General features: G+C 42.5%; 5 protein-coding genes and 1 pseudogene across 10 annotated transcripts; 2 read left to right on the top strand and 4 right to left on the bottom strand.

Annotated features, from left to right (window-relative positions):
- Positions 1-52,456: 52,456 nt before the first annotated feature.
- On the bottom strand, positions 52,457-54,146 carry LOC121581686 (annotated as a pseudogene).
- A 10,215-nt stretch (positions 54,147-64,361) lies between these two features.
- LOC121580766 (gamma-interferon-inducible lysosomal thiol reductase) lies at positions 64,362-75,935 on the bottom strand. Its single transcript, XM_041895792.1, has 7 exons — positions 75,693-75,935; positions 74,687-74,875; positions 74,475-74,549; positions 72,048-72,137; positions 66,444-66,596; positions 66,219-66,287; positions 64,362-64,596 (listed from the first exon to the last, which is right to left on the bottom strand). The coding sequence occupies exons 1-7, from the start codon at positions 75,807-75,809 to the stop codon at positions 64,528-64,530; spliced, it is 762 nt and encodes a 253-aa protein (XP_041751726.1). The 5' UTR covers positions 75,810-75,935; the 3' UTR covers positions 64,362-64,527.
- An 18,281-nt stretch (positions 75,936-94,216) lies between these two features.
- On the bottom strand, positions 94,217-147,433 carry LOC121580765 (phosphatidylinositol 3-kinase regulatory subunit gamma-like). 2 transcript variants are annotated; one of them, XM_045224682.1, is made up of 16 exons: positions 147,201-147,433; positions 138,918-139,694; positions 127,948-128,040; positions 109,645-109,719; positions 108,026-108,157; positions 107,416-107,635; positions 106,655-106,740; positions 106,223-106,322; positions 105,805-105,903; positions 103,595-103,775; positions 102,890-103,015; positions 102,509-102,651; positions 98,987-99,163; positions 96,317-96,388; positions 95,618-95,788; positions 94,217-94,894 (listed from the first exon to the last, which is right to left on the bottom strand). In XM_045224682.1, the coding sequence occupies exons 2-16, from the start codon at positions 139,240-139,242 to the stop codon at positions 94,693-94,695; spliced, it is 2,202 nt and encodes a 733-aa protein (XP_045080617.1). In that variant the 5' UTR covers positions 139,243-139,694; positions 147,201-147,433; the 3' UTR covers positions 94,217-94,692. The 2 variants fall into 2 exon arrangements, with proteins under 2 accessions (XP_045080617.1, XP_045080618.1); XM_045224683.1 differs by lacking the exon at positions 147,201-147,433 and adding an exon at positions 143,431-143,511.
- A 3,506-nt stretch (positions 147,434-150,939) lies between these two features.
- Positions 150,940-219,056, bottom strand: LOC121581685 (microtubule-associated serine/threonine-protein kinase 3). 3 transcript variants are annotated; one of them, XM_045224680.1, is made up of 28 exons: positions 218,850-219,056; positions 217,194-217,225; positions 188,858-188,946; positions 187,952-188,024; positions 181,500-181,520; positions 181,260-181,338; positions 177,106-177,263; positions 175,286-175,361; positions 173,453-173,662; positions 171,803-171,904; positions 170,855-170,987; positions 169,999-170,069; positions 169,619-169,704; positions 168,926-169,134; positions 168,197-168,335; positions 167,522-167,654; positions 167,122-167,287; positions 166,573-166,674; positions 165,623-165,745; positions 164,450-164,574; positions 162,208-162,389; positions 161,536-161,657; positions 161,106-161,297; positions 160,511-160,737; positions 159,960-160,082; positions 158,530-158,666; positions 154,860-155,047; positions 150,940-154,556 (listed from the first exon to the last, which is right to left on the bottom strand). In XM_045224680.1, the coding sequence occupies exons 1-28, from the start codon at positions 218,886-218,888 to the stop codon at positions 153,748-153,750; spliced, it is 4,146 nt and encodes a 1,381-aa protein (XP_045080615.1). In that variant the 5' UTR covers positions 218,889-219,056; the 3' UTR covers positions 150,940-153,747. The 3 variants fall into 3 exon arrangements, with proteins under 3 accessions (XP_045080615.1, XP_045080614.1, XP_045080616.1); XM_045224679.1 differs by lacking the exons at positions 217,194-217,225; positions 218,850-219,056 and adding an exon at positions 191,222-191,612; XM_045224681.1 differs by lacking the exons at positions 171,803-171,904; positions 173,453-173,662; positions 175,286-175,361; ... (5 more) ...; positions 217,194-217,225; positions 218,850-219,056 and adding an exon at positions 171,353-171,744.
- Positions 219,057-226,989: 7,933 nt separating this feature from the next.
- Positions 226,990-229,169, top strand: LOC121581462 (inhibin beta C chain-like). Its single transcript, XM_041896957.1, has 2 exons — positions 226,990-227,345; positions 227,940-229,169. The coding sequence occupies exons 1-2, from the start codon at positions 227,000-227,002 to the stop codon at positions 228,731-228,733; spliced, it is 1,140 nt and encodes a 379-aa protein (XP_041752891.1). The 5' UTR covers positions 226,990-226,999; the 3' UTR covers positions 228,734-229,169.
- An 18,104-nt stretch (positions 229,170-247,273) lies between these two features.
- On the top strand, positions 247,274-287,384 carry LOC121580764 (CREB-regulated transcription coactivator 1-like). Of its 3 annotated transcripts, none has more exons than XM_041895790.2 (13): positions 247,274-247,411; positions 264,458-264,574; positions 264,716-264,844; positions 265,153-265,214; positions 265,344-265,432; positions 268,909-268,994; positions 269,097-269,131; positions 269,710-269,921; positions 270,153-270,265; positions 270,599-270,778; positions 284,223-284,306; positions 284,729-284,894; positions 286,565-287,384. In XM_041895790.2, exons 1-13 carry the CDS (start codon positions 247,286-247,288, stop codon positions 286,771-286,773), a joined length of 1,608 nt encoding a protein of 535 aa, XP_041751724.1. In that variant the 5' UTR covers positions 247,274-247,285; the 3' UTR covers positions 286,774-287,384. The 3 variants fall into 3 exon arrangements, with proteins under 3 accessions (XP_041751724.1, XP_041751723.1, XP_041751725.1); XM_041895789.2 differs by having other exon boundaries at positions 270,153-270,268; XM_041895791.2 differs by lacking the exons at positions 284,223-284,306; positions 284,729-284,894; positions 286,565-287,384 and adding an exon at positions 282,641-283,492 and having other exon boundaries at positions 270,153-270,268.
- The last annotated feature ends 974 nt before the right edge of the window (positions 287,385-288,358 follow it).

Genomic DNA, 288,358 nt, shown 5'->3' with positions numbered 1-288,358 from the left:
GTACACGTCAACTATGACAGACAAAATGAGAAAAAAAATCCAGAATATCACATTGTAGGATTTTTTATGAATTTATTTGCAAATTATGGTGGAAAATAAGTATTTGGTCAATAACAAACGTTTCTCAATACTTTGTTATATACCCTTTGTTGGCAATGACACAGGTCAAACGTTTTCTGTAAGTCTTCACAAGGTTTTCACACACTGTTGCTGGTATTTTGGCCCATTCCTCCATGCAGATCTCCTCTAGAGCAGTGATGTTTTGGGGCTGTCGCTGGGCAACACAGACTTTCAACTCCCTCCAAAGATTTTCTATGGGGTTGAGATCTGGAGACTGGCTAGGCCACTCCAGGACCTTGAAATGCTTCTTACGAAGCCACTCCTTCGTTGCCCGGGCGGTGTGTTTGGGATCATTGTCATGCTGAAAGACCCAGCCACGTTTCATCTTCAATGCCCTTGCTGATGGAAGGAGGTTTTCACTCAAAATCTCACAATACATGGCCCCATTCATTCTTTCCTTTACACGGATCAGTCGTCCTGGTCACTTTGCAGAAAAACAGCCCCAAAGCATGATGTTTCCACCCACATGCTTCACAGTAGGTATGGTGTTCTATGGATGCAACTCAGCATTCTTTGTCCTCCAAACACGACGAGTTGAGTTTTTACCAAAAAGTTATATTTTGGTTTCATCTGACCATATGACATTCTCCCAATCCTCTTCTGGATCATCCAAATGCACTTCAGACGGGCCTGGACATGTACTGGCTTAAGCAGGGGGACACGTCTCGCACTGCAGGATTTGAGTCCCTGGCGGCGTAGTGTGTTACTGATGGTAGGCTTTGTTACTTTGGTCCCAGCTCTCTGCAGGTCATTCACTAGGTCCCCCCGTGTGGTTCTGGGATTTTTGCTCACCGTTCTTGTGATCATTTTGACCCCACGGGGTGAGATCTTGCGTGGAGCCCCAGATCGAGGGAGATTATCAGTGGTCTTGTATGTCTTCCATTTCCTAATAATTGCTCCCACAGTTGATTTCTTCAAACCAAGCTGCTTACCTATTGCAGATTCAGTCTTCCCAGCCTGGTGCAGGTCTACAATTTTGTTTCTGGTGTCCTTTGACAGCTCTTTGGTCTTGGCCATAGTGGAGTTTGGAGTGTGACTGTTTGAGGTTGTGGACAGGTGTCTTTTATACTGATAACAAGTTCAAACAGGTGCCATTAATACAGGTAACGAGTGGAGGACAGAGGAGCCTCTTAAAGAAGAAGTTACAGGTCTGTGAGAGCCAGAAATCTTGCTTGTTTGTAGGTGACCAAATACTTATTTTCCACCATAATTTGCAAATAAATTCATAAAAAATCCTACGATGTGATTTTCTGGATTTTTTCCCCTCAATTTGTCTGTCATAGTTGACGTGTACCTATGATGAAAATTACAGGCATCTCTCATCTTTTTAAGTGGGAGAACTTGCACAATTGGTGGCTGACTAAATACTTTTTTTCCCCACTGTACAAACAGAGCAAATGGGGGCGCATCAGTCTTTCCATTCTGGAGCCGTGCACTGTTCCGGGCTTGACCTGGGCTGTTCCGGGCCTGACCTGGGCTGTTCCGGGCCTGACCTGGGCTGTTCCGGGCCTGACCTGGGTTGTAAAAACAGGAGGGTCTCCTGTGGGGCGGAGACACACTGAGGGCTCTCTCTCTGTTATCCTCCAGGATCGTTTTGCACTCGAGAGAAAATGGAGTTGAGAGGGGAAGGGTCTCGGGGTAGGCTATTGCAGTGTGAGTTCCAGGGCTGAGGTGAAGGGAAGGGGATGTGGTCTGGAATTAAACTCGGGTGACTGGTGAGGGGAAAGTAGCAGAGGGAAAACAGCTGGGCTAGCGATATTATTACTGTAAACATCTGCAGCGTTAACGCATGTAGCATTACGTTATGTGGCATTAGCAACGAATTTACACAGAAACGATTAGCATATGCGCTAATGATCTAGTATTGCTATGGCACACATTCACCGTTTTCTCAGGAACTTCTATAAAAGCGTTTCACATCTTCTTGAATCTGGAGATCTCCTTAGTGGACAGTTAAGTCCGGGGGTATTAGGAAAGCATCCACTCTGGAGAGTCAAGAGAGTAATTCAATCATGACAGAACTCTCAGTGAAGCTGTAACAAATGACCCAGGTGCACACTTAAGGAGTGCAACCCAATACCACCAATACTTCAGTCTGTGAATGGATAGATGGATGCCTGTGAGGATCTCCAAGACCCACCATTACTAACCTACTCAGAGGTGATTTTTAAAAAGCTTGGAAGTGCCTCCAGACACATTTATAAAAACTAGTTCTCTCCTGGCTGTTACCGGCACTTCCCTTGCCAGAGGAATGAGAGCTATATTCTGTGGAAGAGGCTTGATTACTTTATAATCTGTGTAAATTAGGTGTTTCGTGTACCAGCTAATGGCTTGAATTATTTTACCACGAGCGCATTGATGTAACATTCCATGGAATTAAGCAATTGTCGACCTATGGCGCCAAAGCGATATTTAAGTCTAATCTAATCTTTCACGTTTTGTTAGAAAGTGTTTCTACTTTCTGACAAAAACAATTGCTTTCTGCATTTGGCCTCCAAAAAATCAGAACGAGCCCAGGATTCATATTATCTAAATTTGACATCTCAAGCATTAAGATCTTTTCCACTCACTTCAAATTGAGTTGGACGAGGGAGTTCATGTTCCAGGAAGTATACTGTAGAATACTGGGGATCACGACAAAAGCACCCTCAATTACCTCATTCACTTACCACTAGCCAAAACTGTCTGTGCCCCAAAACCCTTTACTCACATGAAATTACTCAACACATAAATCAAACCTCCGCTCAAACACCAAGAAGATAGACCAGACACACAAACCTCATACTTATGTGCTGTCAATGTCTCATTTAGAAATAATCCTAAGGCTCCATTGAATTTCTCCACTTCCCCCCGTGCCATAACTTACATAAATGTCATTGCCACTTTATATCTTTACTTGGCCTTTTAAGGAGAGTGTTGGGGGAAATTAAATGAAAGGGCCTTCGAACAACAGCTGGATCTGAACGGTTGAGGAAACAGAGGTGGGACGGCATAGCTAAAACAGATTTAATAAACGAATGGATTTAATCAACTGGTTTTTCGCATTCAATTTGAGGTGAGGATACACTGTGACCGCTCTCGTCTGCCTCCCTCAAGCATATTACAGCAGCTGGTAATACAATTTTAAAGGGCAATGGTTTTTCAATTAATAGAGTGAGATTGATCCATGTATCATACACAGGATGTTCACAGAGCATGACAGTGAATCGCCATGATTCACTCTGGAATTCCAATAAATATGTCTTCCTTCCTATCTTCTAAAAAACAGGTGGTACATTTACAGTGGCAGTGAGGTTCTACAAAAACCCAAAATATCCCACGTCAGCTGAAGTATGCCATCACAGACCCTCCAAGAAAAAACTGGTGTTCTGGAGGGAAGCAGATGTGCACAACACTTACACTGAACAAAAGATTAACACGACATGTAAATAAAAGATCCCAGAAATTATCCATACACACAAAAACCTTATTTCTCTCAAATGTTGTGCACAAAATTTCTCCTTTGCCAAGATAATCCCATCCACCTGACAGGTGTGGCATATCAAGAAGATGATTAAACAGCATGCTCATTACCAGTGGGAAAAAGTACCCAATTGTCATAGTTGAGTAAAAGTAAAGAAACCTTAATAGTTAATGACTCAAGTAAAAGTGAAAGTCACCCAGTAAAATCTACTTGAGTAAAAGTCTAAAAGTATTTGGTTTGATACTTAAGTATCAAAAGTAAATGTAATTGCTAAAATATACTTAAATATGAAAAGTATAAATCATTTCAAATTCCATATATTAAGCAAACCAGATGGCATCATTTTCTTGTTTATTTTAATTTACGGATAGCCAGGGGCACGCTCCAACACTCAGACATCATTTACAAATGAAGCATGTGTTTAGTGAGTCCGTCAGATCAGAGGCAGTAGGGATGACCAGGGATGTTCTCTTGATACAGTGGGGGAAAAAAGTATTTAGTCAGCCACCAATTGTGCAAGTTCTCCCACTTAAAAAGATGAGAGAGGCCTGTAATTTTCATCATAGGTACACGTCAACTATGACAGACAAAATGAGAAGAAAAAAAATCCAGAAAATCACATTGTAGGATTTTTAATTAATTAATTTGCAAATTATGGTGGAAAATAAGTATTTGGTCAATAACAAAAGTTTCTCAATACTTTGTTATATACCCTTTGTTGGCAATGACACAGGTCAAACGTTTTCTGTAAGTCTTCACAAGGTTTTCACACACTGTTGCTGGTATTTTGGCCCATTCCTCCATGCAGATCTCCTCTAGAGCAGTGATGTTTTGGGGCTGTCGCTGGGCAACACAGACTTTCAACTCCCTCCAAAGATGTTCTATGGGGTTGAGATCTGGAGACTGGCTAGGCCACTCCAGGACCTTGAAATGCTTCTTACGAAGCCACTCCTTCGTTGCCCGGGCGGTGTGTTTGGGATCATTGTCATGCTGAAAGACCCAGCCACGTTTCATCTTCAATGCCCTTGCTGATGGAAGGAGGTTTTCACTCAAAATCTCACGATACATGGCCCCATTCATTCTTTCCTTTACACGGATCAGTCGTCCTGGTCCCTTTGCAGAAAAAACAGCCCCAAAGCATGATGTTTCCACCCCCATGCTTCACAGTAGGTATGGTGTTCTTTGGATGCAATTCAGCATTCTTTGTCCTCCAAACACGCCGAGTTGAGTTTTTACCAAAAAGTTATATTTTGGTTTCATCTGACCATATGACATTCTCCCAATCCTCTTCTGGATCATCCAAATGCACTCTAGCAAACTTCAGACGGGCCTGGACATGTACTGGCTTGAGCAGGGGGACACGTCTGGCACTGCAGGATTTGAGTCCCTGGCGGTGTAGTGTGTTACTGATGGTAGGCTTTGTTACTTTGGTCCCAGCTCTCTGCAGGTCATTCACTAGGTCCCCCCGTGTGGTTCTGGGATTTTTGCTCACCGTTCTTGTGATCATTTTGACCCCACGGGGTGAGATCTTGCGTGGAGCCCCAGATCGAGGGAGATTATCAGTGGTCTTGTATGTCTTCCATTTCCTATTAATTGCTCCCACAGTTGATTTCTTCAAACCAAGCTGCTTACCTATTGCAGATTCAGTCTTCCCAGCCTGGTGCAGGTCTACAATTTTGTTTCTGGTGTCCTTTGACAGCTCTTTGGTCTTGGCCATAGTGGAGTTTGGAGTGTGACTGTTTGAGGTTGTGGACAGGTGTCTTTTATACTGATAACAAATTCAAACAGGTGCCATTAATACAGGTAACGAGTGGAGGACAGAGGAGCCTCTTAAAGAAGAAGTTACAGGTCTGTGAGAGCCAGAAATCTTGCTTGTTTGTAGGTGACCAAATACTTATTTTCCACCATAATTTTCAAATAAATTCATAAAAAATCCTAAAATGTGATTTTCTGGACAAAAAATCTCAATTTGTCTGTCATAGTTGACGTGTACCTATGATGAAAATTACAGGCCTCTCTCATCTTTTTAAGTGGGAGAACTTGCACAATTGGTGGCTGACTAAATACTTTTTTCCCCCACTGTAAGTGTGTGAATTTGATATTTTTCCTGTCCTGCTAATCATTCAAAATGTAACAAGTACTTTGGGTGTCAGGGAAAATGTATGGTGTAAAAATTACATAATTTTCTTTAGGAATGTAGTGAAGTAAAAGTAAAAGTTGTCAAAAATATAAATAGTAAAGTGAAGTACAGATACCCCCAAAAACTACTTAAGTAGTACTTAAAACTATTTTTTACTTAAGTACTTTACACCACTGATCATTACACAGGTGCACCTTGTGCTGGGTACAATAAAAGGCCACTCAAAAATGTGCAGTTTGTCACACAACACAATGCCAGCGTGCAATTGGAATGCTGACTGCAGGAATGTCCACCAGAGCTGTTTCCAGATAATTGAATGTTAATTTCTCTACCATAAACTGTCTCCAACATCGTTTCAGAGAATTTGGCAGTACGTTCAACCGGCCTCACAACCGCAGACCACGTACAATCACACCAGCCCAGGACCTCCACATCCAGCTTCTTCTTCTGCGGGATCGTCTGAGACCAGCAACCCGGACAGCTGATGAAACAGTGGGTTTGCACAATAGAATCATTTCTGCACAAACTGTCAGAACCATCTCAGGGAAGCTCATCTGCGTGCTTGTCGTCCTCACCAGGGTCTTGACCTGACTGCAGTTCGGCGTCGTAGCCGACTTCAGTGGGAAAATGCTCACCTCCGATGGCCACTGGCATGCTGGAGAAGTGTTCCCTTCACGGATCAATCCCTGTTTCAACTGTACCTGGCAGATGGCAGACGGTTTGCTGACGTCAACGTTGTGAACAGAGTGCCCCATGGTGGTGGTGGTGTTATGGTATGGGCAGGCATAAGCTACGGACAACGAACACAATTGCATTTTATCGATTGCAATTTGAAAGCACAGAGTTACCATGATGAGATCCTGAGGCCCATTGTCGTGCCATTCATCTACCGCCATCACCTCATGTTTCAGCATGATAATTTAAGGTATCTGTGACCAACAGATGCATATCTGTATTCCCAGTCATGTGAAATCCATAGATTAGGGCCTAATTTATTTATTTCAATTGACTGATTTCCTTATATGAACTGTAACTCAGTAAAATAATTGTTGCATGTTGCGTTTATATTTTTGTTCAGTGTAAATATGCCCTACCTACTCGGAACTCACCTAATCATAACATCATATGTAACATAAAATATAGCATAACATGACATATAGCGGGGGAAAAACGATTGAATTTCTTTGCAGTGGAGTGGAATGTCTCTGCTGTAAATAGAGTAGGGTCCAGTAGGGTGCGAGACCGGTGTCTGACGTCAGACTAATTTGTATCCATCCTCCCCATACAGTTCCACCCCTCATAAACCTATCTGTTTATATCTCAAGGGGCACCCATGCAGACAATGATGTATGAGAGAGGGCCTAACCTTGCCTGATGACTCAAAATGAATTCCTCCGCTGCTCTATGTTCGCTACAGACTTCAGTCTGAGACTGCCATAGTTGAAGTCGTTTGTGGTGACGTCAAAATGAGGGGTATTGTACAAAACAAAGTCATCAGCGATTGGATCATCGAAAGGCATTCTTTACCCACGTGTGTTCTGGCTCTGACCCAACCCATCGGTTTCTGGGACCAATCAGAACGGTTAGAATGTGTTTGTATTCTAGAAATCGTCGGGGAGGTACTCAGATCCAGACTTATTGCGGAGAAGAAACTAACGTCTGTGGAAATGGAGTAGCGTTTGGCTGGAGCAAGAAGTCTGAGTAGCCAGGCAAGGCCTGACCGTAGTGCAAACCCCTGTATCTCCAGCTGGTAGTTTAATAACCATGTCAACGCTTCTTACGTTTCTTTATGAGAATAGATAGCCCCTTGGGAAAGGAAGACAGAGGGGGGGGGACACTCCTTGTAAAGAGTAAAGCTCTTTGTGATTGAACATAGGCACTCCTACAGATGATTAGAGATTACTAGGTAGACGTTTGACGGATTGTCATTTTGCTTACTTAAGACAGCTGGAGCTCAGGGATAAATTTGCATTTGCTCCTAGGTTCTCCAACAGACAACAGATTTTAAAGCAAGTCCATATGCACAAATAACCACATACAGAAAGCCACTTTTAAAGCCCTAGTCCTCCAGAGCAGACAGCAAAAAAATGGGTGGTGAACAATCAGCCCAAGGAGACTGGTTACAACAATAGCAGGGAGCTTCTTAATTTGGGTTGTGTTATCGATTGCCCTCGGACCACTGATGATGGAGCACCAGACTGGCTGTTAGCTTCTCACAGTCGGGGGGGCCATTTTGCTCTCTGAGGAGCGAGGCTGGGTAGAGGAGTTATTCAGAAGCTCACAGGACTCCCCTTGTTCTAGAACTCCCATCAGTTGCCCATCCCTTGTTCTAGAGCTCCCATCCAGTGTTTCCCATTGGATTTTTTTCAGCAGCGGTGGCAAGGTTACCATGGGGGGGGTTAGTGGGTGTGGCCAATGGCACGGTCTCCGGACAAAAAAAATGTAGGCACTCCTCTTGGCCGCAGAGACAAAATGTTGCTATTTTAATGCACATTTCCTTCAATTCTACACATTTTGCCATGGGGCAGAGATAAAATGTTACCATTTTAAAGCTAGTTTCCTGCAATTCTACACATTTTGCCATGGGGCGGAGATAAAATGTTACCGTTTTAAAGCTAATTTCCTGCAATTCGACACATTTTGTCATGGCTTATCCCGTGTTCTTATGCTATCTGAATGACTCAAACATTATAACAAAATCAATGGGGGAACCATGTCATGACATTTTTGGAATCTTTGATACTCCCTGACTGTCTGTTATTTATTCTGGTGGTTATTAGTTCTCAAATATTATCTTATTTAAAAATATATAGCTGCATTATCTTTTCTACAACAAAACAATTAATATTTTTTTACATCATATTCTTGGAAGTGGCAGCCACGATTTAGCAGTTGAGGCCTGCCGCTGCTAAATGAATATAGGGGAACCACTGCCCATCAGTTGCCTATCTCATGGTCATACAGCACAGGAAGGTGAGAAAAACAGCTGGCTGTTCTCACAGGTAGGAAAAAGCTCTGTTACAGTACAAGTGTGATTGCTTTTTCCAGTAAAGCCATCCAACTGAATTAAATATACAACTACTTTCATTCCAGAATTTTGCAGAGTTGTTGGTTATTGTTCAGGTAAATCCTACATAATCTGTATCCAAATGCTGAAAAAAAATATTCGAAGTCATATTGTTCAGGAGATACAGGAGGCTAGAGAGTTCCCTCTGACTCCCATACTCCCAAATGTTATACATTAAAACGAATAAACATAGATCATGCAGGAGGACAGGGACAGAGGAATGAAATGCAAAACTGTCTTTATCTCAATGTCCTCCCTAATAACCTCCCCACTGGCAATGAGGATTATACTGTATGTGACGTACAAATCTCCAACTTCTTGAGCTCTGTGAGAAGAATCGAGGGAGAGCTTTGTGGTATGAACATAGATCTGTGTGTGTGTGTGTGTGTGTGTGTGTGTGTGTGTGTGTGTGTGTGGCTTGTTCTCCCACAGTCCACACAGTCTAACTGATAGTGGAGGGGAGAAGCTTGGAGACGCTTCTATGGTGCTGTTTACAGAACTGCCTGCCTGGTGATTATTTCTGGATCACTGTATTGCCTCACCGACTCTCTATCTCAACTGCCTGTCTCTAATGCTCTACTCAAGGCTACTGTTTGTATGTAGGAGGCAATCCTTGAAGTGATATGGATGTAGGCTACAGTATGCGTGTTTGAATTATAAAATAAAGCTAACCAACTAACTAATAAGTTAAGCTCATAATGGAGGATACTACATGATAGTGTAGCTGAGAGGCACATTTGAAAATGTGGGGGGAAATTTTAAATTTCGCAGCAAACATTTAACAAGAACGAAAGTGAGTTTAGTTGGAGTCATCTCAACAACCATTATCACAGCTTTCCTTTGAGTCATCGTAGCAATTTTAATGACACTACTCCAACGATACTGCATTCTACAACAGCATGCAAACGGCAAGGCAACATTTAGATTTGTATAGCATATTACCGCCTGCTTTTTTGTATGATGTCAATAGGCCTGTTGACGGAACAGGGCGATCCACAGATATTCCCATTCCGCACTTGGAAAGACCGATCTGCAGAAAAATAGAATCCACAGTTCGTTGGCGCACTCATTTTTCACCTTCCCTTTCTCTCTCGCTCTTCGTGCCTCTTCTCAGGTTGGCATCCCTGTACAACCCAGGGTCTGTTATTCATTTTCTGTCAAGAGGGCCAGCTCTTCTGGATTCACCCTTGGTTCTCATCGCCTCTTAGGCAGAAGAACCGGGCTCCAAAACATGGGGGAAATATTAGAAATATGCATTTTATCTGTTCTTCAAGCATCAGGACAAAAATAAATATATATATAGGTAATTTCTTCAGCGTTGGTGTGAAATATCAATGACGACAGCAGATGGATGAGTTCTTGAAGCGAAGCAGAAAACCGCAGACTGTCTGCTGTCCGCATTCTACTTGTTCACAGTGGCTCTCTGTCTCCTTACTTAAGTCCATGGTTCAGGTTTCTTCAGGTTCACAAACAGAACACCGTTATCTGTTTCCCTCTAGTTGTTAGAAGTCAACCTCAGCACTGACTCCTGTCCCAGTGTAGTCCTACAGGAATGGAAGCGGTGGCTCCTGTGCACCAGCCTGCCACTCTGACCCTATGCTGCCTGTATAAGACAGTGAGGGTGTGTGTGTGTGTGTGTGTGTGTGTGTGTGTGTGTGTGTGTGTGTGCTAGACAGGAGCTAGTTTCACTGTGAGGTCACAGCTAAGAAAGGGGGCGTGGCCCCAAGCAGCATGGTTCCAGAATGTCTGACACATTAACCCTTCGTCGCACTTCCACGGGACTGGAAAGCTTCTGGAGGTGCAACCATACAGTATGGGTTAGTTTAGCTCCTAATACATAAAGGCAGTAATATGAAAAAAATCCTGTGCAGATAAAATCTGAGGACAATATTCCTCGATATTTTCCTATTGGGCATAGTAAACGTATATTTTCCCGATATAGCGGAGGGTTTGGCGAAGAGGGGAAGGATGGTTGTTTCCTGGTTGCCAAAAGGATAGGTAGTGATTCATTTCATGAGGGAAATATGATGATGGGGTTAGTGAGTACCTTCTGGGGTACAGGTCCTCCTAAGGAATGACTTATGGTTTAGATTCAGACTTCCTCCCACGCATCCCTTGTGTATTAGGCTAGCCTATGCAGTGGCCAAGGTCAGAAATGGCTAGAGGAAATGTATTTCTGAGGACCATAAATGTGAAATGTAAATATGAAACCATACCTGACTGACCCACTCTAGTCTTAATATGAGAATTTACAGCGGGAAGTGCCCTAAAGTCCAATTCTATGAATGTGATTCAAATCTAAAACACAGAAATTGAGGAAATCAACCAGATATAAAAGCCACAAATAATGGAGTACACTAAAACATCTCATTGTCTAAGTATTCAGAGATAACAAAAATACAACTTGGAATAATGGGAAATCAGATATGTAAAATAAAAAATACTATAAGATATTATTTCTACTGCAGAAGGGTGTTGATATCCTGTCAACAGTTCTAATAGGAACCAGGCCTTTCTCAACAGGAAAAAGGCCCACAGATAGAGTGCCTTCAGAAAGTATTAATACCCCTTGACTTATTCCACATTTTGTTGCGTTACAGCCTCAATTCAAAATTGATTAAAAAAAATATAAAACACCCATCTCCACACAATACCCCATAATGACAGTGAAAACATGTTTTTAGAAATGTTAGCTAATGTATTGAAAATTAAATACAGACATTTCTCATTTACATAAGTATTCAATCAGTCATTACATGTTAGAATCACCTTAGGCAGTGATTCCAGCTGTGAGTCTTTCTGGGTAAATCTCTAAGAGCTTTGCACACATTAATTGTACAATATTTGCACATTATTATTTTTTAAATACTTTAAGCTCTGTGAAATTGGTTGTTGATCATTGCTAGACAGCCATTTTCAAGTCTTACCGTAGATTTCCAAGCCAATTTAAGTCAAAACTGTAACTATGCCACCCATGAACATTCAATGTCGTCTTAGTGGTCCTCTGTAGCTCAGCTGGTAGAGCACAGCGCTTGTAACGCCAAGGTAGTGGGTTCGATCCCCGGGACCACCCATACACAAAAATTTATGCACGCATGACTGTAAGTCGCTTTGGATAAAAGCGTCTGCTAAATGGCATATTATTATTATTAGTAGTAAGCAACACCAGTGTATATAAAACATAATTCCACTTTGACATTATGGGATACAGTTGAAGTCGGAAGTTTACATACACCTTAGCCAAATGCATTTAAACTCAGTTTTTCACAATTGCTGACATTTAATCCTAGTAAAAATTCCCTGTTTTACGTCAGTTAGGATCTCCACTTTATTTTAAGAATGTGAAATGTCAGAATAATAGTAGAGAGAATTATTTATTTCAGCTTTGATTTCTTTCATCACATTCCCAGTGGGTCAGAAGTTTACATACACTCAATTAGTGTATGGTAGCATTGCCTTTAAATTGTTTAACTTGGGTCAAACGTTTCGGGTAGCCTTCCACAAGCTTTCCACAATAAGTTGGGTGAATTTTGGCCAATTCCTCCTGACAGAGCTGGTGTAACTGAGTCAGGTTTCTAGGCCTCCTTGCTCGCACACGCTTTTTCAGTTCTGCCCACAGTTCTGCCCCCACAGTTCTGCCCACAATGTCAGGGCATTGTGATGGCCACTCCAATACCTTGACTTTGTTGTCCTTAAGCAATTTTGTCACAACTTTGGAAGTATGCTTGGGGTCATTGTCCATTTGGAAGACCAATTTGCGACCAAGCTTTAACTTCCTGAATGATGTCTTTAGATGTTGCTTCAATATATCCACATAATTTTCCTTCCTCATGATGCCATCTATTTTGTGAAGTGCACCAGTCCCTCCTGCAGCAAAGCACCCCCACAGCATGATGCTGCCACCCCCGTGCTTCACGGTTGGGATGGTGTTCTTCGGCTTGCAAGCAACCCCCTTTTTCCTCCAAACATAACGATGGTCATTATGGCCAAACAGTTCTATTTCAGGTTATGTCGATATAGGACTCGTTTTACTGTGGCTATAGATACTTTTGTACCTGTTTCCTCCAGCATCTACACAAGGTCCTTTGCTGTTGTTCTGGGATTGATTTGCACTTTTTGCACCAAAGTACATTAATCTCTAGGAGACAGAACGCGTCTCCTTCCTGAGCGGTATGACGGCTGCGTGATCCCATGGTGTTTATACTTGCGTACTATTGTTTGTACAGATGAACGTGGTACCTTCAGGCGTTTGGAAATTGCTCCCAAGGATGAACCAGACTTGTGGAGGTCTACAATCTTTTTTCTGAGGTCTTGGCTGATTTCTTTAGATTTTCACATGATATCAAGCAAAGAGGCACTGAGTCTGAAGGTAGGCCTTGAAATACATCCACAGGTACACCTCCAATTGACTCAAATGATGTCAATTAGCCTATCAGAAGCTTCTAAAACCATGACATCATTTTCTGGAATTTTCCAAGCTGTTTAAAGGCACAGTCAACTTAGTGTATGTAAACTTCTGACCCACTGGAATTGTGATACAGTGAATTATAAGTGAAATAATCTGTCTGTAAACAATTGTTGGAAAAATTACTTGTGTCATGCACAAAGTAGATGTCCTAACCGACTTGCCAAAACTATAGTTTGTTAACAAGAAATTTGTGGAGTGGTTGAAAAACGAGTTTTAATGACTCCAACCTAACTTCCGACTTCAACTGTATTGTCTGTAGGCCAGTGACACAAAATCTCAATTTACTCAACTTTAAATTCAGGCTCAAACACAACAAAATGTGGAAAAAGTCAAGGGTTGTGAATTATTTCTGAAGGCACTGTGCATAACAATGCATTTTAAGACTAAGTCTGTTGCAACAGGGTATTACTGGCAATTACCCCCCACATGTCTGCTAGTGCCGGGTCTTCCTCATATCTATTGGGTTGCTGTTCATAAATTCAACTGAACAGAGGTATACACATTAATCATGTAAAATGGACGCCACTGTTTGCTCTGTTTGAGAGCCCTCTGGTTATGAGTTAATCAGCACAATTGCTGGTGCTGACTCATTCAAGCGTTTTTCTTTATTTGTACTATTTTCTTTTACATTTTAGAATAATAGTGAAGACATCAAAACTATGAAATAACACATATGGAATCATGTAGTAACCAAAAAAGTGAAAAATCAGTTGTGTTGTGACATTTCAAGAACTTTGAAAGTTTCTTCAAGTGCAGTCGCAAAAAACATGAAGCGCTATGATGAAACTGGCTCTCATGAGGACCGCCACAGGAATGGATGACCCAGAGTTACCTCTGCAGCCCAAATAAATGCTTCACATAGTTCAAGTCACAGACACATCTCAACATCAACTGTTCAGAGGGGACTGTGTGAATCAGGCCTTCATGGTCGAATTGCTGCAAAGAAACCACTACTAAAGGACACCAATAATAAGAAGAGACCTGCTTGTGCCAAGAAACACGAGCAATGGACATTAGACCGGTGGAAATTTGTCCTATGGTCCTATGGTCTGGAGTCCAAATTTGAGATTTTTGGTTCCAACCGCCGTGTCTTTGTGAGATGCAGTGTTGGTGAATGGATGATCTCCGAATGTGTAGTTCCCACCGTAAAGCATGGAGGAGGAGTTGTTATGGTGTGGGGGTGCTTTGCTGGTGACACTGTCTGTGATTTATTTAGAATTCAAGGCACACTTAACCAGCATGGCTACCACAGCATTCTGCAGCGACACGCCATCCCATCTGGTTTGCACTTGGTGGGACAATAATTTGTTTTTCAACAGGACAATGACCCAAAACACACCTCCAGGCTGTGTAAGGGCTATTTGACCAAGAAGGAGAGTGATGGCGTGCTGCATCAGATGACCTGGCCTCCACAATCCCCCTACCTCAACCCAATTGAGATGGTTTGGGATGAGTCGGACGGCAGAGTGAAGAAAAAGCAGCCAACAAGTGCTCAGCATATGTGGGAACTCCTTCAAGACTGGTGGAAAAGCATTCCAGGTGAAGCTGGTTGAGAGAATGCAAAGACTGTGCAAAGCTGTCATCAAGGCAAAGGGTGGCTATTTGAATAATCTCTAATATATAAAATATGTTTTTATTTGTTTAACACTTTTTGGTTACTACATGATTCCATATGTGTTATTTCATAGTTTTGATGTCTTCACTATTATTCTACAATGTAAAAATAAAGAAAAACCCTTGAATGAGTAGGTGTGTCCAAACTTTTGACTGGTACTGTATATATTTGGACTTATTTCACCACAGAGCAAAAATCTAGTAATCAGAGAAGAAGAATGAGCTAAAAGAGCAAGGTCAAATACATTATTTCTGGCTTCTTCTTGTGGTGTGAATACACAATGGCTCTTGTCCTCTCCTCCTCTCCATATTTTGCGTTTTAAAGGGGTCTGTGCTATCCGGGATCCTTGGGACATCCCTACCCCATTGAAGTTTACATTTAAAATGGTTAAAGTAAGGGTTAAGGTTAGGGTTAGGTTAAGGTTAAGGTAAGGGTTTAGGGTAGGGACGTCCCAAGGAACCCAGATAGCACTGACCATTATAAAGGGCTTGGGGAGAACTCGGGCTCCACGTCACAATCCTGGAAGCTGGTGGACGTCTGAGGAAAGCCAGACTCCAGTGTTTAGGTCTGGTCAACGTCTTCCCATTTTGTCCTGAGACAATGGTTCTAAAATAGAAAGTTGTAGCCGAAACAGACAGAGTGTTGTACGGTAATCTGGTGCTCCTTTCCAGCAACACAGATTCTGGCAACCTCAAGGTTGCTGGGTTCAAATCTCACTATGTCGTTGTACCAGTGGTGGCTGGTGGCAATTTAAATGGGGAGGACGAGCTCATAGTAATGGCTGTTACGGAATAAATTAAATGGTTTCAAACACATCAAACACCTGGTTCCCCATGTGTTTGATACCATTCCATTCACTCCATTCCATTCATTATTACGAGCCAGCCTCCGCTAACCAGAAATGTGCTTCCACTATTCCTGCATGTGCTACGTGCACAGACTATGTGGACTAGATCAAAGTCTTACTATTATTGACAAGCTCTGACAAAAATTGTATGTCTCTGTGTCCAGTATGAAGGAAGTTAGAGGTAGTTTCATGAACCAATGCTAACTAGAGTTAGCGCAATGACTTTCTTAACCTTATTCTCCTAACTTGCTACGCTAATTATTCTAACCTGCTGCGTAAGTTCTCCTAACCTGCTACGAAAAGTCAAATCTGACAAAAGCTGTATCATTTCTAGTCAAAACCGTAACCTAGGGAACGTTACTGTTGGCCCGCAGGAGTCAGACTTAATGGTGATGTGTCTGTCTGTGGCCGCCGCAACACCGGCTGCCTGGGCCAACAACATCCCCATATATCAAAACTAATGGACCTGCTCAAGTTGAAAAGTGATTTTGGTGCCATGTGGAGGCATTCATTAACATGAACAGCCAAAGGAAACATTGAGACAAATTGCATTATGCTAGAAAAAAATTGATCACAGGAGAAACAGAGAAAGGTCGGAGGGAGAGTTTTGTCACAATACTCATTATCTCATTTTTGCCACATCATCATGATGATGTGGCAAGTGACAATTAGCGTTTTGAAAGTTATATATCTTGAAAACATGATTGCTGACATTCAAAACATGTTGGGACTATATCAACAATGGAATAATGAAACAAATACCAAAAGATAGTTTCTGAGTGGATTATTCCTTTAACACAAGAAGCCAAACCAGTTGTCACCCAGCTAGGAGCAAACTGTCTCGAGTCAGATGCTTGCCAAAGCCTATATTTAACTATGGCTCAGGGAGGTCAAACGTCACGTTATGGCATGTAGTGTAGTGGGGTATCAGAGTGTAACTGTATGAATCATAAACTGCCATCTGTCAGTGATAGGGGGTCTCAGAGTGGTCTGAGGACTAGTCAGGCTACATTACCTAATCCACCCTGGACTGTAGCCCTCCTCTAGGTAACTAATGGGGGATAACTAAGCCCAGGCATGCATGGTCGATATGTCGTAAAGGGAATATGTGGGCTGTGTGTGTAGGAGGCTGGTGAGGGGAAGACCATGTGTTTGATGTGTTTTATTCCATTCCATTAATTCCGTTCCAGCCATTACTATGAGCCCGTCCATCACTTTATTGGTCAATTGCACACAAGGTCCAATTGAAATGTGAGTTCCCCTTTTAACCCAACCCCCGAATGACACACATGCATACACAAATATACAGGTTTTGGAGAGGTGTGGGGGCTGCCACACTGGGCACCCAGGGTGCGGTTGTTGTTGGTGTTAAGTGCCTTACTCAAGGGCACAACGGCAGGCAATGGCATCTAGGATTTGATACCAGCAACCCTCCGGTTGTCAGCTCACTTCTCGCCAGATTTTTTCCCGTTGGACCCGGGATTCGAACTGGAAGCCGCCTGTGGTATGTTGAGTGTGTGGATGTGTTTAAAAGTGTGTGTTATGTGAGGATTCTGTATTTGTGCATTTATTTGAAAGTGTGTGTGTGTTTACAAGTTTGTGCATTTGTATGCTTCCATTTTTGTGCATTTGTATGTGTGAGAGTGTGAGTGTATGGGTGCGTGTAAATGTGCTTGATAACAAAATGATGAATAATCCACGGTTTGTTCCCAACCATTGTTCCCTTGCGCAGCCAGTCTCCATGCAAAACCTAGACACTTCCTCCCTCTAGTGGTCACAACAGGTCCTGGTGCCCAGATACATCCACAACACCCACAGCAACAACCTCTTCCCACATGAGAACAGAACAGGTTTCAGTACAGAGGCCAGGTCAGGACTGAACAGTGTCAAGAGACAGATAGGGATTAGTTATTACCTTGTTAGAACACTACAAAGCAAGGCATTAGATGCTTGGTCCCTCCGACACCTATCAGGAATAACATGAATCCTCCTCAAACATTACGAATCGTATCCTTTGAAGCCCATTGACTGTAACAACTACAACTGAACGATCTGAATTGGTATTAAGACCCAAAACAATACAACTTGTTGCCTATACACAACCATTTCTCAGTCAACACGGTGTAAATACAAACGGAGAGACACCTGTATAGCATAAAGCATTTACCAAAAGCTCTTACAGACAGGCACATACTGGGTCTGGTTTAATTGTGCTTCAATGGTGCGCTCTGGGTCTGGACAATAGGGAGGTGAATAGAGAGGTTGGAAGCCGCGGCTTAGCGCGGTGACAGCTAGTGTTGGCCCAGGCCGGGCTGCAGCAGCGCTAGATCGATGTGCTTTGTGGGGAAGTGATTGGGGAAATCAGTCATGCTGAAAATATGGAGCAGAGCAGTGACGCACACGGTCATTGCCCAGCCACAGCAGCAGCGCGTATCGACTATTCTGGGCTCAGGGGTGGCTATTTTTAGGACCTGTGGACACTGACACTGTTGTCCTGTGATTGCGTTACCTCGCTTGACACTGTAGATACTGTATCTCTTATTATAACCCATCCCTCGCTCTTTCTCTTTCTCTATCTCCCCTCCTCTCTTTCTCTATCTCCCCTCCTCTCTTTCTCTCTCTCCCCTCCTCTCTTTCTCTATCTCCCCTCCTCTCTTTCTCTATCTCCCCTCCTCTCTTTCTCTATCTCCCCTCCTCTCTTTCTCTCTCCCCTCCTCTCTTTCTCTCTCCCCTCCTCTCTTTCTCTATCTCCCCTCCTCTCTTTCTCTATCTCCCCTCCTCTCTTTCTCTATCTCCCCTTCTCTCTTTCTCTATCTCCCTTTCTCTATCTCCCCTTCTCTATCTCCCCTTCTCTGTTTTTCTATGTGGGTGTTTCTTTTAATAGCACTCTCTGTCCTTTGACTATCAGTGTGTCTCACTCGTTCTCTGGCCACTCACCCCTCACACCCACTATAGATAGATACAGTCGTTATTCAGATCATTGCTAAAAACTGGACAAACACCCCTGTCATAACAGAGCATAGACTATGTATTATTAGGATGCCAAACATTCCTTCCAGACCCTAACTAATGACTGTCACTTATTCTCATGAACAACTATGAAATAATACAATAATACCATTTATTGTTCTTGAATAATTTGTGCAAAACTCTCTCACAAACTTAATCTACATAGATTACACCAATTTAGATTTCCCTAATCCATACATTAACTCCACTTTGGAATGGTTTGTGGCTTGATGTGTTGCAAGACAAATCTGGTCATATTATGGGCGTGCGTTCTTTTGTCTGTGGGCTAGATATCTGTTCTGTTCTGTTGTCTTTGCGCTAGATCTCTGTTCTGTTGTCTGTGCGCTAGATCTCTGTTCTGTTTTGTTGTCTGTGCGCTAGATCTCTGTCTTTGATCTGCTCATATGGTTGTGACATAATCACGGCTGGAGGCCTTTGAAGAGTTTAGCTTGGAGGTAAAATGGTTCAGACTGAGATCAAAAGACAGAACTACTAAAGCTCACCCAGCATATTTTAATACTTTAGAGTATTTTCTCAGTTAACTCGTGGTAGAGGAGTGACTGTTTTTTAAAAACAAACCAGCATCAATATCTTTCCTTGACAAAACTTTAGGATTTGAAGAGGCGGGTAATGCTATACACAGACAGAAGTAATTAACATGTTACATGTAGGTAAGTAAGCACATGCAGATGCAGTTACATAGTCCTTAGTATATTGTTTCATAAATATACCAAAAAACCTTTTACCAAATGGGGTAAGCACTCCATAACCACATGTATCTTTCTAGATAGTTACAGGCACAGGAGGCTGCTGATGGGAGGAGGACAGCTCATAATAATGGCTGGAATGGAGTGAATGGAATGGTATCAACCAGATGGAAACCACGTGTTTGATGTGTTCAATACCATTCAATTTATTCCAAACCAGCCATTACTATGAACCCATGTGGCAATTACTGACTTCTGAATACTGAATACTTTAGTATGATGCTATGGTGGCCCCCAACCCTCATGGTGTGTGTGTGTCAAGGGAAGCCAGGCATATTTGACCAATAAAAATTATAAAATAATGTATCTTTCCTCTCTCTGTGTTTTCATAATTTTCCGTCTATTGGCAAGTTGTTGACTCTCACAGGAAAAATCATCAGAGCGAGGGAAACAGCGCCCCTCCATCTCAGTATGTGTAGCCCATGTATCTGATGCTGTCTGGAACAACAATACTATGACCTGTTGCCGCCGTAGCATTTGATTGATGCCAGCAAGCATTTGGTCTCCCTTGATAAAAAATAAATACAATAATTAGCCAATCAGCATTGAGCTGAGCTCAACTGTGGGTTGTCCTGGCACAGCAAAACGCCCCCCAAGGGAGGCCAGTTTTGATTAGGCTTCACACCAATCAAATCACATCCTAAGCAAAACATCATCATTGTCAGAAAAACTTGTCTGTTTCTGTTGATGTCCTGCCGTAGCTAGCTTGCTAAATCGTCCCTTTTTTAAAATTGTACCTTTATTTAACTAGGCAAGTCAGTTAAGAACAAATTCTTATTTACAATGACAGCCTACACCGGCCAAACCCGGACGACACTGGGCCAATAGTGCGCCGCCCGATGGGACTCCCAATCACGGCCGGTTGTGACACAGCCAGGAATCGAACCAGGGGGTCTGTAGTGACGCCTCAATCACTGAGATGCAGTGCCTTAGACCGCTGCACCACTCGGGAGCCCACAAATCGTCCCTTTCCTAAGCCATGGATGGAGATGGGGATTTGGACTTGTGGTTTTGATGTAATTCTCTGTACAAGCCAATGATTATGATGGTGATTCTGATCCAACCATAAATTCATATATTGTGCCACTGACCTGAGACGATTGAAGTTCAATATGTAGCCTAGATGTAGCCTAGTAGGCTCACATTTACTAGCTAGCTAACATTGTTGCCCATGCAAGGAAGTTAGGCTAGCAAACATTTTAGCTAGGTAGCTTATGACAACAAAAACTAAAAGTGTACAGAGCCATAGACTGTTTTACCAACATGAAAGAGAGGAGGATGGCATTGGTGTTCAGCTAGTCTACAAGTAGGGTGAGCCAAATAGTTGTTTTACTTGTGCACGCACGCACGCACGCGCACGCACGCGCACACGCACACAAATCATTACCATGGACAGCCACATGATATTTATCAACATTGATTAGACTCAATTGTTTTTGGTATCTTTAAGTTTGTTTTCAGTGTATTAAACTGAGCATATATAGTCTTGTTGATTTGATGATGTATAAATGTCTAAATTGAAATGGTGCTGGAATAGTGGAGGCAGTGTCTTTTTGCTGACTTGCGGTAACTCTGTGGTTCTAAAGCAGCAGTTGTTTAGTAAACTGTCGAAAACAGTAACTTGCTTGACCATGCTGCAGGTGATAACTGTTTGTTATATGCCATATTTGCTTTGTGGACTTCACCAGACAGATGTTGCTGTCCGGTTTTGTGATGAAACAAACTTATGTGTACAGTCGTGGTCAAAAGTTTTGAGAATGACACAAGTATTGGTCTTCACAAAGTTCGCTGCTTCAGTGTTATGAGATATTTTTGTCAGATGTTGCTATGGTATACTGAAGTATAATTACAAGCATTCCATAAGTGTCAAAGGCTTTTGACAATTACATTAAGTTTATGCAAAGAGTCAATATTTGCAGTGTTGACCGTTCTTTTTCAAGACCTCTGCAATCCGCCCTGGCATGCTGTCAATTAACTTCTGGGCCACATCCTGACTGATGGCAGCCCATTCTTGCATAATCAATGCTTGGAGTTTGTCAGAATTTGTGGGTTTTTGTTTGTCCACCTGCCTCTTGAGGATTGACCACAAGTTCTCAATGGGATTAAGGTCTGGGGAGTTTCCTGGCCATGGACCAACATTTTTGATGTTTTGTTCCCTGAGCCACTTAGTTATCACTTTTGCCTTATGGCAAGGTGCTCCATCATGCTGGAAAAGGCATTGGTCGTCACCAAACTTTTCTTGGATGGTTGGGAGAAGTTGCTCTCTGAGGATGTGTTGGTACCATTCTTTATTCATGGCTGTGTTCTTAGGCAAAATTGTGAGTGAGCCCACTCCCTTGGCTGAGAAGCAAACCCACACATGAATGGTCTCAGGATGCTTTACTGTTGGCATGACACAGGACTAATGGTAGCGCTCACCTTGTCTTCTCCGGACAAGGTGTTTTCCGGATGCCCCAAACAATCGGAAAGGGGATTCATCAGAGAAAATGACTTTTTTTTCCTGGAGAGAAGTGGCTTCTTTGCTGCCCTTCTTGACACCAGGCCATCCTCCAAAAGTATTCGCCTCACTGTGCGTGCAGATGCACTCACACCTGCCTGCTGCCATTCCTGAGCAAGCTCTGCACTGGTGGTGCCCCGATCCCGCAGCTGAATCAACTTTAGGAGACGGTCCTGGCGCATGCCTGACTTTCTTGGGCGCCCTGACTCCTTCTTCACAACAATTGAACCTTTCTCCTTGAAGTTCTTGATGATCCGATAAATGGTTGATTTAGGTGCAATCTTACTAGCAGCAATATCCTTGCCTGTGAAGCCTTTTTTGTGCAAAGCAATGATGACGGCACGTGTTTCCTTGCAGGTAACCATGGTTAACAGAGGAAGAACAATGTGTTACACCTGTGTTAACGAGAGAATCACTGACATGATGGCAGCTGGTCCTTTTGTGGCAGGGCTGAAATGCAGTGGAAATGTTTTTTGGGGATTAAATTCATTTTCATGGCAAAGAGGGACTTTGCAATTAATTGCAATTAATCTGATCACTCTTCATGACATTCTGGAGTATATGCAAATTGCCATCATCAAAACAGAGGCAGCAGACTTTGTGAAAATTAGTATTTGTGTCATTCTCAAAACTTTTGACCACGACTGTAGTTGAATTTATTCCGCCACTATGTGACTGTTGTCTTTTTGTTGTCACAGCCTTTTTTGTATATCACAGTGGCGTATGAACGAATGGGTTATAGAGCAAACAATGCAATTATCACAACATAGGTTTTAATATGGATTTTTTTTACTGGCTTGGCTTCCTCAGTGATCACCCACTATTGCTGTGTTTGTGTGGTGAAGAGGTCCATACTCAAATGGAATCATGGCGTGACTGATCACTGTGACTCTGCTTCAATGCGACACATCAACCCCAAGGAAAGACATTAATGGACACACATCGAACTCCCGGCCCCGGCGCCCTCAGGCTGGGACACCCAGAACACCAAAACCCACCACAGCCAACCTACAAAACCCACCACAGCTTAACTACAAAACCCACCACAGCTTAACTACAAAATGCACCACAGCCAAACTACAAAACGCACCAAAGTGAAACTACAAAACGCACCACTGCTACATGTGTCAGATCTTTAATTTGATCATTATTTTGTTGCATACATTTTTTTCCTGCGCATCAGGAAATTCAGTCAATTTAAATAAAATCATGAGGCCCTAATTTATGGATTTTACATGACTGGGCAGGGGTGAGGCCATAGGTGGACCTTGGAGGGAATAGGCCCACCCACTTGGCTGCCAGGTCCACCCACTCAGAATGAGCTTTTCCGCACAAAATGGCTTTATTACAGACAAAAATACCCCCCCCTCAGACAGGTGAAGAAGCCGGATGTAGAGGTCCTGGGCTGGCTGGACGTACTGCAAAATTCTCTAAAACGACGTTGGGAGGCAGCTTATGGTAGAGAAATGAACATTAAATACTCTGGCAACAGCTCTGGTGGACATTCCTGCAGTCAGCATGCCAATTGCACGCTCCCTCAAAACTTGAAACAACTGTGGCATTGTGTTGTGTGACAAAACTGCACATTTTAAAGTGCCCTTTTATTGTCCCCAGCACAAGTTGCACATGTGTAACAATTTCGTTGAGCTAAGACGCTGATGTTGGGCGATTAGGCCTGGGTCACAGTCAGCGTTCCAATTCATCCAAAAGGTGTTCGATGGGATTGAGGTCAAGGCTCTGTGCAGGCCAGTCAAGTTCTTCCACACCGATCTCAACAAACCATTTCTCTATGGACCTCGCTTTGTGCACAGGGGCATTGTCATGCTGAAACAGGAAAGGGCCTTCCCCAAACTGTTGCCACAAAGTTGGAAGCACAGAAACTTCTAGAATGTCATTGTATGCTGTAACGTTAAGATTTCCCTTCACTGGAACTAAGGGGCCTAGCCCGAAAGTATTCAGACCCCTTTACTTTTTCCACATTTTGTTACGTTACAGCCTTATTCTAAAATTGATTATTGTTAGTTTTTTCCCTCATCAATTTACACACATTACCTCATAATGACAAAGTAAAAACAGGTTTTTAGAATTTTTTGCTAATTTATAAATGAAAGAACTGAAATCACATTTACATAAGTATTCAGACCCTTTACTGAAGCACCTTTTGCAGCAATTACTGCCTCGAGTCTTCTTGGGTATGACGCTACAAGCTTGGCACACCTGTATTTGGGGAGTTTCTCCCATTCTTCTCTGCAGATCCTCTCAAGCTCTGTCAGGTTGGATGGAGAGCGTTGCTGCACAGCTATTTTCAGGTCCCTCCAGAGATGTTCAATCGGGTTCAAGTCCGGGCTCTGACTGGGCCACTCAAGGACATTCAAAGACTTGTGACGTTGTCTTGGCTGTGTGCTTAGGGTCGTTGTCCTGTTGGAAGGTGAACCTTCACCCCAGTCTGAAGTCCTGAGCACTCTGGATCAGGTTTTCATCAAGGATCTTTCTGTACTTTGCTCCGTTCATCTTTGCCTCGATCCTGACTAGTCTCCCAGTCCCTGCCGCTGAAAAACATCCCCACAGCATGATGCTGCCACCACCATGCTTCACCGTAGGGATGGTGTCAGGTTTCCTCCAGACATGACGCTTGGCATTCAGGCCAAAGAGTTCAATCTTGGTTTCATCAGACCAGATAATCTTGTTTCTCATGGTCTGAGAGTCTTTAGGTGCCTTTTGGAAAACTCCAAGTGGGCTGTCATGTTCCTTTTACTGAGGAGTGGCTTCCGTCTGGCCACTCTAACATAAAGTCCTGATTGGTGGAGTGCTGCAGAGATGGTTGTCCTTCTGGAAGGTTCTCCCATCTGTCAGAGTGACCATCAGGTTCTTGATTAAACTTCTTCCATTTAAGAATGATGGAAGCCACTGTTTTCTTGGGGACCTTCAATGCTGCAGAAATTATTTGGTACCTTGTGTAAATAAGGTATTTCTGTTTAAAAAATAAATAAAATAAATAAATGTCTAAAAACCTGTTTTCGCTTTGTCATTATGGGATATTGTGTGTAGATTGCTGAGGATTATTTGTTTTAAATCCATTTTAGAATAAGGCTGTAACGTAACAAAATATGCAAAACGTTGAGGGGTCTGAATACTTTCCGAAGGCACTGTATAATGTAGAACAGTGTAGGAAAGATGGGGAAGGGGGTGTCAAAGGGCAATGGGCCGGATTCAAACCTGTGCTGACTCTTAATGATTAGTTGGTTATTTGAATCAGCTGTGTAGTGCTAGGGCAAAAACCAAAACATGCACCCCTTGGGGTCCCAAGGACCGAGTTTGGGAAACACTAACACAGAGCATACAAAGTATAGTATGCGTACAGTATACACACAGACAGTATAGTTGTGTCAGCATGTAGCTCATCACAACAAACAGCTTACAGTACAGGACTGTACATACCCAATGCACGAGTGCCTTCGAGAGGAGGGGTTGCTGTGGACAGCCTTCCTGGGGAAGCGAGAGTCTTTGTTCATCATTGTGGTGGCTATTTCAAAGAGCCAAAGGTACCGGTGGAATTCAGAGAGACGTGACGGCCTTCAGATGACAGGGGATGAAGAGAATGGAATGCAACATCTCTGTGGACTAAGACTTCTCCAGCTTGTCTGAAATTACCATTCTGTCTGGGGTGAATGTCCAATGTTTCTTGGTACTGTTCGGTCACAAACTAAACATGGTACACCTTGTGAGAACAATCGGTCCACAAAAGCAGAACAAAGTTACATCTACTGGATCAAGTAGAGACACAAGTGGGATGAATTCAAGTTCAGCTCTGTCAATAACAGGTCTTCATGCAAACTTTAGGGCTGGAGTGTGTCCATGCAATTCCAAAGAATAAAAAATGTTTTATGATAAAGTAGTGGCCTTCATTGAAAAGCAGTGCAAAATCCAGAGATCAGAATATATGCCCAACTGAGCCGCTGAAGTTCTACAGCATCTGGTCCCTGCAGTGGGGATATGTCCATGTGTTTGAAAAAGCAGGTTCACCCAACTCTGTGTAAACCCACCTAAAAAGGCAAAGAGTGATGCCTGTTAGGAGCCCATCTCAGAAAGCATATCAGTTTACCAACTAGGAGACGGGGGCCAAATCATATCAAATTAAATTGCGGCTCATATCAGCTGTCAGCGGAGATCTGGAGCTAATTCCTTGCTTGTTTTCTTTCCTCCTCACCTTGCTGGAGCCTTCCTCAAATTCCTAAATAGGAAACAGCAGACTTAATCTTCCCAATGGCCGGAGGACTGACGGGGGTGAAAGAATACTCCAAATAGGGTCCAAACTTTTCTCTTAATCCAAAACCCGGCTTAAAACGTGGTACACGGCAGTTCTAGAGCCCAGGTGTTGCTTCTTTCTTTGTTCAAATGAAGGCTCGAACAACTTTATCCCCAGTGGGGAAAAAAGAGAGAGAGAGAGAGAAGGGGAAAAATCCAGTTTTATAATCCCATTAGATGCTTCCTGGAGTGTGCGGTCCCCTCAACCGTCCATATCGGACTCTCCTCTCTTCTCTCCTGAGACTGCTGGGACTTAACTCTGGCATAGAGAAACAAACAACAACACTAACTCCCCAGAGGGAGAGAATAGAAAGAGAGAGCGAGAGAGGGAAAGAGAGAGAGGGTCATAAGATGAGAATTTGAAGCAGTCTGAATGGTACTGGGGGCTGGGTGGTACTGCTGAAGCCTGCGGGGACTCAGCCAGCGAAGGGGGGATGGCAGGAGGAGTGGGGTCTTTTCCAGATGCAGGGTTCCAGTGCAGTCCCCAGATGGTTGCCCTACGAATGATGCCTCATCTGATACCCTATAGCTCTGCTACAAGCTTCACTCATAGGACTGACCGGCTCCCAAACCAGGCAGCAGCAACTCAACTCGGTCTGTAGCTCAATAAAACTGTGTGTTGTTAAAAATCCAATAGATAACGGGAGGGGGAGGTGTCATGGACATGGAGTACTGTCTGAGCGTTTAAATTAACACCTTCTCTAAAATGGGGTTGTTAGCTTCTAGCGTCCTTGGCTTGGACAGTATGAACGGTGTTAGATGTGACCATATGTTGATAAGTGTTCATCTCTTCCCTCTTCAGATGCCCTTCAATATGCCCTTGTTTGTGAGTCCTCAAGTTATTCATACTGAAACAGACTCATGTTGTTTATGCTCATGTATACTCTACGGAAGTAAAATCATTTTCACATGAAACAAATATCTCCTGCAGTTGGTTTGCAGCCAAGGACGCTATACACAAATAGTATGGAGGCTATATACATACCGTATCGAGAGCTTGGGACGTTATGGTTCTATCTGCAAAAAGAGGATTCTGAGATAAAAATAAAAATAAATTGGGGTTTGAATGGTGTCAGAAATGTTTATCATGTATTCTTTTGAACTTATGAATTGGGGTATTTAGAGTACTATATAATTTAGGTAGAGAACATTGAATAGAAACAAGGATATGTCAATTACTACATTTTTACAAAAATGCAGATAGAACCTTACAGTCCCAAGCTCTCGATATAGTAAAGAGGTTATATACAAATAGTATGGGATGTTGCATGAGGCCCAGAATCACTAAGAACTACAGTCATGGAAATACATCAATCTAACAGTCCAAGCGCAAGACGAGGCAAAAATATGCATCTACAATATGTAACATAGCAGCCTCTGGTGGAAATTAGGGGCATTACATTGTTTCATTTTATGTCCAATTTCTAAAACAAGTGACGCTTTTGATCCATAACATGATTCAAATATTGTTCCAACACAATGCAAAGAAAAGTGCTACAAAGCCTTGCACACCAGACCCAGAGACTTGCTTTATTATAAACAGGCTAGTGGGCTAATGTTGTGTTCAAGACAAATGTCTGGTGACCTGAACACAGAATGAAAACTATACCCAAAAACAAAGGGTTAACCTGAGCACAATCAGTGTGAAAAGGAGAAGGTGTGTATCATGTCTGTTGAGGGTCATATTGAGGGTAAATCAACTGCAGGAGAGTACAATCATCTGGAGGCACTTGAGAGTGAACGCCATTGGGGTCAGGCCTTGATATAAACACTTTACGTCTGATAACGCCGGATGGCACTTAACAAAACTCAAGACTAGACAAACAACAGCACTAAACAGACAGTAGCATATGCTTGAATTGTGTTGCTAATGAAACAAGCACCAATACTATGAAAAAAGGAGGCATCACCTGACTTTGACCCTGTCAAATAAATTGTTCTATCAAATCAAATCTTATTTGTCACGTGCGCCGAATACAACAATGCAAATAGTCCGGGTAGCCATTTGATTAGCTGTTCAGGAGTCTTATGGCTTGGGGGCAGAAGCTGTTAAGAAGCCTTTTGGACCTAGACTTGGCGCTCCGGTACCGCTTGCCGTGCAGTAGCAGAGAGAACAGTCTATGACTAGGGTGGCTGGAGTCTTTGACCATTCTTAGGGCCTTCCTCTGACACTGCCTGGTATAGAGGTCCTGGATGGCAGGACGCTTGGCCCCAGTGATGTACTGGGCCTTACTCACTACCCTCTGTAGTGCCTTGCAGTCGGAGCCCGAGCAGTTGCCATACCAGGCAGTGATGCAACCAGTCAGGATGCTCTCGATGGTGCAGCTGTATAACTTTTTGAGGATCTGAGGACCCATGCCAAATCTTTTCAGTCTCGTGAGGGGGAATAGGCTTTATCATGCCCTCTTCACGACTGTCTTGGTGTGTTTGGACCATGATAGTTTGTTGGTGATGTGGACACCAAGGAACTTGAAGCTCTCAACCTGCTCCACTACAGCTCCGTCGATGAGAATGGGGGCGTGCTCGGTCCTCCTTTTCCTGTAGTCCACAATCATCTCCTTTGTCTTGATCACGTTGAGGGAGAGGTTGTTATCCTGGCACCACACGGCCAGGTCTCTGACCTCCTCCCTATAGGCTGTCTCATCGGTGATCAGGCCTACCACTGTTGTGTCATCAGCAAACTTAACGATGGTGTAAAAAAAAAAAAAACTTAACGATGGTGTTGGAGTCGTGCTTGGCCATGAAGTCATGGGTGAACAGGGAGTACAGGAGGGGACTGAGCACGCACCCCTGAGGGGCCCCCGTGTTGAGGATCAGCATGGCAGATGTGTTGTTACCTACCCTTACCACCTGGGGGCGGCCCGTCAGGAAGTCCAGGATCCAGTTGCAGAGGGAGGTGTTTAGTCCCAGGGTCCTTAGCTTAGTGAATCAATCAACTAGGAACCAGTTTTAGGTGCAGTATTTTCATTAATTGTTCAGAAATTTTTATTTTTCTTACGGACTCATACCAAAGATGGTGGATAAATGAAGATGTCTTTCTCAGGCCGTTTACCATAATTGTTTCATTTAAAAAGTGACTTCCGGTCTGCTTAAAAGATTGGCTCTCTCATATGTACCACTGTGATAGCAGCTGGGTCTGGTCTGCTTAGTTAATTGACTGTATATGAATCAGAAAAAATGAGGGAGTGGGATGTCTCGCTTCTTCTTCTGTCTCCGCTCACACAGGACTTTTATGAAGGGAAGTGCTTGTCAGTTCAGCCGCTTTTCTAAGCCAATCAACATAACGCACAATGACAACAAAACATTATATTACACCGAAAGGAACTACTGTGGTTTCCTCAAACATGGTTTCTAACATTTCCCTTAAAGTGAAACATTTATCGTCTTTGACGCTAATGGGAAAATAACATTGCCTTGCCTGATAAACTTAAACTTCCTGTCTGTACATTTTTTCCCAACAGACTCCCAGTTTGTTTAATTCCTCCCCTTTCCCAGCCATCCTGCTATAACTCATCTCCAACAGTTTGTTTCATTGTCGCTGTTAGGGGCACTGTACATTTTTGAGGGACTCAGGCCCTTTCCAAGACTCAGTCACTTTCAAGGTGGCCCCTCTTTCTAATATATATACAGTACCAGTCAAAGGTTTGGACACACCTACTCATTCAAGGGTTTTTCTTTATTTTTACAATTTTCTACATTGTAGAATAATAGTGAAGACATCAAAACTATGAAATAACACATATGGAATCATGTAGTAACCAAAAAAGTGTTAAACAAATCAAAATATATTTTAGATTCTTCAAAGTAGCCACCCTTTGCCTTGATTACAGCTTTGCACACTTGGCATTCTCTCAGCCTGGAATCAAACCCAGGTCTGTAGTGATGCCTTTAGCACTGCGATGCAGTGCATTAGACGCTGTCCCACTCGGGAGGCCGTAGTTTTAAACAGACTAATTTCCATGAAACTTTTATTTGGTGTATATCACACAGACTCACATACAGGACCATTAGGAGTAACGTTTAAATGCCTGAGCAAAATGATCCCACCAATAAATGTTTATGGAGATGTATGAACCTGTAAACACTTTTTGAGTTTATTGGTAACGTCTTTGCGAATGCTTTGCACCAATGGCTTGTGTTTCAAGGTTGCTGAAACTTTAACTTGCCTACGATGATTCAGAGGCACCTCTTAACATTCCTGTGTTTTCACTTCTTGTCTCTTCGTTTAAGTCAGTTTGTGTGTGTGATGTTGATGAGCGCATCTGCTTTTCCAGACAATTTTCCACAAATGGTCATTCTCCAAAAGTGCACTTTGCACAAGCAAAACATGTCTCCAGAATCAATATCATGGGTTATGACTAGTTGTACTGACTAGTGGGTCATTAAACTAATACTACCTGTGTGGCTCAGTTGGTTGAGCAAGGCGCTTGCAACGCCAGGGTTGTGGATTCAATTTTCACGGGGGCCAGTACAATTACTTTTTTTTATTAAACATGAATGCGCTCTAAGTCGCTCTGGATAAGAGCGTCTGCTAAATGACTTAAACGTAAACTAATACTAGCATTAAACTAATACTACCATTAAACTACCAGAGCAGAAAAGGTGAACACACGCCAAAAAGCCATCTAGCCAAGAAACACCTCTTTCCCTGACAATGCATAGGAACATGCGGATACTAGACTTAACATCAAATAGAGTCGGAAACTTAGGCCTAACCAGGTATTACAAGTTTGTCATCAGGGAGCCCATGTTCAGACAAGGACTGTATACTGTAACTTCAAATAAAACTCTGCAGTCTGACAATTGTAACAAATCTTCAGTAAATGTGTATTGTATGTTGTAGACTTAATGTACATTTACATAATTATATTTTTCTCCTCAGCAGAGCACCTACTGAGTAAGCATTTGACAGACCAACCAAATACCGACCAAATTCCCAAACTTGGGAGTGGGACTTAATGCTCTAAGAATATCATGAACACCTCATATAATTGTTCACAAGAAAAACAAAGACGTATGCAGAATAAAAAGGGGATGTAATGTTTCCTCAAATATTTTTGGGCACTGAGCAAAAGTTGAACGTTGTGATAATTATGTGCAACTTCCGGTGAGCGTTTACTGTGAACACTGAGGCTGTACCCGCTTTAAGTTAGTTTTATCAGTGGTCAAGTAGGCTACTGTGGCTATTTGATCATAACGTAGGCCTACCAGAGTGGCCTACCATCAAAAACAATGGAGAAAATGCATCCCATAATATTTTAACATGGAAATAGCTGTTCTATCGTTCAGCCTACAGTAGCAGCCGATGTGTGGTTATCAATGTAGGCCTACATGCAGGGCTTGACATTAACCTGTTTATCCACTTGTGCTTCAGACAAGGAGGTGACTGAAAATATTGTTGTGTTGTTTGATGCAAGAAACCACTTTACAAAATAAAATGCATCATTATACCCATACCATTATTAAAGAGAATCAGGCAAATTATCCTACTCTCTGCCTATTGGCTACTTAGCTTATTCAAGCCTGTCTCAAAATACAACACTGCCCCTTTAAGACAAAAAAAAGCTCTTTAACTGACTCGCTTTTCAAAGATGTCTAGAAATGCACATGTTTTGTTGCTTTTGTGCAAATATTCCCCCATTGCTGACTACAAATGATCTATAACTGGGATAATAACTCACTAACTAGCAAACGATATGAACAAATGTGCACACGTCGCTACATGTAGCTCTCGCTTTGATCTCAAAACAAGCGCATCTACTCACGACCGCTCATGCTGTAAAAACAGTCCAGTTCAAAGTTAATGGCTTGATCCATATATGGCAATGGTCTTTTTGCATATAGGCCTACTGCAGCTCTGATTGGTTATGGCGCACCGGTCTGTGTAGAGTACGGGCCTGAGTCGTGCCTGGCAATGCAGTAGAATCCTACTCCGATGTGTTCTGCCTACACCAAAATCTCTTGGCAGGTTAGTTTTGCATACTAAGTCTTGCATAGCTCATTTTGTTTTGGTATATTGCATTGAAAGTGGCTAATAGTGCGTTGATTCGATCACAATTCCCACAGTAAAGGGAAACGTTGATAGTGTTAACTAACGGGGAAAACTCTAGAAGTTCAATCTTGTGCTTCTCTGTGCAGGCTGATATTTCTTCTGCGTGGCAGTCCCAGGAAACTGCACACACAGCTTAGCGGGAACATTGATGAGATGTATTTACTTTTTAAAGGGAACAAAGGTTTTATACACCCCCTCTATGATATTGAATTATTATTGGTTTTTTATTTTTTTACCCCATTTTTATGGTATCCAATTGGTAGTTACAGTCTTGTTCCATCGCTGCAACTCCTGTACGGACTCGGGAGAGGCAAAGGTCGAATGCCGTGCGTCCTCCGAAACACAACCCAACCGAGCCGCACTGCTTCTTGACACAATGCCCGCTTAACCCGGAAGCCAGCCGCACCAATGTGTTGGAGGAAACACCGTACACCTGGCAACAGTGTCGCGTGCACTGCGCCCGGCCCGCCACAGGAGTCACTAGTGTGCGATGGGAACATCCCTGCCGGCCAAACCCTCCCCTAACCTGGACGACGCTGGGCCAATTGTGCGCCGCCCATGGGTCTCCCGGTCGCGGCCGGCTGCGATAGAACCTGGACTCGAACCAGGATCTCTAGTGGCACAGCTACCACTGTTATTGCAACAACTCTAGTGTATGGAGAGAAGGACCTTGTAAAACCATTTCTTAAGAGCTCCTTTAAGATTCCATTAGTTTTTCTTCAAATTAACCGTTGCTACGTGGAAAACAACACAACAGAGAAAGAAGGCTTCATATGAGTTAGACCACCTGAGGCCAGCCTATAGAAGAGATTCTGCTCCTCTACAACAAAGGCATCTATTCAAGCACAGCACAAGCCAGTACTTTCAAAAGTTATTGTTAGCCACCTTATATAAAACCCTCACTGCTGACTTAACTTCAAATCACCTTTAAAAAGGGGCCCGAAAACATTTTTTTCTACCAGCTTTGAAAGTTTGCCCTCTAAACACAATGGGGTAGTCATGCAACCCTGAGGGACCCCAAGACTGGATAAGACAGGCATAGAACACAGTAAGGTCTCTACCTGGGAGTGTAGGCCAGAGTGAAGCGCCTCTGTAGACTGATGCTCCGGTTCATCAGCAGCTTCCTGAAGAGCATTGGGGAGTTTCGGGGTGACCCACGGGGGGAGTCGCGGGGGGACATATTGGGGGATATGCCTGGCGACCTGGGCTTGATTTGGATGACCGGAAGCCTGTTGACCAGCTGCTCCTTAGATTGCTCTTCGGACCACTCCTCCTCAGAGCACGCTTCGCTCATGTCGTCAGTCGCTTGATCCTGGTTCCCTCTGTCCCTGTGTCCTGGCTACGCTCTCCTGGTGACTCTGATCAACCTTGAAGCTTGACCGGTCCTATCCTCCTCTCACAAAACGGACTGGTCAGGTCAGCACAGAGGCCAGTAAAACTGGACTTATCACTCCATTAGTCAGGGATACAACTAATACTGACTCTAGTAGGTGCTCTCGAAGGTGCTCTGAGAGAATGTTAAAAAGCTAGACAGCTCTCTTTGTGACCATGTACTTTATTTGAAAACAGCCCTGTCTCTCTCCAAAGGTCATATTCGTGGTTAATGGACTCAAATATTATTGCAGTGCAATCCCTTCCCTTGCCTGCCCAGGCGTTTGTTTACATAACTGCTACTCTTCCCTCCCTTCCTTCTAAATATGGACGTCTGATTTAAAGTGAGTGAGAGGACATGACAGATCTGCCCCCTCCCCCTCCTCTCGCCAGAGCCTAGTGCTGGTCAACTTCAAACTATGCTCTATAATAACTTCCTCTCTCAATTCCTCTGAGTATAAACATTAACGCTGCTCAACTTAACATTACTCTGGTCTAAGTCCCAGTCTTATTGTTTGTGACCATACAATTTGCTTCAAGAAGTCTGTTTGCCTTTCACATGCTCACAAGTCTACCAGGAAAAGTCACATGAAGGGCCCCCGACTATAAAAGGCCAGGGTAGATAAAGTTATAAAGAGCATGGACCCTGTCACGATGGTTCTCTATCTGTGGCTGGGGGGCTCACTCCCCTGGGCGGCTTTGTTTATCAGGAGAAGAAAAAAAGGTTTTCCTGCGATCTTACGACTTGCAGCTGAGCACCGCGCTCCCCAGAATAACCTAGGAGTCGGAACATTTGACGCAGGAGGAACCTATGACAGCCAGCCTGGTAGAGGCTAAGACAGTGTTGCCTTTTTAAAACAGCTTATTTTGGTTCTCTTCCAACTGTCAAATAGTGTCCTTATTAAAGAACACCAATCATTAACAATGGGACGGTGGTGAGAAGAGCTACTCGACCCCTTTGGGACTGACACTCTCACAACTTTCAAACAACCACCTCAGGGTAAATGTCTGAACAAACCTCTTGTTCCAAAGTAATTTCTTACGTAAGAGTAACATTTCAAAGCATCCTTCAACAGATCACTAAGGTTTGTTTTAATAAAATATTAAATACAGCTCAATTTAAATGATTTTGTTACATAAAAAGGCCTTGTTTTTTAGCTGTTGATTTTAGCATGCAATTCAGACAATGCTAAAGTGGGCGCAATTGAACCCAATGTTTTGGGGGGATAATCAGTGCTAATATTAACCTGTGAAAGCATAATTGTGGGTTGCAGTCACCCCTGGCCCATAGACCACTTCCAATAAAATATTATGAAATGATGCTATTTGGGCAAACTATCCTTTTAATCTAAGCTGTTTTTCAGTGCTGCCCAGACCAAAATGGCCTGACAAAACACAGGGATATTAGCATGACATGTATGATTTTACATCTTTTTGCTTTCGAAAGAAAGCAGTGTCTCGTAAATGCCTCCCCATGAGAACAAGCGTGAGGGCGATGACTGGAGATCTCAGCAGTTAGGTCAACATAAAGGCTATAAAATAGCCACAACACATACAGTTCAGAAGAACTGTATTGTGCCAACTGTTTCTATTCAAGAGTCCAACACTCTTTAAACACAATTCTAAAAAGGTTTGACATTCACAGGATTGATAACATTATGTTTGGAGTAACTGTATGGAAGTGTATACTGTAATAGTTTGAGAGTGTATTGGCTACCAACCCAGTCACGTGTTATCTTAAAACAATTCCCCTGGCACTGCATCAAAACTTAACATGCAAGCAAATGGCCTTCTCCCCAGACGATATGGTCACAATGAGAAGCATTTAAAGACTGTGAGCCACTGTTGCCAATGCTACCTCATATTGCAATATGACCTGGCTCCCCCTATTGGCCTGTTACATCATCTTCCATTACCCAGCACTTTCATACTACGAATTTTACATTGTGTTCCAAAATAGTCCAACTAGAATCGATTCGAACCACAGCAGACAGGAATAGACAATTCATGTCTCCGGCAAAACAAAAAAGTGAAATTAATGTTTGTGGAAAAACAAAGATAGCTCTTCCTCCCCTTCTCACATGCTGGGCTGATAACAAGAAGATAAACTGACCAATGAAACAGGACTGTCTTCATTCCTCTTCTCTTCCAAAAAAAACAACAACAACCACAGAGCACAGAGGGGGAAGATGGTGGCACAATTTTACTGCTGGTCCAATCAGAAGGTGATGTCATGCTGCAAGGCCCCCGAACCAGGAAGAAAACCCCCACACACACAGACAAGCACACACAGTATTTCACATGTTCCCAATGGAGATAGATGCCCAAGTTGTCATTAGTGAGTCTTGTGATCTATAATGAATCAGTGAAGACAATCATATGGGTTTTGTCTGCTGTTGTATTATTGTGATACAATTTACATGTCTGAAGTTTTAGTTGAGCTGTTATAGGTCATTATCATGGGAAATGAGTTTCCATTTAGGGAGGAAGACATGACAAGCATGAAGTTGACAGTCAAGCTTACCAGACCTTCAACAGAGCCATACAATGCCTTTAATTATTCAATAGGGCACCTACTGTATATGTTAATATTGCATCCAATCAGATATGCTAGTGGGAATGTGCAGGACTTGTATTGCGACCCTTATACTATTTCAAAGTATCAAAGTATTTTAGATGTTTTTAAGGTTGAAGCAAGCATAACAGGAAAGAGATAGATAGCACTACCCCAACTGTGAGGCTCTAAATCCAGCCCCCCTTCATCAGCTAACTTTCCCACTCTCCCTACACCACACCACAGGGAGAAGAGGCATGGAAGGGGTCCAAACAAACCACAAGACTAACAAGGACCTAGGGGTAAAAAGACACATTGGTTTGGAATTGGGCCCAAGAGCATGTCACTAACTGGAGAGCCCTGGAGAAGCAGCTAGTGATGGTTTCCAGACTCCTAGTGGCCTGGAGGCTGAGTGAGGAGGACTTGGAGATGGCGGGACTGAAGGGGGAGTTGCAGCCTCCCAGAGAAGAGCCTTTTGACCGCACAGATGAGGTCAGGCTTTACGATGGACTCCATGGAGGCCTCCTCTGAATATTCATTTTCTTCATGCAGGTAAAACATTTTCCCACTGTCCCTGGAGGGGAGTGAAAAACACGTTAGAATACTAGCAGAGCCCACCTAAAACCTGAGAGGTTTTCTTTTTTCTTTTGAGTTTTTCTTTTACCCTTATTTTACCAGGAACGTTGACTGAGAACACAATGACCTGGAGAATAGTTACAGGGGAGAGGACCCATCAAATAGACAATTCTTCGGTTGTGACTTTGTGGACAAAACTTCAATCTGATTGTGTATTAAAGTTTGGTTGTTTGGTGTTTGTCCATCAGTCAAGAGAAATATTCCTACATCACAATGCCAAAATGTAAAAGACATTGCCTCAATGTCAAATATGACCGTCTCAGAAATTACAATGGAACCTCTAAATAAAATTGTTTTCCATTTTCCAGTGCCACAACATAAATAAAAAAATTGGAATATGTGTAGGAGGGTGAGAGAGAATGGGTGTGTGGATGCATGGGGTATACAGTGCCTTCGGAGTGTATTCAGACCCCTGGATTTCTCCACATTTTGTTATGTTACAACCTTATTCTAAAATTGATTAAATAAAAAAGAATCCTCATCAATCTACTGTACACACAATACCCCATAATGACAAAGCGAAAACAGGTTTTTGGAAATTTTAGCAAATATATATATATATTAAAAAATATATACCTTATTTACATAAGTATTCAGACCCTTTGCTATGAGACTCGAAATTGAGCTCAGGTGCATCCTGTTTCCGTTGATCATCATCCTTGAGATGTTTCTACAACTTCATTGGAGTCCACCTGTGTTAAATTCAATTGATTAGACATTATTTGGAAAGGCACACACCTGTCTACAGTGGCTTGCGAAAGTATTCACCCCCCTTGGCATTTTTCCTATTTTGTTGCCTTACAACCTGGAATTAAAATTGATTTTTGGGGGGTTTGTATCATTGGATTTACACAACATGCCTACCACTTTGAAGATGCAAAATATTTTCAATTGTGAAACAAACAAGAAATAAGACAAAAAAACAGAAAACTTGAGCGTGCATAACTATTCATCCCCCCAAAGTCAATACTTTGTAGAGCCATCATTTGCATAAATTACAGCTGCAAGTCTCTTGGGGTATGTCTCTATAATCTTGGCACATCTAGCCACTGGGATTTTTGCCCATTCTTCAGGGCAAAACTGCTCCAGCTCCTTCAAGTTGGATGGGTTCCGCTGGTGTACAGCAATCTTTAAGTCATACCACAGATTCTCAATTGGATTGAGGTCTGGGCTTTGACTAGGCCAGTCCAAGACATTTAAGTGTTTCCCCTTAAACCACGCGAGTGTTGCTTTAGCAGTATGCTTAGGGTCATTGTCCTGCTGGAAGGTGAACCTCCGTCCCAGTATCAAATCTATGGAAGACTGAAACAGGTTTCCCTCAAGAATTTCCTTGTATTTAGCGCCATCCATCATTCCTTCAATTCTGACCAGTTTCCCAGTCCCTGCCGATGAAAAACATCCACACAGCATGATGCTGCCACCACCATGCTTCACTGTGGGGATGGTGTTCTCGGGGTGATGAGAGGTGTTGGGTTTGCGCCAGACATTGCGTTTTCCTTGATAGCCAAAAAGCTCATTTTTTGTCTCATCTGACCAGAGTACCTTCTTCCATATGTTTGGGGAGTCTCCCACATGCCTTTTGGCGAACACCAAACGTGTTTGCTTATTTTTTTCTTTAAGCAATGGCATTTTTCTGGCCACTCTTCCGTAAAGCCCAGCTCTGTGGAGTGTACGGCTTAAAGTGGTCCTATGGACAGATACTTCAATCTCCACAGTGGAGCTTTGCAGCTCCTTCAGGGTTACCTTTGGTCTCTTTGTTGCCTCTGATGAGTGCCCTCCTTGCCTGGTCCGTGAGTTTTGGTGGGTGGCCCTCTCTTGGCAGGTTTGTTGTGGTGCCATATTCTGTCCATTTTTTAAATAATGGATTTAATGGTGCTCCGTGGGATGTTCAAAGTTTCTGATATTTTTTTATAACCCAACCCTGATCTGTACTTCTCCACAACTTTGTCCCTGACCTGTTTGGAGAGCTCCTTGGTCTTCATGGTGCTGCTTGCTTGGTGGTGCCCCTTGTTTAGTGGTGTTGCAGACTCAGGGGCCTTTCAGAACAGGTGTATATACAGTGAGGGAAAAAAGTATTTGACCCCCTCTCAATCAGAAAGATTTCTGGCTCCCATGTGTCTTTTATACAGGTAACGAGCTGAGATTAGGAGCACACTCTTAAAGGGAGTGCTCCTAATCTCAGTTTGTTACCTGTATAAAAGACACCTGTCCACAGAAGCAATCAATCAATCAGATTCCAAACTCTCCACCATGGCCAAGACCAAAGAGCTCTCCAAGGATGTCAGGGACAAGATTGTAGACCTACACAAGGCTGAAATGGGCTACAAGACCATCGCCAAGCAGCTTGGTGAGAAGGTGACAACAGTTGGTGCGATTATTCGCAAATGGAAGAAACACAAAAGAACTGTCAATCTCCCTCGGCCTGGGGCTCCATGCAAGATCTCACCTCGTGGAGTTGCAATGATCATGAGAACGGTGAGGAATCAGCCCAGAACTACACGGGAGGATCTTGTCAATGATCTCAAGGCAGCTGGGACCATAGTCACCAAGAAAACAATTGGTAACACACTACGCCGTGAAGGACTGAAATCCTGCAGCACCCGCAAGGTCCCCCTGCTAAAGAAAGCACATATACTGTACATGCCCGTCTGAAGTTTGCCAATGAACATCTGAATGATTAAGAGGAGAACTGGGTGAAAGTGGTGTGGTCAGATGAGACCAAAATGGAGCTCTTTGGCATCAACTCAACTCGCCGTGTTTGGAGGAGGAGGAATGCTGCCTATGACCCCAAGAACACCATCCCCACTGTCAAACATGGAGGTGGAAACATTATGCTTTGGGGGTGTTTTTCTGCTAAGGGGACAGGACAACTTCACCACATCAAAGGGACGATGGACGGGGCAATGTACCGTCAAATCTAGGGTGAGAACCTCCTTCCCTCAGCCAGGGCATTGAAAATGGGTCGTGGATGGTTATTCCAGCATGACAATGACCCAAAACACACGGCCAAGGCAACAAAGGAGTGGCTCAAGAAGAAGCACATTAAGGTCCTGGAGTGGCCTAGCCAGTCTCCAGACCTTAATCCCATAGAAAATCTGTGGAGGGAGCTGAAGGTTTGAGTTGCCAAATGTCAGCCTCGAAACCTTAATGACTTGGAGAAGATCTGCAAAGAGGAGTGGGACAAAATCCCTCCTGAGATGTGTGCAAACCTGGTGGCCAACTACAAGAAACGTCTGACCTCTGTGATTGCCAACAAGGGTTTTGCCACCAAGTACTAAGTCATGTTTTGCAGAGGGGTCAAATACTTTTTTCCCTCATTAAAATGCAAATCAATGTATAAAAATGTTGACATGCGTTTTTCTGGATTTTTCTGTTGTTATTCTGTCTCTCACTGTTCAAATAAACCTACCATTAAAATTATAGACTGATCATGTCTTTGTCAGTGGGCAAACGTACAAAATCAGCAGGGGATCAAATACTTTTTTCCCTCACTGTATACTGAGATCACGTGACACTTAGATTGCACACAGGTGGACTTTATTTAACTAATTATGTGACTTCTGAAGGTAATTGGTTGCACCAGATCTTATTTAGGGGCTTCATAGCAAAGGGGGTGAATACATATGCACGCACCACGTTTCCGTTATTTATTTTGTAGAATTTCTTGAAACAAGTTATTTATTTCATTTCACTTCACCAATTTGGACTATTTTGTGTATGTCCATTACATGAAATCCAAATATAGATCCATTTAAATTACAGGTAATGCAACAAAATAGGAAAAACACCAAGGGGGATTAATATTTTTGTAAGGCACTGTATATAAGGACCCACTGTTGACAGTGCATGTCAGAGCAAAAACCAAGCCATGAGGTGGAAGGAATTGTCCGTAGAGCTCCGAGACAAGAGTGTGTCGAGGCACAGATCTGGGGAAGGGTACCAAAAAATGTGCAGCATCGAAGGTCCCCAAGAACACAGTGGCCTCCATCATTATTAAATGGAAGAAGTTTGGAACCACCAAGACTCTTCCTAGAGCTGGCCACCCATCCAAACTGAGCAATCGGGGGAGAAGGGCCTTGGTCAAGGAGGTGACCAAGAACCTGATGATCACTCTGACAGACCTCTAGAGTTCCTCTGTGGAGATGGGAGAACCTTCCAGAAGGACAACCATCTCTGCAGCACTCCACCAATCAGGCCTTTATGGTAGAGTGTCCAGACGGAAGCCAATTCTCAGTAAAAGGCACATGACAGCCCGCTTGGAGTTTGCCAAAAGAAACAAGATTCTCTGGTCTGATGAAACCACGATTGAACTCTTTGGCATGAATGCCAAGCATCACGTCTGGAGGAAACCTGGCACCATCCCTACGGTGAAGCATGGTGGTGCAGCATCACGCTGTGGGGATGTTTTTCAGCGGCAGGAAATGGGAGACTAGTCAGGATCAAGGCAAAGATTAACGGAACAATGTACAGAGAGATCCTTGATGAAAACCTGCTCCAGAGTGCTCAGGACCTCAGACTGGGGCAAAGGTTCACCTTCCAACATGACAATGACCCTAAGCACACAGCCAAAACAACACAGGAGTGGCTTCGGGACAAGTCTCTGAATGTCCTTGAGTGGCCCAGCCAGAGCCCGGGCTTGAACCCAATCGAACATCTCTGGAGAGACCTGAAAATAGCTGTGCAGCAACGCTCCCCATCCAACCTGACAGAGCTTGAGAGGATCTGCAGAGAAGAATGGGAGAAACTCCCCAAATACAAGTGTGCCAAGCTTGTACCGTCATACCCAAGAAGATTCAATGCTGTAATCGCTGCCAAAGGTGCTTCAACAAAGTACTGAGTAAAGGGTCTGAATACTTATTTAAATGTGAAATTTCCGTTTTTTTAACGTTTTTTTAAATAAATTAGCAAAAAGATGTAAACCTGTTTTTGCTTTGTCATTATGGGGTATTATGTGTAGATTGATGAGGGGGGGAAAACAATTTAATCAATTTTAGAATAAGGCTGTAACGTAACAAAATGTGGAAAAAGTCAAGGGGTCTGAATACTTTCCGAAGGCACTGTATGTTGGGCAGGAATTAATAAGAATGGATGAGTAAGTCAATGGATGGATGGGTGTAAGTGTGTATGAGAGGTAGGGAGGGTGGGAAAAGATGGGTGGTTGGGACAAGCTTGGCTTGGGTGGGCAAGGGTGGGCAAGGATGGGAGGTTGGGACAAGCTTGGCTTGGGTCGGCAAGGGTGGGTAAGGACGGGAGGTTGGGACTGAAATAATGGCAATAGGAAAAATAAAAATAATAACTCATGATCTACAGCAATCCTTTAAGTGGACCACAAAAAAAAAAAAAATACTACGGATGCTTAATAAGTGGCAAAAAAACAACTATATAATGATAACTTTATCCCATTACTCAACAATATGAAAGCAGATCTAATTAAATGGAACAATCTTCCCATTAATCTTATAGGTAGAATAAACCTCTTCAGAATGGCATGGCTCCCAAAGTGTTTATATCTATTCTCGGTAATACCAATTACCCCACTGAAGACATTCTATAAAAAAGTATACTGGTCATAACAGACTTTATATTGGCAAATAAAATTCACAAGTCAGCGGGTGATTTTAACCTTACAGACTTGGATTTGTATCAACTCGCCACCAAGGGCTTTTACTTGCGACATACAGTATACAGTATAGTTTAAGTGCACTAAAGAGGAACAATGGGTACATGTTGAAGATGTGCATGCTCATCCCTAGAATATTTTTATGTGTCTATTCTCTAAGGATAAAGCTAAGACCATTAACAACTTCATAGTTAAGAACAATATAACAATACGGAAGAAAATGAAACTTATTCTACAAGAACCAATATCACTCCCTAAAAACACAACCCTATGGAACAATCCTTGGATAGCTTTTCAGAATTGACTGATAAATTGGTCCACATGGAAAACTAAAGGCATAGAAACTGTAAATGACTTGGTAATAGGAAATACATTTATTTCCATGACAGAATTAAAAAGCAATTTTGGACTGACCAATGTAGATATTTTCAAATACATGCTACTTAAAAGTTTCATATCAATAAATTTAGATTTGAAATCTTTTGGACATCAGAGTAATCTTGAGGGAACCCTATTTGAGTCAGAAAAGGATATTCATATGATAGGTAAGATACAGTGCCTTCAGAAGTATGCATACATCTTGACTTAAATTTTGTTTTATACAGCCTGAATTCAAAATGGATTAAATATATGTTATTTCTTACCAATCTACTACACACATTATCCCATAACGACAAAGTGAAAACATGTTTTCAGAATGTTTGGCAATTTATTGAAAATGAAATACAGAAATATCAAATCAAATCAATTTTTATTTGTCACATGCACCGAATACAACAGGTGAATTACAATTATAGTGAAATGCTTACTCACATTTACATAGAGTGCCGTGAAATGTATTTGCCCCCTTTCTGGTTCTCTATTTTTGCATATTTTTGATACTGAATATGTTATCAGATCTTCAACCAAAACCTAATATTAGATAAAGGGAACCTTTAAAAGATAGTTATTTTATTTATTTAATTAACAAAAGTATGCAACACCCAGTTCCCCTGTGTGAAAAAGTAATTGCCCCCTTACACTCAATAACTGGTTGTGCCACCTTTTAGCTGCAATGACTCCAACCAAATGCTTCCTGTAGTTATTGATCAGTCTCTCACATCGCTGTGGAGGAACTTTGGCCAACTCTTGCATGCAGAACTGCTTTAACTCAGCGACATTTGTGGGTTTTCAAGCATGTACTGCAAGTCCTGCCACAAAGCTGTCATCAAGGCAAAGGGTGGCTATTTGAAGAATCTCAAATATAAAATATATTTTGATTTGTTTAACACTTTTTTGGTTACTACATGATTCCATATGTGTTATTTCATAGTTTTGATGTCTTCACTATTATTCTACAATGTAAAAATTAAGAAAAACCCTTGAATGAGTACGTGTGTCCAAACCTTTGACTAGTAGTGTATATAATTTATTACACAAGACAGAATTCACAAATTCTACAGCACAACGGCAGAGTCATGTCTTAAATGTAAAACTAACAATGACTCAATAATCCATGCCTTCTGGGAATGCTATGAAGTCCAAAAGTTTTGGGCAGAGTTAGAAAGTTGGCTGTCAGAAGTATTACAACGTAAATTTACTTTTATTCTGTCTGTCTGCATATTTCAAGACATGGATAGCCGATGGGTTGGACGATACTTTTCTCGTCAATCATCTTCAAAAAACATATACTTAACTGGAAATCAACCAATCCTCCATCGTTAACACAATGGAAAGGTCAAATGCTTTATTTCTTTAGAACCCCCCAGATATCTCTAGTTTAAACTGACGGATTTTGATGGGGATTTTTTTGCTATGTAATTTAGTGTGTCAATTGACTCTTGTGGGATGAATTATAATCTACATGTTGAAAGTGCGTGGGTGACTGAGAGAAACAAAATGGTGCAGTTTTAGGCCATGTGGCGGAGAGTGATACTGGCGCTGTGGGCGTGAGCAAGTGGGTCTGGGCAGGGGTGACGTTGTGGATGTTTGTGTGCGTCTGTATGTTGTCGTTTGTATGTGTATGTTTTGTATTGTAAACAAATAATAAAAAATACTTACAAAAAGTAATAATAATAATACAGATTGTGTATTATATATACCAAAATACAGTCAAACCAAATGTATTCCTTTACTCCGCTATTTGACAAGAGTGGAAATAGACCTAACAAATCTATAGAATAGGTCTACCTAATATTATTAAAGTAATTGGACTAACAACATGCTGTCCAGTAACAACTGACTCAGTAGATGTAGTATGATAAAGGAATAACAATCCATTGGAAATATCTTACCTCTGTTGAGCTGAAAAACCTTGATGACGAGTTGCTCTTCACACTTCCCACAGGTCCTGCACTATGAGCCAAGCTGAGAAACAGTCCCATGGAAATGATTTCAGTACAATGTTTTCGATCAAGGACATTCAAACTAGATTCAGCCACAGGCTGATTTTTTTCTTGAGTGGATGGTTAAGGGGACGGAACATAATTATAAATAATTTGTAGACTGCAAATTGACCGCAAGAAGTCCCGACATATATAATATTTCACTAAAACATATTCATTTCAAACCTTGCTTACATTTGTATACGATCACATAGGCCTACTGTAGGCTATATCTCTCTATTAGACCTATGCGTGGGAATACTTTGACAGATTTACATCATGAAACATCTAAGAAGCCAGGCCTGGTATTTATAGCTGATTTTGAAAAGGCCTTTGATAAAGTAAGACTGGATTTTATTTATAAATGCCTGGATTTTTTCAATATCTGTGATTCTCTTATAAAATTGGTAAAAGTAATGTATAGCAACCCCAGGTGTAAAATAGTAAATAGCAGCTACTTCTCAGAGAGTTTTGAATTGTCAAGAGGAGTTAAACTAGGGTGTCCGCTGTCACCATTTCTATTTGTTAAGGCTATCGAAATGCTAGCTATTAAAATCAGATCAAATAACAACATTAGAGGATTAGAAATCCAAGGCTTAAAAACAAAGTTTTCCATGTATGCCGATGACTCAAGTTTTATATTAAAATAATAATAATAATATGCCATTTAGCAGACGCTTTTATCCAAAGCGACTTACAGTCATGCGTGCATACATTATTTATTTTTTTGTGTATGGGTGGTCCCAGGGATCGAACCCACTACCTTGGCGTTACAAGCGCCGTGCTCTACCAGCTGAGCTACAGAGGACCGCAAACTAGATCCCTGCAATGTCGCATTGAAGATAACTTTTCTGGACAAAAACCTAATTATGATAAGTGTACAATATTACGTATTGGATCTTTAAAAAATACTACTTCTACCTTACACTGCAGTTTACCTATAAAATGGGCTGACGGTGAAGTAGACATACTTGGTATTCATATCAAAAATATATAAATGAGCTCTCCACAATGAATTTCAATAGAAAACTTGTAAAAATAGACAAGATCCTGCAACCATGGAGAGGTAAATACCTGTCTATTTATGGAAAAATTGCCCTGATTAACTCCTTAGTCATATCTCAGTTTACTCACTTACGTTTTTTAAATCATATGAGCAAAAAATATTTCGCTTCATCTGGGATGCTAAACCAGACAAGATAAAGCATGCCTATCTATATAATGAATATGAATTGGGTGGGTTGAGATTATTACATATAAAAGCACTAAATTTCTCTCTAAAAGCATCACTTATTCAACATTTTTACTTGAACCCTAAATGGTTCTCAAATAGATTACTTAGAAAAGCTCATCCATTGTTTAAAAATGGCCTTTTTGCCATGTCTCATTTGCGATTAATTGAAAATTATATATTTCTTCAAAGTATATCTCTCTTTTTAAAACAAGCATTGCAGAGCTGGCTACAATTTCAATTTCATCCCCCTTAAAAGATAGAACAAATATTACAACAAATATTATGGCTGAACTCAAATGTGCTGGTTGATAAAATACCTGTATTTATGGGAAAGATGTTTGAAAAGGGTATTTTGTTTTTAAATGATATTGTACATTTGAATGGTAGAGTTATGTCTTTCATGGAGTTATCAGAATTGTATGGGAAGGTCTGCTCAATCCAAGATTTCAACCAATTTGTCACAGCATTACCCCAAAAATGGAGGAGGCAGGTGGCAGCGGGAGGAGGTAGGGAACTGGCTGTCTGCCCAATATAAAGGATCAAAACTGGCGGAGGGATAAAAATAGCATAAATAGGAAAGTATACCAGTTTCATTTGAGGACCAGGATGTTGACAGCTGTGCCATACAGATTGCAAAATAGCTGGGAAGAGATTTTTGATGTACCGATTCCATGGTACAGGGTGTATAAGTTGATATATAAAACGACGCAAGATTCAAGACTTCGTGCTTTTCAGCTAAAATTATTATATAGAATTCTTGCCACCAACAAAATGTTGAATATTTGGGGCATACAATCATCGAAGCTCTGCAGATTTTGTTTTGAGGATACAAAATCTATTTATTTTGGTATTGCCCTCAGGTAGCCTGTTTCTGGTCTCAGGTTCAGGACTGGCTGAAAATGCATAACATTGATCTACAATTGACCCCAGAAATAGTACATTTGGGAGATCTGGAGAGACCGGGTCAGTCAATTACTAATATACTAATACTCTTAGTAAAAGTATTTATCTTCAACTTGCAATCTGTGGATTCTATTCGATTAGATAGATTGAAATTGTATGTTAAACATCACAGCATAGTTGAAAGATATATGGTGCGTAGAAATCCGAAGAGGGTGGCCAGCAGAGATAGGTGGGATGGGCTGAGGGAAGCTGAGGGTTGGGATGTGGAATTGGAGAGAAGTGGGAGGGGAGTTGCTGGGTGGGGGATAGAATGACGGTAAAAGATAAAAGTAAAAAAAAAAATTCAAAATCAAAATAAAACAAAACAAAAGTAAGTTTGAATGACACTGAGGGGCAGTGTTGTTACAGCTAATGCCTGTTTGCCTGAGGCTGATACCGTGCAGGTGTTTGTACACATGCATATACACACACTCTCATTCAAACACACACACGTGCACATACACGGACACACACACACACATGTAAATAGTGCCATACATGCAGTCAAACATATTCAGTTGGCCTTGCTGTCATGATTTTTGTTGTCCTTGATATCTTTTGTTTTTTGCATTGTTGTTTTCTGTTTTCCTTTGTCTTTCTCTTTTTTCTCTTTTGTTCATTTAGTTGGTTGTTGGTGCATTGTGGGACGGGGGCTTGGGGGGACGGGGGGCTTGGGGACGGGGGCTTGGGGACGGGGGGCTTGGGGACGGGGGGCTTGGGGACGGGGGCTTGGGCTTGGGGATGGGGGGCTTGGGGACGGGGGAATGGAATCATTTTCTCGGGGGGGTCTCGGATGGTTGAGGGGCATCTCTTGAGGAACTGTGGGGGGGTCTTGGAGGGCTGGTGACCTTGCGGTTGGGAGCTTGGGCCGGTGGCTGATGGATCGTTGGTTCGGGTCCCCGTTTTTGACCTTGTGGGAGATCTGTCGACGTGCCCTTGAGCAGGGCGTTGACCCTGGTTGCTTCTGTGGGTCGCTCTGGATGGGAGTCTGTTAGATGACTAATGTGATGTAGTTGTTGAGCGGCTTCACTGCTAGTATATTGTATGTTTTAAATATTCAATAAATATATATTTTTAAACCATTCCCAATAAAAAAATATATATAATTAAACTGTTGCCACAAAGTTGGAAGCACAGAATCGTCTAGAATGTCATTGTATGCTCTAACGTTAAGATTTCCCTTCACTGGAACTAAGGGGCCTATCCCGAACCATGAAAAACAGCCCCAGACCATTATTCCTCCTCCACCAAACTTTACAGTTGGCACTATGCATTGGGGAAGGTACCGTTCTCCTGGCATCTGCCAAACCCAGATTCGTCCTTCAGACTGCCAGATGGTGAAGCGTGATTCATCACTCCAGAGAAGGAGTTTCCACTGCTCCAGAGTCCAATGGCGACGAGCTTTACACCACTCCAGCTGACGCTTGGCATTGCGCATGGTGATCTTAGGCTTGTGTGAGGCTGCTCGGCCATGGAAACCCATTTCATGAAGCATCAGACAAACAGTTATTGTGCTGACGTTGCTTCCAGAGGCAGTTTGGAACTTTGTAGTGAGTGTTGCAACCGAGGACAGACGATTTTTACGCGCTATGCGCTTCAGCACTCGTTCTTTGAGCTTGTGTGGCCAACCACGTCGCGGCTGAGCAATTGTTGCTCCTAGACGTTTCCACTTCACAATAACAGCACTTACAGTTGACCATGGCAGCTCTAGCAGGGCAGAAATTTCACAAACGGACTTGTTGGAAAGGTGGCATCCTATGACGGTGCCATGTTGAAAGTCAGTGAGCTCTTCAGTATGGGCCATTCTACTGCCAATGTTTGTCTATGGAGATTGCATGGCTGTGTGTTCGATTTTATACACTTGTCAGCAACGGGTGTGGCTGAAATAGCCAAATCTACTACATTGAAGGGGTGTCCACATACTTTTGTATATATAGTGTGTATATACAGTGCATTCGGAAAGTATTCAGACTTTGTTACATTACAGCCTTATTCTAAAATTGATCAAATCCTCAATCAACACACAATACCCCATAATGACAAAGCGAAAACAGGTTTTTATAAATTTTTGCAAATGTATTAAAAATACAAAACTGATCACATTTACATAAGTATTCAGACCCTTTACTCAGTACTTTGTTGCAGCACCTTTGGCAGCGATTACAGCCTTCAAGTCTCCTTGGGTATGACGCTACAAGCTTGGCATGTTCGATTGGGTTCAAGTCCAGGCTCTGGCTGGGCCACTCAAGGACATTCAGAGACATGTCCCGAAGCCACTCCTGCGTTGTCTTGGCTGGGTGCTTAGGGTCGTTGTCTTGTTGGAAGGTGAACCTTCGCCCCAGTCTGAGGTCCTGAGCGCTCTGGAGCAGGTTTTCATCAAGGATCTCTCTATACTTTGCTTCGTTCATCTTTCCCTTGATCCTGACTAGTCTCCCAGTCCCTGCCGCTGAAAAACATCCCCACAGCATGATGCTGCCACCACCATGCTTCACCGTAAGGATGGTGCCAGGTTTCCTCCAGACGTGACGCTTGGCATTCAGGCCAAAGAGTTCAATCTTGGTTTCATCAGACCAGACAATCTTGTTTCTCATGGACTTAGAGTTGTTTAGGTGCGTTTTGACAAACTCCAAGCGGGTTGTCATGTGCCTTTTACTGAGGAGTGGCTTCCGTCTGGCCACTATACCATAAAGGCCTGATTGGTGGAGTGCTGCAGAGATGGTTGTCCTTCTGGAAGGTTCTACCATTTCCACAGAGGAACTCTGGATCTCTGTCAGAGTGACCATCGGGTTCTTGGTCACCTCCCTGACCAAGGCCCTTCTCCCCCGATTGCTCAGTTTGGCCGGGTGGCCAGCTCTAGGAAGAGTCTTGGTGGTCCAAACTTCTTCAATTTAAGAATATTGGAAGCCACTGTGTTCTTGGGGACCTTCAATGCTGCAGACATTATTTGGTACCCTCCCCCAGATATGTGCCTCGACACAATCCTGTCTCTGAGCTCTACAGACAATTCCTTCGACCTCATGGCTTGGTTTTTGCTCTGACATGCACTGTCAACTGTGGGACCTTTATAAAGACAGGTGTGTGCCTTTCCAAATCATGTCCGATCAATTGAATTTACCACAGGTGGACTCCAATCAAGTTGTAGAAACATCTCAAGGATAATCACTGGAATCAGGATGCACCTGAGCTCAATTTCGAGTCTCAAAAACAAAGTGTCTGAATACTTATTTAAACAAAACATCTGTTTTTCCTTTGTCATTATGGAGTATTGTGTGTAGAGTGATGAGGAAAAAAATATGTAATCAATTTTAGAATAAGGCTGTAACATAACAAAATGTGGAAAAGGTGAAGGTGTCTGAATACTTTCCGAATGCACTGTATTTTGTTTTGGGCTCAGAAAACTTGGGTGGCCAAATAAAATCACCTGCAGGGGCCGCCAGCTGAGGAACCTTGTTTTAGATCATGTTATAGATCTTTCATAATACCCTTAAGACATTTGCCTGAACTGGCCTTTTGCACTCAATTTCAACCCTTCTGTATGCAGAGCTAAATGTCCACATCAACCTTTGATGTTGCCAATTGGGTCCTAATCGGATTTGTACTACAATACAAAATGAAGAGTTGACTGTTCAGCTGCAGAGCTAGAGATGAGAATAGAGATGCTGGTTTGAAATAGAGATACTAGTCTATACTTCATTACATGCCATTATTCATGCATGTCTATCGACAAAATCTGGTTTGGCAGGCCAGAGTTCGCTAGAGTTTATATGTCACATAATATTATCTACGGATGAGGAGATAACCTATGTTGACCCCAGCTGAATTTGAGTTTGAAAGGCTTCCAATACGCAATAAAAAGCGTTCTGTCTGCAAAGAGAGGTAGGCCTATGCCTAGCCCATTTCAGTAGATAGCTCAGGTGCAGTAGCATTGTGCGCTTTACTTCTAGGCTCTCAGAATGGCGGGAAAATAATGCCATCTTGAGGATACAAAACATGCAATTTTCTTCATGCAGGTAAAACATTTTCAATTTTCATACAATGTAATGCATATGATAACTTCTTGATACGTTTTTGTGCACAACTTGTGCTATGGAAATACAAAATGTTTGTGGAATCACTTTGAATCACCTGCTATGCTAATTGCGCGTCTTCTCCATATCTCTTACAACATCAGCATTTTACCACAAACAAAATAAATTGTCCCAAAATTAGGCAGGCCTTCTGCTGTAGTCTCTCCCCGAAAACGGTCTGAGAATGCCTGACTGAATAAAGTAGTTGCAGCGATGACAGGAGAACTAAATGTTTTGGAGTCCAAATCAACATCAAATGTATATCGTAGGCATATCTATGCATAATGTTGTTCGATCTTGTTGGGTCGCATGTGGAACTTTTCTTATTTATTTATAGGCCTACTGATCTCATTAATAAATACACATCTGGAGTTGTTATGTTGTTACACTGTTACAATACAATTATAAACACACATTTTGTTTGGGGTTTGACATAATCATTGATTATGCAGCCACAGTATTGGAATGCTACATTGACATACCTTATTAACAATTATCATATGGTAAGCCATTTATTTAACTTTAATAAAACGCATAAGAAACCTACAGGCATATTATAAATGATACATTCAAGTCATACCAGTAAAGTAATCTGTTGAAATTAAAATACATAATTTAAATCTATATCTTAAGATGCTTGAAAAAGCTTTTCCATATCTATAAATAAAATATTAGATTTTTTAAATAACACAAATGCAGTGACTAATGTATATTACAACACTGATATGTGTTGGAAAGGGAAAGGGGGATACCTAGTCAGTTGCACAACTGAATGCATTCAACCAAAATGTGTCTTCTGCATTTAACCCAACCCCTCTGAATCAGAAGTACGGGGGAATGCCTTAATCGACATCCATGTCATTGGCACCCGGGGAGCAGTTGCTGTGGGGGTTAACCGCCTTGTTCAAGGGCAGAACGGCAGATTTTTCCACCTTGCCGGCTCGAAGATTCGAACGAGCAACCTTTTGGTTACTGTCCCAACACTCTAATCACTGGTAGATTAGCTGGAGAAAACACACCGACTGAGATGATGAGGCCCGGGACACTGCGTTACAATACTAATACACTTAAACAGTCCAGGGAGTTGTCTACACTCAATAGAAAAACAAGCAGACAAATCTTTAGGCTATAGTGAAAATGCATGCACCGTACAGTACATGTGGTATGCATTGTGTGGGGGGCTAATTTTTTCACCATAGTTTAGTATATAACACTTAAAGATAGGTAGTGATTTTAAGGCACGTATGATAAGGAATGTTGCCATTGTCAGTGACATTGACATCGAAGTCCTGCGAAGCTCCCAAAGACACCATCCAATGTTAGAGCTTCTCTTCCAACTGTTTGGTTGCTGACCCTGACTCCCCCTGTTCTTGCTCATTCAGTTCAGTGATATCTCCAGTGCTTCCTTCAACATTGTCGCCTGGAACAGCAGAGACCATACTGTTACTGTTAAAGAACATTGGATTCATTGGCAACGTAACAAAATGGTGCCAGAGCAGCACTTACAGTGTTTGAGGTAGGAGAGGTAGGTGTCTCACCCCAGGGTGATGACGTTGACATAGAGGACTCAGAACTTAGGAGGCAAGAAGTAGAAGTTGATCATCTGTGCTGCGGGCCAAACACACCAGTCCGCCTTGAAGGAAAAGGAGCACAAACAAACCTTGAGAACTAGAGAGGTATCAATACAGAAATATAGAGTAAAATGGGCATATGCTTCTAATCCAAACCATTCTTATCAAGTAAATGAATACATTAAAAAGCAAGATACAATAAATGCCTTCCGAACAAAGAAGGATAATATAATCAATCAGGTAAGAGGATAGCTAATACAAAGGCCAAACTGTAGGGAATAATTAGGGCTAGGATACTAAAAACACAGTCATACTGTTCCACTAACCTTCTAGAACTCCCAGAAGTCCTCCAAGCCCTCAGACAGACTATGGCCCTCCATCTTGCCCATACCTGTAGGAAGACAGAAACAACAGTTCCCATCTATAGAAGTCCCTCCAACCCCACTTTAGGGTGAGTTTTGTTGTGAGGTTTTCCATAAGAGCAAGCAAACAGTCCAAGTAGACATTGATTTTACTTAGTATACTGAAATGCTGACTTGAAAATAATTTGAGAAAACACATCCATAACTCACCTATGAAATACCATGCTGCCATGGTCGGTGATGCAATCAGCTGATCGGTGAGGACTTTCTTGCTGACAGCAGGTAGAGCATTGCCGAGAAAGAACTTGTCCAGCCACTGGTACCATTGAGCGTCCTACTGCAAACATGCAACCTGCAGAGGGCAGTGTAACACAGCAACATGAAATACATGTCCTTGTAATTACTGACGCCTATATACTACTGTATAGTATCTTGAAAAACATAATGAAAATATGCAAAAATCCTATCAACATAAAGCATAAAATTGGACATAAGTGTGTTTTGGAATATTATAGTTGAACTTTTTTTGTGAAGACTATGCATTTTCTTTTGGCTATGATTAGGAATATCTCTTGCCCTCGCACGCTCATGTTAATTGTCTTTCAGAAGTTATTTCATACAACATGGATTGCTGTCCTTTGTCCAGGTCCTTACCTGTACGAGCCCAGTCACGTGCCTTTTCAGGGACCCTCGGTTTCTCTCTGGTTTGCTGAATGATGTCGCCGGCGGCAAGCATTCCCCCACAGCTCATGGTATTGGTTACAAGAAGAAACCTGCCTTTGAAAAGCGGCTTCCAGTAACCAGAAATCTTGACGATAAATTCTCTGCTCGACTGGGGAATCATTATTCTTATTACAAACGACGGTTATCCAATAAGTGGTCCACTAGGATACATGTTACATGTTATTGATATATATCTTATTTAAACTCGAGCTAATAAAACCAACCATGTCGATATGACTGTTCTATTCAAAGGACAACATTTTTGCTGTACTATTAAAGATTGCAGCTAATCGTAGACTTATATAGCCTGTTGTTTCAGTTTCTTTCATCATTCATTCGGGTCCTCTGACTAATACCAGTCCTTGCCGAGCGATAGCTGAGTGTGTGTCAAACAATTATGTATATAAACCCTGGATTGCTGATGCTATGTATTGGCCAATGAGAGGCTTTGAAGCAGCCTCTATCTGCCATATTGGTACTCCTCAGAAGGAGCAGTCTCCATAGGAATGAATGAAATTCTACAGTATTTAAATTAAATGTATTCAAGTAGTTATTTGTTTTAGTGGGGACACTAACATTAGTACTCTCAAAAAAATGATACTTGAAGGGAAATGTTTGTGTTTATTTTATTTTTTATGTTCAGTTCACATAAAATAACTTAAAAGTATGCATGAAGGTGTCTGTATGGAATATACTTGGCAAAAAAATTTATGTAGACATTAATAAATTAATTTCTATAGCTTCCAAAATATGTTTTACTATGGTGGCGTACAAGGGAATGGCCGGCAGGGATGTAGCTCAGTTGGTAGAGCATGGCATTTGCAATGCCAGGGTTGTGGGTTCGATTCCCACGGGGGGCCAGTATGAAAAATAAAAAAAAGAATGTATGCACTCACTAACTGTAAGTCGCTCTGGATAGGAGCGTCTGCTAAATGACTCAAATATAAATGAAAAGGTACAAAGGACATATTTCTGCTTTGATTAGAAAGACACTGATTAGAAAATCCAGTTTTATCACTGATACACGTGGGACCATAATCCAACCAAACAGCTCAATAAAAATGGTGCATCCATCCAAAACTAGATAGGGTCTACACAACACAAGCATCTTCAAATCAAAACCAAATCAAATGTATTGGTCACATACACATGGTTAGCAGATGTCATTGCGAGTGTAGCGAAATGCTTGTGCTTCTAGTTCCGACAGTGCAGCAATATCGAGCAAGTAATATCTAACAGTTCCACAACAAAAACCTAATACACACAAATCTAAGTAAAGGAATGGAATAAGAATATATAAATATATGGATGAGCAATGTCATTATCAGAGTGGCATAGGCTAAGATGCAATAGATAGTATAGATAGAGTACAGTGGCTTGCGAAAGTATTCACCCCCCTTGGCATTTTTCCTATTTTGTTGCCTTACAACCTGGAATTAAAATTGATTTTTGGGGGGGTTTGTATCATTTGATTTACACAACATGCCTACCACTGTGAAGATGCAAAATATTTTTTGGTGTCAAACAAACAAGAAATAAGACAAAAAAACAGAAAACTTGAGCGTGCATAACTATTCACCCTCCCAAAAGTCAATACTTTGTAGAGCCACCTTTTGCAGCAATTACAACTGCAAGTCTCTTGGGGTATGTCTCTATAAAATTGGCACATCTAGCCACTGGGATTTTTGCCTGTTCTTCAAGGCAAAACTGCTCCAGCTCCTTCAAGTTGGATGGGTTCCGCTGGTGTACAGCAATCTTTAAGTCATACCACAGATTCTCAATTGGATTGAGGTCTGGGCTTTGACTAGGCCATTCCAAGACATTTAAATGTTTTCCCTTAAAGCACGCAAGTGTTGCTTTAGCAGTATGCTTAGGGTCATTGTCCTGCTGGAAGGTGAACCTCCGTCCCAGTCTCAAATCTCTGGAAGTCTGAAACAGTTTTCCCTTAAGAATTTCCTTGTATTTAGCGTCATCCATCATTCCTTCAATTCTGACCAGTTTCCCAGTCCCTGCCGATGACAAACATCCCCACAGCATGATGCTGCCACCACCATGCTTCACTGTGGGGATGGCGTTCTCGGGGTGATGAGAGGTGTTGGGTTTGCGCCAGACATAGCGTTTTCCTTGATAGCCAAAAAGCTCAATTTCAGTCTCATCTAACCAGAGTACCTTTATCCACATGCCTTTTGGTGAACACCAAACGTGTTTGCTTATTTTTTTCTTTAAGCAATGGCTTTTTTCTGGCCACTCTTCTGTAAAGCCCAGCTCTGTGGAGTGTACGGCTTAAAGTGGTCCTATGGACAGATACTCCATTCTCCGCTGTGGAGCTTTGTAGCTCCTTCAGGGTTATCTTTGGTCTCTTTGTTGCCTCTCTGATTAATGCCCTCCTTGCCAGGTCCGTGAGTTTTGGTGGGCGGCCCTCTCTTGGCAGGTTTGTTGTGGTGCCATATTCTTTCCATTTTTTAATAACGGATTTAATGATGCTCCATGGGATGTTAAAAGTTTCTGATATTATTTTATAACCCAACCCTGATCTGTACTTCTCCACAACTTTGTCCCTGACCTGTTTGGAGAGATCCTTGGTCTTCATGGTGCCGCTTGCTTGGTGGTGCCCCTTGCTTAGTGGTGTTGCAGACTCTGGTGCCTTTCAGAACAGGTGTATATACAGTTGGGAAAAAAAGTATTTAGTCAGCCACCAATTGTGCAAGTTCTCCCACTTAAAAAAACGAGAGAGGCATGTAATTTTCATCATAGGTACACGTCAACTATTACAGACAAAATGAGGAAAAAAAATCCAGAAAATCACATTGTAGGATTTTTTATGAATTTATTTGCAAATTATGGTGGAAAATAAGTATTTGGTCAATAACAAAAGTTTCTCAATACTTTGTTATATACCCTTTGTTGGCAATGACACAGGTCAAACGTTTTCTGTAAGTCTTCACAAGGTTTTCACACACTGTTGCTGGTATTTTGGCCCATTCCTCCATGCAGATCTCCTCTAGAGCAGTGATGTTTTGGGGCTGTCGCTGGGCAACACGGACTTTCAACTCCCTCCAAAGATTATCTATGGGGTTGAGATCTGGAGACTGGCTAGGCCACTCCAGGACCTTGAAATGCTTCTTACGAAGCCACTCCTTCGTTGCCCGGGCGGTGTGTTTGGGATCATTGTCATGCTGAAAGACCCAGCCACGTTTCATCTTCAATGCCCTTGCTGATGGAAGGAGGTTTTCACTCAAAATCTCACGATACATGGCCCCATTCATTCTTTCCTTTACACGGATCAGTCGTCCTGGTCCCTTTGCAGAAAAACAGCCCCAAAGAATGATGTTTCCACCCCCATGCTTCACAGTAGGTATGGTGTTCTTTGGATGCAACTCAGCATTCTTTGTCCTCCAAACACGACGAGTTGAGTTTTTACCAAAAAGTTATATTTTGGTTTCATCTGACCATATGACATTCTCCCAATCCTCTTCTGGATCATCCAAATGCACTCTAGCAAACTTCCGACGGGCCTGGACATGTACTGGCTTAAGCAGGGGGACACGTCTGGCACTGCAGGATTTGAGTCCCTGGCGGCGTAATGTGTTGCTGATGGTAGGCTTTGTTACTTTGGTCCCAGCTCTCTGCAGGTCATTGACTAGGTCCCCTGTGTGGTTCTGGGATTTTTGCTCACCGTTCTTGTGATCATTTTGACCGCACGGGGTGAGATCTTGTGTGGAGCCCCAGATCGAGGGAGATTATCAGTGGTCTTGTATGTCTTCCATTTCCTAATAATTGCTCCCACAGTTGATTTCTTCAAACCAAGCTGCTTACCTATTGCCGATTCGGTCTTCCCAGCCTGGTGCAGGTCTACAATTTTGTTTCTGGTGTCCTTTGACAGCTCTTTGGTCTTGGCCATAGTGGAGTTTGGAGTGTGACTGTTTGAGGTTGTGGACAGGTGTCTTTTATACTGATAACAAGTTCAAACAGGTACCATTAATACAGGTAACGAGTGGAGGACAGAGGAGCCTCTTAAAGAAGAAGTTACAGGTCTGTGAGAGCCAGAAATCTTGCTTGTTTGTAGGTGACCAAATACTTATTTTCCACCATAATTTGCAAATAAATTCATTAAAAATCCTACAATGTGATTTTCTGGATTTTTTTTCTCAATTTGTCTGTCATAGTTGACGTATACCTATGATGAAAATTACAGGCCTCTCTCATCTTTTTAAGTGGGAGAACTTGCACAATTGGTGGCTGACTAAATACTTTTTTCCCCCACTGTATACTGAGATCATGTAACAGATCATGTGACACTTAGATTGCACACAGGTGGACTTTATTTTACTAATTATGTGACTTCTGAAGGTAATTGGTTGCACCAGTACTTATTTAGGGGCTTCATAGCAAAGGGGGTGAATACATATGCACGCACCACTTTTCCGTTATTTATTTTTTTGAATTTTTTGAAACAAGTAATTTTTTTCATTTCACTTCACCAATTTGGACTATTTTGTGTATGTCCATTACATGAAATCCAAATAAAAATCCATTTAAAATACAGGTTGTAATGCAACAAAATAGGAAAAACGCCAAGGGGGATAAATACTTTTGCAAGGCAAACATATGAAATGGGTAATGCAAGATATGTAAACATGATTAAAGTGGCATTATTAAAGTGACTAGTGTTCCATTTATTAAAGTGGCCAGTGATTTTCAAGTCTGTATGTAGGCAGCAGCCTCTCTGTGCTAGTGATGGCTGTTTAACAGTCTGATGGCCTTGAAATAGAAGCTACAGTTGAAGTCGGAAATTTACATACACTTAGGTTGGAGTCATTAAAACTCGTTTTTCAACCACTCCACAAATGTCTTGTTAACAAACTAGTTTTGGCAAGTCGGTTAGGACATCTACTTTGTGCATGACACAAGTAATTTTTCCAACAATTGTTTACAGACAGATTATTTCACTTATAATTCACTGTATCACAATTCCAGTGGGTCAGAAGTTTACATACACTAAGCTGACTGTGCCTTTAAACAGCTTGGAAAATTCCAGAAAATTATTTCATGGCTTTAGAAGCTTCTGATAGGCTAATTGACATCATTTGAGTCAATTGGAGGTGTACCTGTGTATGTATTTAAAGGCCTACCTTCAAACTCAGTGCCTCTTTGCTTGACATCATGGGAAAATCAAAAGAAATCAGCCAAGACCTGAGAAAAACAATTGCACACCTCCACAAGTCTGGTTCATTCTTGGGAGCAATTTCCAAACGCCTGAAGGTATCACATTTATCTGTACAAACAATAGTACGCAAGTATAAACACCATGGGACCACGCAGCCGTCATACCGCTCAGGAAGGAGACGCGTTCTGTCTCCTAGAGATGAATGTATTTTTGTGTGCGAAAAGTGCAAATAAATCCCAGAACAACAGCAAAGGACCTTGTGAAGATGCTGGAGGAAACAGGTACAAAAGTATCTATATCCACAGTAAAATGAGTCCTATATCGACATAACCTGAAAGGCCGCTCAGCAAGGAAGAAGCCACTGCTCCAAAACCGCCATAAAAAAGCCAGACTACGGTTTGCAACTGCACGTGGACAAAGATCGTACTTTTTGGAGAAATGTCCTCTGGTCTGATTAAACAAAAATAGAACTGTTTGGCCATAATAACCATCGTTATGTTTGGAGGAAAAAGGTGGTTGCTTGCAAGCCGAAGAACACCATCCCAACCGTGAAGAACGGGGGTGGCAGCATCATGCTGTGGGGGTGCTTTGCTGCAGGAGGGACTGGTGCACTTCATAAAATAGATGGCATCATCAGGAAGGAAAATTATGTGGATATATTGAAGCAACATCTCAAGACATCAGTCAGGAAGTTAAAGCTTGGTTGCAAATGGGTCTTCCAAAAAGGGACAATGACCCCAAGAATACTTCCAAAGTTGTGGCAAAATGGCATAAGGACAACAAAGTCAAGGTATTGGAGTGGCCATCACAAAGCCCTGACCTCAATCCTATAGAAAGTGTGGGCAGAACTGAAAAAACGTGTGCGAGTAAGGAGGCCTACAAACCTGACTCAGTTACACCAGCTCTGTCAGGAGGAATGGGCCAAAATTCACCCAACTTATTGTGGGAAGCTTGTGGAAGGCTACCCAAAATGTTTGACCCAAGTTAAACAATTTAAAGGCAATGCTACCAAATACTAATTGAGTGTATGTAAACTTCTGACCCACTGGGAATGTGATGAAATAAATAAAAGCTGAAATAAATCATTCTCTCTACTATTATTCTGACATTTCACATTCTTAAAATAAAGTGGTGATCCTAACTGACCTAAGACAGGGAATTGTTACTAGGATTAAATGTCAGGCATTGTGTAAAACTGAGTTTAAATGTATTTGGCTAAGGTGTATGTAAACTTTTGACTTCAACTGTATTTTTCAGTGTCTCTGCCCAGCTTTGATGTACCTGTACTGACCTTGCCTTCTGGATGATAGCGGGGTGAACAGGCAGTGGCTCAGGTGGTAGTTGTCCTTGATTACCTTTTTGGCCTTCCAGTGACATCGGGTGCTGTAGGTGTCCTGGAGGGCAGGTAGTTAGCCCCCGGTGATGCGTTGTGCAGACCGCACCACCCTCTGGAGAGCCCTGCGGTTGTGGGCGGTGCAGTTGCCGTACCAGGCGGTGATACAGCCCGACAGGATGCTCTCAATTGTGCAACTGTAAAGGTTTGTGAGGGTTTTAGGTGACAGCCAAATTTCTTCAGCCTCCTGAGGTTGAAGAGACGTTGTTGCGCCTTCTTCACCACACTGTCTGTGTGGGTGGACAATTTCAGTTTGTCAGTGATATGTACGCTGAGGAACTTAAAACTTCCACCTTCTCCACTGCTGTCCGGTCGACGTGGATAGGGGGTACTCCCTCTGCTGTTTCCTGAAGTCCACGATCATCTACTTTGTTTTGTTGATGTTGAGTGAGAGGTTATTTTCCTGGCACCACACTCCGAGAGCCCTCACCTCCTCCCTGTAGGCTGTCTCATCGTTGTTGGTATATAAGCCTACCACTGTTGTGTTGTCTGCAAACTTGATGATTGAGTTGGAGGTGTGCATGGCTACGCAGTCATGGGTGAACAGGGAGTATAGGAGGGGGCTGAGCACACCCCCTTGTGGGGCCTCAGTGTTGAGGCTCAGCGAAGTGGAGATGTTGTTTCCTACCTTCACCACCTGGGGGCGGCCCGTCAGGAAGTCCAGGACCCAATTGCAAAGGGCGGGGTTGAGACCCAGGGCCTCAAGCTTAATGATGAGCTTGGAGGGTACTACACTGCTCAAACAAATAAAGGGAACACTTAAACAACACAATGTAACTCCAAGTCAATCACACTTCTGTGAAATCAAACTGTCCACTTAGGAAGCAACACTGATTGACAATACATTTCACATGCTGTTGTGTAAATGGAATAGACAACAGGTGGAAATTATAGGCAATTAGCAAGACACCCTCAATAAATGACTGGTTTTGCAGGTGGTGACCACAGACCACTTCTCAGTTCCTATGCTTCCTGGATGATGTTTTGGTCACTTTTGAATGCTGGCGGTGCTTTCACTCTAGTGGTAGCATGAGACAGAGTCTACAACCCACACAAATGGCTCAGGTAGTGCAGCTCATCCAGGATGGCACATCAATGCGAGCTGTGGCAAGAAGGTTTGCTGTGTCTGTCAGCGTAGTGTCCAGAGCATGGAGGCGCTACCAGGAGACAGGCCAGTACATCAGGAGACGTGGAGGAGGCCGTAGGAGGGCAACAACCCAGCAGCAGGACTGCTACCTCCGCCTTTGTGCAAGGAGGAGCAGGAGGAGCACTGCCAGAGCCCTGCAAAATGACCTCCAGCAGGCCACAAATGTGCATGTGTCTGCTCAAACGGTCAGAAACAGACTCCATGAGGGTGGTATGAGGGCCCGACGTCCACAGGTGGGGGGTTGTGCTTACAGCCCAACACTGTGCAGGACGTTTGGCATTTGCCAGAGAACACCAAGATTGGCAAATTCGCCACTGGCGCCCTGTGCTCTTCACAGATGAAAGCAGGTTCACACTGAGCACATGTGACAGACGTGACAGAGTCTGGAGACGTCGTGGAGAACGTTCTGCTGCCTGCAACATCCTCCAGCATGACCGGTTTGGCGGTGGGTCAGTCATGGTGTGGGGTGGCATTTCTTTGGGGGGCCGCCCAGCCCTCCATGTGCTCGCCAGAGGTAGCCTGACTGCCATTAGGTACCGAGATGAGATCCTCAGACCCCTTGTGAGACCATATGCTGGTGCGGTTGGCCCTGGGTTCCTCCTAATGCAAGACAATGCTAGACCTCATGTGGCTGGAGTGTGTCAGCAGTTCCTGCAAGAGGAAGGCATTGATGCTATGGACCGCCCGTTCCCCAGACCTGAATCCAATTGAACACATCTGGGACATCATGTCTCGCTCCATCCACCAACGCCACGTTGCACCACAGACTGTCCAGGAGTTGGCGGATGCTTTAGTCCAGGTCTGGGAGGAGATCCCTCAGGAGACCATCCGCCACCTCATCAGGAGCATGCCCAGGCGTTGTAGGGAGGTCATACAGGCACGTGGAGGCCACACACACTACTGAGCCTCATTTTGACTTGTTTTAAGGACATTACATCAAAGTTGGATCAGCCTGTAGTGTGGTTTTCCACTTTAATTTTGAGGGTGACTCCAAATCCAGACCTCCATGGGTTGATACATTTGATTTCCATTGATAATTTTTGTGTGATTTTGTTGTCAGCACATTCAACTATGTAAAGAAAAAAGTATTTAATAAGATTATTTCATTCATTCAGATCTAGGATGTGTTATTTTAGTGTTCCCTTAATTTTTTTGAGCAGTGTATGATGTTGAATGCTGAGCTAGTCAATGAACAGCATTCTTACATAGGTATTCCTCTTGTCCGATGGGATAGGGCAGTGTGATGGCGATTGCATCGTCTGTGGACCTATTGGGCCATAAGCAAATTTGAAGTGGGTCTAGGGTGACAGGTAAGGTGGAGGTGATATGGTCCTTGACTAGTCTCTCAAAGCACTTCATGATGACAGAAGTGAGCGCTACAGGGCGATAGTCATTTAGTTCAGTTACCTTTGCATTCTTGGGTACAGGAACAATGGTGGCCATCTTGAAGCATGTGGGGAGATTGAATATGTCCGTAAACACACCAGCCAGCTGTTCTGCGCATGCTCTAAGGACGCGGCTAAGAATGCCGTCTGGGCTGGCAGCTTTGCGAGGGTTAACACATTTATATGTCTTACTCACGTCGGCCACGGAGAAGGAGAGCCCACAGTCCTTGCTAGCTGGCTGCGTCAGAGCACTGTGTTATCCTCTGTTAAGTTGCGTCAATTCAAATCTGGTATTGGAACAAAAAGAGGTCAATATACGTCTTCTAAAATAGACTAGTATTTTAATTAATGCAAACACTTGAATTGGTAAATATGATGTTCATATATACGGGCCCACTGAAACACCACGCAGGGCAGTCAGAGAACTGAGCCATTGTTATAAGTTCTTCTTTAAATACTCTGACAGAGGTAGTTCCTGCTCCAGGCAGGCCTATCAGAGTAGAGGCTGGGCGTGGTTTAAACTTACCCAGCCTATCGTTGGCGCACAGGCTGGTCCCAGCCCCTTGGCGCGTCACTGTTGCCAGGCATTAGTTGTTATCTTTACAAAGTCAGCAACCTCAGACATAGTTTTCTTCTTCATGTTGCAGTACTTTGTCCTTGAGCGGTTTAACAAAGAGGCAGTGTTTGTGTGAGTGAGTCACAAGCCTATCTCAGCCTACCCCCTAACAGTTCCTCACATTAATCACAGCTTGTTATGTTAAACAATCTATATCAGTACAGCACAAACCTATTATGTTTAATCATTAATGTATTCTTTCTAAACTAGGCATCACATCTAGTTATAAGAAAATAGATCCCCACACCTCAAAGAGGGCAAATAACTTGTTTAGCTTGTCTGGCAGCAAGAAGTCGGTGTCCGCGACGTGGATGGTTTTCCTATTGTAGTCCGTGATTGTCTTCAGCTTAGATCAGTGTGTAAGGTCTGCGAGTAGGCTATTCATTATTCCGTTCTTGATTAAGAAATGCACAAATAAGTCTTACATCCAAAGGAAAATCAGAAAGTGTGAAATCTTGTAGCCATCATACTTAAGATCTTACATTTGTACATCGTGCTCCAATAGACAGACCAAATTATGTTGAAGGACATGACCCTTAATCAGCAGTATAACAAGGGAGAACTTGTATCTTTAACAGCAGCACTAAGAACAGCAAAGCCAGTCCAATTAAACCACCAGGGAAGAGGCTCGATATGTCACTGGTTTGTCTGCTGTCTCCCCTAGGCAAGACTCAGTGAAGCTATGCAGAACCATGACAACCACGACAAAGCCTTTCACTGTAAGAGCACTCACTCAAAAAGGTATTCTTCCCCATTTGACCACAGCGCCTGTCAAAAAAGAAATATCTGATCTAATAGGCTAAACACCCATCACATTCAACATAAAACACAGATTTAATAAAGACAGACTCCTTTTAAAGTAGTTTACTTTAATATGTTATTTATTACATCCCCCCATTCATTTATACAGGCTAGTGAAACGTCATCCCTTTATAAAAAATACATTGCTATCAGAGACCTTATTTCACACAGCTCATTCCAAAGGCTCATTCATTGAGCAATGAAACAGTACATGATGTCCTTTTTTTACTCGTCATGGCAGTAACTTCTGTGTCGTTTCATCAGAGCCGCCCCACAGGCTTCAGGCTTGGGCCCCTAAAAGGAGAATATGACAGAGTATAGAAATCAAAGGACTATCTTTCTTATTCCTACAGCACACTCTAGTACAGTGGTCAGTATCCAGTCGATCTTCAAGGCATTCCTAGTCGATCACCAAACATTTCTGTAGAACAGCCAACGATAAAGGCTTGCAGTCCTTTATGTATATTATTGGTGTTGCACTGTTGTCGGTACGTGCACTTGATTCAGAAGCCCTACGTACCGGGTAGACAAAGTGTTCCCATTATGAACCATTTCATTTGTCTGAAAAGACGAACTCCACCTGCCCGGTGGACCAGGAGGTCTGTGGCTAAATCAAGGTTGCCTACTGCGCTGGCCATCGGATAGCTGATCACCGCTGATCACCGTTCCTACAGCTTCCACGACCACGGCCACAGCAAAGTTTGATAGTCAACTAGCCTACATGAGATTTAATAACTTTCAAAACCATGACCAGAGAGTGACTGTCAAAGAATACAGTAAAGAGCTGCTGTTTTTATGAGTGAGTTCATGTCTAAGTTTTTATTCAACACTATTACAAAACGCGCTTCTCCCTACTTCCACTTGCATTGCAGCTGCAATGAATGAGTAGCCAAGTGTATCGATAGCCCTGCGTTTTTATTATTATTAGCAGCTCTTCGTGTCTTTTTTAATATCGAGGAATATTTTACTTTCTCTGGTCATAGGAACAACATGGATTTGTGCAGATGCGGTGCGACTCGAGTTTCGCCATCAGGTGGAAGACTGTCCCCTCTCTCTGGTCAGTCTCACCGGAGGAAAGGAAAGAGAGAGCAGGGACCGTGAGAGGCGGACCCTCTGCTGCTCTCTCCCTCCCTCCACTGAGAATAATGCTGTGTTCAAAACAACTGGGAACTCGTAAATCTCAAAATTCCGACTTCAGTGCATTCAAGACAACTGGGAACTCGGAAAAAGAGATCCGACTGGGAAAAATTGTTTTGCACGGTAATCCAACTCGGAATTCCTAGAGCGCCGGCTTTCCGACCTGAAGATCACTGACGTCATGATTTGACCTCGTCTTTTTCCCCCAGAGTTCCCAGTTGTCGTGAAAGCACCATGACCATCAGCTGCAGGTACCATCAATTATTTCAATTTACGCTCAGCTGTGCCTTGCAAGTGCTACACCAACTGATCTATTTTATTATCAAAGCTAGAGTTTTGAAATATAAATAGGTCTGAGAATAACAATATTGTCAGGCCAGGCATATAGCCAATATGCTGTGATAATGTATTAGGCCTACAGCACAAACCTCATTCCTACAGAACTGTTTTTATTAGGTTAATGTTAAAATGTTTAAGTCATGCTTCAAACAAATCTGGCCGGTAGATCTCCTCTTGCTTTTTTGTGAAAGTGATCTTGACTCAGAAAAGGTTGGTGGATGGAGAAAGACGTCAAGAAATATCAACTTCATTGGGTACTGACTTACCATCTTTGGTACAGTATCTGCAAATGCTATTCTATACTCATTCTAATCATTAGATCTTTGTCGGTGGTTTCTATAGACAGGAAAAAGACGCATAGAAACAAGGAAGGAAGAATGGAAAGATGTATAGGACATTATACTGTTAATATTGGATATATTTTGGAGGAAGAAACTTACCTTGTACATGCTGCAGATCAGAGAGAAGAGCGAAGACATTGCTTTGTCCTGAAGGTCTTCTGTGTGCTCCTGAAAACAGTGTCCAGATTACTATAACAATCGAGGCAATACACTTTGTTGAGTGGTAAAATACCTTACTAGTAGTGGTTAGTAATACAGTTAACACAAAGTATTAAATGCAATGCTGACACATGCAACACAAATATTTAGCCTCAGTGAACTTACCCCATTTATGACAATCCAAGGCACATAGTTGTGGGCTGGCTTCAGGGCACCAGTCTTCACTGCGTTCTGATGCATCAGCTGATTCCCCAGGTCTCCCTTCACACAGGTCATGATGCTGTCCCACTTAGTGTTTGGGTCATAGAGCTCCACACACTGTCAAGGGGAGAGGTGGTCAGAACATTATTTCCAAGTATCCTCATATTTAAAATGCCACCCAGTCATATCTAATCTTGCCCTCCAGCCATATACCCTTACGCTATCATACAGTGAGGGAAAAAAGTATTTGATCCCCTGCTGATTTTGTACGTTTGCCCACTGACAAAGACATGATCAGTGTATAATTTTAATGGTAGGTTTATTTGAACAGTGAGAGACAGAATAACAACAACAAAAAAATCCAGAAAAACGCATTTCAAAAATGTTATAAATTGATTTACATTTTAATGAGGGAAATAAGTATTTGACCCCTCTGCAAAACATGACTTAGTACTTGGTGGCAAAACCCTTGTTTGCAATCACAGAGGTCAGACGTTTCTTGTAGTTGGCCACCAGGTTTGCACACATCTCAGGAGGGATTTTGTCCCACTCCTCTTTGCAGATCTTCTCCAAGTCATTAAGGTTTCGAGGCTGACGTTTGGCAACTCGAACCTTCAGCTCCCTCCACAGATTTTCTATGGGATTAAGGTCTGGAGACTGGCTAAGCATAAGTTTCCACCTCCATGTTTGACGGTAGGGATGGTGTTCTTGGGGTCATAGGCAGCATTCCTCCTCCTCCAAACACGGCGAGTTGAGTTGATGCCAAAGAGTATTCAGATGTTCATTGGCAAATGTCAGACGGGCCTGTATATGTGCTTTCTTGAGCAGGGGGACCTTGCGGGCACTGCAGGATGTCAGTCCTTCACGGCGTAGTGTGTTAACAATTGTTTTCTTGGTGACTATGGTCCCAGCTGCCTTGAGATCGTTGACAAGATCCTCCTGTGTAGTTCTGGGCTGATTCCTCACTGTTCTCATGATCATTGCAACTCCACGAGGTGAGATCTTGCATGGAGCCCCAGGCCGAGGGAGATTGACAGTTCTTTGTGTTTCTTCCATTTGCGAATAATCGCACCAACTGTTGTCACCTTCTCACCAAGCTGCTTGGCGATGGTCTTGTAGCCCATTCCAGCCTTGTGTAGGTCTACAATCTTGTCCCTGACATCCTTGGAGAGCTCTTTGGTCTTGGACATGGTGGAGAGTTTGGAATCTGATTGATTGATTGCTTCTGTGGACAGGTGTCTTTTATACAGGTATCAAGCTGAGATTGGGAGCACTCCCTTTAAGAGTGTGCTCCTAATCTCAGCTCATTACCTGTATAAAAGACACCTGGGAGCCAGAAATCTTTCTGATTGAGAGGGGGTCAAATACTTATTTCCCTCATTAAAATGCAAATCAATTTATAACATTTTTGACATGCGTTTTTCTGGATTTTTTTGTTGTTATTCTGTCTCTCACAGTTCAAATAAACCTACCATTAAAATTATAGACTGATCATTTCTTTGTCAGTGGGCAAACGTACAAAATCAGCAGGGGATCAAATACTTTTTCCCCTCACTGTATGTGAGCAGAGAATATCATCAAGTATCATCAAGCACAAAAAGTAATTCCATTCTATAACTTTTTGTTCGTATTTCTCAAGGGTATTTGAATAGAAATAGGGAGTGCTGTATATTGAGGTAGGTTCTTTTCATGGTTTTGTGTAGAGAGAGAGAAGGTAAGTGTAAGAAAGATTGTCCCTTTAAGAACTCAGTGATGATGTCACAGCTATCAGAGTGTTTACTTCATTACCAAGCGCCACCTACTGCTGTGAACACAAATCTCAGTTTTGGACATTATTTCCTTTCTGACCAATTTATTAATCACTGTGCGTGAATACCAAAACTGTAAGTAAGGTACAGTGAGGGAAAAAAGTATTTGATCCCCTGCTGATTTTGTACGTTTGCCCACTGACAAAGACATGATCAGTCTATAATGTTAATGGTATGTTTATTTGAACAGTGAAAGACAGAATAACAACAACAAAATCCAGAAAAACGCATGTCAAAAATGTTATAAATTGATTTGCATTTTAATGAGGGAAATAAGTATTTGACCCCTCAGCAAAACATGACTTAGTACATTTTACATTTACATTTTAGTCATTTAGCAGACGCTCTTATCCAGAGCGACTTACAGGAGCAATTAGGGTTAAGTGCCTTGCTTAAGGGCACATCGACAGATTTTTCACCTAGTCAGCTCGGGGATTAGAACCAGCGACCTTTCGGTTACTGGCACAACGCTCTTACCCACTAAGCTACCTGCCGCCCCCAGTACTTGGTGGCAAAACCCTTGTTGGCAATCACAGAGGTCAGACGTTTCTTGTAGTTGGCCACCAGGTTTGCACACATCTCAGGAGAGATTTTGTTTCACTCCTCTTTGCAGATCTTCTCCAAGTCATTAAGGTTTCCAGGCTGACGTTTGGCAACTCAAACCTTCAGCTCCCTCCACAGATTTTCTATGGGATTAAGGTCTGGAGACTGGCTAGGCCACTCCAGGACCTTAATGTGCCTCTTCTTGAGCCACTTCTTTGTTGCCTTGGCCGTGTGTTTTGGGTCATTGTCATGCTGGAATAACCATCCACAACCCATTTTCAATGCCCTGGCTGAGGGAAGGATGTTCTCACCCAAGATTTGATGATATATGGCCCCGTACATCGTCCCTTTGATGCAGTGAAGTTGTCCTGTCCCCTTAGCAGAAAAACACCCCCAAAGCATAATGTTTCCACCTCCATGTTTGACGGTTGGGATGGTGTTCTTGGGGTCATAGGCAGCATTCCTCCTCCTCCAAACACGGCGAGTTGAGTTGATGCCAAAGAGCTCAATTTTGGTCTCATCTGACCACAACACTTTCACCCAGTTCTCCTTTGAATCATTCAGATGTTCACTGGCAAACTTCAGACGGGCCTGTATATGTGCTTTCTTGAGCAGGGGGACCTTGCGGGCGTTGCAGGATTTCAGTCCTTCACGGCGTAGTGTGTTACCAATTGTTTTCTTGGTGACTATGGTCCCAGCTGCCTTGAGATCATTGACAAGATCCTCCTGTGTAGTTCTGGGCTGATTCCTCACTGTTCTCATGATCATTGCAACTCCACGAGGTGAGATCTTGCATGGAGCCCCAGGCCGAGGGAGATTGACAGTTCTTTGTGTTTCTTCCATTTGCGAATAATCGCACCAACTGTTGTCACCTTCTCACCAAGCTGCTTGGCGATGGTCTTGTAGCCCATTCCAGCCTTGTGTAGGTCTACAATCTTGTCCCTGACATCCTTGGAGAGCTCTTTGGTCTTGGACATGGTGGAGAGTTTGGAATCTGATTGATTGATTGCTTCTGTGGACAGGTGTCTTTTATACAGGTATCAAGCTGAGATTGGGAGCACTCCCTTTAAGAGTGTGCTCCTAATCTCAGCTCGTTACCTGTATAAAAGACACCTGGGAGCCAGAAATCTTTCTGATTGAGAGGGAGTCAAACACTTTTTTCCCTCATTAAAATGCAAATCAATTTATAACATTTTTGACATGTGTTTTTCTGGATTTTTTTGTTGTTATTCTGTCTCTCACTGTTCAAATAACCCTACCATTAAAATTATAGTCTTATATTATATGTCTTTGTCAGTGGGCAAACCTACAAAATCAGCAGGGGATCAAATACTTTTTTCCCCTCACTGTATATGTTTTCACCGTTTTACTGACATAGTTGTCAATAGTTTAATAATATTTGTCATTATTACAGCATTATGTATCTCGTTTTTATGCTAGCTACACTACCGTTCAAAAGTTTGGGGTCACTTAGAAATGTCCTTGTTTTCTAAAAGAAAAGCATTTTTTTAGCAAAACCTTTTGCAATTATGTTAACACAGCTGAAAACTGTTGTGCTGATTAAAGAAGCAATAAAAAGGGCCTTCTTGAGACTAGTTGAGTATCTGGAGCATCTGCAATTGTGGGTTCAATTACAGGCTCAAAATGGCCAAACAAATAACTTTCTTCTGAAACGCGTCAGTCTGCCCATCTTAATCTTTTATTGGCCAGTCTGAGATATGGCTTTTTCTTTGCAACTCTGCCTAGAAGGTCAGCATCCCGGAGTCGCCTCTTCACTGTTGACATTGAGACTGGTGTTTTGCTGGTACTATTTAATGAAGCTGCCAGTTGAAGACCTGTGAGGCGTCTGTTTCGCAAACTAGACACTGTAATGTATTTGTCCTCTTGCTCAGTTGTGCACCGGGGCCTCCCACTCCTCTTTCTATTCTGGTTAGAGCCAGTTTGCACTGTTCTGTGAAGGGAGTAGTACACAGCGTTGTACGAGATCTTCAGTTTCTTGGGAATTTCTCGCATGGAATAACCTTCATTTCTCAGAACAAAAATAGAATGACGAGTTTCAGAAGAAAGTTATTTGTTTCCGGCCATTTTGAGAATGTAATCGAACCCACAATTGCTGATGCTCCAGATACTCAGTTTTCAGCTGTGCTAACATAATTGCGAAAGGGTTTTCTAATTATCCTTTTAAAATGATAAACTTGGATTAGCAAACACAACGTGACATTGGAACACAGGACTGATGGTTGCTGATAATGGGCCTCTGTACGCCTATGTAGATATTCCATTAAAAATCAGCCGTTTCCAGCTACAATAGCCATTTACAACATTAACAATGTCTACACTGTATTTCGGATCAATTTGATGTTATTTTAATGGACAAAAAAATTGGTTTTCTTTCGAAAACAAGGACATTTCTAAGTGACCCCAAACTTTTGAACGGTAGTGTATCTAACATTGTTAGCTACATTTTCACCTGGCATTGTTAGCTGGTTAGTCTGATGTTGCTAGCTACTTGTATTTTCGTTTCAGTCATTGGATTATTATAACAGATGAGAGCTGTATATCTTGTTTTGTTATTGCTAAATGAATGTGCTTTATCTTAGTATTGATGCCATTGTATTAATGTTTATTATTTCCAGACCACATCTTCTATGGATAAATTGTCAGTTAATTGGAAAATCCAAGCTGAGTGACATGGCACAGAATTGAAACAATGTTAATCTCCAATCAACATTAAAGAACCCTAAACTGAGGAACTGTCTCTCTCACCGTCTCTCTTATAGGAGTACAATCTCCATAACTTCACCTACTTAGTGTATAAATTCCAGAGGCATCAACCTCTAATTCAGTAAGAGTTAATATAATAATAATAATAATAATAATAATAATAATAATAATAATAAGCCATTTAGCAGACGCTTTTATCCAAAGCGACTTACAGTTAGTGAGTACATTCATAATTTTTTTCATACTGGCCCCCCGTGGGAATCGAACCCACAACCCTGGCATTGCAAACGCCATACTCTACCAACTGAGCTACATCCCTGCCGGCCATTCCCTCCCCTACCCTGGACGATGCTGGGCCAATTGTGCGCCGCCCCATGGGTCTCCCGGTCGTGGCCGGCTACGACAAAGCCTGGATTCAAACCAGGATCTCTAGTGGCCTTAGACCACTGCGCCACTCGGGCGCATACATTTTTTTTTTGTGTATGTCATTCACCTTCTCGCCTGCTTTAACCACATCAGTGGAGGCCTCCATGCAGTAGATTATCTGGAACGCGTTACTTCCTGTAGCATTCAATATGCAGGTCTGAGGAGAGCGAGAGGGAAAAAAAGCATAATGTTTCAGCCCAGTTTAAGCTGGTATTACCTGGTATTTACATTTTAGTCATTTAGCCGATGCTCTTATCCAGAGCAACTTACAGTTAGTGAGTGCATACATGGTAGTAACTAAGAAACTATATGGTGACAATGAATACTTTCTGGTACTTTAGTGACGTGTCAATGAATGCAATTGCTAAGCAATTAGTAGGTACAGTTAAAGTCGGAATTTTACATACACCTTAGACAAATACATTTAAACTCAGTTTTTCACAATTCCTGACATATAGTCCTAGTAAAAATTCCCCGTCTTAGGTCAGTTAGGATCACCACTTTATTTTAAGAATGTGAAATGTCAGAATAATAGTAGAGCGAATGATTTATTTCAGCTTTTATTTCTTTCATCACATTCCCAGTGGGTCAGAAGTTTACATACACTCAATTAGTATTTGGTGGCATCACCTTTAACTTGGGTCAAACGTTTTGGGTAGCCTTCCACAAGCTTCCCACAATAAGTTGGGTGAATTTTGGCCCATTCCTCCTGACAGAGCTGGTGTAACTGAGTCAGTTTTGTAGGCCTCCTTGCTCGCACACGCTTTTTCAGTTCTGCCCACACATTTTCTATAGGATTGAGGTCAGGGCTTTGTGATGGCCACTCCAATACTTTGACTTTGTTGTCTTTAAGCCATTTTGCCACAACTTTGGAAGTATGCTTGGGGTTGTCCATTTGGAAGACCCATTTGCGACCAAGCTTTAACTTCCTGACTGACTGTTATGATGAGTTTCTGGTATCGAGAAGTTCATGATGCAAGAGAGTAGGGGACACAGATGGAGAGTTAATTCAGACATTATTTAATGGTTACAATAATGGATTTAATGACAGGCGGTACGGACGTAGCCTCTCATCATATAAATGACTTCCATACGAGATCTCTCAGTTTATATAATGCTCTCCGAGCTGCTTCTTGATATTATCTGCCAACCATCATTGAGTGTCACTCATCTACCACAATAGCATCCCCATACTTGGTATTGTATCCCCCTAGCCAGGCCATTCCCTCACGTACACCTTCTAAGATTATCACAAGTGGTCCCCAATCTATCTTGGCACGCAGACCTTCTGTCCCTCACCAGTGACCTCTATAACACATGGCGTGTCCTTGTCCTCTCTCCTACATGCAGCTTAGGAGTTTACCAACATTAAGAATCTTGTATCAAAAGTCATAACACTGATGTCTTGAGATGTTGCTTCAATATATCCACATCATTTTCCTTCCTCATGATGCCATCTATTTTGTGAAGTGCACCAGTCCCTCCTGAAGCAAAGCACCCCCACAGCATGATGCTGCCACCCCCGTGCTTCACGGTTGGGATGGTGTTCTTCGGCTTGCAAGCAACCCCATTTTTCCTCCAAACATAACGATGGTCATTATGGCCAAACAGTTCTATTTTTGTTTAATCAGACCAGAGGACATTTCTCCAAAAAGTACGATCTTTGTCCCCATGTGCAGTTGCAAACTGTAGTCTGGCTTTTTTAATGGCGGTTTTGGAGCAGTGGCTTCTTCTTTGCTGAGCGGCCTTTCAGGTTATGTCGATATAGGACTCGTTTTACTGTGGATATAGATACTTTTGTACCTGTTTCCTCCAGCATCTTCACAAGGTCCTTTGCTGTTGTTCTGGGATTGATTTGCACTTTTCACACCAAAGTACGTTCATCTCTAGGAGACAGAACGCGTCTCCTTCCTGAGCGGTATGACGGCTGCGTGGTCCCATGGTGTTTATACTTGCGTACTATTGTTTGTACAGATGAACGTGGTACCTTCAGGTGTTTGGAAATTTCTCCCAAGGATGAACCAGACTTGTGGAGGTCTACAATCTTTTTTCTGAGGTCTTGGCTGATTTCTTTAGATTTTCCAAAGATGTCAAGCAAAGAGGCACTGAGTTTGAATGTAGGCCTTGACTCAAATTATGTCAATTAGCCTATCAGAAGCTTCTAAAGCCATGACATAATTTTCTGGAATTTTCCAAGCTGTTTAAAGGCACAGCCAACTTAGTGTATGTACACTTCTGACCCACTGGAATTGTGATACAGTGAATTATAAACAATTGTTGGAAACATTACTTGTGTCATGCACAAAGTAGATGTCCTAACCGACTTGCCAAAACTATAGTTTGTTAACAAGAAATTTGTGGAGTGGTTGAAAAACGGGTTAATGACTCCAACCTAAGTGTATGCAAACCTCCGACTTCAACTGTAATTACTGTTCTAATAAGTAATAAATAACTACCTGGTAGAATGTAAAATAAAGCATTACCAAAATCTCACCTGGATCATGTTGCCAAGACACTCTTCTTCACCGTGCTGGCAGGTGAACTGATACTTCTTCCCATCAAAAGATTCCTGTAGTAAGACAAACAGAAATTACTTTGACTAAACATTCCTCAACTCCATTCACTGATAACAACATCCAAGTAATATCCAATATCAAAGCAAGAGTCATGAGATGAGAGTTGTTGTCTCTAGCCTAGTGTACGTACTTCTGCATTTCCGTAGGGCACCAGTGTGACACTTATGGCGTCCTGCAGCATGGTCCATGTGGGGAAGAGCTGTGATGTGAGGAAGAAGCGACATGCTGGGCACAGACTCTCAAGATACAGCTCCACCTGAACTGACTGCCCCAGCGTGTTGGGCTTGGTGGCATTGGCTTCCAGGCACTGCTTCAGAACCTGCCACAATAAAAGTAAAGACTCGACTGAGAACCTGTTTCTTGTGCCGTGTATTTTTGTTCCCTTTACAGTAAAGCCACACAAGTTAACAAACACACACACACACACAGTATGGTTGAATTGTTATGCCTAAATATGGTATAGATATGATATGTGAAGCAGAATCTGTAGAGACAATTATGGGTGTTGATATTCTATTTTAATATTATTTTTCACATTTGTCATTCTCTTCTATTGAAGTAAGAATTGGGCACAGTAACGGAATTATGCTGAGACTCTGAATTTTCACTTTAAAATGTATGCCAATCAAAAACCATTGATTTCAAAGTTTAACAAAACCATACAACTCTATGCACAATTAATACTTTGAACAAGATACAGTTTTATTCTGTTACCAAACTTTATCTGCACAGTTATTCCTGTAAATGTGTTTTTGTAAAATGTTCTGTGGAAATTGTTAGGAGTCATTGTGCATAAAAGTTGTATGGTTTGTTAAACTTTGAAATCAATGGTTTTTGTTTAGTATTTTAAAGTGAAAACTCTTGCCATAATTCCGTAACCAAGGAATTGCCCCGTTGCTTCCTCAGTTGTGATCGGAGATAATTTACCCCTGACCAATCAAAACACACAAAAACAAAACACAGACAGGCTACGAATATATCCTCGGGACAATTTCGCCCAACAACGTTCTCACCCGTTGTAACGTGTAACCCAATTACAGCGATACAACCACAACACACAGTTTAAGTCAGTGTGTTACCAAAATATTGCATACATTTAATTACGACAAGAAACTCGTCAAGTGAACTTATCTTACCCCACATTCGATGGCCGAGGCCAAAGAGGTACACCACTGCGATGGAGAATATGAGCAAGACTTGCAATCTACATTTGACCAGATGTTCAAAAGTGTGAACAGAATAATAACCTTCATCTTCCCTTCAGCACAAGACGACACACAATGGCGACAGTCAGTAAATCTACCCAAATATATCTAGTGATTCAAATTCTATCACTGTGCCCTCTAACTAAGTAAAGACATCTTCGATTATACGATTGGTTCGCAGTCATGTGACCACTAATAGCGTCACTAAACACCGGCAAAGTTGGTGTTACATTGTATCATATCACGAGTTGGGATTGTCTTGATAATGATTACATTGTCAAGATTTGTTATTTACAGTGCCTTGCAAAAGTATTCATCCCTCTTGGCGTTTTTTCTATTTTGTTGCATTACAACCTGTAATTTCAATGGATTTTTATTTGGATTTCATGTAATGGACATATACAAAATAGTCCAAATTGGTGAAGTGAAATGAAAAAATTAACTTGTTTCAAAGAAATTCTAAAAAATAAATAACGGAAAAGTGGTGCGTGCATATGTATTCACCCCCTTTGCTATGAAGCCCCTAAATAAGATCTGGTACAACCAATTACCTTTAGAAGTCACATTATTAGTTAAATAAAGTCCACCTGTGTGCAATCTAAGTGTCACATGATCTCAGTATATATACACCTGTTCTGAAAGGCCCCAAAGTCTGCAACACCACTAAGCAAGGGGCACCACCAAACAAGCAGCATCATGAAGATCAAGGAGCTCTCCAAACAGGTCAGGGACAAAGTTGTGGAGAAGTACATATCAGGGTTGGGTTATAAAAACATATCAGAAACTTTGAACATCCCACGGAGCACCATTAAATCCATTATTTAAAAAAGGAAAGATTATGGCACCACAACAAACCTGCCAAGAGAGGGCCGCCCACCAAAACTCACGGACCAGGCAAGGAGGCAACAAAGAGACCAAAGATAATCCTGAAGGAGCTGCAAAGCTCCACAGCGGGGATTGGAGTATCTGTCCATAGGACCACTTTTCCCCAAACATATGGAAGAAGGTACTCTGGTCAGGTGAGACTAAAATTGAGCTTTTTGGCCATCTAGGAAAACGCTATGTCTGGCGCAAACCCAACACCTCTCATCACCCCGAGAACACCATCCCCACAGTGAAGCATGGTGGTGGCAGCATCATGCTGTGGGGATGTTTTTCATCGGCAGGGACTGGGAAACTGGTCAGAATTGAAGGATGGCGCTAAATGCAGGGAAATTCTTGAGGGAAACCTGTTTCAGTCTTCCAGAGATTTGAGACTGGGATGGAGGTTCACCTTCCAGCAGGACAATGACCCTAAGAATACTGCTAAAGCAACACTTGAGTGGTTTAAGGGGAAACATTTAAATGTCTTGGAATGGCCTAGTCAAAGCCCAGACCTCAATCCAATTGAGAATCTGTGGTATGACTTAAAGATTGCTGTACACCAGTGGAACCTATCCAACTTGAAGGAACTGGAGCAGTTTTGCCCTGAAGAATGGGCAAACATCCCAGTGGCTAGATGTGCCAAGCTTCTAGAGACATACCCCAAGAGACTTGCAGCTGTAATTGCTGCAAAAGGTGGCTCTAGAAAGTATTGAGTTTGGGGGGGTGAATAGTTATGCACACTCAAGTTCTCTGTTTTTTTGTCTTATTTCTTGTTTGTTTTACCCCAAAAAATATTTTGCATCTTCAAAGTGGTGGGCATGTTGTGTAAATCAAATGATACCCCCCAAAAATCCATTTTAATTCCAGGTTGTAAGGCAACAAAATAGGAAAAATGTCAAGGGGGTGAATACTTTCGCAAGCCACTGTACCTGGAGGTATTTGTTTCATCCAACTCTTATTGGTGTTTATTGTGGCAAAGCAGAGATTCATTATGATGCGGTTATAATGTATTGTCGAGCATGTATGTCCTGTTTATAATGTATTATAATAATCTCTTATCCTGACTATACCCTACTACTTAAAGCCTACCAGACATTTTGAAAATGTTGAAAAGTTGATACTGTACATAGAGACATAACATTTTATAAGCCTTATTAGAAATTGGGTGGTTTGAGCCTTGAATGCTGATTGGCTGAAAGTCGTGGTATATCAGACCATATACCAGGGGTATGACCCCAAAAATATTTTTACTGGTCTAATTACGTTGGTAACCAGTTTATAATAAAAATAAGGCACCTCGGGGGTTTGTGGTATATGGCCAATATATATGGTATATGGCCAATATACCATGGCTAAGGGTTGTATCCAGGCACTCCGCCATGCTTCGTGCGTAAGCTCTTAGCCTGGTATATTGGCCATATAACACACCTCCTTAATTATAATACATTTAATAATATATTACAAAGGCTGACGCTCATACATGTACATGCTTATTATAACAAGTTATAAAGCATGATACCGGCAGGCTTTACCCAGATAGATATTGTTCTCGATAGGCAGCGTTTAGACAGGCAGCCCAATTATTTTTTTACATTTATTTTTACAATCACATCAGATCTTTTTCAGAGCTGATCTGATTGGTCAAAAGACCAATTAGTGAAAAAAAGATAAGAATTGGGAAGCCATATTCACATCAAGGCACCCTTTACATTGCTACATTACTGTAAGTGGCTGATGAAGAGAGAGAGTGAGCTGTACAGGTAAGAGCAAGGGTAGATTGCCCATCTGGCAAATGCCAGATGGGCTGGACAATTTCTTTGTTGGGTGGGCTGGTCGAAATTGACACATACAAAAAAAATAAACTATGCTATAAAAATAAAACCATGAAAAAGGTGACATGGCCGGCGGCCCATGGGCCTGGTAAGATTATTTTTGTGCAATTTCTCTGTTATACTCCTCTATAATGATCCTTTGGCTGATCAGTGGGCAACGGCTGGCCCCCTTACCAAGATGGGCAGCCCGGTTTTCTGATATGCTGAGTTGAGGTCGCACAAACTCACATTCAAAGTAAAACGCAACATCATGAAAGAGACCTGCTCCAACTCTGTCATCAGTTAGACAGCCAAGATCATGGACCGTAAAAAATGTAAAAGGTGCCTATAAACTTAGAAAGAGCACATTCTACATTGTCACCTCACTCAAAACATCCTATTTTGGGGCGGCTAAAACCATGATTTGGTCAAACAGTGAAGTGCATTATCCACATGATTCCTGTAATGAAAGTGTCTGCCGTGTGCCTGTGCCCTCGCTGGGGCGTGCTGCTGTGGTGAGCGAGCCACTCTCCTCCCCTTGTCCCAGTCGAAGAGAGGAGGGTCTCAGCTTTCTGTAGGTATAATTTGTATTTCTCAATTCTCAATACACTGGGTGTACAAAACATTAGACACAACTGCTCTTTCCATGACAGACTGACCAGGTGAATCCAGGTGAAAGCTATGATCCCTTATTGATGTCACTTGTTAAATCCACTTGTTAAATCCACTTGCCCTGGCATTTTCAATCAGAGTAGATGAAGGGGAGGAGAGGGGTTAAAGAAGGATTTTTAAGCATCGAGACAATTGAGACATGGATTGTGTATGTGTGCGATTCAGAGGATGAATGGGCAAGACAAAAGATTGAAGTGCTTTTGAACGGGGTATGGTAGTAGGTGCCAGGCGCACCAGTTTGAGTGTGTCAAGAATTGCAACGCTGCTGGGTTTTTCACGCTCAATAGTTTCCCGTGTGTATCAAGAATGGTCCACCACCCAAAGGACATCCAGCCAACTTGACACGACTGTGGGAAACATTGGAGTCAACATGGGCCAGCATCCCTGTGGAACGCTTTCGACACCTTGGAGAGTCCATGCCCCGACGAATTGATGCTGTTTTGAGGGAAAAAGGGGGTGCAACTTAATATTAGGAAGGTGTTCCTAATGTTTTATACACTCAGTTTATAGCTAACATACCACTCCTTGTCATTGCCAAAGAGACTGGCCTTTCTGCCATCTTCAAATATGAACATTCTCTCATTAATTAGCACGAGGAGATCCTGATTCGATAACCCTCACAGCTATCCTCCGATCACAATGATTATCCACTCTATCAATTTTCTTTCTGAGGTCTTGGCTGATTTCTTTTGATTTTCCCATGATGTCAAGCAAAGAGGCACTGAGTTTGAAGGTAGGCCTTGAAATACATCCACAGGTACACCTCCAATTGACTCAAATGATGTCAATTAGCCTATCAGAAGCTTCTAAAGCCATGACATCATTTTCTGGAATTTTCCAAGCTGTTTAAAGGTACAGTCAACTTAGTGTATGTAAACTGCTGACCCACTGTGACTTTTAATGACTCCAACCTAAGTGTATGTAAACTTCCGACATCAACTGTATTAGTTGGTAAAATACAGCAACTATAGTCTAATTGTCAACCCAAAATGCATGACAATCACTGGATTAGGTTGCACATCCAATTATGGTGGGGCGCAGTGATGTGGGCTGGTGTGGATAAAATGCCAGGGCAAAATTCTTGTCCCAGTCCGCCCCTGGGTAAGAACACTACTTCTCTGGGCCTGTTGTATTATAACTACTGGTGTATTCTGTAGAGAAGCGCCCACACCCGTTTTTTGGTCTATTATTGACTGTGGAGCACGGACAACTTGCAATGACCTACAGTGAGTGAAAAAAGTATTTGATTCCCTGCTGATTTTGTACGTTTGCCCACTGACAAAGACATGATCAGTCTATAATTTTAATGGTAGGTTTATTTGAACAGTGAGAGACAGAATAACAACAAAAAAATCCAGAAAAACGCATGTCAAAAATGTTATAAATTGATTTGCATTTTAATGAGGGAAATAAGTATTTGACCCCTCTGCAAAACATGACTTAGTACTTGGTGGGTGGCAAAACCCTTGTTGGCAATCACAGAGGTCAGACGTTTCTTGTAGTTGGCCACCAGGTTTGCACACATCTCAGGAGGGATTTTGTCCCACTCCTCTTTGCAGATCGTCTCCAAGTCATTAAGGTTTCGAGGCTGAGGTTTGGCAACTCGAACCTTCAGCTCCCTCCACAGATTTTCTATGGGATTAAGGTCTGGAGACTGGCTAGGCCACTCCAACACCTTAATGTGCTTCTTCTTGAGCCACTCCTTTTTTGCCTTGGCCGTGTGTTTTGGGTCATTGTCATGCTGGAATACCCATCCACAACCCATTTTCAATGCCCTGGCTGAGGGAAGGAGGTTCTCACCCAAGATTTGACGGTACATGGCCCCGTCCATCATCCCTTTGATGCAGTGAAGTTGTCCTGTCCCCTTAGCAGAAAAACACCCCCAAAGCATAATGTTTCCACCTCCATGTTTGACGGTAGGGATGGTGTTCTTGGGGTCATAGGCAGCATTCCTCCTCCTCCAAACACGGCGAGTTGAGTTGATGCCAAAGAGCTCGATTTTGGTCTCATATGACCACAACACTTTCACCCAGTTCTCCTCTGAATCATTCAGATGTTCATTGGCAAACTTCAGACGGGCCTATATGTGCTTTCTTGAGCAGGGGGACCTTGCGGGCGCTGCAGGATTTCAGTCCTTCACGGCGTAGTGTGTTACCAATTGTTTTCTTGGTGACTATGGTCCCAGCTGCCTTGAGATCATTGGCAAGATCCTCCCGTGTAGTTCTGGGCTGATTCCTCACCGTTTCTCATGATCATTGCAACTTCACAAGGTGAGATCTTGCATGGAGCCCCAGGCCGAGGGAGATTTACAGTTATTTTGTGTTTCTTCCATTTGCAAATAATCGCGCCAACTGTTGTCACCTTCTCACCAAGCTGCTTGGCGATGGTCTTGTAGCCCATTCCAGCCTTGTGTAGGTCTACAATCTTGTTCCTGACATCCTTGGAGAGCTCTTTGGTCTTGGCCATGGTGGAGAGTTTGGAATGTGATTGATTGATTGCTTCTGTGGACAGGTGTCTTTTATACAGGTAACAAGCTGAGATTAGGAGCACTCCCTATAAGAGTGTGCTCCTAATCTCAGCTCGTTACCTGTATAAAAGACACCTGGGAGCCAGAAATCTTTCTGATTGAGAGGGGTCAAATACTTATTTCCCTCATTAAAATGCAAATCAATTTATAACATTTTTGACATACGTCTTTCTGGATTTTTTTGTTGTTATTCTGTCTCTCACTGTTCAAATAAACCTACCATTAAATTATAGACTGATCATTTCTTTGTCAGTGGGCAAATACTTTTTTCTCTCACTGTAAGTGCCATTTCTAATCAGAATGAGGAAGTATGAGTTTAATGTCTGCATGTCTGTAGTAGTGTTGGTTTGCACAATCAGTGTCTATCAGTGACAGTATTATTAACTTGTAACTTCAAACCAGGCAAGCCACTGGTGAGTCAGTGTGATTGTCACTAAAGATTTTGGAAGTTCCCCTTTTAGAACTTTAGCCTGGTCTCATAGACTAGACGTAACGTAGTAAATGTAAATCCGGGACACAATTAGTATGATATGTTACATTTGGTATGGTTACTTAAGGCAAAAACGAAAGTAGGGTAGTTGGTCAGGGTGGATGGGCAGGCGTATAATGCGAACATCTAGCAACCCAAAGGTTGCGAGTTTGAATCTTATCATGGACAACTTTTGCATTTGAGCTAATTAGCAACTACTACTTATCATGTTAGCTAACCCTAACTTTAACCCTAAATGTAACCACTAGCCTAGCTAATGCTAGCCACCTAGCTAACGTTAGCGACAACAAATTGGAATTCATAACATATCATACGTTCTGCAAATTCGTAACATATTGTACACATTGCAATTCATAACATTTTGAATTGTAATTTGTAACATATCAGACGAAATGGATGATGAACATACACAAATTAATACATACCATACGAAACGTAACATATCATACTAATTGGAGTATCCTGGTTTTACATTTACTATGTTACGTTTACCCCTGAGTACAGGTTGAGATCTTGGAAATTCCCCTTTATTATCAGTGACCCTGTTGCTGTTCCTCATACCACCTAACTGACCTAACTAGTTTTATTTAGCGTCATGGCCTCATGAGCAATGCACACTACAGCAAAACAAGTAATACGCCTCATTTCTTGTGGAAGATTAACCAAGTGTCATGGGATCCTTTAGGGCCGTCCTATAATCTACAGAGCAGACAAACAGGACAGGAGGATAGCTTTACAATGACCCTGTGGCAGTTGACGGTCTACTTTTAAGGATATATTGTAGCCTGGGTGGCAGTCTGTTTCTGCTCCCTTGCCAACTCCTTATAGAATTGTCATGCCAAACATAAAGATAATGTTTGGCATGACAATGAGTGACAAGGAATTGGCATGATAGCACCAATAGATCTGGGACCAGGCTAGATCTATTGTGGTCTGGGAAGAAACACAAGCAATGTTGTACGCAACAAAGCCGCATGATGCTTTCTATATAAACAGTTCTCACAAAGTGCCCAGATCCCAGCCTAAAACCCCTGAAGAGCCCAGGAAATGCCAGTTTCAATGAAAAGCTACTGAGTTTAGTTGTGTAGAGTTTAGTTTTTTTCCCCCACAAGTGAACACATAGTAATAACAAATATGTTTTTTTGTTGAAAGTGATCCTTCAGCAATTCGGTTCAAACGCAGTGCGGGTTTGATTGATTCCAACCCTCAATGTGTACAGTGCCTAGTGAAAGTTTACACACTCCTTGCACAGCCTTCACATTTTGCTGACTTAAAATGAAATCTAAAAAGGGATTCAATTTTGGGTTTTTTCTTACAGATCTACACAACCTAGGGGAGAGTGGGGTAAGTCGTGCCAAGGGTTAGTTGAGCCACCCCTTGTTTCTAGGAAAACATACACAGAATTAATCATGTGACTAAATATTTAGGAAGAGATCATCATTTCATGGAGTGAAGGAAGAAACCACATGGAAAAAGTGGTAAGCAAGTTAGGTCCCCAAAAATTATTTTCAAAAAGTCAAATTAATGTATTGTGCAAAAGAGGTTTCATGATGCTTCTATCTAAACCAAATTAGATAGTTAAGACTGTTTAATACATCAGTTGGGGTCTCTATAAGCTACAATATGAGGTCCTAAATCTAGCATGAAAGTGCATCCTTGTAGCTGTGTGGGCTAATATAGTCCAAATTGTTGCTTTGGGGTAAATTGTACCAATATTGACATTTGGCCAGGGGCAAGTTGAGCCGATGGCTCCACATACCCCATACAAATGATGATTATATTTTGTCAGTAATATGCATAGTATTTTTGCAATTTGTCATGCATATGAAGTCAAGATTTTTCAAAGGTTAATTCACTACAGAATTGTGTAGATGTGGAACATATTAACCCCAAGGCAGCTCAACTTACCCTTTCCCTAGGCTCAATCTACTCCATACCTGGGGAAAGTTATGCCAAGAGACCACATTTTTTGGAAAAGCTGTTTTTTAAAAACTGTTATGTTTACATAAATTCTCATTATTTCCAGGGATACACAACATCCTGAAATATTGTAGATGTCTTTGTTTGAAAGAACACTACATTTCCCAGGACGTAGTGATACCGAATGTTTAAAGAAATGGCTCAACATACCCCACTCTCCCCTACTCCACCTTTTCAAAGCAAAAAATAATGATGCATTGATTGCGTATGTCTTCACATCCCAAAGTTAATACTTGGGGGAAGCATCTTTGGCAGGCATTACAGCTGTGAATAATTTTGAATAAGATTCTACCAACCGTGTACAACTCTTAGGGCAACATACTGAGTGTAGAAAACATTAGGCACACCTCTTTCCATGACAGACTGACCAGGTGAAAGCTATGATCCCTTATTGAGGTCACCTGATACATCCACTTCAATCAGTGTACATGAAGGGGAGGAGAGGTTAAAGAAGGATTTTAAGCCTTGAGACATGGATTGTGTATGTGTGCCATTCAGTGGTTGAATGGGCAAGGCAAAATATTTATGTACCTTTGAACGGGGTATGGTAGTAGGTGCCAGGCGCACTGATTTAAGTGTGTAAAGAATTGCAACGTCGCTGGGTTGTTCACACTCAACAGTTTCCCTTGTGTATCAAGAATGGTTCACCACCAAAAGTACATCCAGCCAGCTTGACACGACTGTGGGAAGCATTGGAGTAAACATGGGTCAGCATCCCTGTGGAACGCTTTCGACACCTTGTAGAGTCCACGCCCCAATGAATTGAGGCTGTTCTGAGGGCAGAAAGGGGTGCAACTCAATATTAGGAAGATATTGTTCTTGTTAAAATTGCTCACGCTCAGTAAATTTGGTTGGGAATTATTGATGGACAAACCTTCTGATTTTCAAGCAGATTTAAGTCAGGACTGAGACTGGACCATTCAGGAACACTCAACACCTCTTGGAAAGTCATTCTGGTGTCTTTGGCATACAAATGTGTGTAATGGTCCCACTGAAAAATTAAACTATCCCAGGGTTAGGTTTTCAGAAGACTACGGCAGGTTTTTTAAAAACCTGGGCTTTGATCCTTTCATATTTCTTGATCCTGACACACTCCTCAGTCCCTGCCAGTGACAAGCATACAGATAACATGATGCTGCCACCACAAGACTTGACAATACAGAGGATCAACAACATTGCATTCACTCCACTGAAAATATTTTAAAATCTACAGGTTTGGGTCAAATATAATACAACACAGGGTGAAACCCTCTGTATTTTCAAATATTGTGGTGGCAGCATCATGTTATGGCTATGCTTGTCACCGGCAGGGACCGGGGAGTTTGAAAGGAGCAAAGCCCAGGTAAAAAGTTAGAGAAAAACCCACCTCAGTCTTCAGAAAAACCTAACACTGGGATAGTTTTATTTTTCAACCAAAGACGCACAAAGATGTCTTTCCAAGGGGTATTGAGTGTTCCTGAGAGGTCCAGTCTCAGTTCTGACTTAAATTAGCAAAAAAATTAAGGAAACAAGGTTTGAATATTGATTCCCAACCATTTGTATGGAGCTTGAGCAATTTTGACAAAATTATTCACAGCTGTAATGGCTACCAAAGGTGCTTCCATCAAGTATTAACTCTGGGGTGTGAAGACCTACACAATCAATATTTTTTTTGAATTTGTAATTAATTAGGACATTTTTCTATCATTTTCTTTCACTCCAAAAATGTGGAGTAGTAAATCATTATGAAATGTAATCCCTTTTTAGATACAATTTTAAGGCAACAAAATGTGAAGACTGCAAGTGGTGTATAAACTTTCAGTAGGCACTGTATGTGTACACCAAAAAAAAAAATGGCTCCCTCATGTGGTTGAAATTCAATACCGACTGCGTCACAAGTCAGCCTCAGCACTAAGTCCACCAGCCTTCAACTGACATGAATTAAAATGGAATTGACCCCAACTCACAGGAGGCTGGTGAGGGGATGACGGTTTATAATAAATGACTGGAATTAAGTGAATGGAATGGTACAAACACAAGAAAACCATGCGTTTGATGTGTCAGTACCATTCAATTTCAGCCATTACTAGGAAACAGTCCTCCCGAATTAAGGTGCCACCAGCTGCCTGTGCGCCAGCTCTATCCTCAGAATAGGAAGGTGCTCCCATTATCTGGTTTCTTCCCATTTATCCTCATCACAGGTTTGACTTAACTACATGTCAAACTTACTGACAAACTACAAATGGAGACCTCTTCTTTCTTTTTCTTACATCTTTTATTATTATTATTATATATTTTCTTTAATCATTGCATCAACCTAAGGAAAGAACAGTACAGAAGTAAGAGTACCTGTTAAGAGACAACTCCGAAGCAAGCTGTACACAGAAAACAAAAAAAAATAGCTAAGACAGACTGGACAAAGAGAATAATACATCTTACATAAGTAAGGATTGTGCACACCATAACCAGGAGAGAAGCCTCCCACTGGTTCACCAACAGTGCTCCCTCTGAGTTCAATTGCACTTTGGTGTAGAGTAGCTTTATCAGAAAGTCTTGTTCATTTCCATTCACCGTTTTGAAAAAAGGGAAAAACATGACGCCACATCTCGCTACAATAACAATAATATTATCATACTGTACTTTGCTTTGGAGAAATCAAAGAAATGCTTGTCAAAATGTACTGTACCGGACCTTCATTCTACGACGGTCACATAAACCTAGGATGAAATCTACGTTGAAGGGTTGCAGAGATTAGATAACAAAACAGAACTAAATGAAAGCATCATTTTTAATTGAGTCTTGTTTTGAATGACAGAGAGCAAGTCACTGAATGTACTGCATTTCTCCATCTTAGTGAGTCGAGGATGACCTCTTAGTGCAAAATCGAAACACATGCCTCTTCACATTCACAATTTCCAAATTAAAATGTATTAGTTGGCTAAACCTCTCTCTCACACTTGAAAAGAAGTCTGAAAACTAAAGCCTCCCAAATCATCTATGGTGTAATCTACGGCCGAAACCTAACTTGAGATTTGCGACTAACTCCAATTATTATTATTATTATTTTTAAATCTCCCATTGACATCAATGCACGATGTGCGAAAACGCAAAGTTAAGATTGTCTAAAGTTAGGATTTGGCCGTGCATACACAAGGCTCAGTCTAAGATGATGTCGTCAGCAGTACAGAAGGTAAAAGCAACAGTTTAAAGAGGAATGCCTTTAAAAAGCAACGAATCCATTGGAAAACGGCCTATGTGGCCATCGATGAGTCAGAACCAGTTATTGACTACAAAGTGTAAATATGATAATTTTGGTCATATAGTGAATCTCATCTAGAACGGAGTTTGGAACATGCGTTGCGTCACAACGGGGTAAATGAAGGTTGGGTTTTGATTTGACGATGTCCATTTGCCCACTAACATGGGGTGAACAGCTGCAGTGATTACTCTCTATCCAATAGCATAGACAGTAAGGCAGACCTGCTCCGACTTTGTTTACATAAGACAACACGTCTCGCATTTTTTTACTTGAGAAATACTGCACCAAACACCTTAGTTAGATTTCAAATTTTGCAACTAAAACACCCTTGGCCAAAACGTCAAAATTAATTACAGATTTCTTGATTTATCTTAGATTCATTCTGGGGATTTTGAGGAAGTGAAATAGGCTTCCAGTTTCTAATGGGGGCAAACCTCATTACCAAATGATGAATCGGTCAGGAAACACACCTCCAAGACGGAAATCTAATGAGCAACAGAAAAACACGTGCCAATCGGCGTGTCAGTCGCTCTTTAATGATTCTAAGCCACCCAGGGACCATTCTGCCCTCGGTGTCATAGAAACAAAAAAAAGTGGTCGATTTTGTTCTAAGCATGCGATGGTAACAATTCATATTTTGTCATATTGAGGGAGCACTGTTTGACAAGTAAAAACAACAACATCTAAACAAAAGAGCAAGCAGTCATAACGTCTTCAAGTTTAAAATGACAGGAAAGAAATAAATCAAATCAATCTATCAGAGTCGCTTTAAGGGACAGAGATTGATTCTCAAACGCACACTTGCTATTTGGTTAATTAGATTTCGTAAACATTTGTACTTTTCTGTATGGAGGAAAATATTCAAGCTAGCTTATTTGATAGATTCTGTATGGTTATCATTAACAAACAAACAAACAAACAAACACTTGGACAGACAAATCAATTAGCTTTAAAAAAAAAAAAGCCAAATTAAAAACAAACCCTACTCAGGCACCATAAAGGAACACTTTCTAATGCCATCATTGTTCCATGTACTAAGGTCTGTTATTCACCGAAGGAGTGTTTCTGAACCATTTACATTTGTACCTTAACTATTGTTGTTGGCAACATGTTTGGATGGTATAAAGTATAATGTGTTTTCTAGTGCATTTGGGGGGACTTTATCTGATGATGAATAAATGCCCCGCTCTACGAATCATACATTATTTTCATACCATCTCTACACTCCCCTGGTGAAACTTTCAAACTGCCTCCTTTTGAAAAAAAAACACAACCAGAATCTCAAACTGAGAATGCAAGTTAATGTCAAAATAATAATTGCCACCATGATCTGAAATAAATGAAAATAAAAAAGGTGCTTTCCCCATCCTATGGACAAAGCAGATCGGTATAGGAAACTATTTTCTGCTCAGAAAAGCAATCTTATCATCTTAAAAATATACAGGCTGTAGTCTAGATACCAGCTAGTCCCATTATTGGTCAGCTCTGTTGTCACCATCCTTGGTAGGATAGCAACAATGGAGCTTTGCTGACAGACACTGGCGTCAAGGCTACTGATAATCTCTACTCCAGAGTTGATAGAAACACTCATATGTGAGTCGGTTAAATGGGGCCAAAATTGACCAATCAGTATGATGTCATCATGGACAACTAGATTAACAGCTGCATTTTAAACATGGATGAGCCTGCCTCCTCTTCATTATAATTGTGGGTCAATTAAAATAAATTGAACCACAATCAAAAAAGGAAAGCTTGCTGGTGATTATGATAAAGCAAAGCTTAATACCAGTGCGTTAACATGGAAACTAGAAATCACTTGGCCCACTGACGCAAAGCTGCTGTGGCACGTCAATAGGCATGTTCACATCTAAGCTCTGATTAAGTCAGCTTCTGTTTCTGATCTGTTTCCAGCATAATTAAATCAGAATATATAACCCAAAACAATATTTCAAGATATATTTCAATATATTTCTTCCAAATATGCTTCAAACCTAAATATTCGTCAAATGTAATAAATGTTAATGACTTGTATTCAGTAAATGATATGGTAGAAGTATGATACCTTTATTACAGGTATTTTGTACCAGAAATAAGCAATAATGGGTAATTCATCTAACCATTTTGGAGGGTGCTCGGACACATGCTGTTTCACAATAACAGGGTAAAGGACAATTCATAGCAACCTCTGCTCCAAGTCAAAGCAAAACAACGGTCAACTCTCAATCTTCCCCCTTCCGCAAACCAATCTCATTGGGCACGACCACTGAAACACGATCACTGCACAAATGTTAACATTAATGTTAATACAAGTGATGTTAGTGTGACTCCATGATATCCATATAGCATTAGAGAGCTGAGGACCGACCAAATATACTGATTGCATATTAGCTAGCTTCCCTTTCATTTGGTTTGAAACGGGTCACCCATTTTCAAATGGGAAATGGGTAGGCCTGACACAATCAAAACCAGACACGGTACACAGTTTTATAGTATATACAGTTAAACAATTGAATCATGAAAAACAGCAATAATGGACATGAGTCCCTCTTGCCTCAATGTCAATTTCAAAACAGGTTCTGAATACCGGCTACTATCTCAAAGTTTGTCATGCCTCCACCCTATGTATTGTGTAAGGGGACCCCAAACAATTTTTTCACTCCGATTCACAAAGAAAGTCAGATAAAACGTCCCTGACATGAGACGCTTAATAAAAAACACTATCATGGCCTACTGAGCTTCACTGACACGGTTTAGGATTACTTAATACTTTTTTAGACTTAGACACACTCAATTAAGGTGTGTGGAACAGGAAAAAGCGCATTCACAAAATGATGGTCCGACAAGACTGTAAATAAATACGTCAGTAGCTGGGTAAACTGGATCTGAATTCACAGGGTATTGATGTGAAAACACAGAAATACTGCATGCATTAAATTGAGAGCTTATCGAATGAGATTCGGCTTATTAAACAAAACGCGGTGTTGGGCTACGACTGTGTTTTCACATTTCTATCCACTCTAGGTTTGATTCAATAAACTATACAACAAACCCCAAAGGAAACTGCCTCGCTCACTGAAGAGCACCAAGCAATAGCCCCAGTCACCAAAAAATATAAAAATGATCTAACAAAAGAGAAGCATAACTAAACAAACAGTCTCCATAACTCGCACCACACACACACACACTACAGGAAAGACGACAACTATGCTCATTTGCCAGTTCTCTTCAGGGGTTGACATTAGTTGCCTGGCTACTCAGACTCCTTGCTCCGGCCAAACGCTATGCCACACCCCCGGACGTTAATTTCTTACGCAATTAGTTGATCTGAGTACCTCCCTGCTCCGTCACTGAATGTGAATACATTCGGGGCCGCCCGATTGGTCCAGAAACCGATGGGTTGGGCCAGAAAACACGTGGGTAAAGCGGCGGTTTGAAAATTCGTCATTGGCGTTGATACTCTGATTGGTTAGAGACTATCCAATCGCTGATGTCTTTTTGTACAACGCCCCTCCTCACCACAAATTACTTCACTGATTGCAGTCTCATACTAAAGCATGTAGCGAACGACAGCGCAGCGGAATAATTTAGTGTGAGTCGTCAGGCTATGACATTGGCAAGTGCTTTTTAAACAAAGACTACAGTACACTGTGCCACTGCCTACAGGAGAGAAGCTCCTCTGACAAAAAGACAAGAGCTAAGTAACACAGACAGAGAAGGCACTTAACTTTGTGAATCACACTCTTATAGCCCTCTCAAGACACCCAACTAATGTCACTGAGTTTAATTATTGTCTAGTCTTCTGGCCAAGAACTGTGCAAAGCACCATTAAAACAGTACCAATGTATTTTTCCTTTATAATCATTTTGTCTCCAACCAACATTTGTACCAAAAATACATTTAACACACAAAATGCTCTCGCCAATATTCAACCTTTCGCAAAATGTTGTATTTTTTTATTATTATTATTTCTAATTCAAATCTGTTGACTATTACACAAACACTACTTTATTTCATCTAATTTCCTCTGACTAATTAACCAATCCACTTGCATGACTGTTCAATTGCAGTATTTATGCATCATACATCATCTGTATTACCAAAAATGGGGAAAATAAATCACACTTTGAGTAAATTATCATGTTTAGAACTGCCGAAAAAGGAGCGGCCATCATATGACCTATATTTTTATGCAAATTCTACAAAAATAGCTAAACTATTTATTCGGGGAAGTTCCTGCTTTCTCAACGAATCTAAAAGCACCACTTAAATCAAGTCACAGAATTTAAATCCTCAATATCCTCAGTTTCATTACATGATGTTTCTTTAAAAGGGAAAATCCATTCATTAAAATTGTTTTTATTATTTATTAGTCTCCTGTTGATACAGTCCTAAAATGTTTGGGAACTGTATCAACAGTGGACTAATGAAAACAAATACCAAAAGATAGTTTGAGTGGATTTTGTCTTAATGTCAAGAATCAACCTTGACATTTTGGCTGAAGTGTTTTCACACTAACAAAGTCTGTGCTATGCAAAAGGAATAGAAACGTCGGCAGAGTAAGTCCATGAAGCCACACAACAAAAGTACTGCTCAGTACCCGTGGAGGGATTCACTCGACAGCGAGTGTGTCTGTAAATCTCCATGTATTCTTATTCACTTAATATTGTTTGTGCATTATACAGGTCTACTACATGAGACGTACAATTAAAACAGCACAATTACTAGGGCTAGTGTCTAGGTACTATCCAAAAGAAGGATTTACATGCATACTGTACTTATAGAAAATCTCAAAAGACCTCCGTGGTCATGCTTAGTGTCAAAACGGATCAGATCTTTTTTTTGCTACATGAAAAGACATCCTTCATTTGGCTCACGTTTAGCTGGATACCATGCATCCTCCAGCAGTTTCCCCTGTGGGGGACACAGTTGGAAAGGAAAGCATTCATTACTTTCTGTTTGCATGGTTATGTACAGCAAATACAGCTTTTAGACTGACAGTCACACTGCCTTTTACCGTCAGTAGATATATGGGTCATATAACGGCTTTCTACAATAATCTGTTTTTTTCTTATGTACAATAATGTTCTACAGCTCTGTGAATCAAGCTTGTGTCAAATAAAAACAACAGTCAAGCTCAAAGAGGAAGTACCGTGAGTAGTAGTAACACTGTGACATAAAAGCAAGCGCTTGTGAGAAGAACATTATACTAGATAGGCTTCCTAGAGACTAAGCCATACAGTACCGAGAGTTAAGATCCGATAGATTGATGCTCTGCGAGTATAACAGTAATACCATTGTCAATCATGGCTACAGGCTACAGTATAAAAGAAAGCACTAGAAGCAGGGTTGGGGTCAATTCCATTTCAATTCCACTCAATTCAGAAAGTACATTAAATTCCAATTTAAAATGTTCCTCATTGAAAAGCATTAAAGATAATTGACATTTCAGTGTACTTGCTGAATTGACTAATTTAAATGGGATTCACCCCAACCCTGACTAGAACAGAAATGTAGAAACAAGAAACGAGCTTGGAGGGATTTCTCCACTAGCCATGATTAAACGAAAAGGGAAACCTGAATCCCTTTAGAAACTGTATTCATCAATATACTGTATATAATAATAATAAGCCATTTAGCAGACGCTTTTATCCAAAGCGACTTACAGTCATGTGTGCATACATTTTTACGTATGGGTGGTCCCGGGGATCAAACCCACTACCCTGGCGTTACAAGCGCCATGCTCTACCAATTGAGCTACAGAGGACCACCTGTATAATTTGATCTATTGTGAACATCATCTATACATTCACAATACACCAAATATACCACATCTATTTTTATAAAGAATGTATATCTTACAACAAACTGGAAGAGAGGCCACAGCAGTTTCCTGAAATTGGACTTATCTATATATATATATATATATATATATATATATATATATATATATATATATATATATATCTATATACACACACACACACACACACACACACACACACTACCAGTCAAAAGTTTGGACACCTACTCATTCAAGGGTTTTTCTTTATTTTTACTATTTTCTACATTGTAGAATAAAGGTGAAGACATCAAAACGATGAAATAACACATATGGAATCATGTAGTAACCAAAAAAGTGTTAAACAAATCAAAATATATTTTATATTTGAGATTCTTCAAATAGCCACCCTTTGCCTTGATGACAGCTTTGCACACTCTTGGCATTCTCTCAACCATCTTCACCTGGAATGCTTTTCCAACAGTCTTGAAGGAGTTCCCACATATGCTGAGCACTTGTTGGCTGCTTTTCCTTCACTCTGCCGTATGACTCATCCCAAACCATCTCTATTGGGTTGAGGTCGGGGGATTGTGGAGGCCAAGTCATCTGATGCAGCACTCCATCACTCTGCTTCTTGGTAAAAAAGCCCTTACACAGGCTGGAGGTGTTTTGGGTCATTGCCCTGTTGAAAAACAAATGATAGTCCCACTAAGCCCAAACCAGATGGGATGGCGTATCGCTACAGAATGCTGTGGTAGCCAAATAGGGCTATCTTCTGTATACCCCCCACCTTGTCACAACACAACGGATTGTCTCAAACACATTAAGGAAAGAAATTCCACAAATTAACTTAAGGCACACCTGTTAATTGAAATGCATTCCAGGTGACTACCTCATGAAGCTGGTTGAGAGAATGCCAAGAGTGTGCAAAGCTGTCATCAAGGCAAAGGGTGGCTATTTGAAGAAACTATTTGATTTCTTTAACACTTGTTTGGTTACTACATGATTCCATGTGTTTTTTCATAGTTTTGATGTCTTCACTATTATTCTACAATGTAAAAAAATAGTAAAAATAAAGAAAAACCCTTGAATGTGTAGGTGTGTCCAAACCTTTGACTGGTACTGTGTGTGTATATATATATATATATTTCTAAAGTCCCCTTCTTTCCCAACACAGACTTATGGTCAATCAAGGCTCTCTCTATGGCACTTAACAAGCTTTTTATAGAATCTAACAGTTTGACCCTCCACCCCACCCCTCCTTTCCAGCACCATGCATCTGAAAGCCGGCGTCAACTTCCCTTCCCCCAAAAAGTATATTCTACATCCAGTATCTTTACCCTCCAGCTTCCCGACTCTCTCCTTTCCTCTATCACTCCCTCTTGCTCATCTAACTATGGCCTGAAAGCTTATATCATAACTGTGTGCTTATGTTGTTTTTCGTCTACGAACACGTATATGTTTTTTGTCTCATGTGTACTGTGGCTGGTACTGTAGTACGTAGTGTGCTTGTTTTGCCATGCTTTAGAAGCGCTGGTCTCCGTTGGGGGTTGTCATGCCATGCTGCCCCTCATCTGGGGTTCTGCTGCTGGGTCTGGGTGAGGACCGGATAGGCCAGGGTTACATTCAGCTGGTCATTGTGTTGGACCAGGGACTCGTGCTTGTAGTGGAGCACCAGGTCCTTCAGGGAACTGTACAGGTTGTAAGGCTCGGCGAAGCCGTAGCCTTTGTCTGTCTTGTAGATGACGCAGTGCTTAGGGTCGCCGTCCACACTGGGGGAGACAGAGCGATTACAGTTTTATGGAAACAAACAAAAAGGTCAACGTCACAAATGTTTCCTAAGTAATTAAACACAAAAACGACATTTTAAGTGAGATGTTAGGGTTGGTCTAAAGCTAAAAAAAGAAAGGAAATTCACAATCATCACAAGCCCCAACTTCACCCATGCGCTACCAAGGTTTTCCAGGACACAGCTTTGACCTACTCCACACTGTAAAAAGCATCCTGTTGTTTTTACGGTAACTTACTGGCAGACAGTTACCTGTAAGTTATTGTAAAAAAGGTTTTAAAAAATGTTACTTAAAATTCCAAAGCAACTGTAAAAAGTTTACAATGTACTGTTAAACCAACGTTTCTTTGGAATTTACGGTAGAATACTGTAGCCTTATTTTTTTACAGTAACTTACAGGTAACTGTCTGACACTAAGTTACCGTAAAAACAACAGGATTTACGGTAGAATACTGTAGCTATGTGGGTCTCCCCTTTGCTGTCCCCTTAAAATCAATGGCACAGTGTACAATTGTCATTTGGGGGAATGCCAACAACATCTATTTAAAATTGTCAAGTAAGAATAGGGATATAGTATGTGGTTTTAGTTACAACCACATACTATATTCCTACTTGCCCATTTTAAATAGATCAACCCATCAATGAATGATCTTAGCCCTTTTGACTGACATAAAATGACATGGAACACATTTAAATAAACACTCACACTACAGAGCAGGCGTAGGAGCCCTTCTGCGTCTGGCTCTCTCGGATGAGGAAGGTGCCGTCACACTTGTCCTTCAGCAGCTCCTCTGCCTGGGTGCGCTTGATGTCGCCCATATACCAGGTGCCCTCGTCGTGGTGGGGCGAGCCCTCGTACTCCACCAACCAGTAGGAGCTGTAGGAGGGAGATGGCGGGTTAATGACTCATCGTCTTACTGGATGTTTCACTAAATACTTTATAACAGTTTTAGGATTATTATTAGATCTATTTTGGTGCGGCAGACGTTTGGGGAGATGGTGCAGGGTTTAAAAGCCTTGTGCCTTTTAGGGAAAGGCAACTTGATCATTGTCAGTGGGCAGAATTGGTTGCAATGATGTAACTATATATTTTTACAACCAGAATATGACATCAATACAGAATACAAGGCAACAGTTTCAAATTCTAGTTTTACAGAAGCACCCATGGGCAGAGGTGTAAATGCCAGATGGGCTGGTAAATTTTTTGCCTATTGGACCTGTCCAACTTGTTTTTTTTTGGTGCAAAATTATCATTATATGGTTAATAATGGGGCCTCAAGGAATAAAATGGGCGGGTGTGTTAGAAATGCCAGAGCCAATTTCTGGTCCCAGTCCGCCCCTGCCCATGGGTATAGCTCTTAACATGATCTAAACACTTGCCAAACGTTCAATTTTCATCACTTACTCTTCTGCCTCGTTCTTTATACCCAGCCATTCATTAATCTTCTTCTGCCTCGTCCCCTTCTGTGTCAACCACCTGCAAGACCAAAGAAACAGAATAAGAGGCATAACATCGCATCATATAGCATTTCATCGCATAGCCTAGCATCATATAGCCTAGCATCGTATAGCCTAGCATCGTATATCATCACAGCCAACATGTCCAGGTGGGCCCCACCTGGGTTTTATATGGACTTCATGGGTTTCAACTGGGCAACGGCTCTAAATGGTTATCTAAGCTGGTACGCAGTTGAGTTAACCTTTTGGGCCAGACATGGTAAAACCCCTGTAGTGTGGGTCCCAAATGGGCCCGGAATCCATTTTTAATTGGGCTGTAAGTGGGCTACCTGGTGTGAATATGGTCAGGGACTGTCAATGGGACCCAGTCGGGCCTACTACCAGGGTCACACATGGGAAAACCCATGTAGGCTATAACATGGGTCCCAAATGAGCCCTGAATATTTTTTTCCATGGGCTGTAAGTGGGCAATCTGGTGTTCTTTTTTCAGGAATTATGATTGGGACCCAATCGGGTTAACAATTTGGGTCACACACAGGCAAACCCATAGGTCCCAAATGGGCCCTTTACCATTTATAAAATGGGTTATCTGGTCGTACATTTTATTTTTTCCAAATAAAATACGAAATTGAAATAAGAAACTTGACCTGCTACATTAAGTGAAGTAAAATAATTACCATGCTAAATTACTGAGCTAGTTAAAATCGGCTTGTTAGAACAGACTGACCAGAAAAGTTCAAATTACATGATCTTGATCTGATTCTGAATGGTCCAAAATATGAAGATTAGTCTTTCAAATTAAAGAAATTATGATAAAATAATCATGAACGAATAAGGTTACTGTATACCAACTACAGCCCTTTAAAAATGGTAACGGGTCAATTTGGCTGCGTTTACACAGGCAGCCCAATTCTGATCTTTTGCCAAATTATTGGTAAAAGAGCTGACCAATTAGTGGAAAAAAGAATCAGAATTGGGCTGCCTGTGTAAACGCAGCCATAGGGACCCATGTTGTAGCCCACATGGGTTTTTCCAACTAGGTTCCAGCTAACAGTCCTTTGATAAAGACCGAAATGTTTTATTTTCACAGCTACCTATGAACCGGCCCAGATCAAGGTTAATCCAACTAGGTTCCAGCTAACAGTCCTTGGATAAAGACCGAAATGTTTTATTTTCACAGCTACCAATGAACCGGCCCAGATCAAACTTAAAAAGGCAGAGGAGACTTCTGATCGGCAGACTGATGGATGAAGAAGAGTGAGGACCTGACAGTGGTAACATAGCGACAGCAGCACTATCTGAGGGGTCTGATTTCCCTATGAATACTGTCCAGGATGTAGAGGCCATGGAGCAAAAGTTACTTGACACAGCTTTCCTGAATGGAGTGGTAGGTGCTCTGAAAGGGACATTTAACAAAAAAGACGTCCTTGTACTATTTTGTTCATTAGTCCACTTTTAATACAATACCAAAAACTGCGCATGTTAGCGCTCAAGTTTTCAAGAGCAAAAAGTATAATGGTGATGCAAATGCTACGCAAATTATCTAAATGATCATTGCATATAATTTGCATCATCACACTTTTTGCTCTGTACTGCAGTGTTTCCCAATCCTAGTCCTGGGGACCCAAAGGGGTACTCTTTTATGTTTTTGCCCCAACACTCACACACTTGATTCACTAAGCAACTCATCATCAAGCCTTTGTATTGAATAAGGTATGTGAGTGCTAGTGCAAAAACAAAAATGTGCACCCCTTTGGGACCAGGATTGGGGAACACTGCTGTACTGAAGGTCCTCCATCTTGAGAACTTCACTGCTGACATGCACATTTTAGGAATTGTATACAGGGTGAGGAAACCAATGTGTACATTTGTAATTTGATTGAACTATACCTGTAATCGTAGTTCCTGCATTGTATTTGAACTGAGCATGTGCTATAAATAAACATTAATTTCCTTTATAAATAACTGCTTTTGTCATCTCTTAAGAAAGCTTGCTTGGGCAACAACATCTGGGGCCTGCATGGAGACTGAAAACAAAACCAGTTTGGTCCCAGGTGGACAGCCCAATTGAAAACCACATTTACAGCCTACTGACTGCCCATATAGGTCATACTACACACCCATTTGGGTAAACACCTGGGACCCATGCGGGTAAGTGTGATCACCCACGTGACCCCCAGGTTTTAGACCAGGTGGGTTAAAGAAGGGTTAACACTTGGGCCCCCATGTAGGATAACCACAAGGGGACCACAAAGTTGTCCTCAGTATCCACGTTGGCCCCACGTGGTTGCCATGTTGAGCGTCAAAACGTATTATCCTATTTGGGGGACCAAGTGTTAACCCTTCTTTAACCCACCTGGGCTAAAACCTGGGGCCCACGTGGGTTATAACACATTTGCCCACAGGCGTCCCTCAGTAAGCCCAACATTAACCCACATAAATCCCAACATGGCAACCACATGTGGGGCCAACGTGGATACTGAGGACAAACCTTAGTGGGTCCCTGTTGGGTTTCCCTAATGGGTCCTATGGAACAGCCCTTCATTAACCCACATGGGCCCCACATGGAAATGTTGGCTGGGATAGTATCGCATCGTATAGCATAGCGTTTTCTTACATCAGGTACTGGTCCCTGATCTTCCTTAGCTGCATGAGGTCTGGCTTCAGGCTGTTCATCCTCTTGTCGATCTCTCTGTTGTCGGTGGCCTGCTGCTTCAGGTCCAGCTCCAGCTTTCTCTTGCTGTCGTGGATCTCCGTCACCCGAGACTTCAGACGCTCCGAGTTGCTCTGGATCCTGAAGTGAGTGGGAAGAAAACAGTTTTTGCTCTGGGGTTCATTTGTAGTGGTCTGGTTTGGTGTGACTGTTCTTTACAATACAGTGGCTTGCAAAAGAATTCACCCCCCTTGGCATTTTTCATATTTTGTTGCCTTACAACCTGGAATTAAAATGTATTTTTTGGGGGTTTGTATCATTTGATTTACACAACATGCCTACCACTTTGAAGATGCAATATATTTTTTATTTTGAAACAAACAAGAAATAAGACAAAAAAACAGAAAACTTGAGCGTGCATAACTATTCACCCCCCCCAAAGTCAATACTTTGTAGAGACACCTTTTGCAGCAATTACAGCTGCAAGTCTCTTGGGGTATGTATCTATAAGCTTGGCACATCTAGCCGCTGGGATTTTTTCCCAATCTTCAAGGCAAAACTGCACCAGCTCCTTCAAGTTGGATGGGTTCCGCTGGTGTACAGCAATCTTTAAGTCATACCACAGATTCTCAATGGGATTGAGGTCTGGGCTTTGACTAGGCCATTCCAAGACATTTAAATGTTTCCCCTTAAACCACTCGAGTGTTGCTTTAGCAGTATGCTTAGGGTCATTGTCCTGCTGGAAGGTGAACCTCCGTCCCAGTCTCAAATCTCTGGAAGACTGAAACAGGTTTCCCTCAAGAATTTCCCTGTATTTAGCACCATCCATCATTCCTTCAATTCTGACCAGTTTCCCAGTCCCTGCCGATGAAAAACATCCCCACAGCATGATGCTGCCACCACCATGCTTCACTGTGGGGATGGTGTTCTTGGGGTGATGAGAGGTGTTGGGTTTGCCCAAGACATAGCGTTTTCCTTGATGGCCAAAAAGCTGAATTTAGTCTCATCTGAGCAGAGTACAGTGAGGGAAAAAAGTATTTGATCCCCTGCTGATTTTGTACGTTTGCCCACTGACAAAGACATGATCAGTCTATAATTTTAATGGTAGGTTTATTTGAACAGTGAGAGACAGAATAACAACAAAAAAATCCACAAAAACGCATGTCAAAAATGTTATAAATTGATTTGCATTTTAAATGAGGGAAATAAGTATTTGACCCCTCTGCAAAACATGACTTAGTACTTGGTGGCAAAACCCTTGTTGGCAATCACAGAGGTCAGACGTTTCTTGTAGTTGGCCACCAGGTTTGTACACATCTCAGGAGGGATTTTGTCCCACTCCTCTTTGCAGATCTTCTCCAAGTCATTAAGGTTTCGAGGCTGAGGTTTGGCAACTCGAACCTTCAGCTCCCTCCACAGATTTTCTATGGGATTAAGGTCTGGAGACTGGCTAGGCCACTCCAGGACCTTAATGTGCTTCTTCTTGAGCCACTCCTTTGTTGCCTTGGCCGTGTGTTTTGGGTCATTGTCATGCTGGAATACCCATTCATGACCCATTTTCAATGCCCTGGCTGAGGGAAGGAGGTTCTCACCCAAGATTTGACGGTACATGGCACCGTCCATCGTCCCTTTGATGCGGTGAAGTTGTCCTGTCCCCTTAGCAGAAAAACACCCCCAAAGCATAATGTTTCCACCTCCATGTTTGACGGTGGGGATGGTGTTCTTGGGGTCATAGGCAGCATTCCTCCTCCTCCAAACACGGCGAGTTGAGTTGATGCCAAAGAGCTCCATTTTGGTCTCATCTGACCACAACACTTTCACCCAGTTCTCCTCTGAATCATTCAGATGTTCATTGGCAAACTTCAGACGGGCATGTATATGTGCTTTCTTGAGCAGGGGGACCTTGCGGGCGCTGCAGGATTTCAGTCCTTCATGGCGTAGTGTGTTACCAATTGTTTTCTTGGTGACTATGGTCCCAGCTGCCTTGAGATCATTGACAAGATCCTCCCATGTAGTTCTGGGCTGATTCCTCACCGTTCTCATGATCATTGCAACTCCACGAGGTGAGATCTTGCATGGAGCCCCAGGCCAAGGGAGATTGACAGTGCTTTTGTGTTTCTTCCATTTGCGAATAATCGCACCAACTGTTGTCACCTTCTCACCAAGCTGCTTGGCGATGGTCTTGTAGCCCATTCCAGCCTTGTGTAGGTCTACAATCTTGTCCCTGACATCCTTGGAGAGCTCTTTGGTCTTGGCCATGGTGGAGAGTTTGGAATCTGATTGATTGATTGCTTCTGTGGACAGGTGTCTTTTATACAGGTAACAAGCTGAGATTAGGAGCACTCCCTTTAAGAGTGTGCTCCTAATCTCAGCTCGTTACCTGTATAAAAGACACCTGGGAGCCAGAAATCTTTCTGATTGAGAGGGGGTCAAATATTTATGTCCCTCATTAAAATGCAAATCAATTTATAACATTTTTGACATGAGATTTTCTGGATTTTTTTGTTGTTATTCTGTCTCTCACTGTTCAAATAAACCTACCATTAAAATTATAGACTGATCATTTCTTTGTCAGTGGGCAAACGTACAAAATCAGCAGGGGATCAAATACTTTTTTCCCTCACTGTACCTTCTTCCATATGTTTGGGGAGTCTCCCACATGCCTTTTGGGGAAACCAAACGTGTTTGCTCATTTCTTTTCTTTAAGTAATGGCTTTTTTTCTGGCTACTCTTCCGTAAAGCCCAGCTCTGTGGAGTGTACGGTTTAAAGTGGTCCTATGGACAGATACTCCAATCTCCGCTGTGGAGCTTTGCTGCTCCTTCAGGGTTATCTTTGGTCTCTTTGTTGCCTCTCTGATTAATACCCTCCTTGCCTGGTCCGTGAGTTTTGGTGGGCGGCCCTCTCTTGGCAGGTTTGTTGTGCCATATTCTTTCAATTTTTTAATAATGGATTTAAAAATGGTGCTCCGTAGGATGTTCAAAGTTTCTGATATTTTTTTTTAACCCAACCCTGATCTGTACTTCTCCACAACTTTGTCCCTGACCTGTTTGGAGAGCTCCTTGGTCTTCATGGTGCCACTTGCTTAGTGGTGTTGCAGACTCTGGGGCCTTTCAGAACAGGTGTATATATACTGAGATCATGTGACAGCTCATGTGACACTTAGATTGCACACAGGTGGACTTTATTTAACTAATTATGTGACATCTGAAGGTAATTGGTTGCATCAGATCTTATTTAGGGGCTTCATAGCAAAGGGGGTGAATACATGTGCACGCACCACTTTTCCGTTATTTATTTTGTAGAATTTTTTGAAACAAGTTATGTTTTTCATTTCACTTCACCAATTTGGACTATTTTGTGTATATCCATTACATAAAATCCAAATAAAAATCCATTTAAATTACAGGTTGTAATGCAACAAAATATGAAAAATGCCAAGGAGGATGAATACTTTTAAAATTGGCTTAAAATACATAAATGCTTACTTCTGGATCTCCTTGTCGTTGCCTTCACGTCGGAACTTCTCAATGGTCTCTTTGCTGTAGCGCTCCTGAGTCTCGCACTGCTCCTCGAAGATCTTGATGGTCTCGTTGAAGGCCTCGATGGCCGTGCGCTTCATCTGGAGCTCCTGACAGAGAGACACAGGGGATCCCCTCATGACAGTTAGGAGGCATGTGATTTTCCATCATGCCGTTTTCACCAGTTCCTTCACATCATTGGTTACAGAGCAAGGATACAAGAAGGACACAAAAAAGACGAATACAAGAAGAATTGTTTTGGGACAGAGCTTGAGAGAGGAGTGGTCCAGAAGTCAGAAGTGTGGACCAGTAGTCTCTATACAGTATAGTATCCCTACAGTATAGTACCTGTGAGGTACGGGTGTACTCCTCGTAGAGCACATCGTACTCCCAGCTCTTCTCCTGGTACTGCTCGTGGTACACCTTCAGCTGCTCGCCCACCGCCTCAGTGCTGTCCTCTTTCACAAGCTGCTCCTGAGGAGAAACGTTAGCCAGAGCCATATATTTAGAGGACGCCATGTTAGCGCCTTTGAGCATTCTATTTATCCATTCATGACGAGAATCTTGAGCATAGTACTGTTAAGAATTCTGAGAACTTCTATTGGTCAACATTGCCCATGGGGAGCTAACATGGCTGCCATGGAATGTAGTGTCATGTAAATGCATCATAATGCAGAAACCTCAATGTCCTAACTCTCTAAATATAAAGGTTCTGACGTCAGCCAACAGTCAGTCAAAATACTCACCAAGCAGCCACTCAGGACGGAAGACAGCAATACAAATTCAGCAGGAACTATATTTTCTCAATTTTAGCATCAAAAGTTCCATGAAAAGGACATTCCAACTTGCACTCTAACTTCAATGTATTATCCTGGAACTGGAGGTGACTAAATGGCAACCCCTCACAAATGTCACAAATATGACCATAGTATCAATTACAGGAGGGTGTTGGGGTGGTTGGAGCCTCAAGAGGAGGTGGGCCAGCAAAAATAAAATGTTCCTTTCGATGGACAATTGTATGTTGTTCAGTTGTTGTACATGTAGTGTATGTACCTGCTGGTATTTGGAGACAGGGTAGAGTAGCCGGGTGTCAAGCTTGGCGTTGTACTGGGCCAGGGACTCATGGCGGTAGTGGTTGATGAGCTCCACCACCGTGACGAAGGTGAGAGGCTCCGAGAATCCATAGCGACCTCCCCGGTGGCACACCTTGATCAGCTTGTTGTTTCCACCTTTCCTGTGGAACGATTGGGGAGCGGTTGGGGAGCGGTTGAGAAACTAGACTTTTAGGTTCTTTAGAAAGTGACTAATTCTTTCCATAACATTCATTCTGTAGCATTCTTTTAATTATTTGGTATTTTTCAAATGTGAACCCAAGACATTTTACATTTTTTTGTAATTTAACAGACACTCTTATCCAGAGCGACTTACAGTAATGAGTGCATACATTTTCGTACCGGTCCCCCGTGGGAATCGAACCCACAACCCTGGCGTTGCATGTTCTACCAACTGAGCTACAAGGGTCCCAAGTATCGCAATAGTAAACGAACATTCCACATTCAAAAAGGAGATTAAAAAGTCATACACAGAATCAACTATTCACAGAGGTTCAGGAATGGTAATGTTAATAGTCCTCTGCTCTTTACATAACATCTATACAGTGCATTCTGAAAGTATTCAGACCCCTTCCCTTTTTCCACATTTTGTTACGTTACAGCCTTATTCTAAAATTGATTAAATAGTTTTTTCCCCTCAATCTACACACAATACCCCATAATGACAAAGCGAAAACAGGTTTAGAAATGTTTGCTAATTTATCAAATAAATAAAACAGAAATACCTTATTTACATAAGTATTCAGACCCTTTGCTATGAGACTTGAAATTGAGCTCAGGTGTATGCTGTTTCCATTGATCATCCTTGAGATGTTTCTACAACTTGATTGTAGTCAACCTGTGGTAAATTCAATTGATTGGACATGATTTGGAAAGGCACACACCTGTCTATATAAGGTCCCACAGTTGACAGTGCATGTCAGAGCAAAAACCAAGCCATGAGGTCGAAGGAATTGTCCGTAGAGTTCCGAGACAGGATTGTGTCGAGGCACAGATCTGGGGAAGGGTACCAAAAAATGTCTGCAGCATTGAAGGTCCCCAAGAACAGAGTGGCCTCAATCATACTTAAATGGAAGAAGTTTGGAACCACCAAGACTCTTCCTAGAGCTGGCCACCCGGCCAAACTGAGCAATCAGGGGAGAAGGGCCTTGGTCAGGGAGGTGACCAAAAACCTGATGGTCACTCTGACAGAAGTCCAGAGTTCCTCTGTGGAGATGGGAGAACCTTCCAGAAGGACAACCATCTCTGCAGCATTCCACCAATCAGGCCTTTATGGTAGAGTGGCCAGACGGAAGGAAGCCACTCCTCAGTAAAAGGGACATGACAGCCCCCTTGGAGTTTGCCAAAAGACACCTACAGTACTCTCAGACCATGAGAAACAAGATTATTTGGTTTTACGAAACCAAGATTGAACTCTTTGGCCTGAATGCCAAGCGTCACGTCTGGTGGAAACCTGGCACCATCCCTTCGGTGAATCATGGTGGTGGCAGCATCATGCTGAGGGGATGTTTTTCAGCGGCAGGGACTGGGAGATTAGTCAGGATTGAGGGACAGATGAACGGAGCAAAGTATAGAGAGATCCTTGATGAAAACCTGCTCCAGAGCGCACAGGACCTCAGACTGGGACGAAGGTCCACCTTCCAACAGGACAACGACCCTAAGCACACAGCCAAGACAACGCAGGTGTGGCTTTGGGACAAGTCTCTGAATGTCCTTGAGTGGCCCAGCCAGAGCCCAGACTTGAACCTGATCAAACATCTCTGGAGAGACCTGAAAATAGCTGTGCGGCGACACTCCCCATCCAACCTGACAGAGCTAGAGAGGATCTGCAGAGAAGAATGGGATAAACTCTCCAAATACAGGTGTGCCAAGCTTGTAGCGTCATACCCAAGAAGACTCGAGGCTGTAATTCGCTGCCAAAGGTGCTTCAACAAAGTACTGAGTAAAGGGTCTGAATACTTATATAAATGTGATATCAGTTTTTATTTGTATTTTATAAAATGTGCAAACATTTCTAAAAACCTGTTTTGCTTTGTCATTATGGGGTATTGTGTATTTAATCCATGTCAGAATGAGGCTGTAATGTAACAAAATGTGGAAAAAGTCAAGGGGTCTGAATACTTTCCGAATGCACTGGAGGCAGCCTCTCACCTGAGGGTCAGTGTGTACTCTCCCTCCAGTTTGCTGGAGGCGTCGCGGACCATGAACGTCCCGTCAGGGGTGTCTCTCATCTTCTCGTTCACCTCCTCCCTGGGAACACAACGGCACAGTTAGAGGCAAATGTGAATTCATGAAAGCACCACATCCTTCACAATACAAATTAAATATCCTATACTACAATCCACAATAAGTATCCTATAGTAATAATAATATAATAATAATAATAATAATAATAATATAATAATAATAATAAATAGTAAAATCCACAATCCACAATAATGTTTACTATGATCCAGTTTTAATCCACACAAAAATGTAGTTACTGGATAAATAAGTACTATAATCTTATACTATAGGCCTACTATTTTGTTGATGTAGAAATGCTATCGTTACATGAATGGCTCTTTACCTGGAGATTTCCCCCCAGTACCACTCAGAATCAGTCAGTATGTTGGTCTCAGTCATGGCTGGAGTTGTAGTTTTGACCTTTACTGGCATGGCTGGCAGAGCTACAAACAAACAAACAGTGACACCCATTATTTAGGAAAGGTTTGGACAAGCATCACAGTTGATTAATAGAATACATTTAATTCAAACATATAGATCCTGACACACGAAACAAACTACTTTCGTCAGGGAAAATGTTATCAGTCTGTACAAATCAGCACTAACTTATTCAATTACCAAGCAATTGCAAACTACCATTGCAAAACAATTGCAAACAAGTTGAGTCAATAGTAAATACATTCCATTCTAAAAACACTATTTCCATCCATTCTAGCATCTATATTAATTTCTATGGAGCCCTCCATTTTGAAGCACTGCATCTATCCATCAATACCTGGGTGCAGGACTTCCTGTCCCATGGCCATCTCCATCAGCAGCCTCTCCAGTGCCAGTGCAGGGAACTCCTCCCCCACCTCCCACCTGTCAATCAACAACAGCAGGGAGTCAGACACATGGTCATAAGATGTTCAGTCAACGGCAGGTCACTGAAACACATGGGGCTGTGGAGGGAGAGGAAAAGCGCTCCACTGCGATCTGTAGTAACAGCACTTGGCCTTATGGATTTCCTCTGTCGCACAATGGAGAGAGATCTAACAATCACATCCTTTCACTCACCCAGTGACGTTAGAGCTCTCTTGTCTGTCTCAAGAGAATATCTCTGGCTATGTGGTAGGATATTCCCTAGCTATGTGGTAACTCGGCAATCTGACACAAAATGGCTGCTGTTTATTACCCAGGTAGGTGCAACTACACAATGGTTTGATGTTACAGTAGTTACCCCAATACAATGTAAAGCACTTTGAGACCTAGTGAAAAGCACCTAAAAATAAGCAATCCATTAAGCTGCTTGCACACCGCACACACCACCAAACTCTGATTGAACATGCCGAATTGGACAACAAACGCCAACCAACACAGAAGAGCGGCGTACACTGACCCAACTCGGTTTGTTGGTGTTTGTCTGGGTGGTGTGAAAGTGGCTTTATAACATTGTAAAAACAAAAACCAACTTAAGAATGTTGAAGGTTTTTAGGCATTGTTTACAGTGTGCAACTTCCTTTATTCTTATGTCAGATTAGGGATTCTCCTACTCACCCAGTGGCAGAGCTGGGCCGGATCAGCAGCGGCCCAAAGACCAGGCCCAGGGCGTGAGGGTCCAGGCCGTTGAGCTGGGAGCTCTGGCCCACCTTGCCCAGGTGTGTGAGCAGGTATTGCAGGGTGAGGCTGTGGTGCAGGGGTATGTTGGTGGCCCTCTCCAGGACCAGGCTCAGATCCCTGCCTACACTGCTGCTCGTCGCCACAGCCTTGGACCAGTCTGTGGGAGGAGGGAGACCACGCGTGTTACGGCAGCCCCATACGCACACACACAAACAGCAACTCTCTCAGCACACACACAAACACCCCCTTCTCTTTCTCTCATATGCAGACAGGCATGCAGGCACACACACCATCCCTGACATCACCAGGGACCAGGGTAGAAATATAAGTTACAACATTTCTGGGATGCCTGAGACTAGCTCATCCCCAGCACTCCACACTGGGCCTATTCTCTCAGGCAGGAGGGGGCACATGATTGACTCGCCACACAATTTATCTGTTTGCTCGTTCGGCTTCATGCGATTCTGTTACTTGCTATAGCTTGGGTCTGTTTCGTCGGGGGGCACTGGTTGCGCACAAGCAGGGGTGAGTGAAATGTGGCACGTACCTGCGGCGCCCTGCTGCAGCGCAGCCTGCAGGTCTGGGTAAACAATGGGGGGGATGACGGGGGATGGTAGTTCCCGCAGGTAGCGGAGCAAACACTCCGACAGGGCGCCCACGTCACTACCCGGCCCCACCTCTGGGGAACGAAGAAAGAGAAAGAGAGAGAGAGAGAGAGAGAGAGAAACAGTCAGTGGGTCCGGCCAAATGCATTTAACTCAATCAGATTTGTCACATGGAAATTCCTTAGAAAGCATTGGGAGCATTATGAACACATTACCTGCATGATATTCATACATTTATATAGGATACTAGCAAGTTGTAGCCAGTCATACACTTTGGGTGTGAGAAAAGTATGAACATGTATTATTTATACAAGTTGTACAAAGAAAGTGTTGTTACCGCAAATACCCTCACAAATATTGGATATAAAACTGCCATCTTCTATAGTTAGTGTGATAAGATAACTCACCCCCACGAATGTAACAGTCAGTCAAAACACTTAATTTCAAGGATTAACGATGAGACAGCCTATAGGGAGGAGGTCAGAGACCTGGCCGTGTGGTGCCAGGACAACAACCTCTCCCTCAACGTGACCAAGACAAAGGAGATGATTGTGGACTACAGGAAAAAAAAGAGGACTGAGCACGCCCCCATTCTCATCGACGGGGCTGTAGTGGAACAGGATGAGAGCTTCAAGTTCCTTGGTGCCCACATCACCAACAAACTATCATGGTCCAAACACACCAAGACAGTCGTGAAGAGGGCACGACAAAGCCTATTCCCCCACAGGAGACTGAAAAGATTTGGCATGGGTCCTCAGATCCTCAAAAAATTATACAGCTGCACCATCGAGAGCATCCTGACTGGTTGCATCACCGCCTGGTATGGCAACTGCTCGGCCTCCGACCGCAAGGCACTACAGAAGGTAGTGCGTACGGCCCAGTACATCACTGGGGCCAAGCTTCCTGCCATCCAGGACCTCTATACCAGGCGGTGTCAGAGGAAAGCCCTCAAAATTGTCAAAGACTCCAGCCACACTAGTCATAGACTGTTCTCTCTGCTACCGCACGGCAAGCGGTACCGGAGTGCCAAGTCTAGGTCCAAAATACTTCTCAACAGCTTCTACCCCCAAGCCATAAGACTCCTGAACAGCTAATCATGGCTACCCGGACTATTTGCACTGCCCCCCCACCCCATCCTTTTACGGTGCTGCTACTCTGTTAATTATTTATGCATAGTCACTTTAACTCTACCCACATGTACATATTACTTCAACTACCTCAACTAGCCGGTGCCCCCGCACATTGACTCTGCACCGGTACCCCCCTGTATATATAGCCTCCCTACTGTTATTTTATTTTACTTCTGCTCTTTTTTTCTCAACACTTTTTGTTGTCGTTTTATTTGTACTTTTTTGTTAAAAATAAATGCACTGTTGGTTAAGGGCTGAAAGTAAGCATTTCACTGTAATGTCTGCACCTGTTGTATTCGGCGCATGTTGCCAATAAAATTTGATTTGATTTGATTTAATGATACATAAATAAATAATAATAATCATCACTATTAAACTACTGATTCTAACTGAACAAATACAATTGAAGCGTGATAACAATAATAACTCACCCCCACTCAGTCTCTGTGTTGGGCCATCTGAGGCGGATGCGAGAGGTGTCCTGTACAGTGTCTTACAGTCCAGACCTGCAGACAAATCAAGATGATTTGACACATTAGCTCATCATCCTTCTAAAATAAACACTCTACAGTATGCATGACAGACAGACAGGTCACATTAAATGTAAAGACCCTAGGGATGTGATTATGAGCTAAGATGGAGGAAAGCGGAAGAGACCATCTGTGCCACCTGTGTGGAAGAAATCGTCGCAGACATTTCCGTTTGAGGAACTGTTTTAGCCTACATCCCAAATGGCACCCTATTCCCTAAAAAAAGATATATATATATATATACACACACAGTGGGGGAAAAAAGTATTTAGTCAGCCACCAATTGTGCAAGTTCTTCCGCTTAAAAAGATGAGAGAGGCCTGTAATTTATCATAGGTACACGTCAACTATGACAGACAAAATGAGAAAAAATATTCCAGAAAATCACATTGTAGGATTTTTAATGAATTTATTTGCAAATTATGGTGGAAAATAAGTATTTGGTCAATAACAAAAGTTTCTTAATACTTTGTTATATACCCTTTGTTGGCAATGACACAGGTCAAACGTTTTCTGTAAGTCTTCACAAGGTTTTCACACACTGTTGCTGGTATTTTGGCCCATTCCTCCATGCAGATCTCCTCTAGAGCAGTGATGTTTTGGGGCTGTCGCTGGGCAACACAGACTTTCAACTCCCTCCAAAGATTTTCTATGGGGTTGAGATCTGGAGACTGGCTAGGCCACTCCAGGACCTTGAAATGCTTCTTACGAAGCCACTCCTTCGTTGCCCCGGGCGGTGTGTTTGGGATCATTGTCATGCTGAAAGACCCAGCCACGTTTCATCTTCAATGCTCTTGCTGATGGAAGGAGGTTTTCACTCAAAATCTCATGATACATGGCCCCATTCATTCTTTCCTTTACACGGATCAGTCGTCCTGGTCCCTTTGCAGAAAAACAGCCCCAAAGCATTTTGTTTCCACCCCCATGCTTCACAGTAGGTATGGTGTTCTTTGGATGCAACTCAGCATTCTTTGTCCTCCAAACACGACGAGTTGAGTTTTTACCAAAAAGTTCTATTTGGTTTCATCTGACCATATGACATTCTCCCAATCCTCTTCTGGATCATCCAAATGCACTCTAGCAAACTTCAGACGGGCCTGGACATGTACTGGCTTAAGCAGGGGGACACGTCTGGCACTGCAGGATTTGAGTCCCTGGCGGCGTAGTGTGTTACTGATGGTAGGCTTTGTTACTTTGGTCCCAGCTCTCTGCAGGTCATTCACTAGGTCCCCGTGTGGTTCTGGGATTTTTGCTCACCGTTCTTGTGATCATTTTGACCCCCACGGGGTGAGATCTTGCGTGGAGACCCAGATCGAGGGAGATTATCAGTCTTCCATTTCCTAATAATTGCTCCCACAGTTGATTTCTTCAAACCAAGCTGCTTACCTATTGCAGATTCAGTCTTCCCAGCCTGGTGCAGGTCTACAATTTTGTTTCTGGTGTCCTTTGACAGCTCTTTGGTCTTGGCCATAGTGGAGTTTGGAGTGTGACTGTTTGAGGTTGTGGACAGGTGTCTTTTATACTGATAACAAGTTCAAACAGGTGCCATTAATACAGGTAACGAGTGGAGGACAGAGGAGCCTCTTAAAGAAGAAGTTACAGGTCTGTGAGAGCCAGAAATCTTGCTTGTTTGTAGGTGACCAAATACTTATTTTCCACCATAATTTGCAAATAAATTCATAAAAATCCTACAATGTGATTTTCTGGATTTGTTTTTCTCAATTTGTCTGTCATAGTTGACGTGTACCTATGATGAAAATTACAGGCCTCTCTCATCTTTTTTAAGTGGGAGAACTTGCACAATTGGTGGCTGACTAAATACTTTTTTCCCCACTGTATGTATGTATGTATGTATGTATGTATGTATGTATGTATGTATGTATGTATGTATGTATGTATGTATGTATGTATGTATGTATGTATGTATGTATATGTATGAATGTATGTATGTATGTATGTATGTATGTATATATATATATATATATATATATATATATATATATATATATATATATATATATATATATACATACATATATATATACATACATACTACATACATACATATATATATATATATATATATATATATATATACATATACACACACACACACACACACACACACACACACACACACACAGTGGGGGGAACAAGTATTTGATACACTGCCGATTTTGCAGGTTTTCCTACTTAGAAAGCATGTAGAGGTCTGTAATTCTTATCATAGGTACACTTCAACTGTGAGAGACGGAATCTAAAACAAAAATCCAGAAAATCACATTGTATGATTTTTAAGTAATTAGTTTGCTTTTTATTGCATGACATAAGTATTTGATCACCTACCAACCAGTAAGAATTCCGGCTCTCACAGACCTGTTAGTTTTTCTTTAAGAAGCGCTCCTGTTCTCCACTCATTACCTGTATTAACTGCACCTGTTTGAACTCTTTACCTGTATAAAAGACACCTGTCCACACACTCAATCAAACAGACTCCAACGTCTCCACAATGGCCAAGACCAGAGAGCTGTGTAAGGACATCAGGGATAAAATTGTAGACCTGCACAAGGCTGGGATGGGCTACAGGACAATAGGCAAGCATCTTGGTGAGAAGGCAACAACTGTTGGCGCAATTATTAGAAAATGGAAGAAGTTCAAGATGATGGTCAATCACCCTCGGTCTGGGGCTTCATGCAAGATCTCACCTCGTGGGGCATCAATGATCATGAGGAAGGTGAGGAATCAGCCCAGAACTACACGGCAGGACCTGGTCAATGACCTGAAGAGAGCTGGGACCACAGTCTCAAAGAAAACCATTAGTAACACACTACGCCGTCATGGATTAAAATCCTGCAGCGCACGCAAGGTCCCGCTGCTCAAGCCAGCGCATGTCCAGGCCCGTCTGAAGTTTGCCAATGACCATCTGGATGATCCAGAGGAGGAATGGGAGAAGGTCATGTGGTCTGATGAGACAAAAATAGAGCTTTTTGGTCTAAACTCCACTCGCCGTGTTTGGAGGAAGAAGAAGGATGAGTACAACCCCAAGAACACCATCCCAACCGTGAAGCATGGAGGTAGAAACATCATTCTTTGGGGATGCTTCTCTGCAAAGGGGACAGGACGACTGCACCGTATTGAGGGGAGGATGGATGGGGCCATGTATCGCGAGATCTTGGCCAACAACCTCCTTCCCTCAGTAAGAGCATTGAAGATGGGTCGTGGCTGGGTCTTCCAGCATGACAACGACCCGAAACACACAGCCAGGGCAACTAAGGAGTGGCTCCTTAAGAAGCATCTCAAGGTCCTGGAGTGGCCTAGCCAGTCTCCAGACCTGAACCCAATAGAAAATCTTTGGAGGGAGCTGAAAGTCTTTCTGATTAGCCTTTTAAAATGATAAACTTGGATTAGCAAACAAAGTGCCATTGGAACACAGGAATGATGGTTGCTGATAATGGGCCTCGGTACGCCTATGTAGATATTCCATAAGAAAAATCAGCCGTTTCCAGCTACAACAGCCATTTACAACATGAACAATGTCTACACTGTATTTCTGATCAATTTTATTTTATTTTAAAATGGACAGAAAAATTGCTTTTCTTTTGAAAACAAGGACATTTCTAAGTGACCCCAAACTTTTGAACGGTAGTGTATATATAGTGCACAACTTTTGACTGGAGCCCTATATCCCAAATGACACCCTATTCCCTATATACAGTGGGGGGGGAAATTATTTAGTCAGCCACCAATTGTGCAAGTTCTCCTACTTAAAAAGATGAGAGAGGCCTGTAATTTTCATCATAGGTACACGTCAACTATGACAGACAAATTGAGAAAAAAATCCAGAAAATCACATTGTAGGATTTTTTATGAATTTATTTGCTAATTATGGTGGAAAATAAGTATTTGGTCACCTACAAACAAGCAAGTTTCTGGCTCTCACAGACCTGTAACTTCTTCTTTAAGAGGCTCCTCTGTCCTCCACTCGTTACCTGTATTAATGGCACCTTTTTGAACTTGTTATCAGTATAAAAGACACCTGTCCACAACCTCAAACAGTCACACTCCAAACTCCACTATGGCCAAGACCAAAGAGCTGTCAAAGGACACCAGAAACAAAATTGTAGACCTGCACCAGGCTGGGAAGACTGAATCTGCAATAGGTAAGCAGCTTGGTTTGAAGAAATCAACTGTGGGAGCAATTATTAGGAAATGGAAGACATACAAGACCACTGATAATCTCCCTCGATCTGGGGCTCCACGAAAGATCTCACCCCGTGGGGTCAAAATGATCACAAGAACGGTGAGCAAAAATCCCAGAACCACACGGGGGGACCTAGTGAATGACCTGCAGAGAGCTGGGACCAAAGTAACAAAGCCTACCATCAGTAACACACTACGCCGCCAGGGACTCAAATCCTGCAGTGCCAGACGTGTCCCCTGCTTAAGCCAGTACATGTCCAGGACCGTCTGAAGTTTGCTAGAGTGCATTTGGATGATCCAGAAGAGTATTGGGAGAATGTCATATGGTCAGATGAAACCAAAATATAACTTTTTGGTAAAAACTCAACTCGTCGTGTTTGGAGGACAAAGAATGCTGAGTTGCATCCAAAGAACACCATACCTACTGTGAAGCATGGGGGTGGAAACATCATGCTTTGGGGCTGTTTTTCTGCAAAGGGACCAGGACGACTGATCCGTGTAAAGGAAAGAATGAATGGGGCCATGTATCGTGAGATTTTGAGTGAAAACCTCCTTCCATCAGCAAGGGCATTGAAGATGAAACGTGGCTGGGTCTTTCAGCATGACAATGATCCCAAACACACCGCCCGGGCAACGAAGGAGTGGCTTCGTAAGAAGCATTTCAAGGTCCTGGAGTGGCCTAGCCAGTCTCTAGATCTCAACCCCATAGAAAATCTTTGGAGGGAGTTGAAAGTCCGTGTTGCCCAGCGACAGCCCCAAAACATCACTGCTCTAGAGGAGATCTGCATGGAGGAATGGGCCAAAATACCAGCAACAGTGTGTGAAAACCTTGTGAAGACTTACAGAAAACGTTTGACCTGTGTCATTGCCAACAAAGGGTATATAACAAAGTATTGAGAAACTTTTGTTATTGACCAAATACTTATTTTCCACCATAATTTGCAAATAAATTCATTAAAAATCCTACAATGTGATTTTCTGGATTTCTCTCTCTCTCATTTTGTCTGTCATAGTTGACGTGTACCTATGATGAAAATTACAGGCCTCTCTCATCTTTTTAAGTGGGAGAACTTGCACAATTGGTGGCTGACTAAATACTTTTTTTCCCCACTGTAGTATACTACTGAGTACTGCACAATGTAGGGAATAGGGTGTCGTTCGGTACACAGCTGGGTGATTCTTGCTAACTTGGTATTACTCTTGGTCAATTTTGAAAATACAAAACATTTTTTATTTTGTAATGGATCAAATACCATCTCAAATTATTGTCTATGTTAAATTAATCATCAGATATTTTTTTTTTTTTTACACATTTTCCAAGACCACGCACAAAATAAATCTCATTACCGTAATGCTTGTAAAGTTAGAAGAAAAACAACAACAATGCATGGTGAAAATGTTGCAAATTGTTTTAATTGCCTAAAGATACAGGAGAGTTATTACAACAACGAAAAATCATATAAAAAAATAAAATTTGATGAAGTATATTTTCATTTTAGTCAGTTCTCATTACCGTAACGTAATGAGAACGGTACTCCTCAAGCAGCTCTGGATTTCTGTCCAGTTGCTCTTTATGCAGCCCTTTTTCTTTCCTTATCTGCCAATCTTAATAACAAGACGTTTAGATTAATCAGATTGTTCTGTTTATTAGACTACTACATTATTACACAACCCCTAAAGGAGCATTACAATAAAATATTTTTAAGTTGGTCAGATGTTTTCATACCTCAAATGTAGTCTCATGGGGATAGTTCACCCAAATTACATTGGTTTCCTTTCCCTTTAAGCAATCCATGCTTTGATTTTGTTTAGCATTTATAGCACAAAACCAATGCAAGTGGATATCTCCGATAAGCTATTTCACGTTCCATGTCCAAATCATCCCAAAGTGTAAAAAATTGATTGTATAGCTCAATAAAGTTACTTTAAGATGATTTGGAAATTAAATGCAAAAAAATTATAAAATCAGGGATATTCACAAAGTTGGAGACAGTGACCAGGTAAACAAAACCCATGCATGGATTGCTGTCTTATCTCATTCATAGACTGCTTACAGGGTAAGGAAACCAATATGTACATGTAGAACGTGTGTGAACTATCCCTTTAAGTCCTCATCCCAGGCCATTCATTGTGTAGATCCACCTATATGCATGGTGTTGAGGCATACAGTTGTCTCTACACAAATCACTGGCATGGGGTGTGTATTTATCTTTTGAAAAGCATGAGCTGGCGCACACCCCAAAAAGTTCGAAGAGGTGCTGACTAACGGCGAGTAAACTGTAGGCTATACAAATAAAAACAGTCTCACCCTCTCTATATAAGCTCCCAGTAATGTATTGGGTAAACCACCAAGTCGATCGCCAAACATTTCTGTAAAAAGCCCAACGATAAAGCCTTGTGTTCCTATTTTATTTATTAGTCTCGGGCTGTTGCCAGTAGGTGCCCCCGATTCAGCTGCCCTGCGTGCCGGGTAGTCGAACTGTTGCCATTTTGAACCATTTCATGTGTCTGAAGGCATAAACTCTGCCTTCCCACTGGCCAATCGGATGGCTCAGATGACCATGTCTGCAGTAACGTAGCAGGTATTAAAGAAAGCTACAGCAAAGTTGATACTGTTTAAAACCATGGCTAGAGAGACTGTCAACAAATACAGCAAAGAGATGCTGTTTTTATGAGTGAGTTCATGTTTAAGTTCTTACTCAGCACTGTCAACAATTTGTATTCAACACTTTCATAAGCCATAAAATGTGCATTCTTCCTATTTCCACTCAGCACTACAACAAGCACTGCAGCAGTAATGAATGAGTAGGAAAGTGTATCTATAGGCTTGCGTTGTTATTATTAGCGGTTTGGGTCTTTTTTTTATATCAAGGGATATTTTACTTTCTCTGTTCATAGGAGTAAGAACATGAATTTGTACATGAGGCAGAAATAATTTGGTGTGACTCGAGTTTCGCCATCAGCTGGAAGACGGTGTCCCTTTTTCATCAGTGGAGGAAAGGGAGAGCGGAGGGATGCTGAGAGGCGGACCCTCAGTCTGCTGCTCTCTCCCTCTGCTGAGACTGACCATCAGATGCAGGCACCACCAGCCCAGTAAAATAGACTGACCATCAGATGCAGGCACAATCAGTAAAATAAAAATAAAACCCACATTATTTAAATGTATGCTCACTCAGCTGTGCTTCACAAGTAATACAACAACGGATATATTACCAGCGTGATCATAAAGCCTAGCTCAAATTTTGAAATGCAACTTTTTTTTTTTATGGCCCGAACAACAATGTATTGGCAGGGCAATTCAAGCAAAGTCAATATGCGGTGATAATGTATTGGGCCTATAGCTTACTGCACAAACCTCATTGCTACAGTACTGTTTTTAATTGGTTAATGTTGCACAGGCTTACGTTTTTTAATAATAATAATAATAATAATAATAATAATAATAATAATAATAAGCCATTTAGCAGACGCTTTTATCCAAAGCGACTTACAGTCATGTGTGCATACATTTTTACATATGGGTGGTCCCGGGGATCGAACCCACTACCCTGGCGTTACAAGCGCCATGCTCTACCAATTGAGCTACAGAGGACCAAAAGTCATGTTTAAAAAAAAATCTGAGTGGTAGATCTCAGCTTCAGGAGGCTGGTGGGAGGAGCTATAGGAGGATGGGCTCACAGCAATGGCTGGAATGGAATTAATGGAATCAAACGTGATTTCCATCCGTTTGATACCATTCCATTGATTCCATTCCAGCCATTACAATGAGCCCGTCCTCCCACCCAGCCTCCACTGCTCGGCTTGCATTTTGACTCAGTGATCTTGACTCAGAAAAAGTTAGTGACCAGTGTTCTACAGTTTTCCCTGTTAACACTATCAATGTTTCTCTTTACTGTGGCAAATGTGATAGAATCAATGCAATATTAGCCCCTTTCAATGCAACATACCGAAACAAAACAAACTATGAAAACTTTGTTGTAGGCAGAATGCATCGGAGTAGGATTCTATTGCATTGACAAGCACTACTCAGCCCGTACGCCACACAGACCGGTGCGGCATAAACAAATCAGAGCTGCAGTAGGCCTATATGCAAATAGACCATTGCCATATACAGTGAGGGAAAAAAGTATTTGATCCCCTGCTGATTTTGTTCATTTGGCCACTGACAAATAAATGATCAGTCTATAATTTTAATGGTAGGTTTATTTGAACCGTGAGAGACAGAATAACAACAACAAAATCCAGAAAAACGCATGTCATAAATGTTATAAATTGATTTGCATTTTAATGAGGGAAATAAGTATTTGACCCCTCTGCAAAACATGACTTAGTACTTGGTGGCAAAACCCTTGTTGGCAATCACAGAGGTCAGACGTTTCTTGTATTTGGCCACCAGGTTTGCACACATCTTAGGAGGGATTTTGTCCCACTCCTCTTTGCAGATCTTCTCCAAGTCATTAAGGTTTCGAGGCTGACGTTTGGCAACTCGAACCTTCAGCTCCCTCCACAGATTTTCTATGCGATTAAGGTCTGGAGACTGGCTAGGCCACTCCAGGACCTTAATGTGCTTCTTCTTGAGCCACTCCTTTGTTGCCTTGGCCGTGTGTTTTGGGTCATTGCCATGCTGGAATACCCATCCACAACCCATTTTCAATGCCCTGGCTGAGGGAAAGAGGTTCTCACCCAAATTTGACGGTACATGGCCCCGTCCATCGTCCCTTTGATGCGGTGAAGTTGTCCTGTCCCCTTAGCAGAAAAACACCCACAAAGCATAATGTTTCCACCTCCATGTTTGACGGTGGGGATGGTGTTCTTGGGGTCATAGGCAGCATTCCTCCTCCTCCAAACACGGCGAGTTGAGTTGATGCCAAAGAGCTCGATTTTGGTATCATCTGACCACAACACTTTCACCCAGTTCTCCTCTGAATCATTCAGATGTTCATTGGCAAACTTCAAACGGGCATGTATATGTGCTTTCTTGAGCAGGGGGACCTTGTGGGCACTGCAGGATGTCAGTCCTTCACGGCGTAGTGTGTTACCAATTGTTTTCTTGGTGACTATGGTCCCAGCTGCCTTGAGATCATTGACAAGATCCTCCCGTGTAGTTCTGGGCTGATTCCTCACCATTCTCATGATCATTGCAACTCCACGAGGTGAGATCTTGCATGGAGCCCCAGGCCGAGGGAGATTGACAGTTCTTTTGTGTTTCTTCCATTTAATAATAATAATAATAATAATAAGCCATTTAGCAGACGCTTTTATCCAAAGCGACTTACAGTCATGCGTGCATACATTTTTGCAACTGTTGTCACCTTCTCACCAAGCTGCTTGGCGATGGTCTTGTAGCCCATTCCAGCCTTGTGTAGGTCTACAATCTTGTCCCTGACATCCTTGGAGAGCTCTTTGGTCTTGGCCATGGTGGAGAGTTTGGAATGTGATTGATTGATTGCTTCTGTGGACAGGTGTCTTTTATACAGGTAACAAGCTGAGATTAGGAGCACTCCCTTTAAGAGTGTGCTCCTAATCTCAGCTTGTTACCTGTATAACAGACACCTGGGAGCCAGAAATCTTTCTGATTGAGAGGGGGTCAAATACTTATTTCCCTCATTAAAATGCAAATCAATTTATAACATTTTTGACATGTGTTTTTCTGGATTCTTTTGTCGTTATTCTGTCTCTCACCATTCAAATAAACCTACCATTAAAATTCTAGACTGATCATTTCTTTGTCAGTGGGCAAACGTACAAAATCAGCAGGGGATCAAATACTTTTTCCCCCCTCACTGTATGGATCTGTGCCATTTACTTTGAACTGGACTGTGTTTACAGCATAAGTGGTCGTGAGTAGATGCGCTTGTTTTGAGATCAAAGCGAGAGCTGCATGTAGCCACGTGTGCACATTTTGTTCATATCCTTTGCTAGTTAGTGAGTTATTAGCCCAGTTATAGATCATTTGTAGTCAGCAATAGGGGAGTGATTGCTTCCTACAAGAGCACAAAACGTATACATTTCTAGACATCTTTGAAAAGCGAGTCTGGTAAAGAGCTTTTTTTAATAAGCTAAGTAGCCAATAGACAGAGCGTAGCATAATTTGTCTGATTCTGTATAATAAATGGTATGGGAATAATAATGCATTTTATTTTGTAAAGTGGTTTCTTGCATTAAACACAACATTTTCAGTCACCTTGTCTGAAGGGCAAGTGGATAAACAGGTTAATGTCAAGCCCTGCATGTCTCATGGAATGTAGGCCTACATTGAACACCACACATTGGATGCTACCTTAGGCTGAATGATAGAACAGCTATTTCCATGTTAAAATGTTATGGGATGCATTTTCTCCATTGTTTTTTAATGGTAGGCCACTCTGGTAGGCCTACATTATGATCAAATAGCCACAGTAGTCTACATGGCCACTGTTAAAACTGTAACTTAAAGCGGGTACAACCTCAGTGTTCACAGTAAATGCGCACTGGAAGTTGCACAGAATTTTCAATGTTCAAGTTTGTGCTCAGCAGACCTGAAATTTGCTCAGTGCCAAAAAAGATTAAAGGGAAAATTGTTCGGCATCATCTTGTATTCATCATGACAATTCATCTTTGAATTTTTGAGTGTAATAGGGCCTCCTGTAGCTCAGTTGGTAGAGCATGGCGCTTGCAACGCCAGGGTTGTGGGTTCGATTCCCACGGGGGGCCAGTATGGAAAATGTATGCACTCACTCACTGTAAGTCGCTCTGGATAAGAGCGTCTACTAAATGACTAAAATGTAAATGTAAATGTAATGTCCCTTTAACACAGTTTATACCAAGGTTGGTCAGATGTGTTAAGACCTCAAGTGTAAATGTAATGTCAAGAAGAGTACACATCACTTGGCAGCAATTAGAACATCATGCTATATGCCTCAACTCCAAATGTTTGCTTTCTTTTTTGTTCAGATCTCCATTAGCTGTTCAAGAAGCAGCAGCTATTCTTCCTGGGGTCCACACAAAACATAGAACATGACAAAATACAGTACACTAATTGACAGGAACAGCAACACACATTTTAACTAAGAACACTACGGCTAAAGAACAATACGACCATTTTTTTTAAGTAATAAGAAAAAGAAACTTAAGAAAAATAGACATTAATAAAACTAAGAATAATGTGTGTGTGTAGAAAGTGTGTTTTAGAGAGTGTGTGTGTGTCCGCATTTTTCCTTGGGGTTTTGTTTTATCTGTTTTTTTAAAACTGATTTTATTGCTTGCCTGAGTTACCTGAGGTGGAAGATAATTAAATGTAGTCATTTCTCTAAACAGTACTGTGAGTCTCCCAGCCTCTGTTCTGGACTTGGGGACTGTGAAGAGACCCCTGATTGCGTGTCTTGTGGGGGGTGTATAGGTTTTGAGCTGTGTCTTAACTGGCTGTACAGACAATTCGGTACTTTCAGCATGTCAATACTCTCTCTTAAACATTTTACATTTTAGTCATTTAGCAGACGCTCTTATCCAGAGCGACTTACAGTTAGTGAATACATTTTTTTTTATACTGGCCCCCCATGGGAATCGAACCCACAACCCTGGCGTTGCAAACGCCATGCTCTATCAACTGAGCTACATCCCTGCCGGCCATTCCCTCCCCTACCCTGGACGACGCTGGGCCAATTGTGCGCCGCCCATGAGTCTCCCGGTCGCGGCCGGCTGCGACAGAGCCTGGATTTGAACCAGGATCTCTAGTGGCACAGTTAGCACTGCGATGCAGTGCCTTAGACCACTGCGCCACTCAGGAGCCTTAAACACAGTGATGCAGTCAATCTCTCCTCCACTCTGAACCAGGAGAGTCTGACCTGCATGTTATTGACATTGGCCCTCCAAGAACATTTGAGGGCCAGACATGCTGCTCTGTTCTGGGCCAGCTGCAGCTTTTCTAGGTCATTTTTTGATGCACCGGACCATACAACTGGGCAATAGTCAAGATGGGACAAAACCAAAGCTTGCAGGACTTGTTTGGCTGCATCTAAATGTTATAAAAGCAAAACATCTCTTCATCACAGACAAATCTCTCCCCATCTTTACAACAGAATAAATATGCTTTGACCATGACAGTTTAAAATCTGATATAACACTAAGGACCTTTGTCTTTAGTGGAAAAGATGAACACAACAAATCTGGAAATTATTTGGTCCTTATATTTTCCATTCATTTTGGATTGTTTGCATACACCCGAGCTGGATCTACAAAATCACAGATGGTCTAGGATGGGGACATTTGTTGACAGAAGACCACTTTTGATTTCTGAAAACAGACAAACTTTAGATTTTTAAGTGTAATGTTAAATTATAAAATGGTAACTCAGTGTTTCCCTATAATTTTTTTGCAGTGGTGGGACGTGAAAGGGTCATTATTTTATAACAGATGCAACCAAACAAGTCCTGCAAGCTTTGGTTTTGTCCTATCTTGACTATTGCCCAGTTGTCTGGTCAGGTGCGTCAAAAAAGGACCTAGAAAAGCTGGTGGTGGTTGTTCAGATTTGTTTTCCAGGTTTTCGCTCAAAAAAACAAAAAAAAAAACGTTTTTTATAGAAAAACAACCAAATTGGATATGCTAACATTGCTTAAACCACATCAGGACACCATTTTTGATCTAAATATTTTTTATTCAAAAAAATATGAGTGTATTTAGCCTTTAATTCAAGTGTGCATGCACCTAGCACTGTTGTTTGGTTAGCAGTGTATATGTTGCGCACATACAGTGGGGAGAACAAGTTTTTGATACACTGCCGATTTTGCAGGTTTTCCTACTTACAAAGCATGTAGAGGTCTGTAATTTTTATCATAGGTACACTTCAACTGTGAGAGACGGAATCTAAAACAAAAATCCAGAAAATCACATTGTATGATTTTTAAGTCATTAATTTGCATTTTATTGCATGACATAAGTATTTGATCACCTACCAACCAGTAAGAATTCCGGCTCTCACAGACCTGTTAGTTTTTCTTTAAGAAGCCCTCCTGTTCTCCACTCATTACCTGTATTAACTGCACCTGTTTGAACTCGTTACCTGTATAAAAGACACCTGTCCACACACTCAATCAAACAGACTCCAACCTCTCCACAATGGCCAAGACCAGAGAGCTGTGTAAGGACATCAGGGATAAAATTGTAGACCTGCACAAGGCTGGGATGGGCTACAGGACAATAGGCAAGCAGCTTGGTGAGAAGGCAACAACTGTTGGCGCAAATATTAGAAAATGGAAGAAGTTCAAGATGACTGTCAATCACCCTCGGTCTGGGGCTCCATGCAAAATCTCACCTCTTGGGGCATCAATGATCATGAGGAAGGTGAGGGATCAGCCCAGAACTACACGGCAGGACCTGGTCAATGACCTGAAGAGAGCTGGGACCACAGTCTCAAAGAAAACCATTAGTAACACACTATGCCGTCATGGATTAAAATCCTGCAGCGCACACAAGGTCCTCCTGCTCAAGCCAGCACATGTCCAGGCCCGTCTGAAGTTTGCCAATGACCATCTGGATGATCCAGAGGAGGAATGGGAGAAGGTCATGTGGTCTGATGAGACAAAAATAGAGCTTTTTGGTCTAAACTCCACTTGCCGTGTTTGGAGGAAGAAGAAGGATGAGTACAACCCCAAGAACACCATCCCAACCGTGAAGCATGGAGGTGGAAACATAATTCTTTGGGGATGCTTTTCTGCAAAGGGGACAGGACGACTGCACCGTATTGAGGGGAGGATGGATGGGGCCATGTATCGCGAGATCTTGGCCAACAACCTCCTTCCCTCAGTAAGAACATTGAAGATGGGTCGTGGCTGGGTCTTCCAGCATGACAACGACCCGAAACACACAGCCAGGGCAACTAAGGAGTGGCTCCAGAAGCATCTCAAGGTCCTGGAGTGGCATAGCCAGTCTCCAGACCTGAACCCAATAGAACATCTTTGGAGGGAGCTGAAAGTCCGTATTGCCCAGCAACAGCCCTGAAACCAGAAGGATCTGGAGAAGGTCTGTATGGAGGAGTGGGCCAAAATCCCTGCTGCAGTGTGTGCAAACCTAGTCAAGACCTACAGGAAACGTATGATCTCTGTAATTGCAAACAAAGGTTTCTGTACCAAATATTAAGTTCTGCTTTTCTGATGTATCAAATACTTATGTCATGCAATAAAATGCAAATTAATTACTCAAAAATCATACAATCATAAAATCATACAATGTGATTTTCTGGATTTTTTAGATTCCGTCTCTCACAGTTGATGTGTACCTATGATAAAAATGACAGACCTCTACATGCTTTGTAAATAGGAAAACCTGCAAAATCGGCAGTGTATCAAATACTTGTTCTCCCCACTGTAGTGTGATGTAGTTACATTGTACATGCATCAGAAACAGTTTATCATTACCGTAACTGAACTTCTAATTACCGTAACAGACAACCATATGGCATGGTAATGAGAATTGGTCATTATGGTCATGAGAAGCCCTTAGCAAATTTAGCTAACAATGGCAGAAGCCTCTATGACTCAGCAAAATCATTTACATCATAAATTAATGATCTTTCTAATCTATTATACTATAAATAGTTTAATCAATGTTTTTGCACAAACATCAAGTATTACACAGTTACGGTAATGACATTCTAAAATGAGTAAATGGGGTGTACGAGGACAATTATCAGATTTAAACATAATAAAAGAGAAAAGACTAGCTTACCTTGTGGCCATCTTTGATCTTCTCTTCTTAGTAATGCATTATGGGTCAAATTTTTCTAATTAAAAAACACTGTATTTTGTAAAGGAACTTTAAGAAATGCTACGGTAATGAGAAACACGTGATCGTTTTTTTGTCTAAAATATGACTAATTTGTAATGTGCCCAGAAATGATAACGGTCTTTGAATATGTATCACTTTAAACAATATTTCATTGGTTTTAATTAAATATGTTAGTTATTTTTATAAATTAAATGCATGTAAAGTCCTACAAAATGTACATTACAGTAATGAGAGAGTAAATGTTTTAATAAAAAAACACAAAAATAAGATTTAAGAGCCAGAAACCAAGCATAGTGAGCATTAACACGATAGTAAATTATTTACGTTTTTATAGAGGCTATATAGCTGAATTCATCACAGACATAGTTTCAGTTGGTTCCATGAGAATCACCCAGCTTCAGTCTAGACGACTGAAGAGTCTGAGAGGCCATTGGCAATGAGACAACCTATTCTCACAAATGTTTGTGAATGTTTCCTCGAAGGAGTGGCATTATTGAACGTGCGATGTACATGAAATGAACATGTGTAATGGGCATGTCGTAGAGCGGCCCAAAATGTTAAATTGACACGTGTATACTGTACTTCATACAATTTAGTGGTATTGTGGGTAGAGTGGGACGAAAGGTGTGTGTGCCCCGCCTTTGTGCCTGTGCATGGCTGTGTGTGTACTGTTATGTGTGTGTGTGCGCACTTCTCTGTGTGTGTCTGTATGTGTGAGTCTGTGTGTGTATGTAGGGGAAAACCGGGACGAAAGTAACACACGTTTTTTTCCTAATTACTCAGATCTATGGAGTTAGCGATACCATATTTTATGACAAATTGTCCTCCACCATTAGAACTGTAATTTAGAGGTAGCTTCGCGAGCCAATGCTAACTAGCATTAGCACAATGACGAAGTCGAGTAGATACGTGAAACTCTACCTTCCTTCATACTGGGCACAGACAAATAAAAATGGTATCCACAAGTTCATCTGACTCTGGGGAAGTACTGTAGATAAAGGGCCTCATTGCCAAAATCCCAAAGTATCCCTTTAAATGGGAATGTAGTAGATGTTTTTCACCATTTTCAAATGAATATTCTGGTGAGCTCCAGCTGTCATTGTCATTCACACTCCTCGTGCCTTGATAGAATAAAAAAAATTATTCTCTTCACAAATGGCAAACTCATCATGCTTATCACATTTCCATGGCTTGACACATGGTAATTGACCCCCCGAATCACAAATATATATATTTTTAACCACTAACCTGTCGATAAAAGCTTATGTGAGAAGCTGATCGATCAAGTCAATTGATTACAGCATAATTCTAATAATGTCATATCATTTTCAAACATTCAGTCATTTGTTGATATTGTGCTATCCTTTTTTTTAAAGCAATATGAACTAGAGGAGACAACGGCCTGTGCTTAAACGTTTATTTAATTTTATTCCAGGTCCCTCAGTTAACATTCTGTTACTTTCGTCCCACCCGTCTCTCAAGTAACTCTCCCAGTCTAAGACCCAAGACTAGCTAGCATGATACTTGAGGGGGCTATACCGAAGATCGCCCTATTTGGTAAAAGACCAAGTCCATATTATGGCAAGAACAGCTCAAATAAGCAAAGAGAAACAACAGTCCATCATTACTTTAAGACATGAAGGTCAGTCAATATGGACAATTTCAAGAACTTTGAAAGTTTCTTCAAGTGCAGCAGCAAAAAACATCAAGCGCTATGATGAAACTGGCTCTCATGAGGACCACCACAGGAAGGGAAGACCCAGAGTTACCTCCGCTGCAGAGGATAAGTTCATTAGAGTTACCAGCCTCAGAAATTGCAGCCCAAATAAATGTAACAGACACATCTCAACATCAACTGTTCAGAGGGGACTGTGTGAGAATCAGGCCTTCATGGTCTAATTACTGCAAAGAAACCACTACTAAAGGACACCAATAAGAAGAAGAGACCTGCTTGGGCCAAGAAACACGATCAATGGACATTAGACCGCTGGAAATGTGTCCTTTGGTCTGGAGTCCAAATTTGAGATTTTTGGTTCCAACCGCCGTGGCTTTGTGAGACGCGGTGTAGGTGAACGGATGATCTCTGCATGTGTATTTCCCACCGTAAAGCATGGAGGAGGTGGGGTGATGGTGCTTTGCTGGTGACACTCTGATTTATTTAGAATTCAAGGCACACTTAACCAGCATGGCTACCACAGCATTCTGCAGCAATACACCATCCCATCTGGTTTGGGTTAGTGGGATTATCATTTGTTTTTCAACAGGACAATGACCCAACACACCTCCAGGCTGTGTAAGGGCTATTTTACCAAGAAGGAGAGTGATGGAGTGCTGCATCAGATGACCTGGCCTCCACAAGCACCCGACCTCAACCCAATTGAGATGGTTTGGGATGAGTCAGACCGCAGAGTGAAGGAATAGCAGCCAACAAGTGCTCAGCATATGTGGGAACTCCTTCAAGACTGTTGGAAAAGCATTCCAGGTGAAGCTGGTTGAGAGAATGCCAAGAGTGTGCAAAGCTGTCATCAAGGCAAAGGGTGGCTATTTGAAGAATCTCAAATTTATTTTGATTTCTTTAACACTTTTTTGGTTACTACATGATTCCATATGTGTTATTTCATAGTTTTGATGTCTTCACTATTATTCTACAATGTAGGAAATAGTAAAAATAAAGAAAAACCCTGGAATGAGTCGGGGTGTCCATACTTTTGACTGGTACTGTACATCGCTAAAAAACATGTTCTGTAGATAACTTGGCAAAACATGGTCGGCACTGGGCTGTTTTTTTACAGGGAGCTCGTACTCCGCATTAGGAACGTGCTGACTTCACTACATCATTCTAGCTTCTGTATCATCTGAGAAAATGGGCGTGCTAATTCGCCCCGCGTTACTTTTGTCCCGGCTCTCCCCTATGCGCGCTGAAACTGTGAATGAAGACCTCCTCCCGAGTCTAGTTGGTAATGCATCACTCCATGACACCATGAGCACACAGGTGAGAATAAATCAAACTATCAGGGACAAATAAACACTACAGTGTAGCTGTATAGTGCAGTCTGTGGAGGTATGAGACAGGTTTTGGACTAATGGAATAATGGAATAATACCGGAGTAATGTCATGCATTACCATTGTACCTCTCCTCTGAATGGCGACTACTAGTTTACCCCTGTATATTTACTGTGTATGTATGTTTATGTTTGCGTTGCATTGCATTGCATTGCATTGTGTTGTGTGTGAGTGCGTACCTTTCTTCTCAATGGCCTCCACTAGGTTCACCAGGGTAGGGGGAGCAGTTTCTGGCGGCGTGAACTGCTCGGTCAAATCCAGAAGAGAAACAGCTGAAACAACACAAACCATGGTTATATTTTCTGGCAAGACTTTAAAAATGGGACTCCAGAAGGCCTCCATTGACAGAGAGCTGCACAACCAGACTATCACTTGTCCTTTAAAATGTGAATGCATGTGCTTTTCATTTGATATTTGCTCAAGGAAGACCACATATCCCATAAACAGCAGTTGGAGGCAGCCAAAAACACTATTGTCTAGACTCCAGAGACTGAGTCCCTATACATTACATTTACATTGTTCAAAAATAGAAATAATCCTAGAGAAGGAATGTACCATTCAGAAAGGAAAGGGGCTTAGTGAACAGATAGACGACACACAACCAGAGCCAGCCGGCCTGTTGAGGGACAAAAACTTTTCACCTCACCACAACTATCCCATACAGTAAATCAAACATATTTTCAGTCATAGAGGGAGAGAGAGAAAGAGAGTGAGAGATAGAGGGAGACACAGAGAGAGGGCGAGAGAGTGAGGGGCAACAGAGAGCGAGGGAGCGACTGGCAAAAGAGAGAAACAAAAGAGATCCCATTTCCCTTCTCTCTCCTCGCTCTCCTTTTTCCACCCCTCCAGTCATTTCTCTGCGCTTGTTTCGCCTTGGCCCTTTGCGTGAGTGGAGCACAATAAAAGGATTTAATAAGAAATCCTGAACAAGCAAAAGCCCTGTGGCCGGCTGCCAGGGCCTCCTTTTCGGGCCCACCGCACCCGAGGCCAGAGCTTGGCAGCCTCCTGCTCCTGGCAGTGCACGGCTGAACCGCGGCTGATTATTCATTTGGGGAGTTCAGACGAAAGCGCAGCGTCAGCACATTCTGCCTCTCTCTCGTTCTCTCCCTCTATCCGTTGCACGTTAAACATGGAAACTGATTTTTCGGAGTGATGAGCGTTGATTTTCACAGGGGCGGACTTAGCAATTTCAAAATGCCATTCAGGAGACCCTCCCCTGCACAATATAATGTTTTTATTTAATGTATGTTTTTAATTTCAGTAACTATAAAATATATAGGCCATGTAAACAACTTTGCCCCAACTTTGCCCCATTTCAATTGACTCCTCAGAAAAATAGCAAAGCCCACCCATGCATGGTTGGTCTCTAGCAGCAATTGCTCAGTTGTCATAATGTTTTTTTCCACCAATAGGTATTCTCGTATCTGGTAAGGAAAGAGTTAAAAACCTGTCTGCTCTTTAATAACTTAAAAGAAAGGAAATCAATTATCTATCGATAAATACAGACTATGCAAGTCATACTAAAATCAAGAAGTTCTTCTTTTTAAACAGCATAGTACAGTGATTATTCAATTAAACAGGCCTGAAGGCAATCCACAGACATGCAGTCTAGCATGGAACTAATATGCACTTGGGGATGGGGTGGGCCGCAGCCAATAAAATAGGGAAATCAAATCCAATAGGCAAATAAAAAATATAGACTACAAAACCACAAAACAAATGTATTCCAATATTTTGGAGGTGGGTGGCAGGATAATCAAATGCCATATACTCCTCCAGAAGAATAACTCTACCACGCTCAGAGTCGCTTGGGTTTTTGTGCAAAGGATGGGGGGGGGGGAGCTGTGGCCCTGGAGTCATCTTTGGGTTTTTGGAGAGAGCACCAACTCATCATTACTCAATTAGAACCACCTCGGCGGTCTGTGTGCTGGCAGGCAGGCCTGCGACTCAACATGTCCTGGAGAGAGAGGCAAATGGAGAGAGAGCAGAGACAGACAGAGACAGAAAGAACAGAGATGGAGGGAGGAGAGAAAGAAGGAGAGAGAGGGCGAGGGGGAGAGAGAGCAGTATAATCATGTGATAACAGAAACCAGCTTTATTCACGCTGGGATGGGCCGTCTGTATGGAAGTTTAAAGGTCTGCTCTGGTTAGGGCTGTGGTGGTCATGAAATTCTGTCAACCGGTGATTGTCAAGCAAATAACTACCGGTCTCACGGTAATTTACAGTTAATTAACAAACACATTTAGCATCTCCTGGCTTCCACGCATCGCTTACAAGCCACTGATGTCTAATAAATCAATGTAATATAGCCTACACCATCACAATAAATCCATATTTTATTTTAGACCGGTCTAAAGAAACATGATATGAAGAAAATGCAGTCTATTTCAGAAGAACAGAATAGCATACTCAAATAAAATACATTTTTATTTGTCACATACACGTGTTTAGCAGATGTTATAGCGGGTGTAGCGAAATGCTTGTGCTTCTAGCTCCGACAGTGCAGTAATATCTAACAAGTAATATCTAACAACTTGTGACTCCCGAGTGGCGCAGTGGTCTAAGGCACTGCTAGCTGTGCCACTAGAGATCCTGGTTCGAATCCAGGCTTTGTCGTAGCCGGCCGCGACCGGGAGACCCATAGGGCGGTGCACAATTGGCCCAGCGTCGTCCAGGGTAGGGGAGGGAATGGCCGGCAGGGATGTAGCTCAGTTGGAGCATGGCATTTGCAACGCCAGGGTTGTGGGTTCGATTCCCACGGGGGGCCAGTATGAAAAAATAAATTGTATGACTTCACTAACTGTAAGTCGCTCTGGATAAGAGTGTCTGCTAAATGACTAAAATGTAAATGTAACTTCACAACATATACAGTGGGGAGAACAAGTATTTTGCAGGTTTTCCTACTTACAAAGCATGTCTGTAATTTTTATCATAGGTATACTTCAACTGTGAGAGACGGAATCTAAAACAAAAATCCAGAAAATCACATTGTATGATTTGTATGTAATTAATTTGCTTTTTATTGCATAACATAAGTATTTGATCACCTACCAACCAGTAACAATTCCGGCTCTCGCAGACCTGTTAGTTTTTCTTTAAGAAGCTCTCCTGTTCTCCACTCATTACCTGTATTAACTGCACCTGTTTGAACTCGTTACCTGTATAAAACACACGGCCAAGGCAACAAAGGAGTGGCTCAAGAAGAAGCACATTAAGGTCCTGGAGTGGCCTAGCCAGTCTCCAGACCTTAATGCCATAGAAAATCTGTGGAGGGAGCTGAAGGTTCGAGTTGCCAAACGTCAGCCTCGAAACCTTAATGACTTGGAGAAGATCTGTAAAGAGGAGTGGGACAAAATCCCTCCTGAGATGTGTGCAAACCTGGTGGCCACCAAGTACTAAGTCATGTTTTGCAGAGGGGTCAAATACTTATTTCCCTCATTAAAATGCATATCAATTTATAACATTTTTGACATGCATTTTTCTGGATTTTTTTGTTGTTATTCTGTCTCTCACTGTTCAAATAAACCTACCATTAAAATTATAGACTGATCATGTCTTTGTCAGTGGGCAAATGTACAAAATCAGCAGGGGATCAAATACTTTTTCCCCCTCACTGTACATAGACATGGAATCACTGGCCACTTTAATAATGGAACACTAGTCACTTTAATAATGTCTACATACAGCTTTACTCATCTCATATGTACAGTTGAAGTCAGATGTTTACATACACCTTAGCCAAATACATTTAAACTCAGTTTTTCACAATCCCTGACATTTAATCCTAGTAAAAATTCCCTGTTTTAGGTCAGTTAGGATCACCACTTTATTTTAAGAATGTGAAAAGTCAGAATAATTGTAGAGAGAATTATTTATTTCAGCTTTGATTTCTTTCATCACATTCCCAGTGGGTCAGAAGTTTACATACACTCAATTAGTATTTGGTAGCATTGCTTTTAAATTGTTTAACTTGGGTCAAACGTTTCGGGTAGCCTTCCACAAGCTTCCCACAATAAATTGGGTGAATTTTGGCCCATTCCTCCTGACAGAGCTGGTGTAACTGAGTCAGGTTTGTACGCCTCCTTGCTCGCACACGCTTTTTCAGTTCTGCCCACAAATGTTCTATAGGATTGTGGTCAGGGCTTTGTGATGGCCACTCCAATACCTTGACTTTGTTGTCCTTAAGCCATTTTGCCACAACTTTGGAAGTATGCTCGGGGTCATTGTCCATTTGGAAGACCAATTTGCGACCAAGCTTTAACTTCCTGACTGATGTCTTGAGATGTTGCTTCAATATATCCACATCATTTTCCTTCCTCATGATGCTATCTATTTTGTGAAGTACACCAGTCCCTCCTGCAGCAAAGCACCCCCACAGCATGATGCTGCCACCCCCGTGCTTCACGGTTGGGATGGTGTTCTTCGGCTTGCAAGGAGCCCCCTTTTTCCTCCAAACATAACGATGGTCATTATGGCCAAACAGTTCTATTTTTGTTTAATCAGACCAGAAGACATTTCTCCAAAAAGTTTGATCTTTGTCCCCATGTGCAGTTGCAAACCGTAGTCTGGCTTTTTTACGGCGGTTTTGGAGCAGTGGCTTCTTCCTTGCTGAGCGGCCTTTCAGGTTATGTCGATATAAGACTCATTTTACTGTGGATATAGATAGTTTTGTACCTGTTTCCTCCAGCATCTTCACAAGGTCCTTTGCTGTTGTTCTGGGATTGATTTGCACTATTCGCACCAAAGTACGTTCATCTCTAGGAGACAGAATGCGTCTCCTTCCTGAGCGGTATGACGGCTGCGTGGTCCCATGGTGTTTATACTTGCGTACTATTGTTTGTACAGATGAACGTGTTACCTTCAGGCATTTGGAAATTGCTCCCAGGGATGAACCAGACTTGTGGATGCCTACAATTTCTTTGAGGTCTTGGCTGGTTTCTTTTGATTTTCCCATGATGTCAAGCAAATAGGCACTGGGTTTGCAGGTAGGCCTTGAAATACATCCACAGGTACACCTCCAAATGACTCAAATGATGTCAATTAACCAGAAGCTAATCATCAGAAGCTTCTAAAGCCATGACATCATTTTCTGGAATTTTCCAAGCTGTTTAAAAGGCACATTCAACTTAGTGTATGTAAACCTCTGACCCACTGGAATTGTGATACAGTGAATTATAAGTGAAATAATCTGTCTGTAAACAAATGTTGGAAAAACTACTTGTGTCATGCACAAAGTAAATGGCCCAACCGACTTGTCAAAACTATAGTTTGTTAACAAGACATTTGTGGAGTGGTTGAAACACAAGTTTTAATGACTCCAACCTAAGTGTATGTAAACTTCTGACTTCAACTGTATATACTGTATTCTATTCTACTGTAATTTAGTCAATGCCACTCTGAATTTGCTTGTCCTAATATTTATATATTTCTTAATTCCATACTTTTAGATTTGTGTATTGTTTTGAATTGTTCGATACTACTGCACTGTTGGAGCTAGGAACACCAGCATTTCGCTACACCCGCAATAACATCTGCTAAATATGTGTATGTGACCAATAAAATTTGATTTGAATATAATAATTATTAATAATTCCCTTCTCCCGGCTGCATGCCAAAGCACCTCTCACGCACATGGCTCTCTGTCACGTGATTGGGTCTTTCTCACGGGCTACAAGTGAAGACAGGCACATCGGGGACGCAACTGCGCGCGTCCTTACCCAATTCCGAGGCGCATATTGAAGATATTGGAAGAACTGTCCACATTTACTTTTTGTCAGCTAACAAGATGAGTAGGCCTAACGAACAGCAATACGCCATCCCATCTGGTTTGAGCTTAGTGGGACTATCATTTGTTTTTCAACAGGACAATGACCCAACACACCTCCAGGCTGTGTAAGGGCTAGTTGACCAAGGAGGAGAGTGATGGAGTGCTGCATCAGAGGACCTGGCCTCCACAATCACCCGACCTCAACCCAATTGAGATGGTTTGGGATGAGGTGGACCGCAGAGTGAAGGAAAAGCAGCCAACAAGTGCTCAGCATATGTGGGAACTCCTTCAAGACTGTTGGAAAATCATTCCAGGTGAAGCTGGTTGAGAGAATGCCAAGAGTGTGCAAAGCTGTCATCAAGGCAAAGGGTCGCTATTTAAAGAATCTCAAATATAAAACAGATTTTGATTTGTTTAACACTTCTTTGGTTACTACATGATTCCATATGTGATATTTTATTATTTTGATGTCTTCACTATTATTCTACAATGTAGAAAATAGTAAAAATTAAAAACCCTGGAATGAGTAGGTGTGTACAAACTTTTGACTGGTACTGTAATAGTGAGATTATTGAGCAACAACTCTACATTTGTTTACCATCTTCTCACAGTGGTTTGTGAAAGGCAGACGGGATCACAGCCGAAGCAGATTGGATAAGGCCTTGCTTTTTGAAGTCTGTGTAAGACAAGGCTAGTTCTCCCACATTCTCTTCTCCTCCCTACCGCTCTTTTGGTCTCCCTCTCACGGTCTCAACTCATGAGGGCTTTCAAGCCAGTCAGCAGAGTATATTTTCATGCAGTGAAATGGAGATTCATTCACAAGATAGCATTGGTCGGATTAAACATTTTGAGAATTTCTTCACATCCCTAGCCTAGACAAACAGGCTACACTGCCTGCCTTCCAGGGCCTAGCTGGCTTGGGCATATAGATATATTATATATTTATTATATTTACATTTCTTCCTTTAGAACACTATTACAGGTGGCGCCCATGTCATTTGCCTGGTATGACCTGCAGTCGTTGTGACAGCAATGTATTACCTTGGCCTCCTCCCCCCCCCCCCCAACAGTTTGTGCATATATTATGATGAAATTATGATGAAATTATTTTAGCATTGGCCATTGTAATATGAATTGTGCAATCAAAACACCATTCAAGTTATATATTTTTGACAACTATTTTTCATCGTTTGTATATTTTGTAAATGCAACCTCTGGATCCAGTCTTCTCATCACCTGCACTGTAAAATAAGTTCCACCTATTTTTTGCACCCGAAACCTCTGACTCCACACCAACTAAATAGGCTGCTGGGTCCTCTATCTTACCACCTAGCTACTGCAGGCTAACGTTAGCATTGTACTATACACCAAAACAATGGGGTTCAAGGTTACCCATTGTCTGAATTGCTTGGCAAACATTTTCTCTGGATCCTCCTTATAAATCTTTTCTATAGTTGCTAAAATAATGTGCCACAGGTAGAAAACATATGGATTGTCTTTTAAAAGTCACGTCTGAATTACGCACCTAAAAAAACGTATCCTATTCCCCATTCTACCCATCAAAGAATGCATCTGTTATCTGCACAATACATTATGCAATGTAGAACAAGGCAGGAGATTTGTAAAACATGTTCCACAGGTCATATATCCTGCTAATGTTGCGTTGGCAGTTCTGTGATGTAATGCAGTAGTCCTGCTCATATTACATGGGCTACATCTGTAGTTCTGAACAGTGCATCCCAGCAATGTAGACAGGCCCTGTATTAAGTACCATATCACCCTCGAGTCAAAATGTGCTTCAGACCCAGATTACATTGATGCGGCCCAGTCTGAGGGGGCCAGGCCACTCCGAAGTTATAAAGCTCAGTACTTACATTGCATTGGATTGCTTGATCACTCTGTGTTTAGATTTTTTTATTTTACCCCCAAAAATCAGTGATTTTTACTGGGGCACCAAAAAACGAGCCGAGCAGAAATGAATCCACAAGTGGCTGCCCACAGTTTTCCAATCACAAAGAAATGTGTAGCCCAAACAAAACAAAATATATTCACAAAGCAATACATATAGTCATAAAAGCAAGCGCAGCTCCAGCTGGTTCCTATACATCTGCTACCGGAGACTGGGGAGGCATAGCTCCCCTTCTCTTCATTGGATTCTTTGAAAACTGGTTCCTGGTAAGGGGCAGGGAGCAGAGAGAAAAGGCCTATCTTTCTGAGAACTGGGGCGGGTGGATAGTTTATAGCTGCCTGGAGACAGTATCAGAAGAGTATGTGAACCAGGGGGATGAGGAGGAGGAGTTTGCAAAAATGCCAAGCCATGGTTCACTTCAGCAGGCAGTAAAAGTGAGGCCAGGGAGAAGAAGAAGGAGCACAAAAAGCCTCCCTCCTCACGAGTGACGCTTAGTTTTAATGTCAAAGGAGAACTGTTGGGACTTTAGCCTGATTTTGATTTAAAATCTGGTGTAATTCCCCAAAGTGCCTGGGTTTCTCTGGCAAATAACAGATTGATGGGAATGGAAGCATCTGTAAAAGCTATCTGAAAATATTATACCTACTTGTCTCTTTTCAAACTAGCAGGACCAAAGTTTAGAGCGAATCTGAAAAACATTTGAATAAGCCATTTTATTCTAAGTTAAGTTTCCCTGTGAAAAGTAAGGAAGAAACTAGTTCTCATTACATATGCCTACACTGAGCATTCTACAATACTAATACAAAATCAAAACAAAGTCATGTTCAAATGCATGAACAAAATCAGTCCATTGGATAAAGTTAGGTTTGCCATTTTAACATACCATGCATATCAATTCAACCAAATATTAAGGCCAAATGTTAAATCTGTAAAAAATAAAAAATGTAGGCTACACTCACACGGTCAGTCTATTCACACAACAACTAGGGCCTCAATTTCTTGAGGGAGATAGAAAAATGATAGCTGTAAAATCTGGGCCTACCCATTCCTAATCTACAATGCACTATAGGTGCTGGGTCAAGTCAACCCCCTGCTCCCTCCTCCCGGCCCCACTGTCTCTCTTGGCAGAGCATTTGGCACGTCTCCCACGCTCTATCCAAATCAGAGAGACCTCTGCTGCCCAACATCAACTCTGAGGAGCCCCCCCATCCCAGTCTGGCCTAGGCACGTTCACTTAAACTCTAGCACTGGTTCTTTCCAGGTAAAACAATCATCATGTTCCTATCCAGGTAGTATAATCAAGGCTTTCAGAATTCCAGTTAGAATGTATTGAAAGCCAAATTAGTTTGTAGCAGGCCTGTGCTCAGGCTTAATAGGCCTGCTTACCAAATGAGTCAACATGAATTACAATGAGCCACTTTATAAGTGATGAACTACAGGTAATTCAAAGTTAATAATGTGTTGGGAGAAGGTGCTTAGCTTACCTGTCACTAAAGGGCAGAATGGAGCTTTAGGGAACATTACTTTTGACAGAAGAGGAATGTGTATTTTCAACCAAATACAACTCACATAAATGACCAGATATATAATTGTGTATCCATTTTGGCCCGATGAACCACTGGCCTTCCAAAAAAGGAAGCCATATATGAGATCTTAGGGCTGAATGCGAGGGAGTGAGAGAACTAGGAGTACAGAAGAAGGCCAAAGCAAAGGGTATATTTGAGTTGGGGAGCGCCACAGTAAAAATACCTCATGAATTAATCATCCATATATTTATGCAGTTATATAGTAGTTCAGAGATTAAAAGATCGGACAGGTTATCGCATGGTGAAATAATGTGATTGTCAGGAAATACTATCTGACTTATTCATAATAAATTAAACTGGAACATTTCTCTACTCAGGGGTAACCCATTAGAAATGCAGCAAAGTAAATCCATAATTTACCTCTCACAAGTTCAGTTCCTAAATTCCTTAATAACCTCTCATATGTGTACAGGGAGTTTAGTAACATCTGTAATATGTGCACCTAATGTGCAGCACTCAGTAATGAGCTCTTGGACAACCTTGTACAACACGGTTGAATGCAACTCACCCCTATCCTTTGCAGGAGAGTTGAATGGAGGGTCAACGCAATAATATATACGAGACGTTGAAGAAAACCTGACCAAGAGAGTCAGGTCAGTAACTGGATTAGGTTGAAATTAGAATTTGCTTAGTTGTGTTTGGAATGAGAGAGGTTTATGACAGCTCTTTAGTCTTTAGGGAAGATTAGAAGGGTCAGTCTGCGGTCAGAGCAAACCGTGAAAGCCTTGGACAAAACAATAAGCCAAGAGCAGCTCAATTAAGACCAATATTATTAGTAGTCAAAACTAACACTTTCTAGCAAATATGGGCTTCGCATTCAAGGATTTATGTTCTCTTCAAACACAACACCGCTGGAGATAGTTTTTCATTAAAATGTTACAGTGTCATCGCTATTTTGAGAGGAATGCACAACTCTCCTCAACGTTGAAGGGCATCATCATTGGAGTATTAATAAACATCTCAAAAATCATTATTTTTTTGAAAAGGAAATAGTAAAACTATAATGCTGGTGACATATCTCTGCAGAGACAATCAATCAATAAACAGAATATAAAAATCTATAGTGAAATACACAGTTATATAGAGCGTATACACTGAGTGTACCAAACATTAAGAACACCTGCTCTTTCCATGATATAGACTGACCAGGTGATTCCAGGTGAAAGCTATGATCCCTTAATGATGTCACTTATTCAATTCACTTCAATCAGTGTAGATGAAGGGGAGGAGACAAGTTAAAGAAGGATTTTTAAGTCTTGAGACATGGATTGTGTATGTGTGCCATTCAGAGGGTAAATGGGCAAGACAAAATATGTAAGTGCCTTTGAACGGGGTATGGTAGTACGTGCCAGGCGCACCGGTTTGTGTCAAGAACTGCAATGCTGCTGCATTTTTCATGCTCAACCGTTTCCCGTGTGTATCAATAATGGTATTGTTGTCTCTACCTTCTTGCCTTTGTGCTGTTGTCTGTGCCCAATAATGTTTCTACCATGTTTTGTGCTGCTGCCATGTTGTGTTGCTACCATGTTGTGCTGCTTCCATGTTGTCATGTGGTGTTGCTACCATGCTGTGTTGTTGTCTGAGGTCTCTCTTTATGAAGTGTTGTGGTGTCTCTTGTCGTGATGTGTGTTTTGTCCTATCCCAGCCCCCGTCCCCGCAGGAGGCCTTTTGCCTTTTGGTAGACCATCATTGTAAATAATAATTTGTTCTTAACTGACTTGCCTAGTTAAATAAAGGTTTAAAAATATATAAATATAATAAATTGACACAACTGTGGGAAGCATTGGAGTCAACATGGGCCAGCACGCCGGTGAAATGCTTTCGGCACCTTGTAGAGAGTCCATGCTCTTGTAGAGTTCCTAATTTTGTGTATACTCAGGTCTTACCTTGCTGTGACAGTGGCAGCTCGGGCCCCGGGGCTGCTGGGAGGATTCTTTGGGAGCGAGGCTGACTGGATGGCGGTGACATCCTCACGTGGGCCACAAACTGAACGTATGTCCCCGGGAAGTCCCCCCTCTGTTTGGTGCGCTCGTTGAAGCCCAGCAGCCAGCCTAGGAGCTCGGGACGCTCCTCGTCCCCCTCCTGGAAGTTCAGGGAGAGCAGGGAGGCCTTGCTGACGGTCAGAATGTCCCCGGGCTGCAGGTCAACATCTTCCTCCAAGTCCTTGGTGTAGACGTAGAGGGCACGGTACTGGAAACCCTCGACCGCCATTTTGAGAAAGCGAGAAAAGCTGCCGAAGACACAGAGGATGCGAAAGTCGGCCCAATGCTACGGCAACCCAGAAATGGACAGGCAGTAGAGGGGGATGAGTAGTGGCCGTTTAGAACTATCAACCGAAGCTAAGAAGCATTGCTAAAATGGCAGAGTCTATGGAGGAAGGTAGGTAGGGTGCTGCTGCCTCAGAGCAGGCCGGTGTTGGCGCAGTGGAGCACTTTCCTCAGCTTGATACCCCGGTTTAACCAAATGATGGAACAGAGGGACAGCGTTGGCAACATACTCCTTCAAGTGGCAAAAACTAGCTGGACAGGCGCTAAACCTAACTGAGGCCCTGCGTTGGTCTCTTCAGTCTACCTGTGTTGTCTGTTGGGGTGGATGGGGTCAGATTTGGACAGTCTAATAGTCCTTGATAGTTTCAGGCTCCTCACGTTCTGGACAGTGACAACCTACAGTGCACAGAGAAAAGAAAAAGAGAAAAACACGTGGGTTTAAGGGAAAAATACATAGATAATGTAAAAATAAAGTTCAATTTAAGACATTTTTTTGTCCATTAAAATAACATCAAATTGATCTGAAATACAGTGTAGTCATTGTTAATGTTGTAAATGGCTATTGTAGCTGGAAACGGCTGATTTTTTATGGAATATCTACATAGGCGTACAGAGGCCCATTATCAGCAACCATCAGTCCTGTGTTCCAATGGCACGTTGTGTTTGCTAATTCAAGTTTATCATTTCAAAAGGCAAATTGATAATTAGAAAACCCTTTTGCAATTATGTTAGCACAGCTGAAAACTGTTGTGCTGATTAAAGAAGCAATAAAACTGGCCTTCTTGAGACTAGTTGAGTATCTGGAGCATCAACTGTAGCTTTTCTATGCGAGAAATTGCGAGAAATTGCCAAGAAACTGAAGATCTCGTACAACGCTGTGTACTACTCCCTTCACAGAACAGTGAAAACTGTCTCTAACCAGAATAGAAAGAGGAGTGGGAGGCCCCGGTGCACAACTGAGCAAGAGGACAAATACATTACAGTGTCTAGTTTGAGAAACAGGCGCCTCACAGGTCCTCAACTGGCAGCTTCATTAAATAGTACCAGCAAAACACCAGTCTTAACGTCAACAGTGAAGAGGCGACTCCGGGATGCTGACCTTCTAGGCAGAGTTGCTCGTCCTCAAAAGTAATATTAATCAAAAAAATAACTATTGACCATGCCAAAAGAGTTGAAAAGGAAAGTTTTGAGTGAGGAAAAGAAGGGTTCAATTCTGGCTTTACTGGCAAAGGGATACAGTGAGCGTCAGGTTGCTTCCATCCTTAAAATTTCAAAGACGGCGGTTCATAAGAACAAGGTCAAGCAGCAGACATTGGGGACAACAAAGCTACAGACCGGCAGAGGGCGAAAACCACTCTACTGAACAGGATGACCGCCAACTCATTCACATGTCACTCAACAACCATAGGATGACATCAAGTGACCTACAAAAAGAATGGCAAACGGCAGCTGGGGTGAAGTGCACGGCGAGGACGGTTCGAAACAGGCTCCTAGGAGCAGGGCTGAAGTCGTGCAAAGCTAGAAAAAAGCCCTTCATCAATGAGAAGCAAAGAAGAGCCAGGCTGAGGTTTGCAACTGACCATAAGGATTGGACCGTAGGACCGTCCTGGAGTAAGGTCATCTTTTCTGATGAGTCCAATTTTCAGCTTTGCCCAACACCTGGTCGTCTAATGGTTAGACGGAGACCTGGAGAGGCCTACAAGCCACAGTGTCTCACACCCACAGTGACATTTGGTGGAGGATCGGTGATGATCTGGGGGTGCTTCAGCAAGGCTGGAATCGGGCAGATTTGTCTTTGTGAAGGACGCATGAATCAAGCCACGTACAAGGTTGTCCTGGAAGAAAACTTGCTTCCTTTTGCTCTGACATTGTTCCCCAACTCTGAGGATTGGTTTTTCCAGCAGGACAATGCGCCATGCCACACAGCCAGGTCAATCAAGGTGTGGATGGAGGACCACCAGATCAAGACCCTGTCATGGCCAGCCCAATCTCCAGACCTGAACCCCATTGAAAACTTCTGGAATGTGATCAAGAGGAAGATGGATGGTCACAAGCCATCAAACAAAGCCGAGCTGCTTGAATTTTTGCGGCAGGAGCGCCATAAAGTCACCCAACATCAATGTGAAAGACTGGTGGAGAGCATGCCAAGACGCATGAAAGCTGTGATTGAAAATCAGGGTTATTCCACCAAATATTGATTTCTGAACTCTTCCTAAGTTAAAACATTAGTATTGTGTTGTTTAAAAATGAACACAAACTTATTTTCTTTGCATTATTCGAGGTCTGACAACACTGCATCTTTTTTGTTATTTTGACCAGTTGTCATTTTCTGCAAATAAATGCTCTAAATTACAATATTTTTATTTGGAATTTGGGAGATATGTTGTCAGTAGTTTATAGAATAAAACGAAAATTTTATTTTTACCCAAACACATACCTATAAATAGTAAAACCAGAGAAACTGATAATTTTGCAGTGGCCTCTTACTTTTTCCAGAGCTGTGTGTGTGTGTGTGTGTGTGTGTGTAGGGTGTGTATGTGTATATATATGTGTATATATATATATATATATATATATATATATATATATATATATATATATATATATATATATATATATATATATATATATATATATATACACACACACACACACACTACAGATACGTAGTCGCCTGCAATAATCAAAGCATCCCTGTGTCACGGCCGCAAACCACAAAGCACGAAAATGGCGAACTGTGGCAGTGCTATGCGTTTGTGCAATCTTGGTTGGGATGGAAGGATCGGATGATGCTACTGCGTCATAACGTACCAGACTCCCCAAGTCATACTGCATCACATTTTCAAATCTCTATTTTGAAATAAAGGTCACATATACTATACTGCAGTTCTCAACAATTCCCTGATTCTCTTCATGGGATAATACAGATAAATACATGTGAAATACCAATGTTTGAAACACAGAAAAAGATGACCAGCCTTACAGTTCTAAAGCATCCAAATTAAAGAATGCGGTTTCATTTAAGACCATTTTCTATGAAGGGAAATTGGGATATTATGTCCCACGCAAGACTGTTCTGTTGCTCCAGAAAAATTTCGGCAGCCTTCTCGAAAAGTAACCTAATCATGCCAAAACCCTTCAAAGCAACAATATTGAAAGAAAGTCCTTTCGATGCAAGACGCTCCTTGCTCTTATAATCGAACACGATTCATTGCAGAAAAACATCTCTCCCATGAAATCATTCACATTCATACAAGCTTGGTAAAAAAGGTCCTCAATGGCTATGTAAACCCATTACATCATTGTTTTTGAGATCTCACCTAGGCCTAATAAATTATTCAAGACCAGTTCAGTGACAAAATCATAATCTCTGACAGTAGTTTTGAAAGGTTACTTTTCATTAATAGGATTGTCTCTTGTCAATCGATTTTGTCGATTAAGTCAGAGCCACAGTAGGAAAATCCTAAATCACAAAGACTACTACTGTATCCATGGTCAAAGACATTACCTTTGTTTTTACTGTAGCTTCAGCAAGAGGAGTGAAGCGACAAAATAAAAAAGACACCAAGTTGACCATCAAAATGGCAACTGTGCCTCAGAGAGAGATTAGGCTTTCAAACTAGTATTTGGTCCCACACAGTAAGGTGAGATGAAGTGTCCTTTTCCCCCTCTGTGGGTGACGTGATGACCAAAACAACATCAGAGATAGAGAGGGGGATGTAATGGAGGGGTTGGGCTTGTGACTCAGGACATAAGAGCTTAGAAGCCCCCAGAGTTTTTTGGGGCATCTCTCGAAACGTCCAAATTCAAATTACTACTCTTTGTGAAGTCGCTTATGACATGCCATTAGGTTTGATTTTGACTGGATATAATAAGTTGCTGCTAAAATCTAAATAACAGTCAAAATTCTAACTGTACACTTCTCAGTGGCGCATCTTCAAATCTGGGTGTACGTGCACACGAACCTCAGACAACCCCCCCCCTTCAAAAAGCAAGCAAAGATTCTCGTGATCATCTCTGAGTTCTAATATCATCGCTATAAAACGTTAAATAGTTATCATGATTACAGGACGTACCGTTGGGCAACACTAATCACCCCACTTTTGAGGAGAGAGGAACTGCACAGACTCACCAAGGCTCTCTGTCCGACATCCTCCGTGTCGAGAAAAGAGGTGCCAGGGTAGACACGTGGCACTGGCATACCCAACCACAGTCCGCAATCCTCACACCACCAACACCCCCCCACCCCCCACCCACCCCTCTCTACGCCTGCGCTCCCCTCGCCGAAAAAGTCCATTCCACTTTGCCATTTTTTGTTTGTTTATATTCACAACCTTGCAGAAGAAAGCTGCAATCGTCCCGCACTCTTTGGTAGTCCAATTCAGCATTTTTTCCCACAGCAAAATAAATGCTGCAACTAATATGAGTTGAAAGGAGAATCATCTCTGTTACAGTCCTACACATGGAAAACAGCCCACATTTCAAGGCAGCAACTTGCAGGCTTGTTGTCACTGGATCCATCCCTTTTTTCCTCACTTTTATTCAGTCAAGAGACAGCACACTTTGTTATCAGGAGAGCCCAAACGGCTGAGGGAGACCACAGAAAATAATTAATGAATAAAAGGCAAGAAACTCACTGTTGCTAGAGAGAGGGAAACTAAGCCTGGCCTCCCATTGGCTGCTGTTTGGCCATGTGCTCCGGAGTCACCAGAGAAGCTTGGGCAAATCAAGGAAATGTTCTAATATTAGAAAATGTATCTAGGCAGTGATCAGCTCCTGACCCAAACAACTCCACCTATTTTACACTGCACATTGCATCCTCAAAGACTGACTCGGTTTTTTGATGAGGACACTGAAATGTATGCAGTATGATAATAAAACAAATATATTTATGAAACAATGGATTATACAGATACAATTCATGTCTGGTGCTGCAGTATTAGGTAAGATATATTTTACAATTACTAGGAATGGACCATTAAAATGAACAGATAACCGATTTAGCAAAATCTGGATGACAAATGTATTAAATTCAAAGCAGAAGAAGGTTCCTTTACAGCATCAGAGGCACCAGCCACTCAAACGGCGAGAACTTGATATCTTGTCTTTTATTATTATTATTTTTGTATTTGTTTGACATTTTTGCTGCACTGTTAGGAGCTAGTGACAAGCATTTTGCTGCACCCGCTATAACATCTGCTAAACTGTGTACGCAACCAATAAACTTTTATTAGAGTTTTCTTCATTTTAAATCAAGATTAATATAACTAGAAACTCAAATAGACTATTTGTATGCTTTGCGGGGTCACCAGTCATACAAATATTGTTAATTTGTATGAGGATGTATCAACAGGAATGTAGCTGCGAGCCAAGATATTTTGGTATACAATCATAGCAACTTTCGAACTATTTTGCAACAGCTTTTTGTCCTAAGTAAGTGAAGTAGTAAAACATAAAGTGGTCCTGAACTTATCAAATAAGGGTTGCTTTGTTTGGCTCGAGCTGGCTGTTTATAGCTCCCATTACTACTCAGCTTAACCTCGATACAGCAAAATCTCTGTAAAACACTTGCTACAGATATTGCAAATTTGACACATCATAGCTTTGTGTTAATTCGCTCAATGTGTCTTTACTATAACAACGATATAGCCTAGCGGAAATTACACATAGGCCTACTTAACATTTTACACATACTTTATATTTTATGAAATAAAGAAACAGAAATACACATGAGCAATTCCACGGTAACAGAGTGACAGACTCAGATTTTTCACATCAAACAAAAAGCAAATAGCTTTCAACACATTTACTTGAACAGTGCAGATGCAAAAAACAGCAAACTGTCATTCTGTTAGCAAACTTTACATCTGCACTGTTCTTCCAGTAAATTTGTAAAATGTTCAGTAGAAATTGTTAAAAGTAGTCCTTGTATGGCTTGTTAACTTTGCAATCATTGGTTTTTGTTTGACATACATTTTAAAAGTGAGTCTCAGTGTTACTCTGTTATTGTAAATAAAATAAATAAAATAAAAATATACTTTATATTCATGAAGTATAAGTAGGCCTATTTGTAATTGTGTGTTCAACATTGCTTTTCATAAATGGGCTTTCACCCAATTCTAGAGCCAAGACTGTCATTTCTGGAGACAGCCATTTCAGTATAAGTATTTTTAAATGGCAGATAAGGTGTTGCAACTAATATTTACGTGCATATCTGAGCCCCAAAATGCACCTAGTATTGTAGGCCTAAACTAGAACTTACATACAATCACCTTGTGGCCATCTGTCCACTGGTAGACACCATTATGCTAGTTGCGGATGTCAACAGTCTACAACATAATATAGTAATATCTCAAAAGCATATTTGAAATCTAATACTTGTGATATTGAAGCAACAGCACCAGGCCGATATGTTGCATAAGATTATTCCAGAACAACAGGCCTCTATAGCTAAATGCAACAACAACAAAATCCTCCTCTGCAAATGTCGAGGTAGGCCTACATAGCGTGGTGGTGTGGCTTGCTAAGAGGCAGTTGCCCTTAGGTGCACATCAGGGATCAGCTTACCCTAACACAGATCATACTTTAACTAGTTTGCAAGTAAAACGCAAAACTGGCCTGAGAGCATTGTGGGTGCTTTTCTTTATACCCTGGTTGGGGAAGGGCTTGGCCCTCATCAGGGCACATCTCTACTGTAAAACAAAAAGGGGGGAAATGATTTGCTGTATCGGAATGCCATCAATTTGCTATAATGAGGGACTTGAAGATAGTTTTGACCAGTTTTGCCAGTCAAAATGAAAAGGAACATGGGGCTTTGTGCACTTTCACACACTTTTCTATAATGAAAAGTTAAACAGAATTAATATTGGCATGCCATACCACCTCTCAACACACCTCAAGGTGTTCCTTAAATTTTTTTGCAGAAGAGATACAACAGACGTTAGAGGATGTCCTAACTAGAAGTATATTCAAAAGAAGTGGTCATTTGTATGCTAGTTGTTTTTCTCTTATTTCTAAGTTGGGGAAAAATTATAATACAGTGTAATAGTTAGTCATTGCTACACTGTACATAAGCAACCCTACCTTACCCTACCTTACCCTACCTTACCCTACCTTACCCTAAGTACAATGCACAGAGTAGCAAACAAGTTAATACACAAAATATATATTACATTACACTGCATTTACAGAAATGATTACACAGCAATAGGGACTGAACAGGCAAGTGAACAGGCATTGTTGCCCCAGACATTTGTGATCCTGCAAGTTGTGGAATCAATCCAAGAGAAATCTGGGAATATAACTTTGGCAGTGTCCTAAACCAATGCAAATATAAAGAATACGCTTAACTTTTAAAACAACAAAGTACACTAACTGTGTAATAACAATATTAGAATGGTCCAAAATATAGGGCTGCTGTCAACTACAGCTACCTTTGTCGCAACAATGTAGCAAGTAAAACTCGCACATGAACTTGCAGATGACGTGTTTGAGAAATTCGCAACCGTAGCCATTATTTTGTCCGTGTTAAACACAATGTTGCTACACTGAGTAAAAATGTTGCCGACAAAATAGTGCAACATTCATGCACCATATGTGAACTCTGGAAAATATGGTAACATTAGCTAGCTAGCTCGACTTGGTAGATGTTTAGATGTCAATAGAGAGGCGCACGTTAGTACTGCAAGTGGCAGACATTATGCAACTAACTAGGCTAACTATTATTTTAACATTTAGCCTGCTATAAAGAAAACGACTTGTTGCAGTGTCCTCGACAAGTTTATAGACCTGTGCAAGTTCGTACTGCGTTGTGTGCGTAGGGCACTTAGTTGAATCTCTTCCACCATTTTCCCGTTTAGAGGCTATAGCACTGGAAATGTGCAAGAATTTAGAAAAACTCACCCGTAGACGCAGATTCCTCTTCCAAATATCTCGCTGTGGTGGCACTTTAACACATTGAAATGCAGACAGTGAGCTTCCTTATCTTTCACCTGTTCTTTTCCTCAATGCTTTAAAGTCGTCCACCTCCTTTGATCACTTCTGGTCCGGTTTCTTTCTTTCTCCCTTTCTTTCTTTTGCTGCACATAACTCTCAGCTCCCTATACAGCCATTTTCCAGCACAGCACCGCGCAGAAAAGGAGAGTGCGTGGGAACTAATATGAACAGCGCGGAAACAAACGAACCCAGTCGGAAAAGCACGAATCATTGCAGGACAGGAAGCATATGGTAATTTCAATGTAAAAGGACCCATGAGCACCAACATGTGAAGTTCATAGGATCATGTCAAATTGGGTGTCAAATTAAAGCTAACAGTCTATCTTTTTTAGAAATTAAGGCATATATACATTTATCAATCATTTTCCCATCCATAAAATTTAGAATAAGTGAAGGCTTAGACTTTCATTTTGTTATTTTTTATTTATTTAACTACAGTGGGGAAAAAAAGTATTTAGTCAGCCACCAATTGTGCAAGTTCTCCCACTTAAAAAGATGAGAGAGGCCTGTAATTTTCATCATAGGTACAAGTCAACTAGGACAGACAAAATGAGGAAAAAAAATCCAGAAAATCACATTGTAGGTTATTGTGTTGAAATTATTTGCAAATTATGGTGAAAAATAAGTATTTGGTCAATAACAAAAAGTTTCTCAATAGTTTGTTATATACCCTTTGTTGGCAATGACACAGGTCAAACGTTTTCTGTAAGTCTTCACAAGGTTGTCACACACTGTTGCTGGTATTTTGGCCCATTCCTCCATGCAGATCTCCTCTAGAGCAGTGATGTTTTGGGGCTGTCGCTGGGCAACACAGACTTTCAACTCCCTCCAAAGATTTTCTATGGGGTTGAGATCTGGAGACTGGCTAGGCCACTCCAGGACCTTGAAATGCTTCAGTGCGAAGCCACTCCTTCGTTGCCCGGGCGGTGTGTTTGGGATCATTGTCATGCTGAAAGAACCAGCCACGTTTCATCTTCAATGCCCTTGCTGACGGAAGGAGGTTTTCACTCAAAATCTCACGATACATGGCCCCATTCATTCTTTCCTTTACACGGATCAGTCGTCCTGGTCCCTTTGCAGAAAAACAGCCCCAAAGCATGATGTTTCCACCCCCATGCTTCACAGTAGGTATGGTGTTTTTTGTATGCAACTCAGCATTCTTTGTCCTCCAAACACGACGAGTTGAGTTTTTACCAAAAAGTTCTATTTTGGTTTCATATGACATTCTCCCAATCCTCTTCTGGATCATCCAAATGCACTCTAGCAAACTTCAGACGGGCCTGGACATGTACTGGCTTAAGCAGGGGGACACGTCTGGCACTGCAGGATTTGAGGCCCTGGCGGCGTAGTGTGTTACTGATGGTAGGCTTTGTTACTTTGGTCCCAGCTCTCTGCAGGTCATTCACTAGGTCCCCCCGTGTGGTTCTGGGATTTTTGCTCACCGTTCTTGTGATAATTTTGACCCCACGGGGTGAGATCTTGCGTGGAGCCCCAGATCGAGGGAGATTATCAGTGGTCTTGTATGTCTTCCATTTCCTAATAATTGCTCCCACAGTTGATTTCTTCAAACCAAGCTATTGCAGATTCAGTCTTCCCAGCCTGGTGCAGGTCTACAATTTTGTTTCTGGTGTCCTTTGACAGCTCTTTGGTCTTCGCCATAGTGGAGTTTGGAGTGTGACTGTTTGATGTTGTGAACAGGTGTCTTTTATACTGATAACAAGTTCAAACAGGTGCCATTAATACAGGTAACAAGTGGAGGACAGAGGAGCCTCTTAAAGAAGATGTTACAGGTCTGTGAGAGCCAGAAATCTTGCTTGTTTGTAGGTGACCAAATACTTATTTTCCACCATAATTTGCAAATAAATTCATTAAAAATCCTACAATGTGATTTTCTGGATTTTTTTTCCTCAATTTGTCTGTCATAGTTGACGTGTACCTATGATGAAAATTACAGGCCTCTCTCATCTTTTTAAGTGGGAGAACTTGCACAATTGGTGGCTGACTAAATACTTTTTTTCCCCACTGTAGGCAAGTCAGTTAAGAACAAATTCTTATTTACAATGACAGCCTACACCGGCCAAACCCGGACGACACTGGGCCAATTGTGCGCCGCCCTATGGGACTCCCAATCACGGCCGGTTGTGATACAGCCTGGAATCGAACCAGGGGGTCTGTAGTGACGCCTCAAGCACGGATAATGAAAGTTCACATAAGTAACAAGTAGTTCGTGTTTTTACTGATATCAGTTTTGTTTATGAATTATTAAGTGATTCAATCCAAATCAGTAATGGCATTTTCGAAAAATCAGTAACGGAATTTCTGCAATTGAATTGGCTACAATGGGAAATCATAGTAGTCACAGACCACAAGTGGGTTCACAAGTTTGGACAGCACAGTACAGTAAAGAAAGGAAGAGTATAGTTCAGTACAGTACTAGAGCTGAGTACAGTATAATGTATTGTATTGTACTGTACTGTACTGTATTGAAATATACTGTACTGTGCTGTACTCCACTGTAGTCTAATGAGCTCTACTGTGCTGTACTTTGATGTCCAAACGTGTGAAATATAGACTTCTATGATTGGTTCAGATTTGGTCCAGACCAATCAAATGTTGTCTTATTTGGGGGCAGAGCTCATTTAAATAATAGCCAGTGTTTAGAATAATACCCAAATATGCAAATGAGGATATATCAAATGAGGATATATCTATACCTTTGTGTACCTATTTAAGATACATCACCAGGAAGAGAATTACATTCATAGCCATGTATTTCTGTGTAGTACAGATCAGGGACCATGATGAAATTCTATTACCGCAATTCCGTTATCGGGTGTAAATTAACTTTACTTACTGTCGTTCAATAACCAAAATAGATTTTTTCAAAGTCAAGGTGTCATGTCATAGCTGACACACCATTCTTTCTGCAGACATCGTTAAATCTTAATTCGGAGCAGATATTTAACAGTTTTGGGAAAACGTGGACACAAAAAACTGTGGGAGATTTTACAGAAATTATGTTAACAAACTTTGCATCTGCACAGTTCTTCTAGTAAATGTTTTTGTAAAATGTTCAGTATAAATTGTTCAAAGTAGTCCTTGTGCATAGTTATACAGTTTGTTAAACTTTGAAATCAATGTTTTCTGTTTGGCATACATTTTAAGTGAAAAATTGGAGTCTCGGCGCAATTCCGTTATCGTGCAATTGCCCGTATGCCCATGATAAATATTTCACCTCTCCTGAATTGAAGCATTTCAGTCATCCTAAAAAAAAGTATATTGACAGTACAACCATTTCATGCCTGTTCATAACTGCGTTTTTTAAATTTATTTATGATTATACCATAACCTTGCTCAGTATTCTGATGAAGTGTTGTCTATGCTGTATCAGATAGCACTAATAACTAGACTACTCCAACTAATTTTCTTTGCAATTAGCTACCAGGTTGAACAAATAATATTTACATTTTGTCATTTACCTGGCCTTCAGATGTGATGTGAAGACTTATTGTAACAGACACAATATATTGTTTTGAATGGAAAAATATGCATTTGATCACAATAAGCCTCTACAGTTGTTAGTGTTGTGAATGTGCTTCTCAAAAATGTTGTAAGATGTAAGTCCCGAAAATAACTGTACACTTCATATTAGTCTTCTGCCATTAATTTATTTCAAACACTGTTAGACAATTGAGAGAAAATGGATTTCACACCAACTTTCACCAGAAACCAGTTTGGGAAATATACAATGAAGTAGTTTGAGGGTCACCAAGGTAAGACAACGAAACAAACATGAATGATGTTTATGGATTCCAACTGACCATTACAGATATCCACATTTATCATACATCAGGAAAAATATGAGAAGGTAGTTGTAATCAGTTGGTTATATTCTTCGTCCACCTCAGGCTTTCGCTCTGTTTATTATTGAAGTTGAATCAAAGACCACTAAATGAATACATTTCAGTTATGTAAAAATACACACTAATTTGGGTGCATTCAGAACCAGTGTATTTTTTCTTGTGTTACATTAAACAGTGTAGAAGTGCAGAATGGGTCATATATTTGCAATCGAAGTCTCCTTCTCCATGCTGTAAGAATCAGACAAAGTCTCTAGCAAGCAATACCATGAAAACAACATTAACTAATATAACAAGTAGTTATTGAGTTCAGTGAAAAATGTCTAGCATGAGGACACAGTAGTAGGAAGAGGCAGTACTTCCAATAAAGGGACCACACTTTGACAACATCAAGATCTGGGAAATCCATTTGGAATTGAATGACCTATTTGATTATACCCTCACAAAAATCACACTTATTTGTTTCAAGTTCTAATGAAGTATATAAATAAAATAGATACGTTTTAGATTTCTGACCTTCTGTTATCCTATCTCGTTCCAGTTGTTCAAGTATTAGTTGGTGACAAATTATTATTTGTATTTTAACTCTATCAATATTCCCATATCCCCAGCAAACTGTGAAACACGTGTTCCTAACATCACCTGACATACAGACAGTTCATCCTAATATTACAGTGTATTTGAAATACCCACGAGTAGAATAATTTTGGTTGTTAATTCTATAGTTGCAAAAGAAAACAATGACAGTATACAACGTTGACAGCCAAACCATTGCCTACATCTTCAAATCTTTCACCAAACCTCTGTCATTCTATCAAGTCTGTTGTCCCCCACACACACACACCCACACACACACACCTTTTAACCATTGCCAACTGCTGTTTAGGTTAGTTATGGTGTTTGTAAACAGCATAGGCGTATCAGCAATGCAACAAGACTGCTTCCATATAAAAATATACAAAACACAGTTCAATTTCTTTGTCCTTCATGGCTTCTGTTGGAATCCTGCTGATCCCTGTAATTCGTTGTAACAATAACTAAGTGCACTCCCCGCCACTGTTTCAGTAAAAAGCTGAGGAATGGGGAATGGGGCTAGAGAAATGGGAGTTCTAACCATGTTTTGAGGCTTTACAGTGTTTGTTTACATTTACAACCACTGGAGCAAAACATGTTTATAATTTTGGGTGCTGATGGGGAATGACAGTTGAACTAAGCTCATGAATCTTTTATAAATTATAATCTTCAAGAATCTATGGGTACATATCATTAATTTATAAGTCCAAAAATGGATGGAGCAATTGCCGATTGCCCCTTTTAACAGTGAAGATTGAAAAAGTTGACATACAGTACACATCTGACCCTAAAATGTAAACATTCATTCATATAACATGGTTTAAAAACAGCACAGGGAGCGTTCCTACATGAACTGTATAAATCTTCAAATGCAAAAGGAAAACTTATGAATTATGAGAACAGTGTTAAGGGAAAACGCCTAACCTGTGCAAATATACTCTTCTGCTAGATTACATTGTAGGGTAGCTTGCGTCAACAAGCAGGTAGATGGTGATCCTGCAATGCCCTAACACTAGTATCAAAAGGTAGCAATTATTCTGTGTCCCGTCAATCATTTTGTGATTTAAACTAAAGAAGAATCGGTGGAGTGTATCCATTTGATGACATCACTGGATGATTGACAGGGCATGGCAGCAGGGTTCATTCCTGAAGCTTCCTATGTGCGGTACCTCTTATTTAGAAGGGTTCTTATGAGTAATCCATGCTTTGGCACGGTGGCACTATTTCACTATCCCTGATTCTTTTGGATCCAGTCTTGATAGTGACCACAAATTACTACTACCACATTATCGTTCTAGTGTGTTAAAAATGGCACTGAATTAAAGGGCTTAGACACACGTTAAGTACATAAACATTCAACGTATGTTTGAAAGGACAAATTTGATCAGACAAAATCAGCAGCCACTTTTGGAATACTAATAAAATGTTAACCAATTTAACAGAGATATTGGAGAAAACATTTTCTTCATCTGCTGTCTCCATCTAGAAACCACATCCAAACCTTTGTTCTTAATTTAGTTCATTAACTTGAAGTTTCCTCATGTCTCTATCAATTCACACAACAGAATGGCTGCATCAAATGTGACGTTTTCACAAATAAGGGCCAATACATTAAGTCATATTCAGCCCGAAACAAATAAAATGAACATTAAAAAAAAGTCATAAATAGGTTATAAAAAAAAACTTAGAAAAAAAAAGGTATTTACAAAGTACAAAAATGTTACAGGTGCTACAACCTAAAACCAAAGAGGGGAAGGAAGGGGAAACCAAAAAAAGGATGTAAACCAATTTTGGATCAACAGTTTTGAGAGTGGTATGATGCATACTGTAACTCAACCGTGTGACGGCATCGTTTTTGTTCTCTCCCTCCGGTTGCCTCGATTGGCTCAGGCTTGAGTATATTCTCGCGGATAAACATACAAGCCCTTCATGTACTGTACAGTAGTCGGTCAGAAAGTAGGTAACCTTAGTCTAGAGTGAGACTCTACCTTGACCTTTCACCTTCTTGGAGCAACGCTAGGCTAATAACCCTCCTTCTCCTTTGGTTTGGATTTCTGCGCTGCTGTACCCTGTGCTCCTCGCCCCGCCGCCTCCAGGCTCCAGTCGGACTGAGCCGAGTTGATCCACGACGCCTTGAAACGCGGCTGCCTGACGGGGATCGCGGGGCTTGGCGCCTCCTTTTCCTCCGGGTCGTCAAAGCTAACCTCCTGCACCGCCTCCTGCTTCTTAAAGGAGTCCCTCCTCTCAGACAGGGCAAGTTTCCTCATCACCACCACCTCCTTGGAGCGGTGGTCGCTGCTGGCCGACTCCCTGTGGCTTCTCTGACCACCCAGATACAGGCCCTGGCGGCCATGTTGTTCTCCCACACAGACAAACCCTGTGGCGGTATCCTCCAGGTCCTCTAGCCCCTCCCCTTCCGACAGGGGCATCTCCATGGTGTGTCGGCGGGTGGCAAAGGCTTTTTTGTCGCCGTGGTACACCCCTGAGAGCTTCTCGGCCGACTGCACCCTCTTGAGGAGGGGCGAGCGGGGCGGCTCGGCGCTGCGGGGGCGCACAGAATGGCGGGCTATGGTGGGAGGGGACAGGGTCTTGCCGTGGAAGCCGTGGAGGCCTTTAGACAGGCTGGGGATGGAGGACGGAGAGCACTGGGGGGAGAGGGGCTGCGGAGGTGGGATACAGGCCAGCGGGGAGGGGGGGATGCTGCTGGTGGACTTGCAGCGACCTGCCTTGGTGTAGCGGCCCAGGACCTGAAGGGAGCTGGGACGGGCCTGGGGGACGGGGGAGTTGGGAGAGCTGGAGCAGGGAGAGGAGCTCTGGGGGGAGTTGGAGTCTGAGAGAGAACATGATGTAGATAAGACTTTGATTTCTGCAGTTACAAAGAAAACATTCTCATTGTAGTGCTGATAACTGTTTGATAATAACTAGAATAAACTTTAGCCTGAATTTCTTCTGTATGACATATGCCATTAAATCCAAAGCTTTGGCATAACACAGGTTTCCTCAAATACAAATTGGCTTGGCCTATCACAAGGGTTGAAACATTGTCAAATGCCCACCTAAAAACACAAAATTATGCACGACACAAAATGGTGGCCCAGTTTCGATCCAATAAAGAGGCTAGCTAGCAACTCACCTCCAGACTGGTCGGGGGCGGGGGAGCGGCAGGGTGTGGAGGGCCCAGGCGAGAGGCTCTGGGTGGGGGAGCCAGACAGGCTGTCACTGGAGGAGACTGAATGTTGGAAGCCGGAGGAAAAACTGCGACTGCTCTGCATGGGAGGAGGGGTGTGCTTGGACAGCTTCTTCCAGATGGTACGTCGTCTACTACAGGAGAGAAATGGGATTCAAGTGCCTTCGGAAAGTATTCTGACCCCTTGACATTTTCCACATTTTGTTAGGTTACAGCCTTATTCTAAAATGGATTAAATAAATAAAAATCCTAATCAATCTACACACAATACCGCATAATGACAAAGTGAAAACAGGTTTTTATAAATTTAGGCAAATGCATTGAATATAAAATACAGAAATACCTTATTTACATAAGTATTCAGACCCTTTGCAATGAGACTTGAAATTGAGCTCAGGTGCATCATGTTTCCATTGATCATCCTTGAAATGTTTCTACAACTTGATTGGAGTCCACCTGTGGTAAATTCAATTGATTGGACATGATTTGGAAAGGCACACACCTGTCTATACAGTGAGGGAAAAAAGTATTTGATCCCCTGCTGATTTTGTACGTTTGCCCACTGACAAAGAAATGATCAGTCTATAATTTTAATGGTAGGTTTATTTGAACAGTGAGAAACAGAATAACAACAAAAAAATCCAGAAGAACGCATGTCAAAAATGTTATAAATTTATTTTCATTTTAATGAGGGAAGTAAGTATTTGACCCCCTCTCAATCAGAAAGATTTCTGGCTCCCAGGTGTCTTTTATACAGGCAACGAGCTGAGATTAGGAGCACACTCTTAAAGGGAGTGCTCCTAATCTCAGCTTGTTACCTGTATAAAAGACACCTGTCTACAGAAGCAATCAATCAATCAGATTCCAAACTCTCCACCATGGCCAAGACCAAAGAGCTCTCCAAGGATGTCAAGGACAAGATTGTAGACCTACACAAGGCTGGAATGGGCTACAAGACCATCGCCAAGCAGCTTGGTGAGAAGGTGACAACAGTTGGTGTGATTATTTGTAAATGGAAGAAACACAAAAGAACTGTCAATCTTCCTCGGCCTGGGGCTCCATGCAAGATCTCACCTCGTGGAGTTGCAATGATCATGAGAACGGTGAGGAATCCGCCCAGAACTACACGGGAGGATCTTGACAATGATCTCAAGGCAGCTGGGACCATAGTCACCAAGAAAACAATTGGTAACACACTACGCCGTGAAGGACTGAAATCCTGCAGCGCCCGCAAGGTCCCCCTGCTCAAGAAAGCACATATACATGCCTGTCTGAAGTTTGCCAATGAACATCTGAATGATTCAGAGGAGAACTAGGTAAAAGTGTTGTGGTCAGATGAGACCAAAATCGAGCTCTTTGGCATCAACTCAACTCGCCGTGTTTGGTGGAGGAGGAATGCTGCCTATGACCCCAAGAACACCATCCCCACCGTCAAACATGGAGGTGGAAACATGCTAAGGGGACAGGACAACTTCACCGCATCAAAGGGACGATGGACAGGGCCATGTACCATCAAATCTTGGGTGAGAACCTCTTTCCCTCAGCCAGGGCATTGAAAATGGGCCGTGGATGGGTATTCCAGCATGACAATGATCCAAAACACACGGCCAAGGCAACAAAGGAGTGGCTCAAGAAGAAGCACATTAAGGTCCTGCAGTGGCCTAGCCAGTCTCCAGACCTGAATCCCATAGAAAATCTGTGGAGGGAGCTGAAGGTTCGAGTTGCCAAACGTCAGCCTCGAAACCTTAATGACTTGGAGAAGATCTGCAAAGAGGAGTGGAACAAAATCCCCCGAGATGTGTGCAAACCTGGTGGCCAACTACAAGAAACGTCTGACCTCTGTGATTGCCAACAAGGGTTTTGCCACCAAGTACTAAGTCATGTTTTGCAGAGGGGTCAAATACTTATTTCCCTCATTAAAATGCAAATCAATTCATAACATTTTTGACATGCGTTTTTCTGGATTATTTTGTTGTTATTCTGCCTCTCACTGTTCAAATAAACCTACCATTAAAATTATAGACTGATCATGTCTTTGTCAGTGGGCAAACATACAAAATCAGCAGGGGATCAAATACTTTTTTCCCTCACTGTATAAGGTCCCACAGTTGACAGTGCATGTCAGAGCAAAAACCAAGCCATGAGGTCGAAGGAATTGTCCGTAGAGCTCCGAGACAGGATTGTGTCGAGGCACAGATCTGGGGAAGGGTACCAAAAAATGTCTGCAGCATTGAAGGTCCCCAAGAACACAGTGGCCTCCATCCATTCTTAAATGGAAGAAGTTTGGAACCACCAAGACTCTTCCTAGAGCTGGCTGCTCGGCCAAACTGAGCAATCGGGGGAGAAGGGCCTTGGTCAGGGAGGTGACCAAGAACCCGATGGTCACTCTGACAGAGCTCCAGAGTTCCTCTGTGGAGATGGGAGAATCTTCCAGAAGGACAACCATCTCTGCAGCACTCCACCAATCAGGCCTTTATGGTAGAGTGGCTAGACGGAAGCCACTCCTCAGTAAAAGGCACATGACAGCCCGTTTGGAGTTTGCCAAAAGCCACCTAAAAGGACTCTCAGACCACGAGAAACAAGATTATTTGGTCTTATGAAACCAAGATTGAACTCTTTGGCCTAAATGCCAAGCGTCACGTCTGGAGGAAACCTGGCACCATCCCTATGGTGAATCATGGTGGTGGCAGCATCGTGCTGTGGGGATGTTTTTCAGCGGCAGGGACTGGGAGACTAGCCAAAATCGAGGGAAAGATGAACGGAGCAAAGTACAGAGAGATCCTTGATGAAAACCTGCTCCAGAGCGCTCAGGACCTCAGACTGGGGCGAAGGTTCACCTTCCAACAGGACCACGACCCTAAGCACACAGCCAAGACAATGCAGGTGTGGCTTTGGGACAAGTCTCTGAATGTCCTTGAGTGGCCCAACCAGAGCCTGGACTTGAACCAGATCGAACATCTCTGGAGAGACCTGAAAATAGCTGTGCAGCGACACTCCCCATCCAACCTGACAGAGCTTGAGAGGATCTGCAGAGAAGAACGGGAGAAACTCCCCAAATACAGGTGTGCCAACTTTGTAGAGTCATACCCAAGAAGACTTGAGGCTGTAATCGCTCCCAAAGGTGCTTCAACAAAGTACTGAGTAAAGGGTCTGAATGCTTATGTAAATGTGATATCTGTTTTTTTATTTATTTTTAGATATAAAAAATATCTAAAAACCTGTTTTCACTTTGTCATTACGGGGTATTGTGTGTAGATTGATGAGTAAAAAACAAAAAACAATTTAATACATTTTAGAATAAAGCTGTAACGTAACAAAATGTGGAACAAGTTAAGGGGTCTGAATACTTCCCGAATGCACTGTAAATGCTGTGGGTATACAGGGTTTCAGCAATCGGTTACTAGGCCGATTGGGTATTAGATGATTTTTATAATACTCTGATATATGATTATGTGAATGCAAAACATGGCTATGTTTGTACAAACGGCACCCAATAGAGGAGGGCTTTTTGTCTTATCTGCCATGACACCCAGATAGCAGATGATACACATTGGTAGTGATGACTGGAATAACTGCTCCTCATATAATGGAGAGCCTTGCAATGTTCTACTCTTACCCTTCCTGGCCGTCCTTCCTCTTGCTCTTCTTGCTGCGTCGAGCCATCTTGCTCTTGTAGCTGGTCTTCCTGGCTGGGCCCACCTTGATGGAGGTGTTCTCCAGGGCCGTGGTCTGCAGCGTCACCTTGTTGCCACTCTGTGAATAGAACGGCTATTGGTTTACTGGGCACCAAATGTTCTATGTAGGATATGTAGGCTAGAGAATGCATATGGAATATATATTTCCTGCTTATAGAACTGTGATCACTGATTTGTAACAGGATTGCACAGGTAAAAGGACTGGGACGACTGCAATGGGGTTAATATGGACAGGGGCAATATAAGGACTGAAGAATTTCTTGGGGTTTCTTTTTAGGGAGACTGGTCTTGAGAAAGGCCTTGTGCTGAAACATTAACGAGCTATATCCTTCCTTGTTTCTTTTTTGTTTGTTTTTGTGGACAAAATGTAGTCATACTGTTTATTTCAGAAGGTAGGAAAAAGGGAAGGGGGGAGAAAGAGAGAGAGATGGGGAGAGAGAGAGAAGGGGGAGAGGGAGAGAGAGAGAGAGAGAGAGAGAGAGAGAGAGGGAGAGAGAGGGGAGAGAGAGGGGGAGAGAGAGAGAGAGAGGGAGAGAGAGAGGGGGAGAGAGAGAGAGAGAGAGAGAGAGAGGGGGGAGAGGGGGAGAGAGAAAGGGGGAGAGGGGGAGAGAGAAAGGGGAGAGGGGGAGAGAGAAGGGGGAGAGGGGAGAGAGAGAGGGAGAGAGAGAGAGAGAGGGAGAGAGAGGGGAGAGAGAGAGGGGAGAGAGAGAGAGGGGGGAGCGAGAGAGAGAAGGGGGAGAGAGAGAGAGAAGGGGGAGAGAGAGAGGGGGGAGAGAGAGGGAGAGGGGAGAGAGAGGGAGAGAGAGAGGGGGGAGAGGGGGAGAGAGAGCGAGAAAGATAGGGAGAGAGAGGGGGGAGAGAGAGCGAGGGGGAGAGAGAGGGGGAGAGAGAGAGAGAGAGGGAGAGAGAGAGCGAGAGGGGGAGAGAGAGCGAGAGGGGGGAGAGTGAGCGAGGGGGGAGGGGGAGAGAGAGCGAGAGGGAGCGAGAGAGAGAGGGAGAGAGAGGGAGAGAGAGGGGGAGAGAGGGAGAGAGAGAGGGGGAGAGAGAGGGGGAGCGAGAGGGAGAGAGAGATGGGAGAGAGAAAGAGGGGGAGAGAGAGGGGAGAGAGAGATGGGAGAGAGAAAGAGGGGGAACGAGAGAGAGGGGGAACGAGAGAGAGAAAGAAAGGGAGAGAGAGAGAAAGGGAGAGGGGGAGAGAGAGAGAGACAGAGAGACAGAGAGAGAGAGACATACAGACAGAGAGACAGAGAGAGACAGACAGACAGACATACAGAGAGACAGAGAGAGACCAAACAAAGGAAAGGAAGAAAGTATTAGGAGAGAGTGATGGTCCTCTTCCAGTTGGTCTCACCTTGAGAAGCAGCTCCACCACCTCAGTGTGCACCAGCCCCTGGACCGACTCCCCGTTCACGTGGGTGATGAGGTCACCAGCCCTAAGGCCCACCTCGTGGGCCGGAGTGCCCTCCTCCACACACTACAGGAACACATGAAGAACAACCAATCAGAATGTAACCCTGCTTTGACATTTATCAATGCTTTCAGAAACTAAATGTACAACAAGACGAAATAACATGTTGGCTAAAGAATAAACTAACAAACTGGCACCCGAACTAACAATAATCCCTGTGGATTAAAACCAGCCAGATATTTGGTATTTGTTGTTATAAACAACTATGACACATAATGAAATAACTAAACAACACAAACCAATCACAGATAGATCAACCAGACAATAAAACCAAGTCCCAATACGTTAAGTGTAAAGCGTGACTGCAGCAGTACTAGGAACCATAGAGATGCATACTTGAGTGGCCTGTGCCATAAAAATGTCCCTGACCAAGATGGCCATCCTGTAGTCATGTTGTCTAGTGATCTATTTAATTCTGTGGTAGGAACACTTACCCAGACCATGTGGTGCACGGTGTAGACGTCCAAGTCACCCATGTAGACGCGGATGGCGCGCAGGGCGAAACCGAACCTCTTCCCAGAGCTGTGGATGACCATGGGGGGGCGAAGGCTGGTGATGCTGAGGGACAGGTCTCCCCGGCTGGGGGACGAGTCCCGGGACGAGGGGTTGGAGGATAGGGACAGCGATGACTTGGGGCTGCTGGGGAGACCGTCCGTGGTGTCTGGGGGTATGGAGAGAGAACACATGTTAGGACTGAGGAATTTCTTGGGGAATTTAACAAAGTATAAGTCGGAACAAGCATATCAATCATAGAGGCTACAGGGCATTGTAGGCTACATACACAATACAGTGTTGTTGTTAGCATTATGCTAACCTCTGAATATGTGTTAGAGTCAGTGGCTGCATCTCAAATGCTTGGCCCATATAAAATACAGCTTTTAGCCATAGCTCTGGCCAAAAACAATCCATAGAAATGTATGTTCTATGAAGCGATGTATGTTACCGGGAATAGGGTACAGTTTGAAACTGACCTCTCTTAACGTCTGAGTATACTGGTACAAGCTAGCTAGCTCCGGTAGTTTAATTTACCTGGGGTGATGATAAGGGACAGGCCCGAGATGGAGGCTGACTTGGGGACCTTGCAGCCCGCCGGGGGCCTGAGCTTCTCAGGGGTGTCCAGCTGGTGCCCGATGCGGCGGGACGCCCCTCGCCTGTAGGAGGGCCGCGTGCCTGTGCTGTTACTACGAAGACGGATACGCCGCAAGTTGGACACTACGCCATCTGATAGAGGAGTGAAAGAGGGAGAGAGAGGGGGCGGGTGGTCAGTGAATGTCTAACAGTGCACGCTAGAGCGTGGGCATTCTTCTCTTTTAGTAATGTAAGCCCAGTACAAATAGCCTGTGTGTGTATATATACACACAATATCTTTGTGGGTGTTTACTTGACGTATATGACAGTGTGTCTGTGTGTGTAGGCCTAAAAATATTTGTGTGTGTGAACCAGTGCAGTCTAAACTCACCCTCTTCCTCAGCTGCGATGGCGAAGCGTGGCATGGTGTCCAGGCTCTGGGTGCTGTTCATCACCAGCGGACTGGCACTCCTCTCTGACTGGGACAAACTGGAGGAGGCCCTGGGACGCAGGCTAGTGGACAAGAGGGGAGGAGAACAGAATCAAGTTAACAAGGACAGGACAAGACCAGACACACTTACAGAGACAGGGTCATTGTGATCTGGTTATGCTACAATGAATGGAAGAACGACTCTTTCTACCCGCTAATTCATATTTAACTTTAAAATGTGTGCATGTTTTCAATTGTTGGATTTGAGTGTGATTTCTCCCTTATACCCATACACTCTTAGAAAAAAAGGTGCTATCTAGAATCTAAAAGGGTTCTTCGGCTATCCCCATAGGAGAACCCTTTGAAGAACCATTTTTGGTTCCAGGTAGAACCCTTTTGGTTCCAGGTAGAATCGTTTTTAGTTCCAGGTAGAACCCTTTTGGGTTCCATGTAGAACCCTCTGTGGAAAGGGGGGCAGCCGAAGAACCATTTTGGAACCCTTTTTTCTAAGTGTATAAAAGGCAAATGTAGCAGAGTTTAATTAATTTTGTCGATGTTTCCACTAGAGCTAGACTAGTCCCACAAGTACACACCAAACATAGTGTAGTCTGAGGCCCTTTCTCTGTCTCTCACCTTCCTCTGTGGCCCTCCATCCTCCGGTCCCCACTGGCCACATGTTTGTGTCCCTCTCCTGGGGAGAGGACACCCCTCCCCTCCCACCTCTCCTCCTTCTCCTCACTGTGGCTGCGGTCCGACGACGACAGGCTCTGATTGGATGGCGTGGATGTGGACAGGTGCTCTGTGCTGCTATACACCTGGGGGGCACAAAGAGGTCAGAGAAAGGTCTCAACGAGGTCAGGGGTCAGAGAAAAGGTCACAAAAAAGCTTTGTGAAATGACAAGCATGCTTTTTAAGGGTGCAATATGCAGAAATCGCTCCGGTATTTCCTGCTTGCTAAAATGACTATAGTTAGGTCTAATTTCAGTTTATTTGACAAAACAAGCTCTCTAACCCTGTTCCTGGAGAGCTACCGTCCTGTAGGTTTTCACTCCAACCCTAATCTGGCACACCGGATTCTAATAACGACAACCTCTCCCTCAACGTGACCAAGACAAAGGAGATGATTGTGGACTACAGGAAAAAAAAGAGGACTGAGCACGCCCCCATTCTCATCGACGGGGCTGTAGTGGAACAGGTTGAGAGCTTCAAGTTCCTTGGTGTCCACATCACCAACGAACTATCATGGTCCAAACACACCAAGACAGTCGTGAAGAGGGCACGACAAAGCCTATTCCCCCTCAGGAGACTAAAAAGATTTGGCATGGGTCCTCAGATCCTCAAAAAAGTATACAGCTGCACCATCGAGAGCATCCTGACTGGTTGCATCACCGCCTGGTATGGCAACTGCTTGGCCTCCGACCGCAAGGCACTACAGAGGGTAGTGCGTTCGGCCCAGTACATCACTGGGGCAAAGCTTCCTGCCATCCAGGACCTCTATACCAGGCGGTGTCAGAGGAAGGCCCTCAAAATTGTCAAAGACTCCAGCCACCCTAGTCATAGACTGTTCTCTCTGCTACCGCACGGCAAGCGGTACCCGGAGTGCCAAGTCTAGGTCCAAAAGACTTCTCAACAGCTTCTACCCCCAAGCCATAAGACTCCTGAACAGCTAATCATGGCTACCCGGACTATTTGCACTGCCCCCCCCCCCCATCCTTTTTACGCTGCTGCTACTCTGTTAAGTATTTATGCATAGTCACTTTAACTCTACCCACATGTACATATTACCTCAACTACCTCAACTAGCCGGTGCCCCCGCACATTGACTCTGCAACAGTACCCCCCTGTATATATAGCCTCCCTACTGTCACTTTATTTTACTTCTGCTCTTTTTTTCTCAACACTTTTTTTGTTGTTGTTTTATTCTTACTTTTTTTGTTTAAAATAAATGCACTGTTGGTTAAGGGCTGTAAGTAAGCATTTCACTGTAATGTCTGCACCTGTTGTATTCGGCGCATGTGACCAATAAAATTTGATTTGATTTGATTTGATTTAATAATTAGCTGGTTGATAAACTGAACCAGGTTAGTTACAACTGGGGTTGGAGCGAAAACCTACAGGAGGGTAGCGCTCCAGGAGCAGGGTTGGAGAACCCTGATGTAGAGAATCATTGTACCATCTAAATCGCTATGAAATATCCTTTCAATGACCAAAAATATTGTATTTTCAGTTAGAAGCTGGTGTACAAATCCGAAAGTAAAAGACGCAAAATCAAAACTTAAGAACGGAAAAGATAGAAATAGCGCACATAGAACAGGGAATTTCACGCACGACAGTGTCTAGGGTTTACAGAGAATGGTGCAACAAACAGACAAATAACGGCGCAGTACAACAGCGGTGTGCAGAACAGCATCTCGGAACGCACAACTCGTTGATTCTTCGTCACGGATGGGCTGTTGCAGCTGACCACACTGGGTTCCACTCCTATCAGCTAAAAACAAGAAGAAGCTGCTCCAGTAGGCACGCCATCACCAACACTGGACAATTGAGGAGTGGAAAATTTTTTGACGGTTCCTGTTGCGTCATGCTGATGGCAGTCAGGATTTGGAGCAAGCAGCATGAGTCCATCCTGCCTGGTGTCAATGGTACAGGCTGGTGGCGGTGGTGTACTGGTGTGGGGAATGTTTTCCTGGCAGGATGTGTCCCTTGATACCAATTGAGCAACGATTGAACACCATGCCCCGAAGAATTCAGGTTGTTCTGGAGGCAAATGGTCCGACCCGGTACTAGATGGGTGTGCCTAATAAACTGGCCACTGAGTGTATGTTAGGAAAAGACTACATTGAACGATATGAATAAATGTTGGGTCATTTCCCACCTTGCTAAAGCGATGTGCCACAGAGGAGAACTGCTTGAGCTCCAGGGACGTATCTTCGTCACAGGTCTCATCATCATCATCATCATCATCTTCAGAATCCAGGTGGCTGTACCGCTCAGACCGGGCTGAAAAGTAACACAGACACACATTAGTACAAGTAGGGTTGCAAAACTACCGGTAATTTACAAAAGTTACCAGAATTTTTTTTTACTTTGGTAATTAACAGGTACTCTATGGCAATCTATGGTAACTTTGGTAATTTATACTTGAATAACTTTTTTAAATGTATTACATTTACATTTACGTCATTTAGCAGACACTCTTATCCAGAGCGACTTACAGGAGCAATTAGGGTTAAGTGCCTTGCTCAAGGGTACATCGACAGATTTTTCACCTAGTCGGCTCGGGGATTAGAACCAGCGACCTTTCGGTTACTGGCACAACGCTCTTAACCACTAAGCTACCTGCCGCCCCATTATTATTAATAGAAAATAGAAAATAAATCTTCATCTGTGTCCATATTGTCCATGAGTTTCAAGATGATATACCCTATGGTTCAAGAGAAAATAGCCTAAATTAAAAACGATGACATTTTCAATTAACTCTGCAACTCTTCCAACAATTGACTTTTTTCACAACTGCGACCAGTTTGGCGCCAAAGCATTTACAACAGACATATTGACATAGTAAAATAAACAAAAGCGTGTAAAAAATATAAAAGGATATTTAATGCTGAAACTCATATTAAACACAAACGATATTCACTAAATTGATGGGTTATATTTAGGGTACTGTTTTACAGCTTAGTCATTCTATTTTAAAATCATCATATTTTATTATTTAAAATCTTAATTTATATATTTTATTATGTTATGAAAATTCCATAACATTTCTAAATATTCCAGTAGTTTACTGGTAAACTTCGAAAGGTACCAGTAATATACCCTAAGTACAAGTCAAGAACAGAGCAGCAGTATACTACTACACAGATTAGGTTAAATTGGCCCTAACCCCTGACCCTGGGTCAGATATTTTATCACCCCCATATGATTAAGATTTGGCTGGCGGGTAAGGAATTCTGACCCTAGATCTGAGGTTAGGACCAACTTCTAACTTCAGTACACAACCACATTTAAAATACTCCCAATGAGAGTGGTAAAGGTCGCCACCTACTGTCAAAGTAGCTGGTGTCGTCCTCAGTCTCCAGTTGGGGGATAAACTCAGCTTTCTGTCGTAACAGTCCGTTCCAGTCCAGACCCACAAAGAACATGTGCATCTTGACCTCTGGTGTTCCCCCTGGGAATAACATGGGGATACATGATTGTATCATTTATTTGATCAAACTATTCATCTATATGATCAACTGAATATACCAAACATTAGGAACACCTTCCTAATATTCAGTTGCACCCTCCTCTTTTGCCCTCAGAACAGCCTCAATTCGTCGGGGCATGGACTCTACAAGGTATCAAAAGCGTTCCACAGGGATGCTGGCCCATGTTGACTCCAATGTTTCCCACAGTCGTGTCAAGTTGGCTGGATGTCCTTTGGGTGGTGGACCATTCTTAATACACATGGGAAACTGTTGAGCGTGAAAAACCCAGCAGCGTTGCAGTTCTTGACGCACTCAAACCGGTGCGGCTGGCACCTACTACCATACCCCATTAAAAGGCACTTCAATTAAGTGGATTTAACAAGTGACATCAATAAGGGATCATAGCCTTCACCTGGATTCGCATGATCAGTCTATGTCATGAATAGAGCAGGTGTTCTTTATGATTAATATACTCAGTGTAGTCAAACACACATCACTTTAGGTGGTGCATATTTGATCAATCTCATTAAACCATCTTGGTGATTAAAACAACTATTATGACATTGAACCATTTCAGTGAAGAATATAGTATTGTGTGTATTTATTGATCTGTGGTAATGATATTGGTCATGTCCCTAACGATCTTGTGACAACTTCTTCAAAGGTGTCAAAAAAGTATTCAAGAAGTGACTTGTTCAATCAGATACTCAGATACTTCAAAAGTGTCCTAACATAATACTGTCCTGACATCATACCCAAAATAAATAAATACATGTGTTTTTATTAAGGCAATAAAGAAGCCACCCACCAGTCCCGAGGCGGTCTAGGGGGCTTTGTCTCAGCAGCCTGGTGATCAGGTCCTGGGCATCAGCAGGCAGGGTGTCCTCCCCTTTAGGCCAGATAATGTCATCTGTGAAATACACACATTTTGGAATACAATTTCATCTGAATTACACACAATACAACATGAAACATTTGGCAATCATTCAAACAGACTGGTAGTTGGGAACTGTGACATTGGTGACGAGAAGTTATTCTTGACATTGGTGACTAGACGTTTGAAAGACACCTGGGACTGTGTGCCTATCACAGAGTCAGAAAAGCTAGAGGGTGTGCTTGGTTCAAAAAGACTGACAGCATGCACCATGCAACAGTGGCAATCAATGGCAAAATATAAGAGGTGCACCCTCTATCTTTTCTAACGCTGTAGTGCATATTTATTGGATCTATTTGACCAGTCAGAGCCACGTTACCCAAGCGTGGATAAACCAAAGTGAATAATTAAAACAATTGTAAAAAATAGCATTCACTCTAATTTAACCAGGTTAACGCTACCCATTCATTAGATGACTCTCACCATTGACCACCTGTCCGAAGAGCTGTTCGGGCGTGTCCCCGAAGAAAGGCACGCAGCCCACCAGGAACTCATAGAGGATGATTCCCATAGCCCACCAGTCCACCGGCTTCCCATAGCCCTGCCTCAGGATCACCTCTGGGGCTATGTACTCTGGAGTACCACACACCTGGGACAGAGAACCAGAAGAAGGGAGGATTTAAGAATGGACATTGGACGATAAAAAGAGTATAGGGCAGGTAGGTAAACAGAATGAGGAGAGAGAGAGAGAGAGCGAGAGAGAGAGAGAGAGATGGAGAAGATCTGATCAAGGAAAAATAATATAAGAAACAAAAGTGAGAGAAAAAGAAAAAATTCAGGCAAAAATGAAGAGAGAGAGGACAGAGAGAGATGGAGAGCTCACCTGCTTGTCTATAAACTCCCTTGTGTCCTTCTCAATGTGTCCCTCATACAGGTTGGTGGTCATGTTCATCAGGCCGATCTTGGACAGGCCAAAGTCAGTCAGCTTGATGTGGCCCATGGATGTGATCAGCAAACTAAGCAGGAAGAAAAATACATTCAAAATAATTTACCATCGAACAAACAGAATGCTGGATAGTGAACAATGCCGAAAAAGCCTTAGTGCAAAGAACGTCCAGAATGTATGGCGTACACGGTACATACATACACCTATAACCAAAGCCCCCTCCTCTCCTTTCTCTCTTTACCATCTTCAAATGCCTACTTTGAAAAATAATATAGGCCTAGTATTGAAAAATAATACATAGGCCTAGGTCGAAAAATGATATACCGGTAGGCCAGTGGAGGCTGCTGAGGGGAGGACGGCTCATAATAATGGCTGGAACGGAGTGAATGGAATGGAATCAAACACCTGGAAACCATGGAAACCATGTTCGATGTATTTGATACCATTCCCCCTATTCCGCTCCAGTCATTACTACGAGCCCTTACTCTCCAATTAAGGTGCCACCAGCTTAGTTTGAAAAAGCCAACGTCATGAACACAATGCAGAATACTGTCCAACTGCCACACTGTATATTATGAGCAGGACACCTGGATAGTTAGGTTCCACACTCACTTGTCAGGTTTCAGGTCTCTGTGTACAATGCCGTAGTTGTGGAGGTACTCCAGTGCCAAGACCGTCTCCGCAAAGTACATCCGGGTCATGTCCACTGGCAGCGGTCCAATGTTTTTCAACAGGTTTGCACAGTCCCCACCTGAGGAGGAAGATGGCATGTCAACAGGCTGGCACAGTCTCCACCTGAGGAGGAAGATGGCATGTCAACAGGCTGGCACAGTCCCCACCTGAGGAGGAAGACGGCATGTCAACAGGCTGGCACAGTCTCCACCTGAGGAGGAAGACGGCATGTCAACAGGCTGGCACAGTCTCCACCTGAGGAGGAAGATGGCATGTCAACAGGCTGGCACAGTCTCCACCTGAGGAGGAAGATGGCATGTCAACAGGCTGGCACAGTCTCCACCTGAGGAGGAAGGCGGCATGTCAACAGGCTGGCAGCAACAACCATGAGAGCCTACTTTGATTTGTTTGCTGCTGCGACTTGAATTTGAACTGCAAGGCAGCAAAGTTACACCCGCTACAATATAACTTTATTATCTGACAACCGATTCAACTAAATCTCTGCCTTGGGCTTCAAATCAGTGTGTGTGTGTGTGTGTGTGTGTATGTGTTTGTGAGTGAGTGTGACAGTGTGTATCTTGTATATCATTCCAGTGGATCCTACTTTCCATATACATTATATGTCTGTGTGAGTCTGCACGGGTATATATATCTTCATTAAGAACCTACCTTCTACATACTCCATGACCATGCAGAGGTGTCGTCTCGTCTCGAAGGAGCAGAACATGGAGACCACGAAGGGGTTCTCAGCGAAGGTCAGGATGTCCCGCTCCACAAACACCTGCTGGATCTGGTTCCTCAGCATCAGATTCTGCCGGTTGATCTTCTTCATGGCGAAACGCTGCCGGGTCTCCCTGTGCCTCACCAGGAACACAGCACTGGGACCATGGAAAAGGGGAGCGAGAGAGAGAGAGAGAGAGACAGTTATTGGTTGCTTCTTCATAACAGCCCTAAGTTACCTCTTCTGCACTGATGTGAGAGAGCATGATCAGTGAGCATGATCAGTGAGCATCTATCATATTGCTTTTGCCATATTTTGTTTTCAGATCAGTGCAGATGAAAGAGAGGAAGCAGTCTTCTAGAAGACTAGTAAGACACAAGCTCTGTCCAGAAACAACCCCTAGTCCCTACCCCCAGGCACCGTGGAGATCTGAGACGATTGGACAGGTGTAATAGGTCCTCACTGCACTAACAACATATTTGAACAGGCATTTGGGAAGTGTGTCATAAACATCGGTGTGGCATTTGTTTAGCCAACTGTATGGCACCACACACATTCAAGTCATCCACTTTCAGTTTCACTTCTGCGTTCAGCACTCAGATTTCCTCAAAGACCGCTCTAAATGAAGAGCTCTTCCTCACCCATAGGCCCCATTGCTGATGAGCTTGATGGTCTCAAAGTCGCTCTCCAGCGGTTTCCTGCGAGAAGGAGTGCAGGCTGTCCGGTTCTGAGACACAAAATTGATGAACAAAGCTATTTGTCCCGAACACAAAACATTTGCCAGATCGAAGCGGCTAAGCAAGCCGTGTAACTGCCGTAGTACGTGTTACTTTTAAAAGAGCTTTCGTTACTTTGTTCTATGCATCTCATCCAAAGCCAAGCAAACTAAATTCTAGAACATGCTAGTTCATGCTATAGGCCTACACAGTACTTGCTACACTATGCTAATACAATGCTTTACATCACTATGATCTAACCATCATGGGGCCGAACTTGTTGTAACTGTTTCTGGTTGCCTTACCTCCCCAGTGTCGTCAGCGTCTCTGCAGGCCGCTCCGTGCCCAGGGCTGGTCTGCTCCAGAAGGACCATGTCTACAGTACAACAGCGGGAGAGAGACCATGGTCAGGCACCAAACGGAAGAAAACACACTGAAACAGGGAGAGACTACCTGGACAATACGTGACACTCATTTTCATTTTCTGTAGCAAAAAACATTCAAACGTTTATGTTGCGTGCCTTAATGAACATGACCCATGGACTCTCACCCCTCTTCAACTCAGTGCTATCCCAAGTTGATCTATTGCATATTATAGTCAGAGACACTATGGGAGAATCACTAAGTAACAGCATCTTTTCAACAGGTAGCTGCTTGGCCAGGTTTCCAACTAAACCTATAGTGCTTCAACTTAAGAGATAGTGGTTGGTTTGGAACTGAGCATGGGAAACTTAAGGTGAAGTCAACCCTGGAATGTACCAGGAAGAACAACAGAAATAGCCAAAAGGCTGGCAGATGGCGATATTGATCTGGTATTGATGGTTTCATTTTACTGTCCAAACGCATTGTATGTAGCTGGCAATACACTTGTATCCCCCGTGGACCGGTTTGTACCTAAAACATTCTCCATTCAGGCTGCAAAGGCGTCGATTTCCTCCTTAACTAGATTTAATAGTGAGAAGGGGGGGGAAAACAGGGAAAATATGAGTACTTTCATTATGAAACACCATTTTCCACCACCATGCTAGTAGCTAATGCTACTTCCTAATGCTGCGCCCTGCGATACGCAACATCCGGGACTAGCATTCCTAGGTGGGAAATGGTGTTTCATGAAGAAAGCATATTTTCCCAGTCAGGATGAGGAACCCTGTAGTACTGTACCTTCCAGAGGGTCTCTGGTGAGACCCAGCTGGCTGATAATGTAGCGGGGGATGTCTGTCTTGATGACCTGGCCCACCTTGGCGTGGCCCTCCGCTGCCTCCAGACGGTGAAGGAACTCCTCCGGGTCAAACTCCTATTGGGGTGAAAAGCCAATAGGAATATTGGTTATTATTATAATTGACATTACATAGATAGGTATATGTATACCAGGGTTATTACAGTGTTATAACCCTGTAACAAGATATCAAGTATGTTCAGTGGTGGAGTACTTAACACTACCTCAGTGTACTTAACCTATGAAAAATAATTAACGACATCATAGAGGCTGGGCAAAAGGCATCATGGCCATACTGTATCATATTAGTTGTGTTGGTTGGCAATTGCTTTAGGGAGCACAACTTCCTGAAAAGGAGAAGAGGAAAATAAATCATGAGTGTGTGAATCCTACCAGACATTCCAGTAACCAGGCTGGCCTGGAGATGAGTGTGTGAATCCTACCAGACATTCCAGTAACCTGGCTGGCCTGGAGATGAGTGTGTGAATCCTACCAGACATTCCAGTAACCTGGCTGGCCTGGAGATGAGTGTGTGAATCCTACCAGACATTCCAGTAACCAGGCTGGCCTGGAGATGAGTGTGTGAATCCTACCAGACATTCCAGTAACCTGGCTGGCCTGGAGATGAGTGTGTGAATCCTACCAGACATTCCAGTAACCTGGCTGGCCTGGAGATGAGTGTGTGAATCCTACCAGACATTCCAGTAACCTGGCTGGCCTGGAGATGAGTGTGTGAATCCTACCAGACATTCCAGTAACCTGGCTGGCCTGGAGATGAGTGTGTGAATCCTACCAGACATTCCAGTAACCTGGCTGGCCTGGAGATGAGTGTGTGAATCCTACCAGACATTCCAGTAACCTGGCTGGCCTGGAGATGAGTGTGTGAATCCTACCAGACATTCCAGTAACCTGGCTGGCCTGGAGATGACGATGAGAATCTTCTTCACCAGCTTGATGATAACGGTCACCTCCTCGCTCTCGGACCTCTCGTACGCCTGATGACCAAGACAAAAACAATACGGATAGATAGAGACACGTTATATGCCTGATATATGCCATAGTTAATCATGACAGGGCGGTGATTGGTATGAAACATTGGCTTCAAAACATTCCCTTGTGATACATTGGCTCTTCCATAACACAATAATGAGTGACTGTTGTCACTTATGCAAAGATTAGGGTCAAAGAGAGTTATTTGAATGGCTTCTCATTAGTAATCTGTTAGTACTTGGTTTGTCTATAATGGAGCCTTATACTGCTGCAATCGTGTAAGCGTAACTTACAAAATGTTACTTAAAATATCCATTGCAATTATATTGCAGCATTTTTAAGCCTGAGTATCCAGGCGTGAGAATTAACTTTTTGAAAAGTCCAATTTACAATGTTCTACTAACTCAATGCTTTGACAAAGTGATTGTGATAGGGGATCAGGGAGTAGTGAGGATCCTGCGAGGGCACAACAAAGTGTACGTACAATGACAAGGTTGCATAATACTGTAATTCTGTCTAGGCTGTGGTCCTTTTTTAGGAAAGAGCACATCCTCGGACAAAAACTGACCCGTTATAAGAGGACTCAATGTTCTTAAAAACTCTGAGATGCGTCCTATATTTGAAAAAACGAATGACCATACTTTCCTAGTTTACATTAACTACAGGGAAAAACTCTGCCAAAAAGCTCTAACAAAGCAGAACATGAAGGCAAGCCATTTTATGGAGAGCAATGGTCAAGCATTGGTCCTATGGAAAGTTACGCAATAAGCCCTAGTTATGCAATCACAAGCAAGACTGGAGAGATCCATTTAATGTAAAATGGCAATTGCACCGGCACCGACTAATAGTCTAGATTAGAATCCTAGCACTGTGAGAACCTATCAAACGTCCAAGTCCAATACAGTACAAAAATACAACACTGAGGACATTCGAGGCTTTCGGAAGTGCGATCAATGCAAAACATTTATCTAAAAAAAAAGAAGACAAATACTGCAGGAAACAATGCAGAAAACATTTGGTTTGAAGTGATGTTTATTTTGTGTCTCACGTGTCATGTGACGTGAGCCAGTGAACCTTGGCTAATAAAGCATTCACAAATGGGGGGTGGGATACCAGTGACATCTCAGTAACCTGTTAGTGTAAATACATCAAAAGCAGTAGTGATTTAGCAAGATGCAGTATCTTGGGGAAAAAACTTAAAACCACTAAATCTGACTCAGTCGGGGGGCATCCTGACACGCAGCAATACTTTCCTCTACAAACCTATCACGGAGGAGGGAAAACACCCTGAATCTGACCGTGGCCAAGTCCCTCCCTGTTGCATTTTTAATTGAACATACGTACACTTTTAGCTGACTCATTCAGTAGAGAGCTAATAGAAATATAATTACTAGAAATGGCAAAGCTCCTCAGACCACAGCAATTTGACAGTGCCTAAAAGTTCCATCCCTGAGAACACTCAAGTACATCTATTTATATGAGAGAGCCTGCCTTGTGCATACTGTATAAACTGCATTATACTTTAGCTTACTCATCCAAGAAATTCAGCCTACCTCATGCAGTAGCTTCTCCAGGTTCTCCTGTAGCTCTATGAAGTAGCGTGAGGTGACCAGGCCCATCTGGGACTTGTCTAGGCAGTCTCTGGCCAGCTCCACTAGCTGGTGCTGGATGAAGCCCAGCACGCCGTCGGCCAGCGGCAAGTTGCTGTCTGGGGAGCAGTCGGCGAGGATGTCCAGCAGACGCCCCTCCATCTGGGCTGTGGCCTGGAAAATCACATTAAATGTTATGCATTTCACAAATACAGTGCATTCGGAAAGTATTCAGACCCCTTCCTTTTTCCTCATTTTGTTACGTTATAGCCGTATTCTAAAATTTATGATTATTTTATTTTTTCTCATCAACCTACACACAATACCTCATAATGACAAAGCGAAAACAGGTTTAGACATTTTTGCAAATGTATTACAAATTTTAAACAGCAATAGCTTATTCACATAATTATTCAGACCCTTTGCTGAGACTCGAAATTGAGCTCAGGTGCATCCTGTTTCCATTGATCATCCTTGAGATGTTTCTACAACTACAACCTGTGGTAAATTCAATTGATTGGACATGATTTGGAAAGGCACACACCTGTCTATATAAGGTCCCACAGATGACAGTGCATGTCAGAGCAAAAACCAAGCCATGAGGTTGAAGGAATTGTCCGTAGAGCTCAGAGACAGGATTGTGTCGAGGCACAGATCTGGGGAAAGGTACCAAAAATGTTCTGCAGCATTGAAGGTCCCCAAGAACACAGTGGCCTCCATCATTCTTAAATGGAAGAAGTATGGAACCATCAAGACCCTTCCTAGAGCTGGCGGCCCGGCCAAACTGAGCAATCGGGGGAGAAGGACCTTGGTCAGGGAGGTGACCAAGAACCCGATGGTCTCTCTGACAGAGCTCCAGAGTTCCTTTGTGGAGATGGAAGAACCTTCCAGAAGCACAACCATCTCTGCAGCACTCCACCAATCAGGCGTTTATGGTAGAGTGGCCAGATGGAAGCCACTGCTCAGTAAAAGGCAAATGACAGCCCGCTTGGAGTTTGCCAAAGAGCACCTAAAGGACTCTCAGGCCATGAGAAACAAGATTCTCTGGTCTGATGAAACCAAGATTGAACTCTTTGGCCTGAATGCCAAGCATCACGTCTGGAGGAAATCTGGCACCATCCCTACGGTGAAGCATGGTGGTGGCAACATCACGCTGTGGGGATGTTTTTCAGCTGCAGGGACTGGGAGACTAGCCAGGATCGACGTAAAAGATGAACGGAGCGAAGTACAGAGAGATCCTTGATGAAAACCTGCTCCAGAGCGCTCAGGACCTCAGATTGGGGCGAAGGTTCACCTTCCAACAGGACAATGACCATAAGCACACAGCCAAGACAATACAGGAGTGGCTTTGGGACATGTCCCTGAATGACCTACTGAGTAAAGAGTCTGAATACTTATGTAAATGTGATATTTTCATTTTTTTTTTTCTTTATAAATTTCTAAGCATTTCTAAAAACCAGTTTTTGCTTTGTCATTATGGGGTATTGTGTGTAGATTGATAAGGGGAAAAAAACAATTTAATCAATTTTAGAATAAGGCTGTAACGTAACAAAATGTGGAAAAAGGTCAAGGGGTCTAAACACTTTCCGAATGTACTGTACGTCACAATGCACTTCATAGACACTTAAAATAGAGAGGATTCAAATCTTACATTAGTGAAATAGGCACATGGAGAAGCAGATAAAAGTTAAAAGTAAACAAGATGAAAGTATTTTGCCAAGAAGATCAGACATGTACATGATGAATCTATTGATGTGCTAGGAAAAGCAGTGTGGCGAGTCAGGAAATAACACCTACCTTCGGAAAGCGCTCTTTGTAAACGTGGTTCATCATTACAATCTCATTGTCAAAGGTGCCACATGTCCGACCAGGGCTGTAGGAAGAGACGAAAAGACAATCTCTCCATTTCTTCATTAGAATCATCTTTGCGCTACGACTATTAGAACTTTCAAATCAAATGTAAGCACAGAAAACATGTATCAAATGCCACTTATGACTAAGTTTAGTTCAACAGTTATGTAGTCATGACCACACTTGTTGTCTTCACTTGGGTTTGATTACATGAGTGCCCAGGAGTGTAGGGCTCAAATCAGGGCAGTCTCATCAGGATCCCCATAACCATTAAAGGTGCAATAAGCAGAAATAAATCCGCCATTTCCTGGTTGCTAACATTTGAATAGTTTGCCTAATTTCAGTTTGTGACAAAACAAGCAGTCAATGTTTAGAGAATCATTGTACCATCTAAACCGCAGTGAAATATATTTTCCATAACACCAAATATTGTATTTTCAGCTGTTTGAAGCAGGTGTACAAAACCGAAAGTAAAAGACGCAAAAACGTAACATAAGAACGGGAAGCATAGAAATAGTGCACATAGAACAGATCTACCGCTTCTTAGACTTGCTTTCAATGAGAATGACAGATATATAACTCGCATTTCTATGTGAATTTGGTCGGGTCACCCAAAAGGTTACGTACTGCAGCTTTAAAAATATCAACATTTGTCCAGACCGCTATTTCTAGGACACCCCAAATATCACCTGTGTAATATAACCCTTTCCCTTGTTTGAAATGAATCTGAACTGCATTACAAAATGAGCTTCATTTTGTTGCATAATGTATTAAAATAATAGCTACATTGCATAATGATTTGACCATCATAATCTCCCTTTGGCCTTTCTCTCTGGGCATCTTGGTCTTCTTAAAAAATTGTCGAAAGAGGAGACGGAAAACTGCGGCTGACACGTTTTGCTTTTCCCTGATCTAAATTAAGTAAACTTCAAACAGCTGGCTGAGTCTTGGTACTCAAACTCCAAAAACAGAGTTTAAGAAGTCGAATTTTGTTGTTAATAAAAATATATGTTTACAAATGTTAGTGGGATCCTTTGTATGTACATTTGTTGTCATATTATCGTGTTTGTGAAAGACTGGTTGCTCTCATAGCACTGTCTAGTAAAAATGCTAAAGCTTATGGCCACGAAACGTTTGGTGCCAACATGGAGGCCTGTTCGTTGAAATCTGTCCTGTATATCTGTGTCACTAGCAAGCACGGGCCAGTCTTAGCAGCTCTGTGCTCGCTGGCCCACACAGTACACGTCACAGGAAAGCTGACCACATTAAACCACAGCAAAACTCTCATAGACACTCCAAACGTCTGTACAGCAGCCTCCTAACCACCACTAGAACCAGATGGGCAGGAGACACGTCTGTGTTTTATTGAGGGGTGACTAACTGACTAGGAGACACCATGACGTAAGAACATAAACACTATTATGCAAACAGAGCCTGGATGGCTGGATGAAGTCAACAATCTGAGTACTCAATAGCTTTATGCAAAGTGGATGGAAAAGCCTTCACCTCTATGCACAGATAAGAATCCACACCAATGTTTGTCAAAGGAAGTACTGTGATTGAGATAAAGCCATTGTAAGTAAGAAGCAAGTTACTGTACTTCATAAAAAACTAGTCACAATGCAATTTTAGCAAAGTTAAATTTTCCCAGTGAAAAAACGTCTATGTGATTACTTTCGAGGTGTGAAAACATCTGACAAACGTTTTATTTTGGGGTGAACTGTTCCTTTAAGTGTGTTGGTGATCTTATTGGTGTGTGTGCTTACCTGAGACTGCGGGAGCGGAGCCTCACAGGGGGTGAGGGCTGCCCCTCCTCGTCCGCTACACTCTCCGTGCTCCGGAAGTGTTTAAACAGGAAATGAAGCTCATCTGCCGTGGGCTGGAAGGGCAGCTGGTGCAAGAGCTCCTGGGAGGAGGAGGAGGACTGGGGGAGAGAGAGAGAGAGAGGGCGGGGAGAGAGAGAGAGAGGATGGGGAGAGAGAGCGAGAGAGAGAGGATGGGGAGAGAGAGCGAGAGAGAGAGTGGATGGGGAGAGAGAGAGAGCGAGAGAGGGGATGGGGAGAGAGAGAGAGTGAGAGAGAGAGAGAGAGAGAGAGAGAGAGAGAGCGAGAGAGAGAGAGAGAGGGGGATGGGGGAGAGAGAGAGAGAGAGGATGGGGAGAGAGAGAGCGAGAGAGAGAGGATGGGGGAGAGAGAGAGGCGAGAGAGAGAGGAGGGGAGAGAGAGAGAGGGGATGGGGAGAGAGAGAGAGAGAGGGGATGGGGAGAGAGAGAGAGGGAGGGGGAGAGAGAGAGAGAGAGGGGGATGGGGGAGAGAGAGAGAGAGAGGGGGGGATGGGAGAGAGAGAGAGATGGGGGGTGGGAGAGAGAGAGAGAGATGGGGAGAGAGAGAGAGAGATGGGAGAGAGAGAGAGATGGGAGAGAGAGAGAGAGAGGGGGAGAGAGGGGGATGGGGGAGAGAGAGAGAGAGAGAGAGAGAGAGAGAGAGAGAGGGCGGGCGGGGGAGAGAGAGTGAGGATGGGGAGAGAGAGAGGATGGGGAGAGCGAGAGAGGATGGGGAGAGCGAGAGAGAGAGAGGGGGGGATGGGAGAGAGAGAGAGAGAGAGAGGGGGGATGAGAGAGAGAGAGAGAGAGAGAGAGAGAGGGGGGATGAGAGAGAGAGAGAGAGAGAGAGAGAGTGAGAGAGAGAGTGAGAGTGTGTTCAATTGGATTTCGTGGGACTGTGCAATAAGAGCACAACATCCTACATCCAGTTGGGTCTATTCTGTGAGCTTTCAGTGTGTCACCAGAACCCGTATTTCTATCCACGGTAGCCCAAGGCGCTGTTGGCTGTGTGTATTTTTCATTTTGAACCAAATGCACGACACACAGACAGAGTGGAAATTATGAGCGTCCAGGAGCTCGTGTTTCACAGCTGGAGGTGAGGCGAGGATCCGAGGCTCATCTGACCGGAGAAACGCTCCGAGGAGGAAACCGGAGAGGCGTCCGTGCCTAGCGCTACATAAAGAGGTTACTGACACTGGGCACTGAATAGGGTATTGTGTGGGAGGGACTGACCTCACTGCCATGCATTTAAGCCGTAGAAAATCATGGCCCAGACATAGGGGCCTGGTTAGAATGGGCCTTGTTTGGTTGCCCTGAGCTTGACTTCCTGTTTACTGTGCAGTATGAGGAAATGTCATTGAGTACTTTTCTGGTGATGTACAGCTTTTCCACAGGCCTAGGGTTAATTATTAACCTTGGTTTCCCTACATTTTCCTGGGCTTCCATCACCCAAACTTTCCATTCAAACTAATAGGTGACTAATTATCTTGGGCTGGGGAGAACAAATAGCTAGGAAAAGGGGCCTGTCACGCTGAAATAGTGCTGGGAGAAACACTGTTAAGCAGTGCAAAGCCAAGAGCCAATGCCCTGAGCCTTTGTGAAAAGATCAGTGATTATTTCACTTCAAATTAGGTCATTAAATGGCTTTTAATCATGAGGGTTAATGAATAAATCATTGTACAAAAACGTTTAAAACAGTGTAGTCATCTTCCGTCTTATTCAGCTCTACCATAACTCCCTCAAGCCAAAACACTGACGAAAACCTAAGATGGATGAGGAGGGCTTGCAAGGTGTTTCTTCAGTATTACTGTTCACCAATGAGGTGACTCATGTTCCCTGCTCTTATGACTCTATCACACAGTTGGCTTACATAATTCACAGACATGCTGAAAGGACACCATGGACACTCAGACTTTTGTAGGGGACACTGCCAGCGGACAATATAGAGACGAACATAAACCCATTCTGTGGTGAATCATAGCGGCCATGTCAAGGAGACTTAAATCCGGGAACAAGGACATGCAACACGCACAAAATATCCCAGACGAGTCCCCAAAAATACAGAATATCCCAGACGAGCCCCCAAAAATACAGAATATCCCAGACAAGTCTACAAATTAGGACACATTTTGTGCATGTGCCTCGTCTTCCCTGGTTCCTGTTTAGCAGTCTTCTAGTGTACCATATGTCTTACTAGGGTTGGCCGATATATCGAATTCATTCAAATTGATGTTTTAGCACGATATACCAAATGCCTGTGTAACAGGGTTGGTTATGTTTCCACTTGACACTGCAGAAATATGCATTTTATGTTTATCTATTCCTATTGGTTGGTTGAATTTACATATCAATAAAGGTGCCACTGGTCATGCTTGCAGATAGGGGGAAATCGCTAACGTAAATTCTTCCCAGTCTGATATTGACATGCAAGTGGTAGGTCACATTCTGACATACTGTATTCTATTGTCATATTTACAATGTGTACGAGCCTCAAGAAGGCTATGTATATGCGCATATGATACCTGTTAGATCTTGGGAGCATCCTGGGATGTGCTTTTGTATGTTATTGCTGTAAGAGCGCGTTAGCTAGCATGCTCTAATTGTAATGGTCACATTATCTCCCTGCTAATTCAGTTCTTCCCATGCTAACAGACGAATCACGAATCTACAGCCATCAACATACTGTTGTCCTGCACATCTAATGTGCTTCCTTGTGTCTATCTATTTTTTATTTTTTTTGGGGGGTGGGGTAAGGGGGGGTGTAGAAGGATTACTTTATCCTATCCCAGGTATTCCTTAAAGAGGTGCTATTAAAGTGAATTGTTTGCGTGTGATCAGGGGTGTATTCATTCGGGGGATTCTGTTGATAAACGTTTCTTAAACGGAAGCAAACGGAACGGGGATAAACATACCTGAACTTGTCCAATAGAAACTCACATTTGCAACTGTTGGACTAATGATTACACCCTAGATCAACTAGATGCAGGCAAAAGTGTGCAAGGCAGTATTGAATGTGTCATTGTCTGTCACCTTTATTACTCAAAATTCTCTCGAACTGTGCACCTACCATGTAAACTTTCATTTATAGGCTAGGTTGTAGCAACCTTATGATGGGTACAGGGAACATTTGAGTATCATGTAGTAGCCTAAACCTATCAATGTTACATTGGGCTGGGTGAATGGAATATGAATGACAGTCATCCAATATGCTGTAATAGAAATAAGGCCATGCTCATAAAAATATAAAAAACATTCTCCCTCATCTTAAACGGCACCAACCGCAACTAACATGGAACACTGGTCACTTTAATAATGTTTACATACAGTTGTACCCATTTAATATGTATATGCTGTATTCTAGTCAATGCCATCCTATTCAACTATTGCTGTACTATTCAATCTTACGTATTCTTCAGATATACTAGATATTCTATCCACATACTGTCCATAATGTCTATACATCATATATTTCTTAATTCAATTATTTTACTTGTGTGTGTGTATTGTTGTGTATTGTTAGATATTACTGCACTGTTGGAGCTAGGAACACAAGCATTTTGCTACACCCGCAATAACATCTGCTAAATATGTGTATGCGAACCAATAACATTTGATTTGGTTACATTTGTAACAAAAAGGGAATTTTCATAGACGGCCTTGAAAGCCAGATCAGTGATTATTGCAAAAAAGCAGGTTAAACTATTTTGATAAAATGTGTGGGTCTTATGATTGTGGAAGGCTTATATTTAGCCTAGGTATAATTTCACAGGCCCTGAATTCATTAGATTATTGCTGACTGTTTGAAATGCAGTGTATTTTACCTTTAAATTGTACAACAAAACTTACTGTATATATTGTGAATCGCCCATAAGTTTGAAACAAATCTAGATATAATGTCTTACCTGGACTTCCTGTTAGCAACCTTAAATACTGAACATAAACAGCTACATTTCCTATGGGTTTACTGTACAAGATGGTGTTGCTCAATAGACATTTAATTGGCAGTTATATTGAGTATTGACGACAATGCCAAATGCTCCCTTGTTGGGCTTTGAGGAAGAAGGGCTTACATATTTAATGAGGAGAGGGACGACTTACTGACACTGAGGAGCTGGGGGGGTTGGTGCCATAGCCTGACGAGGGGACGGAGGCCACAGACCATCTTCGCCCATCCGCTCTGGAAGAACCAGGAAACAACAAAAGCACCTTATGAGCTTTTAAATCTCTTACATATCCCCAAGATTTAATCATGAAGCACTACCAAAGGCTGTTTAACATTATTAAAGGAGGTATAATTTAATCGACAAAACAGGAAAAAAGGATCAAATGTTTTCCTACCTTTCAGTGCGGGCCAGGTGGCTGGTTGATCACATTATGAGAAAGAGAGAGAGAGAGAGAGAGAGAGAGAAGAGAGAGAAGAGAGAGAAGAGAGAGAAGAGAAAGAGAGAGAGAAAGAAAGAAAGAGAGAGAGAGAGAGAAAGAAAGAAAGAGAGAGAGAAAGAGAGAGAGAAAGAGAGAGAGAGAGAGAGAGAGAAAGAAAGAGAGAGAGAGAGAGAGAGAAAGGAACAATTAGAACACAAACACATTCATTGACACAGTGAAGCTGTCAGAAGCTCACGGCCTGGAGTCAAGGTGCTGAACACCTGACAAGATGCCATCACACCACAATGCCATGAACCCAATGGCACCTGCTTAGTGAGTAATTTCTCATACACACGTTTCCCCACCCTTCAGCTCAACCACTTTTGTAGCAGAAAACAAATCATTCAGTCATCATCTATATGAATCGTCTATATGAATGCAGCTGCCACTGTATTGAAGCCATTGGATGCAGTTTATCATAGCACAAAGGTTCAGCACACATCATTGCATTTGGTATCAGGAAGTACAAAGTAGGCTGGCCATTCTTGAAGCCTCGTAGATCATGCATTACGCTCTATTTGCTATAAAGCCCTCTTGCATAAACTTCAGCCATACCTTAATTAATTGTTAACCTTCAGACGTATAAATTACCAGACCCGGACCCCTTCAATCTTTTACATTTTACATTTTAGTCATTTAGCAGACGCTCTTATCCAGAGCGACTTACAGGATCAATTAGGGTTAAGTGCCTTGCTCAAGGGCACATCGACTGATTTTTCACCTAGTCGGCTCGGGGATTAGAACCAGCGACCTTTCGGTTACTGGCACAACGCTCTTAAATCTGCTTTTAGTTTTTTCACGTCTCTCATGTGGAATGATCTCCAAAAGTCCTTAAAGTTGGTGCCTCTAGGGTAATTCTGGATGATGTTAAAGGGCCTTTTTACTGAAGAATGTGTTTGTTTCACATGATTGTGTTTAACATTTAGTGTTTTGTGTTTGCTTTCATGTATTGTGTAATTAATGTGTTTATATACTGTACCAGTCAAAAGTTTGGACACACCTACTTATTCAAGGGTTTTTCTTTATTTTGACTATGTTCTACATTGTAGAATAATAGTGAAGAGATCAAAACTATAAAATTCAACATATGGAATCATGTAGTAACAAAAAAAGTTAAACAAATGAAAATATATTTTATATTTGAGATTCTTCAAAGTAACCACCCTTTGCCTTGATGACAGCTCTGCACACTCTTGGCATTCTCTCAACCAGCTTCATGAGGTAGTCACCTGGAATGCATTTCAATTAACAGGTGTGCCTTGTTAAAAGTTAATTTGTGGAATTTCTTTCCTTCTTAATGCATTTGAGCCAATCAGTTGTGTTGTGACAAGGTAGGGGGGGGGAGTATACAGAAGATAGCCCTATTTGGTAAAAGACCAAGTCCATATTATGGCAAGAACAGCTCAAATAAGCAAAGTGAAACGACAGTCCATCATTACTTTAAGACATGAAGGTCAGTCAAAATCCGGAAAATGTCAAGAACTTTTAAAGTTTCTTCAAGTGCAGTCGCAAAAACCACCAAGCGCTATAATGAAACTGGCTCTCATGAGGACCGCCACAGGAAAGGAAGACAGAGTTTCCTCTGCTGCAGAGGATAAGTTAATTAGAGTTAACTGCACCTCAGATTGCAGCCCAGATAAATCCTTCACAGAGTTCAAGTAACAGACATCTCAACATCAACTGTTCAGAGGAGACTGTGTGAATGAGGCCTTCATGGTTGAATTGCTGCAAAGAAACCACTACTAAAGGACACCAATAAGAAGAGACTTGCTTGGGCCAAGAAACACGAGCAATGGACATTAGACCGGTGGAAATCTGTCCTTTGGTCTGATGAGTCCAAATTTGAGATTTTTGGTTCCAACCGCCGTGTCTTTGTGAGACGCAGAGTAGGTGAGCGGATGATCTCCACATGTGTGGTTCCCACCGTGAAGCATGGAGGAGGAACTGTGATGGTGCTTTGCTGGTGACATTGTCAGTGATTTATTTAGAATTCAAAGCACACTTAGCCAGCATGGCTACCAAGGGATTCTGCAGCGATACGCCATCCCATCTGATTTGCGCTTAGTGGGACTATCATTTGTTTTTCAACAGGACAATGATCCCAAACACACCTCCAGGTTGTGTAAGGGCTATTTGACCAAGAAGGAGAGTGATGGAATGCTGCATCAGATGACCTGGCCTCCACAATCACCCGACCTCAACCCAATTCAGATGGTTTGGGATTAGTTGTTCCGCAGAGTGAAGGAAAAGCAGCCAACAAGAGTGCTCAGGATATGTGGGAACTCCTTCAAGACTGTTGGAAAAGCATTCCTCATGAAGCTGGTTGAGAGAATACCAAGAGCGTGCAAAGCTGTCATCAAGGCAAAGGATGGCTATTTTGAAGAATCTAAAATATATTTTGATTTGTTTAACACTTTTTTGGTTACTACATGATTCCATAGGTGTTATTTAAAAGTGTTGATGTCTTCACTATTATTCTACAATGTAGAATAATAAAGAAAAACTCATGAATAAATAGGTGTGTCCAAACTTTTGACTGGTACTGTATACACTGCCGTTCAAAAGTTTCGGGTCACTTAGAAATGTCCTTGTTTTCGAAAGAAAAGCAATTTTTTTGTCCATTAAAACAACATCAAATTGATCAGAACTACAGTGTAGACATTGTTAATGTTGTAAATGGCATTTTTGAGCCTGTAATCGAACCCACAATTGCTGATGCTCCAGATACTCAACTAGTCTCAAGAAGGCCAGTTTTATTGCTTCTTTAATCAGCACAACAGTTTTCAGCTGTGCTAACATCATTGCAAAAGGGTTTTCTAATGATCAATTGCTTTTCTTTCGAAAACAAGGACATTTCTAAGTGACCCCAAACTTTTGAACGGTAGTGTATGTATAGTGTAATTGTTGTTTATTGACGTGTTCATGAAGGGCTCATCTGTGAAAGAGACCGTTGTCTCAGCATGACGCCTTGCTTAGATAAAGGTTGAATAAAAAACATTTTTGGCACAATATTCCTCGTGTCAGGTTCTAGCCCTGAAAAACCAGCTTATGGCTGACAAATCAGGTCTGACTTAATGAGATTTGGGTTTCTGTGGGTATCGGGGCAAGGATTAGTCAGCTGATATAGGATGTTTCTTCGGCTTCATATCCCAGATATATTTGAGTACTCCCGAGTGGCGCAGTGGTCTAAGGCACTGCATCGCAGTGCTAGCTGTGCCACTAGAGATCCTGGTTCGAATCCAGGCTCTGTGACCGGGAGACTCATGGGGCAGCACACAATTGGCCCAGGGTAGGGGAGTTAATGGCCGGCAGGGATGTAGCTCAGTTTGCAACGCTAGGGTTGTGGGTTTGATTCCCACGGTGGGCCAGTATGAATAAAATAAAATAATGTATGCACTCACTAACTGTAAGTCGCACTGGATAAGAGCGTCTGCTAAATGACTAAAAATGTAAAATATATTATTATGAATAATAGTAATATTAAAGTTCTTATACAGCTAAAGAGGAAGAGAAAGGGAGGCTATCCAATCAATACCAGTATGCAGCGGTTTCCGGGTAAGCCAGAACAATAGTGTGCTCGTTGAGTCCCTTTTTATTTCACACAGGAAAACGCTGCTTAAGTCCAGTGAGGGGAAACAGTATTTGATCCCCTGCTGATTTTGTACGTTTGCCCACTGACAAAGACATGATCAGTCTATAATTTTAATGGTAGGTTTATTTGAACAGTGAGAGACAGAATAACAACAACAAAAATCCAGAAAAACGCATGTAAAAATTGTTATAAATTGATTTGCATTTTAATGAGGGAAATAAGTATTTGACCCCCTCTCAATCAGAAAGATTTCTGGCTCCCAGGTGTCTTTAATACAGGTAACGAGCTGAGATTAGGAGCACACTCTTAAAGGGAGTGCTCCTAATCTCAGCTTGTTACCTGTATAAAAGACACCTGTCCACAGAAGCAATCAATCAATCAGATTCCAAACTCTCCACCATGGCCAAGACCAAAGAGCTCTCCAAGGATGTCAGGGACAAGATTGTAGACTTACACAAGGCTGGAATGGGCTACAAGACCATCGTCAAGCAGCTTGGTGAGAAGGTGACAACATTTGGTGCGATTATTCTCAAATGGAAGAAACACAAAAGAACTGTCAATCTCCCTCGGCCTGGGGCTCCATGCAAGATCTCACCTCGTGGAGTTGCAATGATAATGAGAACGGTGAGGAATCAGGCCAGAACTACACAGGAGGATCTGGTCAATGATCTCAAGTCAGCTGGGACCATAGTCACCAAGAAAACAATTGGTAACACACTACGCCGTGAAGGACTGAAATCCTGCAGCGCCCGCAAGGTCCCCCTGCTCAAGAAAGCACATATACAGGGCCGTCTGAAGTTTGCCAATGAACATCTGAATTATTCAGAGGAGAACTGGGTGAATGTGTTATGGTCAGATGAGACCAAAATCGAGCTCTTTGGCATCAAGTCAACTCGGCGTGTTTGGAGGAGTAGGAATGCTGCCTATGACCCCAAGAACACCATCCCCACCGTCAAACATGGAGGTGGAAACATTATGCTTTGGGGGTGTTTTTCTGCTAAGGGGACAGGACAACTTCACCGCATCAAAGGGACGATGGACAGGGCCATGTACCGTCAAATCTTGGGTGAGAACCTCCTTCCCTCAGCCAGGGCATTGAAAATGGGTCGTGGATGGGTATTCCAGCATGACAACGACCCAAAACATACGGCCAAGGCAACAAAGGAGTGGCTCAAGAAGAAGCACATTAAGGTCCTGGAGTGGCCTAGCCAGTCTCCAGACCTTAATCCCATAGAAAATCTGTAGAGGGAGCTGAAGGTTCGAGTTGCCAAACGCCAGCCTCGAAACCTTAATGACTTGGAGAAGTTCTGCAAAGAGGAGTGGAACAAAATCCCTCCTGAGATGTGTGCAAACCTGGTGGCCAACTACAAGAAACGTCTGACCTCTGATTGCCAACAAGGGTTTTGCCACCAAGTACTAAGTAATGTTTTGCAGAGGGGTCAAATACTTATTTCCCTCATTAAAATGCAAATCAATTTATAACATTTTTGACATGCGTTTTTCTGGATTTTTGTTGTTGTTATTCTGTCTCTCACTGTTCAAATAAACCTACAATTAAAATTATAGACTGATCATGTCTTTGTCAGTGGGAAAACGTACAAAATCAGCAGGGGATCAAATACTTTTTTCCCTCACTCATCAAAACACACTTTCTTTCAGCACCTGGTAAATGTTTAGACGTACCCCTGGAATTTCCCATACAAAGAAAGTCCTTATAACAGCTTTGATTGTGTCAGTATTTCAAGCATGTCGCCACATCGGATTGATTACATGGCCAAATAATTGCACACAGAGGACTGCAGTCTGAGTACCAACAACTATCCAAGCACAACACCTTACATACTACAGCCATAGCATCTACAGTGCATTCGGAAAGTATTCAGACCCCTTGACTTTTTCCACATTTTGTTAAGTTACAGCCTTGTTCTAAAATTGATTAAATTGTTGTTTTTTCCCCCTCATCAATCTACACACAATACCCCATAATGACAAAGCAAAAACAGGTTTTTAGAAATGTTAGCTGATTTATCAAATAAAAAATACAGAAATACCTTATTTACATAAGTATTCAGACCCATAGCATCTATGTCCACGTTGGTATCTCGGAACCCTCAGTAAATGTAACTGTGTCATGTAAGCTGATGTAACCTTGTGCATGGCCAAAATGTTTCATGTGATTTCCCCCACTTCTCTCTATAGCTTTATGGTGTGGTACACTGATACTGTACCATAAAAGGCATTGTCTCACTGTCCTCAAGCCTGACTGGGTTGCAACTGTTTAATACTGAAGGGGGTGCTTGTATCCCACTAGTGGGCTTGCTTACAGTATATATGAAGCGTGATAGGCTCGGGATAAGGCTGTCTGTATCGCATCATCACGGCAGCTCCGAGTAATGAGTGTGCGTACTGCGCACCGACTCTCCCTTTAATTGCGCTGACAAATGCCAAGTCCCATGTCCTGCGAGTGGCCCTAGAGCCATTCGGCTGGTTTCACTCTAAAGCACCGTCCTCATTTCTAATAGAGGTTTTTGATACATTGCCATTGTCATGGAAGAGCGATGAAGGTTACCTACAGTACCATCACTTTTCTATGCATTTCTGGGGGGGGTTTAGCTACCTATTGTGTGCAAAGGTGAAGGTGCCTTTTGACAATTCTGAGATGAATTGCATACCTGCTTTTTATGAGTATAACTCCTTCAATAATACCACCAAATTAGAAAGTTAAATGCTTCTATTAAATTGAAATAATTGAAAGGAGGATTGTACTTTTGCTTACCTGCGCGCAAACTGGAAGTTGGCGGAGGCACTAGCGGAGACATTTCGGGGGCTTTCTTGGGGACTACTTCCAGCTGAAACACAACAATCAGACTGTCAGTGTTTTATCACTGGGACATGTTTTTAATAATGAAGAAATAGGTTGTTATAACTGCAGGATGCTGTCTTTCTTGGGAGCTGATGACGCACAAGTAAAGGACAAGCGGCCCTAAATACAAAGCAATCAGTCTCTGGTGGAACTGAATTCAATCAACTCAACGCGTATTTACGAGCATGTGGTCTGGAGAGGACAGGGTTTTGTGATAGGCCTAATGCACGCTCCCTTGATAACTCTCAACTCCGTCCGTAGCATTAAACTTTTATAAACTGTCTAGACAACCTGATTTGTTATGATGAAAATAAGCATGTCTGTCTGCTTTTACTATGGCTGAGGATAACAATTATCACATTTCCTAAGTCCTCCACTGGGCTCACAATCAATAACCATGAATGAAACCTTTATTTAATTCATGTGAAGTGTATTTCATCAGTTATTCCCCTAAAGTGATACAAAACCCTCTGGTTTCAGCAGTAGGGAGCTAAAGCAATATGTAAATAAGCTTCTTCGGAAACTTGAGCTTCAAAAGAGAAGCAAAAGAGTAATTTGAGCTTTGTCAGCTCAGCTGCTTCATTTTCATTTGTCTGAGAAAACTCTGAACATACTGTATAGCATCATGTGGTTAGCTGGTATACTGCACTGGAAAGGTCAGATTGGTCTGCTGTCTCTTTAATGCCACATGCTGATTGGTCTGCTATACGTTTATCACATACTGATTGGTCTGCTATGTTTTTACAACATACTGATTGGTCTGCTCTCTCTTTATCGCATGCTGAGTGCAGTGCAGAGACAGCTGAAAACAACACCTACCTGTGGCGAGGGGGAGAGGTGAGAGAGGTCGTGAGAGTGTGGGCGATGGGGTCCCGACTGCCAGACTCCTTCTCTTGTTGTTACGGCAACTGTGTGGAAAAGGGAGAGAATTGTTTTGTGTGACACATTAGAGTAGTGGAATGTAAACCGAGTCGTGATATTGGGGCTTGGTTGTAACATGCAGGTGTTATGATTATTTGGCCTGAATGATACAGTATGTACATTTCACCACGTTTGTGGAATTCATTTCTAATTTAAATGTTGTCTTGGAAAACAATTTGGAGCTCTTGTTTTTGGCTTGTAGCCCTACCTCACATCGTAGGCAGTAGAATTACCATCTAATTTGGTTCAATTGGACAACTTTTGTTTAACACAAATTAGTCAGCTCAGCAGTCCATTAGTTAAGAACGCTGTCTCTGTTCTTGGAAGGCTATGGCGCCTGCAGGTGTGTCCCCACCAGGCTCCATGTCTCCATGGCCAGGGGTAGATTTACAGAATGGAAGGAACTCATTTTCAGTTTGTTTGTTTCGTAGATGACTGATCCCCAGCCCCATTGTTGACGTTGCGCTGCCACAGGGCCACTGTAATACCAATGCCATTTCGTTGGCAGTGACCTAAAGTAATTGAGGAGCTCAGACGACAACTAAGCCTGACATTTCTGGGTCGGCATGGAGATCAGATTCATGCCCCTCAAACCAAAGCCATGAACTGGGAGAGATGTTTGTTTAATAGAAGAACTAAACTGAAAACACAAAAGATCCCCTTGTAATAAAATGAATGTAATTAATATATACATTTATCCAACTTTGATCTCTCCAGGTCAATTGTTTGAGAACCAATTTTCATTTGCAAAAACAACCTTCCAAGATTAAATCAAAATCATAACCACAATGCTCTGAGGCAATATAAATAATGTATATCTCGGTCTCAGTTAAACAACAAGCTGTATTGCTTGTAGGGACTTTGCAGGGACTTGCACAGTACCATGCATCAGGAAGCTAAGTACAAATAGTAGACCGACAGATGTGTCATGAACCAACAGAGATTGTGGTGAATGCTTGGCGGTTGACACTGCTGGTGTTAGCTGTCAGACGCACCATGAGATTTGTCCACATCCACCGGCAGGATTTAAAAAAAAACTGTAGTAGGCTATGGACAAACTTGTACGACACATACACTGACTGGACAAAACATTAGGAACTCCTGCTCTTTCCAAGACATAGACCAGTGTTTCCCAAACTCGGTCCTCGGGACCCCAAGGGGTGCACGTTTTGGTTTTTGCGCTAGCACTACACAGCTGATTCAAATAATAAACTAATCATCAAGCTTTAATTATTTGAATCATCTGTGTAATGCTAGGGCTAGACGTTGGGGTCCCGAGGACCGAGTTTGGGAAACACTGACATAGAGTGACCAGGTGAATGCTACGATTCCTTATTGATGTCACCTGTTAAATCCACTTCAATCAGTGTAGATGAAGGAGAGGAGACAGGTTAAAGAAGGATTTTTAAGCCTTGAGACAATTGAGACATGGATTGTGTGTGTGTGTGCCATTCAGAGGATGAATGTGCAAAACAAAAGATTTAAGTGCCTTTGTACAGTGTATAATAGTAGGTGCCAGGCGCACGGGTTTGAGTGTGTCAAGAACTGCAACATGTGTATAAAGATTGGTCCACCACCTAAAGGACATCCAGCCAACTTTACACAACTGTGGGAGGCATTGGAGTTAACATTGGCCAGCATCCCTGTGGAACGCTTTCCGATTTAGAGACCCAAGAAATATTAAATGTTTACCCTGACTTTTCTATAAAGTTAATATCACTAAATATTAATATGAATAAATTATACAGTTTTACTTATATATCTTTGCTAGATTATATCCTATACTGTAACGAACATGTTGTGAGCCTTCTGCATGAAGAACACGGAGTCCCTCCCTATACAGCTGCGGGTTCTGTAAGTCAAAACATCATAGGCAACTATAACCCCATAGCCTACAATGGCCACGTTTCTCTATCGGAAACAAAACTAGGGCGGATGTAATCCGACACGTTGTTGTAGAGTAGAGAAATCACAACACGAAACCAGACTGAACATCAACGTGAAAACAAGGTCCAATTTGTGCTATTGTTGTTAATGAAAATGTACGCTGTAACTGAAGGAAATCTTAAACATAGCCTTATGGTTATTAAATATGCGACGTCATTTTCCTGAATAGTTGTCCCTGTAGTCTTGTGCTAAAGCTTTGACTCAGACAACCAAAATGCCTAATTCAATAGGCTGCACGGTCCCATCCATAAAAACTTGCATGATCACTGATTAAAATAGTTCAACAAGTCGGTTGATAGAAGAAAATCAGATTACCTTTTTGATCTTTTCATCATGGCCCCAGTCACAAAACTTGTTTTGTAGCTGGGCAAAACAGTCCAGTAGTAATTCTGATCAGACATTATGAATTACAGCGATGCAAAGATACTTTGAATCGAGTTTGGTAAATGTCCACTATCACTTGAATAACATAATTGTTATTTCCTCGAAATGTTGCGGAGAGCACTCAGTGTCCGAAACCAGAAACTCTTGGTACTGTCTGACTCCATGCCCGTGGCAGTTCAGGCAAGTAGGCGCTAAGCAACCGTAGATGATGCCATCATCTCTTTATTTGTTCCCTGTGAATTTTCGGAAATGCATCCTTCGCGCACTACACTCTGCAATCTTTCTCAATCACCAAAACATGTTCACTCATACAAAGTTTCCAGCAACAGCTAACACCGCGCAGATACATGTGTCAGTCCATCAATTGGAGGAGGGATTGCCGCCAAGGGGAGGAAGTTGTCATTTAGGCTGGGGGATGTAGCCTAATGGCGCGCTTATGTAAAATAATGATAATGGTTTTCACATCGATTTTACTGTCACTGTATGATGTTTGCATGACTATTTAAAAAGCCTCTGGCAAATGGATAAAATATTAACTAGTGCAACTATTATGCTGCTTTTCAACTGTAACACCAGTGTTACACTAGTGTATAATACACCCTTATGTTATATGGAAATTCTGTTTCCATAGCTAGGGCTGACATGCCCCAGTATCTGTGCGTTAGAGATGTCGACGATGAGTAGGACTATGACGTTTCTCCTCTCCAACGCCCAGGAAGCTCCGATTCAAACTCCCATTAGACAGCTCTGCAAGCTTGTCTGTCTGCTTTTTACTATGGCTGAGGATAACAAATATCACATTTCCTAAGTCCTCCACTGGGCTCACAATCAATAACCATGAATGAAACCTTAATTTATTTCATGTGAAGTGTATTTCATAAGTTATTCCCCTAAAGTGATACAAAACCCTCTGGTTTCGGCAGTAGGGAGCTAAAGCAATATGTAAATAAGCTTCTTCGGAAACTTGAGCTTCAAAAGAGAAGCCAAAGAGTCATTTGAGCTTTGTCAGCTCAACTGCTTCATTTTAATTTGTCTGACAAAACTCTGAACACGGGGTAAGACGCCCCATGTAGGTGGATGATGGCCATGCTTAGGGTAACAAACTATAAAAGGAAAATAAATGGCTACAGTTAACAGATTTGTAGTTATTTAATAAAATGTATTTTGTAGGAAAGGGGGATTTTGCCCAGCTACCGGGGTAAGATGCCCCCCCTCCCTGGGGTAAGTTTTTACCCCAACAGTAGATTGTGCCATGGGGTTTCACAGAATGGTCCCTATTTTTTTTATCTCACCTGCAAATCAATTGTCTTTCTTCTTTTACCTTTTTCTTACACTCCATTATGTACAGTTAAACTAAACTCACTATCATTTGAATAAGGCAAGATTTTTAAATCCCAGCAGTCTTTAAAATGAAATTCAAAAACAAACGGTAATCAATAGGGGTGTAACGATCCATCTACTACATCGATGTATCGATTTATATTCCTATGATCCAACTACATCGATCTGTGCTCGGCGAGTTGGCCTTTTGGACAACATATATCAATCTAACATCGTTTTAAAATGTAATAAATCGATTGTATCGATACTAGGAAATAACCCATTGGATTTAAGCACGTCAGACTTTATATGGATGTTTTTTCTTAGCACTTTTAATGATAAAGGATTTAAACATTACTCCGATTCAGTCTGCCTATCCGTGACGTCATCGCCCGCGCCAGCAGCAGCGCAAAGGCGCAAAGACAACAAAACATAGCATGGCGGACGACAGAGGAGAAGCCGACGAGCGAGAAATTATCAAGCCACCATTGCGGTCCTTACAAGAAACAGGAATCTAGGAAACTTCACCTGCACTGTCCAGTATCCAGGTATTTATTTCAGTCACACTGGTTGAATTTTTGGCTAAAAGGTTACTGAATCGATTTCAAGTCACTGAATCGTTTCGGATCGTATCGTTCTAAATGAACCAATATCGTCCTTGAACCGTATCGACAACCACGAATCGTGATACAAATCGAATCGTTGTTAAAACGAATCGTTACACCCCTAGTAATCAATAGTTTGTAATATTTCCTTATTTTAAAAATGACAAATTCATTGGAATATAACTGATTAAATATTGATTAAACACACACACTAAACATTTCATAACAATGACAATAACTTAACACAATGGCATTGTCCCAGATTTTTTTATTGACACAGAGGTCGCAAGTGAATCCCACCCCAGTTCAATTTGAGCATAGCTCGTGAGCCGACCTCTGACAGTGCTGGCACCGTATCTAGTCCCCAGCGGTAACAGAGAAGAGCTCGTTACTGAACAAGCATTCTGCATCCCCTTCTTTTAGGGTGTATGTTGTGGTTTTGGATACTGGAACAACCTTTTTTCAGTGGCACCACAGCTTTCTTCAGTGTCACAGCTTTCTTCAGTGTCACAGGTTTCTTCAGTGTCACAGCTTTCTTCAGTGTTTATTCAGTGACACAGCTTTCTTCAGTGTTACGGCTTTCTTCAGTGTTACGGCTTTCTTCAGTGTCACGGCTTTATTCAGTGTCACGGCTTTCTTCAGTGTCACGGCTATCTTCCTTCTCTCTTAGTTTTTTTGACTTGTCCTCCAGGAACCTCTAGTGGGATAAGGCCGTCAGGACTGTAGCCGACTCAGGCTTTCTTTTCCTAGGCCTCGCCTCCTGTATCCTTGGCCTGTGGGACAACTCCAATATGACCTCTGCTGCTGTTTGTTGTTGTAGAACTGGTACTTTTAACAAAAACAAACAAACAACAAGAACTCATGATTATTGGTTCAATTAACAATTATTTCTAATCACTCTATATGCTTCTATGTACAGTATTTCTTAAAATAAGTGCTGATATTTTTTCTTACCAACATTCGGAGCAAGGTCACTGGAGACCTGTGGGTGCTGGGTAGGCTGTGGGGTGGAGGTTGTGGCAGAGGTTGATGTTGTGGCAGAGGTTGTGGCGGAGGGTGTGGCAGGGTAGAGGTCATGGTGGGGGTGAAGTCAACAGCTCAAGCCAGTCTGGTTGCTTGTGGGATACGGATGGATAATTCTGGGTGCTGCTTCATAAAACCGTAAAACCAGGCTATGCCTGTCAACCGCCTTTATTTATTGAATGTGTTTTGGATTCCCATCCTCTCCACCAGGTCAAAGACAAGTTTTCAGATATCCCATGATGTACAGTCGTGGTCAAAAGTTTTGAGAATGACACAAGTTTCACAAAGTTCGCTGCTTCAGTGTTATTAAATATTTTTGTCAGATGTTACTATGGTATACTGAAGTATAATTACAAGCATTCCATAAGTGTCAAAGGCTTTTATTGACAATTACATTAAGTTTATGCAAAGAGTCAATATTTGCAGTGTTGGCCCTTCTTTTTCAAGATCTCTGCAATCCGCCCTGGCACGCTGTCAATGAACTTCTGGGCCACATCCTGACTGATGGCAGGTTTGTCAGAATTTGTGGGTTTTTGTTTGTCCACCCGCCTCTTGAGGATCGACCACAAGTTCTCAATGGGATTAAGATCTGGGGAGTTTCCTGGCCATGGACCCAAAATGTCGATGTTTTTTTCCCCGAGCCACTTAGTTATCACTTTTGCCTTATGGCAAGGTGCTCCATCATGCTGGAAAAAGCATTGGTCGTCACCAAACTGTTCTTGGATGGTTGGGAGAAGTTGCTCTCGGAGGATGTGTTGGTACCATTCTTTATTCATGGCTGTGTTCTTAGGCAAAATTGTGAGTGAGTCCACTCCCTTGGCTGAGAAGCAACCCCACACATGAATCGTCTCAGGATGCTTTACTGTTGGCATGACACAGGACTGATGGTAGCGCTCACCTTTTCTTCTCCGGACAAGGTGTTTTCCGGATGCCCCAAACAATCGGAAAGGGGATTCATCAGAGAAAATGACTTTACCCCAGTCCTCAGCAGTCCAATTCCTGTACCTTTTGCAGAATATCAGTCTGTCCCTGATGTTTTTCCTGGAAAGAAGTGGCTTCTTTGCTGCCCTTCTTGACACCAGGCCATCCTCCAAAAGTCTTTGCCTCACTGTGCGTGCAGATGCACTCACACCTGCCTGCTGCCATTCCTGAGAAAGCTCTGCACTGGTGGTGCCCCGATCCCGCAGCTGAATCAACTTTAGGAGACAGTCCTGACGCCTTCTTCACAACAATTAAACCTCTCTCCTTGAAGTTCTTGATGATCCGATAAATGGTTGATTTAGGTGCAATCTTACTAGCAGCAATATCCTTGCCTGTGAAGCCCTTTTTGTGCGAAGCAATGATGACGGCACGTGTTTCCTTGCAGGTAACCATGGTTAACAGAGGAAGAACAATGATTTCAAGCACCACCCTCCTTTTAAAAGCTTCCAGTCTGTTATTCTAACTCAATCAGCATGACAGAGTGATCTCCAGCCTTGTCCTCGTCAACACTCTCACCTGTGTTAACGAGAGAATCACTGACATGATGGCAGCTGGTCCTTTTGTGGCAGGGCTGAAATGCAGTGGAAATGTTTTTTGGGATTAAGTTCATTTTCATGGCAAAGAGGGACTTTGCAATTAATTGCAATTCATCTGATCACTTCATTACATTCTGGAGTATATGCAAATTGCCATCATCAAAACTGAGGCAGCAGACTTTGTGAAAATTAGTATTTGTGTCATTCTCAAAACTTTTGACCACTACTGTAAGTCCAAAAAGGGCTCTTTCCATTTTTTTGATATGACTCACCAGGTCACATTCGGAAGAGCCAGTGAAGACTGGTAACCCACCCAAATGACTGTGGCCTGAGGTTTTGGCATGCTTGTCTCGGTGGCGCCTCAGGGTTTTGGGTAGCATATTAAAAGCACGGGCATCTGCCTTAATGCCCTGCCCATTTTCAATAGCATTCAGGGCACAACGAAGCGCATCTTCGCCATAGCCACCACGATCATATATTTTCTTGTAAACTCTCATCTGAAAATAACAAATTTCGGATTTTTCGTTATTTAGCCCTCCGAAAAGGCTCACCAGGAAGCACACAATGTCATGACTCGTGTTTTGTCCTTAATTTTATTTTAAATCAAATGACCACAGGTCATAAACCTGAAATACAACAAACAAATAATGACAATATATTATTCAAATACATAATGTAAATATATTATTCAAATAATATATAATAATAATGTAAATAATGAAAATCAAATAAGCCTGCAACACCATCAAAAATGTGGCAAATCTGGCTTAAAAACATTGACTACATCACCCAGAATGCCTAGCGCCAGAGGAGCATGCGCACAGTGACTCTGCCTTCACTGGTAGCTATGGACGCTGTCACAGGACATAGAACCCATGGCACCACATGCCTCGTCCAAAGGATTTACACACGCACAAATGCAACATAACGCAGCACTCCACCATGGATCACCGAACCAAACCACCGCTATCACCACCGCCACTAGAAACCAGCAGAGTGCTCCGAACAATCAGCACAACGCCAATGGCTGATAATGATAGCCTAATGCTATACAGCATCTGGGTCGCTGAGCTACCGCACCCAGCGAGCTACAAGTTACTCTCGGCCAACTAACACCGACACAGTGAGGTAAACGTTCAGTGCTCAAACATATAAGTGACTTAAACATTAATGCTAGACTGTGAGTAGTTCGCAGTTACATACCAACGGGCTGTGTGCTCCTGATGATTGTCTGCGGTGAAATGATTACCAACTGCCATAATTTAAGTCTCTAGTGAAGCTGTGCATGCGCGCATAACGTAACATATATGAGCATCTAAGAAACTTAAAGAAATCACTTGTTCCCCATTTAATAGAACACATCAGACCCATTTGCTTCTCTTTTATCTATATATATACACTGCTCAAAATAAAGGGAACACTTAAACAACACATCCTAGATCTGAATGAATGAAATAATCTTATTAAATACTTTTTTTTTACATAGTTGAATGTGCTGACAACAAAATCACACAAAAATTATCAATGGAAATCAAATGTATCAACCCATGGAGGTCTGGATTTGGAGTCACCCTCAAAATTAAAGTGGAAAACCACACTACAGGCTGATCCAACTTTGATGTAATGTCCTTAAAACAAGTCAAAATGAGGCTCAGTAGTGTGTGTGGCCCCACGTGCCTGTATGACCTCCCTACAACGCCTGGGCATGCTCCTGATGAGGTGGCAGATGGTCTCCTGAGGGATCTCCTCCCAGACCTGGACTAAAGCATCCGCCATCTCCTGGACAGTCTGTGGTGCAACGTGGCGTTGGTGGATGGAGCGAGACATGATGTCCCAGATGTGCTCAATTGGATTCAGGTCTGGGGAACGGGCGGTCCATAGCATCAATGCCTTCCTCTTGCAGGAACTGCTGACACACTCCAGCCACATGAGGTCTAGCATTGTCTTGCATTAGGAGGAACCCAGGGCCAACCGCACCAGCATATGGTCTCACAAGGGGTCTGAGAATCTCATCTCGGTACCTAATGGCAGTCAGGCTACCTCTGGCGAGCACATGAAGGGCTGTGCGGCCCCCCAAAGAAATGCCACCCCACACCATGACTGACCCACCGCCAAATCGGTTATGCTGGAGGATGTTGCAGGCAGCAGAACATTCTCCACGGCGTCTCCAGACTCTGTCACATCTGTCACATGTGCTCAGTGTGAACCTGCTTTCATCTGTGAAGAGCACAGGGCGCCAGTGGCGAATTTGCCAATCTTGGTGTTCTCTGGCAAATGCCAAACGTCCTGCACGGTGTTGGGCTGTAAGCACAACCCCCACCTGTGGACGTCGGGCCCTCATACCACCCTCATGGAGTCTGTTTCTGACCATTTGAGCAGACACATGCAGATTTGTGGCCTGCTGGAGGTCATTTTGCAGGGCTCTGGCAGTGCTCCTCATGCTCCTCCTTGCACAAAGGCGGAGGTAGCGGTCCTGCTGCTGGGTTGTTGCCCTCCTACGGCCTCCTCCACGTCTCCTGATGTACTGGCCTGTCTCCTGGTAGCGCCTCCATGCTCTGGACACTACGCTGACAGACACAGCAAACCTTCTTGCCACAGCTCGCATTGATGTGCCATCCTGGATGAGCTGCACTACCTGAGCCACTTGTGTGGGTTGTAGACTCCGTCTCATGCTACCACTAGAGTGAAAGCACCGCCAGCATTCAAAAGTGACCAAAACATCAGCCAGGAAGCATAGGAACTGAGAAGTGGTCTGTGGTCACCACCTGCAGAACCACTTCTTTATTGGGGGTGTCTTGCTAATTGCCTATAATTTCCACCTATTGTCTATTCCATTTGCACAACAGCATGTGAAATTTATTGTCAATCAGTGTTGCTTCCTAAGTGGACAGTTTGATTTCACAGAAGTGTGATTGACTTGGAGTTACATTGTGTTGTTTAAGTGTTCCCTTTATTTTTTTGAGCAGTGTATATACAGTGGGGAAAAAAGTATTTAGTCAGCCACCACTTGTGCAAGTTCTCCCACTTAAAAAGATGAGAGAGGCCTGTAATTTTCATCATAGGTGCACGTCAACTATGACAGACAAAATGAGAAAAAAATCCAGAAAATCACATTGTATGATTTTTTATGAATTTATTTGCAAATGATGGTGGAAAATAAGTATTTGGTCAATAACAAAAAGTTTCTCAATACTTTGTTATATACCCTTTGTTGGCAATGACACAGGTCAAACGTTTTCTGTAAGTCTTCACAAGGTTTTCACACACTGTTGCTGGTATTTTGGCCCATTCCTCCATGCAGATCTCCTCTAGAGCAGTGATGTTTTGGGGCTGTCGCTGGGCAACACAGACTTTCAACTCCCCTCCAAAGATTTTCTATGGGGTTGAGATCTGGAGACTCCAGGACCTTGAAATGCTTCTTACGAAGCCACTCCTTCATTGCCCGGGCGGTGTGTTTGGGATCATTGTCATGCTGAAAGACCCAGCCACGTTTCATCTTCAATGCCCTTTGCTGATGGAAGGAGGTTTTCACTCAAAATCTCACGATACATGGCCCCATTCATTCTTTCCTTTACACGGATCAGTCGTCCTGGTCCCTTTGCAGAAAAACAGCCCCAAAGTATGATGTTTTTCACTCCCATGCTTCACAGTAGGTATGGTGTTCTTTGGATGCAACTCAGCATTCTTTGTCCTCCAAACACAACGAGTTGAGTTTTTACCAAAAAGTTATATTTTGGTTTCATCTGACCATATGACATTCTCCCAATCCTCTTCTGGATGCACTCTAGCAAACTTCAGACGGGCCTGGACATGTACTGGCTTAAGCAGGGGGACACGTCTAGCACTGCAGGATTTGAGTCCCTGGCGGCGTAGTGTGTTACTGATGGTAGGCTTTGTTACTTTGGTCCCAGCTCTCTGCAGGTCATTCACTAGGTCCCCCCGTGTGGTTCTGGGATTTTTGCTCACTGTTCTTGTGATCATTTTGACCCCACGGGGTGAGATCTTGCGTGGAGCCCCAGATCGAGGGAGATTATCAGTGGTCTTGTATGTCTTCCATTTCCTAATAATTGCTCCCACAGTTGATTTCTTCAAACCGAGCTGCTTACCTATTGCAGATTCAGTCTTCCCAGCCTGGTGCAGGTCTACAATTTTGTTTCTGGTGTCCTTTGACAGCTCTTTGGTCTTGGCCATAGTGGAGTTTGGAGTGTGACTGTTTGAGGTTGTGGACAGGTGTCTTTTATACTGATAACAAGTTCAAACAGGTGCCATTAATACAGGTAACGAGTGGAGGACAGAGGAGCCTCTTAAAGAAGAAATTACAGGTCTGTGAGAGCCAGAAATCTTGCTTGTTTGTAGGTGACCAAATACTTATTTTCCACCATAATTTGCAAATAAATTCATAAAAATCCTACAATGTGATTTTCTGGATTTTCTTTTCTCAATTTGTCTGTCATAGTTGACGTGTACCTATGATGAAAATTACAGGCCTCTCTCATCTTTTTAAGTGGGAGAACTTTGCACAATTGGTGGCTGACTAAATACTTTTTTTCCCCACTGTATATATATATATATATATATTTTATTTTTTCCTGAGTGAGCTAGAAGTCTCAACACCTCCCACTTGGCCGACTGATCGAAGATCCAAGGAGGGCACAGTCTCTTGAGTCTCTCAGTGAGAATTTCAAACTAAAGTCCAGTCTTTGTAGGCATTTACAAACAAACATGTATTAACTAAGGAGGTAGGCTCCACCACCTTTCCTCCTACTGAGTGTAGGTTTGCCCTTGAAGCACTCAGTTGCCTCCCAGGGTTACCCGCTAGCTAAGCAAAGAACACAGAGTCACAGTCTTTGGGTACCCATGGCAAGGACTTATCTTACCTCCTCTTGGTCTTCAGCAGGAATCAAGATCACCAACCTCCGCACATCCCTGCGAATGACGATTGTCGTGTGAATGGTAGAGTCCTTTCTCTGGGCCCTGGGAACCATGGGAGCAGGAAGACCCATGCAGGTTGTTATATCCGCATCCCGGACAACCCCCTTCTCGTCTAGATATTTTGTAGCAACCCGGCCGAGCCGGAACTGCCCCCTTAGAGCGTTCTGGTCCGCAATCCAGACTCCGTCTCCAACCTTGATACTTCTCTCTGCTCTGTGCCACTTGTGTCGTATGAACAAGTTTGGTCCTGCCAGTTCACTCCATTTCTTCCAGAACCTGTCAACTCCAGCCTGGACAGCCCTCAGTCTGTGCCAAGAGCGGGTTTCCATGTCGATTCTGTGTATGTCTCCTCCCTGTCCGGTGCGCCCCAGGATAAGGGAGTTGGGGGTCAAGTACTCCACTGAGTCCTCTTGTTCCTGTGCCCTGGCGTCGATGGGTCGCTCATTAGTCAAGTTGGCTGCAGAGTAGAGAAGGGTCTGGAACTCCCCCCAGGTGTAGCAGCCAGTTGTTCCGCCAAGACTGTTAAGAGCTCTTTTAAGGAGCTTGACAGCTGCCTCTGCTGCTCCATTCCTGTGTGGCGAGTCAGCAGGATGAAAGTCCCATTGCCACTCTGTGCTATTTCTGGCAGCCTTGTCTTCAACGGATGCCTTCTGCAAACAGGCCAGGTGCTTGTGTAGCTCTCTCATAGCAGGCCTGGCGCCCAAGAAGTTTGTGCCTCTGTCTGACCATAGCTTTTTGGGATGCCCCCTCAGAGCAGTGAACCGGGAGTAGGCCTGAAGAAAGCTCTCAGAAGACTGGTCGTCGACGAGATCAGCATGGACGGCTCTGGAAGTCATGCAGCAATACACGACTCCCCAGACCTTTTTCTTGGTTCTTTTCTTAACAGCGTCCCTCACTTCAAAGGGTCCAAAGAGGTCTAGTGTAGTATACTCGAATGGGTTCGTTCTACTGGTACGTTCCTGAGGAAGAGCGCTCATCATTTGCTGGCACAGCCGGGCTCTTTGCTTCTTGCAAGTGATGCACCTGTTGACCACCTTCTTCACTGTCCTCCGACCTTGCACAACCCAGGCCTTTCTTTTAGTGTGCAGCAGTGTGGCAGCCACCCCTTCATGATTTGCTTCGTGAGCTTCCCTCGCAAGCAAGGCCCCCAGCCACGACCGGATTAAAGGTACAGCGGTTCCGTCTTCATTCCAAGACTGGACTCTACCACCACAAAGTAAGAGTCCATTGTTGTCATCTTTAATCACAACAAGGCGGTTTAAGGTCGTATCCTGAAAGTTCACGCCGTCTTGGGCCGCAAGGGCTAGGTCTTGGAAAGCCGCCGTTCTCTCTCCCACAGACAGCCTGGGGCCCCTCACCTCCCACTTTGCTGAGCTCGAGGCTTGGTAGCTTGTCCTCAGCCAGGATTCTGCAGCTCTTCGAACCCAGGCGATTGTTCCACACAATTTAGACAAGCTACTGAATCGTTCGGGCCCAACAAGGCGCACTAGAGCTACACCCCAGGGCTTCCTCTTTGGCCTCTCTACTGCTGGAGTTGGACCTTGGTATTTCATCTGCGGTCGCGGTGCAGAGTCTTGCAAGTCTGCCCCAACATCAGTATTGCTGGGGTCTGAGAATTTTTCTGCCTGAGACCTGGTGACTACAGCTGAGAACGCTCTTCTCTGCAACCTTTTACCGTCATCAGCCACGCTGGTCACTATCTCACTGGCTGTCTTCACAGGCCACTCAGCCTCAGGCCAACTCAGGAACTCTGGGCCTTGTTGCCACTCTGACCCTTCATCGAGTTCCTCCTCAGTTGTTCCCCTTGTGATGATGTCTGCTATGTTCAGGTTGCCCTCAATCCACCTCCAGTCTTCCACTGGTCCAGCCTTCTGGATCTCTCCGATGCGGTTAGCGAAGAAAGTTTGGTAGCCATAGCTATCCTTGTGAATTGCTCCCAGGATTGTTTGGCTATCCACGAAGTGGACCCAGCGTGCGACCTTGATGCGGCAGTGCTTTACAAGGTATTTTCTCAGGCGGATCGAAAAGACAGCACCACATACCTCTGCCTTAATCACGTCTCCTTTCTGGTTGAGAGGGGTAAGCTTTGCTTTTGACTCAACCAGCCTCACTACGACCCCATTCTGCGTCTCCCAACGGAGATAGAGCACCACGCCGTAGGAAGCCTCACTCCAATCTGAAAACGTGACTCCCATTGGATGGCCTATGGCTCCAGTTGGTGTGAGGCTTCTTTCGAACCTGATCTGGGCAAGTCTCACATATTCTTCGAGGAGTCTTATGGAAGCCTCCCGTAGTTTTGGTGAGAGTGGGTCATCCCAAGTGTCTTTAACTGGACTGCTTATACTCGCTTCTTGGTAAGCTTCTCTCACAAGCATCACCCCTTTCTGCTTTGCGGGTGTGGCAGGACCAATGGGGTCGTAGAATCCAGCGATCTGGCTTAGCAGCATCCGACGGGTCAATGGGTTTGGAGTTTTACCTCAGACTTCCTCTTCGCGCAAATCGACTCCTGTCCTCATCTTTCCTCTCTTCTTTGAGAAATTTACGGAGGTCATCACACGAAGTTTGTCAGTCTCTGGTTCATAGCCGACTCCAAGTGCTTTGCTTTCTTCGTCCCGCATCTGGTTGGGTAACACCAGCATTTTGGGCACACGCACAGTTGTCTTACTGATACTGGCATCAGTTGTGGTTGACGGACCTCCCACTTTGGCCTGATAAGACCCATGGCTTAAGGGAGAAGCCTCCAGCCTTTAAGATCTTTTCCACTCCTTTGGTGATTTTCTCCAGTATCCGCAAGTCATTGTGGGACGTCAAGATGTCATCCACATAACTATCTTCTACCACAACTTTGCGCTCCTCAACCATGGCTGCAAACTGGGGCAGGTTGGCTGTTTCTCTCATTGCCACCTGGGCGATACAACCAGCAGGTTTATCGCCAATGTTGACCCTGACGACAGCAAAGACTTCGATCACCTCCTCAGGATTGTCTCTCCAGAGGAATCGATGGAGGTGTACTTCTTTGTCTTCTAGCCAGACAGAGTTGTAAATGTTTTTCACATCGGCCAGGGCGGCGTACAACCCAGTCCTGAATCTCAGAAGCACACCCCTTATCTGATTTAGGACGTCAGGACCCTTGTACAGTAGGTCATTTAAACTTATTCCCATGAATTCTTGGCTACTGTTCCAGACAATTCTTACAGGGGTAGTGGTTGAGTGAGGATTAGGAGCAACTAAATGACTGATATACCACTTAGGTCCCTTCCATCTCTCGATTTCCTCTTGGGTGACTTTAACGGCAGCCCCTCGAGACCATATCGTGGATTTGCTCTCTGTACGCAGCCTTCCATTCCGGCTCCCTCTCCAGTCGTTTCTCAGTGTTTAAAAAGGTTGCTTCCACTGCATGTCGATTGTCAGGCAGCGTTGCAGGGTCTCCTTTCCACGGGTAAGCTGCGTCCCAGTGAGGGGATTCGCTGTGCTTGTCAGCTTGCACGTAGGTGAGACATTCCTTTATTTTCTCCAAGTCTCTTTCCTCTCCTAGGGTTATTTCCTTGCCTCCAGGGGGGCACCTACCACATCTGCAGCCACCACACTGAGGATCACAGGCGGCGCCAATAGTGTCCCACTTGAACCATTCAAAAACGTATTTGTTGGTAGTTGCAGTGTTTCGGAGAATTGCGTCTTCTTCTTCCACAGAAACTCCCTGGGTCCTTCCGTCTTCACGAGAATCTCTTTGTACGCCCTTGAAGCTGTTCTCATTGACCTAGCGAAATGTGTTTCAGACCTGTGCACTGCTAGGTCTATCACTTCAAAGAGGTCAGGATGCGTTCCACCAACAGTCTTCCCAAGGGGGCCATCCCAGAGGACGAGGTCTCCAACTACTCTGACTGGCTGTGGGACCAGGCGACCCTCCCTGTGGCTAATCAACAGGTCGATCTTTTCGGGCCGGACCAAGTCCTTGAGTGGAACATTTGGAAAGAACTTCTGCAGTTGCTGTGGCGTGACAGCTTGGTTCACCTTCGCAACATCTTCCAAGCCGTAACAAAGGAGTTTGTGCTCTGCTATTGTACCTTTGGGAGTTTTTACTCTCAGCCTCAGGGTATACTTCTTGGTACTAATGGTTTTCTCCATCCCTCCAACACCTTGGACAATCAACTTAATGTTCTCACCATTTAGCTTGAGACGCTCTGCTGCTTTATTAGAGATATAATTAGTATCTGAAGCGAGATCAATCAACGTACCGACTAGCTGGCCAGAGTTTGTCGTCACATCCAACAGCATCATTATGACAGGGCACTCTTTTGGCTCACAACCAGTGCTAGCACACACTTTTGTTGTGATCTTATTTGAAAAGGCTTCTTTGAACTCTGCTCGCAGCTCTGGAGAAAGTTTGGCAAGGAGCTCCTCCTGTTTGTTGGTTAGTCCAAGCCCCCTTTTCCCCAATTTTGCATCGCTCTGCTCTCCGCTCTTTTCCTCTTTCTTCTTGATCTGTGGCTTTGGACAGAGCAAGTAATTGTGGTCTGAAGAGCCCTCTTTCTGACAGTCATCCTTTGAGCATAGATACTTTTGTGTGCAGCCGCCATCGTCACCATGAAGGCGCAAGCACTTAAAGCATGCTCCTGCTCTCCTAAACTGAGCCTTCTTGCCTGTCAGATTGAGCTTCTTGAAGACCTTGCAGGCGAACAGCCTACCTCCATGCTCGTTGTCTCCACATGTGATGCATGAGCTTGGTTGAGAGCCCTTTAGGGTGTTTCCTGATGTGGCTCTGGTGAATGCCCTCCTTTCTTTTTTCTTTTCGCTTGACCTCTCAGTATTGTCCGCCGGGCTAGGCTGTAGCTGGTCTAGCTCCTCGAGAATGTCCTCCTGCTTTTTCAAGTATTGCAGTAGACAGTCGAAGTGGTGAAAACCTGCTTCCAGGGTCATTTTTGTGTGTTAACCACTTTTCTTTCAGGGAGTCAGGAAGCTTACTTTCAATCGACTGCACAACCACTCGGTTCTTTACAGCATCTTCCTCCCCTAAGACTTGTAGGTCACGAAGAGCTCTCTCCACGGCTTGAATCAGTTCGATTGTCTTCCTTGGATGGTTTCCTTTGATGGGGAAAAGTCCTTGCACTTCTTGTGCAATCAGCAGCACTATTTTCGGCTTATTTCCGTACTTGTTGTCCAGGAGTCTGAACACGTCGTTGGCGGATCCACAGCTGGACAATACGAGGTCCCTCTTGACTTTTTTATCTAGGCTTCCCAAGAGATGGAATTTCCTCACATTTTCCAATCCATGAGGGTTTCCCAGACGTTGCAAGTCCTCCCATTCAGCTTTCCAGCGGTAGTAATCCCTCATATTACCAGCAAACATGGGCAAGCGTGCACGTTCTAGGCTGATCTGGGGCCTGTAGTTGTAAGCCCCAACTGGCTCCTCCTGCTCCACAATTTTCACTTTTCCCAGTTTCTCTTCGTCGTCGGATTGAGAACCGCCTTTCCATGCCCACCCAGCCCACAGTTTTTCCCGCCTTTTCTTCAACTTCCGGATCTGGTCCTTTGACTCTGTTGCCTTGGACCGAGGGATCAAATCTTTCCACTCATCCAATCCTCGTTCGAAGTTGTAGACCTCCCGTTCCAGGTTCCTATGAATCAATTCACATTCCCTCCTGGTCATATGGTGGTGATTGGTTGCCTCGGCCTGGTCCATGGCTGATCCAGCCTCTTCAGTGAGGGTGGTAATTTCCGCCTCAGCGAACCTTGTCCAGAAGCTGATCAGGATGATTTGTTCAGTTTCATCAAACTTAGTCACATTCCGCTGTTTTTCCGTCAATGTTTTCCGCCTTCTTTTTGACTTCATCGTCGTCCACTTCTCTCAGGGCCGTGGCATACTCAAACCCTGCATCTCTGACTCTGGAGTGATCCACTTTAAAGTTCCTCCACTCACTTCTCATTTCACTTTCCCCCAGTGCACTAGCTCTGGAGGCGAGGTAATTGGCTCTTCTAGTGAACGCAGTCTGGGCTGCTGACCGCTTCTGTTTTAGCCTCTCCAGCTCCTCCTCTGATGCTGCCATCTTGCCAACTTTTCTAGCGTTTAACTCAAGTTCACGTGTTTTCCGCCAACTGGGTTTTAAGTAGTCCTTTAACTGTAGACTCTATCCTCTTCTTGGCTTTCACTCATTAATGATTTGCCTAGTAAGTCAGCAGATGAGCAGACAGCTTTATGGGTGAACTGTTAGCTTATCAGAAGTTAGTCTCATGACGAATGTTCTAGTCCTTGCATTATCCATGTAAAAGGAGAACCGTGGTTTATGACTGTTCGGATTTTTCGTTATTTAGCCCTCCGAAAAGGCTCACCAGGAAGCACACAATGTCATGACTCGTGTTTTGTCCTTAATTTTATTTTAAATCAAATGACCACAGGTCATAAACCTGAAATACAACAAACAAATAATGACAACATATTATTCAAATATATAATGTAAATATATTATTAAAATAATATATAATAATAATGTAAATAATGAAAATCAAATAAGCCTGCAACACCATCAAAAATGTGGCAAATCTGGCTTCCACATTGACTACATCACCCAGAATGCCTAGCGCCAGAGGAGCATGCGCACAGTGACTCTGCCTTCACTGGTAGCTATGGACGCTGTCACAGGACATAGAACCCATTTTTTTTTACATTTTACATTATTTAGCAGACGCTCTTATCCAGAGCGACTTACAGTTAGTGCATACATTATTCTTTTTTTTCTTTTTCATACTGGCCCCCCGTGGGAATCGAACCCACAACCCTGGCGTTGCAAACGCCATGCTCTACCAACTGAGCTACCTCCCTGCCGGCCATTCCCTCCCCTACCCTGGACGACGCTGGGCCAATTGTGCACCGCCCCATTGGTCTCCCGGTTGCAGCCGGCTACAGCAGAGACTGGATTCGAACCAGGATCTCTAGTGGCACAGCTAGCACTGCGATGCAGTGCCTTAGACCATGCCACCACATGCCTCGTCCAAAGGATTTACAAACGCAACATAACGCGGCACTCCACCATGGATCACCGAACCAAACCACCGCTATCACCACCGCCACCAGAAACCAGCAGAGTGCTCCGAACAATCAGCACAATGCCAATGGCTGATAATGATTGCCTAATGCTATACAGCATCTGGGTCGCTGAGCTACCGCACCCAGCGAGCTACAAGTTACTCTCGGCCAACTAACACCGACACAGTGAGGTAAACGTTCAGTGCTCAAACATATAAGTGACTTAAACATTAATGCTAGACTGTGAGTAGTTCGCAGTTACATACCAACGGGCTGTGTGCTCCTGATGATTGTCTGCGGTGAAATGATTACCAGCTGCCATAATTTAAGTCTCTAGTGAAGCTGCGCATGCGCACATAACGTAACATATCTGAGCTTCTAAGAAATTTAAAGAAATCACTTGTTCCCCATTTAATAGAACACATCAGACCCATTTGCTTCTCTTTTATCTATATATCTATATATCTATATATATATATATTTATATATATATTATATATTATTTTTTTCCTGAGTGAGCTAGAAGTCTCAACATTAAGTATCTTAGGAACAGTGGAGAACTGACCCCCAACCTAACCCTAACCCCTATTCTAATCCTAACCCTGGCCCCTATTCTAACTCTGACCCCTAACCCTAACCCTGCTAACTGGGGGCTAGCTAGCTATGCTAGCAGACATTAGTTTATGCTAACTAACTAGCTGGGTAGCATTTATTTCACCTCAGACTTTCTGCTAGTGAGGTTGCTAGTTAGCTAAAGGGGCTAGCCAGTGCCTAAATTACAGCTAAGTAACATATTTCTACTTTACTCAAAAACAATCAACATTTTTCTCTCTAAACAAGTGGATGATTTATCTTAAGGCTTCCCTACATGTATATATTTTTTAAAAATTGATCTAACTTCATTGGATTAACCTACAACTATTTTCTAAATGACCATTTTTTAAATCAATTTACCGCAAAATCATTGACTTCAAAAATGTTGATGAAACAGATTAAATGTGTAGTTGATCAAGACTTGTAGCAGCCAGAGGAACTGTAATATGGGGGGGGGGTCTTACCCCAGGGGGCATCTCGCACCATTGTACCCTATAATGTGAAAATACCTTTGTTACTCGCTGAGCAACTATCTTCATTTACTCCTGTTAGGTCCGGTATGTACTTCCAGAAAAGGTCTAAAAAAGCCTATTCGGTACCTTCAATGAATTGAGCTGTTGTATATTTATTTATTTATTTCACCTTTATTTAACCAGGTAAACCAGTTGAGAACAGGTTCTCATTTACAACTGCGACCTGGCCAAGATAAAGCAAAGCAGTGCAATAAAAACAACACAGAGTTACATATGGGGTAAAAAAACATAAAGTCAAAAATACAACAGAAAATATATATACAGTGTGGGCAAATGTAGCAAGTTATGGAGGTAAGGCAATAAATAGGCTATAGTGCAGAATAATTACAATAGTATTAACACTGGAATGCTAGATGTGCAAGAGATTATGTGCAAATAGAGATACTGGGGTGCAAAAGAGCAAAATAAATAACAATATAGGGATGAGGTAGTTGGGTGGGCTAATTTCAGATGGGCTGTGTACAGGTGCAGTGATCGGTAAGGTGCTCTGACAACTGATGCTTAAAGTTATTGAGGGAGATAAGAGTCTCCAGCTTCAGAGATTTTTGCAATTCGTTCCAGTCATTGGCAGCAGAGAACTGGAAGGAATGGCGGCCAAAGGAGGTGTTGGCTTTGGGAATGACCAGTGAGATATACCTGCTGGAGCGCAGACTACGGGTGGGTGCTGCTATGGTGACCAATGAGCTAAGATAAGGCGGGGATTTGCCTAGCAGTGATTTATAGATGGCCTGGAGCCAGTGGGTTTGACGACGAACATGTAGTGAGGACCAGCCAACAAGAGCGTACAGGTCACAGTGGTGGGTAGTGTATGGGGCTTTGGAGACAAAACGGATGGCACTGTGATAGACTACATCCAATTTGCTGAGTAGAGTGTTGGAGGCTATTTTGTAAATGACATCGCCGAAGTCAAGGATCGGTAGGATAGTCAGTTTTACGAGGGCATGTTTGGCAGCATGAGTGAAGGAGGCTTTGTTGCGAAATAGGAAGCCGATTCTAGATTTAACTTTGGATTGGAGATTCTTTATGTGAGTCTGGAAGTTGAGTTTACAGTCTAACCAGACACCTAGGTATTTGTAGTTGTCCACATACTCTAGGTCAGACCCGTCGAGAGTGGTGATTCTAGTCGGGTGGGCGGGTGCCAGCAGCGTTCGACTGAAAAGCATGCATTTAGTTTTACTAGTGTTTAAGAGCAGTTGGAGGCTACTGAAGGATTGTTGTATGGCATTGAAGCTCGTTTGGAGGTTTGTTAACACAGTGTCCAATGAAGGGCCAGATGTATACAAAATGGTGTCGTCTGCGTAGAGGTGGATCTGAGAGTCACCAGCAGCAAGAGCGACATCATTGATATACACGGAGAAAAGTGTCGGCCCAAGAATTGAACCCTGTGGCACCCCCATAGAGACTGCCATAGGTCCAGACAACAGGCCCTCCGATTTGACACACTGAACTCTATCTGAGAAGTAGTTGGTGAACCAGGCGAGGCAGTCATTTGAGAAACCAAGGCTATTTAGTCTGCCAATAAGAATGCGGTGGTTGACAGAGTCGAAAGCCTTGTAGACTTTCGACCAAATAGGATTTTTTCGGATGATCATACATTTTTATTTAGACCTGGAAGTACATACAGTGGGGAAAAAAAGTATTTAGTCAGCCACCAATTGTGCAAGTTCTCCCACTTAAAAAGATGAGAGAGGCCTGTAATTTTCATCATAGGTACACGTCAACTATGACAGACAAAATGAGGGGAAAAAATCCTCATAATAATGAATTTATTTGCAAATTATGGTGGAAAATAAGTATTTGGTCAATAACAAAAGTTTCTCAATACTTTGTTATATACCCTTTGTTGGCAATGACACAGGTCAAACGTTTTCTGTAAGTCTTCACAAGGTTTTCACACACTGTTGCTGGTATTTTGGCCCATTCCTCCATGCAGATCTCCTCTAGAGCAGTGATGTTTTGGGGCTGTCGCTGGGCAACACGGACTTTCAACTCCCTCCAAAGATTTTCTATGGGGTTGAGATCTGGAGACTGGCTAGGCCACTCCAGGACCTTGAAATGCTTCTTACGAAGCCACTCCTTCGTTGCCCGGGCGGTGTGTTTGGGATCATTGTCATGCTGAAAGACCCAGCCACGTTTCATCTTCAATGCCCTTGCTGATGGAAGGAGGTTTTCACTCAAAAACTCACGATACATGGCCCCATTCATTCTTTCCTTTACACGGATCAGTCGTCCTGGTCCCTTTGCAGAAAAACAGCCCCAAAGCATGATGTTTCCACCCCCATGCTTCACAGTAGGTATGGTGTTCTTTGGATGCAACTCAGCATTCTTTGTCCTCCAAACACGACGAGTTGAGTTTTTACCAAAAAGTTCTATTTTGGTTTCATCTGACCATATGACATTCTCCCAATCCTCTTCTGGATCATCCAAATGCACTCTAGCAAACTTCAGACGGGCCTGGACATGTACTGGCTTAAGCAGGGGGACACGTCTGGCACTGCAGGATTTGAGTCCCTGGCAGCGTAGTGTGTTACTGATGGTAGGCTTTGTTACTTTGGTCCCAGCTCTCTGCAGGTCATTCACTAGGTCCCCCCGTGTGGTTCTGGGATTTTTGCTCACCGTTCTTGTGATCATTTTGACCCCACAGGGTGAGATCTTGCGTGGAGCCCCAGATCGAGGGAGATTATCAGTGGTCTTGTATGTCTTCCATTTCCTAATAATTGCTCCCACAGTTGATTTCTTCAAACCAAGCTGCTTACCTATTGCAGATGCAGTCTTCCCAGCCTGGTGCAGGTCTACAATTTTGTTTCTGGTGTCCTTTGACAGCTCTTTGGTCTTGGCCATAGTGGAGTTTGGAGTGTGACTGTTTGAGGTTGTGGACAGGTGTCTTTTATACTGATAACAAGTTCAAACAGGTGCCATTAATACAGGTAACGAGTGGAGGACAGAGGAGCCTCTTAAAGAAGAAGTTACAGGTCTGAGAGAGCCAGAAATCTTGCTTGTTTGTAGGTGACCAAATACTTATTTTCCACCATAATTTGCAAATAAATTCATAAAAAATCCTACAATGTGATTTTCTGGAAAAAAAAATCTCAATTTGTCTGTCACAGTTGACGTGTACCTATGATGAAAATTACAGGCCTCTCTCATCTTTTTAAGTGGGAGAACTTGCACAATTGGTGGCTGACTAAATACTTTTTTCCCCCACTGTACCGTCTGTAACAAGAGTAAATCTATAGTTGCTCAGCGAAACTCGGTGAGTACTGAACGTATTTTGACATTATAGCCTAACGCTTGCAGAGCTGTCTAATGGGAGTTTGAATCTTGGAGCTTCCTGGGCGTTAGCGAGGAGACACATACTCATTGTCAACATCTCTAATGCACAGATACCGGGGCAGGGCTGACAGTGAGGACTTGGGAAGTGCAGAATCAACAACCTCTGCATGATCAAAACAATTGCTTTGTGAGGTGTTAAGTTCACAGTTAGCCATTGTTATGGAAATGCACGCTGAAAAGTAGGCTACCAGTATCCTGGCTTTGGCCCCAAATGAGAGCAGGTGTGCCGGAGCCATGGCCCAGTGAGACACGTGTTCCGGCCCGCATAGATGGAAAAATAAAAGTATTTTGGGTAAATCCTGTATGGAAATGCACAATTAAAGTATATTTTATCATTACATAATAAATAATTATTTATCTTCTAATAAAAACATAGAACAGACCTGTACTGAATGTTCAATACCAACTAGGCCTTTATAATCCAAAAAGAGACTTCATTTTACTTTTCAGCTTTATTCAGTAGAAAAAATTACTTCTTTACATCAAAATCTATTTTACACGACTGTATTTTACATGACTTTCCATTATAAGTCATTTTTAAGTTCAATTCTCCACTCCATACACACTGAGTGTACAAAACATTAAAAACACCTTTCTAATATTGAGTTGTTATTAGAAAGGACGTCTACCATGGATCGCTAAAATAATGATTATGATCACACTTCATCAATTTAAATATTATGGGGAGACCTATACATTTGGCAGCCAAGCCCAAGTTATCAGTGTAGCTTATTATCATCTAGACATGACGTTGAAATATCTTCACACCTACATTAAAAACCTCCAGGCTTTCATCATGAGTCAATTCAATCAGAAAAAAATAAGAATTACAGGGGGCAGTTTGGAAAAAAGTAATCCTGTGTGAATCGTCCTCTGGAATTGCTTGGAAAGTAATTACAAAACCAACGTCTCTAGTAATACCCGTCCGAATAGGGCTATATAACATGGCAAAGAATAGGTTTATCAGCATAGAGTGCGCCGCATCATCCCATGGGAGCTCAGAGACAGGATTGTGCCAAGGCACAGATCTGGGAAAGGGTACCAAAAAATATCTGCAGCATTGAAGGTACCCAAGAACACAGTGGCCTCCATCATTCTTAAATGGAAGAAGTTTGGAACCACCAAGACCCTTCCTAGAGCTGGCCGCCCGGCCAAACTGAGCAATCGGGGGAGAAGGGCCTTGGTCAGGGAGGTGACCAAGAACCAGATGGTCACTCTGACAGGGCTCCAGTGTTCCTCTTTGGAGATTGGAGAACCTTCCAGAAGGACAACCATCTCTGCAGCACTCCACCAATCAGGCTTTTATGGTAGAGTGTCCAGACGGAAGCCACTGCTCAGTAAAACGCACATGACAGCCCGCTTGGAGTTTGCCAAAAGGCACCTAAAGGACTCTTAGACCATGAGAAACAAGATTCTCTAGTCTGATGAAACCGAGATTGAACTCTTTGGCCTGAATGCCAGGCATCACATCTGGAGGAAACTTGGTACCATCCCTACGGCGAAGCACGGTGGTGGCAGCTTCATGCTGTGGGGATGTTTTTCAGCGGCAGGGACTGGGAAACTAGTCAAGATCAAGGGAAAGATGAACGGAGCAAAGTACAGAGAGCTCCTTGATGAAAACATGCTCCATAGCGCTCAGGACCTCAGACTGGGGCAAAGGTTCACCTTCCAAAAGGACAACGACCCAAGCACACAGCCAAGACAACGCAGGAGTGGCTTCGGGACAAGTCTCTGAATGTCTTTGAGTGGCCCAGCCAGAGCCAGGACTTGAACCCGATCGAACATCTCTGGAGAGACCTGTCCCCATCCAACCTGACAGAGCTTGAGAAGAATGGGATAAACTCCCCAAATACAGGTGTGCCAAGCTTGTAGCATCGTACCCAAGAAGACTCGAGGCTGTAATCTCTGCCAAAGGCGCTTCAACAAAGTACTGAGTAAAGGGTCTGAATATTTATGTAAATGTCATATTTCCGTTTTAGCAAACATTTCTAAAAACATTTAGAGCCCCATTTCGAGTCTCATATCAAAGGGTCTGAATACTTATGTAAATAAGGTATTTCTGTTCTTTATTTTTAATACATTTGCAAAATATCTAAAAACCTGTTTTCACTTTGTCATTATGGGGTATTGTGTGTAGATTGATGAGGAAAAAAACAATTTAAATCAATTTTAGAATAAGGCTGTAACGTAACAAAATGTGGAAAAAGTGAAGGGATCTGAATACTATCCGAATGCACTGTATTTCTGAAATATTCTATATCACCTTCTATATTCAAACAAAATAGATTGATAATTTCTCACCCATCTACACACAATACCCCATAATGACAAAGTGAAAGCATATGTGTATACATTTTTGCAAATTTATTGAAAATGGAGTATAGAAATATCCAATTTACATAAGTATTCACACCTCTGAGTCAATACAGTTGGCAGCAATTACAGCTGTGAGTCTTTCTGGGTAAGTCTCTAAGAGCTTTCCACACCTGGATTGTACAACATTTGCCCATTATTCTTGTCAAAATTCTTCAAGCTGTCAAGTTCATTGTTGATCATTGCTAGACAGCAGTGGAGGCTGGTGGGAGGAGCTATAGGAGGACAGGCTTATTGGAATGGATGGTATGGAATTTATGGAACGGAGTCAAACGTGGTTTGATGTTTGATACCATTCCATACAATGATGTTTGATACCATTCCATACAATGATGTTTGATACCATTCCATACAATGATGTTTGATACCATTCCATACAATGATGTTTGATACCATATTGTACAATCCAGGTGTGCAAAGCTCTTAGAAACATACTCAAAAAAGACTCACAGCTGTAATCGCTGCCAATGGTGTTACTAACATGTATTGTCTCAGGGGGCTGAACAATTTGATGCCTTCAATTGCATTAGCTACTTTATTCCAATATTGTCGTCATTCAGTGATATTTATTGCCACAGTAATACTTTATGGATCCATCCAGTTGTGGTTAAGAAAACAGTGCATGTGTTGGGCTATGCGAAGAGATGGGTGAAGTGACATGCCCCGCAAAGTTTAGAACAGGCAGAAGGATAGTAGTAACGGGCTCTGCCTAACAACCATGTAGAGCTTAAGAGCGTTTTGCGTACCAATGCCGCCTCAGCATTACGGCTCCATTTCATACTAAGCCATAAGCAGAACTTCACCGCAACCATGACGTCGATTGGCAGAAATAAAAAAGTAGAGGCTTTGTTGCCGGCAATACCTTTCATATATTAAGAAATGTTGTCAAAAAGTTGGTGGGATGCTAAAGTTGGTGGAAAAGGTGTGTTCAACTCATTGCAAGTCTGTAGGCCTACTGTTTAACCACATTAGTTCACTCCATTAAAGTGGCTAAGGACCAAATATGGGTCTGCCCACTCATTTCTGTTTTCCATTCAGTCTAGTCTCAGGGCTGAAACATAGCCTACCCACCAAGCCAACTCTTGTCCTTTGCCTTGACTGACATGTCATTAGGAAACATGAGTAAAATCCAGTGCATGATGTGTGAAATTATTTATATTGAATTGCATATACAAATGTGTATTTCCAGACTAGTTAACAAGGCCTTACAGTATAGAAGTGCATGCCTCAGGCCTATACACAATACATATAGTATTTTCATAACATTTATGGGAGTACATATTTACTGTTATGTAAAATATATTATTTCACCTTACTAGCAATGTTCCCTCTAAACTGCGCGCTTGCGCGGCAGCGCACTTCCTCCAGCACTGCGGCGCAGAGGAAATGCCATGCCGCGCAGAGGAAATGTCATTCCGCAGAGACGCAAGAGATTGAACTTCACTGAGTTCGCCCAATTAGTTTGCACTATATTGATAAACGTTATTTTTTTCTGTGATCGAATAAACATTATGTCAGCCCCTTTTCAATGAAACAAACCAAACCAAATCTAACTTTGCAAGATTGAGTCTCTGATTTTGTTGTAGGCAGAGCCAGAGCGCAACCGAGTATAATTCTATTGGCGGGGGTAGCCCACGAGCAATCTTTCAATCACCCACGAGTGAATGCGCTATTCAGATCAGTTCCGATCAGAGCGCAGAGCCGCCCGTGTGCACATTTGTTGATATTCTTTGCTATTTAGCGAGTTATTAGCCCAGTTATAGATACGTATAGGTCAGCAATGGGGAGTTACTGCTTCCTACAAGAGCACAAAACGTGTAGGCTACATTTTAAGCTGTTTTTGAAAAGCCAGTCAGGTAAAAAGCTTACGTCTTAATTAAAGGGGCAGTGTTGTATTTTGAGATAGACTTGAATATGCAAATAAGCCAATAGGCAGAGGGAAAGCCTACATTGTCTAATTCTCTGTATGGTAATAATAATTCATTTTATACAACACAATACAAGTCAATTTACAGTCACCTATTTGGCCCATGGTGTTACATACCAAGTAATACAATCATTAATTAATGTCAAGCCTTTCATAATGTAAAAACTTTTTAAAAGTCCCATGCAATGTAGGCTTGCACTGAACATCACATATAGGCTACTATAGGCTATATCATATAATTCAAAAGCTATTTCCATGTGAAAATGTTATGGGATTTGCTCCATTGGTTTTGTTGGTAGGCCTACATTATGCTCAAATAGCCACAATAGCCTATTGGCTACTGTCTAAAACTGTAAGGGTACAGCCTCAGTGTTCACTGTAAAAGTGCGCCGGAAGTTGCACAAAATTCTCACAATGTTCAAGTTTCCGCTCACAAGACCTAAAATTTGCTCAGTGCCCCAAAATATTAAAGGGAACATTGCTTACTAGTATCTGCTGCCTCTGTTTTACCACTAGGCACTAGCGCTCACTGTGAAACCACATTTGCCTACAGACAATTCATAAGCAGCTTTTTAAGAGGTGTTGCCGCTCATGGAAGTGCCAAGTAAAATGTCTGCTACTATGATAAATTGTTGACAGATAACACCTAGTGACACCCTATGGTTTTGTATCAAACAATGTAACAAGAGCAGAGATAACCAGTGATGTTCTTTAGTGATACTTACATGTTCCCCCTTCGTGGAAGGCTCAGCTCTTTCTGGAATTGAGAAAGAAAGATAAATTAAAATGGTGACAATGGCAGTAAAGATAGCCTTGCTTGATATCACAACAGGCTGCTGAGTGGAGAACAGCTCATAATAATGGCCGGAACGGAGCAAATGGAATGGCATCAAACACCTGGAAACCATGTGTTTGATGTATTTGATACCATTCCACCCATTCCACTCCAGTCATTAACACGAGCCCGTTCTCCCCAATTAAGGTGCCACCAGCCTCCTGTGGTTGATATACATGTCAAACACACCCGTTACATCCCCAAGGCATGGAACCAAAGGGTTAATGATTCTCAGAAACAAAATGAAAACAACCATTGATGGAGGTTGCCTTTGATTAGTCTTTCAAAGCCCCTCCACATCGAAGATGATTCATACACAAACTCTGGCCAATGGTACAGACGGAAAGGCTGGTTGATTATTTATGCACACCATATGACAGCTATGTCCCCTGCTGCTCATTCCCCTCCTTTATGGAAATATCTTATAGCTCTGGCCTAATTGTGTATGTCTTAAGTAGGTCTTCTCATTCATAGCTGCACATTATGTATATTGTTCTCTTTGCTTTGGTTCTGAAGCCCTTGTATGTAGGCAGGCCTATGTTCATAATAATGTACACAACATGTATGCCAAAAATGCTGTGCCACAGTGTGCTCTATTTTCAAAGATAAAGGCAGGTTGTTTTTCAACCAAAAGTACATTCTCAATTTGTAATTTTCACGATGCAAATCAGCACTCTTGCAGGTCCATGTAAGGTGGATGTGGACAAGCACATTTCCACCAACATCTCTTTCATAATGGATTTAGAGCAAACAATGGTCAACGGATTTTAATAGCTAAGCCTCTATCCGAGTAATTGGTTGGAATGAAAAACAACAAAACGCGTTAGGCCGTCATGAGGGCTAGGATTGACTCAGCTACAACCTACTGGCTATATGACACATATAAGTGAACATAAAGGGATGTCTCTCTAACAATCATCCATCCCTGAATCCAATTGAGCTCAACGCCCATATCACCACAGCAACCTAGTGATGGCAATACAGCTGCGTTCCCTGAGTCACAATCGTGATTATGGCAACGCTCATTGTTTTTTTGTAGGAGAATAAGACATCTATAGAACATTATGTCTGTCTGAAGAAAAAAACGGTATGTGGTTAAATGTATGTATTAACTACACTTGCGCATCCATAAGCTCGCCCTTCAGTGCCACCGCCTACTCAAACGAAGGGGCATCGTTCATGTGTGTACATAATGGATCGATACTGTAGGCTATTCATGACAATTTCAAAACAATGTGGCAGTGGCACGATACATTCGATGCGAATTTGCTTTGCGATATACATAATGTGTGGTCACACCCGGATAGACTACCCTTGAGGAGACCTAAAAGTGCGCCCAATATAAACCGTTTAGTAAACAGCAATTGACTAAATATCCCTTGAAATAGAGAAAGAAGAGAAACGCATGTTTGCCCTAATGCGGGTCAACACCTGTTTGTGTAGGCTATCATTAAATGTCGAATGCCACAACACAACTGCAAAGCATTAGCCTGTCATTTCAATCTTCAGTAGCTATGCTGATGTTTTTTATTATGGGGTTTCTTACCTGCAGCCCACGGCGTCTCAAAATGTTTGGCTCGTCCATTGTAGAAAAACAAATGATGACAATACCGCTGACTCCCTTTTTCCAATTTCATTCAACCCATACTGTGTCCTCCTGTATTCTACTCATCATCAATGCGACTGTATGAGAGCTGAACAAAACCGAGGATTTCGTTTAATTGTCAGGTGACCGGGCAGCGGTGAGAATTGGGAATGAATGTGCAGGGAGGGACTTCTGACAAATCGCCTATGGGTGGCAGTGGGCTGATTCATTCAGTTCGGGGACCCTAGCCTATATAATTGAGCAAATGCAACCTTTTTCTAACCCTGGCTAACTTGTTGAAAGTTTTCATGGGGGTTTTTTTTATCAGGTAGGTATATGCACTAATGACCTATTTGCAGTCCTACATTATTTGTACATTCTCTCTCTATATATATACACTGCTCAAAAAAATAAAGGGAACACTTAAACAACACATCCTAGATCTGAATGAATGAAATAATCTTATTAAATACTTTTTTCTTTACATAGTTGAATGTGCTGACAACAAAATCACACAAAAATTATCAATGGAAATCAAATTTATCAACCCATGGAGGTCTGGATTTGGAGTCACCCTCAAAATTAAAGTGGAAAACCACACTACAGGCTGATCCAACTTTGATGTAATGTCCTTAAAACAAGTCAAAATGAGGCTCAGTAGTGTGTGTGGCCTCCACGTCCAACATGGCGTTGGTGGATGGAGCGAGACATGATGTCAAAGATGTGCTCAATTGGATTCAGGTCTGGGGAACGGGCGGGCCAGTCCATAGCATCAATGCCTTCCTCTTGCAGGAACTGCTGACACACTCCAGCTACATGAGGTCTAGCATTGTCTTGCATTAGGAGGAACCCAGGGCCAACCGCACCAGCATATGGTCTCACAAGGGGTCTGAGGATCTCATCTCGGTACCTAATGGCAGTCAGGCTACCTCTGGCGAGCACATGGAGGGCTGTGCGGCCCCCCAAAGAAATGCCACCCCACACCATGACTGACTCACCGCCAAACCGGTTATGCTGGAGGATGTTGCAGGCAGCAGAACGTTCTCCACGGGCGTCTCCAGACTCTGTCACGTCTGTCACATGTGCTCAGTGTGAACCTGCTTTCATCTGTGAAGAGCACAGGGCGCCAGTGGCGAATTTGCCAATCTTGGTGTTTTCTGGCAAATGCCAAACGTCCTGCACGGTGTTGGGCTGTAAGCACAACCCCCACCTGTGGACGTCGGGCCCTCATACCACCCTCATGGAGTCTGTTTCTGACCATTTGAGCAGACACATGCACATTTGTGGCCTGCTGGAGGTCATTTTGCAGGGCTCTGGCAGTGCTCCTCCTGCTCCTCCTTGCACAAAGGCGGAGGTAGCGGTCCTGCTGCTGGGTTGTTGCCCTCCTACGGCCTCCTGATGTACTGGCCTGTCTCCTGGTAGCGCCTCCATGCTCTGGACACTACGCTGACAGACACAGCAAACCTTCTTGCCACAGCTCGCATTGATGTGCCATCCTGGATGAGCTGCACTACCTGAGCCACTTGTGTGGGTTGTAGACTCCGTCTCATGCTACCACTAGAGTGAAAGCACCGCCAGCATTCAAAAGTGACCAAAACATCAGCCAGGAAGCATAGGAACTGAGAAGTGGTCTGTGGTCACCACCTGCAGAACCACTTCTCTATTGGGGGTGTCTTGCTAATTGCCTATAATTTCCACCAGTTGTCTATTATATTTGCACAACAGCATGTGAAATGTATTGTCAATCAGTGTTGCTTCCTAAGTGGACAGTTTTATTTCACAGAAGTGTGATTGACTTGGAGTTACATTGTGTTGTTTAAGTGTTCCCTTAATTTTTTTGAGCAGTGTATATCTACCCCTGTTCTGTGTTTGTGTGAACACAAGAAGCAACCTATTGCTTAAAATCCCATTCAGATGTTGTCTATCATGTTGATATATACTGAACAAAAATATAAACGCAACATGCAACAATTTACAGTTGTTACAGTTCATATAAGGAAATTAGTAGTTTGAAATAAATTCATTAGGCCCTAATCTATGGATTTCACATGACTGGGCAGGGGCGCAGTCATGGGTGGGCCTGGAAGGGCAAAGGCCCACACACTTGGGAGCCAGGCCCACCAACTGGGGAGCAAGGCCCAGTCAATCAGAATGAGGTTTTCCCCACAAAAGGGCTTTATTACAGACATAAATACTCCTCAGTTTCATCAGCTGTCCGGGTGGCTGGTCTCAGACGATCCCGCAGGTGAAGAAGCCGGATGTGGAGGTCCTGGGCTGACGTGGTTACACGTTGTCTGCGGTTGTGAGGCCGGTTGGACTTACTGTCAAATTCTCTAAAACAACATTGGAGGCGGCTTATGGTAGATAAATGAACATTTAATTCTCTGGCAACAGCTCTGGTGGACCTTCCTGCAGTCAGCATGTCAATTGCACGCTCCCTCAAAACATGAGACAACTTGAGGCATTGTGTTGTGTGACAAAACTGCACATTTTTAGAGTGGCCTTTTATTGTCCCCAGCACAAGGTGCACCTGTGTAATGGCCATGCTGTTTAATCAGCTTCTTGATATGCCACACCTGTCAGGTGGATGGATTATATTGACAAAGGAGAAATGCTCACTAACAGGGATGTAAACAAATTTGTGCCCAAAATTTGAAAGAAATAAGCTTTTTGTGCGTATGTAACATTTCTGGGATCTTTTATTTCAGCTCATAAAACATTGGACCAACACTTTACATGTTGCGTTTATATTTTTGTTCAGTATATATGCCCCTTAATGTACTAATCAATACAATATCGAGGTTCATTTTACCCTTCATATGTGTGCACTACAGTGTTCCATATGTTGTGTAGCTCTATACAGTGGGCTATACATTGTAGTCACATCATCATTGGCTCATGCAAATAACATTTTTAGACCAGGGCAGACTGGGACCAGAAATTGGCTCTGGCATTTCTAACACACTGGCCCATTTTTTTCCTTGAGGCCCCCATTATTAGCCAGATAATTATAATTTGGGCCCAAAAAAATTTGTTAGAGAGGCCCACTAGGCAAAAAATGGACCAGCCCATCTGGCATTTGCCCGAAATGCCAGATGGCCAGTCCATCTCTGCCTTCAGATGACCGAGAACAATGGTGCAACTCTGACAGTCAGATGGCGAAAGGGCTTGATGATCTATGTTGCCAGTCTCCAAGTGGCACCACAATGTTTTCGTACAACAATGACTGTGTCTTGTCATGCGGTGTCACACGTTCATTGACGTGAACCGGTAGCATGAATCATTCCTTGTTCTCAGTTTGTGCTCATTTTCAGCATTGGCTCTAATCCTGAGCTTAATCCAAGGTCATCTTCCTAAGTAAGCATTAATATCCCCAAAATGCTGAGGAGGAAATAAGATAGGCCTAGTACGTCTGTCATCTACAGAGGTTCAATGTCATCATGGTCATCCCTTATCCTTATCCCTTTTCATTTAATATGTATTTTTCAATCTCATATCCATTTATATTCTCTTACCATCAAATTGTCTGCAATTATTTTCAGTCAAGGGGGGATTGAAAAACTATGCATCCAACCTTATCATTAAGAAGGTTCATTTGGTTTTGCCCGAGGCACAATATAGAACGTTTACGGGCCACTTTATTTGTCCTCTTTTTGCTATATGCCCTTTGCATTGGGATGCGAGGCAGGTCAATTGTAAATGATCAGTGATTGTTAGGAGAACTATTCAGCCATGAAAATGTCATAGAAAAGTCTCTCTCTTTTGCTCTCTCCTCCTCCTCTACTGTTCCTCGTCCACTACAAGCCACAGCAACAGAGCAAAACTGAAAGTACACCCGGTTGCCCAACAGGATCCAACCAGATGCATGTACTGTTCTGTGATGTGGGGTGTCATTAAAGACATGTAGTACACAACTGAAACTTGCTGCAGTTTGCTAATTTTTTTTGCTATACATCTACAGAGGACACGTTAGATCTTATAGGCATACACTATCATGATACTTTATGTAGGCCATTACATGATATCAAAGCAACTACAAAATGAATTCAGCTTCAGGCTTCAGATATAGAATGAAAATGCCCCTAAACACTGATCCAAGGCCAGATTGGTATTTTCTCCGCTAATGGTTCTGGTCCTAACTCTAACCCTAGATCTGTGTGTAGGGCAATTTTTACCCAGAGCATATCTGCTTAAAGGGGCAATCAGCAGTTTCTACATCAATTTTTGGACTAATTAATGATACTGTATGATGTACCCATTGGCTCTTGAAGAATATAACTTATAAATAATGCCTCATGAGCTCATTTCAACTGTCGTACCCCATCAGAACCCTAAATATAAGCTTGTTTCACTCCAATGTTTGTTGAAGTTAATATAAACAAACACAATGTATAGGCTCAAATCATGGTTAAAACTATATCCATGAATTTGAGAGTGGTTACATTTCTCCAGCTCCATCCCTCAGCTTTTTACCGAACCAGGGGCAGGGGATGACACTTTGTTATTGTTTCTACTGCCGATTGCCGCTTTAGAACGCATTATATTATCAGTGTCACTAGAGGGAGACATGCAGCCATTCTACAGTATGTCCTGTTAGGCTTCCTCACTGGAAGCTACATCCTCACCCTGCCTCCTTGACAATCTGCCCTGAAGAGCCTTTCACACAGTGTGTATGAGGATCAATGTTTACGCACTGCCTCCTGATGGGACACCACACAGCGTACACACGCAAACACGAGACTGTTGTTTGTGAATGGAGCGTGAAGGAAACCATGCAGTCCTACAGAAATCCATCTCACATCTTCATAGGAAATTAATGACTCAACTAAACAAAAGATGCCATGTGGTCAATTTATACAAATGTAGGATCTTAATTGAGCCAGTTTGCTACAGCAGGCAAATACTCCTGCAGCAACAGGAAATGTGAATTATTATGTGGATTATAATTATAATGAATTTTTGTAGGGGCTGATACATTTTTCATAAGTGAAAATCAAGTCTGAAATTTGAAAGTGGAAATTACACATTTCAGAAGCCTTTTTAAATGTAAAATACACTACAAGTCTTACATTTACTGCATTGCAGGAAAGTTTTCCTGCAACGGGGTGATCAAATTAAGATCCTACATCTATATGACGTTGAACGTTATCTAAGTAGGGCTCAGAGTTTTTCCCGGTCAGGTCATATTGTCAGGAAAACTCAGGGCCTTCTTAATGAGGGGGAAATTGTGTGAGATATTAGGGAAGAGAATACCCACTAGCGCTTATGTTTCTTATGGTCAATCCTATTCAGGTTGTAGTTATTCAATACATTTTATAATTCATCATTCATGAATTTAAAACTTAATTGAAATGTAATTGAAAGCTCAATTAATAGAATTGACACAAAGTGACATCCTTGCTTGTCATACCTCCATTGACATTGCTACATTGTATAAAAAAATTAATAATAATAATAGTTAGAAAACAATTGTTAAATATTGATACATTCTTATAAAACGATTCAAGCTACATACACCTTCTAAATACATTGACCAACTCTTTAAAGGAGCATGCCCAAATGTCCACCCATTCCATTAGTTAGATGGCATGAAAATGAAGTGAAGAATGAGTGGTCACCCATATAGGCCACAGGGTTGGGCTCAATGCCAATTAAAGCAAGTCAATTCAGGAAGTAAACTAAAATTACAATTAAATAATTGGAAAACGGCATATATTTTCAATGACTTCTCAATAAACTGAAAAGTAGAAGATATTTATTTAAAACTTTTTTAAATTTCTGAATTTTTTATTCAAATCACTTCCTGAATTGACTGCCCCTAATTAGAATTGAGCTCAACTCCAATAGGCTATACAGCACTGTCACTTGAAACAAGCTAATGCCCTCGCGGATTCCAGAATGTGCTTGTGATTGGGAGTGGCAGCGCTCTATCATCAGTTCACAGGTGATGAAAGTGTTGCAGTTTGCCTTCCAGTCTCAAAAATAGCACCTTTCCTTTGTAATGCTGGCAACGGGCTTAAGGCTGATTACTCAATAGCCTGTTATGTTTGCTCACCCTGTCATGAGAAATGTTATGTCACTGTCGGTCTGCCGATGATTCATACTTGGTCACCTTTCACACACTTTTATCCCGAGGTGGAATTTACAGACCACATGATTATTTCATCATGTCAGTGACTGTTAAAAAAAAGTGATATCTAGAACCTAAAAGGGTTATTCGGCTGTCCCCATAGAATAACCCGTTGAAGAATCCTTTTTGGTTAGAGGTATACCCCTTCTGGTTCCAGGTAGAACCCTTTTGGGTTCCGTGTAGAACCCTTTCCACAGATCCATCCACTATAATAATTTTTGCAAATGTATTACAAAACTTCCCGGAAATATCACATTTACATAAGTATTCAGACCCTTTACTCAGTACTTTGTTGAAGCACCTTTGGCAGTGATTACAGCCTCAAGTCTTCTTGGGTATGGCGATACAAGCTTGGCACACCTGTATTTGGAGAGTTTATCCCATTCTTCTCTGTAGATCCTCTCAAGCTCTGTCAGGTTGGATGGGGAGTGTCGCTGCACAGCTATTTTCAGGTCTCTCCAGAGATGTTCAATCGGGTTCAAGTCCGGGCTCTGGCTGGGCCACTCAAAGACATTCAGAGACTTGTCCCGAAGCCACTCCTGCGTTGTCTTGGTTGTGTGCTTAGGGTCGTTGTCCTGTTGGAAGGTGAACCTTTGTCCCAGTCTGAGGTCCTGAGCTCTCTGGAGCAGGTTTTCATCAAGGACCTCTATGTACTTTGCTCCGTTCATCTTTCCCTCGATCCTGACTAGTCTCCCAGTCCCTGCTGCTGAAAAACATCACAGCATGATGCTGTCATGCCACTCTACCATAAAGGCCTGATTGATGGAGTGCTGCAGAGATGGTTGTCCTTCTGGAAGGTTCTCTCATCTCCACAGAGGAACTCTGGAGCTCTGTCAGAGTGACCATCGGGTTCTTGGTCACCTCCTTGACCAAGGCCCTTCTCCCCTGATTGCTCAGTTTGGCCGGGCGGCAAGCTCTAGGAAGAGTCTTGGTGGTTCCAAACTTCTTACATTTAAGAATGATGGAGGCCACTGTGTTCTTAGGGACCTTCAATGCTGCAGACATTTTTTGGTACCCTTCCCCAGATCTGTGCCTCGACACAATCCTGTCTCTGAGCTCTACGGACAATTCCTTCAACCTTATGGCTTGGTTTTTGCTCTGACATGCACTGTCAACTATGGGACCTTATATAGACAGGTGTGTGCCTTTCCAAATCATGTCCAATCAATTGAATTTACCACAGGTGGACTCCAATCAAGTTGTAGAAACATCTCAAGGATGATCAATGGAAACAGGATGCACCTGAGCTCAATTTTGAGTCTCATATCAAAGGGTCTGAATACTTATGTAAATAAGGTATTTCTGTTCTTTATTTTTAATAAATTTGCAAAATATCTAAAAACCTGTTTTCACTTTGTCATTATGGGGTATTGTGTGTAGATTGATGAGGGAAAAAATTAATTTAATCAATTTTAGAATAAGGCTGTAATGTAACAAAATGTGGAAAAAGGGAAGGGGTCTGAATACTTTCCGAATGCACTGTATATATATACAGTACCAGTCAAAAGTTTGGACACACCTACTCATTCAAGGGTTTTTATTTATTTTTTACTATTTTCTACATTGTAGAATAATAGTGAAGACATCAAAACTATGAAATAACACATATGGAATCATGTAGTAACCAAAAAAGTGTTAAACAAATCAAAATATATTTAGATTATTCAAAGTAGTCACCTTTTGCCTTGATGACAGCTTTGCACATTCTTGGCATTCTCTCTCTGGGGAAGGGTACCAAAAAAATCCTGGAATGAGTAGGTGTGTCCAAACTTTTGACTGGTACTGTATATATATATATATATATATATATATATATATATATATAAATCCTTTACATAATGATGACAATACATACAGTATAAGCGCAGAAGGAGTGCTCACCTGACAGAGGAGAGGTGTGGCCTTGCAGGAGCTGTATAAATGAAAGCATGTCTGGAATTTCATTCATAACATTGACAGCTCCTCTGAGAACAAACCTACCATGCCTAGCTCAGTCACACAGCGCTTTCTCTTCTCTTGGGTGGCCCTCCTCTCCAGCCTCTGTCAGGGGGAGGGCCGGCCCCGCCTGGCCCAAGAAGGTACACTCCGCCTGGGGCAGGAGGAGAGCCAGAGGGCCCTGGTCTTGGAGGCAGTGAAGACAGGGATCCTGAGCTCCATGGGGATGGAGAGGGAGGCCAGGCCCAGGGAAATGGCTTCAGAAGAGGAGCTGAGGAGGATGCATTGGCTCTACAGGGAAACACTGAGGCAGCTGACAGGGAACTCCAGTCAGGAGGGGGAAACCCATCATTTCCCAAGGAGGACATCCACTGTGCTTCATCCAGCCACAGGTGAGTCCCTACTGTACTGGTTTCTACCACAATACAGGACCCGACTGTTGACATTCTGGCTTTAGATAGTGATCTGACTGTTGCCTTTATGCAAAGTGTATTAATAACTTATAGAAGAAAAGGTCTGAGTTGGAAGCCAAAGCCAATGGCTTGGGCTTTGTAAAAGGTGTGTACCTGTGTACCAAAACATTATCCCATGGTTGTGTCTTCAAGAAGAAGAATTTTATGACAAAACTAACAAAAAGCCTTCAAACACATTTTAAAAAATGTATCTTAATGTACCTGTGAGTGTTTTCTGAAACCATATGTTGTGAGAATGAGTAAGTCATGCTCTGAGGAGCAATTTAGTCTTAAAGTGCTTTGTTTTTGTGTGCACTCCAACAAAAGCCTACCATTAACATTTGGTCTTAGCAAAGGCTGGATAGTAATACAGTACCTCTTCTCCAAAGCTTCGTTTTAAATCGTTTGATGTCATTTTCTTTTTTTGACAAGACACATCCATTAAAACTCTTAAAAGCACAACCTATTCAAGTAATGACAGTAATTCTAAGAACTTGAGCATTTGTGTAACAACCCTCTTTTCATCTCTTTCAGTGGAGCCTGTCGAAGTGCTTCAGAGTGATGAGGAACACCCATCAGATGTGCTTTGGTACAGAGCTGTATTCCACAAGAATCCACACATCAGGAAGGAGCTCACTTTGGCCCGGGCTGAGCTGAAGCTCTACAGACAGCTGTTGGATGGCTCTAAAGCTGCTGAGCCCATGATTAGGGAAGAGGTTCATGTGAAGATCTATGAGACGAAACCGCTGAACTCTTCTCTATTGATTCACACAGAGACCCTTCTTCAGACGGTCGCTGCAAGAACTGGTGATTTGACTTTGGACATCAGAACTGTGGTTGATAAGTGGAGGGGGAGGTCGGACGGCCACTCTCTGGTTGTGGAAGTAGGACTGGGCGTAGAAGAGGGAACTGATCCCAAGACGAGCCCTCAGATGGTCCTGGAGGTAGACCTTGTAGAACCTAGATCAGCAGGCAGAAGGAGACGGACTCGCTCCAACAAAGAGGACAACTGCGATGAAGACGGTCGCTGCTGCCGAAAATCCATCAACGTGTCCTTCAAGGAGATTGGCTGGTCAGACTGGGTCGTGGCCCCCGCCGGTTACAACATGCACTTCTGCGACGGCTCCTGTCCCCACAACTACAAGCCAGCCAGCATGCACGCGCAGGCGAAGTCTCGTCTTCACCACATCAACAAGGGAGCAACACCTCGCCCCTGTTGCGTGCCGGCTGCCTACGAGCCTGTGATCCTCATGCACTACGACAGTCGGGGAAAGTTGAAGCTCACACCCTTCAATGACTTGATTGTCAGCAAATGCCACTGTGCTTGAGTCCTTCGGGGCAAGCCCAGGCAAGGACAAAAAAAAGAGTCGGAACAAACCTTTTCCCTTTGGCGAGCCATTAGATAAAATGTGCTAGTGCTACATACTGAAATAGAAGAGATAATGTTTTCAAAGGACTTAAGAAAATAATATTTGTCATGCTCAATTAGTGACATTACTAACGTTATTTTCAACAGCTAAACAAACAAAAATACCCAACATTATCCATCATCTATGGATTTTGAGAGAAGTTACTGTGGAGCGATGACTCTGAACTGTACTATTTTATTTGGAAGGTACATTTTGTTAGTCTCATGTGGCCCGTTATATCATATTCTTCCAAGACTATGTACAAAATGATATTATTTATTGTAATTTATTTAACAGGGTCTAAAACGTATTTGTATTGTTTTTGTAGTGTAGTTTTCAATATTACAATATTTAGCATGATCCTTACATCACTGTACTGTAAATATGTATTCAATTGAATTTAATGCTATGTACAGTATTATCTCCAAACATTTTGGTAGTTTGTCTGGAAAAAACTATTTTTAAACATTTCAATAATGGTAGTATGGATATTACACCTACTGTTTATGTTGAATGAATGTGCCTGAATGCATATGTACACAAACTTTACAATACATATTTTTTACTCACAAATTATGTGTTTACCCCATGTGTTTAATTCCTTAAAAATTACTTGAAGTTATGACAAGATATATGTTATTGTGCTTTACGGAAAACCATCTAGATAATATTTAAAAGTTAGGGTGTGCCGTGAAAGACATAAAATATATGATAGCCAATATCTTGCAGCTGTAGCTTTTGACCAAAGAGTGAATGACCTACGGGACAAATTAACTAAGTATTTGATTTTGCATGACAGTAAGAATAGCACACAGCACACATTACGACATGCATTGTAAACTCACCACCATGAAAAGATATCATATCTCTAAACAATAAATATAATTTATTTTAATGTAATTTAATGATAAAGGAATATGAAAGGCAATACTGTATCCACAATTAAATATTATACAGATAAGTTTGGATAAATAAAGAGAGAACAAATAATGCTAAAGATAGTGTTTGATAACTATAAGCATCATATCTCACTTTTTATCTATGACAAAGATAACAAACAATAAACAGGTAGCGGACAACCTAACCTGTTGGTTTTCCTATCAAACAACTTAATAACCAACAATCATTCAACAAAACAACCCAATATATAACACAATCGTTTTGAGATATAACTCAACATTCTGGTGTGTAGAAGGCCTATTTTGTAAATTGTGAGAGAGATTTTGATATGAAAGTCTTAGAGGATATCCCATTTCGATAGAAAATACATTTTACAGTGTATATCTACACATATGAATATAAACATCCAAATATAAACATTTACAAATATAGTATAAATGTGTATTTTCTTATGTTTATTTAAATATTTTATATACTGATATAATTTCAAATGGTGTATTCTAAAGCATTAACACATTTTGGGAAATATACAGCAGTGGAGGCTCCTCAGAAGAGGAAGGGGAGGACCATCCTCCTCAGTGAATTTCATAAAAATAAAAATAGTGAAACATGAACAAAGTTAGCCTTTTTAGATAAAACTATACTAAATATATTCACGTCACCAAATAATTGATTAAAACACACTGTTTTGCAATGAAGGTCTACAGCAGCCTCAACAGCACTCTGTAGGGTAGCACCATGGTGTAGCCAGAGGACAGCTAGTTTCCGTCCTCCTCTGGGTACATTGACTTCAATACAAAACCTAGGAGGCTCATGGTTCTCACCCCCTTCCATAGACTTACACAGTAATAATGACAACTTCCGGAGGACGTCCTCCAACCTATCAGAGCTCTTGCAGCAAGAACTGACATGTTGTCCACCCAATCAAAGGATCAGAGAATGAATCTAGTACTGAAAGCATAAGCTACAGCTAGCTAGCACTGCAGTGCATAAAATGTGATGAGTGGTTGACTCAAAGAGAGAGAAAGACAATATTTGAACAGTTTTGAACAAATGTTTTTATTTAAAAATTAAGGAGAAGTAAGTGAGAGGGAGAGAGGGAGAGAGGGAGAGAGCGAGCTAGCTATATTTTGTTGTATTTTGTTTTCACTTTCACTTTCACTTGGCTAGCGAATGCAGCTAGCTAGTTTAGCCTACTCAAACACCCAGCTCAAACAGAGAGGGACGCTATGTTAGCTAGCTGGCTATGGCTATCCAACACTGGAACTCTTCAAATCAAATCAAATCAAATCTTCCAAGACAAGGTAAGCTTTTGATTTTATGAATGTATTGCCACCGGTGTAACTGTGTACTGCATGATTGTAGCTGGTTTACTAACGCATTAGTTCTAGTAGCTATGTTGAATAGCTATGACGTTAGATAAAATGGTGACATTAATGATGTAGGCTGTGTGTAGCGGTTAGCGGTTATGATATGAAGGTTTGGCTTGGAAAGGTTTTTTCGCCTGGTCACAGACAGCTGATGTGTTGTGCACTGAAATCCACAAGCAAAGGGAAAAGGTGAGAGGAGGAGAGTGCGTAGATGTGAGAAAGGATTCTACAATGAGCAAAATTATCATGCTGTTTGTATGTGGCTGCTATGAAAGTGAACTGTGTTTGGGATGTGATCAGGGGTGTATTCATTCCAACGATTCTGTTGAAAAACGTTTCTTAAAGGGAAGCAAACGGAATGAAATGGGGATAAACATACCTGAATTTGAACAATAGAGACTCTCGTTTGCAACTGTTGGACTAATGATTACAGCCTAGATCAGCTAGATGTAGGCAAGAGTATTGAATGTGTCACTGTCTGTCACCTTGATTACTTTACATTTTTGTCTCGACCTGTGCTCCTGCATTGTAAACTTTCATTCATAGGCTAAGTTGTAGCAACCTCATGATAGATACAGTGGGGAGAACAAGTATTTGATACACTGCCGATTTTGCAGGTTTTCCTACTTACAAAGCATGTAGAGGTCTGTAATTTTTATCATAGGTACACATCAACTGTGAGAGACGGAAATTTAAAACAAGAATCCAGAAAATCACATTGTATGATTTTTAAGTAATTAATTTGCATTTTATTGCATGACATAAGTATTTGATACATCAGAAAAGCAGAACTTAATATTTGGTACAGAAACCTATGTTTGCAATTACAGAGATCATACGTTTCCTGTAGGTCTTGACCAGGTTTGCACACACTGCAGCAGGGATTTTGGCCCACTCCTCCATACAGACCTTCTCCAGATCCTTCAGGTTTCGGGGCTGTCACTGGGCAATACAGACTTTCAGCTCCCTCCAAAGATTTTCTATTGGGTTCAGGTCTGGAGACTGGCTAGGCCACTCCAGGACCTTGAGATGCTTCTTACGGAGCCACTCCTTAGTTGCCCTGGCTGTGTGTTTCGGGTCATTGTTATACTGGAAGACCCAGCCACGACCCATCTTCAATGCTCTTACTGAGGGAAGGAGGTTGTTGGCCAAGATCTCGCGATACATGGCCCCATCCATCCTCCCCTCAATACGGTGCAGTCGTCCTGTCCCCTTTTTAGAAAAGCATCCCCAAAGAATGATGCTTCCATCTCCATGCTTCACGGTTGGGATGGTGTTCTTGGGGTTGTACTCATCCTTCTTCTTCCTCCAAACACGGCGAGTGGAGTTTAGACCAAAAAGCTCTATTTTTGTCTCATCAGACCACACGACCTTCTCCCATTTCTCCTCTGGATCATCCAGATGGTCATTGGCAAACTTCAGACGGGCCTGGACATGCCCTGGCTTGAGCAGGGGGACCTTGCGTGCGCTGCAGGATTTTAATCCATGACGGCGTAGTGTGTTACTAATGGTTTTCTTTGAGACTGTGGTCCCAGCTCTCTTCAGGTCATTGACCAGGTCCTGCCGTGTAGTTCTGGGCTGATCCCTCACCTTCCTCATGATCATTGATGCCCCACGAGGTGAGATCTTGCATGGAGCCCCAGACCGAGGGGGATTGACCGTCATCTTGAAATTATAATTCCATTTTCTAATAATTGCACCAACAGTTGTTGCCTTCTCACCAAGCTGCTTGCCTATTGTCCTGCAGCCCATCCCAGCCTTGTGCAGGTCTACAATTTTATCCCTGATGTCCTTACACAGCTCTCTGGTCTTGGCCATTGTGGAGAGGTTGGAGTCTGTTTGATTGAGTGTGTGGACAGGTGTCTTTTATACAGGTAACGAGTTCAAACAGGTGCAGTTAATACAGGTAATGAGTGGAGAACAGGAGGGCTTCTTAAAGAAAAACTAACAGGTCTGTGAGAGCCGGAATTCTTACTGGTTGGTAGGTGATCAAATACTTATGTCATGCAATAAAATGCAAATTAATGACTTACAAATCATACAATGTGATTTTCTGGATTTTTGTTTTAGATTCCGTCTCTCACAGTTGAAGTGTACCTATGATTAAAAATTACAGACCTCTACATGCTTTGTAAGTAGGAAAACCGGCAGTGTATCAAATACTTGTTCTCCCCACTGTATATGGAACATTTGAATATCATGTAGTAGCCTAAACCTAGCTGGGTGAATTGAATATCAATGACACTCATCCAATATGCTGTAATAGAAATAAGGCTATGCCTTTTTTTTTAATTAAGTGTCCTCCCTCATCTTAAACGTCACTGACCGCCACTGGCATACAGTATTATGTACCGAGGTCACATGTCCATTACTTTAGTAGATTGATGAGGGGTGTGACATATCAAGTGTCCGGGAAGTTGAATATAAGTAAGTCATCAATCTCCGGACATATACAAATATTTACAAATATTGCCGTCTTCATTTGATACAAGTACAGCTAATGTACACCAGGAAACTCCCCAAGTTCTTTGTTCATGCTTACTAAAAGTCCATCCTCTATTTCTCCACAGCCAAGACCTGATATTAACACCCTCAATCTTACATTTTGAAAGGTCTTGTTACCACCCAATGTATACAATTTGAAGGGAATCAAAATCAGTCTTCATCATTGTGCAAACTTGGGTGGGTGGCGTTAGATGTTGAGTGTGGTTATTCAGAAGGCAGTATTATAACGGGCTTTGGAATTAAGCTGTTTTTAACAGTCGCTCTCTTTCAGATGTACTCACTGTGGCGTGATAAATCTGAAAGGTATCCCATCACAAACTAGGCCACAGGGATATTTGCTTCCTTTCAATGTGTCTCCTTTAAAACATTAAAGAAACACTATACTACTCACACAAAGTTCACTGCTGGAACCGTTCCATCCCACAGGGAGACTCATTGGTTCAACCGTAATGTTTGTTGGGCCATTTTTTGAGTTTGAGCATCGCTTCCTCTTTATACATTTTCAATGTGCAAAATGTAAATGTAAATGTACTATACCTCAGCATTTGACTTCCCTAGACATGAACTGCATTTATCTACCTCAAGTTTTAGATCCACATTAAAACCTATCATGGTTGAAACATTGTCAAACATACTTTTGGGGTCCCCCAGGGGTATATCCTAGGGCCGCTCTTGATTAGTCTCTTCATGAATGACTATCCTGTTGCATGTACTGGCATTGAAAAACAGATGTATCCTGATAAGACTGTGCATGTAAAAGACAGCAGATAACAGAGAGCAGACATTGACTTTGGATTGCTATTTCTTTTTCTGGCTAGCTCCTGTTTTTTCTATCCTGAGTTCATAAGCAGGTAATTCTACTAATTAAGTTCTTATCAGCTTGGTCCCTCTTCAACCTTCCTGAACTTTGTTTAATTTTACATTAGACCTACTGTAGCTGGGCCGTATCCAATCAGAACCTGTTACTGGGTCAAGGGGTAAAACAAATAACATTTCCCTCGTTTGAACGATCACACTGACTAGCTTCTCTTCGTCCCCAATGACCAAACATAATTTCATTAATCAAAGCATCCAAATATGCATTCTCTCAGTGCAGGAGGAATGTTATTTATATCTCAACCCCAGACAACCCATCGCCAGTTTGATTGAATAGGGCCATCAAACTTACATAACAGAGTCCGCTCAACAGATGACTTCACTTCACACTATTTGATAACCTATGGTCAGATTCAAAAAGGGCATCCCCTTTCTTTTTCGACTGACTGTTCCTTTCTATTTTATGAGAAAGGAGTAGCTAAAATCAAAGCCATCAGCAACTCTATAAGTGACTGTACGTTATTTATAATGAGGGATACCTGGAGAAAATCTGACCTCTCTGAAATGAAAATGGATGGCCCTCCCTTCAGTAATATATATTTTTACTCGACCCTCACTGAACGCTTGAAAAAAAAAAAGTGAACCTCCCCTATACCCAAAATAATAATTACAACATAAAGTGGATTGCAGAGAACATGCCTACGATTTAACCTCACTCCTAAAACAGACCAGAGTCTTAGATATGCTAGAATGTTTTAGAATCTGATAGGCTAAATTAACAAACTAGGCATGTATAGCCTGATCCTCAAACCAAAGACTGGCCAAACTCGTATTTAAAATAATTACAATAAGGCATTTTTCGTTTCATTATTATTTAATTCTAAGTAATTATTTTTTACAATTTCATTTATACAGCCTAAATGCGAACTGTATAGGCATGTTGTTGAAGTGTTGAAATGCTGAGCGCTCCTGCCAGCATGTAGTGTGTCACAAATGCTTCACACTTTATTTCTTAAATGGCAGGCTATACAGCGGTGTTCTGTTTGAGACCACCTGAAGCAAGACCGATTCAACACCAAGACTGGAAGGGGGTCCGAGACCGAGTCAAGACCGAGACCAGAAAAATGCGAGTCCAATTCAAGACCATGATTGCATTCTTTTCAAATCACTACCATAATAAGAGTTCACAATGTCCAGTATTTCTGTGTTCATATTTCAGAACAACGTATGGATTCTTTAGACATTCAGAATAGTTAAAAATAGAGCCACTCTACAAATTATTACTAACCCAAACACAGTGAGGAAAAATGGGCCTTCTAAGGATTGATAAAATAATAATAATAATATAATAATAATTAAATTATTTTCAATGAAATTCTGATTTAATCTCTTCAGTTTTTGTAGGAAAGGAAAGGGTTAACACCAAAGAGAAAAAAATATCCAATCAGGATTTTTCTTTGCTGGTCTCTGGGGAGATAAATCTAGTTAGCTAAGTCAGCCATTGGCTAGGCCATCAGAAGCTAGATAAAGGCATCTGCTATTCAACTCTATTAGGGCAACAGCAACAGTTGAATGGGTGGGACCGTGTTTACAAACACTTATGGGAACTTCTGCCTTCTTGAAGGTCACTGAGCAATAGCGAGCAGTAGTTTTCCCATGGTCTAGCTAGCTAGCTTTTGTGTCGGCTAGTTTGCAGCAGATGCAGCAGTTGTTATCTGGTCCTCTGTAGCTCAGCTGGTAGAGCACGGCGCTTGTAAAGCCAAGGTAGTGGGTTCGATCCCCGGGACCACCCATACGTAAAAATGTATGCACGCATGACTGTAAGTCGCTTTGGATAAAAGCGTCTGCTAAATGGCTTATTATTATTTATTATTATTATTATCAAAGAGGATATTGTTGCTTCTCCCTTTTCAAGAATAACTTTCAACAAGAAGTTCAGTTTCAAATTATCATCATCTGCTGAGTGGAACTGTGTTTTCTATTGCAGCGCGCTTGCTGTTGTTAACCATCTCTTTGAAAATAACTTGTATGTGTGAAACATTGTTGCATTTAAAGTGGAACTGACAGCATTTTAGCAACATTAAATATTATTAAAATCTGTTCATTTACACCCCCAGGAGGAACATTTTCTGACAAGCAACCACTTAGAAATTGTCATTCTTTCAAAAATACGTAGAATGTTTGGGAAGTACGTACAGTGAGGGGAAAAAGTATTTGATCCCCTGCTGATTTTGTACGTTTTCCCACTGACAAAGACATGATCAGTCTATAATTTTAATGGTAGGTTTATTTGAACAGTGAGAGACAGAATAACAACAAAAAAATCCAGAAAAACGCATGTCAAAAATGTTATAAATTGATTTGCATTTTAATGAGGTAAATAAATATTTGACCCCTCTGCAAAACATTACATAGTACTTGGTGGCAAAACCCTTGTTGGCAATCACAGAGGTCAGACGTTTCTTGTAGTTGGCCACCAGGTTTGCACACATCTCAGGAGGGATTTTGTCCCACTCCTCTTTGCAGATCTTCTCTAAGTCATTAAGGTTTCGAGCCTGACGTTTGGCAACTCGAACCTTCAGCTCCCTCCACAGATTTTCTATGGGATTAAGGTCTGGAGACTGGCAAGGCCACTCCAGGACCTTAATGTGCTTCTTCTTGAGCCACTCCTTTGTTGCCTTGGCCGTTTGTTTTGGGTCATTGTCAAGCTGGAATACCCATACACGACCCATTTTCAATGCCCTGGTTGAGGGAAGGAGGTTCTCACCCAAGATTTGACGGTACATCGTCCCTTTGATGCAGTGAAGTTGTCCTGTCCCCTTAGCAGAAAAACACCCCCAAAGCATAATGTTTCCACCTCCATGTTTGACGGTGGGGATGGTGTTCTTGGGGTCATAGGCAACATTCCTCCTCCTCCAAACACAGCGAGTTGAGTTGATGCCAAAGAGCTCGATTTTGGTCTCATCTGACCACAACACTTTCACCCAGTTCTCCTCTGAATCATTCAGATGTTCATTGGCAAACTTCAGACGGGCCTGTATATGTGCTTTCTTGAGCAGGGGGACCTTGTGGGCGCTGCAGGATTTCAGTCCTTCACGGCGTAGTGTGTTACCAATTGTTTTCTTGGTGACTATGGTCCCAGCTGCCTTGAGATCATTGACAAGATCTTCCCGTGTAGTTCTGGGCTGATTCCTCACCGTTCTCATGATCATTGCAACTCCACGAGGTGAGATCTTGCATGGAGCCCCAGGCCGAGGGAGATTGACAGTTATTTTGTGTTTCTTCCATTTGCAAATAATCACACCAACTGTTGTCACCTTCTCACCAAGCTACTTGGCGATGGTCTTGTAGCCCATTCCAGCCTTGTGTAGGTCTACAATCTTGTCCCTGACATCCCTGGAGAGCTCTTTGGTCTTGGCCATGGTGGAGAGTTTGGAATCTGATTGATTGATTGCTTCTGTGGACAAGTGTCTTTTATACAGGTAACAAGCTGAGATTAGGAGCACTCACTTTAATAGTGTGCTCCTAATCTCAGCTCGTTACCTGTATAAAAGACACCTGGGAGTCAGAAATCTTTCTGATTGAGAGGGGGTCAAATACTTATTTCCCTCATTAAAATGCAAATCATTTATAACATTTTTGACATGCGTCTTTCTGGATTTTGTTGTTGTTATTCTGTCTCTCATTGTTCAAATAAACCTACCATTCAAATTATAGACTGATAATTTCTTTGTCAGTAGGCAAACGTACAAAATCAGCAGGGGATCAAATACTTTTTTCCCTCACAGTATACTAAGGCATTTGTGAAAATGTTCTAGCAATATAGAGTGGGAAAGCGGCCATGCGTTTGGACAGTTAATAGACACTGCAGTAAATAAAACATCTGTCTTGTCCAAGACCAGAGTCTACACAGACAGGTGCGCTATAGCCAATCAGAACTACAGTAGGCCTTTATACAAACAAGCCATTTGCCACACGGGCCTGTCATCATTCACTTTGAACTGGACTGTGTGTTTACAGGCAGTTGCAACAGCGCAACTTTAGATCATTAGAACGCATTCACCAAAAGCCACAAAATACACCTGAATGCATTTCTGAAAATATGTAAACGCCACGGAAGTCCTCTTACATTCTTATTGATACCCATGAAAAGGTAGGCTCCCTCTCCCTCAGTTATGCACATCAACAACAAGATCAACAACTAATGCTAGCCAGAGCAAGATGAGCTCAAATCTAACAAAGGAACATTAGATAAACCCTCTCAGACTTTTTCAGCTAGTTGGCCTTCAACATTGCACTGATAAATGATGGGGAATTGTAGTCTCCTCGTCCTTCTGCAGCTTGCCTGCCAATGCATGCTTGTCCCAACCAAGCTAACTAGCTGGAGTTGGCTAGCTTGCTAGCTAGCTACTTCCAGACACAAATGAGAGAACACTTCACTCTGACCATTTTACTCGCCATAGCAGAGCTGGTTAGGCTGTTTACATGTTATCTAGAGCGTTCTTGACCAATTATTACTTTTTTTGCCTACGTTTACTGACACCGGTCATATTCAGCAGGTGTTGCGCATTCGTAAATTCATCAGTTGTTCTGCACTCTGGCACACTCAGACGAAAGTGTTCTGAAATTAGAGTAGATAGCCAGAGTGAATTTGCGAACGCAAGAGATATGCTAACTGGATAACAGTCGTTCAAGTTCTTGCTAGCTAACCAAATGACACCTGCATCTCTAGCTGTGTATAGCCACCAAAAAACAATATGAGGGGAAAAAGTGAGTCACTCACCCACGCCTCTAATGGCATGACATCATCCTAACAGCTAGTTATCTAGCTAACATTAGGCTCAGTGTTTTTAGCTTGCTACATAAATAGATACGCTAGCCTATTAGCCACGTTATGACTGACTTGTGATCATTGTCCTTGCTAGTTTGATTGTATTGACATTCCTAGCCTTAGTTACATTCATCCATTTTTGTCCAGAAAATTGAGTCATTGAAACTGAACACTGCATCCCGAATGGAGGCAGCTGTCACGTACGTTAAGAAATGGGTCAGACCAAGGTGCAGCGTGAAAGGCGTACATGTTTATTAACTAATAAACACAGTAACCAAAATAACAAACTTAACCGTGACAGTCCAAAGGGCTAACACACAAGCCTAAACAGGAACACACCAAAATCCCACAACACAGACAGGAAAACTGGCTGCCTAAGTATGATACCCAATCAGAGACAACGAGCGACAGCTGCCTCTGATTGGGAACCACACCCGGCCAAATATAGAAATACAAACCGAGAATATTCACACCCTGACCAAACTAGCTAGAGTTCTATAGGCCAGGGTGTGACAGTAGCAAACAATGTACCAGGCCAGCTGTGATTTACAACCTGATAGCAATATTTATTACCAAGAAATGTATTGGTGAATTATATTAATCATGCATTGAACTGCATCCATCTATTCTGCCAACAATGCCTTAGTGTATGTCATGGAACGTTGAATCAAATATAACCTATTTTTAAAACCTCTTATAAAGTTGGTTTTGTAGCATAAACTGGGAATTTGATATTTTTTACTGAAATTATGATTGTCTGTTTGTTTCATTTCTGCAAAGTAGTTAAAACACTGTCAGTTCCACTTTAAGCTTTAGGTCACCGGTTACTTTGTGTGCTAAATGTGAAATGTTTATTGCAATTGTCACGGATCCCCCCTGGTACTGCTGCTCAGTCCGTTCACCAGTTTCGGAGGTCTACGTCACTTGCTTTCTAGGCGTCACTGACATGGATATTACCACCAACCCTGGACTGTCTTGTCTCATTACGCACACCTGGTTCCCATTCCCCCTGATTAGTATGCGTATACCCTATTGGTAAATGGGTAAAAATAAAAAGCTGACTTTGAATATCCCTTTGAGCATGGTGAAGTTATTAATTACACTTTGGATGGTTTATCAATACTAACCTAATTGACAGAGTAAAAAGAAGGAAGCCTGTACAGAATACAAAATATTGCAAAAAATGCATCCTTTTTGCAACAAGGCACTAAAGTAATACTGCAAAAAATGTGGCAAAGCAATTCAATTTTGTCCTGAATACAAAGTGTTGTTTGGGGCAAATCCAATGCAACACATTACTGAGTACCACTCTCCATATTTTCAAGCATAGTGGTGGCTGCATCATGTTATGGGTATGTAATTAGCAATCGCTAATTGACATCATTTGAGTCAATTGGAGGTGTACCTGTGGATGTATTTCAAGGCCTACCTTCAAACTCAGTGCCTCTTTGCTTGACATCATGGGAAAATCAAAAGAAATCAGCCAAGACCTCAGAAAAAAATGTGTAGACCTCCACAAGTCTGGTTCATCTTTGGGAGCAATTTCCAAACGCCTGAAGGTACCACGTTCATCTGTACAAACAATAGTACACAAGTATAAACACCATGGGACCACGCAGCCGTCATATCGCTCAGGAAGGAGACGCATTCTGTCTCCTAGAGATGAACGTACTTTGGTGCAAAAAGTGCAAATCAATCCCACAACAACAGCAAAGGACCTTGTGAAGATGCTGGAGGAAACAGGTACAAAAGTATCTATATCCACAGTAAAACGAGTCCTATATCGAAATAACCTGAAAGGCCGCTCAGCAAGGAAGAAGCCACTGCTCCAAAACCGCCATAAAAAAGCCAGACTACGGTTTGCAACTGCACATGGGGACAAAGATTGTACTTTTTGGAGAAATGTCCTCTGGTCTGATGAAACAAAAATAGAACTGTTTGGCCATAATGACCATCATTATGTTTGGAGGAAAAAGGGGGTCGCTTGCAAGCCGAAGAACACCATCCCAACCGTGAAGCACGGGGGTGGCAGGATCATGCTGTGGGGGTGCTTTGCTGCCGGAGGGACTGGTGCACTTCACAAAATAGATGTTATCACGAGGAAGGTAAATTATGTGGATATATTGAAGCAACATCTCAAGACATCAGTCAGGAAGTTAAAGCTTGGTCGCAAATTGGTCTTCCAAATGGATAATGTCCCCAAGCATACTTCCAAAGTTATGGCAAAATAGCTTAAGGACAACAAAGTCAAGGTATTGGAGTGGCCATCACAAAGCCCTGACCTCAATCCTATAGAACATTTGTGGGCAGAACTGAAAAAGCGTGTGCGAGCAAGGAGGCCTACAAACCTGACTCAGTTACACCAGATCTGTCAGGAGGAATGGGCCAACATTCACCCAACTTATTGTGGGAAGCTTGTGGAAGGCTACCCGAAACGTTTGACCCAAGTTAAACAATTTAAAGGCAATGTTACCAAATACTAATTGAGTGTATGTAAACTTCTGACCCACTGGGAATGTGATTAAAGAAATAAAAGCTGAAATAAATAATTATCTCTACTATTATTCTGACATTTCACATTCTTAAAATAAAGTGGTGATCCTAACTGATCTAAGACAGGGAATTTTTACTAGGATTAAATGTCAGGAATTGTGAAAAACTGAGTTTAAATGTATTTGGCTAAGGTGTATATAAACTTCCGACTTCAACTGTAGTATGTTGTTTAATAGCCTGTTGAAATGTTGAACGTCAATTGATATTGACAGAATCACACAAGCAAAGTCAATTTTTGGTCTCCTCGACTATAGAAGGTTGTAGCGCATTTTCTGAATGTCATAGAGACTAACCAAAGATATCCCATATGCATCTGAGTCACGTCTTTCCCTTGCATTTTACAGCTTGTTTCTAGCATAAAGCATTGCGGAATAAAGCATGGTTATATATCGCTTTATATAATCGGGTCCATAAAAAAGAAACATCTAACAAGGGGTAGGCCTATGCTTTTAGCCATTTTCTTTAACAAAAGCCACAATACCCTCACATACCCCTTCAATTTGAGCCCTGGTTTTAACTTAACACACCAAGCCCTTCACTGACCATGTGATATTTAAGGAGTGCATGATGACTAAAGGAATTTGCTGACAAAATCTATGGATAGTAGAATATAATTTTGTCTGTCAAACAGGTAGGCCTACCTCTTATTTATTGAATAGGGAGAAATAGGCTCCAACACAAAGCCCTCTTGTTGTTGGCAGCCTAAGGACAAATTATAATGCAGACTGTTTAAATGAATTCGGCCTTCTGGAATTAGCCTACTTTCAGCACCCATACGCTGCCCATCTCCAAGGCTGCTGCTTCATAGTAATGCAAGTTATGTAAATTATTTGAATATGAATAATGAGGTCAATAACTCTGATAAATAGCTTAATTATTTGCAACAAAACATATTGTTTTTATTAAAATAAATTATTGCGGTAGCAAGCTTACCTCTGGTCCTCCTTCTCATCTTTCCCCTCTCAAACTGAACAGGGACATCGGTAGGCACACAGATATAGCATTCTTTAAACACATTTTTTTTTGGGGGGGTGAAGAAGCCTTTGAAACGCTACCTGAAGTGGTACTGTACACAGCACAACCAATCTTTTAGGCAGGATGACCCTCCCCCATTTTCCTTCGGGTAACAATTGTGTAAATTTCAACCTCTCCCTAACCAAAGAGTGAAAAAGTTAACTGTAAAAATGTTTTACATTTTGGGCTACACTGCTACTTATATTTAAATTTGCCCCAAAAAGGCATTGCACTGTATCAAATCAAATCATATTTTATTTGTCACATACACGTGTTTAGCAGATGTTATTGCGGGTGTAGCGAAATGTTTGTGCTTCTAGCTCCGACAGTGCAGTAATATCTAACAAGTAATATCTAACAATTTCACAACATGTACCCAATACACACAAATCTAAATAAGGAATGGAATTAAGAATATATACATATATGGACAAGCAATGACACAGCGGCATGGACTAAGATACAGTAGAATAGTATTGAATACAGTCTATACATATGAGATGAGTAATGCAAGATATGTAAACATTATTAAAGTGACTAGTGTTCCATTTCTTAAAGTGGCCAGTGATTTCTAGTCTATAAAGCAAGAAATTCAAATTTAGACAAATGTGCTTTTTCTGTCAATATGGCCAACTTTCCTTCAGAGGTGGATGAAACATAAAAGACACTAGAACATATTGGCTCCTTTGATTCCTCTTCCTGTCCTACAAAAATATGACTTTGTTTGGATTTTAATAGGGTCATCTATGTGGCTGTACCTAAAGAGCATCTGGCATTATATAAAGGTCTTCCTCCTCAGTGTCAGGAGGCAGTATGTCCAGGCTACAGGACAGGTCGTTGCCGTAAATTGCGTCATCAGGTGAATCACATTGCAGATATACGTCCTCGGGTTCACTGGGTGACCTGGAGAGACAGGTAGACAGATGGGCAAACATCAGAACATGCTTCCCTGCACAGTTACGCCACAACAAACATGGCCTATGTGTGCTCACTGTTGTGTGGTCAACATTCGTCAACTCTGTTAAAAGTCCATTGTTGAGTCATTGATACACAGTAGCATTAATACTATTCAAATGTGAAAATAAAAGAGGTTTGAAATCCTGGAAATTAACAGTTTGCAAAAGTCAAAGACAAACTCTGATATTTCTCAATATAATGACCTAATCAACTTCCAAATTCCAGTGCACTTTGTTTGAACATTTCTACCCAAATCAACCCAAACTAATCATCATCATAAGCCTACCTGTTCATGTTGTTGGAGTCAGTGAAGTTCTCGTAGATAGGACTATGATCCGCAGGTGGTGGTCTGACCATGGTCGTGTATTGGGAACCCTCAAGCTGACGTGTGTTGACCTCTGTTCTCTTGAGTTGATCTAACTGCCACATACTCCTCAATTTACTGCGCTGGGTGTAGATCAGTGCAATCACTACTCCCAGAACTATGAAGAACAGAGGCAGACCCACATAATAACTAAAATAAGCTGGGTCTAGGCAGTCTGTGGTAGAGTTTCCAGGGGGACAAGTCATATTAGACATCATGACCTGTGAATGAAAAAAAATATTATTGGATGACAGCAATTTGGGGTGTTGAAATGAAGGGTAGCCTACCATGCATAGAAAGTCTGGTATTTAAGGCATTCAATGAATTATGTCATTAAATGATGTTACTAAACTAACCAAACCCAGGTCATCATTGCAAAATAATCTCAATAACCTATGAGCTAAATAAGGATTCATTAAATTGAAATCAACAACAATTAATAAATAAGAAATATATTAATATAATGCATATCCTAATAACATTTTCCAGATTCCAGTATTGTTTGAATAGCCCCCAGATAGCACCCATGAGATACAGAAGATCAGTAGGTCAGAACCAATAAAAATGTTGTTTTACCAGGCCAGGGTGAGAAGAGCAGAGTAGTCCAGTTGGTCTATGAGTGAGAGACGATGAAGTTGACTGAACTTTGAAGTTCCCTTATTTCTATGGTGAAAAAGTAGAAGTTGGCAAAAATGAAAGTCATATCTTAAGATTTCCTGTAAATGCCTCATTGCCTCATAGACAAAATAAAACACACAGCATTGAAGAAACGAGTTGGGGACTTTCATTTCCATAAAAACCTTCAAAGGTGTACTGTACATGATTGCTGAATTGTTCACTGTTCAAACAGCAATTGTTTTATAGTATAGTTTAATTAACTTATATGAACTGATAAGCAATGAGTCAGTGTGCAATTATGTTTTGAATCACTCCTATCCAGGAACGCTCATTGAAGCGTGACAACCCAGAACACATTTGACATATGTTTCTATGTCCATAGCCTACACAATTTTATGTAATTTCCACATGCAAATTATTTCTGTGAAGTGATATGCTAGCTGCTAGGCTTACTTCAATTTAATGTATCTTCTTTTCCGCAATGAGAACTGTCTGCATACTGCAGTGGTATGCTACCACATCTCAATAGATTTAGGAATAAAATGCTTGGTTGTTCAAATTAACCTAACTATAATGTGTATTGGCAGAGAGGTTTTATACTGTGAAAGTACAGTAAAATCTCAATTTTTGCATTTCTATATACACATATTTCCTGCTAAAAACCTGTTTTTACTTTGTCATTATGGGGTATTATGTGTAGATTGATGAGGGGGAAAAAACAAGTTAATCCATTTTAGAATAATGCTGTAACGTAACAAAATGTGGAAAAAGTCAAGGGGTCTGAATACTTTCCGAATGCACTGTATTTCCTGCTGACAACGAGAAATGCCATTGGAGAAGCCGTGCAAAGGAAGAATATACACCACAAAGACAGTCTCATCAGTTTTCTGAAAAATATTTCCAGTAAGGCTGTGTGACATGTGGCAAATACAGTATTGTCTGTCATACACAAAACAGAAATGACAGAAATATACATCTGGAAGACCAGACTGGTCTCTCGACAGATTCCTAGCAATAGAAGACAACAGGGTTTTCTACCACATGCTGTTATCGAATCTATTCCCAATTTAACATGTATACCACAGAAACCATTAAATAACAAAAATGTGAAAGCAAATCTGGGCACCACATTAGACGGACTGTCCATACAATTAAGATGACAGAAGCGCAACAGAGTAGTGAAAACAATTTGCTATTAAGATATACCTCCCCCTGCTGTCAGTTAATGCCTTGAGCATGAGTTACCATGAATATCTCAATCCCACAATACTTTAAATACCTTATCTATCCACCATCAATATATCCATAAACCTATCTAAAGATATTACACATTTTATCTGTCATCACATATTTATACATACATTTGTCAGAAATGCTTCTCTTTTGGGGGAATAGCATTGGCACAGGTCTGTGTTTTAGCTGGACATTAATTTTCACAGCAAATATTGGCAGCCATCACTAATGCTTTGAGAGAAGGGGGCTGGGGGGGATCTAACGTGAAGCGGAGGTGAAGTCGGGGTCAGGGACAAAGTTCTCTCTATTTAAACTCAACAATTACATTGATAATTTATATACTATAGAGCCATTTTAGTCCTTTTTGTGATGACATGTCTCTATGTAGAGGGAAGCCTGATGTCTCATGCTTTGGAAATGCTAGCTGTTTCTGTGTTTATGTAACCAGATTAATGTAAACAATATCTGAGGAGCAGGACACAGAAATCTGCTAAGACGTCCTTTTCTCAATTCTACCTATAGCCTTTTCACTGAGGCTCAACTTCAAGGTTTTTTCCAGGGCTTAGTTGGCAATAACAACATAATCCCACACACCCATTGCCCTGGTATACCCTCTTCAATGGTTTCCTTGGTTACTTTACAGCCAATTTATTTTCACTACTCTGAATAGTGGGTGAAACAGTATATTGTTTCATTGTGCTTGACTGCGCCCGTAGCTCAAAACCTTGTCTTTAGCCTTGTGTGTCTGTGGGAAAAAGAGAACCATGAGATTTTTTTGCCAGTATTGGTACTTCTAGCATGTTAGTGAATTATGTGGTTGACAGTGGTTTATGCATTTCATTCCCAGTGAGAATTATATTAAGCACACTCATTTGAGTGGGGACATCTGGCCAGTGGCTACTAAAGACTACAAAAACTGGAAAGGAACAGACAAGCAATTGCGTTTCTCTATAGGCTATAGCTTTCGTCAGAGGAAATAATGGGAACAGGATAGAGTATTGTTATGCCATATACAGTTGGATTAGTGGCTACAAACAGCATTCAAAATAAGAAGAACCTGACAAACATATTCAATAGAGGATAATTTATAAAAGTTATCATTGATTTTAGATTATCCGCAAGTGGACCGTGGATAAGATGTTTAAGCAACAATGAGGGCAAAAATGACCTATCACTTTTTGCATTTTACCTATCCCTGGAGAAAAATGTGGGGAATGCGGGCGTTCCAGATGTGCGCCTTAACTACGCCCACGCGCAAGGACGTGGGCACGCAACGTCTCTTGAGGGAAAGCGGAGCAGAAGAGCGAAACATGGCGACATCGAACAATCCGCGGAAATTTAGCGAGAAAATCGCTTTACATAATCAGAAGCAGGCAGAGGAGACAGCAGCATTCGAGGAAGTGATGAAAGATTTGAGTATTACCCGAGCAGCGAGGGTAAGCGTGTCTATTTTTTACCCATTTTCTCTTTTTACCCATTTGCTGTGATTGCTCGCGACCTGTCAAATGCAGTAATATGTGCGGCGGGCACGTAGTTTGGCCAGGGAGGTAAACAATAACAAACAGCCACATATGCCAGCAAATATTATTTGCATGAATGGCAACCAGTCTCCTTACTATCATATTCGTGTAGTTAGTTATTTTCAAATGGAGAGGAATCCCGAGGCCCTCCGTCTTCAAAAGTTGCACAATATCATAGCTGCTATAGCTGCTCCAGTGCAAATATGGGGCGTGCATGCGTGTTTGACAGCGCGCATCAAAATCGAGCTTTGGTTTTTCTGCCTGAGGAAGAAGCGTGAGATTAACAGCAATTTCTATGCATTGAAGCATCTGGGACAGCAGTATTTTTAGTATATAGATCAACAAAGACATATAGCTTAATAATCAGGTGGAAAAACCAGTCGTGAGACTGGGCAGACAAGTACAGTAAATATGATTGTCAGCGTCATCAAACACGAGTCAACCCCGCACAGATTATGTTGACAGTAAACCGCATGCCGCAGGACTCTAATGTCAGCAAAATATTGATCTGCATCAATCTCATGTCAATGGTCTAAGCTGTAGTTACATTTTCCTACAAAATAGCATGGGTGCATTTGAGTAACGTTGCCAGCACAACCCGCGCATTTGAAATAGTTTCAAATGGACGGGTATGGGATAATAATGATGATAGAAGTTTGTATTTTGTATTTCGTGGTCGCACATTGAGATTCGTGGTTGCAAGTACGATTTGCAAATGTGTAATTTAATCAAGCAAGCTTGTATCATGAAATGTTTAACAAACGGTTGCAAATGTGTAACTTGATATTTGAATACATTCAATAAGATTTGCAAGCATCATTTATTTATAGAATTATTACCAGAGGTGACACCAAGTCACTTATTCGAGTCACAAGCAAGTCTCAAATCACAAGGGCCAAGTCTCAAGTCGAGTCCCAAGTAGGACAGGTCAGTCAAGTCCAAGTCTTGCATTCTAAGAGCAAGTCAAGTCCAGTAGTTAAAAGTCAAGTAAAATCAAATCTATACAGGCAATGACTCAACTACAAATCTTTATCTATTTATTGAGGCAAAAACAGCCCTTTTCATTATTTTGTCTACAACACATTTGGATTATATAGCCTAATAATTAATTTGAACAAATTACAAATTCAAATTCATAATTAAGTTATATTTTTCAAGCAATTGTTACATACCAAAAGACCAGTATGCCTATGCTAGTAATTGATGCCCCATTGCTGGTGAGCTTGCAAAGTAAATGGTTAATATTCTTGGTCACCCACATTTTTTGGGAGCAGCATATTTACATTTAAGTCATTTAGCAGACGCTCTTATCCAGAGCGACTTACAAATTGGTGCATTCAACTTAGGATAGCCAGTGGGACAACCACATCTTGATCACAGTAAGTACACTTCTTCAAACAAGCAGCTGTGAGCAAAGTCAGTGCAATCAGGGACAACTACATCTCGATCACAATAAGCTCATTTCTTTAAACAAGTCAGTGCTAGCAGGTGAAATAAGTCAGGTGTTAGTTTAGACAAAAGACAGTGGTAGTAAAGGGGGGGTAGAAGGATTACTATTATACTATTCCAGGTATTCCTTAAAGAGGTAGGGTTTCAAGTGTCTCCGGAAGGTGGTCAGTGACTCCGCTGTCGTGGGGGAACTTGTTCCACCATTGGGTGCCAGAGCAGCGAATAGCTTTAATTTATGGCAATCCTCTCTCCCTACAATTTGACGTTTGCGCTGCACCCGATATTATAGCTATACAGTCAATCAACAATCTGTTCGATCTCTGTGGTTTTCAAATTTTGACCTGCGACCCAAAATAATATGTGGTTCAAAGCTTGCGCAAATGTAGCCTGTCATTGCAGGCATAAATGGTGATGCATTTTAAAAATGCAACATAAAGAAATAAACGGTGTTTTACACCTGCATTTTGAGCTGAAAGTCATTCAAGTTAGCAGTCAATATCAACCAGTGGCGATTTTAACATGTACATCTTGGTGGGGGCAAACAAACAAACAAATTGGGGGATGCATGCCAGCAAAGCCACTACACAACACTAAACAATACATTAATTGCACTATAACAGTGACAAATGGTGCCCACAAACTGTTAGGGCCTACATAAAGCTGTCCCAACAGCAGAGTCCCAACAGCAGTCCCAACACCTTACCACTGCTACACCTGGCTATCAGTGGAGCCTTGTCTGGCAGCGAAACAGTTTATTCAGCAGCAGGTAGCTTAGTGGTTAAGAGCGTTGTGCCAGTAACCGAAAGGTCGCTGGTTCTAATCCGACTAGGTGAAAAATCGGTCGATGTGCCCTTGAGCAAGGAACTTAACCCTAATTGCTCCTGTAAGTCGCTCTGGATAAGAGCGTCTGCTAAATGACTAAAATGTTTACTGCCTTTAAAAAAAAACATAGCTGATATGGCTGACTTGCTTAAACAAATGTGGTTTCTACTGACAATTGAGATGTACAAACTATGGCATAAGGGGACGACAAGCGGATAAGAGGCAATCCGTAATTTCGATTAAGACATTAATGAGCGAGCCAGGACAGACGTAGTCAATATAACTATTTGTTCAGCACTTTTGAAATGTACAGCTAATGAATTCAGGACATGGGGCGTTCTTAAAGTGTTCTCCCTGTACACCAAGTCATTCAGAACCGTAGGATAAATAAAGGGGGCATATAAGCAGACAATGAAAGCCCTTACAATATTTGATGATTACATTTCTCTAAAACAGGTTATAGGCTACATGTGCACCACAGTAGGTGAAATTAAGAGGGGAAAATAGACCAAATTATTAGGGTGAGGCACTAACAGCTTACTACACAACATACACTTAGTATTACTTTCTTAACTATGGTATACATATCTCCCTGGCATATTACATCATTTATGCAGCAGGTTACAATACATTTTTGGACTCACCTTGTTGTGCTGTGCTCACTTGAACAGGAAGGTGGCGCGGTGGTCCTTCGTGGGCAAATTTTGTCATCAAACTTTGTCATCAAAGTCTGGCATTTTTCTGGATTGATGGTGCTTTCAAGACAACTGGGAACTATGGAAAAAAAACAAGGTAGAATCATAACGGCGTCAGTGATCTTCAGGTCGTAGCTCTAGAAAGAGGCCAGAGTTCCCGATTTACAATTCCGAGTTGGATGACCGTTCACAACGTATTTTCCCAGTCGGAGCTAGTTTTTTCCCCAGTTCCCAGTTATTTTGAACTCACTGAAGTCAGATTTCCCAGTTCCGAGTTAACAGTTGTTTTGAGCGCGGCAGAAATCATGCTGGATTGACAGCATGGCCAATGTTGAATGTTTATAATTTTATGCTTGGAAAAGAGACCCTTAAACCCAGACTTGGGACCATACAGCCACTCCACTGAATAGCAGGCTAGTGATTGCTTTTCAATGCTTGCAGTTAGCCACTAATTCCTTCCAAACAACTCATTGTTGAATTTACGATTTCCAACATGTTGTGTAATGTTTATGTCCAATGGCCGATGAGCACCGATACGTTTTATCTATAATTTGTATTCCTTTTTTATCTTCATATGACAAGGAATAAAAAGGATTTGTGAGTAGATTGCCGACTTGATTCATGATGATGACTGCTAGCTAAGATTTTGAATGTATGATGTTGACATGATCAGTCCAATCAAAGCTACTGTAGATATAATGTGATTTGACGTCATTTTATCTGTGGCCAATGACCTTGAGCCTTCTTGGATGGGCACTTCTAATGTAACTATGGCAGCACCCAAGGGGCTTGAATTTTTGAGCTCTACCCTTAGATTTGGCGGTGACTTAGTGTCCCCACGAGTGACAGAACACTACACTACGTATTTTCCGCTGGCTGCCCCACCACCACAGAAAGCACTGAGCTAGGCTAAAACACCTGCGTTTTGGAGCTACCTTGCTCAAGAAAGCAAAAAAGAGACCATGTTTGTAATTTTTAATTTGACATAGTTTTTTATTATTATTTTTTTTTTTTTTGGGGGGCATCACTTCCAATCCCCCATGTTTTTATATATATACTCCCCTTTATTACTTTTCAACCCCGCCATCCTTTCCCTACTTGGAGTAAATTAGTGAACAACAATTCCCAGGCCTCTACTTCCGATCTATACTTACTATCTACACCTTATGGACACAGTTCATTTTACAATAATTCTATTATATATATCTTTTTATTTTTTTTTGCTCCTGAACTTCTTCTACTCTCTAATTTGACATTGTTTGCAAACTGTCATGTGACACGCATTAATGCCAAAATAACATGCAAAACAGGGGCTCAAAACAAGGGCTCAAAAACAGTTGGGGTTCTGCACTGAATGACGGTCGCCACTGATATCAACTAAGGATATGTCACATTGTCACTTCTCAGGAGTACAGCGCAAGCAGGATCATATACGGTGTATTTACATTTACGTCATTTAGCAGACGCTCTTATCCAGAGCGACTTACAAATAGGTGCATTCACCTTATAGCCAGTGGGATCACCACTTTACAATGTTTATTATTATTTTTTATTTTAAATTTTTTTGGGTTGGGGTAAGGGGGGGGTAGAAGGATTACTTTATCCTATCCCAGCTATTCCTTAAAGAGGTGGGGTTTCAAATGTCTCCGGAAGGTGGTGAGTGACTCCGCTGTCCTGGCGTCGTGAGGGAGCTTGTTCCACCATTGGGGTGCCAGAGCAGCGAACAGTTTTGACTGGGCTGAGCGGGAACTATGCTTCCGCAGAGGTAGGGGAGCCAGCAGGCCAGAGGTGGATGAACGCAATGCCCTCGTTTGGGTGTAGGGACTGATCAGAGCCTGAAGGTACGGAGGTGCCGTTCCCCTCACAGCTCCGTAGGCAAGCACCATGGTCTTGTAGCAGATGCAAGCTTCAACTGGAAGCCAGTGGAGTGTGCGGAGGAGCGGGGTGACGTTGAGAGAACTTGGGAAGGTTGAACACCAGACGGGCTAAGGCATTCTGGATGAGTTGTAGGGGTTTAATGGCACAGGCAGGGAGCCCAGCCAACAGCGAGTTGCAGTAATCCAGACGGGAGATGACAAGTGCCTGGATTAGGACCTGTGCTGCTTCCTGTGTAAGGCAGGGTCGTACTCTCCGAATGTTGTAGAGCATGAACTCCTGAGTGGTGCAGTGGTCTAAGGCACTGCATCGCAGTGCTAACTGTGCCACTAGAGATCCTGGTTCGAATCCAGGCTCTGTCGCAGCCGGCCGAGACCGGGAGACTCATGGGCGGCGCACAATTGGCCCAGCGTCGTCCAGGGTAGGGGAGGGAATGGCCGGCAGGGATGTAGCTCAGTTGATAGAGCATGGCGTTTGCAACGCCAGGGTTGTGGGTTCGATTCCCACGGGGGGCCAGTATAAAAATATATGTATTCACTAACTGTAAGTCGCTCTGGATAAGAGCGTCTGCTAAATGACTAAAATGTAAATGTAATGAACCTACAGGATCGGGTCACCGCCTTGATGTTAGCGGAGAACGACAGGGTGTTGTCCAGGGTCACGCCAAGGCTCTTCGCACTCTGGGAGAAGGACACAACAGAGTTGTCAACCGTGATGGCGAGATCATGGAACAGGCAGTCCTTCCCCGGGAGGAAGAGCAGCTCCGTCTTGCCAAGGATCAGCTTGAGGTGGTGATCCGTCATCCATACTGATATGTCTGCCAGACATGCAGAGATGCGATTCGCCACCTGGTTATCAGAAGGGGGAAAGGAGAAGATTAGTTGTGTGTCGTCAGCGTAGCAATGATAGGAGAGGCCATGTGAGGATATGACAGAGCCAAGTGACTTGGTGTATAGGGAGAATAGGAGAGGGCCTAGAACTGAGCCCTGGGGGACACCATTGGTGAGAGCACGTGGTGCGGAGACAGCTTCTCGCCACGCCACTTGGTAGGAGCGACCGGTCAGGTAGGACGCAATCCAAGAGTGAGCCGCGCCGGAGATGCCCAGCTCGGAGAGGGTGGAGAGGAGGATCTGATGGTTCACAGTATCAAAGGCAGCAGACAGGTCTAGAAGGACAAGAGCAGAGGAGAGAGAGTTAGCTTTAGCAGTGCGGAGAGCCTCCGTGACACAGAGAAGAGCAGTCTCAGTTGAATGACCAGTCCTGAAACCTGACTGGTTTGGATCAAGAAGGTCATTCTGAGAGAGATAGCAAGAGAGTTGGCTAAAGACGGCACGCTCAATAGTTTTGGAGAGAAAAGAAAGAAGGGATACTGGTCTGTAGTTGTTGACATCATAGGGATCGAGTGTTGGTTTTTTGAGAAGGGGTGCAACTCTCGCTCTCTTGAAGACAGAAGGGACATAGCCAGCGGTCAAGGATGAGTTGATCAGCGAGGTGAGGTAAGGGAGAAGGTCACCGGAGATGGTCTGGAGAAGAGAGGAGGGGATAGGGTCAAGCGGGCAGGTTGTTGGGCGGCCTGCCGTCACCAGTCGCAAGATTTTATCTGTAGAGAGAGGGGAGAAAGAAGTCAAAGCATAGGGTAGGGCAGTGTGAGTAGGACCAGCAGTGTCATTTGACTTAACAAACGAGGATCGGATGTCGTCAACCTTCTTTTCAAAATGGTTGACGAAGTCATCCACAGAGAGGGAGGAGGTGGGGGGGATTCAGCAGGGAGGAGAATGTGGCAAAGAGCTTCCTAGGGTTAGAGGCAGATGCTTGGAATTTAGAGTGGTAGAAAGTGGCCTTAGCAGCAGAAACAGATGAAGAAAATGTAGAGAGGAGGGAGTGAAAAGATGCCAGGTCCGCAGGGAGTCTAGTTTTCTTCCATTTCCGCTCAGCTGCCCGGAGCTCTGTTCTGTGAGCTCGCAATGAGTCATCATTGGATGCAGAAAGGGAGGAGAGGAGGGTTGAGGAGGCAGAATCAGGAGATTGGAGGGAGAAGGATTGAGCAGAGGGAAGAGATTATAGAATGGAAGAGGAGAGAGTAGCGGGAGAGAGAGAGCGAAGGTTGCGACGGCGCATTACCATCTGTGTAGGGGCAGAGTGAGTAGTGTTGGAGGAGAGCGAGAGAGAAAAGGATACAAAGTAGTGGTCGGAGACATGGAGGGGAGTTGCAGTGAGATTAGTAGAAGAACAGCATCTAGTAAAGATGAGGTCAAGCGTATTGCCTGCCTTGTGAGTAGGGGGACGGTGAGAGGGTGAGGTCAAAAGAGGAGAGGAGTGGAAAGAAGGAGGCAGACAGAAATTAGTCAAATGTAGACGTAGGGAGGTTGAAATCCCCCAGAACTGTGAGGGGTGAGCCATCCTCAGGAAAGGAACTTATCAAGGCGTCAAGCTCATTGATGAACTCTCCAAGGGAACCTGGAGGGCGATAGATGACAAGGATATTAAGCTTAAATGGGCTAGTGACTGTGACAGCATGGAATTCAAATGAGGAGATAGACAGATGGGTCAGGGGAAAAATTGAGAATGTCCACTTGGGAGAGATGAGGATTCCTGTGCCACCACCCCGCTGACCAGATGCTCTCGGGGTATGCGAGAACACATGGTCAGACGAGGAGAGAGCAGTAGGAGTAGCAGTGTTTTCAGTGGTAATCCATGTTTCCGTCAGCGCCAAGAAGTCGAGGGACTGGAGGGTAGCATAGGCTGAGATGAACCCTGCCTTGTTGGCAGCAGAACGGCAGTTCCAGAGGCTGCCTGAGACCTGGAACTCCACGTGGGTGGTGCGTGCAGGGACCACCAGGTTAGAGAGGCAGCAGCCACGCGGTGTGAGGCGTTTGTGTAGCCTGTGCAGAGAGGAGAGAACAGGGATAGGCAGAGGCATAGTTGACAGGCTGCAGCAGATGGCTACAATACTTGTATGCAGTGGGAGGTTGCAGGATGAGATGGAAACGGGGCATAAAATTAACACCGGGAAATAATGTCTATTTCACCAGCCACGATGGCGGATGGTCAATTTGCTGGGCTCTACAGTGGGCGCATTACATTCACGAATAAAAATAGTCAAAAGTCAAGTATGACCACGTGCAAGTTAGGGTTAGGCAAATGCTACAGTATCTGTTTTCAAAGTATTTCTGCTGTTTTGTATCATAGCTGCTATTTTAATATTATTTTATTTTCTCACCAATTTCGTGATATCCAATTGGTAGTTACAGTGTTGTCCCATCGCTGCAACTCCCGTACGGACTTGGGAGAGGCGAAGGTCGAGAGCCATGTGTCCTCCGAAACACGATCCTGCCAAGCCGCACTGCTTCTTGACACACTGCTCGCTTAACCCGGAAGCCAGCCGCACCAGGGTTGTGAGTTCCTAGAGCGCGATGGAACAAGGACATCCTGGCTGGCCAAACCCTCCCCTAACCCGGACGACGCTGGGCCAATTGTGCGTCGCCTCATGGGTCTCCCAGTCGCGGCCGGCTGTGATCCTCAACACGGGAGCCCCTCAGGGGTGCGTGCTCAGTCCCCTCCTGTACTCCCTTTTCACCCATGACTGCATGGCCAGGCACGACTCCAACACCATCATTAAGATTTCCTGATCACCGACAACGATGAGACAGCCTATAGGGAGGAGGTCAGAGACCTGGCCGTGTGGTGCCAGGATAACAACCTCTCCCTCAACGTGATCAAGACAAAGGAGATGATTGTGGACTACAGGGGAAAAAAAGAGGACTGAGCACGCCCCCATTCTCATCGACGGGGCTGTAGTGGAACCGGTTGAGAGCTTCAAGTTCCTTGGTGTCCACATCACCAACAAACTATCATGGTCCAAACACACCAAGACAGTCGTGAAGAGGGCACAACAAAGCCTATTCCCCCTCAGGAGACTGAAAAGATTTGGCATGGGTCCTCAGATCCTCAAAAAGTTGTACAGTTGCATCATCGAGAGCATCATGACTGGTTGCATCACAGCCTGGTATGGCAACTGCTCGGCCTCCGACCGCAAGGCACTACAGAGGGTAGTGCATATGGCCCAGTACATCACTGGGGCCAAGCTTCCTGCCATCCAGGACCTCTATACCAGGCGGTGTCAGAGGAAGGCTCTAAAAATTGCCAGACTCCAGCCACTCTAGTCATAGACTGTTCCCTCATGGCAAGCGGTACCGTAGCGCTAAGTCTAGGTCCAAAAGGCTTCTTAACAGCTTATCATGGCTACCCGGACTATTTGCATTGTCCCTTTGATTTGATATTTGGTTAATAGCCCGTTAAGCAGCTTTCTTCAGAAAACTAGCTCTCAATTTAACTGTTCCTTTCGGGTGGATTACCACCCCAGCACAGAGCGTTGAGTGGCTAATTTCAGGAATTCTGCTAACTTCAGCTTCACTTTACCGAGTGAAGTTACCTCAGTTAGCTTGTTAGGAGCGCTTTTTGTCGTCGGCTAGCTACAGTACACCTGTTGCCTGGCCTACATACATACAGTTGGCGTTGTTAGCTAGCTAGCTCCACTGATTTAGCATCCCGCTAATAGTGGTTTCCTACTAATTGTATTTACTTCAACCCAGGGTCTCTAGCTCTCCGTCGGTTCCCACCGTTTGGAGTTAGCTAGCTGAACTTTAGACTGTCTTGGCTAGTTAGTGGGCTAACGGCACCACTGGGGTTTTCGCTAGCAACCTCTGGGGCTAAACCCCCATTCGGTTTGTTTGGCTAGCACGAGCGGTGCTGTTTCTTCATTCTGTTACCCCTCCATTGAAGCACCACCCCTTTCACATTCCCCTGTGAAAGATAACCCACCCGTTCGTTCTATCTTGAGTTACTTGGTTTACACACCGAGTCAGCACTTGGTATCTCACACCGATGGCTCGGCTACCTGGCTATCATCACTCAGGTGCAGTTCTTGTGTCTGTAGCAGTTTGTATGAATGAGTGGTTACATAACATACATGTTGACATGTTAAATGGCTATAAGACAGAGATAAGACAGTCCTGTGTAGCTCAGTTGGTAGAGCATGGTGTTTGCAACGCCAGGGTTGTGGGTTCGATTCCCACGGGGTCCAGTATGAAAACAATGTATGCACTCACTAACTGTAAGTCGCTCTGGATAAGAGTGTCTGCTAAATGACTCAAATGTAAATAAGGAGACTCTTACTGTGATGTCAGGTAAGGTACCACTGAAGGCCCCAGTATTCAGTCAGGCAGCTGGAAGCAGATGTTTCACCATCCAGGCCCATGTCACAGCATGCAGAGGCCTGATGGGGAGATGACAAATACATTATGTACCTTTCATCACCAAAGCCGTGTTAGCATTTACTGCACATGTTGCTAAACAATCCAACCATTTTGTAAGTGTCATTGATATAAATGGGCAATTCGCATACAATATCCAGTTCATAAGCATTGACTGTAATACCTCTAGGGTCCTGTTGTTGTCTGGCAGCATTCTGCTTTCTAGTGATCTTACTCCCTCTCCACCTGAAATACAATAACAAGAAAAACAGTAAGCCTAGTCAGTCAGTCATTTGGCTAACTATGCTAATTAAACACTCATGTAAATGTTTACAAGCCTAGTCAGCCAAATTATACCAAAACAATACAGCCTGTTTTCAGGAGGGGCATATTTCTTGCCAACTTTTTCAGTCCCCAATTAATCAAGAAACAGGCAGTGGAACAAAGTAGTTTGAAAAAAGTGTTCAAAAGTCAGTAACAAGTCTTTAAAATATAGCTAGCAAATATCGTTTTTATTTTCTAGAAACCTAACATTATTTGGTACAGTGATGATGGTGGGAGTTTTTCCCCAAACAGTTTCAATTTAGCTAACGTAGCTTATGGCATTTCTATCAACTTTATCAATCAGATGGTTAACTAGCAAATATATTTGTTCTCCCCTCGCATCTAAAGCTGCCTGCTAAAGCTAACGTTAGCCAGTTGATAGTAAAGCTAGGATGAATGTCAGAAGACAGCTAGCTAAAGTTAACTTAGCTGCTGTCAATGGAGTTCGTCTGAAATGTACCATTTTATATTTCACATGATAAACAAACTACTGTCATGCATTTTTACCAAAATAAAAGTACTTCTCTTCAAGCTATTTCCTGAGATTTGATTGATGGAACAATCCAGCCAATGGCTGCAGCAATAGGCGGCTGTGGTTTTGGCTGATTGGTCAGGAGTAACAGGTCCTGCCCCCAAAGCTGCTCAAACCATTTTTTAAAACTTGTTGTTCTCTTTCTACAAACTTACAAAATGTTCTACAAGCATACGAATCTCTTGGTAACGTGACAAAAGTGACAGAACTCAGAGCATTTGCAGATAAAAAATCTGCAAGTTTATTTTTGATGCACAGCAGAATATTCATAGTCTTAAATGGACATGTAATAATTCTGAAAATAAATTATGTTTGCAAGTTACAGGTTTGCGACCGTTGTTACATTTTTCACATGATACAAGCTTGCAAAAGTACACATTTACGATTCGTACTTGCAACCACGAATCTCAATGTGCGACCACAAAATTCAAAATACAAACTCACAGGGTTCTTTCTATCATCATTATTATTACATAGGTGGGTTCTGAGATACTATAGACTAGAGCTAGCAACATTGGCATAGCGCACTGACTCAAGTACCCCTTTCCTTGGCACATGGAATGGGGCGGGATCGGCTATGGGCGGGGTCGACCCGGGCTGGCCCTGCCCACCACACGTTTTCATTGGTTGAGGCCCATTCCCATTCCACCACGCTCGACACAAGTAGCCTGCGTAGTGATACGTCAGCACGTACATGTAACAGATCAGCTACCTAGCCACTCTAGCTAGCTAGTTAGCTGGATAACGTTATAGCAAAGACGGTCCAGTATTAAGATAGGCAGAAACTGCTTCTCCCATATAAATTCCAGATCACGCTTGTAGGCGATGTCATGGCGACTTTGGCTAGCTAAGCTCATGTGCAGAAACATGTCAGCGGGTCAAACGGTCGTCTCGCGCCGAACTGCGCATGTACGTCAAATCAATCTAAGGCACTTTTTAAATATGTTGTTTTTGACGAAAATGAAAATGTTTGTTTGCCACGTTCACGAGGTTTGAGTAATAACATGTTCAACCACTTAATACATTGGCTCGAATCTAGGTTGTGCCATTAGATTTTGAGAAAATTATGGAACTAAGGAGGAATTTTTCACTTCTCTCATTGACGTCTCAAACCCCCGGCCTGTTCTGCTTGGTCTGCTTCGCAAGCGTTCCCAGAAGTCTTGCGATGTTGCGCCTCTGGGTTTAGAAACTCTGATTTTGACCAATGGGTAAAATAATGTTAATTCTGTAGATAATCCTCTTAAGAAAACCAATGGTCCAAACCATATGTAACTACAGTACATATGAGGACACAGAGGTCCAGACCTAATGTAATTTTTTTCTAATTTGAAATACAGTACCAGTCAAAAGTTTGGACACCTACTCATTCCAGGGTTTTTCTTTATTTTTACTATTTTCTACATTGTATAATAATAGTGAAGACATAAACTATGAAATAACACATGGAATCATGTAGTAACCAAAAAAGTGTTAAACAAATCAAAATATATTTTATATTTGAGATTCTTCAAATAGCGGACCGCAGAGTGAAGGAAAAGCAGCCAACAAGTGCTCAGCATATGTGGGAACTCCTTCAAGACTGTTGGAAAACCATTTCAGGTGAAGCTGATTGAGAGAATGCCAAGAGTGTGCAAAGCTGTCATCAAGGCAAAGAGTGGTTATTTGAAATATAAAATATATTTTGATTTGTTTAACACTTTTTTGGTTACTACATGATTCCATATGTGTTATTTCATAGTTTTGATGTCTTCACTATTATTCTACAATGTAAAAATAAAGAAAAACCCTTGATTGAGTAGGTGTGTCTAAACTTTTGACTGGTGGTGTATATATTTTGTACACAACGAAAATCAATATGTAAAAGTATTTTGTACATAATAAAGAAAATCAATTATGGGTCTAAATATTGCTCCCAACGTTGATCAAAGCTCAGAACACTTATATTCTAATCGCGCCTGCCTCTTTGCAAACTGTTTTTTTTGTTATGTTCAACCTGCGTCCCCCAGATTTCCCTCCCGGAGTTGCCTTTTTAGCAGCACATTCACCACTCTCTCAAACGGCTAACTCCGCCATCTCACCAGGGCCCGCCCTACCGTACCTCCTCCTCCCTCTAAATAAAATATTGAAATATTGATCATTTGTTTGACCGAGACGCAACCCGACAGAAAGATACATCAATCTCAGTTAAAGCATCCGTGCGAGCAAAACAGTGCACCTCTATCTTAGTATGTGGAGACCAGTGGTCACCAAGGCATTCGTAGTTGATCACCAAACATTTATGTAGAAAAGCCAATGATAAAGGCTGTGATAAAAGGCTTGCGCTCTTTTTTTTGTGTTGCGCTATTGGCGGTAGGTGAACTTGATTCAGAAGCCCTGCGCACCGGGTAAGCAAAGTGTTCCCATTATGAACCATTTAATTTGTCTGAAAAGACAAACACCGCCTACCCGGCGGACAGGAGATCTGTGGCTAAATCAGTGCAGCTACTGAGCTGGCCAATCAGATAGCTCAAATCACTGTGCCTACAGTGCTTCCACGACCCTGGCCACAGCAAAGTTTGATACTAGCCTACATAAGATTTAATCACTTTTTAAAACCATGGCTACAAAGAGACTGTCAAAGAATACAGCTGTTTTATGAGTGAGTTCATGTTGAATTTTTCATTCATCACTGTCAACACAGTTTTTTATTCAACACTACTCCCTACTTCCACTCGCGCTGCAGCTGCAATGAATGAGTAGCCAAGTGTATCCATAGCCCTGCTTTATTATTATTATTATTATTATTAACAGCTCGTACACCCACTATTTTAATATCAAGGAATATTTCACTTTCTCTAGTCATAGGAACAACATGAATTTCTGCATGATGCAGATGCGGTGCGACTCGAGATTTGCAATCAGATGGAAGACTGTGTCCCCTCTCTCTGGTCAGTCTCACCGGAGGAAAGGAAGGAGAGAGCAGGGACCATGAGAAGCGGACCCTCTGCTGCTCTCTTCCTCCCTCCGCTGAGAATAATGCCGTGTTTAAAACAACTGGGAACTCGGAAATCTACGACTTCCGACTTCAGTGCGTTCAAGACAACTGGGAACTCAGGAAAAAAATTAGATCCGACTGGGATTTTGAACGGTCATCCAACTCGGAATTCCAAGTCGGAAACTCTTTCCGACCTGAAGATCACTGACGTCATGGTTTGACCTAGTTATTTTTTCCGAGTTCCCAGTTGTTTTGAAAGCGCCATTAACATCAAATGCAGGTACCATCAGTCCAGTAAAATAAAAAAGCAATTTTTTTTGCAAATGATTTATGTTTATGCTCAGCTGAGCTGGTTTTATTAGGTTCATGTAACATTTTTTAAATCATGTTTTTAAGAAATTTGAGCGGTAGATCTCAGCTTGCTTTTTGACTGCGAAAGTGATCTTGACTCAAAAGGTTGGTGACCACTGGTGATATATACTGAACAGAAATATAAACGCAATATGTAAAGTGTTGTTCCGGTGTTTCATGAGCTGAAATAAAATATCCCAGAAATATTCCATACGCACAAAAAGCTTATTTCTCTCAAATTTGGTGCACACATTTGTGTACATCTCTGTTAGTGAGCATTTCTCCGCCCTAACAATGGGAGTATTTGTCCCAAAGGTGGGAAGGCAGGCGACAAGCTTAAATCTTCATATTATTCCTATAGAAACGCATTGGGCTTATTCTGGACAGATTTTGGCAAGAGTGAGCCCTCTCGCTTTGCCTCTTCCTCTCTGCTGAAACTATACTGAACAAAAATAAAACAATTTCAAAGATTTTACTGAGTTACAGTTCATATAAGGGAATCAGTCAATTGAAATAAATTCATTAGGCCCAAATCTATGGATTTCACATGACTGGGAATACAGATATGCCTCTGTTGGTCACAGATACCTTTTTTTAAAAAGGTAGGGGCGTGGATCAGAATAACAGTCAGTATCTGGTGTGACCACCATTTGCCTCATGCAGCGTGACACATCTCCTTCGCATAGAGTTGATCAGGCTGTTGATTGTGGCCTGTGGAATGTTGTCCCACTCCTCTTCAATGGCTGTGTGAAGTTGCTGGATATTGGCGGGAACTGTAACACACTGTCGTACACATCGATCGAGAGCATCCCAAACATACTCAGTGGGTGACATGTCTGGTGAGTATGCAGGCCATGGAAGAACTGGGACATTTTCAGTTTCCAGGAATTGTGTACAGATCCTTGCGACATGAGGCCGTGCATTATCCTTCTGAAATGAGGTGATGGCGGCGGATGAATGGCATGACAAAGGGCCTCAGGATCTCGTCACAGTATCTCTGTGCATTTAAATTGCCATCGATAAAATGCAATTGTGTTCGTTGTCCATAGCTTATACCTGCCCATACCAAAACCCCACCATGGGGCACTCTGTTCACAATGTTGACATCAGCAAAACGCTCGCCCACACAACGCCATACACTTGGTCTGCGGTTATGAGGCCGGTTGGACGTACTGCCAAATTCTCTAAAATGACGTTGGAGGCGGCTTATGGTAGAGAAATGAACAGTCAATTCTCTGGCAACAGCTCTGGTGGACATACCTGCAGTCAGCATGCCAATTGCACGCTCCCTCAAAACATGAGACATCTGTGGCATTGTGTTGTGTGACAAAACTGCACATTTTAGTGGCCTTTTATTGTCCCAAGCACAAGGTGCACCTGTGTAATGATAATGCTGTTTAATCAGCTTCTTGGTATGCCACACCTGTCAGGTTGATGGATTATCTTGGCAAAGGAGAAATTCTCACTAACAGGGATGTAAACAAATTTGTGCACAATTTGAGAGAAAAGCTTTTGTGCGCATGGAACATTTCTGTGATATTTTATTTCAGCTCATAAAACATGGGACCAACACTTTACATGTTGCATTTATATTTTTGTTCAGTGTAACTTAAAATTACTGTTCTTTTGAAGATTTCTCACAAAAACAAGCATATCTCTGAAATGTCAATGGAGTGCTGAGCGCATACGAAGCTTTTTATTTTCAAAGCCTTTTACATTTAATTCAGCTCGTATTGCTAATTTAGCTTTATGCAACCCGCAGAAAGACTTTAAAGACGACGACCACAAAATGTAAAATACTCAAAAGTTACGAGAAACCTGCACCGCTATGTCAACAGAGCTCGGTGCTTATTATCGGATGTATTGGGTTACGAAATCCGACTATCTGGATATAATGTGAAGTTAGAAAGACCCCACCAAATGATTCAGAACATGAATAATCGTATTTGTCTTGATAAAATCTATTTTATTACATAAGGAAGTTACATTAAATCACTAAAGCGCATTTTCACCCACTCTGGCCTTTTCTAAACTACCCACAAAATAATTGTCTCATGATATTACTAAGTCTCTCTAGTACATAGCTGAACTTCCTGAAATGTATGTGGTTGGCTGCTGCCACCTGAACTCACGGCCAATCATAGATCAACTATTTGCATACTAATAGCAGGTGAACTGTTGAACCTACAAGGGTGTGACCTTTAGTTTTTGTAAGGATGGAAATACATTCATATCGGTGATAATTATCTCAGCTACTGTATGTATTTATGGCGCCATCAATGTAAAGATGAGCCGGTGTGGCATGATTTGTAAATAATAAAACAATATTTGGTCACGGGTGATCTGTAATTGCTGGCAAAAAGATTCTCTATATAGCTTATTAGGTCAATTGAGGTTAAAGGGGTGTACATTTTACTGTCACGTATCATTAGGTGCTCTCTCAGGCCAGATGAGTCGTATCCCCTTGGTATTAACTGAGATTGAGTGATTTGTAATCTATAAAATCAATGTTACATTTTGTGAAAACAAGCAAGGTTTTTTTTTTTTATGTCAGTCAGAACTTTTGTGCTCTCCATCACTCATTTTGTTTTGGAAGTATTTATTCTGTTACCTTTTAAATATTTCATACCTAACATTATCTGACTCCATGTTTGCTTATTGTTTTGTTTAATCACTCTCCTTATTCAGTTACAGTTACAGAAGACCCAGTATTTACAGTTGGGACAAAACCGTGGGCAGTACTATGGCGGATCATTGCCAAATGTCAATCAGATTGGAAATGGCACCATTGACATGCCTTTTCAGGTAAGTATGTGTTTGTAGGACTCTGATTGAAATATTTGTGGTCTTACCCTAAACTGAACACGTTTACTCTTTTGTTGACATATATTTGGCTACCATTCATCTATGAAGCTTGAGACTGGTTTGTTTTGTTGGTGTCTGCAGACTCCCTTTCAAGGTTCAGGTGACACCAGCAGGACAACACGGCATCATGGATTGGTTGACAGAGTTTACCGGGACAGAAACCGCATCACGTCCCCACACGGAAGGCCCCTCGACAAACATGGACGCCAAATATCCTTTACCGTCGATTTATGCTACTGTGTTTTTATTACACTTTATTTTACAGTCTGCTATGCAACGGAAATTAAATTATGAATTACATGGTAATATAGTAATTACATTGTAATAATATAGTAATTATATGGTAATTACCAATAACTATTGTATTTTATTTATTGAAGCAAGCGCCACTATGTAACAGCTTTAACCAATGTACTTCAATAGCATATACTGTACTACATGGTGTCATGGTGTTTTACATCCATGACTTCATTTGTGAGATGCTATATATTTGTATTGCCCTTAACCAGGGGTCTCACATTGATAGCTGTCCATATGGCTCGGTGTATCTGTCACCCCCACCCGACACCAGTTGGAGGAGGTAAAATAATCCAACTATGTTGTGGCATGTGATACTGTTTGGATTTCGTTGTGAAACGTCCCTTGACTTTTCACAACTGATACATTTAGTCACCCCTAAGTGGTGTATGTCTCTTTCCCTGTGCTATAGAACAAACTCGGACTCTGCGTTGCATCAGAGCACTTTGAACCCACAGGACATTTTTGCAGGAGGCTCACAGGACTTGCAGCTTAAACGAGGTGCGTCGGATTTGAACTGGATGTACTTTATACGGTACTAGTCAAATGTTTGGACACACCTACTCATTCCAGGGTTTTTCTTTATTTGTACTATTTTCTACATTGTAGAATAATAGTGAAGACATCAAAACTATGAAATAACACATATGGAATCATGTAGTAACCAAAAAAGTGTTAAACAAATTAAAATATATTTTATATTTGAGATTCTTCAAATAGCCACCCTTTGCCTTGATGACAGCTTTGAACACTCTTGGCATTCTCTCAACCAGCTTCATGAGGTAGTCACCTGGAATGCATTTCAATTAACAGGTGTGCCTTCTTAAAAGTTAATTTGTGGAATTTCTTTCCTTCCTAATGCGTTTGAGCCAATCAGTTGTGTTGTGACAAGGTAGGGGGGTTATACAGAAGATGGCACTATTTGGTAAAAGACCAAGTCCATATTATGGCAAGAACAGCTCAAATAATAAGCAAAGAGAAACGACAGTCCATCATTACTTTGACATGAAGGTCAGTAAATCCGGAAAATTTCAAGAACTTTGAAAGTTTCTTGAAGTGCAGTCGCAAAAATCATCAAGCGCAATGATGAATCTGGCTCTCATGAGGACCGCCACAGGAAAGGAAGACCCAGAGTTACCTCTGCTGCAGAGGATAGGTTCATTAGAGTTACCAGCCTCAGATATTTCAGCCCAAATAAATGCTTCACAGAGTTCAGGTAACAGACACATCTCAACATCAACTGTTCAGAGGAGACTGCATGAATCAGGCCTTCATTGCTGCAAAGAAACCACTACTAAAGGACACTAATAAGAAGAAGAGACTTGCTTGGGCCAAGAAACACGAGCAATGGACATTAGACCGGTGGAAATGTGTCCTTTGGTCTGGAGTCCAAATTGGAGATTTTTGGTTCCAACCGCCGTGTCTTTGTGAGACGCGGTGTGGGTGAACGGATGATCTCTGCAGTAGCCATGTGGTAGCCATGCTTTACGGTGTTTCCCACCGTAAAGCATGGAGGAGGTGGTGTTATGGTGTGGGGGTGCTTTGCTGGTGACACTGTCTGTGATCTATTTAGAATTCAAGGCACACTTAATCAGCATGGCTACCACAGCATTCTGCAGCGATACGCCATCCCATTTGATTTGGGCTTAGTGGGACTATCATGTGTTTTTCAACAGGACAATGACCCAACACACCTCCAGGCTGTGTAAGGGCTATTTTACCAAGAAGGAGAGTGATGCAGTGCTGCATCAGATGACCTGGCCTCCACAATCCCCCGACCTCAACCCAACTGAGATGGTTTTGGATGAGTCATACCGCAGAGTGAAGGAAAAGCAGCCAACAAGTGCTCAGCATATGTGGGAACTCCTTCAAGACTGTTGGAAAAGCATTCCAGGTGAAGCTGGTTGAGAGAATGTCAAGAGTGTGTAAAGCTGTCATCAAGGCAAAGGGTGGCTATTTGAAGAATCTCAAATATAAAATATATTTTGATTTGTTTAACACTTTTTTGGCTACTACATGATTCCATATGTGTTATTTCATAGTTTTGATGTCTTCACTATTATTCTACAATGTAAAAATAAAGAAAAACCCTTGAATGAGTAGGTGTGTCCAAACTTTTGACTTGTAGTGTATATAAGAGCTTTATATAATGAACAAAAATATAAAACGCAACATGCAACAATTTCAAAGATTTTACTGAGTTACAGTTCATGTAAGGGAATCAGTAAATTCAAATAAATTCATTAGGCCCTAATCTCTGGATTTCACATGACTAGGAATACAGATATGCATCTGTTGGTCACAGATACCTTTTAAAAAAAAGGTAGGGGCATGGATCAGAAAACCAGTCAGTATCTTGTGTGACCACCATTTGCCTCATGCAGTGCGACACATCTCCTTCTTATAGAATTGATCAGGCTGTTGATTGTGGCCTGTGGAATGTTGTCCCACTCCTCTTCAATGGCTGTGTGAAGTTGCTGGATATTGGTGGGAACTGGAACACGCTGTCGTACACGTCGATCCAGAGCATCCCAAACATGCTCAATCGGTGAGTATGCAGGCCATGGAAGAACTGGGACATTTTCAGCTTCCAGGAATTGTGTACAGATCCTTGCGACATGGGGCCGTGCATTATCACGCTGAAACATGAGGTGATGGCAGTGGATGAATGGCACGACAATGGGCCTCAGGATCTTGTCACGGTATCTCTGTGCATTCAAATTGCCATCGATAAAATGCAATTGTGTTCGTTGTCCATAGCTTATGCCTGCCCATACCATAACCCCATCGCCACCATGTGGAATTTTGTTCATAATGTTGACATCAGCAAACCACTCGCCCACACAACGCCATACATGAGGTCTGCGGATTTGAGGCCTGTTGGACGTACTGACAAATTCTCTACAATGACATTGGAGGTGGCTTATGGTAAAGAAATGAACATTAAATTCTCAGGCAACAGCTCTGGTGGACATTCCTGCAGTCAGCATGCCAATTGCACACTCCCTCAAAACTTGAGACATCTGTGGCATTGTGTGACAAAACTGCACATTTTAGAGTGGCCTTTTATTGTCTTCAGCACAAGGTGCACCTGTGTAATTATTCTGTTGTTTAATCAGCTTCTTGATATGCCACACCTGTCAGGTGGATGGATTATCTTGGCAAAGGAGAAATGCTCACTAACAGGGATGTAAAAAAATGTGTGCACCAATTTTGAGAGAAATAAGCTTTTTTTTGCGAATATGGAACATTTCTGGAATCTTTTATTTCAGCTCATGAAAGATGGAACCAACACTTTACATTAGACTTCATTTTTTTCTGGTCAGGTGGTTAACAAAAACTCTTGGCCCTACAATAACCCAATGCTCTGTTTCCAGTTTGTAGGTTTAATAATGATTTTTCTGTTCAGCGCAAATTAATTAACCCTGTTATTATGAGGGAGGTGATATATGATGTATTGATGATTAAATATTTAGTAATTGCTTTGCCGGCTACCCTTTATTGTACTATTGAAAACTCTCTGGTGTACATGATAAAAGGCTTCAGACCTTGTCTTTGAAGGCTGTAGACATTACTCATAGGACGAATATTAATATCCAAGTGATTCTCAATGTGACATTATACTAATGGCTGTCTGAAGCGTATTCCTTTATTGAGAAACTCGTTTGAAAAATGATATCAAATTCAGTCGTATTGATTTCATTTCCTTTCACTGTTATGGCAAGATGAAAATAGGGGTATTTCAATATGTATTTTTTTGCTTTTTTAAATTCTAGATAAGTGACAATTAGATAAATCGAACTCCCTCTCTTTCTCTCTCTGTCTCTTTCTCTCTCTCTGACTCGCTCTCTGTCTGTGTCTGTCTGTCATTCTGTCTCTCTGCCTCTGTCTGTCTGTCTCTCTCTCGCTCTCTGTCTGTGTGTCTCTCTCTCTCTCTCTCTCTCTCTCTTTCTTCCTTCCTTTCTTTTCCTCTCCAGTGCTTCTGCTTCATGTACCAGGGCCAGAAGACACAGAATCAGATATGGACAAAGACGAACAAAAACAGAACTGGGATGGCAAAAAGGTGAAGTGCACTCCGATCTGGTGATATAGCTTAACGTCATTGTTATACAGCTCTGAGTTCTATTGGATTCTTACTGAGTTGTCATTTTTCTGTTTCCCTCAGAGTGTTTCATCAAGGTCCAAGGTCCCAGGGATCAAGTGAGTACTTCCACAAACTAACTCTAACCATCCTGACTTCAGTATAGCTTTGTGAATGGCTGATTATGACCGCCCATGACAGTTGGCGTTTAGTGATGATTTGATGTTTTTCCAACTGAAGACGTGATGTTTTGGGACATCATTGACATACTTTAAGAAGTGTTGTAGAGCCAGCGAGATCTGGCTGTCTACGGTGTTATTATATTGGTATTTTGAGAATGTGAATAGGGTCTTGCAGTGATCTCAGCAGAAATCTTAGTACTGAGCTTATTTGGAGAGAAAACAATTGGAGGCAATTTCCCTTCCTTTCCTTTGGGGTCATGTTGAAAACATGAAGAGAAGTGTATCTCTGGAAAGCATTTGCTGGTAAAGCTGTATGCTCAACTTCCTGTCTGGCTCAAAGGACGATGTGGAAACCCATAGTGGAAATATTGCTGAAGTCGGGGAGGGGGGTATTCTCATTTATTTTCTTATGCTATTTTACATACACTGCAGAAGCCTGTGAAATCTGCTGACTGTGCATATACTACCTCAACTGTCATTATGGGAATACCAATCATCTCTTTTTCGGTTTACAGCATATTCCCATCTCCGGATCAGGAGCTGACCGCGTCGCTGATGCCGTCAGCCCAAAACACGGGCGGGGGCTCCCTGCCTGATCTGACCAACATCCAGTTCCCCCCTCCGCTACCCACCCCCCTGGACCCCGAGGACTCCACCCTCAGCGCCTCCAACAGCACGGGCAACCTGGCCACCAGCCACTCACACAGCTTCAGCTCCACCAGCCAAGGTGACCTCTCAGTCCTCCACCTTCCAGAACCATAGATGTATAGAGTTTGGAAACACAGTTTGAAATTCTGAATGTTCATGTTGCCACCAGAAGTTGGGAGATGATAATACCACATGATGCCAACATGGCAGACAGTTTGCCGAAATGTATCTTATATATGTCTCTCTGTCTCTAGCTTTCTATGACAGTTGGGATTCTGAAAGAGATGTTTGCTGTTTTGTGTCCCATCAGGACAGACCACCGCCCAGCAGGGCAGGCAGGACAACATGGTCAACCAGGACTCCCACCAGCACCAGTCCCTACAGCTCTCCCCCACCCTGTCACCACCCCTCACCCTCGCCCAGGTAGTACGTACCGTACACTTCCCTGCTAGCACTGTGATTGTTACAGTTCTGAATAGCTTTTCTAGTGTATTTACAATGATTGTACTCTGTAGTTGTCCCCCCCTCTATTTGATTGTACTTAAAGTAAGTTGCTCTGGATAACTGGAGCACCTGTCAAATGATTTGAAGGTAATATACCAGGAGCCTCCAGCGAATCTTAACATCCAACAGTGTTCCTGAAATTGGGGATTGTACTAAGTTTTGCCGTCACTCTTCTTTCTATCACATTTCTGTGGACATCATTTTAGTTTTTCCCACTGACTAATTTCGAACTCCTATGTCCATCTGTCTCAGGCGGAGACCATAGACGCCATGACACTGGAGGCGCAGTTGTCCCAGTACGCGTTCTTCAGCCAGCCCTCTTCTCAACAACAGCAGCAGCAGACCACTCAAGGACTGACAAGGCTGGTCCAGCTCCCCTCCCCTCTGAACACCTCGTCCAGCCAGACACAGAACTCCATGGATATGAACTCGGTAAGCTTACCTTCTCAAACCCTTCCCTCTTCAAAACATTCCTTATCCTACACTATGTCCGTAGGAAAAGATAGTGCTCAAACCGACTTAGTGTTCCTACACTATTTAACACAATGTAGTTTTTCCTGTTCGGCTATCTTTGGTTTGATCTTGAAGTCAAAGGAACTATTCTTCTTAAAGCAGGATGTGTAGTTTTTTTGTTTTTGTTTTTGCTGCAGGACAATAAATCTGTGGGAACAGATGTACGGGAGACAGAGGTGCTCAAAAATGCCATGGAGGGAAAAGATTGAGGGGGTTTAAAATAAATTCAAGATGAAAGGTGCACAAGAGTGATGATAAATACATTCTCACAAAAATATAAAACGCAACATGTAAAGTGTTGGTCCCATGTTTCATGAGCTGAAATAAAAGATCCCAGAACTTTTCCATATACACAAAAAGCTTATTTCTCTCAAATGTTGTGCACAAATTTTGTTTACATCCCTGTTAGTGAGTATTTCTCCTTTGCCAAAATAATCCATCCACCTGACAGGTGTGGCATACCAAGAAGCTGATTAAACAGCATGATCATTACACAGGTGCACCTTGTGCTGGGGACAATAAAAGGCCACTCTAAAATGTGCAGTTTTGTCACACAACACAATGTCATAGATGTTTCAAGTTGAGGGAGCGTGCAATGGGCATGCTGACTGCAGGAATGTCCACCAGGTCAGAGAATTTAATGTTAATTGCTCTACCAGAAGCCACCTCCAACGTTGTTTAGAGAATTTGCAGTACGTCCAACCGGCCTCAACTGCAGACCACGTGTAACCATGCCAGCACAGGACCTCCACATCTGGCTTTTTCACCTGCGGGATGGTCTGAGACGAGCCACCAGGACAGCTGATGAAACTGTGGGTTTCCACAACCAAAGAATTTCTGCACAATCTGTCAGAAACAGTCTCAGGGAAGCTCATCTGCGTGCTCGTTGTCCTCACCAGGGTCTTGACCTGACTGCAGTACGGCGTTGTAACCGACTTTAGTGGGCAAAAACTCAACTTCGATGGCCACTGGCACGCTGGAGTTGTGTTCTCTTCACGGATGAATCCCAGTTTCAACTTTACGGGGCAGATGGCAGACAGCGTGTATGGCATCGTGTGGGTGAGCAGTTAGCTGATGTCAATGTTGTGAACAGAGTGCCCCATGGTGGCAGTGGGGTTATGGTATGGGCAGAGATAAGCTACGGACAACGAACACAATTACCGATGGCAGTTTGAATGCACAGAGATACCATGACGAGATCCTGAGGCCCATTGTCGTGTCGTTCATCCACCGCCACCACCTCATGTTTCAGCATGATAATGCACAGCACCATGTCGCAAGGACCTGTACACAATTCCTGGAAGCTGAAAATGTCCCAGTTCTTCCATGCCCTGCATACTCACCAGACATGTCACCCATTGAGCATGTTTGGGATCCTCTGGATCGACGTGTATGACAGCGTGTTCCAGTTTCCGCAAATATCCAACAACTTTGCACAGCCATCGAAGCGGAGTGGGACAACATTCCACAATCAACAGCCTGATCAACTCTATGCGAAGGAGATGTGTTGCGCTGCATGAGGCAAATGGTGTTCCCACCAGATACTGACTGGTTTTCTGATCCACGCCCCTACCTTTTTTTTAAAGGTATCTGTGACCAACAGATGCATATCTGTATTCCCAGTCATGTGAAATCCATAGATTAGGGCCTAATTTAATTTATTTCAATTTACTGATTTCCTTATTAACTGTAATTCAGTAAAATCTTTGAAATTGTTGCATTTATATTTTTCTTCAGAATGCCAAGTGAGTGTTTTTAAAGGCACTCCGCTACACTGACATTCTTTAACTATATGGCGATCCTGGTCTTTACAAGATGCCTGCTGGTGGCCTCCACTAAATATGCTGACTGTTCGGTTGCGAAATGCTAATTCAATTAAGTGTTGAACATGGTTTTGCTCAATATTGTTTGTTATAGCCCAATCTCTCTATTCAGACATTCCCTTTGCATCGCCTCAACCGACAGTTATGAACTTAGAGAGATTTTAGAGTCCATGTGTATTTGAATATTGGTGCATTTGAATATTATTACAAGACAATTGCATCAGTTTCTGTTGCAAGTGTGTTTATATACTGTATACTTCGTCTTAGCAGAGTGGAGTTAACTTTCATGACAAGTTATTCAATTGTTATGTAAGCTTGAGTGTCTGAAGCTGTCACTGAACCTTTTACTTTACTTATATGACCCTAGTATAGGCATCTGTTGCAGCTGTATAGCATCCTTTTATTTCGTCATTCACTGCATCATTTATTTAGCAAGCCATACGGTTCAGCAGGGTTCCCCAACTGGTGGACCGTGGGCCAAATCTGACCCGCGGGTGATTTTATTTCAATGCTGGACATAAAGACTAAAAACACCAGCAAATCAGCTCCAAGTTATTTTAATTTTAGAAATCTGTTCCAAAGTATTCCCACGCATAATAAAGAGACGTGATCGTATACAAATGCAAGCAAGGTTTGAAATTATTATGTTTTAGTCAAACATTACAGTGCATTCGGTAAGTTCAGACCCCTTGACTTTTTCCACATTTTGTTACAGCCTTATTCTAAAATGGATTAAATGTTTTTTTCCCCTCATGAATCTACACACAGTACCCCATAATGACAAAGCAAAAACTGGTTTTTAGACATTTTTGCAAATGTATTACAAATAAAAAAAGGAAATCTCACATTTACATAAGTATTCAGAACCTTTACTCAGTACTTTGTTGAAGCACATTTGGCAGCGATTACAGCCTTGAGTCTTCTTGGCTATGATGCTACAGTTGAAGTTGGAAGTTTACATACACTTAGGTTGGAGACATTAAAACTCGTTTTTCAACCACTCCACAAATGTCTTGTTAACAAACTATAGTTTTGGCAAGTCTGTTAGGACATCTACTTTGTGCATGACACAAGTAATTTTTCCAACAATTGTTTACAGACAGATTATTTCACTTATAATTCATTGTATCACAATTCCAGTGGGTCAGAAGTTTACATACACTAGGTTGACTGTGCCTTTAAACAGCTTGGAAAATTCCAGAAAATGATGTCATGGCTTTAAAAGCTTCTGATAGGCTAATTGACATTTTTTATTTTTTTTATTTCACCTTTATTTAACCAGGTAAGCCAGTTGAGAACAAGTTCTCATTTACAACTGCGACCTGGCCAAGATAAAGCAAAGCAGTGTGATTAAAAACAACAACACAGAGTTACATATGGGGTAAACAAAACAAAGTCAAAAATACAACAGAAAATATATATACAGTGTGTGCGAATGTAGTAAGTTATGGAGGTAAGCCAATAAATAGGCCATAGTGCTAAATAGTTACAATTTCGTATTAACACTGGAATGACAGATGTGCAAAAGATGATGTGCAAATAGAGATACTGGGGTGCAAATTAGCAAAATAAATAACAATATGGGGATGAGGTAGTTGGATGGGCTAATTTCAGAATGGCTGTGCACAGGTGCAGTGATCGGTAAGCTGCTCTGACAACTGATGCTTAAAGTTAGTGAGGGAGATAAGAGTCTCCAGCTTCAGAGATTTTTGCAGTTCGTTCCAGTCATTGGCAGCAGAGAACTGGAAGGAATGGCGGCCAAAGGAGGTGTTGGCTTTGGGGATGACCAGTGAGATATACCTGCTGGAGCGCAGACTACGGGTGGGTGTTGCTATGGTGACCAGTGAGCAAAGATAAGACAGGGATTTGCCTAGCAGTGATTTGTAGATGACCTGGAGCCAGTGGGTTTGGCGACGAATATATAGTGAGGGCCAGCCAACAAGAGCGTACAGGTCACAATGGTGGGTAGTATATGGGGCTTTGGTGACAAAATGGATGGCACTGTGGTAGACTACATCCAATTTGCTGAGTAGAGTGTTGGAGGCTATTTTGTAAATGACATCGCCGAAGTCAAGGATTGGTAGGATAGTCAGTTTTACGAGGGCATGTTTGGCAGCATGAGTGAAGGAGGCATTGTTGTGAAATAGGAAGTCGATTCTAGATCTAACTTTTGATTGGAGATGCTTAATGTGAGTCTGGAAGGAGAGTTTACAGTCTAACCAGACACCTAGGTACAGTGGGGAAAAAAAGTATTTAGTCAGCCACCAATTGTGCAAGTTCTCCCACTTAAAAAGATGAGAGATGCCTGTAATTTTCATCATAGGTACACGTCAACTATGACAGACAAATTGAGGAAAAAAAATCCAGAAAATCACGTTGTAGGATTTTTTATGAATTTATTTGCAAATTATGGTGGAAAATAAGTATTTGGTCACCTACAAACAAGCAAGATTTCTGGCTCTCACAGAACTGTAACTTCTTCTTTAAGAGGCTCCTCTGTCCTCCCCTCGTTTCCTGTATTAATGGCACCTGTTTGAACTTGTTATCAGTATAAAATACACCTGTCCACAACCTCAAACAGTCACACTCCAAACTCCACTATGGCCAAGACCAAAGAGCTGTCAAAGGACACCAGAAACAAAATTGTAGACCTGCACCAGGCTGGGAAGACTGAATCTGCAATAGGTAAGCAGCTTGGTTTGAAGAAATCAACTGTGGGAGCAATTATTAGGAAATTATTACAACACCACTGATAATCTCCCTCGATCTGGGGCTCCACGCAAGATCTCACCCCGTGGGGTCAAAATGATCACAAGAACGGTGAGCAAAAATCCCAGAACCACACGGGGGGACCTAGTGAATGACCTGCAGAGAGCTGGGACCAAAGTAACAAAGCCTACCATCAGTAACACATTACGCCGCCAGGGACTCAAATCCTGCTGTGTCCCCCTGCTTAAGCCAGTACATGTCCAGGCCCGTCTGAAGTTTGCTAGAGTGCATTTGGATGATCCAGAAGAGGATTGGGAGAATGTCATATGGTCAGATGAAACCAAAATATAACTTTTTGGTAAAAACTCAACTCGTCGTGTTTGGAGTACAAAGAATGCTGAGTTGCATCCAAAGAACACCATACCTACTGTGAAGCATGGGGGTGGAAACATCATGCTTTGGGGCTGTTTTTTCTGCCAACGGACCAGGACGACTGATCCGTGTAAAGGAAAGAATGAATGGGGCCATGTATCGTGAGATTTTGAGTGAAAACCTCCTTCCATCAGCAAGGGCATTGAAGATGAAACGTGGCTGGGTCTTTCAGCATGACAATGATCCCAAACACACCGCCCGGGCAACGAAGGAGTGGCTTCGTAAGAAGCATTTCAAGGTCCTGGAGTGGCCTAGCCAGTCTCCAGATCTCAACCCCATAGAAAATCTTTGGAGGGAGTTGAAAATCCGTGTTGCCCAGCGACAGCCCCAAAACATCACTGCTCTAGAGGAGATCTGCATGGAGGAATGGGCCAAAATACCAGCAACAGTGTGTGAAAACCTTGTGAAGACTTACAGAAAACGTTTGACCTGTGTCATTGCCAACAAAGGGTATATAACAAAGTATTGAGAAACTTTTTTGTTATTGACCAAATACTTATTTTCCACCATAATTTGCAAATAAATTCATTAAAAATCCTACAATGTGATTTTCTGGAATTTCTTTTCTCAATTTTGTCTGTCATAGTTGACGTGTACCTATGATGAAAATTACAGGCCTCTCTCATCTTTTTAAGTGGGAGAACTTGCACAATTGGTGGCTGACTAAATACTTTTTTCCCCCACTGTATTTGTAGTTGTCCACATACTCTAGGTCAGACCCGCCGAGAGTAGTGATTCTAGTCGGGTGGGCGGGTGCAAGCAGCGTTCGGTTGAAGAGCATGCATTTAGTTTTACTAGTGTTTAAGAGCAGTTAGAGGCTACGGAAGGAGTGTTGTATGGCGTTGAAGCTCGTTTGGAGGTTTGTTAACACAGTGTCCAATGAAGGGCCAGATGTATACAAAATGGTGTCGTCCGCATAGAGGTGGATTCGAGCGTCACCAGCAGCAAGAGCGACATCATTGATATACACAGAGAATAGAGTCGGCCCGAGAATTGAACCCTGTGGCACCCCCATAGAGACTGCCAGAGGTCCAGACAACAGGCCCTCCGATTTGACACATTGAACTTTAACTGAGAAGTAGTTGGTGAACCAGGCGAGGCAGTCATTTGTGAAACCAAGGCTATTTAGTCTGCCAATAAGAATGCAGTGGTTTGAGTCAATTGGAGGTGTACCTGTCGATGTATTTCAAGGCCTACCTTCAAACTCAGTGACTCTTTGCTTGACATCATGGGAAAATAAAAAGAAATCAGCCAAGACCTCAGAAAAAAATGTGTAGACCTCGACAAGTCTGGTTCATCCTTGAGAGCAATTTCCAAACACCTGAAGGTACCACGTTCATCTGTACAAACAATAGTACGCAAGTATAAACACCATGGGACCACGCAGCCGTCATAGCGCTCAGGAAGGAGACATGTTCTGTCTCCTAGAGATGAACGTACTTTGGTGCAAAAAGTGCAAATCAATCCTAGAACAACAGCAAAGAACCTTGTGAAGATGCTGGAGGAAACAGGTACAAAAGTATCTATATCCACAGTAAAACAAGTCCTATATCGACATAACCTGAAAGGCCGCTCAGCAAGGAAGAAGCCACTACTCCAAAACCGCCATAAAAAAGCCAGACTACGGTTTGCAACTGTACATGGGGACAAAGATCGTACTTTTTGGAGAAATGTCCTCTGGTCTGATGAAACAAAAATATAACTGTTTGGCCATAATGACCATTGTTATGTTTGGAGGAAAAAGGGGGTTGCTTGCAAGCCGAAGAACACCATCCCAACCGTGAAGCACGGGGGTGGCAGCATCATGCTGTGGGGGTGCTTTGCTGCAGGAGGGACTGGTACACTTCACAAAATAGATGGCATCATGAGGAAGGAAAATTATGTGGATATATTGAAGCAACATCTCAAGACATCAGTCAGGAAGTTAAAGCTTGGTCGCAAATGGGTCTTCCAAATGGACAATGACCCCAAGCATACTTCAAAAGTTGTGGCAAAATGGCTTAAGGACAACAAAATCAAGGTATTGAAGTGGCCATCACAAAGCCCTGACCTTAATCCTATACAACATTTGTGGGCAGAACTGAAAAAGCGTGTGCGAGCAAGGAGGCCTACAAACCTGACTCAGTTACACCAGCTCTGTCAGGAGGAATGGGCCAAAATTCACCCAACTTATTGTGGGAAGCTTGTGGAAGGCTACCCGAAACGTTTGACCCAAGTTAAACAATTTAAAGGCAATGCTACCAAATACTAATTGAGTGTATGTAAACTTCTGACCCAATGGGAATGTGATGAAAGAAATAAAAGCTGAAATAAATCACTCTACTATTATTCTGACATTTCACATTCTTAAAATAAAGTGGTGATCCTAACTGACCTAAGACAGGGAATTTGTACTAGGACTAAATGTCAGGAATTGTGAAAAACTGAGTTTAAATGTATTTGGCTAAGGTGTATGTAAACTTCCGACTTCAACTGTACATCTTGGCACACCTGTATTTGGGGAGTTTCTCCCATTCTTCTCTGCAGATCCTCTCAAGCGCTGCACAGCTATTTTCAGGTCTCTCCAGAGATGTTCGATCAGGTTCAAGTCCGGGCTCTGGCTGGGCCACTCAAGGACATTCAGAGACTTGTCCCGAAGCCACTCCTGCGTTGTCTTGGCTGTGTGCTTAGGGGTGTTGTCCTGTTGGAAGGTGAAACTTCGCCCCAGTCTGAGGTCCTGAGCGCTCTGGAGCAGGTTTTCATCAAGGATCTCTCTGTACATCTTTCCCTCGATCCTGACTAGTCTCCCAGTCCCTGCCGCTGAAAAACATCCCCACAGCATGATGCTGTCACCACCATGCTTCACCGTAGGGATGGGGCCAGGTTTCCTCCAGACGTGATGCTTGGCATTCAGGCCAAAGAGTTCAATCTTGGTTTCATCAGACCAGAGAATCTTGTTTCTCATGGTCTGAGAGTGCTTTAGGTGCCTTTTGGCAAACTACAAGTAGGCTGTCATGTCCCTTTTACTGAGGAATGGCTTCTGTCTGGTCACTCTACCATAAAGGCCTGATGGTGGAGTGCTGCAGAGATGGTTGTCCTTCTGGAAGGTTCTCTCATCTCCACAGAGGAACTCTGGAGCTCTGTCAGAGTGACCATCGGGTTCTTGGTCACCTCCCTGACCAAGGCCCTTCTCCCCCGATTGCTCAGTTTGGCCGGGCGGCCAGCTCTAGGAAGAGTCTTGGTGGTTCCAAACTTCTTCTATTTAAAATTGATGTAGGCCAGTGTGTTCTTGGGGACCTTCAATGCTGCAGACAGTTTTTGGTACCCTTCCCCAGATCTGTGCCTCGACACAATCCTGTCTCGGAGCTCTACGGACAATTCCTTCGACCTCATGGCTTGGTTTTTGCTCTGACATGCACTGTCAACTGTGGGACCTTATATAGACAGGTGTGTGCATTTCTAAATCATGTCCAATCAATTGAATTAACCACAGGTGGACTCCAATCAAGTTGTAGAAACATCTCAAGGACGATCAATGGAAACAGGATGCACCTGAGCTCAATTTCGAGTCTCATAACAAAGGGTCTGAATACTTATGTAAATAAGGTATGTTTTCGTTTGATACATTTGATACAATTTCAAAAACCTGTTTTCATTTTGTCATTATGGGATATTGTGTGTAGATTGATGAGAAATGTTTTATTTTATCCATTTTAGAATAAGGCTGTAATGTAATGTAATGTGGAAAAAGTCAAGAGGTCTGAATACTTTCCAAATGCACTGTATATCTGTTTGGGCTCCTTGCGGTCAATTTACGGTCTACAAATTATTTGTAATTATGTTCTGGCCCCATGGCCATCCGCTCAAGACATTCAGCCTGCTGCTGAATCTAGTTGATGATTCCTGCTGTATATTAATACATTGGTAGTGAACTGAGGGAGATAGAAATATGATTAGTGTATCTGTCAATACTGATGTCACCTCACACTGGTTAAAGATGTGTCAACTCACCTTCTATTGGCTAAACATACATTCTACTCATCTTCTATTTGCTAAACATATGTTCAACTCGCCTTCTATTGGCTAAACATACATTCAACTTGCCTTCTATTGACTAAACATGGTATTTGACCATTGTACTGGTGGAAGTGGATTTCAGTGCTCTCGTCTTGAGGTGAAGACGAGCAGAGAGGAGCGAGCTACTACCATTAAATTACTTGGTTATCTTGTTGAAGAATGACTTAAATGGCTAGCTAGTGAGTCAGCTATTTGCACAGTACACACCCTAAAGGAAGAACAAACCCTTACATAGCATACATTTGATGATCACTGAAGCCATAGATCCCCGAGGGATTCCATTAAAACATTTGATTGTTAGCCAATTCTTATCTCTTTGTGCAGTTAGGCTAAATCACCCTCTTTCGCAAGGCCACGATGATGGTGCAAGTCAACTAATCCAGGGCATCTTTAGCAAGGATTTAGCAATAACTGCAAAGACATGAGCCTCATCCTCTGTGTGTATGTCTACTCATAGCCAGGTTGAGACACACTTACACTACATGACCAAAAGTATGTGGACACCTGCTCGTCTAACATCTCATTCCAAAATCATGGGCATTAATATGAAGTTGGTCCCCCCTTTGCTGCTATAACAGCCTCCACTCTTCTGAGAAGGCTTTCCACTAGATGTTGGAACATTGCTGCGGGGACTTGATTCCATTCAGCCACAAGAGCATTAGTGAGGTCGGGCACTGATGTTGGGCGATTAGGCCTGGCTCGCAGTCGGTGTTCCAATTCATACCAAAATTGTTCGATGGAGTTGAGATCAGGGCTCTGTGCAGGCCAGTCAAGTTCTTCCACACCGATCTCAACAAACCATTTCTGTATGGACCTCGCTTTGTGCACTGGAGTATTGTCATGCTGAAACAGAAAAGGGCCTTCCCCAAACTGTTGCCACAAAGTTGGAAGCATCGTCTAGAATATCATTGTATGCTGTAGCTTTAAGATTTCCCTTCACTGGAACTAAGGGGCCTAGCCCGAACCATGAAAAACAGCCCCAAACCATTATTCCTCCAACACCAAACTTTACAGTTGGCACTATGCATTCGGGCAGGTAACGTTCTCCTGGCATCCCCCAAAGCAACAGTCGTCCGTTGGACTGCCAGATGGTGAAGCGTGATTCATCACAGAGAACGCGTTTCCACTGCTCCAGAGTCCAATGGCGGCAAGCTTTACACCACTCCAGCTGACGCTTGGCATTGCGCATGGTGATCTTAGGCTTGTGTGCGGCTGCTCGGCCATGGAAACCCATTTGATGAAGCTCTCGACGAACAGTTCTTGAACTGACTTTGCTTCCAGAGGCAGTTTGGAACTTGGTAGTGAGTGTTGCAACCGAGGACAGACTATTTTTACACTATATGCGCTTCAGCACTCGTCGGTCCCGTTCTGTGTGCTTGTGCGGCCTACAAATTCGCAGCTGAGCTGTTGTTGCTCCTAGATGTTTCCACTTCACAGAAACAGCATTTATAGTTGACTGGGGCAGCTCTAGCAGGGCATAAATTTGACGAACTGACTTGTTGGAAAGGTGGCATCCTATGACTGTGCTACGTTGAAAGTCACTGAGCTCTTCAATAAGGCCAATCTATTGCCAATGTTTGTCTATGGATATTGCATGGCTGTGTGCTTGATTTTATACACCTGTCAGCATCTGGTGTGGCAAAATAGCCGAATCCACTAATTTGAAGGGGTGTCCACATACTTTTGTAAATATAGTGTAGCATACCTTTTCAGAAAGGAGCCAGTCAGTCAGCCAGCCAGCCAGTAACCCAGCAGGTCAGTAACCCAGCCAGTAACCCAGCAGGTCAGTCAGCCAGCCAGCCAGTAACCCAGCAGGTCAGTCAGCCAGCCAGTCAGTAACCCAGCCAGTAACCCAGCAGGTCAGTCAGCCAGTCAGTAACCCAGCCAGTAACCCAGCAGGTCAGTCAGCCAGTCAGTAACCCAGCAGGTCAGTCAGCCAGCCATTCAGTAACCCAGCAGGTCAGTCAGCCAGTCAGTAACCCAGCAGGTGTCAGTCAGCCAGTCAGTCAGCCAGCCAGTAACCCAGTAGGTCAGTAACCCAGCCAGTAACCCAGCAGGTCAGTCAGCCAGCCAGTCAGCCAGCCAGCCAGTAACCCAGCAGGTCAGTCAGCCAGCCAGTCAGTAACCCAGCCAGTAACCCAGCAGGTCAGTCAGCCAGTCAGTAACCCAGCCAGTAACCCAGCAGGTCAGTCAGCCAGTCAGTAACCCAGCAGGTCAGTCAGCCAGCCAGTCAGTAACCCAGCAGGTCAGTCAGCCAGTCAGTAACCCAGCAGGTCAGTCAGCCAGCCAGTCAGTAACCCAGCAGGTCAGTCAGCCAGTCAGTAACCCAGCAGGTGTCAGTCAGCCAGTCAGTCAGCCAGCCAGTAACCCAGTAGGTCAGTAACCCAGCCAGTAACCCAGCAGGTCAGTCAGCCAGTCAGTAACCCAGCAGGTCAGTCAGACAGTCAGTAACCCAGCAGGTGTCAGCCAGCCAGTCAGTCAGCCAGCCAGTAACCCAGCCAGTAACCCAGCAGGTCAGTAACCCAGCAGGTCAGTAAGCCAGTCAGTAACCCAGCAGGTGTCAGCCAGCCAGTCAGTCAGCCAGTCAGTAACCCAGCAGGTGTCAGCCAGCCAGTCAGTCAGCCAGCCAGTAACCCAGCAGGTGTCAGTCAGCCAGTCAGTCAGCCAGCCAGTAACCCAGCCAGTAACCCAGCAGGTCAGTCAGCCAGTCAGTGAGTCTAACTAAAATATGATCCTGTATTAAGGCTCTTTCCCCCAACAGTACCGCAGTAGGGCTGGGTCTTCAGCCAATCAGTCTCCAACATCACCAGTCTCCAATCAAGGCTTCTCACCTGGCGGCTCGCCTCAAGTAAGGGCGTGTGAGCAAAACCCGCTGACAGTGTGTGTGTATATATATATATATATACACTGTTCCTCCATTGTAGTTCTGTTTTCGTCGCCAGCTGGGCCCCTTGGCTGCCCCTTCCGGCTGCTCTTGTGTCACCAACCCCCTGCCACCCCCATCGTCGTGTCTCGCAGTGTCACTGACCCCTTCCCCCTTGCTGCTTCTCTGTGTCTGCATCCTAAGTGGCCTCGTAGCATAGCCACTAAAATGACACACGTTAGCCAGTTGGTTGAGGAAGGAAAATGTACTTGGTAGTTAACATCTAGCCACCTGAGCTGACTTTTAGCCTTGCTAGAGTTTTGAATCCCTTGTGTATTGTGAAGAAACAGGGTCCCTCAACAAGGCCCTGTAGGCTAGATGTACGTTGTAAGTTTGATGTAAATTTATAATATAAACAAACTAATTGAACTGAACATAACATTGAACGACTAAGTCATCTCCTGTTAGAGGAGTCCTAAAAGCTCCCACCCAGTATCCAGGCTACTAGCTACATGGGTATGTTTGTTCATCCGTTTGTGCTTTCTCTCACCTAGACGGCTAACCTACAGTGTTGTAGGTTACATGCAGTGCGGCAGACAGTCCATGTTCTGTTATCATGCCCTTCACCGGTGTTCTTTTGGCAGGGCACAGATAATGTGGTTCTGAACTGAAAGAGGCATGGGGAAGGCTGCCTTACTGAGTCTCTGTCAATATAATCCAATGATTTATACATTAAGGCGGACGATGAAAGCGGAACATTTTCGGCTTTTTATAAGAATATTAAATTAAAACTTCAAGAGCATTACTGGATGATTGAATGTTTTTGAAATTCTAACTTTACCCACAAAAGGAATTTCCATATTTCATTCTATTTCATTATGTTATTTTATCTAAGATATTAAGAATTCTTAGTACAAGACATGCATGGTAACCAACTCCCTACAACATTGTTGGTTGTGGGTTGATGACATTTATAAAGTGCTTTTGAGTAGTATTCAGTGCATGTTGACATATTGGCTGGTTGGGCACTTAACATCAACATCCGAGGAACAAGAGGTAAATGCAGTTGATCTGATCATCTGTCGAATCATCTTTAATGGTGAGATGGGCAGGTTACTATGATGACTTAATTAATCAACTAATGGATGAGATTGAGGTTGATTACACAGCAAATTCATTGATGAGCTTGCGAAACTTGATTCCTGCTGTGTTTGTACTGTGTCATGCTTTAACTATTGTCTAGGAAGCAGTATGTTGTTTGTTTTCAGGATTGCAGATGTGTGCGGTGATTTCTGTGTTGCCTGGAGCTGAATGGAAAGCAAAACCCAATCGTTTGATGTGAATGTCTTATGAATTGTGACATAATTCAGTTAGTTGTGGTGTGATTGTGCACTCTATCTGCTCTTCCTCTCCTGTGTTTTATACCTGTACATTAATATCATGGTATTGTTTTTAACAAGGGGATATGCTTGTGTTCTAGCACCACTCCATATTGGGCAGTGTGTTTGCGGACTTCTATGACCAGCAACTCACTTCCAGACAGACCAGTGCTCTCTCCCAACAGGTAAGTAAGGTTTAACATCCTACCTCAGGACTAATTATGCAAGCTAATATTAGATACTTTTCGTATGGCAATATTTGCCAATATCTTGGTATCGAAGCACAATATATTAATACAGGGTTTCCCAAACTCGGTCCTCGGGACCCCAAGGGGTGCATGTTCAGGTATTTGCCCTAGCACTACAAAGCTGATTTAAATAATAAACTCATCATTAAGCTAAACGTGCACCCATTGGGGTCCCGAGGACCGAGTTTGGGAAACCATGTATTAATAGGTTTCCATTTTTTACCATTGTACTGAATCTTTATATTGACTATTTGGCAACTGTTATTAGTAGAGAAATGAGCCCTTGTTGTTGAGTGTTGGCTAACCTCATGTTCTGTGTTGACTAACCTCATGTTCTGTTTTCTCTGTTCCTCGAACAGCTGGAGCAGTTCAACATGACAGACAACAGTCTGTATGGCCAGGGCTCCACCCTCAACTACTCCCAAGCAGCCATGATAGGTTTGATGGGTAGCCACGGCAACCTGCAAGACTCCCAGCAGCTGGGCTACAGTAGCCATGGCAACATCCCCAACATCATTCTCACAGGTACTATTCCGCCACACCAGGTGGCTCACTCAAGTCTCAGCAAGGCTAGGCAGAAGAATAGAGTTCACACAATGTAAACACTCTCTCAATACAAAGCTCTAACTCTTGTTATGTCTAGGGGTCCAAGGCACGCCTAGCTGTTCGATAAGCTGTCTGAATGTTTGCATTTAGCATGAAAGTGAGTGTAAGCAGACTGGTTGTCAGTGTATTCACCTAGGAAGAACGAGTACTTACCAGGGTCCAGGGTGAGCTCTGTCTTAGTCAGCCAGCCCAACCCATTTGTTCTTGTCGTGACAAATAATAATAAAAACAAATACAAAAAATACAAAAAGGCATGCCCAAACAAAAAAAGTATCGCACAAATGCGCGACCCTGCTGGGCTGAGAGGCTTCTTCTTCTTCTTCTTCTTCTTTAAAGTTTTATGGCAGACTACAAATGTACGGGGTGTTCTTCTTTGATATTATTGCGGTCCGCAAACAAATGCTGTAGGTGCATGCCGCCACCTACTGTGTTGGCTGTATCAGCCCAAAACATTTACAAAATAAAAGTAAACAAAGTAAACAAAACTCAATGTACTCCTTTATTCAGATTCAACTGCCAACACCCATCCCTACAGGCTCTGGGGCCTGAGAAGAAAGAGCATCTTCAGACTGTATTCTTTGCAATGTTTCTGCGTTGAAGTCCTGGAAACCCAAAAACCTTTCAGCCGCAGATACTATTATGTCCAGTTTCTTGGAATTTTTGTTTGTTTGTGCAGTACAATTAATCACATGCGCGATAAACACCATAAAATCCACCTTCTTCACAATCAGCATATCCGTTTCCCTCAACTGTTGAACAACACTCTGAATCTCAAGATTCAGCGGAGAATCCACCGCCATATCTTCAGCTCCCCTCGCTCCTTCAGCTATTTCACTTGCCTCCGGGTAGGAGACCTGCTGTATAGCTCTGACCTTTGCCACTTCATACTCCTTTAACCTAACCGGGCACTCCGGGGAATTGGGAACGTGGTTTCCAGGCTGAGAGGCTATTCAATCCACCGCTCTTCTCACTAATCACCTGCCTATCACTTGCACCTGTGAGCAATTACTTATCAATCCCCTGCTGGGGGAAAGGCGTTCCAATGAATGGGTCTTAAGGTTATTATAGCTGATAGCTGGTGGTGGTGGTGGGGAGGTGGATGATTGTCGAAAACAGTTGCTGAGAAACAGCAAGTGAGAGTACATGGGTAAATTGACATACATCCCAAGATGTATGCCCATTGGTTGAGAGAGAGGAAGGTGATAATTGCAAGAGTGAGCACATAGGTTGAACAGCAAGCGTGAGGAATGTGCATTATTGTGCCGTGTTTATAGGCTATAGGAAAATAGGAGAATGACACACCGCACGTGGCTAACAGGAAAGAGGAGGAGAAACAACACACTATGCTGATGATGATACGTTTGTATTCATTCCCACTATGCCCGTAGAATAGGACAGTAAGTGAATTATGTTATGCATACTGGATGAAGTTAAACGAGCATTCAGACCAGCCTTCCTGATTTGAACTTTCGTAAACTACATTTATTAAATGCTCCTTGAAATATTTAATGAGACGCTATTCTTTATGTGGTGTAAACGCTGGAAGACCCTGACCACTCCTCATCTCTCTTTACCGGTGTATGTTTTAGCCACTGGAGAGTCACCACCCAGACCTTCCAAGGGTTTGTCTTACAGCTCTCTGTCGGCTGACATCAGCTTCGACGCAGACTCTCAGTTTCCCCTGGACGAGCTGAAGATCGACCCGCTGACCCTAGATGGGCTGTACATGCTCAACGATCCTGACATGGACCTCACTGACCCCGCCACAGAAGACGCCTTTCGGATGGACCGGCTGTAGAGTCGCTGCCAAGTTGACCGACTGTGTCAGAGGAACCCGGCCTGAGGGGAGAGGGATATTTTGGGGGTGTTGGGAGCTCGTGGCGAGGCCCCAGCTGTGCAGTGTATTCATCCCACACTCCCACCTCCCTTCACCAGCCGCCCCTTTCTAAAAGCTATGGTAAGATAAGCTAAATGGTCGACAGTTTGCTTTCTCCACTCCGTATGGAAAAGATGAAAGGGCGACGTTGTCATGTTTGGTGGATATTGCGCTTAAGGTTCTGCCTGTGACCAGTCTGTGCTAACCACATACATCCCTTAACTTGTTTGTTTATTTATTTATTTTATTACATGCCTCCTGATGGCCTTTCTGTTGGTTTTTGTAAAGAAAACAAAAAGTAGGGGATACAACACTACATTGGTCTGGCCTTCCATTTGAAGACATTAACTGATTTAAAATCATGTCTGCAGTGGAAACTGTTTTATCTTTCTCTCACCTGTCATACTAGATTAGCATGTCTTGCCTCATTATCACCCATCTGCTTTTTCACAACCGCCCTTCTCATGGCTCATAGTCCCGTGTAGCTCAGTTGGTAGAGCATGGCGCTTGCAACGCCAGGGTTGTGGGTTCGATTCCCGCGGGGGACCAGTATGAAAAAATGTATGCACTCACTAACTGTAAGTCGCTCTGGATAAGAGCATCTGCTAAATGACTAAAATGTAAATGTAAATGGCTAATCTTCAATGCACTTAACCACGCTGTCATTAACTCACACTATACAGTGCCTTCAGAAAGTATTCACACCCCTTTACTTTTTCCACATTTTGTTGTGTTGCGAAGTGGGATTCAAATGTCAACGATCTACACAAAATGCTTTAATGTCAGAGTGGAAGAAAAAATCTAACATTGTAATTTTTTTATGGAAAAGAAAACACCAATATATCTTGATTAGATAAGTATTCAACCCCCTGAGTCAATACATGTTAGAATCACCTTTGGCAGCAATTACAGCTGTGAGTCTTTCTGGGTAAGTCTAAGAGCTTTGCACACCTTGATTGTACAATATTTGCTCATAATTCTTAAAATAATTATTCAAACTCTGTCAAATTGGTTGTTGATTATTTGTACACAGCCATTTTCAAGTCTTGCCATAGCTTTTCAAGACAATTTATGTCAAAACTGTAACTAGGCCACTCAGAAACATTCAATGTCATCTTGGTAAGCAACTCCAGTTGATATTTGGCCTTCTGTTTTAGGTAATTGTCCTGCTGAAAGGTGAATCTGTCTGCCAGTGTCTGTTGGAAAGCAGACTGAACCAAGTTTTCCTCTAGGATTTTGCCTGTGCTTAGCTCTATTCTGTTTCCCTCCCCCTAAAAAACTCCCTAGTCCTTGCTTATGACAAGCATACCCATAACATGATGCAGCCACCACCATGCTTGAAATGATGAAGAGTGGTACTCGGTGATGTGTTGTGTTGGATTTGCCCCAAACATAACGCTTTGTATTCAGGACTAAAAGTTCATTGTTTGCAGTATTACTTTAATTCCTTGTTGCAAACAGGATGCATGTTTTGGAATATTTTTATTCTGTACAGGCTTCCCTCTTT

This window comes from Coregonus clupeaformis, chromosome 14 (assembly GCF_020615455.1).
Source record: "Coregonus clupeaformis isolate EN_2021a chromosome 14, ASM2061545v1, whole genome shotgun sequence".
NCBI classification, from domain to species: Eukaryota; Metazoa; Chordata; class Actinopteri; order Salmoniformes; family Salmonidae; genus Coregonus; species Coregonus clupeaformis.
Note: the sequence above shows the minus strand (reverse complement) of the source record. Positions and strands in the feature narration are given on the sequence as shown.

Coding starts and splice junctions, on each gene's coding strand:
- LOC121580764 (XM_041895789.2), top strand. CDS start 247,286: ATGGCGACATCGAACAATCCGCGGAAATTTAGCGAGAAAATCGCTTTA. Junction 268,995..269,096: donor AGAACTGGGATGGCAAAAAG/GTGAAGTGCACT, acceptor TGTTTCCCTCAG/AGTGTTTCATCAAGGTCCAA. Junction 270,779..284,222: donor ACTCCATGGATATGAACTCG/GTAAGCTTACCT, acceptor CTTGTGTTCTAG/CACCACTCCATATTGGGCAG.
- LOC121581462 (XM_041896957.1), top strand. CDS start 227,000: ATGCCTAGCTCAGTCACACAGCGCTTTCTCTTCTCTTGGGTGGCCCTC. Junction 227,346..227,939: donor TGTGCTTCATCCAGCCACAG/GTGAGTCCCTAC, acceptor CATCTCTTTCAG/TGGAGCCTGTCGAAGTGCTT.
- LOC121580766 (XM_041895792.1), bottom strand. CDS start 75,809: ATGAAGGTTATTATTCTGTTCACACTTTTGAACATCTGGTCAAATGTA. Junction 72,138..74,474: donor GTCTTGGCAACATGATCCAG/GTGAGATTTTGG, acceptor CGCTCTCCTCAG/ACCTGCATATTGAATGCTAC. Junction 66,288..66,443: donor CTTGGATTGTCATAAATGGG/GTAAGTTCACTG, acceptor CACTGTTTTCAG/GAGCACACAGAAGACCTTCA.
- LOC121581685 (XM_045224679.1), bottom strand. CDS start 191,307: ATGTCTGATCAGAATTACTACTGGACTGTTTTGCCCAGCTACAAAACA. Junction 181,339..181,499: donor CACCTGGCCCGCACTGAAAG/GTAGGAAAACAT, acceptor TGGTTCTTCCAG/AGCGGATGGGCGAAGATGGT. Junction 166,675..167,121: donor CTTCGGACAGGTGGTCAATG/GTGAGAGTCATC, acceptor TGTATTTCACAG/ATGACATTATCTGGCCTAAA.
- LOC121580765 (XM_045224682.1), bottom strand. CDS start 139,242: ATGGCGGTCGAGGGTTTCCAGTACCGTGCCCTCTACGTCTACACCAAG. Junction 106,741..107,415: donor CGGCCCAGCTCTGCCACTGG/GTGAGTAGGAGA, acceptor GTTGATTGACAG/GTGGGAGGTGGGGGAGGAGT. Junction 105,904..106,222: donor TACTGGGGGGAAATCTCCAG/GTAAAGAGCCAT, acceptor TTGTGTTCCCAG/GGAGGAGGTGAACGAGAAGA.